The sequence below is a fragment of the Haliotis rufescens genome, unplaced genomic scaffold (assembly GCF_023055435.1).
Source record: "Haliotis rufescens isolate VD_foot unplaced genomic scaffold, xgHalRufe1.0.p SCAF_6, whole genome shotgun sequence".
Lineage (NCBI taxonomy): Eukaryota > Metazoa > Mollusca > Gastropoda > Lepetellida > Haliotidae > Haliotis > Haliotis rufescens.
The window spans coordinates 21,674,583-21,962,940 of NW_025964334.1; the positions used below are offsets into that span (position 1 = coordinate 21,674,583).

Below are 288,358 nucleotides of genomic sequence, written 5' to 3' on the forward strand. Positions count from 1 at the left end.
ATCCCAATTGCGTGGATCGATGCTCATGATGTCAATTACTTGATTGTCTGGTCCAGACTCGATTATTTACAGACCGCCATCATACAGCTGGAATATTGCAGAGTGCGGCGTTAAACAACAAACAAAAAACCTCTGTACACCATTCTTAAATTAAAATCACACCTTCTGGATAAAACTACATAGGCAATTCCTTATGGAACCCGTGAAGATTCCGGGATAGAATGGGTCTTCAGCAACCCATGCTTGCCGTAAAAGGTGACTATGCTTGTCGTAAAAGGCGACTTACGGGATCGGGTGGTCAGACTCGCTGACTTGGTTGATGCATGTCATCGATCCCAATTGCGTGGATCGATGCTCATGATATTAATCACTGGATTGTCTGGTCCAGACTCGATTATTTACAATTATGGAATTATCAGTCAAACAGTGGCCTATACAAGGACAATACCACCTGTTAATCCATTCGAGATTGGTTCATCGCGGGGGTGACATGAGTAGAAGACAGCCGTTATTAATTATCGATGGGTCACGTAACCAGGCAGTTAACGGCCTTGCTTAACAGGTTTAGTATACATATCATTAAACAACACAAGGAAGCGTGTGAAATTTGTGTTTAGTGGTTTTTTCTGTAACAAACTCAACTGATTGACCATGTGGCTGGTACTATATTTATCACATGCTTATAACAATGACTGCCCAATCCATCAGTATAATAAACCCTTAATCACGACTGAGTGAAAGTATATGAGAAAATAACACATCGAGCAACGAAGAATTAATGAGTGAAAGATTAGTCTTAGTCCCGTGCTCTGAGCGTGGGATCGTTAGTATTCAGTCGTAGGAACGAGAAAGTATTTGGCAAGAAATGTGAATACGATTTAACTACAGCAACCAGACGCCCTTAATAATTATAAAGCACACAAGTATGGTGACTTGGTAATTGAACCTGTGTTGTACGTGTAAGTCGTACAGGTAATTATGATAATCGCGTTCTGATACTGACATGTGTTTTCAACTGGACCTGCCGAAATGTCAAAATGTATTTAATATTCTTTATTTCCATTCAAAACCGTCATTTTACGTCAGTAACTTCAACCAGGCCAGTTTATGTTATGTCAACTTCTCACAAACACCGACCTACAGAACGTTATATGTTTAAGTGGCATTTTAGAAAATGTGGTAACAATGAAGACAGATCCAGAGTTGACCTAGGGAGCGTCAATGTGATAAGTATGAACAATCTATTCTTCCAATAGATCTATTCAATTCTATCATACAAACTATTTATTTACTGTGCACCATCAAACAGTCTATTAATTTTCACTATTTACACAAGCATGTGACGCTTGGGTAATTTCCACAAAACATACTACTGATGTTTTTCATCACAGCCAACAAACTATTCATTTTGGGGCGTATTTCTAAACAAATAGTCACAAGTATCTGTGTCGAAACGTCGCATTGAGACACCAAAGAAGTTGAAAAAATGTCTTCATGAACCCATGAAGATCCGGGATAGAATAGGTCTTCAGCAACCCATGCTTGTCGTAAAAGGCGACTAATGGGATCGGGTGGTCCGGCTCGCTGACTTAGTTGATTGCATGTCATCGATCCCAGTTGGTAGGATCGTGCTCATAACGTCAATCACTGGATTGTCTGGTCCAGACTCGATTATTTACAGACCACCGTCATATAGCTGGAATGTTGCTGAGTGCGGCGTTAAACAACAAACAAACAAACATACAATGTCTTCATGAACTGTTTTTAAATGGGTTTTAACCAAAAGCGCCTAACAGTGATATATATATCAATTCATCACAAACGTATTTTATAAATTGGATAAAATAGGAAAGTATCTCTTTTTTTCCCTGAAAACTAATCGGATCTTTTTTGCGTAGCATTCTTTTCCTTTAAGTCGGGTTTCCTGTTTACAGCACTGACGGTTCAGGATTCATCATCTCAAAGAAAACTCATGGTAAATTGAACTCACTGAAGTATTCACAAGAGAGGCGAGTGATACCGTGTTTCTTCTCATCATCTTCCGGTTGTAATTGTGTCCTAACCCTTTGTCAAGGTCAGAATTGACGTGTTGTTTATATCCGTAATTACTAAACATGACGTCGTAATTACCTACCCATTACAACGCTGCCTTCTTGTAAATAGACAAAGTGAGCCCAATCACCGCGGATTAATACATTGCCAACAAACATGATTGATGGCTTCGATGAAATATACATGGCTTGAATTGCAGCAATGAAAGCATTGTGTGTGCATCTACTAAACTGCTCTCCTGCCAATTGCTTACTGGGCGTTAATTCCAAACCACAGGAGCAGTACCATTCACAGGATTAATAACATGCTGAGTCTATAGAAGGTGGTAATGTCACAAGGGATTATTAGCGTTTGAACATTGATAATCTCTTGCAACGGCTAATGTAGTCCCGGGAAGCCTATTTTGTGTATTCCCAGATGCTCTCATATCTTGATGACGACCGACAGACATGATAATAATGTTTACAGTGTAAATATCATAAATCGACATTTCGGGACTGATTGTTTGCAACTCAATTTGGATGATACAAAAGTGTTCTCGGTTCAGATCCGAATTTGGAATGATGTCAATGGCTAAGGATTGGGTTTGGAGTTCCCCTGGGAGAAAGTCATCTGCTTAACGTGGGTCATTGCAGTATAAAATGATTTATAAGCCCGTAAATAAGTTTTTGCGTGTTAAGCTTGAATGTAATGTCTAGACATTTGAATGTGTGATTTCATGATAATACGTTTTGTTAAAAGAACGTCGACTACACGATCTGATCAAATCAACATTTGTAGGGGACGTTAACCAAGCGTTTAATGCAGTTCAAAAGGGATGGCTCGACTTGAGTGCTTTCTTTTCTCGGCTGTAAGGAAGATGCTATCATGGGACAGGGCATTAACGCTACAGTTGCAGTCTGACTGGGATCCAAAGTTTGTGTGGAACACCTCAATGAACTACGCGTCACAGATTTGCAAGAGAAAACAAGTCAGGCTGAATTCTTGTATCATCTTGTGTGAAATTGTTGCCGCTGTGTCAGGGAAGGCGACCGAACTAGCGATCCACAAGAAGACTGAGGACAAGAACATTTGTGTTCCCTTGTGTTTGTGACGACGCGGCAGGATAAGCTTAACAGCGACCCTCAAGAACATAAATTGTCAATGCAAGAGAATAAATAGCTGTGGAAATTATATGAATGGACCACTGAAAATCAGTGATGACACCAGGTGTTCGCGAAAAGGGTAAGCATGTCCTGCCCTACCGGTAGCACCCTCCGTGAAGATCCGGGGTAGAATAGGTCTTCAGCAACCTATGCTTGCCGTAAAAGGCGACTATGTTTGTCGTAAGAAGCGTCTAACGGGATCGGGTGGTCAGGCTCGCTGAATTGGTTGATGCATGTCATCCTATCCCAGGCCCGTGAAGATCTGGGGTATAGAATAGATCTTCAGCAACCCCTGCTTGCCGTAAAAGGCGACTATGTTTGTCGTAAGAGGCGACTAACGGGATCGGGTGGACAGGCTCGCTGACTTGGTTGATGCTTGTCATCGATCCCAATTGCGTGGATCGATGCTCATGATGTCAATCACTGGATTGTCTGGTCCAGACTCGATTATTTACAGACGCCCGTAATTTAGCTGGAATATTGCTGAGTGCGGCGTTGAACAACAAACAAACATCATACAATTTGCATAAAAATGTAAGTATTTATTGCCGGACGCAGGACAGCAGTAATCCTGCCATGCGATGTCAGCCTTTAAACAAACCAGACAATCAAGTGATCGATGAGCCAGAACATCCAGTGTCACGAGAGTACCATTACTGATTTTGTTGAAAAACGTATGTTAATTTTGAATTACGCCTGCTGTGTACAAGTGTAAATATTTTTCTGTTTCTAAGTAAAGAAAAACGTTAAGAAATATATTCGTTTTGCTACACAGCGGGGCGCATTTGAAGACTGACATGAACATTTGATTGCCTTGTGTTTGTGACGAAGGGGCAGGATAAGCTTACCAGCGATCCAAAGAAGACTGACATGATTTCACTGACATGAACATTTGACTTGCCTTGTGTTTGTGACGACGGGGCAGGATAAGCTTACCAGCGATCTAAAGAAAACTGACATGATTTCACTGACATGAACATTTGACTTGCCTTGTGTTTGTGACGACGGGGCAGGATAAGCTTACCAGCGATCCAAAGAAGACTGACATGATTTCACTGACATGAACATTTGACGTGCCTTGTGTTTGTGACGACGGGGCAGGATAAGCTTACCAGCGATCCAAAGAAGACTGACATGATTTCACTGACATGAACATTTGACGTGCCTTGTGTTTGTGACGACGGGGCAGGATAAGCTTACCAGAGATCCAAAGAAGACTGACATGATTTCACTGACATGAACATTTGACTTGCCTTGTGTTTGTGACGACGGGGCAGGATAAGCTTACCAGCGATCCAAAGAAGACTGACATGAACATTTGACTTGCCTTGTGTTTGTGACGACGGGGCAGGATAAGCTTACCAGCGATCCAAAGAAAACTGACATGATTTCACTGACATGAACATTTGACTTGGCTTGTGTTTGTGACGACGGGGCATGATAAGCTTACCAGCGATCCAAAGAAGACTGACATGATTTCACTGACATGGACATTTGACTTGCCTTGTGTTTGTGACGACGGGGCATGATAAGCTTACCAGCGATCCAAAGAAGACTGACATGATTTCACTGACATGGACATTTGACTTGCCTTGTGTTTGTGACGACGGGGCAGAATAAGCTTACCCTTTCGCGAACACCTGGTATCACCACTACATAGTGATTCATAAACACATGGTTACGATATTGTATAAATCGTACAATGGGTATTTCTTATGACAATGGAAATGGTTTATAGCATTTTTTTATGAGTGCAGGGACGATTCCTGCGGCCTAGGCGTGAACCATTGTGAATTTGGGAAGAATTGTAGCTGTGGAGAGAAAGGGTAGGTTCCTAAATGTGAGACATCTGTTGTGTGGTTTGAGTCACGTGGGGACGTTCTTCCCTATGTAGCAGGGCGTGGAGTCATCCCGCAGATGGCATCCTTACCTTGTCAGCTTGCTGACGGGGTTCACCTCTTTGGTCGTGTGGACAAGGCGTCCGACAGAAGGTCCGTAGTTCGAATCCCATCAGGAGACTCGGCCGCTACAACTACATAGCTGAAACGCTGGAAGTCCGTCGTCGATGAAACCTCACTCACTCACTCACTTACTTGCCTAACTAGAAGGGTCACGCTATATATCTCTGCTTTAAACCAGTCGCAGCATGGATTCTGTCTTAGGTAAAGTGAAGTGGGGTTTAACATCGCGTCCAAGATTATTGCACTTATATAGCGACGTGCATGCACGTGTGTGTGTGTGTGTGTGTGTGTGTGTGTGTGTGTGTGTGTGTGTATAGTGCTAGCTCACTGAGATACCATGCCGCAGTTTAACATGAATAACCCTCTCAGACACAGTATACTGACTCCGCGCCGACCAGTTCTTGTTTTAGCCCCTTAATGCCGAGCGCCAGACAGGGTAACAACAAGTACCATCTTTTAACGTCTTTTGGTATGACGCCCACGACCTTCCGCTCTCCGGGCGGACGCTCTACCACTAGACCACGGAGGCGGTCGAATCCTGATTTAAGCACAGGTAGGATTAATTAGTGTTCACTTTTAGATCTGCATATTGATTTGATATTAATTATATTATTGATATGAAAACAATAAATCCATGGAAAGTTGATACATTTGACCTTGTTCCCAATTCATGTGTAATATTCTTACAGCCAAATCAGTAAACAATATTGCTTCAGATGGTTAACCACTTTAGTGAAACCTACATGTCCGCGGACGGGTATGGTTCTACCAAAGTCAAGCATTAAATCAGCGCGAATCTGGGACTCAACTCCACAAGCCGTAGATTTGGCACGCCAAAGATACGCATTGTCAACACTAGCATGTGTAAATGAAAGATTTGACTCAAATGTGAGCTTAATTCAACATATATAAGTTTTCATGAAGTTGTCTTCCAATATTTGAACATGAGTAAGTCTTGGACCAAAGCTGACTTTCTAAGGATCTGTTTCAATTCATCTTGTGTCACCGACTTGCTCTTTGTTATGGTTTTCTTGAAGCTTCATTTGATTTGTACAGCAGTTCAAACCTTGGATTGACAAGATTGCAGTATATTAAAGTTTTCCGTAACTTTAAAATGTGACATTTCAAGTGGGCTAAAATAGCCCCTGTCATTTCTCGTCGATCAATGCTCATGATATCAGTCACTGGATTGTCTGGTCCAGACTCGATTATTTACAGACCGACGTCATATAGTTGGAATATTTCTGAGTGCGGCGTTAAACAAGAAACCAACCATATCTCGTCCTTTAGGGTAGAATAGTAGACGCCGTATCTAATGAATAGCTGAGGTAGAGCAAGTAATGTCAGTTGCCACCAGAATGAGTCAATATTTGTCACCATATAGAGCGATGAGTTATTTCTAAATAGGACAAATACCAGGAGTTGGTAGTGAAGAGAGACACCAGACAACGCAAATAGTAGGACATTAACACTAGAATCATACACCGCCTCACAATGCACGAGTACGTCATTATAAATCTGTAACTTGATGTGATCAGGAAAAGACGTACACACTTCTATATCAGGCCATATAGCTAGTTTTTCCTTCACTCTCAATGGTATTGTGTTTTCTTTATTAATTTTCCAATTAAGTTGTAAGACTAGAAACCGTATGTCCTTAACTTGAAATTATTTGAAGGCACACATTCATCCACAGCACAGCCAGATCATGGCGACATGCTCTTTTCAACCTTGCAGCCAAAGTAATTCAATTACCGGAGACCGCTTTGAGACGGCCCCTTACTTGTAGCCATCAACGACTGCCATTATCCATCACCGATTGGTCAGATCCAATCATCTGGGCAATCAGTTTCGCGTTACCGACCGCAATGTCAATTATCAACCAAGAGACAGAGAGAATTCATATACACGTGGGCCTTTAACATACGTAGTGTCTTGTCTACTGCGTTTTACTGTGAATGCATACTGCCACTAACGACACACCCTGCACGGGAGAGCACCCACTCACAACGCCCAGCCACAGTTGTTGGCGATCACACAACGTCATATGGATGACGTTGATTCGTCTTTCATTTACAATGTCCGTGTTATTTACAATGAAACCTCTTAAATCCGGACATTAATAATACGGAAACCTTACCGTTCGGACGATGATTGTTGGGAATGTCGATATATCTTATTTTAAAAAATCACAAAATATCACAGCGCCACTCATATAAAGTGATGCGAGACTAAAGACTAAGTGAAATATACGAAACAAAGTAGAATAGTTATCTAAATGCTTTCTGCGTTGTTTTATTACATGCAATCCGTTTCCATAATCATACAATTTTAAGGGTAAAAGCAGGTGTTATAGTACGACTCCGACAACATGTGTATAATAAGCATCAGTTTAGGGATTAGTATGAAATAGTTGTGAGTGAGTTGGGTTTAACGCCGCTTTTAACATTATTCCATTTATCAGCTTAATGTGGGAGGAAAGCCCGAAGTGATGCAGGTCTCACACGTTTACCACTTCGGTGAAACCCACGAGCACGGGTATCGTGCTAACAAACCTAGAAACATAATCGGGGCGAACCGGGATTCGAACCCACAATCATAGGTTTCTGGCGTGCCCAAGGGACGCAACTCTGCACAGCGAATCGCGGCGCCTTAGACGACTGGGCCACCCGTGCCCCCCAAATAGTTATGATAACAGGTGTTCGCAAAAGAGTGTTTATCAAAAAGCAGGTTTTGGCGGTTAAAATTTGTTGGAATATTTTCAACAGCTTCTCATTGTTTGACTCGTAAACAACATGCTTCTTTGGTCATCATATGGTAGACAATGAAGAAAACATGTTCCTCATCTTTATTCATAATATTACAGTTATGCCAAACTGTCATTACATTTATATATCTGTCAATTTCGACTTTTAAAGGCGCTATACCACCGAGCAATGGAGAGTGATAACTCCGGGGCATATAGATGCTGACAGCTCTCGCAGCAATGCACACCTTTAAAAAGCCTACGGTACGGAGTTTGCTCGTTATCTTTTTGTAACACTTCGTGCATGCTTTTCAAATAATTATCCAATCGGATAGCAGTTATAGACCTACGGCGTTTTGGACCATGCACCGCGCAAGATGTTTTGTTTGTTTGTTGTTTTACGCCGCACTCTGCAATATTCCAGCTATATGACGACGGTCTGTAGTAAATAATCGAGTCTGGACCAGACAATCCAGTGATTAATATCATGAGCATCGATCCACGCAACTTGGATCGATGACATGCATCAACCAAGTCAGCGAGCCTGACCACCGGATCCCGTTAGTCGCCTTTTACGACAAGCATAGTCACCTTTTACGGCAAGTATGGGTTTCTGAAGACCTATTCTACCCCGGCATCTTCACGGGTCCCGAAACATGAAATATGATTAATGTAGAATATATTTTTCACAATTGTCTTCCCAAGACAGCTACAAAGTACTGTCAATTTTCGACTGATTATTGTATCATATTTGTCTCTGTTGTTTGTTTTTTAATTATTTGCTTCTTTGGTTTTGCCGTGTGTTCATGATATATTTCTAATTACAATACAAACTTGCAAGCAAAAGAAAGTATACACCCATGTATGGTGGTGGCTGAAAATGAAACAAACAAGAACTGGTTATTCGATGGTGATGTATTTGATACGGGTATCATAGTTGTGTTTTTGGACCTCCAGTTTGCAGTGTTTCGGCGACTGTTTTCAGCCTTGTAACGTTTTGATAACATTTGATATGTTTTGCTGATATCAAATTCTTAAAAGCATATTCTCTTTTCCCAGGCAGGTTAGTTTAAATAAATTGTGTCAGGTTGTCCCTGTGTTTTTTTTTGGCAAGGTTTGTGTAAATATCACATGGGCGTTAAAGTTGCCGCTGTTTATTTTTTTATCTTTGAAAATAAAAGAAATCGATGTGTCACAATAACAGGATATAGATATCAATTGTATAAGAGAGAGAACGAGTGAGTTGGGTGTAACATGTTTTGATCACATAAACTGAGGGGAAAAAGAAAGTATACTGATTTTGTTTTTTAGGGAAATAGAAATTGAAAGAACTAAGTCTTGTTAAATTTGATCATGCCTATTTAACTGTCACTAATTCCTGCAACAGTTTGTAAAAAGTAATCCGTGGCTGGGTATTTTTTTGTAAAAATATATTCGTTACATGAAGACTGGGGTAAGAAATGAATTTGCAACTACATGACCCCTACCATGTTTGAAACGTGATGAAACGTCACAATGATCTGCAGAGGATTGTGATGCAATTTCTGTTTGTTTGTTTGTTTGTTTGCTGTTTAACGCCGCGCTCAGCAATAGTCCACCTATATGACGGCGGTCTGTAAAATAATCGAGTCTGGACCAGACAATCCAGTGATTGACATCATGAGCATCGATCCACACAATTGGGATCGATGACATGCATCAACCAAGTCAGCGAGCCTGACCACCCGATCCCGTGAGTCGCCTTTTACGACAAGCATAGTCGCCTTTAACGGCAAGTATGGGTTTGTTGAAGACCTATTCTACCCCGGAATCTTCAGGCAATTTCATTGCAGTGATATCTACAATGTTGATATCGCTTGATCTCACCCAAACGATATCTCCTGAGGAAGCCAGTTTTGGATGATAAATATTTATATACATAGTAAAGCCTCTTGGTCGTTTAAAGTGTTTACGAAACATGAGAACTGGAAAGGATTACTGTTTTCATAACAGAAACAAACATATGGAATGACTTTTCCCCGTTTGATTTATCGTCTTGTCATGATTGTGCCCGACTATGCTTAACAATTCATAAACCATGATGGATGGATATCTACGCTTCATAAAGTTTGACAGTGTCTTATTTATAATGCTTCTGGAGTAATTTTGTAGCACGATGTAGTCAATTAAGCCACATCATTCACTCAAAACACGCACTTATTAAGATTCTGAAAAACGTATTGTGGTCTCAAACGCATCATTATTATTGATATGTGATGACATGAAAACTGAGCCAGCTTATGCTCTATCGCAAACTAACAACATGTGTATTCCAAGCCCATAATACAGTCTTCATGATATGGCGTCAAGATTCTAAACAGATAGTTTGGCAACATTCGTGTTCGCGTGATCGTATTGTGACGCTCTGTAATTTTGAGTCATTTTAAACTTCTCTGTTGAGTTCATCTGGCGTAAACCATTTTACCGTAGACAACTCTTCATCGGCTGTATGATTGTTAAATCATGTGTTTCAAAGAAAATAAAGACAGGTTCGGAACTATTAAAGGTCAGTTCAAGTATTAATCGATTGGAGTTTCAGGTGACATCGTGTAAAGCGACTGGGTAAAATGGTCTGGAAAATTTACCATTATATTTTTGCGTACAATTAGAGAACTCTCTCAGTCGAAATGGCAGGTGCTTGCAAAGCATTTACATTAATGTTCTGTTGTAGCATTTGTAAATGCTTGGACAGTCACAATAACATGCGAGACAAGTTCTTACAATGTTGTACGTCATAGTGGCTATTCACATTGGTTCTTCATACATGTACTGAAATGGAAGTCTGTTTGCACCTGGTTTTTCTTAGGGATGAGAATATTTGTCATGTACAAATAATTGTCGACTTTTGGCGCCTTGGCCGTCTAAGGCACCTTTGTACCCCAAGCATGGTTTGCACACATGCCAGGAATTGACAACACATCATAATAATGTTATCACTGATTTTACTAGAATCAGAAAAGAAATATGTTTTGACCGACAGTTTACAGTTGTCAGTAACATTATCGTGTGTGTCAGGATTTATTAAAATCAACATTACAAAGACTTATTTGTAGCTTATTTTTATGGACTAGCAATCTATAATACTTAACAGAAACGGAGACACAATACTGAGATTATATTTCCAGAAGGAAAGTATTGCAGGATCAATTAATTTTAGCTTATTGCACGTGTGAGCTTATGGCAATTGTCATTGTTCGTCGTCTCACCGTCCATCCATTAACTTTCGATGAGCCTGACGTTGTCGATCACAAATCTAGTGTTAAAGTAACAATGTTACTTTTATAAATGACAAAGTAAATATACGAGGGGTTACTGAAACGTTCAGAGCCTAACTATGATGGATTGCAATGATGGAGTTGGTTGATAAGTATTTTTCAATATAATCCCCTCCGAGATGTATATACTTCTACCAACGATGCTGTGGTACCTGTATCTCACTGGTGTAGAGGGTTTCCTCCTGGTGGTGTAATACATCCTTCACAGCTGAAATGGCGTCTGAAATGTATAATGCTTGCCAGATGGTACGTTTTTCAAGTTTGGGATGGGTTGAAAAGCTGTCCGTGCCAACTCAGATTAATTCGGAGGATGCTCAATGGGTCATGCATTGCAGCCATGGCGACAACAGATTGTGTCCTCGACATTTAGCCTGGAAATTCTCATGTAGTTGTCTTAGAAGATACAGCATGATTTTGGCTCTCACCTGGAGGTACGTTCTTGTAAGTGCAAAGTGAGAGGCTCTATCTGTTTTGCTTGATTTCAAATATATTTCCAAAATTAAATGTATAGAGTAATGTTATTTCCCGTGTTTTTCTTGTGAACAATTTACTTGCCCTTGCAAGTGTTTGTGACGGATGAAAACGGTGGCGCAGGATACGCTCACCTTTACGCGAACACCTGGTATCATAACTACTTGAACGTGATTCATAAACACATGCTCATGATATAGTCGGAATAGTACAATTGACCCTGCTTTTAGCAGATATATTTTTATGATTACGTAAAGTGTTTTCCAAGGTGATGAATATATCACTTATGTTCTGTAAGCAAGCGTTTCATGGAAATAACGATCAAAAATGATACTTGAGACCGGAGCCTTCACTTACTCTGCTTCCTGTTACTATGGATGGCAGCTGAATCTCTTTCCGACTGGGTCTTATCCATTCGTGACATAGTTATTGGAAAGATTCACAAACTCAGTCATAATGAAGTGGACAAATAACCAGTGCTGTCACAAAAGTCAGTTCTCGCATGTCTTGCACAATTGCATGATACAATTGCCGTTTTTAAACTGACAAAACGTCAAACAACATCACTGTCATTTGCAAACATTCTATTGTATGCACAATGAACTTGTCATTGATCTATATCTGCTAATATAACATAGAAATTATAGAATTATTTAAACGTGCTCGTCGAAGTCCTGTAACGTCCAGGAATAAATCCTGTCCAGCTTAATACTGGATTCCCTAGCTTCATAATAATCCATTTAAAAAAGGGTTCAGCAAATGTAATACCAAATCCTTGTCAAAAGTAGTAGGTATCTCCATGGGTACTTACCGTGACCCTCAACTGTTTCAATGTGCATATAGATCGGAGTGTTTTACTACTTTTGTTGAACCAAAGGTTAGGGCATGTTGCTTCAAACTTCAACGTCAGGTTCCGATATATAGGTGACTCATTTCCGTCAACAATGCCGATATAAATGAGTTTCTACAGCCTCATCCAGCCACCAAAATTAAAGAAACAATCAGACCCGTGAAGATCCGGGGTAGAATAGGTCTTCAGCAACATATACTTACGTAAGATGAGACTATCGGGATCAGGGGATCGGGCTCGCTGACTTGGTTCATACATGTCATCGTATCTCAATTGCGTGGATCGATGCTCATGACGTCAATCTCTGCATTGTGTGGTCCAGACTCGATTACTTACAGACCACCGTCATATAGCTTGAATTTTGCTGAGTGCGGCGTAAAACAACAAGCAAAGAAACAAAGCATAAAGAATCAGATGAGCAAGGAGAGCACAACTGGAGTCCATAGGCAAAACTACTTTTGCCGAAATGCCCTGTCCACAAATTTAAGATATATATAGATTACTAAACAAGTCTCCATTAGATACCGTTTTTATTACGTGAATATTTCAAGGTATATCTAACGGGGACGAATGTGGCAATCTATTTATTACTCATTTAAAATTTGTCCATCGTCTGAAGCCAACGTTGACAAAAGACATAGTTGGTATAGGAGTGGCGTATGAGCATCCAAAGCTGATGATTCGACCTGAGACTGATCTATCAAGGTGCAACGTTACTAAACAGTGCACAGCCCTCTCTAAGATTGATTATGATGAAACTATAAGATTTCGATTCTATAACAGTGTTCATAATAACATTTACATACCCAAACATCACAAAGTTATAAACATCTGCATTCAACGGCAAATCTAGCTTCAAACTTGGTTCAGTAATGGTGAAAGCGATCAACTCATCGAATAAGGGTGGGTATGTCAGCAGATGTGTTATCTGTTATGAAATTGGTTCATCTTGAAATTACCGTTAAGCTAGACCATTTCTTCAATTCCGGATCGGGAAAGATTCACGACACAGTATTGCATCTGTTGACTTGAGGAGGATATTTCTAACCACTGTCCACTTGCTCCAAGGGGCGGGACTCTCATTTGCAACACGAAGTTCAATGTCGTAGGTAGACGCAACAATAAATGTTGACATGATCTTTCGTTATAATGTTTTGTTTATATAGTGATGCTCCGAACCTTAAGAATACCGCGATGCCTGCGCTACTAAATATAATATAAAGTGAGAGTCTGTGTATCTCTCTATTGAAACGTATTTGTTCGAGAGTCCTGCGTTAGGCAATTGCAAAAACTCACGGACTTGACATACTCAAGTGAACTATAGTTTTGAGATGAGCATGTCTATGCATCTCTGGAGTTTTGTGAACAATAGTAGTGTCTATCGGAGAAGATTATCCGTAAAGGGGCAGAGACGAGTAGACGTTGCAGAGCCCAGTTGTGCTGTTGCAGAATCAAATGACAAGTTGGTGTAGAAATTAGTCGCGACTGCACGTTATGTGATTAAACACTGTTTAATAAAGGTGTATTGGTAATAAACAGGCGATCCCTTACCGGGTGATCTCCTCGCGAGTGCGTAATAAATGTTATTTATGAGGCGGTCAAGCATTTCACAAATTGTTTTCCAAGTAAACTCAGATATAAAACTGTACGTATGGTTGGCATGGCAGACATGTTGAGGACATTTCCAAATTCGACGCATCAGATACCAAAATGATGTCAGATGCTATTCCCTGTTTTGACTTGTACACTACATGTATGCTTCCGTGTGTCTTGCATGTTTTTTCTGACGGGTGTTATCGGTGGGGCATGATACGCCCATCCTTTCCGGTACACCTGTTATCACTATTTGATAGTGATTCACAAAACTCATGCTTATGATATAGTTGGAATCATAAAATGACCATAAAGTCATATTGTTGAACTGCTACAATCCCCAACTTTCTATACTTCAAATGACGAGAAGCTTTGATTTGACACACATATTTTATTGCCAAAGCCACCTTTATAATAAACACTATGCTTGTCGTAAAAGGCGACAAACGGGATCGGGTGGTCAGGCTCGCTGACTTAGTTGATGCTTGTCATCGATCCTAATTATGTGGATCGATGCTCATGATGTCAATCACTGGATTGTCTGGTCCAGACTTGATCATTTTACAGACCGCCGTCATATAGTTGGAATATTGCTGAGGGCGGCGTTAAACAACAAATCAACCAACCAACATCAATATTTAAAAGTAATCCATAAAGATAATCTTCAATGTATGCCACCGTCGGAATCGTACAATGTTGAGGTTTCCTATCATAATGGATATGGTTTTGTCGCTTTTTTATTTCGATATGGTTCGAATTGTATGAAACGTATAATAATTGCAATGCCTGGATGTCACTTAAAACATTTATATAACAATACCAGTAGATCTTCAATTTGTAGACTGAAACGTAAAGTATGAACTTAGCAATAGTGAAGGTACATCATGGCAGCCTGTAAATAGCAACTCATTGCAGAACAACAATCAACGCCATCGGGTGCCATAACATACAATCTGTGAGGTCACAAACTGACCTCCATGGATATTATCATACTTTTACACACATCACCGTGGTGGTATTGAAATATTTGCTTTGTGTTGCGTTTATGCATTAGAATACTAATATTTAACAGCGTCATAACCCTTTCCCTTTCCATATAAGCAACGTTCAGAGCCGTTGGGGTACAATGACGTGCAATCAGCCAAGCCATCAAGCCTGACTAACGATTCATTTAGTCACCTCTTGCAACAAATACAGGTTACAAGGAATTATTTCTAAATACATACGGAATACATGTTTAAAACCAATGTATCATCCGAGTTTCTCGGAGGTGCCAGTTATTTGCCCACTTGGGCTATTCACTAATATTCAAAGCTCGGTTCAGATTTCATTCGACAGGAAACAGGAATTCACATGAATGAGTACATTATATGGTACTTATCTGCTGTGCTGCATTTGTAACTTGAAATTACATGTTACATGTACATGTTTTCACCAAAATAGAGATTTGATTATTAAGGTGTGGCAAACCTAATATCTATTTAAAGGACATTTGACAATTCAAAAAGCAGGAAGCTAGGTAGTACCTCTTTCACCATGACAAAACGTTATTATTATGCGGAAATAATTAACGTGAAGCTTTGTATACTTAAATAAATAAATAAATAAATAAATACCATAACAATGCCGCCTGAGATCATATTGACAAACGGACCACATCAAACAGACCACAATACACAGTCACACTTTCCTTTTTGTGATGCATCAAACAGATCACAAAACACAGTCACAATTATCTTATTCAATGGCTAAAGATCGAAATCTCTAACTGCAACACTCAGCTACCTGCTGGCGACTAACAGTGCAATGGCCGAGTCTTTCTACTTGGGTGCCATGAGTCCTATGAATGGAAACTAGTTTTGTAAAAGTAATGACATACACATTATTGTTCTTTATATTCAAAACAGCAGTTTATGAACATACGAATCGGTTATTATTTGAAACACGAGACATTTGTAATAATATCACTTAAGTAATTAATCAACTATTTTAGTAATAGTTGTATGGTAATAATAAACGAATTGGGAACCCATTGCAACCGGTAGTGAAGTATGACAATCGATGTTATGACCGCCATTGATCTTGAAGGACGGTGTGGGAAAGATGGAAGATTTCGAACTTGACGTTTATGGATCAGTAGTGCGCAATACCGCCACGATGTATCAAATATTCATTCACTCGACGGGGCATACTGCGTATGAGTCTCCCAAAGGCGAGAAAACATCCAGAAGGCTTCACTATATACAGATATCTACATTTGCGCCGTCCTCCGAAAGGATTGTCGTGCGCTTCAGAGAAGTGACATAAAATCGCCTGGTCAGTATTGATTATGAACAGTCAGTGAACGTGACTTTGAAGGGTATTTCAGATACATATACTATGTTCCCAAGGAAATCTCTTAGTGCAACCTCCGATCTCAATATTATCCAATAACACTTATTGATTTGCACAACAAAAGGCACATATTGATCGAAAAACAGGTGTAGAAAAATGCCCCTCATCGTTTTTGGATTCATTCAAACACTGAACATTGAAACTATAGACTCTTCATATTCATGAGACCGACTAGTCAGAACGTGTCTTTGTGGGCATGTCCTGAGAACAACGTTTTAATGTGAAATATTGACTATTGGTTGTTAAAGGTACCCAGAAACGCGAAACGGGGCAACAAGTGCGTGCGCGCGTGCGTGAGTGAGTGAGTGAGTGAGTGAGTTGGGTTTAACGCCGCTTTGAACAGTATTCCAGTTATATCACGGCGTCAACGGGGCAACAAACGTCCATCATATCTTTGACTGACACGGAATGCACCATGCCCGGATTAGAAATAAACAGTCGTCATAGTGTACTTGGCATGATTGAACCTGATGTGAAGGCAACGCGAGTAGCGAGAGGTCTACAGGTTCACCCCACTAAGATCTACCGTCGTATTGACAAACAGTGCGCATGGTTGACCTAGAAGCGGACGCCCACGTGTGACGTCGTTACTGCAAGAGAGGGCTATCGCCCGTTCTCACTTGTGTCAACGCTAACTACCAGCGTTCACTTCTGCCCGACAGACAGTTGGAATCCACCACAGACCTGTGTCAGTGCACAGAATGCACCAGCAGTACATTTCAGGTGCCGACATCTATACTTTGGGTTTGCGTTTCTTTTGACATTGAGTATATATTATTTATATTATGGCGTGTCAGACTGATGTTCGGAAAGGCCCTAGAAGATGCAAGGATTAGATGGTGGTGAAACCTACGAGCACGGTTTGGTCCTACTAAACCAAGACATATAGTCAGAGCGAATCTGTTATTCGAATTCTGGCTCACTTGTTGTAACTATGCACAGCGAACTGCGGCACATAGGACGACCGAACCATAAGTATCCGCTGGTTCTTACCAAAACTGAACTTTCTACATGACACTCTAGTTACAGGATTGAAGATAGACTTTGCAACACTCCCAGTCTGGAAATAATGCTGTCTAGCAGATTAAAATGAACTGTGGGTTCACAGCGTTCAAAGGCTCTCCTTTCCAACGATAACGATAGAGGTAAAATGGCGGTTATAATGTCATTTCTGAAAGTATTCTAGTGAGGTGATGAATACGGATTGACGTCGCTTCTTGATTTGACGTAACCATAAAAATCTACAGAATGTTCTACTGATAAACACTTGAAAGTACATACAAATTAAATGTTGCTTGTTCATTACGAGTGAATTCATGACAGTGATATGCAGAGGCAACAGGTTGGGGTGATATTGGAGACCCAATCAGGTCAGTCTGACTTTCTGAGAGGGGTTTATAACGCTCTGTCAGACTGGGGTGATATTGGAGACCCAATCAGGTCAGTCTGACTGTCTGAGAGGGGTTTATAACGCTCTGTCAGGTTGGGGTGATATTGGAGACCCAATCAGGTCAGTCTGACTGTCTGGGAGGGGTTTATAACGCTCTGTCAGGTTGGGGTGATATTGGAGACCCAATCAGATCAGTCTGACTGTCTGAGAGGGGTTTATAACGCTCTGTCATGCTGGGGTGATATTGGAGACCCAATCAGGTCAGTCTGAGTCTGACAGTTTTTTGTAATGCTCAGTCAGGCTGTGGTGATATTGGAGACCCAATCAGGTCAGTCTGACTGTCTGACAGGGGTTTATAACGCTATGTCATACTGGGGTGATATTGGAGACCCAATCAGGTCAGTCTGACTGTCTGAGAGGGGTTTATAACGCTCTGTCATGCTGGGGTGATATTGGAGACCCAATAAGGTCAGTCTGACTGTCTGACAGGGGTTTATAACGCTATGTCATACTGGGGTGATATTGGAGACCCAATCAGGTCAGTCTGACTGTCTGACATTTTTTGGTAATGCTCCGTCATGCTGGGGTGATATTGGAGACCCAATCAGGTCAGTCTGACTGTCTGACAGGGGTTTATAACGCTCTGTCAGGTTGGGGTGATATTGGAGACCCAATCAGGTCAGTCTGACTGTCTGACAGGGGTTTATAACGCTATGTCATACTGGGGTGATATTGGAGACCCAATCAGGTCAGTCTGACTGTCTGAGAGGGGTTTATAACGCTCTGTCATGCTGGGGTGATATTGGAGACCCAATCAGGTCAGTCTGACTGTCTGACAGGGGTTTATAACGCTCTGTCATACTGGGGTGATATTGGAGACCCAATCAGGTCAGTCTGACTGTCTGACAGGGGTTTATAACGCTATGTCATACTGGGGTGATATTGGAGACCCAATCAGGTCAGTCTGACTGTCTGACAGAGGTTTATAACGCTCTGTCATGCTGGGGTGATATTGGAGACCCAATCAGGTCAGTCTGACTGTCTGACAGGGGTTTATAACGCTATGTCATACTGGGGTGATATTGGAGACCCAATCAGGTCAGTCTGACTGTCTGAGAGGGGTTTATAACGCTCTGTCATGCTGGGGTGATATTGGAGACCCAATCAGGTCAGTCTGACTGTCTGACAGGGGTTTATAACGCTCTGTCATACTGGGGTGATATTGGAGACCCAATCAGGTCAGTCTGACTGTCTGAGAGGGGTTTATAACGCTCTGTCATGCTGGGGTGATATTGGAGACCCAATCAGGTCAGTCTGACTGTCTGACAGGGGTTTATAACGCTCTGTCATACTGGGGTGATATTGGAGACCCAATCAGGTCAGTCTGACTGTCTGAGAGGGGTTTATAACGCTCTGTCATGCTGGGGTGATATTGGAGACCCAATCAGGTCAGTCTGACTGTCTGAGAGGGGTTTATAACGCTCTGTCATGCTGGGGTGATATTGGAGACCAAATCAGGTCAGTCTGACTGTCTGACATTTTTTGGTAATGCTCCGTCAGGCTGGGGTGATATTGGAGACCCAATCAGCTCAATCCGTTTGTCTGACAGGGGTTTATAACGCTCTGTCAGGCTGGAGTGATACGTCGATATTGCACCACGTTACCACATTTACCCACTGGATATCCAGGACATTAATGTCTAAACATCACACCAGCTGCTAGGTGCACGCCGTATCTATAAATAATGATATATGTTACTAAAACAATGTTAAAGAACCCCCGATGTTTTCATGACAATAGTTAGTCTGTCATAGCTGGTGGGTATTGCAACACACAGCCTTTTATTGTGGGTGTTCTTTAACTTAGTTTCAACTATATTAGAATCTTGTATTGTGTGAGAAAGCAGTCTTCGAGTGCACAATGCCACATATATTCCATACTATGACGACAGTGTCAACTTAAAAATGTGAAATGGCTTATTTATGATACAAATACAGGTCAAGGTCACATCTCGTTTTGTAATATACCTTTATTACATCAAAATGAATCCATACATCTAGTGCGATTTACAAATGTCTGAAAACATACACGCATATATGATACGTATGTTGGAAGTACATGTGATATATACGTCTTGGTGTAGAATTGAAATAAGGCCCTTAGATTTGCAACGCAAACCGTCTACTGGTTAAGATTGTGGTACATATTTCTCATTAATCGCTTCTAGTTACTGCTAACATGCTATAACAACTAACAACGATCGTAGTTTTCCATGGAATGATTGATGCCTTCTAACTGGTATGTGGACACGGGAAGATTCATTAATACTCAGCGTGGAACATAAGGATTAACGTTGTGATATAGCTGGAATTTGATATTATAACGATCCTTTTAATGATTTAGCATACTACGTTTAAAGAAGACAAATTCTCGACACAAATGCAGAACATATATGTTCAATTAACATCGCACTCGCCTGAAATAGCCAGAGCTGCCTATAAGTTTAAAACTATCCTCGATCAAGCGTCTACTTAATAAATAAAATTTAATATACTGCAAAAGAAGACTTGTAGAAAGTTTCTACAGACAAACAAACAAACACACGCACACACACACACACACACACACACACACACACACACACACACACACACACACACACACACACACACACACACACACACACACACACACACACACACACACGCTCTCTCTATCTCGCTCACACCACAAACACATACACTTATTCTCCCCCATTTTTCTAGTCTGCTGTCTTTTTGTGTTCAGAATGTGTTGATTGATGAAGGTGGATGTCTCGTGGCTGCAGCTACAACAATGTTAGACCGACGGCCACCCCGGCAGCAATGACCAGGAATGTTCCTCTGACCCGATCTGACGCTGATGGATTTTGGTTGCCTGGGGGAGAAGGACAGTTGTCATGTCACCACATTGCCACATTTAATAGATGATCAAATTGAGCTTTGAAAGGGACCAGATGATCCGTTGTTACTCGAATCTCGACGAATAAAGATATAACCAAATGCAAGTACAGTTTCAAATAAACTAATTCTTGATAAAGCATTGCCGGAAAGGTGCAAGCGAAGATGATCGAGTAAAACGCCTCAGGAATTAAACTGGGAAGTGGACATATGTGTGTCAATACAACTCAAAGTATTATAACAATACACGACAGTGGTGAGGTGTAGACAATAGTAATATGTATGTAATAGTGAAGTGTAAACAGTAGTGAAGAGTAGATAGTAGTGAAGTGTAAACATTAGTAAAGTGTAGACAGTAGTGAAGTGTAGACAGTAGTGAAGTGTAGACAGTAGTGAAATGTAGACAGTAGTAAAGTGTAGACAGTAGTAAAGTGTAGACAGTAGTAAAATGTAAACAGTAGTGAAGTGTAGACAGTAGTAAAATGTAGACAGTAGTAAAGTGTAGACAGTAGTGACGTGTAGACCGTAGTAAATGTAAACAGTAGTAAAGTGTAGACAGTAGTAAAGTGTAGACAGTAGTAAAGTGTAAACAGTAGTGAAGTGTAGACAGTAGTGAAATGTAGACAGTAGTAAAGTGTAGACAGTAGTGAAGTGTAGACAGTAGTAAAATGTAAACAGTAGTAAAGTGTAGACAGTAGTAAAGTGTAAACAGTAGTGAAGTGTAGACAGTAGTGAAATGTAGACAGTAGTAAAGTGTAGACCGTAGTAAAGTGTAGACAGTAGTGAAGTGTAGACAGTAGTAAAGTGTAGACAGTAGTGAAATGTAGACAGTAGTAAAGTGTAGACAGTAGTAAAGTGTAAACAGTAGTGAAATGTAGACAGTAGAGAAGTGTAGACAGTAGTAAAGTGTAGGCAGTAGTGAAATGTTAACAGTAGTAAAGTGTAGACAGTAGTAAAGTGTAGACAGTAGTGAAGTGTAGACAGTAGTAAAGTGTAGACAGTAGTGAAATGTAGACAGTAGTAAAGTGTAGACAGTAGTAAAGTGTAAACAGTAGTGAAATGTAGACAGTAGAGAAGTGTAGACAGTAGTAAAGTGTAGGCAGTAGTGAAATGTTAACAGTAGTAAAGTGTAGACAGTAGTAAAGTGTAGACAGTAGTGAAATGTAGACAGTAGTAAAGTGTAGACAGTAGTAAAGTGTAGACAGTAGTGAAATGTAGACAGTAGTAAAGTGTAAACAATAGTGAAATGTAAACAGTAGTGAAATGTTAACAGTAGTAAAGTGTAAACAGTAGTAAAGTGTAGGCAGTAGTGAAATGTAGACAGTAGAGAAGTGTAGACAGTAGTAAAGTGTAGGCAGTAGTGAAATGTTAACAGTAGTAAAGTGTAAACAGTAGTAAAGTGTAGACAATAGTGAAATGTAGACAGTAGTAAAGTGTAGACAGTAGTAAAGTGTAGGCAGTAGTGAAATGTTAAGAGTAGTAAAGTGTAAAAAGTAGTAAAGTGTAGACAGTAGTGAAGTGTAAACAGTAGTGAAATGTAGACAGTAGTGAAGTGTAGACGGTAGTAAAGTGTCGATCATACCTGTGCATTGATTCAGGGTGCACGCATAGCCGCTTGACACATAAGTGGATCCAGTGCATGCTTCATCAGTTGCCCGTTCCTTGATGCACGTGCGGGTTCTGTAGACTTGAACCTGAGTACCAGACTGGCCACAGATGGGACACGATGGCGTGCTCCACTTGCCCCAGTCGGACCACATGCCTGGATAGCAAGATATAACTTTATATCGGATGGTACATTTTTAAAAACAAGGAACACTCTGGGTACAATTTACCTCGGATTCCAGTGCGTTTTCACGACGATTTTCAATTATCCCAGACATATCACATCGAGAGGGTCTTTACGCATCATTGATGTAAGAACATTCACGGCTTGTAAGATCACGTCCATGAATATTACATCTAGTTCGTATTGTGTTTTCCTTAACTGTATATTTGCCAGCATTGTGGTGGCATATTTAGTAGATAAATATAATGTGCTTTCTGGTTTGCAGGCAATTCGACAATTCTATAAATTCCACACATCAACGTCAGAGAATAATCAGTCTCGATTATCTGCCGAATAAATATTCGCTATGGCGTTAAAGGCAACATATTTATGACATTCATATAGATCTTATCGCAGTGACAAATCCTTGAGATTTCCGGCTTCGAATCCATTTTTTTCACGTTTTCCGCACACGCACATACGTTGGTTTAATATGTTACCAAATGATTTGTAGCAAGACGCTATTTCGTATTGTTATGAGGCATTTGATCGCATTTTATCCCTCTCAAAATGTACCGTACCATCAAGGGATTGTATCTTATCAATTGGAAGAAAATTAAAGAAAAAGGATATGTCCCTTTATGGATGGAACTGATAAAAACAATGTGACCCTAGATGAAACGAAGATATCATAAATGATAAGGTGTTGACTTCTTAGTTACCGTAGCAGTTGGTGACGCTGCAGGCACGAACATCTTCATCTGTCGCATCACCAACACAGGTCGGTCCGGTCGCCTGGCGACACTGTCGTGCTCGCCTCAAGGTCTGTGTGACGCTTAACCCACACGTAGCAGTACAAGCTGAGGATACCCAGTCGCCCCACGGACCCCAAGAAGCTGTAAAAAAACAAAAACAAAAAAAACAACATAAAATGGCTGGAGACTTGTACCTGCATACCAAACAGTTCACTTTAAGGACACGATGGAGTGTGGGCTCCACATGCCCCAGTAAGACCTTTTCAAGAAGAGCAGTGAGCGAATTCGGTTTTACGGCACGTTTGGCATTACTCCGCCATATCACGGTCCCCACAAGGAGAATGGAATTCACAGTCACGTTTTTGAGTTTATGTATGTATGTACAATGCGTAATTCTCTAGTTCTTTATTCTGAACAATATCCTATTTATACATTCGTCATTAAGGGTAAGATTAATGGAGGAGGAACGCCTAACTTGACGCATGTCCTAGCTGTTTACCGCTTTGACGAAACATCTTACAGTAAACTACGTTTATAACGAATACGCTTATGACGAACTGACCGATGTAACGAACATATTTTTTGTCCCGATCTATTGTTGTATAAGTGCTGTATATGTGCTTATAACGAACTACAATTATTACGAATTAAAATTAGTGGTCCCTTCGAGTTCGTTATAACCGTAGTTTACTGTACATCAAACCCAGGTCAGACACAATAACTCAATAAGACAAGAGCGGTTCCCTCTTGTCAGTTTATGAATTTGAAATATTGTGACACCCTCTTTGTCCAGAGGAAAAATGTGTAAATCGTCCATTTATAAAATGCAAGGGACATCATTGTCTTTGATTCCGCCATCCAGTGTATTTCAATGGGAACGGTGCGTCTGGAGTTTCTGATTAAACCGTTGTCGTTCCTTTGTATGTCGGACGTAAATGTTTTAGTGCATTTGCCATATACTTAGAGTTACATTACGTGTTTGGTCATGTTGTATCAACATCAACAGCATGTAATTAATGCAGGTGGACACACCGAGGATGACATAGCTGTATACACAGGTGGAACGTTTGGGACATTAATACCTGAAACAGCCTACCTAGAACCGAAACATAGCCATGTGCCGTTTTCCCACCAACACTGTAGCTGTATCGACCGGCGTCCGCAGCGGTTACTTCTTGGATCGTCAGATGCAGCAAAGAGCCATTTTGGGAAAAACTGACCCTTCCTCCGTCAGACAACGGTACGCCATTTAGAGTCCAGGTTCCTCCGACCACGGCTGCGTGACTCATCTGTGCTGTCAGCGTGAACGTGTCCCCTACGTATACTGTCAGGTTCTGGGGGCCGGTCACAACGTCAGCTGAAAGGTCAGCAGCACAGGGTTAGATTGAGCACAACAGGGTGCTATATTTGACAATGTATTGATGATAGTGACAGCATTGAGAGAGTGGGTGATTTTAGTTCAACGACGCTATTTCAGTAATAACACGGCCTGTCAGCTTCAAGTGGAGAAAAGACTGGCGTCATACAGGTAGTAAACGTTTATTACTTTGAAAACCATGAGCATGGAGATGGTGCAGGCAAACATGGAAACGTTATCAGGGCAGGTCTATGATTCCAACCCACGATCATTGCCTCCTGGCACGACTAAGGGACGCAACTCTTCACCGCGAATTGCGGCGCCCTAGATAACTGCTCCATCCGTCCGCTAGTTAACTTTTACTTACTTACCAATATACTTACGTGAAGAAATATATATGTATAAGAAACTTTCTAGCCGCCATTTGGTACACGTCTTTACCCTACTCTCCACAGTGTGTTCCATATTAAACTGACACACCGTGACTTTGAAAGAGGCGTTAAACCATAAAACACTCACAAAATCTTTTTAATTTCGCGTATAAATCTTTCTGTACCTCCAACATGTAGTAATTACATTTCAGATATCATTGTATATGTGAAGCTGGCATAATTACTATAACTCATATACTTACCAACTACTGCACAGAACTTCGTTGCAAGCTCTGGAGCAATGTTCTCAAATTCGTTAAAATCTGCCAAGTGGATCACGTGACCTTCGTCGGATGCAATGGTAGACAACTCCGTCTTATATCGAGCCAGGATCACGGAGTTTGCTTTCACATACACTTCAATCCCAACAGAATAGACAGTGATACTTGACTGTTTAGCAGCAGCTGCAGCGACTAGTGTCCTGTCGGGTCGTGTGGACAGGCCATCTGTGACCACAATCAGGATTCGTGGAACTACTTTCCTGCCCTGTTCAAGTAGCATGGCGGTCGCAGCCTCGATACCACTGTGGGTGAATGTTGCTCTAGCAGGCCAGGCCATGGCGTTGATTCTGTCGTCTAACATGGCCCAGTCGGAGGTCATGTTGACCGTCTCCTCCACGCCGCTGCTGTAAAGGACCACGCCAAGGTGGACGTCCTTGTTTGGTTGCAAAGTGTTGTTGACGAACTCCATAAGTGCTCTTTTGATTGTTTTGAAGTTCTCGAGGCCAATACTTTCTGATCCATCAACGACCAATACGGCGTCATAGATGGAATGACAATCTGAAATTATGAACATGTGTGAGTGAGAAGTGAGTGAGTGAGTGACTCAGTGTGGTAATCTGGAATCAGCAATATAATGGAGAATGTTTGAAGTGGGCATTATGAACATATAATCCATTCGTACAATAACAGTTGCCTTTTCTAATACGCAGAAGACCCGGATTCGATTCCCGACATGGGTACAACGTGTGAAGTCCATTTTTGGTTTCCCCCGCCGTGATGTTGCTGGAATATTGCTAAAAGCGGCGTAAAACCAAACTCACTAAACGCATTGAATTGTGAATACTCTTCATCAAAGGCAAGGACGCAAGGAACTAGGAAATACAATGATGTGGTATATGAATCGCAAACACGCCGATGATCATGGTAAACTTTGGATAATCATCCCAAATAACCATTAATATGTATATCTTTGGAACTAATAGTGATTGTCAAAAGAGGATGGTAGTTTTTCGCATCAGTCAAAATAGACGCATGTGGAGATTCCCAAATCCCGTACAGACCCGTGAAGATTCCGGGGTAGAATAGGTCTTCAGCAACACATGCTTGCCGTAAAAGGTGACTAACGGGATCGGGTGGTCAGACTCGCTGATTTGGTTAATGCATGTCATCGATCCCAATTGCGTGGATCGATGCTCATGATATTAATCACTGGATTGTCTGGTCCAGGCTCGATTATTTACAGACCGCCGTCATATAGCTGGAATATTGTTGAGTGCGGCGTTAAACAACAAACCAACCAACCAACCAACCAAATCCCGTACATGTACCAACGTCTCATTCTATGTTATATTAATTTAATTACAATCAATGCTTACTTACCAATAATATATTTACCTTCATGTTATAACTGACACTCGTTATTGAATTTGTCGACCCAAACTAAGCTGGATTTGTTGACCCAGCCTGATAGTGTGCGCTGAAATGATTTGCTGCTTACATTGATTCGACTAGTGATACTGTGCATGACAATTGTAGTGACAAAGCCGACCAAAAACTTACACTGGGATTGTTGACCCATGACTTACCAATAACTGTAACTCTGCATCCAGTAGATTTGCCTCCTGCACTGAATGTATATCGTCCTTGATCTGTGGTCTCCGTTCCTCTTACTCTCAGTGTATATGTCCCTGCTCCATCTGAACCAATGGTCATCCTGTCATTCGTGGTGAGCACCTGTCCCCCCTTCGTCCACTGTCCATCACCTAGACCAGTCCTGTTGACGACGGCAGTCAGGGTGAAGTCACCACCGAGTCGGGCTCTTGTATCACGGAGTTCAGTGGTGAAACCGATATCTTGAAGATAAAATACTGTATTTACATGCATGTTTCTATACATGTAACGGGGTATATTTACCGTATTCGACGTAATAAGCGACCCGCTCTAATATGCGCCCACGGCAATATTTGCTAAGATATTGGCTAGTGAACAATCCCAATTAGCACTCCTACCGATTGATCAATGTACACAAGACTTATTTTTTCGCGTATAATACGCACTCGTGTGTTATATACATTCTTAATTATGGGCAGTTAAATTCTGGAAAAATGTATCTGTCGCATATAAACATTTCAGTGTGTCAGCATTAACCACGAAATTTATCATTCAACTCTCTTTTTTCCATCAAAATAATATTCTAATAAGAGCCCCCTATTTCTAATTTTGAGAGCGCCCTGGGCGCTTATTACGTCGAATACGGTATATGACTTTCTCTGTGCAGAGTCGTGTCCCGTGGGCACGCCAGAAACCTATGATTTTTATACTAATCCCGGTTTGCCCTGATTATGTTTCTAGGTTGTCAGTACCATACCCGTTCTCGTGGGTTTCACCAATGTGGTAAATGTCAAAACTACAGTAAACTACGGTTATAACGAACACGCTTATAACGAACTGACGGATATAACGAACTTACTTTTTGGTCCCGACTATATGCTGTAGTTATGCTGTATATATGCTTATAACGAACTACGGTTATAACGAACTAAAATTAGTAGTCCCTTTGAGTTCGTTATAACCGTAGTTTACTGTATTTATGAAGGGAGACAGTTAAACTTAACGGTGTTATACAAAATAGTTCTTTCAAATGAGTGAACGGTGTATACGGATTATACACCATCCATATTCTAAGTTGCTGATGAACGACGACCCATCAGGGTGGCGCTCTTCACAGCTATCACATTGATGTCAGGTTTGTGGTTAATGGAGATGTCGAAAGAGAGGCATTGATTTCCAGAACACAATAGCAAACGGACAAACACATAAAACATAAAACATAAAACATACCACATGTAGATGGTCCACACATTCGGCTTTCACTTTGACTTGCCTCTTCAGGACAGGAAGTGCCACCGTTAGTGGGGGCTGGGTTATTACAGAACCTGCGCCTGGTGACAGTGCGTCTTGCTGCAGAACCACATGTTGCAGGACAAGTCGGGCCACTCCACTGTGACCACCCGCCCCAGTTTCCGTTCACTGCACCTGAACCTGAATAAATAGCAATATATGTACTGGTCCTGAATATTGAGTATTAATAGTAACATTTGTCCATTATAGATTCTATTTCCGTTCACAACACCTGAACCCGAATAAATAGCAATATATGTACTGGTCCTGAATATTGAGTATTACTAGTAACTATTAATACTGACATTAGTAACATTTGTCCATTATGATTCTATTTTCAATTCAGGTCTAATTATAAATAGTGATAGTTGTTTTTACACTGCTTTATGAATTAATGTCAAGACCAAAGCAATATTTTACGCAATGTAATGTAATGCAATGCAATGCAATGCAATGCAATGCAATGCAATGCAATGCAATTAGAGTAAAATCAAATACTTATAAACATCAACGGGACTGACGGCAGTGGAAGTGTACATTCCAGACTCAGTCAGTCAAAGGATAGCTACCCGCACAGCTGTTACACCGACAGGGATGGCTTGTTATCATGGGATGTTGAATGAATTAAATTAATTCTAATACCGTATTCAACGTAATAAGCGCCAAGGGCACTCTCAAAATTAGAACCATGTGGCTCTTATCAGAATATTATTTTGGTGAAAAAACACAGTTGAAAGATAAATTTCGTGGTTTATGCTGACAGTCTGAAATGTTCATATACTACAGATATATTTTCTAGAAATTAATTGCCCACAATTAAGGTTGCATGTAACACACGAGTGTGTACTGTACGCGAATAAATAAGTCTTGTGTACATTGATCAATCGGAAGGAGTGCTAATTGGGATTGTTCACTCGCCAATATATTAACAAATATCGCCGTGGGCGTTTATTAGAGCGGGGCGCTTATTACGTCGAATACGGTACAATCTATTTTCGGTATGAGCATCATTTTTATGTAGGCAACGTTTAAAAATATAAGTAGCACATAACTTACCAGTTACTGTCAATTGTGCTGATGTTGATTGTCCATTCACAGTGAATGTATACCTTCCCGAATCCGAAACTTGAGAATTGGTAAATAGAAGATAGACAGAGTTGCCAGTCTGATAGGACTGATATCTGGATTCACCGGTTATCTTGACACCGTCCTTGAACCATTCACCTGTGACGCCTCCCTGACTTAAAGTGACTTGGAATACCACCTGTGTACCCTGAGAGATAGTTTGATCTGTAAGACCTTGTGTGAAGGTGGTTGTGTCTACAACAAAAATGACAACTTGTTTATAATCTTTCTTACGTCACCTGTGCACCCAGAGATACTGTTTGGTTTGCAAGACGTTGTGTGATGAAGATCTCCGTGACTGTGAACATATTTAATTGAGAACATGCTTTTAGGAAACAATTTTGTTAACATAAAACGAGATTGCAATTGTGTTGTGATGTTATTGCCATAATGGGCTTATGGTAGTGACGAGTTTGTGCAACAATTCAATAAAGCAACACAGTATATCAACACTGCACTTTCTACCAGATGTAACATTTCATGATGACTCGGAACCAGTTTGGAATTAATTTCCGTGGAGGATTTAAGATTCTAATTGTGAGAAAGTTTGAAGGAGTAACCTTTGTTGGGATATTCCCTCTGAACCAAATAGCTGATAGTTACTTGACGTTCTATTTACTGAAAGAACATCAACTTTGACTTAATTCAGATAGGTGCAATCTGTAATGACTTTGAAGACACCTTTGGGATAGCCTCAACAATGACCAGTGATAAATGTAGTAATTCCGTGTCATGGCACAAGGACAAGAGGAACAAATCAGGTAATATGTGAGACTCGGTTTTCGGGAAGGCCAGCTGGCTGAAAATGAAATTATGTCACTATAGCAGTGATGTTCCATATCGGCTTTTAACTTGTACTATCTGTAACGTGAGAGAGATATTTAAAACGTAACACCAAATCCCTATCTCAAAGATTAACAATAATCCTTAATACAGTCAAGGAAGGACTTCTATATTGTCAAAGCGAAAAATTTGAGACAAGTGCAATTTATATTATATGGATTCTCAAAGGAAATGCTTGGCTTTCTGCAGAAACGAAACGAACAAAGTTCAATTCTGTCAAATCATTTGATTTTTCAACTTTGTCCACCAATAGTCCAAATTAAAAACTTTATTATGTAGGTATGATTATCATATTTGTAAACCCAAAAGAGGTTATATGAACCCGAAAACTGAGGACCATACGAACTCCACTGAAGGACTATAGACCGTTTTCTGAGGCAAGGGTCAAATTAATCAACGGTGTCCTATTGAAACATCTACATTGTAGCTGTTCATCTTGATGAGATGGTGTTTCGATGGAACAACAAAGATTGTTTTTTCCCTGTGTGATAATGATTCCGGAAGTGTATTGTACTTCCCATATTTTGTTTGGAAATATAAACATACATCCATCAAATGGAATATTGCATCAGTTATTGTTACACTGTTAGTGTTTATGATTTAATGTTAATAACTGACATTTATATTTGTTGTCCTCGGTCAAAAAAATGTTTGGTAATAAATATAAAATAGAAATTATGAAAGCTATTTTCTATTTTCAATTTTATGCATGTGCAGTGCTGCCGGTGAGATCGTTCTGTTCTGTTTTAAAGTTTTAATCAGTCAAACATTTGGGACCACTTCCACATCTGCAACCCCCTACGAACCAGCAAGCACGTGGTCCACAAATCACTAATATTGACTAACACGTCAAACAAGCGTAAAGCATAAAACTGCTTGTCGTATTAATGGAATATTTCACTAAAAAGCATACTCTATTGCAGTTTTAACAATGACCTAAGTGAAAAAAAGAAACAATGCGATTTCGCCAGTATCGCGGGTGATGTAAATTGTAATCTAAAATATTTTTTGGTAATAACTTTACTGATTTTCACTACAGAATTACAATGTCTGTAATCCTTATTCATGAGAAAATGGAATGGATTGATCACGAAATTTCACATTAAATTGTTGCTCAGCATGCTCTTGGTCATCGCTGACATGGACTTGAGGGTAATTAATAGAACCTACTAATTCTAGTACTATATCATCTCATGGTGTCAATGGTGTATGGTTATTTCATTAAAGAGGCTTATGCCCCCATACACTTTGTGTAGGCATGCATGATTGATCACTAAGGGTAGGTAGCAGTATAACAAGTTATTGTTTAACAACTTCTCTGTTATCGTCTAAAGAACAAGTACAGGCATAAAAACACACAGAAATGTTTCGGAGTTTCACAACGTAGTTTCCAGTACACATACCACATGTAGATGGTCCACACATTCGGCTCTCGCTCTGACTTGCTTCTCCGGTACAGGAAGTGCCACCGTTACTTGGAGCTGGGTTATCACAGGACCTGCTTCTGGAGAGATTGTTTATAGCTGCAGAACCACATGTTGCAGGACAGGTTGGACCACTCCACTGTGTCCACTCGCCCCAGTTTCCGTTCACTGCACCTGAACCTGAATAGATAACATATCTCATTCCTACAATATAATGTGTCCACCATAGAGTTACAATCCGAGATTCAAGTTGTGATCAGTTGCCAAATGTATGCGTGATATATCATGAGATCAACTATTTACAACTAAATTCAAATGGAGCACATTCACATTAATAAACAACTATCCTCAGACGTTTTTACCACAAAGTAAAAGAAAAAAACTGGATTACCTGTAACCGTCAACTGGGCTGAAGTAGATTGGCCATTGGCAGTGAACATATATGTTCCAGAGTCGGATACTTGAGAATTGAAGTACATGTACTGGATATTTCCAGAAGATTGGGTCTGATATCTTGAATCGCCGGTTATACTGACACCATCCTTGAACCAATCACCTGTGATGCCTGTCTGACTTAAGGTGACTTGGAATACCACCTGTATACCCTGAGAGACAGTTTGATCTGTAAGACCTTGTGTGATGGTGGTTGTGTCTACAAGAAAAAAGATAACTTGTTTGTAATCTATCATAGACAATAACAGTCCAAGTCAAGAAGATGATCAGGTTTTAACATAGACAAGTTCTTATTTGTCGTTATCTCCCTTATTTTATGATTTGTTAGTATATCAATGTATTTTCGTCTACAAATGCTCATCCAAATGAACTGATCATATCCACAAATACTGAGTGAACGTTCAACTGGTAGGAATATACTTTATTGATTTAGAACCCATCTATAGTTGAAAGTGTACAGAACCACATTCCAATTAATTTAAACTCTCACACCAGTTACATATGTCAATATTGCGCTTATCAGTATTTGTAATGATATATGAAGCATTTCCTTTTTATCCCCATTCACAGCCATTGAAAATAGAGGGTTTTGGGGGGGTTTCTCTTTTTTGCTTCAACTTGTCTACAGATGGTTCTATTCCATTCGTGTTCCTTTTAAACCATTCATGAATTCTAACTGCATTATAAGTGAACTAAAACGTTCATCAATAACACTTGAGGTAAAGAAGGCCTTAGAACACAATGCACCAGTTAAACTTAGAATAATTCTCACAGATGAAGTGTAATGTTTGTACGTAAATCTGAAATATTTTAGATGCATCAATTGTATTGATTTTTTTCTGTGTTGGATGTACAAGGTTTGATAAATGGCAGATGTTACTGTTGGAAGTAATATGAACTTTTAAATCCAAACACATTGTTGCTCTAGTTGCTCTATTGCATTCGTTTAAACTGTGAGGACAATGAATGGGGCCTATTTTTATCATGATATCACATCAAAATGACATCGTTACTTTGTTAAAGACAATTAACTCCCCACTCATGTATGCTTTCTTACTGAGGGTAGGTAGCGGTATAATTCACGATTATTAAACAAATTGACTGTTGGCGTCTACAGAACAAGTACAGGCATAAAAACACACAGATATGTTTCGGAGTTTCACAACGTAGTTTCCAGTACACATACCACATGTAGATGGTCCACACATTCGGCTCTCGCTCTGACTTGCTTCTCCGGTACAGGAAGTGCCACCGTTACTTGGAGCTGGGTTATCACAGGACCTGCTTCTGGAGAGATTGTTTATAGCTGCAGAACCACATGTTGCAGGACAGGTTGGACCACTCCACTGTGTCCACTCGCCCCAGTTTCCGTTCACTGCATCTGAACCTGAATAAATAACATATCTCATTCCTACAATATAATGTGTCCACCATAGAGTTACAATCCGAGATTCAAGTTGTGATCAGTTGCCAAATGTATGCGTGATATATCATGAGATCAACTATTTACAACTAAATTCAAATGGAGCACATTCACATTAATAAACAACTATCCTCAGACGTTTTTACCACAAAGTAAAAGAAAAAAAACTGGATTACCTGTAACCGTCAACTGGGCTGAAGTAGATTGGCCATTGGCAGTGAACATATATGTTCCAGAGTCGGATACTTGAGAATTGAAGAACATGTACTGGATATTTCCAGAAGATTGGGTCTGATATCTTGAATCACCGGTTATACTGACACCATCCTTGAACCAATCACCTGTGATGCCTGTCTGACTTAAGGTGACTTGAAATACCACCTGTGTACCCTGAGAGACAGTTTGATCTGTAAGACCTCCTGTGATGGTGATTGTGTCTACAAGAAAAAAGACAACTTGTTTATAATCTATCTCAGGTAATATCAGTCCAAGTCAAGAAATACTCATCCAAATGAACTGATCATATTCACAAATACTGAGTGAACGTTTAACTGGTAGGGATATACTTGATTGATTTAGAACCCATCTATAGTTGAAAGTGTACAGAACCCCGTTCCAACTAATTAAAACTCTCAAACCAATTACATATGTTAATATTGCGCTGATCAGTATTTGTAATGATATATGAAGCATTTCTTTTTGATCCCCATTCACAGCAATTGAAAATAGAGGGTATTTGTGGGTTTCACGTTTTTGCTTCAACTTATCTACAGATGGTTCTATTCCATTCGTGTTCCTTTTAAACCATTCATGAATTCTAACCGCATTATAAGTGAACTAAAACGTTCATCAATAACACTTGAGATAAAGAAGGCCTTAGAACACAATGCACCAGTTAAACTTGGAATAATTCTCACAGATGAAGTGTAATGTTTGTATGTAAATCTGAAATATTTTAGATGCATCAATTGTATTGATTCTTTTCTTTGTTGGATGTACAAGGTTTGATAAATGGCAGATATAACTGTTGGAAGTAATATGAACTTTTAAATCCAAACACATTGTTGCTCTAGTTGCTCTGTTGCATTCGTTTAGACATGGGCTTAAGTTCGAATCACCATGTGAGGACAATGAAGGGGGCCTATTTCTATCATGATATCACATAAAAATGACATCGTTACTTTGTAAAAGACAGTTAACTCCCCACTCATATATGCTTGCTTACTGAGGGTAGGTAGCGGCATAAATCACGAGTATTAAACAATTTCTCTGTTGGCGTCTACAGTCCAAGTACAAGCATAAAAACACACAGACATGTTTCGGAGTTTCACAACGTAGTTTCCAGTACACATACCACATGTAGATGGTCCACACATTCGGCTCTCGCTCTGACTCGCTTCTCCGGTACAGGAAGTGCCACCGTTACTTGGAGCTGGGTTATCACAGGACCTGCTTCTGGAGAGATTGTTTACGGCTGCAGAACCACATGTTGCGGGACAGGTTGGACCACTCCACTGTGTCCACTCGCCCCAGTTTCCGTTCACTGCACCTGAACCTGAATAAATAACATATCTCATTCCTACAATATAATGTGTCCACCATAGAGTTACTATCCGAGATTCAAGTTGTGATCAGTTGCCAAATGTATGCGTGATATATCATGAGATCAACTATTTACAACTAAATTCAAATGGAGCACATTCACATTTATAAACAACTATCCTCAGACATGTTTTTACTAAAAAGTAACATGAATAAAAAGGATTACCTGTAACCGTCAACTGGGCTGAGGTAGATTGGCCATTGGCAGTGAACGTATATGTTCCAGAGTCGGATACTTGAGAATTGGTGAAGAACATGTACTGGGTATTTCCAGAAGATTGGGTCTGAAATCGTGAATCACCGGTTATATTGACACCATCCTTGAACCAATCACCTGTGATGCCTGTCTGACTTAAGGTGACTTGAAATACCACCTGTGTACCCTGAGAGACAGTTTGATCTGTAAGACCTCCTGTGATGGTGGAGTCTACAAGAAAAAAGACAACTTGTTTATAATCTATCTTAGATAATAACAGTCCAAGTCAAGAAGGTGATCAAGTTTTAACATAGACAAGTTCATATTTGTCGTAATCTTCCTTATTAATTGATTTGGTGGTATACCGTTTACCTTTTGCCTACAAATACTCATCCAAATGAACTGATCGTATTCACAAATACTGAGTGAACGTTCAACTGGTAGGAATATACTTTACTGATTTAGATCCAATCTATAGATGTAAGTGTACAGAACCCCGTTCCGATTAATTCAAACTCTCACACCAGTTACATATGTCAATATTGCGCTGATCAGTATTTGTAATGATACTTGAAGCAAATCTTTTTGATCCCCATTCACAGCCATTGAAAATAGAGGGTTTTTTTTGTTGGTTTCTCTTTTTTGCTTCAACTTGTCTACAGATGGTTCTATTCCATTCGTGTTCCTTTTAAACCATTCATGAATTCTAACTGCAGTTGAAGTGAACTAAAGCGTTCATCAATAACACTTGAGATAAAGAAGGCCTTAGAACACAATGCACCAGTTAAACTTGGAACAATTCTCACAGATGAAGTGTAATGTTTGTATGTAAATCTGAAATATTTTAGACGCATCAATTGTATTGATTTTTATCTTTGTTGGATGTACAAGGTTTGATAAATGGCAGATGTAACTGTTGGAAGTAATATGAACTTTTAAATCCAAACACATTGTTGCTCTAGTTGCTCTGTTGCATTCGTTTAGACATGGGCTTAAGTTCGAATCACCATGTGAGGACAATGAAGGGGGCCTATTTCTATCATGATATCACATAAAAATGACATCGTTACTTTGTAAAAGACAATTAACTCCCCACTCATGCATGCTTGCTTACTGAGGGTAGGTAGCGGTATAAATCACGATTATTAAACAAATTGACTGTTGGCGTCTACAGAACAAGTACAAGCATAAAAACACACAGAAATGTTTCGGAGTTTCACAACGTAGTTTCCAGTACACATACCACATGTAGATGGTCCACACATTCGGCTCTCGCTCTGACTTGCTTCTCCGGTACAGGAAGTGCCACCGTTACTTGGAGCTGGGTTATCACAGGACCTGCTTCTGGAGAGATTGTTTACGGCTGCAGAACCACATGTTGCAGGACAGGTTGGACCACTCCACTGTGTCCACTCGCCCCAGTTTCCGTTCACTGCACCTGAACCTGAATAAATAACATATCTCATTCCTACAATATAATGTGTCCACCATAGAGTTACTATCCGAGATTCAAGTTGTGATCAGTTGCCAAATGTATGCGTGATATATCATGAGATCAACTATTTACAACTAAATTCAAATGGAGCACATTCACATTTATAAAGAACTATCCTCAGACATGTTTTTACTAAAAAGTAACATGAATAAAAAGGATTACCTGTAACCGTCAACTGGGCTGAGGTAGATTGGCCATTGGCAGTGAACGTATATGTTCCAGAGTCGGATACTTGAGAATTGGTGAAGAACATGTACTGGGTATTTCCAGAAGATTGGGTCTGAAATCGTGAATCACCGGTTATATTGACACCATCCTTGAACCAATCACCTGTGATGCCTGTCTGACTTAAGGTGACTTGAAATACCACCTGTGTACCCTGAGAGACAGTTTGATCTGTAAGACCTCCTGTGATGGTGGAGTCTACAAGAAAAAAGACAACTTGTTTATAATCTATCTTAGATAATAACAGTCCAAGTCAAGAAGGTGATCAAGTTTTAACATAGACAAGTTCATATTTGTCGTAATCTTCCTTATTAATTGATTTGGTGGTTTACCGTTTACCTTTTGCCTACAAATACTCATCCAAATGAACTGATCGTATTCACAAATACTGAGTGAACGTTCAACTGGTAGGAATATACTTTACTGATTTAGATCCAATCTATAGATGTAAGTGTACAGAACCCCGTTCCGATTAATTCAAACTCTCACACCAGTTACATATGTCAATATTGCGCTGATCAGTATTTGTAATGATACATGAAGCATGTCTTTTTGATCCCCATTCACAGCCATTGAAAATAGAGGGGTTTTTTTGTTGGTTTCTCTTTTTTGCTTCAACTTGTCTACAGATGGTTCTATTCCATTCGTGTTCCTTTTAAACCATTCATGAATTCTAACTGCAGTTGAAGTGAACTAAAGCGTTCATCAATAACACTTGAGATAAAGAAGGCCTTAGAACACAATGCACCAGTTAAACTTGGAATAATTCTCACAGATGATGTGTAATGTTTGTATGTAAATCTGAAATATTTTAGACGCATCAATTGTATTGATTTTTATCTTTGTTGGATGTACAAGGTTTGATAAATGGCAGATGTTACTGTTGGAAGTAATATGAACTTTTAAATCCAAACACATTGTTGCTCTAGTTGCTCTGTTGCATTCGTTTAGACATGGGCTTAAGTTCGAATCACCATGTGAGGACAATGAAGGGGGCCTATTTCTATCATGATATCACATAAAAATGACATCGTTACTTTGTAAAAGACAATTAACTCCCCACTCATGCATGCTTGCTTACTGAGGGTAGGTAGCGGTATAAATCACGAGTATTAAACAAATTGACTGTTGGCGTCTACAGAACAAGTACAAGCATAAAAACACACAGAAATGTTTCGGAGTTTCACAACGTAGTTTCCAGTACACATACCACATGTAGATGGTCCACACATTCGGCTCTCGCTCTGACTTGCTTCTCCGGTACAGGAAGTGCCACCGTTACTTGGAGCTGGGTTATCACAGGACCTGCTTCTGGAGAGATTGTTTATGGCTGCAGAACCACATGTTGCAGGACAGGTTGGACCACTCCACTGTGTCCACTCGCCCCAGTTTCCGTTCACTGCACCTGAACCTGAATAAATAACATATCTCATTCCTACAATATAATGTGTCCACCATAGAGTTACTATCCGAGATTCAAGTTGTGATCAGTTGCCAAATGTATGCGTGATATATCATGAGATCAACTATTTACAACTAAATTCAAATGGAGCACATTCACATTTATAAAGAACTATCCTCAGACATGTTTTTACTAAAAAGTAACATGAATAAAAAGGATTACCTGTAACCGTCAACTGGGCTGAGGTAGATTGGCCATTGGCAGTGAACGTATATGTTCCAGAGTCGGATACTTGAGAATTGGTGAAGAACATGTACTGGGTATTTCCAGAAGATTGGGTCTGAAATCGTGAATCACCGGTTATATTGACACCATCCTTGAACCAATCACCTGTGATGCCTGTCTGACTTAAGGTGACTTGAAATACCACCTGTGTACCCTGAGAGACAGTTTGATCTGTAAGACCTCCTGTGATGGTGGAGTCTACAAGAAAAAAGACAACTTGTTTATAATCTATCTTAGATAATAACAGTCCAAGTCAAGAAGATGATCAAGTTTTAACATAGACAAGTTCATATTTGTCGTAATCTTCCTTATTAATTGATTTGGTGGTATACCGTTTACCTTTTGCCTACAAATACTCATCCAAATGAACTGATCGTATTCACAAATACTGAGTGAACGTTCAACTGGTAGGAATATACTTTACTGATTTAGATCCAATCTATAGATGTAAGTGTACAGAACCCCGTTCCGATTAATTCAAACTCTCACACCAGTTACATATGTCAATATTGCGCTGATCAGTATTTGTAATGATACATGAAGCATGTCTTTTTGATCCCCATTCACAGCCATTGAAAATAGAGGTTTTTTTGTTGGTTTCTCTTTTTTGCTTCAACTTGTCTACAGATGGTTCTATTCCATTCGTGTTCCTTTTAAACCATTCATGAATTCTAACTGCAGTTGAAGTGAACTGAAACGTTCATCAATAACACTTGAGATAAAGAAGGCCTTAGAACACAATGCACCAGTTAAACTTGGAATAATTCTCACAGATGATGTGTAATGTTTGTATGTAAATCTGAAATATTTTAGACGCATCAATTGTATTGATTTTTATCTTTGTTGGACGTACAAGGTTTGATAAATGGCAGATGTAACTGTTGGAAGTAATATGAACTTTTAAATCCAAACACATTGTTGCTCTAGTTGCTCTGTTGCATTCGTTTAGACATGGGCTTAAGTTCGAATCACCATGTGAGGACAATGAAGGGGGCCTATTTCTATCATGATATCACATAAAAATGACATCGTTACTTTGTAAAAGACAGTTAACTCCCCACTCATATATGCTTGCTTACTGAGGGTAGGTAGCGGCATAAATCACGATTATTAAACAATTTCTCTGTTGGCGTCTACAGTCCAAGTACAAGCATAAAAACACACAGACATGTTTCGGAGTTTCACAACGTAGTTTCCAGTACACATACCACATGTAGATGGTCCACACATTCGGCTCTCGCTCTGACTCGCTTCTCCGGTACAGGAAGTGCCACCGTTACTTGGAGCTGGGTTATCACAGGACCTGCTTCTGGAGAGATTGTTTACGGCTGCAGAACCACATGTTGCGGGACAGGTTGGACCACTCCACTGTGTCCACTCGCCCCAGTTTCCGTTCACTGCACCTGAACCTGAATAAATAACATATCTCATTCCTACAATATAATGTGTCCACCATAGAGTTACTATCCGAGATTCAAGTTGTGATCAGTTGCCAAATGTATGCGTGATATATCATGAGATCAACTATTTACAACTAAATTCAAATGGAGCACATTCACATTTATAAAGAACTATCCTCAGACATGTTTTACTAAAAAGTAACATGAATAAAAAGGATTACCTGTAACCGTCAACTGGGCTGAGGTAGATTGGCCATTGGCAGTGAACGTATATGTTCCAGAGTCGGATACTTGAGAATTGGTGAAGAACATGTACTGGGTATTTCCAGAAGATTGGGTCTGAAATCGTGAATCACCGGTTATATTGACACCATCCTTGAACCAATCACCTGTGATGCCTGTCTGACTTAAGGTGACTTGAAATACCACCTGTGTACCCTGAGAGACAGTTTGATCTGTAAGACCTCCTGTGATGGTGGAGTCTACAAGAAAAAAGACAACTTGTTTATAATCTATCTTAGATAATAACAGTCCAAGTCAAGAAGGTGATCAAGTTTTAACATAGACAAGTTCATATTTGTCGTAATCTTCCTTATTAATTGATTTGGTGGTATACCGTTTACCTTTTGCCTACAAATACTCATCCAAATGAACTGATCGTATTCACAAATACTGAGTGAACGTTCAACTGGTAGGAATATACTTTACTGATTTAGATCCAATCTATAGATGTAAGTGTACAGAACCCCGTTCCGATTAATTCAAACTCTCACACCAGTTACATATGTCAATATTGCGCTGATCAGTATTTGTAATGATACTTGAAGCATGTCTTTTTGATCCCCATTCACAGCCATTGAAAATAGAGGGTTTTTTTTGTTGGTTTCTCTTTTTTGCTTCAACTTGTCTACAGATGGTTCTATTCCATTCGTGTTCCTTTTAGACCATTCATGAATTCTAACTGCAGTTGAAGTGAACTAAAGCGTTCATCAATAACACTTGAGATAAAGAAGGCCTTAGAACACAATGCACCAGTTAAACTTGGAATAATTCTCACAGATGATGTGTAATGTTTGTATGTAAATCTGAAATATTTTAGACGCATCAATTGTATTGATTTTTATCTTTGTTGGATGTACAAGGTTTGATAAATGGCAGATGTAACTGTTGGAAGTAATATGAACTTTTAAATCCAAACACATTGTTGCTCTAGTTGCTCTGTTGCATTCGTTTAGACATGGGCTTAAGTTCGAATCACCATGTGAGGACAATGAAGGGGGCCTATTTCTATCATGATATCACATAAAAATGACATCGTTACTTTGTAAAAGACAATTAACTCCCCACTCATGCATGCTTGCTTACTGAGGGTAGGTAGCGGTATAAATCACGATTATTAAACAAATTGACTGTTGGCGTCTACAGAACAAGTACAAGCATAAAAACACACAGAAATGTTTCGGAGTTTCACAACGTAGTTTCCAGTACACATACCACATGTAGATGGTCCACACATTCGGCTCTCGCTCTGACTTGCTTCTCCGGTACAGGAAGTGCCACCGTTACTTGGAGCTGGGTTATCACAGGACCTGCTTCTGGAGAGATTGTTTACGGCTGCAGAACCACATGTTGCAGGACAGGTTGGACCACTCCACTGTGTCCACTCGCCCCAGTTTCCGTTCACTGCACCTGAACCTGAATAAATAACATATCTCATTCCTACAATATAATGTGTCCACCATAGAGTTACTATCCGAGATTCAAGTTGTGATCAGTTGCCAAATGTATGCGTGATATATCATGAGATCAACTATTTACAACTAAATTCAAATGGAGCACATTCACATTTATAAAGAACTATCCTCAGACATGTTTTTACTAAAAAGTAACATGAATAAAAAGGATTACCTGTAACCGTCAACTGGGCTGAGGTAGATTGGCCATTGGCAGTGAACGTATATGTTCCAGAGTCGGATACTTGAGAATTGGTGAAGAACATGTACTGGGTATTTCCAGAAGATTGGGTCTGAAATCGTGAATCACCGGTTATATTGACACCATCCTTGAACCAATCACCTGTGATGCCTGTCTGACTTAAGGTGACTTGAAATACCACCTGTGTACCCTGAGAGACAGTTTGATCTGTAAGACCTCCTGTGATGGTGGAGTCTACAAGAAAAAAGACAACTTGTTTATAATCTATCTTAGATAATAACAGTCCAAGTCAAGAAGGTGATCAAGTTTTAACATAGACAAGTTCATATTTGTCGTAATCTTCCTTATTAATTGATTTGGTGGTATACCGTTTACCTTTTGCCTACAAATACTCATCCAAATGAACTGATCGTATTCACAAATACTGAGTGAACGTTCAACTGGTAGGAATATACTTTACTGATTTAGATCCAATCTATAGATGTAAGTGTACAGAACCCCGTTCCGATTAATTCAAACTCTCACACCAGTTACATATGTCAATATTGCGCTGATCAGTATTTGTAATGATACTTGAAGCATGTCTTTTTGATCCCCATTCACAGCCATTGAAAATAGAGGGTTTTTTTTGTTGGTTTCTCTTTTTTGCTTCAACTTGTCTACAGATGGTTCTATTCCATTCGTGTTCCTTTTAGACCATTCATGAATTCTAACTGCAGTTGAAGTGAACTAAAGCGTTCATCAATAACACTTGAGATAAAGAAGGCCTTAGAACACAATGCACCAGTTAAACTTGGAATAATTCTCACAGATGATGTGTAATGTTTGTATGTAAATCTGAAATATTTTAGACGCATCAATTGTATTGATTTTTATCTTTGTTGGATGTACAAGGTTTGATAAATGGCAGATGTAACTGTTGGAAGTAATATGAACTTTTAAATCCAAACACATTGTTGCTCTAGTTGCTCTGTTGCATTCGTTTAGACATGGGCTTAAGTTCGAATCACCATGTGAGGACAATGAAGGGGGCCTATTTCTATCATGATATCACATAAAAATGACATCGTTACTTTGTAAAAGACAATTAACTCCCCACTCATGCATGCTTGCTTACTGAGGGTAGGTAGCGGTATAAATCACGATTATTAAACAAATTGACTGTTGGCGTCTACAGAACAAGTACAAGCATAAAAACACACAGAAATGTTTCGGAGTTTCACAACGTAGTTTCCAGTACACATACCACATGTAGATGGTCCACACATTCGGCTCTCGCTCTGACTTGCTTCTCCGGTACAGGAAGTGCCACCGTTACTTGGAGCTGGGTTATCACAGGACCTGCTTCTGGAGAGATTGTTTACGGCTGCAGAACCACATGTTGCAGGACAGGTTGGACCACTCCACTGTGTCCACTCGCCCCAGTTTCCGTTCACTGCACCTGAACCTGAATAAATAACATATCTCATTCCTACAATATAATGTGTCCACCATAGAGTTACTATCCGAGATTCAAGTTGTGATCAGTTGCCAAATGTATGCGTGATATATCATGAGATCAACTATTTACAACTAAATTCAAATGGAGCACATTCACATTTATAAAGAACTATCCTCAGACATGTTTTTACTAAAAAGTAACATGAATAAAAAGGATTACCTGTAACCGTCAACTGGGCTGAGGTAGATTGGCCATTGGCAGTGAACGTATATGTTCCAGAGTCGGATACTTGAGAATTGGTGAAGAACATGTACTGGGTATTTCCAGAAGATTGGGTCTGAAATCGTGAATCACCGGTTATATTGACACCATCCTTGAACCAATCACCTGTGATGCCTGTCTGACTTAAGGTGACTTGAAATACCACCTGTGTACCCTGAGAGACAGTTTGATCTGTAAGACCTCCTGTGATGGTGGAGTCTACAAGAAAAAAGACAACTTGTTTATAATCTATCTTAGATAATAACAGTCCAAGTCAAGAAGATGATCAAGTTTTAACATAGACAAGTTCATATTTGTCGTAATCTTCCTTATTAATTGATTTGGTGGTATACCGTTTACCTTTTGCCTACAAATACTCATCCAAATGAACTGATCGTATTCACAAATACTGAGTGAACGTTCAACTGGTAGGAATATACTTTACTGATTTAGATCCAATCTATAGATGTAAGTGTACAGAACCCCGTTCCGATTAATTCAAACTCTCACACCAGTTACATATGTCAATATTGCGCTGATCAGTATTTGTAATGATACATGAAGCATGTCTTTTTGATCCCCATTCACAGCCATTGAAAATAGAGGGTTTTTTTTGTTGGTTTCTCTTTTTTGCTTCAACTTGTCTACAGATGGTTCTATTCCATTCGTGTTCCTTTTAAACCATTCATGAATTCTAACTGCAGTTGAAGTGAACTGAAACGTTCATCAATAACACTTGAGATAAAGAAGGCCTTAGAACACAATGCACCAGTTAAACTTGGAATAATTCTCACAGATGATGTGTAATGTTTGTATGTAAATCTGAAATATTTTAGACGCATCAATTGTATTGATTTTTATCTTTGTTGGATGTACAAGGTTTGATAAATGGCAGATGTAACTGTTGGAAGTAATAGGAACTTTTAAATCCAAACACATTGTTGCTCTAGTTGCTCTGTTGCATTCGTTTAGACATGGGCTTAAGTTCGAATCACCATGTGAGGACAATGAAGGGGGCCTATTTCTATCATGATATCACATAAAAATGACATCGTTACTTTGTAAAAGACAGTTAACTCCCCACTCATGCATGCTTGCTTACTGAGGGTAGGTAGCGGTATAAATCACGATTATTAAACAAATTGACTGTTGGCGTCTACAGAACAAGTACAAGCATAAAAACACACAGAAATGTTTCGGAGTTTCACAACGTAGTTTCCAGTACACATACCACATGTAGATGGTCCACACATTCGGCTCTCGCTCTGACTTGCTTCTCCGGTACAGGAAGTGCCACCGTTACTTGGAGCTGGGTTATCACAGGACCTGCTTCTGGAGAGATTGTTTATGGCTGCAGAACCACATGTTGCAGGACAGGTGGGACCACTCCACTGTGTCCACTCGCCCCAGTTTCCGTTCACTGCACCTGAACCTGAATAAATAACATATCTCATTCCTACAATATAATGTGTCCACCATAGAGTTACTATCCGAGATTCAAGTTGTGATCAGTTGCCAAATGTATGCGTGATATATCATGAGATCAACTATTTACAACTAAATTCAAATGGAGCACATTCACATTTATAAAGAACTATCCTCAGACATGTTTTTACTAAAAAGTAACATGAATAAAAAGGATTACCTGTAACCGTCAACTGGGCTGAAGTAGATTGGCCATTGGCAGTGAACGTATATGTTCCAGAGTCGGATACTTGAGAATTGGTGAAGAACATGTACTGGGTATTTCCAGAAGATTGGGTCTGAAATCGTGAATCACCGGTAATATTGACACCATCCTTGAACCAATCACCTGTGATGCCTGTCTGACTTAAGGTGACTTGAAATACCACCTGTGTACCCTGAGAGACAGTTTGATCTGTAAGACCTCCTGTGATGGTGGAGTCTACAAGAAAAAAGACAACTTGTTTATAATCTATCTTAGATAATAACATTCCAAGTCAAGAAGATGATCAAGTTTTAACATAGCCAAGTTCATATTTGTCGTTATCTTCCTTATTAATTGATTTGGTGGTATACCGTTTACCTTTTGCCTACAAATACTCATCCAAATGAACTGATCGTATTCACAAATACTGAGTGAACGTTCAACTGGTAGGGATATTCTTTACTGATTTAGATCCAATCTATAGATGTAAGTGTACAGAACCCCGTTCCGATTAATTCAAACTCTCACACCAGTTACATATGTCAATATTGCGCTGATCAGTATTTGTAATGATACATGAAGCATGTCTTTTTAATCCCTATTCACAGCCATTGAAAATAGAGGGTTTTTTTTGTTGGTTTCTCTTTTTTGCTTCAACTTGTCTACAGATGGTTCTATTCCATTCGTGTTCCTTTTAAACCATTCATGAATTCTAACTGCAGTATAAGTGAACTGAAACGTTCATCAATAACACATGAGATAAAGAAGGCCTTAGAACACAATGCACCAGTTAAACTTGGAATAATTCTCACAGATGATGTGTAATGTTTGTATGTAAATCTGAAATATTTTAGACGCATCAATTGTATTGATTTTTATCTTTGTTGGATGTACAAGGTTTGATAAATGGCAGATGTAAATGTTGGAAGTAATAGGAACTTTTAAATCCAAACACATTGTTGCTCTAGTTGCTCTGTTGCATTCGTTTAGACATGGGCTTAAGTTCGAATCACCATGTGAGGACAATGAAGGGGGCCTATTTCTATCATGATATCACATAAAAATGACATCGTTACTTTGTAAAAGACAGTTAACTCCCCACTCATATATGCTTGCTTACTGAGGGTAGGTAGCGGCATAAATCACGATTATTAAACAATTTCTCTGTTGGCGTCTACAGAACAAGTACAGGCATAAAAACACACAGAAATGTTTCGGAGTTTCACAACGTAGTTTCCAGTACACATACCACATGTAGATGGTCCACACATTCGGCTCTCGCTCTGACTCGCTTCTCCGGTACAGGAAGTGCCACCGTTACTTGGAGCTGGATTATCACAGGACCTGCTTCTGGAGAGATTGTTTATGGCTGCAGAACCACATGTTGCAGGACAGGTGGGACCACTCCACTGTGTCCACTCGCCCCAGTTTCCGTTCACTGCACCTGAACCTGAATAAATAACATATCTCATTCCTACAATATAATGTGTCCACCATAGAGTTACAATCCGAGATTCAAGTTGTGATAAGTTGTATGCGTGATATATCATGAGATCAACTATTTACAACTAAAGTGAAATGGCGCACATTCACATTAATAAACAACTATCCTCAGACATGTTTTTACTAAAAAGTAACATGAATAAAAAGGATTACCTGTTACTGTCAACCGGGCTGAAGTAGATTGGCCATTGGCAGTGAACGTATATGTTCCAGAGTCGGATACTTGAGAATTGGTGAAGAACATGTACTGGGTATTTCCAGCAGATTGGGTCTGATATCTTGAATCACCGGTTATACTGACACCATCCTTGAACCAATCACCTGTGATGCCTGTCTGACTTAAGGTGACTTGAAATACCACCTGTGTACCCTGAGAGACAGTTTGATCTGTAAGACCTTGTGTGATGGTGGTTGCGTCTGCAAGAAAATCACTGTGCCTTTGGGAAAAACAACAACTCATATTTAAAAATAGTTTTGGTAATTGTGTTTCTATGCATTCCTTGTGACAGCTCCTTGCCCTCACTCGTTCACAATGATTCTGCAGAGTTCTTATATCGGGTTGATGAGTGATACGGAGACACAAAAATAAATACCATGAGGCCGTTGTTGTTGTAGGTTACACAGGCAGAGAGTGGACAGATAAAGATTAGTGAGTGAGTGCATTTGTGTATCGATTTTAGGAAACGAGTGTCTTAGTCTATGCTTTCCAAGTTAGAGCATGGAATGTTTTTGAACATGGTATACTGTCCCCCAAAATGCTTATGAAAACTAGTAATGCGCCAGATTATTGAAAGAAAAGAAATTGTTTGCCGCAAAAATTACATTTTTATATGGCTTTGTTTTGTCTTTTTCTTTTTTTTTCGCTCATATTTTTGGTTTTGCCATCGGTAGATCAATACGAAATCCTAGCCCCAACAGAAACTATACTGGTCCGTCCATTAGTATTGTTGAAATAAGAAGTGTAACTGCATAACTGTTTCAGTACCATGTTACAGTAAACTACGTTTATAACGAACATGCCTATAATGAACTGACTGATAAAACGAACCGTTTTACGGGAACCCGTCCGTTTCCTGTATATATGTTGTGTATATGCTCATAACGAAATTCGATTATAATGTACCAAAATTCTTTGAGTTCGTTATAACCGTAGTTTACTGTATTTCAAATCTAATAATAATTAGATCGAATTAGAGAATTGGTGTCGCCCTTTATCCAAAACCAGGTATGAGTGTTGTTGATTGATGTCACATATCTAGTCAGTAATAGTTTTGACTCTTGGTTCCAGACAGTTGTTGTAATGTGGCCATGTATCCTAACATTATGGTTAAGCCACCTTTTTTGAACATGTAAAATGTCCATGTGTACTGAAAAGAAGAGTATCAATCCATCATTATGAGTAAAACTCTGGGGTAAGAGTTTCAATGTTTCTAAATAACTAACCAACACTGACATATCCTTGTGCTGTTGTTGTGCCAACAGTGAATGCGTATTCCCCTGCATCCGTCAAAGCGGCTCCATTCAAGGTTAGATGCTGAAGTGAACCGTTGTTAGATATATTGACCCTTCCTCCGTCAGACAATGGTACGCCATTAAGAGTCCAGGTTCCTCCGACCACGGCTGCGTGACTCATCTCTGCTGTCAGAGTAAACGTGTCTCCAACGTATACTGTCAGGTTCTGGAGGCCGGTCACAATATCAGCTGAAATTTGACACAGAGATTTTTGTACCTAGGTGAAACATGAGCACGCACATTAGTTTCGATGTTTCATGTACACTTGTACCATGATGGTGGTGATAGGGATCCCATTGTGAACTGCATTCGTGTAATTGCGAAATCTGTTCGACCATATTTAAACATTCGGGTCGAGTTTAATGACTCAGTGAGGGAGTAGGGTTCTACGCTGCGTTTAGCAATATTCCTGCAATATCACGGCGGAGGACACCAGAAATGGGCTTCAGACATTGTACCCATGACAGAAATCTAACCCGGGTCTTCGGTGTGACGAACGAACGCTTTAATGACTCAGTGACAACTGTCCTCATACAAAATAATTATGATAAAATATTTCCTCACAATATGTGACATAAGGATTTATTGTAAGACGTTTGATGTACACATAAATCACTGTTCTTAACTGTTAAGAAACGTGCATGCTAATGAAACGTGCAGCTTTCACATATTCCGTTATTCGCTGTGAACCCCTGAGCTACCAGGATCGCCTGGTCCTTGATGATGATAGTACCCATTTCCCGTCTTTGTGAGTAATAATCAACCAACATAATGTTTGGATTTCCAACCTTAAAAGATAACATGACACAATACAACAGGCATACATTTAACTTGACCCACTTGCGTTACTGATTAAGAGGGGCGGTCGGGTAGCCCAGTAGTTAAAGCGTTCGCTCGTCACGCCGAAGACCCGGGTTCGATTCCCGACATGGGTACAATGTGTGAAGCCCTTTTCTGGTGTCCCCCGCCGTGATATTGCTGGAATATTGCTAAAAGCGGCGTAAAGTAAAACCATACTCACTCACTCACTACTAATCTGGAACTTACATCCGGAATAGATTCCGACTACCAGTTTACTTTTACTTTCTGACAATATACTTTAACCTAGTACTCTCCACGGCGTTTTGTTCCCCTACTAAACTGACACACCGCGACATGAAAGAGGCGTTAAACCATAAAACACACGAAAAAATCTTTTATAATTTCGTGAAAATATTTTCTTAAAGCTCAGTCCATATATACGCAGCAGTGTACCTCCTACATGTAAACTGACGTTCAAAAGAAACTTTACCACCTGAAAATATAAATTTCAGACAAAGTATAATGTTTTTTCGATGAAGTCAATCTGAAACACATAACCTAAATACAACAATAGTGTAGGCAGAAAATGTTAATCGTCTGTTACATGTTTGCCAGATAACACGCGAAAAAGTGAAAAACACGTGCACCACGGACAACTGCAAATGCACGTACGGGTAAGGGTATAAAACGATTGCAACGGCAAGTCAGACATCAACAGTGATAAAAAAAAACACAAAAGAAATGCCACGACTCACAGTCGAACAACGTGAACGAGCCTTGGGTATGGTACAGATGGGAGCCACCCACGCCCATATTGCACGAACCTTCGGTTGCTCCCGTGTTGCCGTTACCAACTTGATGCAACGTTACAGACAGACAGTGCGGACCGCTGACAGGCCAAGAACAGGCAGACCCAGGGTGACCACGCCCCATGATGACCGGTACTTGCGTACCTTGCACCTCCGAAATCGCTTCCTGACAGTGACGTCATCGGCGTCAAATGCCTTAAGTCACAGGGTTAGTCGACAGACAGTGGCCAGGAGACTCAGGGCTCATGGAATCAGGGCTTTTAGACCATACAGAGGACAGCTATTGACAGCGCAACATCGTCGTCTGCGATTGAGATGGGCCCGGACTGTACGACGTTGGCAACGACGTGACTGGCAGAGGGTTGTCTTCACTGACGAAAGTCGATTCTGTATGTTTAGGGCTGATGGAAGTCAACGTGTTTACCGCCGAAGGGGTGAACGATCGGAGGCGTGTTGCGTGCAGGAGGTCGTACCATATGGTGGAGGGAGTGTCATGGTGTGGAAAGGGATCTGTGGGCAGGAGAGGACACCGCTGGTCATCGTTGACGGAAACTTGACAGCTCAGCGTTACATGGATAACATTCTTCGTCCAGTTGTCCTACCATTTCTCCAACAGCAGCCACGTGGTGTCATTTATCAGCATGACAACGCTAGAGCCAATACAGCCATAATTGTCACTAACTTCCTCGCAGCCAACAACGTCAACGTCCTGCCGTGGCCTGCACGTTCACCCGACATGTCCCCCATAGAACACCTCTGGGACTTGATGGATCGTCGTGTTCGACAACGACCACACCCTCCAGCCAACCGGCAAGAACTGATCTTGGCCCTCCAAGAAGAATGGCGTCAAATCCCACGTGACCTCATCAGAAGACTGACTTTTACTGTGCGTCGAAAAGATTTTTGGCGTGTATTGAGGCATTTGGTGGTCACACACGCTACTAATGACCTGACATTGAACGTGAGCGATTGTTTATGTACTCTGCCTATTGTCCATGATTCTGAATGCTCGAGTTTTGTGCTACACCCAACTTTGGGGGGGCTCTGACGTCATTTTCGGTAGCGGTATGATTGTCATTTTCAGTGTGGATTATGTTGATATATTGATCTTCTCAATACACTTTACTTCATGCATGTATGGTTTGTTGTTTTTGAGCAAGAATGATTTCAAACTCTGGTAAAGTTTCTTTTGGACGTCAGTTTAGTTAATTCATTTATCCGAATTACATTTCACATCTCATTGTATATGGGAAGCTGGCATAATTACTACACCTCATATACTTACCAATTACTGCACAGAACTTCGTTGCAAGCTCTGGAGCAATATTCTCAAATTCGTTAAAATCTGCCAAGTGGATCACGTGACCTTCGTCGGAAGCAATGGTAGACAACTCCGTCTTGTATCGAGCCAGGATCTCGGAGTTTGCTTTCACATACACTTCAATCCCAACAGAATAGACAGTGATACTTGACTGTTTAGCAGCAGCTGCAGCGACTAGTGTCCTGTCGGGTCGTGAGGACAGGCCATCTGTGACCACAATCAGGATTCGTGGAACTACTTTCCTGCCCTGTTCAAGTAGCATGGCGGTCGCAGCCTCGATACCACTGTCGGTGAACGTTGCTCTAGCAGGCCAGGCCATGGCGTTGATTTTGTCGTCTAACATGGCCCAGTCGGAGGTCAAGTTGACCGTCTCCTCCACGCCGCTGCTGTAAAGGACCGCGCCAAGGTGGACGTCCTTGTTTGGTTGCAGAGTGTTGTTGACGAACTCCATAAGTGCTCTTTTGATTGTTTTGAAGTTCTCGAGGCCAATACTTTCTGATCCATCCACGACCAATACGGCGTCATAGATGGAATGACAATCTGAAATTAATGAATATAGGAATTAGTGGGGTTGTTCTATGTTGTAGTGAGTATACAAATGTTAACCTTGATAGCAACGCTCAATATACTCTGCAAAAAAAGCAAAAAACGTTAAAGTAGAAAAAGCGGAATTATTTATAGAATGTTGCCGACATACATACGAATATTGCCGACATCCATACGAAATTAATGTCACAAATCATTTCTGCATGGATTGAGATTGATTTGTGTGGAAAGGATGACTGCAGAAATCTGGTGAAAGGATTGAGAAAATCGCAAAAGGATAACAATGTAAGAGAGCCTGGCACTGAAACACACAGACATGACATGCTCGTTCAACAGCATTTATTCGGCTATAAAAACGTTGAGTTATCATTTGCATGCCATAACAATCTGACAGCAAGTGAACAGCGAAAACATGCGACGACTGACGGAAGCCCAACGCAACAACTTCATCGGCCGACTGCAAACAAGAGAATCATCTGCGGCTGCAGCCAGGTTTTGCCACGAAGCACCAAGCACTATTACAAGACTGTAAAATCGTTATCAGACACACGGGACTTACCCATATCTGGTCGACCACGTATCACCACGAGAGCCCAGGACAGATTCATTTGGCTACGTCACTTACGTAAAAGAACCACTACGGCCACCCCTGTAAACTACGGCAATACAAGGAATTTGTAGGATATCATCCCAGACAGTGAGGAACCGTTTACGCACGGAAGGTATTCGCGCTAGACGACAAGTTCGAGGTGTCATTTTTACGGACTTGCATGGTCGGCTTGCGACGTCAATTGTATCAAGAGTATGGCCACACTGCGATGGAAGCATTTTTGGTTTAGTGACGAGTCACGTTTTATGCTTCACCGTGCGGATGGTAGACATCGTGTTTACATGCGTCGCGGGGAACGTTATGCATGACACTGTATACAGATACATGAAGTGGACAAATTTGGTGGTGGTAGTGTGATGATGTGCGCAGCCATCTCCTACACTGGTAGAACAGACATGGTGCAAGTTCAAGGGAATCTAACGGCACAGAGATTCTTTGGCCATAAGTCCTTCCCATTATGGAACAAGAGAACGTCATTTTCCAACAAGACAACGCCCGGCCCCACACGGCAAGACTGACAACAGCCTTTTTCATGAATCCCAACATCCAGGCCCTGCCATGATGCTCCAGGTCTCCAGATTTAAACCCAATGGAACATTTATGGGATGCACTGGATCTACGACTGCGAGCACGACAGCAACAACCACAAAACCTCCGATAATAAGCACGAGAACTGCAGGCGCAGTGGGTGAACACTCCCAGGCCACAATTCGGGATCTGATTGTTCCCATGGGACGACGATACTAGTGACTTTGGACTCTAATGGTGGCCATACAAGATATTGAGAACAGATGACCTTCATCTTGAAAATATACTGTTCCATGTGTGCCATATGGAACCTGGGTCAATGACAATGGTGTGTGCCAATTTGGAACAATCGATTACCATCTGTTATTATATCTGTCATTTATATCATACGTATATTATACAGAGAGGCAAACATTTTATTCGTATTTTTGGCCATGAGACCAATAGTACAGTGATAGTTTTACAAAAAGTATGCACATAAAATATGCATCTAACATCACTTTTGCGGGTTTTTTGCAGTGAGCTAGCACTATAAATCGGCATCAGTCCGGACTAGTACAAGCAGCCACACACATACACACACGTGTATGCACGTCGCTATATAAGTGCAATAATCTTGGACGCGATGTTAAACCCCATTTCACCTCACCTTAACCATCTAAATGCAACAAATGTGATTAATGATACATGATTAGTGACCGTGTTGGTTCTAATGGCTATCTGAACTCATTTTGTCTGTTATGTCAGCATAATGCACGTGGAAACAGAACATGAAATATCGGACTGCTCATATTGGTAAACTTGATTAATTGATTGATTGATATAAAACTCCGTGGAGGGAAAGTTAACCCGGATGTCGAAATCGCATCAATCATACGTGTTCGCGTAAAATATTTCTATATTTGCCCTGATTCTGTTGGTTACATACATTTGTCTAAGGCTCCGCATGTGGCTGGGCAGATTTGCGCTCTTTAGTCGTACCAGAAACCTATGGTAGCTGGTTCGATAGGTTTGTCATCACCATACCCAAGTTTCACCAAAGTAGTATAAATGTAAAACCTACTACCCACTCCTCCCTCAGCGGTGTTAGATGTTAAATCAAATATTCTCTCACTCACTCATGGATTTTACAAAGTGCTAAACGCCTGGATACTGACTTGGTGGACTGAATTGCCATGATACATAACTGAACGGAGATATTTTCAAACACCAAGTCACGCACTCACAAAACACCCTTCTCGTTGCTATTCTTACCGCAAGGGCTTTTTGCCAATTTAAAATCCGATTATAGCTATTGAAATGGAACAGTGGGCTGGTGGCTGTATTGATACAAATTCACATTAAACTTCAACCATTCAAACACTTTTCACTACTTCAGAAAGATGTAGGCGTTGTTCAACCACACTGAAGAACTTACAGTAGACGTACAGACATATCACGTTCGGTATACATCCTCGTGTCATTACTGTCGTCGCTATTCAAGAAGACGGGACCGTACTGTCTGACCAACTGAGGACAAATTACTGTTTGGGCCAAACAGCCATACGCGCGCTTTGTCAATGAATACAATGGACCCCACGTTTGTGTCACGATATTGACAGAAGTGTGTCAATAGTCCCACAGAGTTTATGTTCAACAGGCATATATATTTCTTTTCACGGTAACCAAATTCAGAAAGGTATTGAGTTTATAGGTAAGGGAGGCACGACTTCTTACCCTGAATTATATATTCATGTCATGTCATGTCAAATCTGGCTTGTAAATGTTTAGGAGTGAGTGAGTTGTGTTTAACGCCGTTTTTAACGGTATTCCAGTTATATCACGGCGTGTCAGCTTAATGTGGGAGTAAAGCCCCAAGTGATGCAGGTCTAAGACGTTTACCACTTCGGTGAAACCCACAAGCACGGGTATGGTGCTGACAAACCTAGAAACATAATCGTGGCGAACCGAGATTCGAACCCACAATCATAGGTTTCTGGCGTGCCCAGGGGACGCAACTCTGCACAGCGCCTTAGACGAACGGGCCAAACGTGCCCCCAAACGTTTAGGAAAAGACCGAGTGGCGAAGGTGTGGTATAAAGCTGCTAAGAACGGTAATTTGGTTAATAACACGACAGGTCAGCTTAATGAAAAACGCTGGTCCTAGTTGTTGACCAAAGATGGTCAGAGTTCATCAAGTAATGAACCCATGAGCTGAGGATTCTGTACCGGACAAGGAACGTAACTCTGCAGATAATGATAGACGTACATGTATGGATCCAAATAAACTGTTCATCATTTACTTCTTCATTTGCGTTAATATAACAATACACCTTGCTTGAAGGGTCACGTTCAGAACGTTAAATCAGAATATAATCAGCGGTACTTCACCTAAGATATATCAAACATTCATGCATCATTATGGACAATGATAATTTTTATACTTTAGTCTCCGCACAGAAATCGTCCAAACGGACTTTCAAATATGACAAGCCAACTGCACATATTGTGATACATTACCAATGGAATAGCGGAAATGTTGTCAATTGCTAAGTGGTCCAACTTGATATTCCTACTATTTTTACATACGGAGTATTTATAATGTTATGTTGTTTGTGTTTTCTTTCATTTCTATTGTTTATGTGAGGAAATGCATATGTCTTTGTCGGGACTTCTTGATGTGGTTCTGTCTGAATCCGAAATGTCAGTTTTTAAGGTTCGTTCGTTCTTTTTGTTTTGTTTGTTTGTTGTTTAACGCCGCACTCGGCAATATTCCAGCTATATGACGGCGGTCTGTAAAATGATATTTGAAGAGAATTTTACTTGAGGAAAAAAATAGCGAGTGTACGCTTACGCCGTAATATTCGAACAATATCAGGGCAGGGGACAACAGAAATCGGCTTCACACGTTGTACGGTTGAGGGCATCGAACACGGGCCTATGGAGGGATGATCGATCACGTTAATCACTCCCCCCTACCCCCACTCCCCCACCCCACCCCCACCTCCACCTCCCCACCCTAACCCCCTCTTGGGGAAAGCGATGTGTCCGAGATTGTTTCTGATATACCATACCTCTGTTTAGAGTTGACAGGTCGGCGTTAACCAGGGGACAGGAGACTAAGACGATCAGGAGAATGTAAGTCCACATCATGGCAGGCAGAGTACTGTGGACAAAAGTGATGTTAATAAAATACAGTACCTTTTACCATATAACAAATTGAAGCATCTATACAAAAAAGCCTATAGCATGTTTATTAGTTGTTGAACGCCGCACTTTGCAATATTCCCGCTATACGATGGATGGCGGTCGAGTCTGGACCAGACAATCCAGTGATTGATACTATGAGCAACACTCCAGGACACGCAATCAACCAAGTGAAATATTAATGCAATGTTTGAGTTATTAATGTAGTCACGTGAGGAGCAAACAATTAGCTCGTCATTCTGGTTTTCAGAACAATATCAACACAATCACAGTAAAGAGAACACCAGTTAATCCGGAATCCTCCCCTTACTGCCTGTTACTGAAGAAAATGTCTGTATTAAAGAAGAGGGACATTACTGTGTTCACCTGTAACTGATTAACGAATTTTCACTGTAAAAACGCTCGGCACCGTTGAATAACACTGCAAATTCTCTCATAAAGAAAACAGCTGTACGTCCTTACTAACTACCAGGCAAGAGAAAGTACACATGTTTAATGGTGGCTACAAAGAAACAAGCAAGAAATGGTTATTCGGTGATGATGTATTTTATACGGGTGTCATAGGCGATATTACATGCATCATATCAATGAGCAAGGGTATCCCACAACGTGTGACGTGCACGTGACGCGGGGCACAACTACACTGTGCACAGTAATGAGCACAGTCTGTCATACAGACCCGGACACAAATACAGTAAAGTACGGTTATAACGAACTCAAATGGACTACTAATATTAGTTCGTTATAACCGTAGTTCGTTATAAGCATATATACAGCATTACTACAGCAAATAGTCGGAACCAAAAAGTAAGTTCGTTATATCCGTCAGTTCGTTATAAGCGTGTTCGTTATAACCGTAGTTTACTGTATATGAAATACAGCCCATGCATGTCTATAATAGTTAGCAAGTCTAGATTACTGCAGTTCAAAATAAAGAGAGACTCCGGACTCCTATTCATTATATATTTTTTTAAGACAATTAAACAATTTTTTATTTCTGTTGGAGGTCTGTAATTAGCAGAGTGAAGTTGGAATGTTCATTGTTTCCTCTCTTTTGCCAGGCAGTTTACGTTGTATCGGGGTGTAATACCCTAAGACCTAACTAATAAAGGTTAGCAGCTGGCTTAACGGTTACATACATGTATATGGTGCTTAACTTAGTCTCAATGCAGTGAATTGGAATGTGAACCAAGCAGTTAATCTGTGTGGTACAGTGAAACCTGGTTATCGCAATGTCCCCTGGGTCTTTGGAAATATGTCGAGTTATCCGTAGCCCGACACAAGAGAATGCTGCAGTACATCACCGATGTAAGGCTTCTTTTATAAAGTGACAACGTCCTCAAAGATTTCACTGAGTCATTGAACTTCGAGTTTTCATTACACTTAATTCCATTCGCTCAACGTTAGATGACAATAAGTGTATCACAGAAATTTACAATTTCTCTAAGCACTTTCTGTTTTTCACTTGCTTAACGACGCTCTCAGCAATATTCCAGCTATAAAAACGACGGACTGCACATAACCAAGTTTGGACTAGCGAAACCAATGTTGATATTAAGCGCATCGTCCAATGTCATGGAGCAGAATGCCACTCAGTCAACAAAGTCACCCAACATGACCACCCGACACACACGCCTCAAGCGACAAGCATATGTTTAGGAGAACCAGGTCTAACCCGAATCCTCAAAGAAGTTATTTAGTAACGACACAAAATATATATTATAATATTAATGCACATGCGATGAATTCCCGAGAAAAGGTTGGTCACTTCTTACTCCTGAATGCCTGTTTATAAGCATGGGGCACAGAAAGTCCAATGTCCAATTCTCCCCTATTATGATTTGTTTGTTTGTTTGTTGTTTAACGCCGCATATTCCAGCTGTATGACGGTGGTCTGTAAATAATTGAGTCTGGACCAGACCATCCAGTGATTGACATCATGAGCATCGATCCACGCAATTGGGATCGATGACATGTATCAACCAAGTCAGCGAGCCTGACCGCCCGATCCCTTTAGTTGCCTCTTACGACGAGCATAGTTGCCTTTTACGTCAAGCATGGGTTAATGAAGACCTATTATACCCCGGAATCTTCACGGGTCCACTATTATGACCTTTGGTTTGTCACCCATCACTGTTATCATTATTTTCACTTTTCAAAACTCAAACAATTTGGGCATCACGTCCAGTGAAACCTAATTTGTACTGGAACAATGTATATAGCGGCATCCGACCCTCCAACCATCAACATCTACGTTCAAGAGTTACAGAAATACTAAAACTGCAAATACAGGTTATGTAACATTTCAAAGATTGAAATTTCACATTTGCATAATATTCATATAATGACATTGGTATATACCAATAACATGATGAAATAACCCGTGTACGTTTACATATCATGCCTAAGACGTAACCCAGGACACCGACATTGGCATTCCGACAACTAAGTAACAACAAAGAGTAATCTGGCCTAATATATGTCGGTGTTTCGCGTCTTAAAACAAGATATTAATACAAGAAATTACAAAGTGTAGGAATTTCATTTTACCTTACAGAGGAGGTGCGTGTGTACACTTACCGGCAACGCCAATCTCGAATGTGACTGTTAATATCTCATTGATCAGACGTTAATCCTAGACGGTGGAGCTTCTAATACCTGTACATGTAGGAAATATTCATTTTACTCGTCGCGAGCTGCATTGACAGAGCAACCCCTAGCGTCTCAGATCGTGGGAAGACACCGTTTTGCCTAATCGGGGTGGTTGTAATGGACATTTCATTGGTACACCCATGCTTCTTTGTTCGGGAATTCTACAGCTCCTGACAATGTACAGCGAGGCCTTCATACCAACGTTTGTGTTTATAGGCCAAAACTGCTCATGCAGAAAAGGAACTCGTAGGGTTGCCCTTTCACAGTGTATGCTGGTCTTTGAGAGTTGCCCTCACATAATGTATGTTGGTGTTGTATGCAAGAATTGTATGGACTCACGTCTTTTAGTAGAATATTATACTTGACCATTATGATTTTTTTCATAGAAAAGGACCGAACTAGGGCAATACAAATTCGTGTTAACTACAACGGTTCATTCCTTAAACATATGTAATGCATAGAACTGGTTTTTCTGTGTCCATGCTAAGTGTTTACACATCTGCAATGCACCGGGTATTTCGAGCCAACAATCTAACTGAGGGTATTCAGTTGCTCGGTCCCTCCAGAAATAACGTTCAACAACATTCAACAACATTGATAACATGGAATATTCAGATCTACTCCTATCCTGGTTCGTTAGGAATTATGATGCCATTTTTCCTAAGTAAGGATAAGAATTTATGGATAAACAACTCCTTTATTACAATTTAGAGCGACGTTTCGGTGTAGGTTCTAACACCGTTATCAAGCAAGTGATGCTTTATAACGGTGTTAAAACCTACACCGAGTGATGCTTGTTAACGACATTAGAACCCACAACGAAACGTCGCTCTTAATTGTAATAAAGAAGTTGTTTATCCATAAATTCTTATCCTTACTTAGTACTCCAACTTCTAAATGTCTATCAAAGAGGCCACTTTTCCTGTTTAGGAAGTTTTGTTTACTTGTTTGGTGGTGCGTGACTGATGGATAACTGTTATTCAATAATCATTGCTATGTCGTTCAGTTTGTTCATATTTTTAACAGTGTAGCAACAAAACTCATGACGAGAAAGACCTGAAGACCTTATTCCAGCTATATGACGGCGGTCGGTAAAATGATCGAGTCTGGACCAGACAATCCAGTGATTGACATCATGAGCATCGATCCACGCAATTGAGATCGATGACATGCATCAACCAAGTCAGCGAGCCTGACCACACGATCCCGTTAGTCGCCTCTTACGACAACCAAAGTCGCCTTTTACGGCAAGCACGGGTTGCTGAAGACCTATTGTACCCCGGATCTTCACGGGTCAACAGTTCACATAGATATAACCAGTATGGGAGTGTGCGTCAAATACAAATATATATTATTATACCAATTTAATTAATGTCGATAATTTATAATTAATTCAACAATGTCAATGTTTTATGATCAATTCTAACATAACAATAAAAGTCAAACAAACAAATTAGAGTATCAGTGAACAAAGATCAACAAATGTGAATATTTTACTGGCCATTCATACACGTATATCGTGGATTTGTGTGTGAAGTGAATGTGCATATATCGTTGATGCATAATATGAATATTGAATATTCGATTATAGCCAAACCATCTATTGAGTGAGTGAGTAAGTTTGGTTAAATGCCGCTCTGAACAGTATTTCAGTTATATCACGGCAGCTAGTTTGAAGTGATGCAGGTCTAAGACGTTTACTACACCTAACAATATTTCTTCTCGATAATGGCGGTATGTAAATAACGTTTTATACAAGTCATCTTTCCATTTTGCTATACTAATCGAGTCAGTTATCGAGATCCATTTGCAACTTGTATGGTGCCAAGTAACCAAAGATCATGATCGGAGCGAATCGTGGATTCAAACCCATATATATAAACCCATACTTTAACTATCCAGGTACAAGGATCTGCACAATGTGAAGATGAGGGGTAGGGGTAGAATAGGTCTTCAGCAACCCATGTTTGCCGTAAAAGGCGACTATGCTTGTCGTAAGAGGCGACTAACGGGATCGGGTGGTCAGGCTCGCTGACTTGGTTGATGGATATCATCGATCCCAATTGCGCGGATGGATGCTCATGATGTCAATCACTGAATTGTCTGTGCCAGACACGATTATTTACAGACCGCCGTCATATAGCTGAAATATTGCTGAGTGCGGCGTTAAACCATAAACTCACTCACTCATCTGCACAAATGTGGTGTTTTTGTTCCCCGACCTGTGAAGCCCGTATTCATTCCATATATCATTGATTTTCTCTTTTGTAAATAACATATATGTACGGTTTTTCTCTACTTTAATCTTCCTGGTAACATGTAATGACTGATTTCAGGCAAATGTCGACTGTCGGTTGTATTGCTCTCATCCCCCTAAACAGAATCCCCGATGGCAATAGTTACATAAACAACGCAACTGCCTAATAAAAGTAAACACTACACATTCACGACTGCTCGAATTGTTGTATAAACGGTGGTATATATAATCTCACAATACTTATGCAAAAAGTAAAATCGCACAGATAAATCATATCATTCGATGAGATGCCTAAGGAGAGAAACAGTAATCGTTATTCTTTCTTTCCAATTCACAAACGCTAAACTGAGCGTTAATAGTAAACAGTCGAGTGATCTCATTCTATATGTGTGTCACATCGGGGGTCCCAACCCCTATAATGTAAACAACTGGCCCCGTGTCTTGAGTGTATGCTGTTCTGAAACTTTACACGAGCGTTGAGGCCAACAGCTATGTGTCATACGTGTTGTTAACCGCGGTTGTCGAGCGCCTGTATTAATGATTAATTGTATCTGCGTAGTTCAAAGTTGTTGTTGTTGTTGTTGTTGTTGAAAGGAGACCAGGTGACGCATATCCGGAAGTTAGCAGGCATCGCAAACAAGGCAGGTTGTGCATGCACATTGTTATCAGGTGAGTCAATTTACACCATACATGTACGTTTGCCATATGTCGGAGCACGATGAGGCACAAGTTCTCGCCACATGTTGGACCTGCCCATAGGACGTATCTTATAAGACAGTCAGCGCGGCGCAGCCTTGTTTGTCGCTATGCCTTGACTCAATGGATGTGCGAAGCAGACAAAGGATCTGACACGATAATTATGTTAGACACCGATCGGTAGGTTAATAATGTTATTGGTTATGAAACGGATAGTCTGGCTATCTTCTGCTGTACCCGATAACAATCTGCCTCACCAACCGACCCATTTGTGAAGAAATTACTGAATCATCAACACATCTGTTGAGTCATGCAAAGTCGGAGTTGTCTCCCCTCCACCGTACACGCACCAGTTTCTGACGTGGCATGAACCGCACGCTGTGCTCTTCCCACACTATCGCCGTCACAGGTAATAAGTTTCCACTTTGATAGGCGACCAACAACCATGCATAAAGTTGAAACGAACCACTCCGGACTTATTCATAGTATTGCTTTGTTGTCAAGGGCTTTTTCTTTCCATTTCATCTGTCATTTAATCCATCTCATCAAAATATTTAAGAACGAGACGTTCAGTGCAATTCCGCAAAACTCAAATGTCGGCCCATATTTTTCTGGAACATTGTAAAAACAGACAATAAGTCATTAAATATTTTCACAAAATCTAAAATGACAGCAAATCCAATACCCAAACCAAATACGTACATGTATGTCGGTATATTATGGTGGGGGGGTGGGGGGGGGGGGGGGGGGGGACATTTTCAAAGTACGTACACACTGTTGACAGCGATGATTTTGGATGGGTTACGAAGGTGTCACGTGCTAAAATGGAAACGTGTATCTCTGACATCAAGACTATGTTCATGTGTGTAAATGACGAGTTTTTAATTCTCTTTTTAATTGTCCTCGGCAAATACCATGTTACCATGACTTTGGAAAATATTCGATAATTCAAATCACGTGACATGCTTCTGATTGGTGAGATGTGATAAGACGTATGTACATACATATGTTTTCCCCAAATGTTACCAGCCCCACATTAGGGGCCCGGCCATTTGTATTAAAATCTGTACCCGAAATTGTTTGACAGTATACACGGTCCTCCGGGTCAACTCAGATATGTTCTAAATATTACGTGTTGTGGGTAGTGGTTTATTTAAATTTACCGGAGCTGGGGTAGTCGTCGAGGCAGTTGGGTAAATTTCTTTCGTTCTACTACCGCCTCCGTGGTCTAATGGTTGAGCGTCCGCCCGTAGAGCGGAAAGTCCGGGGTTCGATCTCCAACCGCATCACACCAAAAGACGTTAAAAGATGGTACTTGTTGTTACCCTGTCTGGCGCTCGACATTAAAGGGCCAAAACAAGGACTGGTCGGCTCGGAGTCAGTGTACTGTGTCTGAGTGGGGTATTCATGTTAAACTGCGTCATGGTATCTCAGTGAGCTAGCACTATAAATCGGCATCAGTCCGGACTAGTACAAGCAGCCGCACACATACATACACGTACATGCACGTCGCTATATAAGTGCAATAATCTTGGATGCGACGTTAAACCCCATTTTACCTCACATCTTTCGTTCTAACTCACTATGAATGTGTAAGTGACTATGAGCTTATTGTATTTTTATGGGTTTAAGCCGTCGTGCGTCCACACTTCGAAAGGTCTTTCTGTATTCTTAAGCTTCTCAGGGACTGGGCCTTCAAAATAGTATTTGTGTGTGTTTTGTCTTAGGACTGTAGGCCAACGTGGGAAATGGAGAGTCAGTGAGTGAGTGAGTTGGGTTTAACGTCGCTTTTAACAGTATTCCAGTTATATCGCGGCGTGTCAGCCTAATGTGGGAGGAAAGCCCGAAGTGATGAAGGTCCCAGACGTTTACCACTTCGGTGAAACCCACGGGTATGGTGCTGACAAACCTAGAAACATAATCGGGGCGAACCGGGATTCGAACCCACAACCATAGGTTTCTGGCGTGCCCAAGGGACGCAACTCTACACTCTATATTATTATATACTAATATGTTTGTATGGCACAAGGACCTGTTGTAACACCATGGGACTCTATTATTATTCTCGAAGTCTGTCCACTCACTTTCACGGCATCGGTTGTCCTGACAAAAAAATAGTACAGGGCCAGAAATGTAGATTCATGAATGACGTTGTGCCAATGCTCGTCTAACTGTGCCAACCGTTGTATCAGATTCATGGTATGTGTTGAATATACTATGGTATTTAGGTACATATCGTTCCAGATTTACCACAAGAATGGCAGCTTCGAGCGTCCAACCAACAGGATTTGTTGACAACTGGCAAGCTGGGAAGACCCTCGCTCAGTGTAATCGGCGCATGTTGGATGCAGAAGATTCGTGTGACGTCACATTTCGAGTGGGAAGTACAGGTCACATGATCAAGGCCCATCGCTACGTACTCATCAGCAGAAGTTGTGTGTTCCACGCCATGTTTACCGGCCCCCTGGCGGAGAAGTCGGATGTCAGTATTCCAGAAATAGAGCACAAGGATTTCAAACAGTTCGTGTTGTAAGTATCACTGATTAACAATCGAGGCAATAAGTGTGAAATAAGAACTATAGAGGTAACCCTTTTTGGCATGAGTGGATTGGGTCCCTTCAAGAAGTGATATCTAATTTTTGCTCAGGGCTTACAGTTAAAAAAAGCTGTTAAAATATGCCATAAGTGAACCGCCATAACGAAATATCTTTTTTCAATATTACATCATATTAAATCCATTATCATCAAAACCTGAAAAAGCTGAAAAGATATAGTCACGTTGAAGTAAATATGGTTATACTGCCCTCCTTCATGAAAACTGAAAGACGTTAAAAGATGGTACTTGTTGTTACCCTGTCTGGCGCTCGGCATTAAGGGGCTAAAACAAGGACTGGTCGGCTCGGAGTCAGTATACTGTGTCTGAGTGGGGTATTCATGTTAAACTGCGGCATGATATTTCAGTGGGCTAGCACTATAAATCGGCATCAGTCCGGACTAGTACAAGCAGCCACACAAACACACACGCGCATGCACGTCGCTTTATAAGTGCAATAATCTTGGACGCGACGTTAAACCCAATTTCACCACCTCATGAAAACTGCCTTACTTGAGTACATATGCTTGTTTCCAGATACCTTTATACTGACACAACACATATCGACGCCGACAACGTAACTGCTCTTCTGTACGCCTCCAGGAAATATGCCACCACTACCTTAGAATCCCAATGTCTTGAGTTCTTGGAGAATAACCTTTCTGTTGAAAACGCTTGTGTGGTTTTGGAGGCAGCTCATCATTATGATCAGAGCCATTTGTACAAAGAGGCCTTGACCTTAGTCAAAAGCGAAGGTGACAAGTCCCTGCAGTCATTAGGATTCCTGGCACTAAGCCACGTGTTGGTGGATCAGATCGTGGAATTAGATGACCTTGTTGCCGGGGAACACGTGATCTTCAATGCTGTAAACAGCTGGGCAGAGGCAGAGTGTGGACGTCAGGCAAGGGAGGTAACACCTCAAGCCAAGAGATCCATTCTTGGAGAAACAGTAATGAAAGTTAGATATCCCCTTTTAGAACCTTCGTTTCTGGCAGGTGAGGTGAAATCTAGTGGGCTCTTATCTGACTCTGAGCGACTTAAGATATTCGATTACAGAGCTAACTCAGATAATGACGTAAAGCCATTCAAAACCAATCTGAGAACTAAATGTATCAAACTGCCCGTACAGTATGCCTATAGATACATGTATAATGAGGGTCATTGGGGATGCAGTGGAGGAACAGATGCTATTTCATTCCGTACCAGCAAGAACGTCACACTGATTGGATATCAACTTTATGGCCCATACACAACCAGTAATGACGATTACACTGTCACGTCTTACTTTGGGAACGAGGATGCAGTTCTGAACTCGAAGATTCAGGATGCCAAGGTGTATCGGGCTGACGACGAGACGTTTGATGTGTTGCTGGAGAAGCCTGTTACCGTCAGTGCCGGGCAGTGGTACACTCTGGCGGTGGTGATACAGGGACAGATCACGTCGCATGGACGTGCAGGACGTGAGGAAGTGTATTGTAACGTGGGGAGAGTGACGTTTGATTTCAGGACATCCAAGCACAGCACAAATGGTACAGATGTATCACACGGACAGATACCATCTCTCATCTATCGTCCTACCTGAACCTGCACTGGGATATCAGGATATCACAATACAAACAAAGCTATTTGGATATCACAACATGCCAGTAACATGTATATTAAAACACAATTTTATCACATGTAATCATCCTTTCAATAAAATTAGTTAGGAAGCTCTTCAATGTCAAGAGGCGACATACCGGTTCGACTGGTCAGGCTCGCTGATTTGGTTGATGCATGTCATCGTATACCAATTGCGTAGATCGATGCTCATGATGTAAATCACTGGATCTTCTGGTACAGACTCGATTATTTACGGACCGCCGTCATACAGGTGGACTATTGCTCAGTGCGGCGTTAAACCAACCAACCAACCAACAAACAAACCTATTGTGCGTGGGGAATCTGTGACAGAATATTTCCATTTGCATCCAATGATTGGTGTGAGAACCGATGTCATAGATGTCGCAAGGCTAAGAACAACGACAATTAACCTTGAAGTTCGTTTACAGTGTGTCCAAAAAACTTCGGTCCTAGGTAACAACGTCCAACGACTACTAATCCCGGGGGATCTTCGGGGAGTGAGGGGGCACGGGTGGCCCAGTCGTCTAAGGCGCCGCGATTCGCTGTGCAGAGTTGCGTCCCTTGGGCACGCCAGAAACCTATGATTGTGGGTTCGAATCCCCGTTCGCCCCGATTATGTTTCTAGGTTTGTCAGCACCATACCCGTGCTCTAGTGGTAAACGTGTGAGACCTGCATCACTTTGGGCTTTCCTCCCACATTAAGCTGACACGCCGCGATATAACTAGAATACTGTTAAAAGCGGCGTTAAACCCAACTCACTCACTCTTCGGGGAGTGAACTAGAATACCAGTGTCGAGTGTACTTATCGTCATATGTCTGGATTCAGTCTCCTAGGTATGGTATTGTAGTGTAGGATAAACTGTCCATTGTCTTAACGGACCATGGGTAATATTACACCTGCTGATGAGGATCTGGGGGTTAAAATGTGTGACCTGGCAGATGGTTTGGTGTCGTAGCCCGACTGCGTCGATTGTCCTTGTTTCTTTTCGACTTCGCCTAGAGTCTTCATTGTGAACTATTGAACAGTTTCATTAATGTATTTATCAATAAATGTTCGACCTGTTCATCAAATGTCAGTTAATTTCCGTTTGTCATCACCCCGCCGTTGGGATATCTGGGGAGAATAGCTTGTTGTGAAAGCAGACTGATTGAGAGTATGTGGATATGTGGATCTGGTTAAACGCCAGTGTTTGTTGTTAAACGCCGCTTTCAGTATTAATCCAGCCACATGACGGAGGCGTGTGTAAATAATCGACTCTGAACAAAACAATCCAGTGACTGACATCATGAGCATCGATCCACGCAGTTGGGATACGATGATAGCGCGACTTGACCACCCGATCTCGTTAGTCGCCTCTTGCGACAAGCATAGTCGCCTTTTACGGCACGCATGGGTTTTGCTGCTATTCTAACCCGGATCTTTACGGGTCACAAACAAATAAAGTTTCAAACCGGTTCAGAGAGCCATACTCACTGAATGCGGTCGTTACCCCGTGTTTATTCATTCATATACAGAAGTACTTGATCTTCTACCACGTCAGGCACTACTTGTACAGATAATTGATGCCATGGTTTGAAATGTTCAGATGACAAATTAAATGGTGATGAATTGACATCGACAATTAAACAACATATATTAATTTATATAAACATTATACAATCATAATATTGACATATTTCATGCAAATACACCAGAGACGCAAAACATGATATTCTTTTAAGTTTTAAAGAATAATCAACACTAGACAGGCATGTATTTATACATATATTTATTGTACATGTTTCTATATTACAAGTGTTCTCACAAACAAAGAAAATATTCATTATAACAATTGAAAAAGAAGCACAACAAGTGTGTTTATAATCCATAAACATAATGATTTAAGGCTGCAGTGTTACATGTTTCAATTCCATTTACTTTGATGTGGTGGCGGCGTGTCGTGTTGACCCTTGACCTCGTTGGGTTCACCAAATTAAATCTCTGACGTCATGATATGTACACAATTATCATAAATCAACATAACATCCCCTGTCCGGATGCTTATGTACTCACGATCATTACATAAAAGGTCCCATTTGTCACATGCTATAAATATTAATTCAGATATGCAAATAATAAAAAGTGTATCTAGGATCGTCCAAACGTTTCATTATCATGCATTGAACACAGAATGCTGAATATGTCTCCAGTACCCCGTACCTGTCTTAAGAGGTGAGGGGAAATTGAATTTAACGTCGCGTCCAAGATTATTGCACTTATAAAGCGACGTGGATGTACATGTATGTGTGTGTGTGGCTGCTTGTACTAGTCCTGACTGATGCCGATTTATAGTGCTAGCTCACTGAGATACCATGCCGCAGTTTAACATGAATACCAAACTCAGACACAGTATACTGACTCCGAGCCGACCAGTCCTTGTTTTAGCCCCTTAATGCCGAGCGCCAGACAGGGTAACAACAAGTACCATCTTTTAACGTCTTTTGGTATGACGCGGCAGGGGATCGAACCCCGGACCTTCCGCTCTCCGGGCGGACGCTCTACCACTAGACCACGGCTAGCTGTCTTAAGAGGCGACGTAAATGAAGATCGGATGTAAAAATGAACGATCAACCACAAGTTTGCCTGAACAAAGCACACATATTTACAGGCCGGCGTGATAACTGGAATATTGCTGTCTCAACGCAGGCCTTATTTACTCACACCTTCCAGAAGGTAATAGTTTATCTGGAGTCTACTTATAAACAGTTTATAATAATGTAACAGGAACCTGCAACACACATTGATAAGCAATGTCCGTTGTAGGAATAGCGTTATTTTCACATAAATAACACAGTAAGAGTGAACACAAACCCGAAGGCAGGACCCAGGACAGCAAGAACACGGTACATTATGTTCTCATCATAATTTCATCACTGTCATGAGGGGGCACGGGTGGCCCAGTCGTCTGAGGCGCCGTAATTCGCTGTGCAGAGTTGCGTCCCTTGGGTACGCCAGAAACCTATGATTGTGGGTTCGAATCTCGGTTCGCCCCAATAATGTTTCTAGGTTTGTCAGCACCATACCCGTGCTCGTGGGTTTCACCGAAGTGGTAAACGTCTAAGACCTGCATCACTTGGGCTTTCCTCCAACATTAAGCTGTCACGCCGTGATATAACTAGAATACTGTTAAAAGCGGCGTTAAACCCAACTCACTCACTCACTCACTCACTCACTCACTGTCATGATAAATGTGTGACCAAGGTTAACATTGTAGCTTCACACAAGGCGATAGATGAGAGAAGGGATCTGCCCATATGAAAGCTTTGTGCCATTTTTGCTGTGATTTGAGTTTCTAAAGTTAAACTGAACTCCGTCATCACAGACCACCTGCTCCACTCCACCATCTCCCCTGGGCGTGATAGGTCCTTTGATCTTCACTGCCAGAGTGTACCAGTCACCCGCAGTGATGGTGACGGGATTCTCCAGCATTACGTCGTACACGCGGTCTCGAACCTTGTACTCCATGGTGTCCTGAATCTTGGAGTACAACACTGTATCGTCGTTCCCTAGATAGGAGGTAACACTGTACACACAATCACCCGTGGTGCTGTAGTTACCATACAATTGGTACCCGGTTAACATCACCCTCCTGTTCGTATAGAACGATATAGCATCGTGTTTGCCGCTGTATTTCCAAGAATACCCTTTATACATTGACGTCAATCTCTTGACATAATGGATGGGCGTTTTGTGATATCTAGCTCTTGGCTTTGCATTGAACGGCTTGGGGTCAATTATTGAATTTGCTGTGTAATCGAATATCTTAAGACGCTCGGAGTCAGTCAGGAGCCCACTGTTTTTCACCTCTTCTCTGAGAAATGCATGTTCTAAATGCGGAAAACGAACCTTCATCAATGTCCCACCTAGAAGTGATCTCTTGGCATCGGGAGTTGCCTCTCTTCCCTTGCGCCGACACTCTGCCTCTGCCCAGCTGTTGACAGCGTTAAAGACCACGTGCTCTCGGGCAACCAGGTCATCCGACTCCACGATCTGATCCACCAACATTTGACCCAGTGCCAGGAAATCAGGGGACTGTAGTGACCTCTCACCTTCACCCTTTACTAAAGCCAATGCTTTCTGGTAGAACTCACTTTGGCCAAAACGATTAGCCGACTTAAGAATTATACAGGCATTGTCAGCTGAGAGGTGTTCATCGAGGAACTCCAGACAACAGGATTCTAATGTGTTTATGGCATACTTCCTGGAGGCGTACAGTAGAGCTGTGGCATTGTCCACGTCAACCTTTGTGTGGTCTGTGTAGAGGTATCTGCCAAAAAGTATACAAATAACATGTTATCTGTCTCACTATTTCTTGAGGGGCAGTCGGGTAGCCTAGTGGGTAAAGCGTTCGCTCGTCACGCCGAAGACCCGGGTTCGATTCCCGACATGGGTACAATGTGTGAAGCCCATTTCTGGTGTACCCCACCGTGATATTGCTGGAATGTTGCTAAAAGCGGCGTAAAACCATACTCTCTCACTCACTTACTGACTCACTCACTCACTATTTCCTGACCACCCAATCGACCTCAGTGATGAAATCTCCAATACAGTTGTCAGTATACCTCCCTTCCTTGTAAGTATTGTAAGTCAATAACAGCATCTGCATTCAGAAACCCATGCTTGTCGTAACAGGCGACTATGTTTGTCGTGAGAGGCGAATAACGGGGTCGGGTGGTCAGAATCGATGACTTGGTTGATGCATGTCATCGTATCCAGATTGCGTAGATCGATACTCATGATATCAATCACTGGGATTTATGGTCCAGACTCTGTTATTTACAGACAGCCGTCATATAGCTGGAATATTGCTCAGTGCGGCATTAAACAACAAACAAACAAACAACAACAAGTATGACAGGAATAATGATATAATACATGTTAACCGTATCATTAACCGTTTTGACTGATGTTAGTCAAATATCAAGCTGGATACTCGATATGTTCAAAGACCAACAAATAAATGACACATCGGCTTACACATTATGTGACTGTATATTCTTGAGAACCTTATAACAAAACTGAACTAACTATACCGTGGCTACATGAATATATCAAACAGACATTTTGAATACAAAAAAATACAAAATGAATGTCAACAATTTCTAATGGTTGGTACCTCAGCATCACCACCATTATGTGGTCATTTTAGTCTCCTTGTACTCACATAAGGAATTGTTTGAAGTGATGATATTCTATTTCCGGGACACTGATGTCGGACTTCTTCATGCGGGGCCCAGACAACATGGCGTGGAACACACAGCTCCTGCTGATGAGTACGTAGCGGTGGGCCTTGATCACATGACTCGTACTGCCAACTTGAAAAGTGACGTCACAAGAGTCTTCATCACTGAACATGCGCAGATTACATTCAGCAAGGGTCTTCCCGGCTTGCCAGTTGTCGGCAAATCCTGACTTCTTTACAGCCAGGGTAGGGTTTGGAGTCGCCATTCTTCTGCAACATTACGGAATCACGAGTGAGTGAGGGAGTAAGTAAAACATTAGCTGTACTTAGTCAGCACTCAAAGATTACTTCTACATGGTTTTATTTTGTTAAAATATAACTTGCTTTTGAACATTTAAAAATTAACAAAATACTTTCGCAAAATACACAAGTGTTGATGGGTACTTTGGACATCTTATATATTGAAAATAAATACAATTGCTTTCTTCGGCAAAAAATTATATTTCAAACATGGCAGGGGTCATATGGTTGCAAGTTCATTTCTTACCCAGTCGTCTAAGGCGCCGCGATTCGTTGTGCAGAGATGCGTCCCTTGGGCACGCCAGAAACCTATGGTTGGGGGTTCGAATCCCGGTTCGCCCCGATTATGTTTCTAGGTTTGTCAGCACCATACCCGTGCTCGTGGGTTTCACCGAAGTGGTAAACGTCCGAGACCTGCATCACTTCGGGCTTTCCTCCCACATTAAGCTGACACGCCGTGATATAACTGGAATACTGTTAAAAGCGGCGTTAAACCCAACTCACTCACTCACTCTTACCCCAGGCTTCATTGAGTCAGTTTACTTTTACACAAACCTACCAGGCCACAGATTACTTTTTGCAGGAATGAGTGATGGTTCAATAAACTGTTGCAGGAATGAGTGATGGTTCAAAAAGAAAAAGAAAATTTCACAACAGTTCTTTCAATTTTCACTAACATAAATAACAAACTCGGCATACATTCTTTTGCCCCTCAGTTAAGATCAGCACAGTGTTTAATTTAAAACTAGTATTTTAACATAAACAGATATGATTAAGTATAACAATGCAATATAACAACGGGCTTTTGATCACCAACAACCACAGTAAGGCCACCGTACGAGGAACCATGGGGACGTAGGTACATACAGAGATTAGTCCTAATTTACAGTAATCAAGAGATGACTTATGTATGTGGTGCTGCGAGTGATTCTACATTGATGAGGGACATTAGTGTTATCACAGGTGCACACATGATACATGATACATACATGTACGTGATGTGCGTACATATGGCCGGATATAAGGCCAATAGGGTACACGGTCACAGTAATAAATGAGTTGCTTTTTGCGTATGGTCAAGTGTGAAGTAATACCAATGTATGCACTGAATGTACGTTACTCTCCTTCAATGTCCAAAGATGGACCTCAACTCAAATTGTCAACGTTCACAAATTACAGAACAAAGGACGTGATGCATTGTGGACATCAGTCAGGAGTAAACCGCCTATTCCGCAAACTGGACTGGATCTCATTTACCTGTTACCTGTTACCTGTTACCTGTTACCCTTGAATGAGGCATGGTCAGATTAAAGGACATTCCGTGAACGTGTTTGATACCTCTTCCGATTAAAGGCAAGACTTTAGTATTGGCACTACGAGTAAAACTAAGTTTGATCATTGTTGTTTGTTGTTTATTTCCGAACTCAGCAATATTCCACCTAAATGACGGGAGTCGGTAAATATTAGAGTCAGACAATACACTGGTAGATATTATGAACGAAGATCCACATACAGCAGGGAGTCAAGTCTGACCATGTGGCAAGTGGAGATTTCTGAAGTGACCATGCGAAGTATTATGTTTACAATAGACATACAAGTACATTCGTATGAACATGGACAATATATATAGAGAATATCACCCTCGTGTCTTTTTATGATATCAAAAAATATCAACACGAATCGATAAAAGTTTAAATCTCCGAGGCTTGCCGAGACTTACTATCTTTTATCGAAGAGTGTTGATATATTTCATATCACAAGAAACGTGGGTGAGATTCTATTTAGCATCCAAAATAAATTCCAAAGCTTTTAAGTTTGTAAACAGTAATAACCAGTGTCTCGTGTGTAAAAGTACAGCTGAAAAGTACAAGCACACAAGTACATTGTGATGCAATGTCATTGCAGCGATGTCTCTCGTTGGAACACGGGCACGACTTGACCTTCACAAACCCTGTCTAATGAGGCGACTAAATTAGATCGGATGCAGGTAGTCAGGATGGGTGACTTGGTTGTTACGTGTCATCCTACTATGACAACATGGAACGTTGCTCACAATATCAATCATTGGTTTGTCTGGTACATATTTATTTACAGGCAGTCATTATCTATAGTTGTGACTGCGGCGTAAAAAAAACAAACAAACATAACATGTCAGTCTGATATGCATCCATAGGATTAATCACTGACGGGTGAATTTCATATTCGATCACACGTTATGTCAAGAGATTGTCGACCGCCTCCATGGTCTAGTGGAAGAGCGTCCGCCCGGAGAAGGTTAGGTAGGTGGTTCGATCCCCGGCCGCGTCATACCAAAAGACGTAAAACGATGGTACTTGTTGTTACTCTGCCTGACGCTCGGCATTAAGAGGTTAAAACAAAGACTGTTCGTCTCGGTGTCAGTATACAGTGCCTGAATGGAGTATTCATGTTAAACTGCGACATGGTATCTCAGTGGACCAGCACCATAAACTCGGCATTAGTCCGAACTAGTACAAGCAGCCACACACACAGGTGCATACACAGCGCTATATAACTGCAATAATCTTTGACGCGACCTCAAACTCCCTTTTCCCTCACCTCACGTCAAGACATTGCCGCGCTTCATATGATGTATAATTACCCTGGACACCTGGTATGTGGGACCTCCGAGTGAGGTTATTTTTCCCCGCCCTTAAGGCGGGGAAGTATACGGGAAACGTTAATTTTGTGGCATGTCGACATGTTGGTTTATTTGAAATTTCAAGCCACGCATTTACGGAAACAAAACATACAAATCATGTGCGTGGAATGTTGATGCTATTCTTTTCCAGCAATAAGATATACTTCAAAATCGTCTTTATGTAGTTAATTGATGCATCTGACCGTTTCTGGTCATTAGCTGACATTTTTAAACCATTCATGTGTAATCCGATGTCCTTTTTTCCTCAAGGACTAATTTTCAGATTTTCACGATGTATACAAAAGAAGAACTGTGCTCCGGAGATAGTAAATAACAGCATAATAAAAATTATGTTCTGAATATGCTTATTCATGAACAACGACGACATCTCAATTTAAATGTAATATGGCTGAATTCCATATTCTACATGCCAATTTGCATCAAGGCTGTAGTATTTTTCAACCGTTTAATGGAATTCAATGTACAGCCGTAGCTCTGGTCACTCATATATTTTGTGTCCCATGGCTCAAATCTATTTGCGTCTGTACCGTGTTCCACTGACCTCGATAATCTGTTGGATGAAGGCACAGCTCTCTACAGTCACATAGTTAACACCGAAGGCTATGAGGGGTATTTAGGTCATAATCAGCTCCCAGCAGCCACTGCCTCAAGCGATATTGTCTACATAACAGATCAGTTTTATGGCTCCGTCACAGGTGCTCAAAATATTGAAGCAGGGAATTTTTTTTTCATAGAATCATTTCAACAAGCAATATTGATATCCCCGTCACTTTTGGTAACTTTTAATGATGTCTCCATTGCAATTTTTACGGATTTCGATTCGTATGCATTATTTGACTCTCATCAGCGGAATGGTTTGGGTTAGATTGATCCGAATTGACAAGCGGTTTTACTTCTGTTTAGTAGTATGGATGAATTGTTATGTTTCTTAACAATATATCAGGCGACTATGCTTGTCGTAAGAGGCGACAAACGGGATCGGATGGTTAGGCTTTGGTTGATGCATGGCATCGATCCCAATTGCGTGGATCGATGCTCACGATATAAGGCACTGGATTGTCTGGCCCAGACTCGATTATTTACAGAACACCGTCATATAGCTGGGATATTGCTGAGTGCGGCGTTAAACGACAAACCAATCAATCATCATCATATGAACTCAAACCAGTCATTGTTACAAGTAAACCACATTCCACAACAGTTACTGACACTGGATAAAAAACATTACATATAAATAAACCAAGTAACTCAACTCATCATGATCACAATTACTATTCTTTGAAAAAAAGAAATACAAAAAAGAAACTGACTAAAAAACGTAAAACAAGAGACGAGGAATCTCCGTTATTGATTAGTCCCGGTATTGAAATGTTCTCCAACTACGTGATAATATTTTGAGTAAGTGCATCTGTGGTTGTGACAAAAAGACCTTATCTAGTATGACTTTTTTTTTACATATGCAGCCCTTAGTATTTTCATTTACATTATTATAACCAAATGCCAAGTGTGAAAAGAATGTGATCTATTATTTGAGTATGTGAATCTGCCAATGTTGTTGGCAGTTTTGATACTATTTCCACATGTTTACATTTGTGCCAGAAATTGCTTCCATTTCCTTCGATCTACTTTTTAAATAAAGACCCAGGTAAGAATAGGTCTTCAGCAACCTATGCTTGCCGTAAGAGGCGACGAACAGGATTGGGTAGTCAGGCTCGCCGATTTGGTCGATGCATAACATCATATTCCAATTGCGTAGTTCGATGCTCTTGATGTCAATCACTGGATGATCTGGTCCAGACTGGATTATTTACAGACCGCCGTCATATGGCTGGAATACTGCTGAGTGCACGTGCGGCGTTAAACAAGAAACTATTTTTAAATAGACCTACCCTATGCAAATATATCAACTGTATCAACTGCCGATTACTCAAAATAAATAATATTTTTTTCCACAACAGCGTTGTGTTATTTGTGGTTAATATAATTATGCTCCATCATGCCTTTCAATAACATCATAATTATGCGTTTGTGAGGCATCACATATGGCGGGGAACTTTGATGCTCTGCATCAATGTTTTCTTGTACTAAATGGGAACAAGGTTAAACAATTATACATGAAGTCTATGACAGTGTTCACGACATGAACCTCTGCTGAAAATTGGTGCCAGTGTATGATGTTTTTAAAGTGACTTTACAATATATTTCAGTTGTATCACTGCAGGAGAACCACACGTCTTGTATTTCGAAGACGTTAATTTTCTTTGTTAAAACCAACGAACCCTGATATGGTGCCGACAGACCAATGGTTATAATATGGAAGAATCTGGGGTTTGCTGATACTGGCAAGATTACGTGAAGCAGCTGCGAATAGCAACGGGTTCCACGACTGTGGTATCCTTCATCCAGAAACTGGTTTGTCTACGCGTTTAGATTGCAGGTTACTCACCTGTTTGAACATGAACGGATGGCCTGAGGTGAACTATTCACAATGTACAAGTAGGTGTCGGCAAGAGTTAGGTATGCTGCTTGTGATTATATTTCGCAGTTTGTACCGAGCAGTGTATGATGTACATGTTATACTCAGCTATGTGTCAGTTTCCTGGCAATTGTAAAACAGGAAGATATTAATCGGCGCCCACGGGTTTCCTGTCATACATGCATGAGTGTTCACCAATGACACAATTGTACATCAACATTGAGGACACGCATAATGATGTACATAAACACGGAGGACACATTCACAAAGATGCATATTAACACGGAGGACACATCCACAATGATTCACATTAACCTGGAGGACACATCCAAATTGACGCACATAAACATGGAGGACTCGTCCACTAAGACGCACATTAACATGGAGGACACATCAACAATTACACATTAACCTGGAGGACACATCCACAATGATGCACATTAACCTGGAGGACACATCCACAATGATGCACATTAACATGGAGGACACATCCATAATGACGCACATTAACATGGATGACACATCCACAATGATGCACATTAACATGGAGGACACATCCACAATGACGCACATTAACATGGATGACACATCCACAATGATGCACATTAACATGGAGGACACATCCATAATGACGCACATTAACATGGAGGACACATCCACAATGACGCACATTAACATGGAGGACACATCCACAATGACGCACATTAACATGGAGGACACATCCACAATGACGCACATTAACATGGAGGACACATCCACAATGACGCACATTAACATGGAGGACACATCCACAATGACGCACATTAACATGGAGGACACATCAACAATGACGCACATTAACCTGGAGGACACATCCACAATGACGCACATTAACATGGAGGACACATCAACAATGACGCACATTAACATGGAGGACACATCCACAATGACGCACATTAACCTGGAGGACACATCCACAATGATGCACATTAACATGGAGGACACATCCACAATGATGCACATTAACCTGGAGGACACATCCACAATGACGCACATTAACATGGAGGACACATCCACAATAATGCACATTAACCTGGAGGACACATCCACAATGACGCACATTAACCTGGAGGACACATCAACAATGACGCACATTAACATGGAGGACACATCCACAATGACGCACATTAACATGGATGACACATCAACAATTACACATTAACCTGGAGGACACATCCACAATGACGCACATTAACATGGATGACACATCCACAATGACGCACATTAACATGGATGACACATCCACAATGATGCACATTAACATGGAGGACACATCCACCATGATGCACATTAACATGGATGACACATCCACCATGATGCACATTAACATGGAGGACACATCCACAATGATGCACATTAACATGGATGACACATCCACAATGACGCACATTAACATGGAGGACACATCCACCATGATGCACATTAACATGGAGGACACATCCACAATGATGCACATTAACATGGAGGACACATCCACAATGACGCACATTAACATGGATGACACATCCACAATGACGCACATTAACATGGATGACACATCCACAATGATGCACATTAACATGGAGGACACATCCACCATGATGCACATTAACATGGAGGACACATCCACAATGATGCACATTAACATGGATGACACATCCACAATGACGCACATTAACATGGAGGACACATCCACAATGATGCACATTAACCTCGATGACACATCCACAATGATGCACATTAACATGGAGGACACATCATCAATGACGCACATTTACATGGTGGACACATCCACAATGACGCACATTAACATGGAGGACAAATCCACCATGATGCACATTAACATGGAGGACACATTCACAATGATGCACATTAACATGGAGGACACATCCACCATGATGCACATTAACATGGAGGACACATCCACAATGATGCACATTAACATGGATGACACATCCACAATGACGCACATTAACATGGAGGACACATCCACAATGACGCACATTAACATGGATGACACATCCACAATGACGCACATTAACATGGAGGACACATCAACAATGACGCACATTAACATGGAGGACACATCCACAATGATGCACATTAACATGGAGGACACATCGATAATGACGCACATTAACATGGAGGACACATCCACAATGACGCACATTAACATGGATGACACATCCACAATGACGCACATTAACATGGAGGACACATCAACAATGACGCACATTAACCTGGAGGACACATCCACAATTACACATTAACCTGGAGGACACATCCACAATTACACATTAACATGGAGGACACATCCACAATTACACATTAACCTGGAGGACACATCCACAATGACGCACATTAACATGGAGGACACATCCACAATTACACATTAACATGGAGGACACATCCACAATGACGCACATTAACATGGAGGACACATCCACAATGACGCACAATACCTGGAGGACACATCCACAATGATGCACATTAACCTGGAGGACACATCCACAATGACGCACATTAACATGGAGGACACATCCACAATGACGCACATTAACCTGGAGGACACATCCACAATGACGCACATTAACATGGAGGACACATTCACAATTACACATTAACCTGGAGGACTAATGAGTGAGTTAGTAAGTTTGGTTTTACCCCGCTTTTAGCAATATATCAACAATATCACGGCGACACGAAGCCTTGCACTTGCAAAGTTTTAAACTCTGGTATGATCAAGTGCATAAATATAAAGGGTGAACAGGCCTCTTTTTTAACTTCAGGGGAACTATGAGTAAAAGTCTGATATATGCAAAACATGCACGTGTTGAAATGAATAAAGTCTAGTTCTCTTGGGGAATGGCTGTGCATTTCTTTCGGTTCATAGAGGTATGAATCGAAAAACCCATGTGCAAACTGTATGAATCCGCGCAGCTCAATGAACCGACAAAAATACACAGTCAATCCTTAATTAAATTCGACAACAAAAGAATGTGATATCTACACTAGTTTAATCATAAAACATTATTGACAAACATTCCAGGCCAAGGAATATATATTGTGGCTTGACATGATGTTGTTGTTGCTGTAAGTCTATGATATTAAATTAAATATATCGACTTTGTTAGGTACAATACATTTACTAAAAATCTACCTATGCGTTTCTTTTTTTTAAGAGTGTATCTATGTGAGGCGGGATCCAACACAGCTCCACATGTTACCCTTGTTCCGAAAGTTTTGTATATTCGTAAAGAATATAATTGATTGTGTTTTGTCACGTGTTTGTATTTCTGCTGCTGATAGCTTGTTATGCACTCCGCGAGTCTGATAGGATGACTGACTTTGCTTCTGGAGTTTGAGTGCATGACGAAATCCCCCCTAATTTAGCTGTGAATACTGACCATCAGGTGGGCGAACCGAATGTGCTTGGGGTTTGGAGCTGTGGATATGGATCCCGTAACCAGCCGTGTTGTTGATAGGATTCTTGGTTCCATCATTGTGTATGGGCCCAATTTTAGTGATAGCTACTGATCGTAGTGGGTTGGGTTTTCTGTTTTGGGAGTTGTTAAAGTCCAGGGAGGGTGTAAACCTTTGTAGTGACTTTCTGGTCGCTGAATGTCATAACAATTGTGACCTCGGATGAGTTTTAGTGAGGGATTTTTTCCGAGCTAGGGCTTCATCTCGGGTGTTTTTGTCTTGCGTATCTTTTTCACCAAAGGGTTTGATGTTCGTCCACAGAGCGATAATATTGCCTGCTCTCTTCTTAGTTTTAATGGCTGTTCCCCCGTTTCTACTTGTAGTGCTTCTGTTGAAGTACATGTTGCGGCACCCGTGGTTAGCATTAGGGCTTTGTATAAGATTCTGTCGTGATGGCCCAAGACAGTGTTTGATGCTGAGTGAAAGGCCTCACAACCAAAGTCTATTTTTGATCTGATATGTGATTTGTAGGGTCCAGTTGAGTGTCCCTGGTGGTTCCCCAAGATATGCCTGCAATTGGCCGCAATACGAGCAGCTCTTTATGCCATCAGTTTTCAACATATACTATATGTTTGCTCCAAGTGAGGTGTTGACCTAGGATCAACCCTAGAATTTTGCGGATTTTTCGAATTTGCTTGGTTTGCCTTTAATAGAGAGGCGGGGTATTATAGCATTTTTCCCACTGCGTTTGAATGGAACTCCCACAGTCATTCCACTTGAAAGGGTGTCACCGGGTCGTAAAACCAATCCAGTCACGGTCTAGAGACCATACCGCTTCCCCCTCTCTTAACTTTCCGGCACCCATCACCGTTTGGCAGAGTCCGTACATTCATTATTAGAGTATTGGTGACCCGTAAATTATATTCTCTAGGTGTTTAATCGCATACTTTTATCATGTATTGATTTGACATATGTTATCTCATATATGTTTGTTACCTTATCCATGTATGGAGAATGCACTCCTCCGGCTGACCGGGACAGGTTGACCTCTCCGACGTCCGCGCACACGGGCTAAATCCCTTAGCGAAATTATGTGTCCTTACTGCCAGAACTCGTTAGGCCGTATACGGATCTTATTGCTACTGGGTGGTCAGTCGAACTTTAGGTTTCGGTAGTAAGTGAGTGAGTGAGTATGGTTTTGCGCTGCTTTTAGCAATATTCCAGCAAAATCACGACGGGGGACACCAGAAATGGGCTTCACTCATTGTACACATGTCGGGAATCGAACCCGGGTCTTCGGCGTGACGAGCGAACGCTTTAACCACTAGACTACCCGACGGCCCCTTCGGTAGTAGGTAGTTATGGGGCAGTTTTCTCTCTGGTACTGACCTACTTTGGTGGTAATGAGCTGAAACGTATTAGCTAAGGTTTTATATTTCACGCTCCGCTTTTGTAGTAATCCGTGGATAACCAACTTTCCCGTGATTGTCTAGTCTAGGTCAAGTACCTACCTACGATTTGGAGTCAAGATACCTTTTTGGTCAGGTACATTTTTAATGGTTATGAGTCTAAATACCCTGTTGGTCAAGTACAAAGTATTTTGGGCAATGTCCTTGCACCGTGTCTAAGTGTCCGAGACTTTAGTATATAAGACTGGTTTGCTATTCTGTTTTTTTTCGTCTATTTTATCGTCCAAGAGATTTAATTTAGGGATAGACCCTCGGTGTTTAAGTATTATTCTCTCATTAGAGAGTTGAGTTGATTGACTCGCAGGTGTCACAACGCATCTTGCCAATTGTCTTGTCGAAGTGTTGATTTAGCTATTCTCTTTTATTACTGATACACATTTCCTTTTTGACAAATGCCTGACATGAAGCGAGAGAACTGGTAACTTTTGACAGAAGCTGCGGTGTACCAAATGCTGTGTGCGTCAGGGGAACTAAGTACATCTGTGTTGCAATGAGAGAAGGTGATTGTGCATTTGGGTAATTTTTTTCAAGGAGTTGGCGAAGTGAATTGACAGCCTATTTTACCAACATTCTTTACAGTTCTTTATAAACATATGGTATCTCGTAACTCATGGCTCATTTGAGTCATTAATGTATATGGCATATGTATCACAGGTTTAATGTATATAGCTGAATTTCTATTAGATTATCTGTCTGCTTGCCGATTTGTCTGTCTACACTCTACAAATATAATGACACCAAGCAAATTTGTTGTTGTTCGGATAGGTGACCAGGTACGGCAGCTTGACATCTGAAGATTTTATATGGCTCTGGTCACGCCCTACATTGAAGCACATACGCCACATGTGGTGTCTCCATAGACTTTGTTCAAAATGTGCCTCTGTTCACCTGCAGTGAGTGGGTACCCGGCGGGATGAGATTGTAATGTGGCTCTCAACCATTTAGCGCCTCACAGGTAGCTTGGGTTGTATACTCACAAGGAAGCTGAGAATGAAAATCGAGTGTATACTGGTCTACTGACTGGGGTAATAATAATGTAGCTCCTTCAGCTGAAATTCCGCATGTTATAAATGGCCCGAATGATTTACAGACAGCTATGATCTTAAAACCGATAACGCTATTTTGACATACAATACACGATTTAGACTTTTCGTCTGTGGCAAATCAAGAAATATCAATCAGAACGGTCGTCTAATTCACACATCATGTTTTTTTCCTTTATGATTCTGCTGTTGGCAGTACATTTGAAATTGCACGTGTGAGTAAACGAACAAACTTTAGTTTCGCGAAATACACACCAACTGTTTTGGATGAAGGTAAGTGGAGAAAACTTAGATGAGTGTTGTATGAGACAAACGCAAGTTTCAGTGGCAAGGAGGGAAATGGTAACGAACACCGGCAAACAGATGACTGACAAAAGCTGAAGCAGTTGGGTTGGTTGTTTTGTTTTTTTGTTTAACGCCGCACTCAGCAATATTACAGCTTTATGACGGCGATCTGTAAATAATCGAATCTGGACCAGACAATCCAGTGATTGATATGATAAGCATCGATCCACGCAATTGGGATCGATGACATGCATCAACCAAGTCAGCGAGCCTGACCACCTGATCCCGTTAGTCGTCTTTTACGACAAGCATAGTCGCCTTTTACGGCAAACATGGGTTACCTATAATTCAACCCCGGAATCTTCACGTGTCCCGAGCAGAATGAAGGAGCAATATGAGAAAATATTTGTGAGTTTAATCTGACAATTTCCAAGAGGAAACTTAAGTAATAATGACAGAACAGTAATCAGATTGTAATGTATATATATTCTCCTAGAACTACTAATTGCTGTTCCGGTAAGATGTTGTTCACATGTTCTCGCTGTTGTTGTGAAGTATATTTATGCTTCATACATTTATATTCTGTTCATTGTTACACATAAATATGATTACCAACATCAGAACCTATTACATTAGAAAAACCACGGTAGCTATGATAATAATTACAATGAGTTGAGAGCTTCTTCTGAATATGTTAAATAACGAAACGGAGACGATTACGTTACTGCTGCACGTATATCCATTCAGATATAGGTCCCCAGCTACCTACAATGGCCGGAGGAGGCGACTAAATGGATCGGGTGATCAGGCTCGGTGACTTGGTTAATAGTATGTCACCGTATCCCAATTGCTGCACGGGTGGCCCAGTCGTCTAAGGCGCCGCGATTCGCTTTGCAGATTTGCTTCCCTTGGGCACGCCAGAAACATATGATTGTGGGTTCGAATCCAGGTTCGCCCCGAATATGTTTCTAGGTTTGTCAGCACCATACCCGTGGGTTTCACCGAAGTGGTAAACGTCTGAGACCTGCATCACTTCGGGCTTTCCTCCCACATTAAGCTGACACGCCGCGATATAACTGGAATATTGTTAAGCTCACTCACCCACTCACTATTGCTCTGATCGATGTTTATGATTTTAATCACCGGATTGACTGGACCAGACTCGATTATTTAGATACCGCTTTCATATAGCAGTAATATTGCTGAGAGCGGAGCTAAACAACTGATTTTGAAATTCGCATTACAGCATAACGTTGAGACAAGTAATACACACACAAATACACCATACGGATGTACACCTAAACCGAAAGTAGACCACTTGACTCACATACGGAAGGATGGGTTGTCATTAGAGATACACAGGAAGCAAGCCAGTGCACGTTGTTTACTGAATAGTGGTAGGTACACGAACGCCCAGATAGACACGTAAGTGGTGTGGGTTTCATCATCGCACTGGGCTTAAGTTGATGTCACGGTATATCTATTTCACGACACATCAAAGATGTACTCATTTGGTATGACCTCTAGATACAAGATGCACCCTATCGTATAAGACCTGATTGATATCTTCCTTAACTTCGACGCTCTTGACATTCATGCCATACACAGGGTCCTCATTAAGTTTGTTTTTGTAGAAATATGTGTGTTGTAAACAAAGTATCCATATGATTGACTCATAGTTCATTCATGGATAGTGGACATGCTGTAGTTACATGCTTCAGCAAAACTGAACACAACTATATTCTTCGCGAAATGGTGTAAGGGAGGTAACTCCCATGACAACATGGTGTTTCCTATGACATCCCTGCGAACATGGTGCATTCTGTGTCATCCCTGCCAACATGATGCATATTCTGTCATGCTCTTGATGTCAATCACTGGATGATCTGGTCCAGACTGGATTATTTACAGACCGCCGTCATATGGCTGGAATACTGCTGAGTGCACGTGCGGCGTTAAACAAGAAACTATTTTTAAATAGACCTACCCTATGCAAATATATCAACTGTATCAACTGCCGATTACTCAAAATAAATAATATTTTTTTCCACAACAGCGTTGTGTTATTTGTGGTTAATATAATTATGCTCCATCATGCCTTTCAATAACATCATAATTATGCGTTTGTGAGGCATCACATATGGCGGGGAACTTTGATGCTCTGCATCAATGTTTTCTTGTACTAAATGGGAACAAGGTTAAACAATTATACATGAAGTCTATGACAGTGTTCACGACATGAACCTCTGCTGAAAATTGGTGCCAGTGTATGATGTTTTTAAAGTGACTTTACAATATATTTCAGTTGTATCACTGCAGGAGAACCACACGTCTTGTATTTCGAAGACGTTAATTTTCTTTGTTAAAACCAACGAACCCTGATATGGTGCCGACAGACCAATGGTTATAATATGGAAGAATCTGGGGTTTGCTGATACTGGCAAGATTACGTGAAGCAGCTGCGAATAGCAACGGGTTCCACGACTGTGGTATCCTTCATCCAGAAACTGGTTTGTCTACGCGTTTAGATTGCAGGTTACTCACCTGTTTGAACATGAACGGATGGCCTGAGGTGAACTATTCACAATGTACAAGAAGGTGTCGGCAAGAGTTAGGTATGCTGCTTGTGATTATATTTCGCAGTTTGTACCGAGCAGTGTATGATGTACATGTTATACTCAGCTATGTGTCAGTTTCCTGGCAATTGTAAAACAGGAAGATATTAATCGGCGCCCACGGGTTTCCTGTCATACATGCATGAGTGTTCACCAATGACACAACTGTACATCAACATTGAGGACACGCATAATGATGTACATAAACACGGAGGACACATTCACAAAGATGCACATTAACACGGAGGACACATCCACAATGATTCACATTAACCTGGAGGACACATCCACAATGATTCACATTAACCTGGAGGACACATCCAAATTGACGCACATAAACATGGAGGACTCGTCCACTAAGACGCACATTAACATGGAGGACACATCAACAATTACACATTAACCTGGAGGACACATCCACAATGACGCACATTAACATGGAGGACACATCCACAATGACGCACATTAACCTGGAGGACACATCCACAATTACACATTAACATGGAGGACACATCCACAATGACGCACATTAACATGGAGGACACATTCACAATGACGCACATTAACCTGGATGACACATCCACAATGACGCACATTAACCTGGAGGACACATCCACAATGATGCACATTAACATGGAGGACACATTCACAATGACGCACATTAACCTGGATGACACATCCACAATGACGCACATTAACCTGGAGGACACATCCACAATTACACATTAACATGGAGGACACATCCACAATGATGCACATTAACATGGAGGACACATCCACAATGACGCACATTAACCTGGAGGACACATCCACAATGATGCACATTAACATGGATGACACATCCACAATGACGCACATTAACCTGGAGGACACATCCACAATGATGCACATTAACATGGATGACACATCCACAATGACGCACATTAACCTGGAGGACACATCCACAATTACACATTAACATGGAGGACACATCCACAATGACGCACATTAACATGGAGGACACATTCACAATTACACATTAACCTGGAGGACTAATGAGTGAGTTAGTAAGTTTGGTTTTACCCCGCTTTTAGCAATATATCAACAATATCACGGCGACACGAAGCCTTGCACTTGCAAAGTTTTAAACTCTGGTATGATCAAGTGCATAAATATAAAGGGTGAACAGGCCTCTTTTTTAACTTCAGGGGAACTATGAGTAAAAGTCTGATATATGCAAAACATGCACGTGTTGAAATGAATAAAGTCTAGTTCTCTTGGGGAATGGCTGTGCATTTCTTTCGGTTCATAGAGGTATGAATCGAAAAACCCATGTGCAAACTGTATGAATCCGCGCAGCTCAATGAACCGACAAAAATACACAGTCAATCCTTAATTAAATTCGACAACAAAAGCATGTGATATCTACACTAGTTTAATCATAAAACATTATTGACAAACATTCCAGGCCAAGGAATATATATTGTGGCTTGAGATGATGTTGTTGTTGCTGTAAGTCTATGATATTAAATTAAATATATCGACTTTGTTAGGTACAATACATTTACTAAAAATCTACCTATGCGTTTCTTTTTTTTAAGAGTGTATCTATGTGAGGCGGGATCCAACACAGCTCCACATGTTACCCTTGTTCCGAAAGTTTTGTATATTCGTAAAGAATATTATTGATTGTGTTTTGTCACGTGTTTGTATTTCTGCTGCTGATAGCTTGTTATGCACTCCGCGAGTCTGATAGGATGACTGACTTTGCTTCTGGAGTTTGAGTGCATGACGAAATCCCCCCTAATTTAGCTGTGAATACTGACCATCAGGTGGGCGAACCGAATGTGCTTGGGGTTTGGAGCTGTGGATATGGATCCCGTAACCAGCCGTGTTGTTGATAGGATTCTTGGTTCCATCATTGTGTATGGGCCCAATTTTAGTGATAGCTACTGATCGTAGTGGGTTGGGTTTTCTGTTTTGGGAGTTGTTAAAGTCCAGGGAGGGTGTAAACCTTTGTAGTGACTTTCTGGTCGCTGAATGTCATAACAATTGTGACCTCGGATGAGTTTTAGTGAGGGATTTTTTCCGAGCTAGGGCTTCATCTCGGGTGTTTTTGTCTTGCGTATCTTTTTCACCAAAGGGTTTGATGTTCGTCCACAGAGCGATAATATTGCCTGCTCTCTTCTTAGTTTTAATGGCTGTTCCCCCGTTTCTACTTGTAGTGCTTCTGTTGAAGTACATGTTGCGGCACCCGTGGTTAGCATTAGGGCTTTGTATAAGATTCTGTCGTGATGGCCCAAGACAGTGTTTGATGCTGAGTGAAAGGCCTCACAACCAAAGTCTATTTTTGATCTGATATGTGATTTGTAGGGTCCAGTTGAGTGTCCCTGGTGGTTCCCCAAGATATGCCTGCAATTGGCCGCAATACGAGCAGCTCTTTATGCCATCAGTTTTCAACATATACTATATGTTTGCTCCAAGTGAGGTGTTGACCTAGGATCAACCCTAGAATTTTGCGGATTTTTCGAATTTGCTTGGTTTGCCTTTAATAGAGAGGCGGGGTATTATAGCATTTTTCCCACTGCGTTTGAATGGAACTCCCACAGTCATTCCACTTGAAAGGGTGTCACCGGGTCGTAAAACCAATCCAGTCACGGTCTAGAGACCATACCGCTTCCCCCTCTCTTAACTTTCCGGCACCCATCACCGTTTGGCAGAGTCCGTACATTCATTATTAGAGTATTGGTGACCCGTAAATTATATTCTCTAGGTGTTTAATCGCATACTTTTATCATGTATTGATTTGACATATGTTATCTCATATATGTTTGTTACCTTATCCATGTATGGAGAATGCACTCCTCCGGCTGACCGGGACAGGTTGACCTCTCCGACGTCCGCGCACACGGGCTAAATCCCTTAGCGAAATTATGTGTCCTTACTGCCAGAACTCGTTAGGCCGTATACGGATCTTATTGCTACTGGGTGGTCAGTCGAACTTTAGGTTTCGGTAGTAAGTGAGTGAGTGAGTATGGTTTTGCGCTGCTTTTAGCAATATTCCAGCAAAATCACGACGGGGGACACCAGAAATGGGCTTCACTCATTGTACACATGTCGGGAATCGAACCCGGGTCTTCGGCGTGACGAGCGAACGCTTTAACCACTAGGCTACCCGACGGCCCCTTCGGTAGTAGGTAGTTATGGGGCAGTTTTCTCTCTGGTACTGACCTACTTTGGTGGTAATGAGCTGAAACGTATTAGCTAAGGTTTTATATTTCACGCTCCGCTTTTGTAGTAATCCGTGGATAACCAACTTTCCCGTGATTGTCTAGTCTAGGTCAAGTACCTACCTACGATTTGGAGTCAAGATACCTTTTTGGTCAGGTACATTTTTAATGGTTATGTGTCTAAATACCCTGTTGGTCAAGTACAATGTATTTTGGGCAATGTCCTTGCACCGTGTCTAAGTGTCCGAGACTTTAGTATATAAGACTGGTTTGCTATTCTGGTTTTTTTCGTCTATTTTATCGTCCAAGAGATTTAATTTAGGGATAGACCCTCGGTGTTTAAGTATTATTCTCTCATTAGAGAGTTGAGTTGATTGACTCGCAGGTGTCACAACGCATCTTGCCAATTGTCTTGTCGAAGTGTTGATTTAGCTATTCTCTTTTATTACTGATACACATTTCCTTTTTGACAAATGCCTGACATGAAGCGAGAGAACTGGTAACTTTTGACAGAAGCTGCGGTGTACCAAATGCTGTGTGCGTCAGGGGAACTAAGTACATCTGTGTTGCAATGAGAGAAGGTGATTGTGCATTTGGGTAATTTTTTTCAAGGAGTTGGCGAAGTGAATTGACAGCCTATTTTACCAACATTCTTTACAGTTCTTTATAAACATATGGTATCTCGTAACTCATGGCTCATTTGAGTCATTAATGTATATGGCATATGTATCACAGGTTTAATGTATATAGCTGAATTTCTATTAGATTATCTGTCTGCTTGCCGATTTGTCTGTCTACACTCTACAAATATAATGACACCAAGCAAATTTGTTGTTGTTCGGATAGGTGACCAGGTACGGCAGCTTGACATCTGAAGATTTTATATGGCTCTGGTCACGCCCTACATTGAAGCACATACGCCACATGTGGTGTCTCCATAGACTTTGTTCAAAATGTGCCTCTGTTCACCTGCAGTGAGTGGGTACCCGGCGGGATGAGATTGTAATGTGGCTCTCAACCATTTAGCGCCTCACAGGTAGCTTGGGTTGTATACTCACAAGGAAGCTGAGAATGAAAATCGAGTGTATACTGGTCTACTGACTGGGGTAATAATAATGTAGCTCCTTCAGCTGAAATTCTGCATGTTATAAATGGCCCGAATGATTTACAGACAGCTATGATCTTAAAACCGATAACGCTATTTTGACATACAATACACGATTTAGACTTTTCGTCTGTGGCAAATCAAGAAATATCAATCAGAACGGTCGTCTAATTCACACATCATGTTTTTTTCCTTTATGATTCTGCTGTTGGCAGTACATTTGAAATTGCACGTGTGAGTAAACGAACAAACTTTAGTTTCGCGAAATACACACCAACTGTTTTGGATGAAGGTAAGTGGAGAAAACTTAGATGAGTGTTGTATGAGACAAACGCAAGTTTCAGTGGCGAGGAGGGAAATGGTAACGAACACCGGCAAACAGATGACTGACAAAAGCTGAAGCAGTTGGGTTGGTTGTTTTGTTTTTTTGTTTAACGCCGCACTCAGCAATATTACAGCTTTATGACGGCGATCTGTAAATAATCGAATCTGGACCAGACAATCCAGTGATTGATATGATAAGCATCGATCCACGCAATTGGGATCGATGACATGCATCAACCAAGTCAGCGAGCCTGACCACCTGATCCCGTTAGTCGTCTTTTACGACAAGCATAGTCGCCTTTTACGGCAAACATGGGTTACCTATAATTCAACCCCGGAATCTTCACGTGTCCCGAGCAGAATGAAGGAGCAATATGAGAAAATATTTGTGAGTTTAATCTGACAATTTCCAAGAGGAAACTTAAGTAATAATGACAGAACAGTAATCAGATTGTAATGTATATATATTCTCCTAGAACTACTAATTGCTGTTCCGGTAAGATGTTGTTCACATGTTCTCGCTGTTGTTGTGAAGTATATTTATGCTTCATACATTTATATTCTGTTCATTGTTACACATAAATATGATTACCAACATCAGAACCTATTACATTAGAAAAACCACGGTAGCTATGATAATAATTACAATGAGTTGAGAGCTTCTTCTGAATATGTTAAATAACGAAACGGAGACGATTACGTTACTGCTGCACGTATATCCATTCAGATATAGGTCCCCAGCTACCTACAATGGCCGGAGGAGGCGACTAAATGGATCGGGTGATCAGGCTCGGTGACTTGGTTAATAGTATGTCACCGTATCCCAATTGCTGCACGGGTGGCCCAGTCGTCTAAGGCGCCCCGATTCGCTTTGCAGATTTGCTTCCCTTGGGCACGCCAGAAACATATGATTGTGGGTTCGAATCCAGGTTCGCCCCGAATATGTTTCTAGGTTTGTCAGCACCATACCCGTGGGTTTCACCGAAGTGGTAAACGTCTGAGACCTGCATCACTTCGGGCTTTCCTCCCACATTAAGCTGACACGCCGCGATATAACTGGAATATTGTTAAGCTCACTCACCCACTCACTATTGCTCTGATCGATGTTTATGATTTTAATCACCGGATTGACTGGACCAGACTCGATTATTTAGATACCGCTTTCATATAGCAGTAATATTGCTGAGAGCGGAGCTAAACAACTGATTTTGAAATTCGCATTACAGCATAACGTTGAGACAAGTAATACACACACAAATACACCATACGGATGTACACCTAAACCGAAAGTAGACCACTTGACTCACATACGGAAGGATGGGTTGTCATTAGAGATACACAGGAAGCAAGCCAGTGCACGTTGTTTACTGAATAGTGGTAGGTACACGAACACCCAGATAGACACGTAAGTGGTGTGGGTTTCATCATCGCACTGGGCTTAAGTTGATGTCACGGTATATCTATTTCACGACACATCAAAGTTGTACATTTGGTATGACCTCTAGAGACAAGATGCACCCTATCGTATAAGACCTGATTGATATCTTCCTTAACTTCGACGCTCTTGACATTCATGCCATACACAGGGTCCTCATTAAGTTTGTTTTTGTAGAAATATGTGTGTTGTAAACAAAGTATCCATATGATTGACTCAGAGTTCAGTCATGGATAGTGGACATGCTGTAGTTACATGCTTCAGCAAAACTGAACACAACTATATTCTTCGCGAAATGGTGTAAGGGAGGTAACTCCCATGACAACATGGTGTTTCCTATGACATCCCTGCGAACATGGTGCATATTCTGTCATCTCTGCCAACATGGTGCATCCTATGACATATCTGCCAACATGGTACATTCTGTGACATCTCTGCCAACATGGTGCATCCTATGACATATCTGCCAACATGGTGCATTCTGTGACATCTCTGCCAACATAGTGCATCCTATGACATCTCTGTCAACATGGTGCATTCTGTGACATCTCTGCCAACATAGTGCATCCTATGACATCTCTGCCAAAATGGTGCATTCTGTGTCATCTCTGCCAACATGATGCATTCTGTGACATCTCTGCCAACGTGATGCATTCTGTGTCATCTCTGCCAACATGGTGCATTCTGTGACATCTCTGCTAACATGGTACATTCTGTGTCATCTCTGCCAACATGATGCTTTCTGTGTCATTTCTGCCAACATGGTACATTCTGTGTCATCTCTGCCAACATAATGCATTCTGTGTCATATCTGCCAACATGATGCATTCTGTGACATCTCTGCCAACGTGATGCATTCTGTGTCATCTCTGTCAACATGATGCATTCTGTGACATCTCTGCCAACATGGTACATTCTGTGACATATCTGCCAACATGATGCATTCTGTGTCGTCTCTGGCAACAAGGTGCATTCTATGACATCTCTGTCAACATGGTGCATTCTGTGACATCTCTGCCAACATGGTGCATCTTATGATATCTCTGCCAACATGATGCATTCTATGTCATCTCTGCCAACATGGTGCATTCTGTGTCATCTCTGCCAACATGATGCATTCTGTGACATCTCTGTCAACATGGTGCATTCTGTGTCATCTCTGCCAACATGATGAATTCTGTGTTATCTCTGCCAACATGATGCATTCTGTGTCATCTCTGCCAACATGGTGCATTCTATGACATCTCTGTTAACATGGTGCATTCTGTGTCATCTCTGCCAACATGATGCATATTCTGTCATCTCTGCCAACATGGTACATTCTATGACATCTCTGCCAACATGGTACATTCTATGACATCTCTGCCAACATGGTACATTCTGTGTCATCTCTGCCAACATGATGCATTCTGTGTCATTTCTGCCAACATGGTGCGTTCTGTGACATCTCTGCCAACATGGTGCATTCTGTGTCATCTCTGCCAACATGGTACATTCTGTGACATCTCTGCCAACATGATGCATTCTATGTCATCTCTGCCAACATGGTACATTCTGTGTCATCTCTGCCAACATGGTGCTTTCTGTGTCATCTCTGCCAACAAGGTGCATTCTGTGTCATCTCTGCCAACATAGTGCATTCTGTGTCATTTCTGCCAACATGGTGCGTTCTGTGACATCTCTGCGAACATGGTGCATTCTGTGACATCTCTGCCAACATGGTACATTCTATGACATCTCTGCCAACATGGTACATTCTGTGACATCTCTGCCAACATGATGCATTCTATGTCATCTCTGCCAACATAGTGCATTCTATGACATCTCTGCCAACATGATGCATTCTGTGTCATTTCTGCAAACATGATGCATTCTGTGACATCTCTGCCAACATAGTACATTCTATGACATCTCTGCCAACATGATGCATTCTATGTCATATCTGCCAACATGGTGCATTCTGTGTCATTTCTGCCAACATGGTACATTCTGTGACATCTCTGCCAACATGGTACATTCTATGACATCTCTGCCAACATGGTGCATTCTATGTCATCTCTGCCAACATGGTGCATTCTGTGTCATCTCTGCCAACATGGTACATGCTGTGTCATATCTGCCAACATGATGCATTCTGTGACATCTCTGCCAACATGGTGGATTCTGTGACATCTCTGCCAACATGGTACATTCTGTGTCATCTCTGCCAGCATGGGGCATTCTATGACATATCTGCCAACATGATGCGTTCTGTGTCATTTCTGCCAACATGATGCATTCTGTGTCATTTCTGCCAACATGATGCATTCTGTGTCATCTCTGCCAACATGGTGCATCTTATGACATCTCTGCCAACATGATTCCCTCTGTGTCATCTCTGCCAACATGATGCATTCTGTGACATCTCTGCCAACATAGTGCATTCTGTGTCATCTCTGCCAACATGGTGCATCTTATGACATATCTGCCAACATGGTGCATTCTATGACATATCTGCCAACATGATGCATTCTGTGTCATTTCTGCCAACATTATGCATTCTGTGTCATTTCTGCCAACATTCTATGTCATACGAAAACAGTGAACACCGGTAGTGAAGTACTTGCACTGTTTTCGGCTGAACCGAACCTATGTAACGACATCACAAAGTTTATTGTGATGCAATAGATATGACATTGCAGTCGGAGATGTTCAAGTACTCTGTTGTCGCTTAGTTTTCTTTTGCGTTTTCTGACCAATATGTATTCACTCACCCGTTTGCGTTATTCGAGTGAGTGAGTGAGTTAAAATATAATGGCACATCGGCAATATTTCAGTCATACTGAGAAGAGAGAAAGTTATTTTTTATTATTAATACATTTAGACTGCCTAAACTTGATTATCAAAAATTGTATTAAAAGCTAGTATGAGATTAATTATCGCGTCATTCAAGCTACAGCGGTGCTTTTTGTAATTTACAACAATGATTTATTAATATCATTATTTGAAACTGACGAACGCAAATGAGAAATAAGTACCATTGTTTATTTTCGCATTAGAAACAGCTTGGCGAGATAGTAAGTACAAGCAATACCTAATTATTTCCCTTTAATTTTCCATTTTGCCACATCCACCAAGCAGAGGATGCACCAAATCAAGATATCCAAGAGCTAAATGATCCAATAACACTCTCGGTGGGGTAGTCTAGTTATTAAAGCGTTCGCTTGTCACGCAGAAGACCCGGGTTCGATTCCCCACATGATTACAATGTATGAAGCCCATTTCTTTGTCCCGGCCGTGATAATGCTGGGATGTTGCTAACATGGATGATGGTATCTCGTCAAAAGGCATTGATTTTTATGCACACGCACGCACGCACGCACGCACGCACGCACGCACGCACGCACGCACGCACGCACGCACGCACGCACGCACGCACACACACACACACACACACACACACACACAAACACACACACACACACAAACACACACACACAACGCTTGTGACAAACCATAACAAAGTTATCCATCTAAAAGGGCCAGTTAATTTAACATTTTCCCCTGAAATATCCCCTGACAACCCAACCTACTTCCTGCTGTGTACTCAAATCATTCCTGCCGATGTTCCGGGAAATGAAATTATTTCTGTATTTTCCTATGCGAAAATTAAGTTAGAATGTCACACACTTTAGTCACGTCACGACACACAATAAACCTATAAATATGCTATTCACCCGTACACCTAAAACGAAAGTAGACCACGTGACCCACACACGGAAGTAGACTTTGACATCGGTGACTCTGTAATCAGTTCGGTTTGTGTCTGTCTTCCAGATATTGGTAAGTAAACGAACATGTGGGTAGAAAGTAGAGCAGCCTTTGTACCAACATAGTATTGGGTTCAGCCTTGTGTCATAGATACTGTTGTTGATATGAGGAACAAGACTCATAAACCGGCCAGGTGTGAAGTCTGATCTATTACAGGCTCATGTGATGTCCTGTTGTTATTGTCCCAGTTATATTTATACAATTAGTGTGCCGGACACACCTATTTTAGACCACCCTTCAATTCCATTCCGTAACCCACGAATGTATGAAACTTATTTGCGTCAAATTGGTTTGATATCAATACAGTAAACAACATGTTCAAAGTGCATCTGTCTAGAATATGGAAATTGTTGGAGTTACCTCCCTTACACCACCAACACCCGAACAAGCCTGCGGTACTGGAAGGTGCGTTCGATGATGTCAATTAGCTAACCAAAGTACCCCAAATATTCAGTCGGTAAGGGCGACCTTGGTCAACCGAATTATGACGTAAATGAGTTGACATGAGCTTACATTGGTCAACCAAGGTCAGCTCTCCAAGTGATGTCATCTGTAAAGATTTTGGTTTTAGTTTGGTTTGTTGTTTAACGTCACACTCAGCAATATTCCAGTTATATGACGGCGGTCGGTAAATAATCGAATCTGGGCCAGACAGTCCAGCGATTGACATCATGAGCATCGATCCACGCAATTGGGATAGATGACATGCATCAACCAAGACAGCGAGCCTGACCATCCGATCCCGTTAGTCACCTTTTACGACAAGCATAGTCGCCTTTCACGGCAAGCATGGGTTGCTCAAGACCTATTCCTCCCCGGATCTTCACGGGCCCACCTATAAAGAAAATTTGTTTAATTTATTGATTCAATCATGAATATAGTGATTTTAATGAATATAATTAACTAGATATTGATTATATATATGTCAGTGAAATGTAACTTTCGATTGTTGATATAAATACTTAAAAAATGATTAGGGCCTGATTGCGTCTTGTCAGTGCCTGGGGCAGGGTTCTCTGGTTCTCTCGGTGGGGTAGCCTAGTTGTTCAAAATCAAGATATTCAAGTGCTAATTGATCCAATAACACTCTCGGTGGGGTAGCCTAGTTGTTCAAAATCAAGATATCCAAGTGCTAATTGATCCAATAACACTCTCGGTGGGGTAGCCTAGTTGTTCAAAATCAAGATATCCAAGTGCTAATTGATCCAATAACACTCTCCGTGGGGTAGCCTAGTTGTTCAAAATCAAGATATCCAAGTGCTAATTGATCCAATAACACTCTCGGTGGGGTAGCCTAGTTGTTCAAAATCAAAATATTCAAGTGCTAATTGATCCAATAACAGTCTCGGTGGGGTAGCCTAGTTATTAAAGCGTTCGCTTGTCACGCCGAAGACCCGGGTTCGATTCCCCACATGAGTACAATGTATGAAGCCCATTTCTTTGTCCCGGCCGTGATAATGCTGGAATATTGCTAACATGGATGATGGTATCTCGTCAAAAGGCATTGATTTTTATGCACACACACACACATACACACACACACATACACACACACACACACGCCTGACCATCCGATCCCGTCTGTCGCCTTTTACGACAAGCATAGTCGCCTTTCACGGCAAGCAAGGTTTGCTGAAGACCTTCTCCACCCCGGATCTTCACGGGTCCACCTATAAAGAAAATTTGTTTAATTTATTGATTCAATCATGAATATAGAGATTTTAATGAATATAATTAACTAGGTATTGATTATTATATATGTTAGTGAAATGTAACTTTCGATTGTTGATATAAATACTTCCAAAAAAAATAGGGCCTGATTTCGTCTTGTCAGTGCCTGGCGCAGGGTTCTCCGGTTCGCAGTCTCCAAGTGACGTTATCGTCAAAGAAATGTAGTTTAATTTAATGATTCAATCATGAATATAGAGATTTTAATGAATATAATTAACTAGATATTGATTGTATATATCTCAGTGAAATGTAACTTTCGATTGTTGATATAAATAAACTGACGTCCAAAAGAAACTTTATCAGAGTTTGAAATCACTCTTGCTCAAAAACAACAAAACATACATGCATGAAGTTAGGTGTATTGAGAAGATCAATATATCAACTTAATAAACACTGAAAATGACAATCATACCGCGACCGAGAATGACGTCAGAGCCCCCCAAAGTTGGGTGTGGTACAAAACTCGAGCTTTTAGAATCATGGACAATAGGCAGAGTACATAACAATCGCTCACGTTCAATAACAAGTCATTAGTAGCGTGTGTGACCACCAAATGCCTCAATACACGCAAAAACTCTTCGACGCACAGAAAAAGTCAGTCGACTGATGAGGTCACGTGGGATTTGACGCCATTCTTCTTGGAGGGCCAAGATCAGTTCTTGCCGGTTGGCTGGAGAGTGTGATCGTTGTCGAATGGGCGATCCATCAAGTCCCAGGGGTGTTTTATGGGGGACATGGCGGGTGAGCGTGCAGGCCACGGCAGGACGTTGACGTTGTTGGCTGCGAGGAAGTTAGTGACAATTCTGGCTGTATTGGCTCTAGCGTTGTCATGCTGATAAATGACACCACGTGGCTGCTGTTGGAGAAATGGTAGGACAACTGGACGAAGAATGTTATCAATGTAACGCTGAGCTGTCAAGTTTCCGTCAACGATGATTAGCGGTGTCCTCTCCTGCCCACAGATCCCTCCCCACACCATGACACTCCCTCCACCATATGGTACGACTTCCTGCACGCAACACGCCGCCGTTCGTTCACCCCTTCGGCGGTAAACACGTTGTCTTCCATCAGCCCTAAACATACAGAATCGACTTTCGTCAGTGAAGACAACCCTCTGCCAGTCACGTCGTTGCCAACGTCATTCAGTCCGGGCCCATCTCAATCGCAGACGACGATGTTGCGCTGCCAATAGCTGTCCTCTGTATGGTCTAAAAGCCCTTATTCCATGAGCCCTGAGTCTCCTGGCCACTGTCTGTCGACTAACCCTGTGACCTAAGGCATTTGTCGCCGATGACGTCACTGTCAGGAAGCGATTTCAGAGGTGCAAGGTACGCAAGTACCGGTCATCATTGGGCGTGGTCACCCTTGATCTGCCTGTTCTTGGCCTATCAGCGGTCCGCCCTGTCTGTCTGTAACGTTGCATCATGTCGGTAACGGCAACACGGGAGCAACCGAAGGTTCGTGCAATATTGGCGTGGGTGGCTCCCATCTGTACCATACCTAAGGCTCGTTCACGTTGTTCGACTGTGAGTCGTGGCAATTCTTATGTGTTTTTTTATCACTGTGGATGTCTGACTTGCCGATGCAATCGTTTTATACCCTTACCCGCACGTGCATTTCCAGTTGTCCGTGGTGCACGTGTTTTTCACTTTTTCGCGTGTTCTCTCGAAAACATGTAACAGACATTTTCTGCATACACTATTGTTGTATTTAGGTTATGTGTTTAAGATAGACTTCATCGCAAAAAAAATAATACTTTGTCCAAAATTTATATTTTTAGTTGGTAAAGTTTCTTTTGGACGTCAGTTTACTTCAAAAATAAATAGGGCCTGATTGCGTCTTGTCAGTGCCTGGGGGACGGTTCTCTGGTTCGCAGTATCCAAGTGACGTTTTCGTCAAAGAAATGAAGTTTAATTTAATGATTCAATCATGAATATAGAGATTTTAATGAATATAATTAACTAGATATTGATTGAATATATATCAGTGCAAATGTCACTTTCGATTGACATGCAATAGACAAAGATACGATGACAGCTTTGCCACGAAATGAAACACTTGTTAACTTCTCTGAAGCTGTGTATTTTGGCAAAGGGTTTTGGGTTTCTCCGTCTCCTGGCAGCCATTATTACATCTAAGGTTGTATTTTATACGTTCTGAGTCGGATATCCTGGGTTGACACTGGTTAGCTCAGTTTGACTAAAAATTTCAAAATCGAACATACCTAGTACATTCTAATTGTGTATTATAAATGGATAACAAAATGATAAAGTTAATGAAATTATGAAAAAAGTCAGCTTAAACAGTTTCTCATTTTCCAAATATTTGTTTCACATCAAGTGTTTGTGCAGAAGTGTGAAAAGATTAGAATAAGAAGATTATTTAATCATCTGGTCACATGACGTAAATACAAATAATACTACATATCACACCTACACGTATTAATGTACATTGTCTGGCCAACATGGCCTATGAGGCACTTAAGTACAAATATTGTCATTATACAAGTATACAAGTGCTAAAGATCCGGGTTCGATCCCCGACATGGGTACAATGTGTGAAGCCACTTTCTGGTGTCCCCCCGCCGTGATATTGCTGGAATATTGCTAAAAGCGGCGTAAAACAATACACACTCACTCACTCACTTATTGAATATCTTACCTCGTGTAGCTTAATTTGTAACATAATTTCAACGACAAGTGGCGAACTCCTTGATGTCTTCAGTGAGCTCATTCGTGACCAACTCGTGTTATTCCGAGACAAGCCGAATGGCGACTCGTGCCCCTGTCATGTCCATTTTTGCGACCGGGTTGCGTCTTAGCGCAAACGGGCATACCTAAAACAATTGTCAACTCGTTGTGTAATGGTTCACATATATTTCCCCATAGATTATATATATTTCAAATGCAATTTAAAGCACATCAGGACATGCGATATTATACAGTATGATTGAACACCTTTAACTGTCTTGGGTATGTTTTAGAGGCAAGACATGTGTAAAATCAAAAATTATTTCTGAAGGATTCTTTGACGAAGAACTTGAAATCATACGCGCATTCTGACTGGTTTGTCGTATTTACGCACATAACATTCATCGATAGGGGGACGAGTCTTCTTGCAGGTTACACGGGTGGCCCAGTCGGCTAAGGCGCCGCTATTCGCTGTGAAGTGTTGCGTCCCTTTGGCACGCCAGAAACCTATGATAATGGGTTCGAATCCCGGTTCGCCCCGATTATGTTTCTAGGTTTGTCAGCACCATACCCGTGCTCGTGGGTTTCACCGAAGTAGTAAACGTCTGAGACCTGCGTCACTTCGGGCTTTCCTCCCACATTAAGCTGACTCGCCGTCATAAAGCGCATGGTAACGTATTGTTAAAGAACTCGAAAAGATTTGAGGCTCAAAAACATGTTACGTGGGGATACATGAATGAGTTTTCGTTGGGTAACTGTACCTGGATCTGAAACCTATTTGTTCAATGTCTTTTATATGTCATGCACACTTTCAGATAAAATGGCGGCTGTGAACGTACAACAAGCTGAAAGTGCGTCAGGGTTTGTTGACAACTGGCAAGCGGGGAAGACCCTCGCTCAATGTAATTTACGCATGTTCGATGAGGAAGAGCTTTGTGACGTCACATTTCGAGTTGGAAGTACAGGTCACGTGAGTAAGGCCCATCGCTACGTGCTCATCAGCAGAAGTTGTGTGTTCCACGCCATGTTTACCGGCCCCCTGGCGGAGACGTCGGAAGTCAGTGTTCCGGAAATAGAGCCTAAGGATTTCAGACAGTTTCTCTTGTAAGTATTAATCATTACAGTATTACATAGCAGAACGTTATTTAGAAAACTACGATAGTAACACTGTACTCCCAAACAAACAGTTTTTATAGTTCTGTGATAATGATGACCATCATTCTCCAGAGGGAATACTGAATGCAGGCTGTCGATCCAGCTGATGTAGGCATTGGTCCTTGTTTTCGGCCTTTTACCAGCGCGGCTCTTTTACAGATGGCGTCTGTTGAGAATTTAAAGTCTAAAGCCATCTTATACCAGCGCTGTATGGCCACATGTTGGGTGTATGTCATGCTCATGTGGGGATATTGAAAATATATAAAACTTCAACACAAGGGAATGACCAGTCTCCTAAACAGATTCCATACTCACGGATTTAACCTAAGTGAAAACTGTCTAATACGCTGATCACTTAATTAGGCATGTCAGACCTCGTTCTAAAATGAGAGACGTAATGATTGTTGAAAACCTCTCCAAAGCAGCATTAAATTCACATACAACTCCAACGACAACATATGTCAACCATGAAATCAAATATTCTGGCATGCAAATTTTAACTGATCTTAAATACATTTAATGTTGAGCGGTAGTATTATCTTTTTTCAAATACTGCATCATTTGGAAGCAAAATTATTTGTAGTCCTCTCCTTCTTCAGATACCTTTACACAGACAATACAACTGTTGATGCTGACAACGTACAGCTCTACTGTACGCCTCCAGAAAATATGCCATCACCGCCTTAGACTCCAAATGTCTGGAGTTCCTGGAGAAACACCTCAACGTTGACAACGCCTGTGTGATTCTAGATGCTGCTCATCGTTTTGATCAAAGTCAGTTGTTTCAGAAGGCCTTGACCTTGATTAAAGATACAGGTGAGAGGTCACTACAGTCATCTGGTTTCCTGACACTGAGACAAGTGTTGTTGCAGAAGATTGTGGAGTCAGATGATTTGTCAGCCGAGGAGCACGTCATCTTTAACGCCATTAACCACTGGGCAGAGGCAGAGTGCAGACGTCAGGGAAGGGAGGTAACTCCTGATATCAAGCGAACAGTTCTTGGAGAGACTTTACTGAAAGTAAGATTTCCTCTTTTAAAGCTAACGTTCCTGGCTAAGGACGTTAAAGCTAGCGGTCTCTTGACTGAACAGGAGCGTCTCACGATCCTTGAATATATTGGATGCCCTGACAATGATGTGAAACCCTTCAACACTAATCATAGAAAACAAAGAATGACGCATTCTATAACAAGGTTTTCAACACAATACGCATTAGAATGGTCAGTTGATGGTAAGAGGTGCGATTCTATTTCATTCAAAAGCAGCCGAAACCTGATGCTCTGTGGATACAGCCTGTATGGGCGTGCCTATGAGACTACACCCTCTACCTACTTTGTCACCACCTACTTTGGGAACGTGGAAGATGTTCTCCAGTGCAGGATTCAAGATAACACTAAGTACAAAGTCAACAGTGAAGTGTTTGATGTGGTTTTTGAGAAGCGTGTTGCTATGACAGCGGGAGTATGGTATACTCTGACAGTGCTGATACAAGGCAGAGATACGTGGCTAGGAAAAAATGGAAAGAGAGAGATTTTATGTGCTGACGGTGTTAGTTTTACCTTCAGGGACTCACAACACAGCACGAATGACACTAGCGTCGACCACGGGCAGATTCCATCTCTCCTCTTCCGTGTTGCATGAATATTACCATCCAGTGGACAATTCCTTATATATATATTTTCTTTTACAAGTGTCATCAAAATAATCGTAATTGTGGTACACATTTTCATTACATCACTTACAACATATTTCAAATTGCCTCTCTCTAGCATATTGTACATGCAGAGGCTTACACCTCCCTTACACCACGTCGTCCCAAACCTGAATCAGACTGCAGTATTTGCGTTGCGATCTGATGACGTTTTGTCAGTAAATAGTAATCCTGGATACTGAGTGAATAACAATATAATGACGGTAATGAAATAATGTCACTTGAGAAGCTGCACACATTCCAACATAAAAAATAACAATGTTTCACATCAATTGTTTCTGCAGAAAAGTGATAAGATGAGAAATCGTCTGCCAAGTTAAGTGCTTTACCACATGTGATCGTATAGGCCAAGATGGCGTCCCTTTTTACTTATAGTCGGGAGATATGACGGAACATATTTGTTCAAAGTACATTGAGAAGAAACATAAAGAATTAAGTGGAACCGTATACGTCCTTTATGTCCAATTTATATCCTATTTATATCCTATTTATATCAGTGATTAAAGTCATAGCACTTTGTACATAGGTCATGGTTAGATGGTGTGCGTTCCATCAAATATGATTGAATGCATATAGGTGGAAGTAACCCTTTAAAGAATAAATTAATAATATACATGTAAGTAGCAGTTGTCTCCAGAAAACATTCCCTCTCACACCCTGTGCCATCATAACAGTTGTTATCATATCAGAATAAAAATGACATACTGTAAAAGCAGGGTCCGATTCCGACTCTTTCATGAGCATGCGTTTATGAACCACTATCAAATAGTGTAGATACCAGGTGTTCGCGAAAAGGTGAGCGTATGTCGGTGCCACCCACGTGCAAAGGCAAGTCAATTGTTCACCTACAGAACATGGGACAATATGGTACATGTCAAAATAGGGAATTGCATCGGACATCGTTCTTGTAACTAATGCGTCCACGTGTCTACTTTAAAACTTTTTGAAAGCCTTGAATGTTGTCACTCAGATCAAACAACATTTCTGGACACAAAGGGCTGAGGCTGCAGGATATTGCTCGCAAAAAAGGGAAAGTTGACTGTTGGAAAGTAGAAGTCAACTCTCGTCTCATAAAGTCTTCTGGGGGGTGTTTTGTCACTCTGAGTCTTTAAGCATAGATCTAAATATGAAACAGATGAGGTGGTCTCACTGGTTTCCTTTATTTCTAGTTCAGGTGGGTAAGTCTGTGGAAGAGAATTGGTTATTGATAGATATCAGGTCATCGACATACCTGAAGCTCAAGTTATACTTCTTGGCTAGATTACCTTGTTTGACTTTGCCTTTCCGAGCAGAAAGTCCGATTCAAATGCATGAAGATGCCAATCAGCAAGAAGGGGATCACAAATGGTGTCCATGGGTATTCCTACTTTTTGCCTAAATGTCTTACTCCAAATTTCATATAGATGTTATCAATGAGGAAGTCCAGCATTTCACATATTGGTTGTTTTTTTCAGTAAACTTCAGATGGCATTCGAATTCATCTTTGACAGATTGACCTGAACCTCTGACAATAGATATGTAACTGTATCTATGGTCACGAATGATTTGTAACAGAAGCCCCAGGGATCAAGGAATGAAGTTTTTTCTTAAGTCATATGGGATAGTGGAGTTCAAAACGAATACTAGTATTAAGGAGTCATCACGTCACTATAATTTAATTCAAGCAAAGAAGTAGAGTGGAGGTCATACGAGCTGGTTTTGGATCGGAAAGTCAAATTTAGAAAAAAACAGTAGAACCGTGACATCGACTAACGTCACACGACCGCGACATCGAATGGTTAGAATCACTGAAACAAGATTTTAATTTTTTTGTGGTTTGACGCCGCATTCAGCAATACTCCAGCTGTATGAAAGGTAATGTCCTCATCGAGCCTTATACACGTAATGAATAGTACTGTCTTCATCTCGCCTTATACACGTGTGTTTGTTGTTTAACGCCGCTCTCGGCAATATCTCAGATATATGACGGCGGTCTGTAAATAATCGAGTCTGGACCAGACAATCCAGTGATTGACACCATGAGCATCGATCCACACAATTAGGATACGATGACATGCATCAACCAATGCAGCGAGCCTGACCACCCGATCCCGTTAGTCGCCTCTTACGACAAGCATGGGTTGCTGAAGACTTATTCCACCCCTTATCTTCACGGATCCCTATACACGTAATGAATAGTAGTGTCCTCGTCTCGCCTTATCGCAGTCTCTACAAACCATTCCACATCATACTTGAAATCACTAACTAACCACACAAAATCAATGAAAATTAAACCATCCTACCCTACATGTGACTATAAATCTTAACTCACTCACTCATACTCCTATCCTACGACAAATGTCAAATGCACGTGTACAGATAACACTCACACAATCAGTACGGGGTGGTCAGGCTTCGTACCATGATAGTTTTATTGCTGAAGATGTTGTGAAAATAAGAACCGCGCTCCATGTTTGATTTTGTTCTCCCGCTAAGGCCGCATTTTGAAAGTACTGAACTATGGGAACGGACGTTGGCTCATAAGTACGGTGGCACATAAGGGACATGGAGTCTGTTTTTCTATGTTTTAATATTTCACTTAATGTTATCGTAATCTTTTGCAAATTAACACGATTTGTCATACAAATATGTGATAAATCATGTATAAAGAAGATATTGAATCGCTGAAAAGTGAAGCGAAAATGTCAAAAACTAAAAGGAAAATATAGAAAACTATTTCCACCGCGGTGATAGTATTCCCACCGTGGTGATAATATTTCCACCGCAGTGATGATATTTCCACCGCGGTGGAAATAGTTTTCTGTATTTCCATCTTCTTTATACATGATTTATCAATTATTTGTATGACAAATCGTGTTAATTTGCAAAAGGTTACGATAACAGTATGTGAAATATCAAAATATTCCCTTATGAGCCACCGTACATATTCGTTTTTGTTTTTGTTTTTGACATTTTCATTTTAGTTTTTGACCTTTTCGTTTTTCTTTTTGACATTTCCATTTTAGTTTTTGACATTTTCGCTTCACATATCACCGATTCAATAGCTACTTAAAAGCATATTTTCCATGTTTTCGTTTGTATATATACATGATTTATCACATATTCATATGACAAATTGTGTTGATTTGCAAAAGGTTACGATAAAAGTAAGTGAAATATCAAATAATTGAAAAACAGATTCCATGTCCCTTATGGGCCACCGTAGGAACGATACATTTTCCAAAATTAGACACATTAGTCATATTACACATAATTATTATTAGACACAATAAACTTTCCACTCACCATTCACCTGTACACTTGAACCGAAAGTAGATCACGTGACCCACACACAGACCTGTACATTCTCAGCGGTAACTCAGTAAACAGTTCGGTTCGTGTCTGTTTTCCAGATATTGGTAAGTAAACGAACATGTGGGTAGGAAGTAGAGGATCAATTATATCATCATAGTACTGGGTTTAGCCGTGTGTTAGGTATTGTTCATTTTAGGTGCAATATTCATAGGCCGCTCGTATGTTCCGTCTGACCTATTATCGGCTTATGTGATGTCCTGCTGTCGTCGCCACTGTTATCGTATAGTCATACAATTACTGTGCACCGCACGCCGATTTGAGACATTCCTTATATTTCATTCCTTACTCACAATTGTTATAACACTTATTTAGGTCAAATTGATTGGATATAAATGCAGTAAACAACCTATTTAAAGTTCCATCGATCTTGACAATTGTGCATGCTGGAGTTACCTCCCTTACACCCTGTCTCACGCCCGAACTTACCTGCGGTATGGGGGATACGGTATATTGATGTTTCGTCAGTGTTTTGTAATCTTGAATTAAAATGGATAACAAAATAATGATGTTAATGAAATAATTTCACTTGGGCAGCTGTTCACTTTCCAACTAAAACAATGAGATGTTTCACATGATGTGTTTCTTCAGAAATGTGAGATTAGAAATCACGTATGCCAAGTTAAGTGATTCAGCATATGTGAATGATGGAGGCCAACCTGGCGTCACTGTTTACACAAGACTGAAAGAATATGACAAACATATTTTTTATAAATATAAGGAGAAGCAACATAAAAAAATCAGGTGCAATTAAAATCGGTGATAAAAATTATTACAGTTTACATTGAGTTCACGCTTGATGGATTGTGTTCAAACAAATAAGCTTGAATATTTTTACATGTAGGTCAAAGTAACACTTTCAAAAAATAAATAAATAATATACTTGTACATGTAATTAATAATAGTGTCCTCATCTCGTAGCCTCAATACCGTAGCCTCTACAAAACATACCTTCAACATCTGTTAAGTGTATGGTGAATGTGGTAAAGTTACATTGTTTACATATGCACAGGATTAAGTTCCAAGGCATTTGGTAAAATTAATATATACCTTCTTATAGATATCCAAGAAAATGTTATGAAATGATGTCATTGTATGATAGCTCTGGAAGCCTAAATTGGGTCGCATCTGTTAAGAAAACTATTTTTGAACTTGGTAAAATTTAATGTAATGATTACAAATCAATGTATAACTGAAGAATACCTTTTGACACCTCTTTTGCCAAAATAGAATATCTTTTTTCTCTAATAAGATGCTCACCGCCTAATCTTAACTTTGAACAGGGACAAACACACAAATGTTAAAAGAATACAGAGTTTGTAAAATATCCAATAAGCAGGAAGTACGAGATGAGTATGATCTTTTCGTTGTGTGTCAAGTAATATATATATGTGATCATTTGCGTATTGAATATTTATCTCCTTATATGTACAAACCACCAAATATTGTCAAGTTTATTTGCTTCGGAAATGGCAACATGTAAAATGTGACATCATATGTATTTCATGCAATGAATTATAGAAAATGCATATCAAGGATTAGTTGATCATATGTATATTACACTTCCAATGCAATATGTACAATGGGCATGTAGCCTTTCAGCATATTTGTAAATAAAGGTTGATTGATTGAAGAATTGCAATCATATTTGAGAAACGAACATTTAGGAGTCACCACTTCAATGCATTTTACTTCAAAGGAAGGGGTTACCTTACAAAGTAATTTACTCCTAATGTGAAGGCAAACTTGCCTGTCTTTGAAAAAAATTACCCTTCCTCCAAATCACTTGTACATCCAGAATGGCCTCTGTTGGAACTATATAGACATGTATGTGCTCTCTTTGGCTAACTGTACCTGAATCTGAAACCTATTTGATGAGACTGATACGCCAATGCCTTTCATATATCATGCCAACTTTCAGATAAAAAATGGCGACTACTAACGTACATCAGGTTACAAGAGCTAATTGATCCAATAACAGTCTCGGTGGGGTAGCTAGTTGTTAAAAATCAAGATATCCAAGTGCTAATTGATCAAATAACACTCTCGGTGGGGTAGCCTAGTTGTTAAAAATCAAGATATCCAAGATCTAATTGATCCAATAACACTCTCGGTGGGGTAGGCTAGTTGTTAAAAATCAAGATATCCAAGATCTAATTGATCCAATAAAACTCTCGTTGGGGTAGCCTAGTTGTTAAAAATCAAGATATCCAAGATCTAATTGATCCAATAACACTCTCGGTGGGGTAGGCTAGTTGTTAAAAATCAAGATATCCAAGAGCTAATTGATCCAATAACACTCTCGGTGGGGTAGGCTAGTTGTTAAAAATCAAGATATCCAAGTGCTAATTGATCCAATAACACACTCGGTGGGGTAGCCTAGTTGTTAAAAATCAAGATATCCAAGTGCTAATTGATCCAATAACAGTATTGGTGGGGAAGCCTTGTTGTTAAAAATCAAGATATCCAAGAGCTAATTGGTCCAATAACACCCTCGGTTGGGTAGGTTGTTAAAAATCAAGATATCCAAGAGCTAATTGATCCAATAACACTCTCGGTGGGGTAGGCTAGTTGTTAAAAATCAAGATATCCAAGATCTAATTGATCCAATAAAACTCTCGTTGGGGTAGCCTAGTTGTTAAAAATCAAGATATCCAAGATCTAATTGATCCAATAACACTCTCGGTGGGGTAGGCTAGTTGTTAAAAATCAAGATATCCAAGAGCTAATTGATCCAATAACACTCTCGGTGGGGTAGGCTAGTTGTTAAAAATCAAGATATCCAAGTGCTAATTGATCCAATAACACACTCGGTGGGGTAGCCTAGTTGTTAAAAATCAAGATATCCAAGTGCTAATTGATCCAATAACAGTATTGGTGGGGAAGCCTTGTTGTTAAAAATCAAGATATCCAAGAGCTAATTGGTCCAATAACACCCTCGGTTGGGTAGGTTGTTAAAAATCAAGATATCCAAGAGCTAATTGATCCAATAACACTCTCGGTGGGGTAGGCTAGTTGTTAAAAATCAAGATATCCAAGATCTAATTGATCCAATAAAACTCTCGTTGGGGTAGCCTAGTTGTTAAAAATCAAGATATCCAAGATCTAATTGATCCAATAACACTCTCGGTGGGGTAGGCTAGTTGTTAAAAATCAAGATATCCAAGAGCTAATTGATCCAATAACACTCTCGGTGGGGTAGGCTAGTTGTTAAAAATCAAGATATCCAAGTGCTAATTGATCCAATAACACACTCGGTGGGGTAGCCTAGTTGTTAAAAATCAAGATATCCAAGTGCTAATTGATCCAATAACAGTATTGGTGGGGAAGCCTTGTTGTTAAAAATCAAGATATCCAAGAGCTAATTGGTCCAATAACACCCTCGGTTGGGTAGGTTGTTAAAAATCAAGATATCCAAGTGCTAATTGATCCAATAACACTCTCGGTGACTCTGTGATCAGTTCGGTTTGTGTCTGTCTTCCAGATATTGGTAAGTAAACGAACATGTGGGTAGAAAGTAGAGCAGCCTTTGTACCAGCGTAGTATTGGGTTCAGCCTTGTGTCATAGATACTGTTTTCGATTTGAGAAACAAGACTCACAAACCGGTCAGGTGTGAAGTCTGATCTATTACAGGCTCATGTGATGTCCTGATGTTATTGTTCTAGTTATATTTATACAATTAGTGTGCCGGACACACCTATTTTAGACCACTCTTCAATTCCATTCCGTACCCACGAATGTATGAAACTTATTTGCGTCAAATTGGTTTGATATGAATACAGTAAACAACATGTTTGAAGTGCCTCTGTCTGGAATGTTGAAATTGTTGGAGTTGCCTCCCTTACACCACCAACACTCGAACAAGCCTGCGGTATTGGAAGGTGCGTTCGATTATGAAAATTTGCTAACCAAAGTACCCCAAGGATTCAGTCGATAAGGGAGACCTTGGTCAACCGTATTATGACGTAAATGAGTTGACATGAGCTAACATTGGTCAATCAAGGTCAACTCGGGTTATACCTTGGTTCACCCCCGTCGGCCAGGGTTTTGAAAGGAACGCACCGTTTAGTCCTGATGGCGTCTTGTCCGTGTTTGGGGCGTCTGTAAAAGGTTTGGTTTAGTTTGGTTTGTTGTTTAACGCCGCACTCAGCAATATTCCAGCTATATGACAGCGGTCGGTAAATAATCGAGTCTGGGCCAGACAATCCAGTGATTAACATCAGGAGCATCGATCCACGCATTTGGGATAGGTGACATGCATCAACAAAGACAGCGAGCCTGACCATCCGATCCCGTTAGTCACCTTTTACGACAAGCATAGTCGCCTTTCACGGCAAGCATGGGTTGCTCAAGACCTATTCTATCCCGAATCTTCACGGGTCCACCTATAAAGAAAATTTGTTTAATTTATTGATTCAATCATGAATATAGTGATTTTAATGAATATAACTAACTAGGTATGATTATTATATATGTCAGTGAAATGTAACTTTCGATCGTTGATATAAATACTTTAAAAAATAAATAGGGCCTGATTGCGTCTTGTCAGTGCCTGGGGCACGGTTCTCTGGTTCGCAGTCTCCAAGTGACGTTATCGTCAAAGAAATGTAGTTTAATTTAAAGATTCAATCATGAATATAGAGATTTTAATGAATATAATTAACTGGATATTGATTGTATATATGTCAGTGCAAATGTCACTTTCGATTGACATTCAATAGACAAAGATACGATGACAGCTTTGCCACGAAATGAAACACTTGTTAACTTCTCTGAAGCTGTGTGTTTTAGCAAAGGGTTTGGGGTTTCTCCGTCTCCTGGCAGCCATTATTGCATCTAAGGTTGTATTTTATACGTTCTGAGTCGGATATCCTTGATTGACACTGGTTAACTCCGTTTGACTAAAATTTTTAAAATCGAACATACCTAGTACATTCTAATTGTGTAATATAAATGGATAACAATATTTATGATAATGTTAATGAAATTATGAAAAAGGTCCACTTAAACAGCTTCGTATTTTCCAACGATTTGTTTCACATCAAGTGTTTGTGCAGAAGTGTGAAAAGATTAGAAGAAGAAGATTATTTAATCATCTTGTCACACGACGTAAATACAAATAATACTACATATCGCACCTACATGTATTAATGTACATTGTCTGGCCAACATGGCCTATGAGGCACTTAAGTACAAATATTGTCATAATACAATTATACAAGTACTAAAGATCCGGGTTCGATCCCCGACATAGGTACAATGTGTGAAGCCCATTTCTGGTGTCCCCCGTCGTGATATTGCTGGAATATTGCTAAAAGCGGCGTAAAACAATACACACTCACTCACTCACTTATTGAATATCTTACCTCGTGTAGCTTAATTTGTAACATAATTTAAACGACAAGTGGCGAACTCCTTGATGACTTCGGTGAGCTCATTCGTGACCAACTCGTGTTATTCCGAGACAAGCCGAATGGCGACTCGTGCCCCTCTCATAGCCATTTTTGCGACCGGGTTGCGTCTTAGCGCAAACGGGCATACCTAAAACAATTGTCAACTCGTTGTGTAATGGTTCACATATATTTCCCCATAGATTATATATATTTCAAATGCAACTTAAAGCACATCAGGACATGCGACATTATACAGTATGATTGAACACCTTTAACTGTCTTGGGTATATTTTAGAGGCAAGAGTGAGTGAGTGAGTATGGTTTTACGCCGCTTTTACGTTATTCCAGCAATATCACGGCGGGGGACACCAGAAATGGGCTTCTCACATTGTACCAATGTCGGGAATCGAACCCGGGTCTTCGGCGTGACGAGCGAACGCTTTAACCACTCGGCTACCCGACCGCCCCTTTAGAGGCAAGACATATGTAAAATCAAAAATTATTTCTGGGGTATTCTTTGACGAAGAACTTGAAATCATACCCGCATTCGGACTGGTTTGTCGTATTTTCGCACATAACATTCATCGATAGGGGGACGAGTCTTCTTGCAGGTTACACGGGTGGCCCAGTCGTCTAAGGCGCCGCGATTTGCTGTGCAGTGTTGCGTCCCTTTGGCACGCCAGAAACCTATGATAATGGGTTCGAATCCCGGTTCGCCCCGATTATGTTTCTAGGTTTGTCAGCACCATACCCGTGCTCATGGGTTTCACCGAAGTGGTAAACGTCTGAGACTTGCATCACATCGGGTTTTCCTCCCACATTAAGCTGACTCACCTATTTGATCAGACTGATACGCCAATGCCTTTCATATATCTTGCCAACTTTCAGATACAAATGGCGGCTCTTAACGTACATCAGGCTGAAAGTGCGTCAGGGTTTGTTGACAACTGGCAAGCGGGGAAGACCCTTGCTGAATGCAATCTACGCATGTTCGATGCGGAAGAAATTTGTGACGTCACATTTCGTGTGGGAAGTACAGGTCACGTGAGTAAGGCCCATCGCTACGTGCTCATCAGCAGAAGTTGTGTGTTCCACGCCATGTTTACCGGCCCCCTGGCGGAGACGTCGGAAGTCAGTGTTCCGGAAATAGAGCACAAGGATTTCAGACAGTTTCTCTTGTAAGGATTTATAATTACAGTATTACAGAACAGAACATTATTTAAAAAACTATAATAGTAACACTGTACTCCCAAACAAACAGTTTTTAAAGTTCTGTGATAATGATGACCATCATTCTCCAGAGGGAATACTGAGTGCAGGCTGTCGATCCTGCTGATGTAGGCATTGGTCCTTGTTTTCGGCCTTTTACCAGCGCTGCTCTTTTACAGATGGCGTCTGTTGAGAATTTAAAGTCTAAAGCCATCTTATACCAGCGCTGTAGGGCCACATGTTGGGTGTATGTCATGCTCATGTGGGGATATTGAAAATATATAAAACTTCAACACAAGAGAATGACCAAAATGTCTCCTAAACAGATTCCATACTCACGGATTTAACCAAAGTGAAAACTGTCTAATACACTGATCAGTTAATTAGGCATGTGAGACCTCGTTCTAAAATGAGAGACGTAATGATTATTGAAAACCTCTTCAAAGCAGCATTAAATTCACATACAACTCCAACGGCGAGAACATATGTCAACAATGAAATCAAATATTCAGGCATGCAAACTTTAACTGATCTCAAATGCATTTTACGTTGAACGGTAGTATTATCTTTTTTCAAATACTGCATCATTTGGCAGCAAAATTATTCGTAGTCCTCTCCTTCTTCAGATACCTTTACACAGACAACACAACTGTTGATGCTGACAACGTAACAGCTCTACTGTACGCCTCCAGAAAATATGCCATCACCGCCTTAGAATCACAATGTCTGGAGTTCCTGGAGAAACACCTCAACGTTGACAACGCCTGTGTGATTCTAGATGCTGCTCATCGGTTTGATCAAAGCCAGTTGTTTCAGAAGGCCTTCACCTTGATTAAAGATACAGGTGAGAGGTCACTACAGTCATCTGGTTTCCTGACACTGAGCCAAGTGTTGTTGCAGAAGATTGTGGAGTCAGATGATTTGTTAGCCGAGGAGCACGTCATCTTTAGCGCCGTTAACTCCTGGGCAGAGGCAGAGTGCAGACGTCAGGGAAGGGAGGTAACTCCTGAGATCAAGCGAACAGTTCTTGGAGAGACTTTACTGAAAGTAAGATTTCCTCTTTTGGAGCAAAAGTTCCTGGCTAGCGACGTTAAAGCTAGCGGTCTCTTGACTGAACAGGAGCGTCTCACGATCTTTGAATATATTGGATGCCCTGACAATCATGTGAAACCCTTCAACACTAGTCAAAGAAAACAAACAATTGCGCATTCTATAACAAGGTTTTCAACACAATACCTATCAGAATGGTCAGTTAGTGGTAAAAGGTACGATTCTGTGTCATTCAAAAGCAGCCGCAACCTGATGCTCTGTGGATACAGCCTGTATGGACCTTTCCGTGAGACTAAACCCGCTACCTACTTTGTCACCACCTACTTTGGGAACGTGGAAGATGTTCTCCAGTGCAGGATTCAAGATAAAACTGAGTACAAAGTCAACAGTCAAGTGTTTGATGTGGTGTTTGAGAAGCCTGTTGCTATGACAACGGGAGTATGGTATACTCTGGCAGTGCTGATACAAGGCGGTGATACGTGGCGAGGACAAAATGGAAAGAGAGAGATTTTATGTGCTGACGGTGTTCGTTTTACCTTCGGGAACTCACAACACAGCACGAATTACACTAACGTCGATGGAGGGCAGATTCCATCTCTCCTCTACCAAGTTGTATGAACATTACCATCTAGGGAACAATTCCTTAAATATATTTTCTTTTACAAGTGTCATCAAAATAATCGTAATTTTGGTTCGCATTTTCGTTACCCCACTTACAACCTATTTCAAATTACATATTGTTCATGCAGAGGCTTACACCTGCCTTACACCGCGTCCAAAACCTGAATCAGACTGCAGTATTTGCGTTGCAATCTGATGACGTTTAGTCAGTAAATAGTAATTCTGGATACTGAGTGAATAACAATATAATGACGGAAATGAAATAATGTCACTTGAGAAGCTGCACACTTTCCAACTTAAAAAAACACAGCGTTTCACATCAATTGTTTCTGCAGAAATGTGAAAAGATTAGAATTCATCTTCCAAGTTAAGTGCTTTACCACATGTGATCGTAGAGGCCAAGCTGGCGTTACTGTTTACTTATAGTCGGGAGATATGACGGAACATATTTGGGCAAAGTACATTGAGAAGAAACATTAAGAATTAACTGTAACCGTATACGTCCATTATATCCTATTTATATCCTATTAATATCCTATTAATATCCTATTTATATCAGTGATTAAAGTCATAGCACTTTGTACATAGGTCATGGTTAGATGGTGTGCGTTCCATCAAATATGTTTGAATGCATATAGGCCGAAGTACATTGTAACACTAAGTCTTTAAAAATAAATCAATAATATACATGTAATTAGCAGTTGTCTCCACAAAACATTCCCTTTCACACCCTCTGCCGCCATAACAGATGCTATTATATCTGAATAAAAGTGACATACTGCAAAAGCAGGGTCGATTTACGATTCCGACTCTTTCATGAGCATGCGTTTATGAATCACTATCAAATAGTGTAGGTACCAGGTGTTCGCGAAAAGGTGAGCGTATGTCGGTGCCACCCACGTGCAAAGGCAAGTCAATTGTTCACCTAAAGAACATGGGACAATATGGTACATGTCAAAATAGCGAATTGTATCGGACATCATTCTTGAATGGCAGTTTAAATTTTTTTGAAAGCCTTGAATGTTGTCACTCTGATCAAACAACATTTCTGGACGTCACCATAATTTAATTCAAGCAAAGAAGTAGAGTTGATGTCATACGAGCTGGTTTTGGATCGGAAAGTCAAATTTAGAAAAAAAACACAGAAGAACCGTGACATCGACTAACGTCACGCGACCGCGACATCGAATGGTTAGAATCACTGAAACAAGATTTTTTTTTTTAAATTTTAAACGCCGCATTCAGCAATACTCCAGCTGTATGAAAGATAATGTCCTCATTTAGCCTTATACACGTAATGAATAGTAGTGTCATCATCTGGCCTTATACACACTTGTTTGTTTGTTTATTTGTTTGTGCTTAACGCCGCTCTTGGCAATATCTCAGATATATGACGCCGGTCTGTAAATAATCGAGTCAGGACCAGGCAATCCAGTGATTGACACCATGAGCATCGATCTACACAATTAGGATACGATGACATGCATCAACCAAGTCAGCGAGCCTGACCATCCGATCCCGTTAGTCGCCTCTTAAGACAAGCATGGGTTGCTGAAGACCTATTCTAGCCCCGATCTTCACGGATCCCTATACACGTAATGAATAGCAGGGTCCTCATCTCGCCTTATCGCAGTCTCTACAAAACATTCCACATCATACTTGAAATCACTAACTAACCACACAAAATCAATGAAAATTAAACCATCCTACCCTACATGTGACTATAAATCTTAACTCACTCACTCATACTCCTATCCTACGACAAATGTAAAATGCACGTGTACAGATAACACTCATACAATCAGTACGGGTGGTCAGGCTTCGTACCATGATGGTTTTATTGCTGAAGATGTTGTGAAAATAAGAACCGCGCTCCATGTTTGATTTTGTTCTCCCGCTAAGGCCGCATTTTGAAAGTACTGAACTATGGGAACGGACGTTGGCTCATAAGTACGGTGGCACATAAGGGACATGGAGTCTGTTTTTCAATGTTTTAATATTTCACTTACTGTTATCGTAATCTTTTGCAAATTAACACCATTTGTCATACAAATATGTGATAAATCATGTATAAAGAAGATATTGAATTGCTGAAAAGTGAAGCGAAAATGTCAAAAACTAAAAGAAAAATATAGAAAACTATTTCCACCGCGGTGATAGTATTCCCACCGTGGTGATAATATTTCCACCGCAGTGATGATATTTCCACCGCGGTGGAAATAGTTTTCTGTATTTCCATCTTCTTTATACATGATTTATCAATTATTTGTATGACAAATCGTGTTAATTTGCAAAAGGTTACGATAACAGTATGTGAAATATCAAAATATTCGCTTATGAGCCACCGTACATATTCGTTTTTGTTTTTGTTTTTGACATTTTTATTTTAGTTTTTCACCTTTTCGTTTTTCTTTTTGACATTTCCATTTTAGTTTTTGACATTTTCGCTTCACATATCACCGATTCAATAGCTACTTAAAAGCATATTTTCCATGTTTTCGTTTGTATATATACATAGCAAAAGGTTACGATAAAAGTAAGTGAAATATCAAATAATTGAAAAACAGATTCCATGTCCCTTATGGGCCACCGTAGGAACGATACATTTTCCAAAATTAGACACATTAGTCATATTACACATAATTATTATTAGACACAATAAACTTTCCACTCACCATTCACCTGTAGACCTGAACCGAAAGTAGATCACGTGACCCACACACAGACGTGTACATTCTCAGCGGTAACTCAGTAAACAGTTCGGTTCGTGTCTGTTTTCCAGAAATTGGTAAGTAAACGAACATGTGGGTAGGAAGTAGAGGATCAATTATATCATCATAGTACTGGGTTTAGCCGTGTGTTAGGTATTGTTGATTTAAGGTACAATATTCATAAACTGCTCGTGTGTTCCGTCTGACCTATTATCGGCTTATGTGATGTCCTGCTGTCGTTGTCACTGTTATCGTATAGTTATACAATTACTGTGCACCGCACGCCGATTTGAGACATTCCTAATATTTCTTTCCTTACTCACAATTGTTATAACACTTATTTTAGGTCAAATTGATTGGATTTAATGCAGTAAACAACCTATTTAAAGTTCCATCGATCTTGACAATTGTGCATGCTGGAGTTACCTCCCTTACACCCTGTCTCACGCCCGAACTTACCTGCGGTATGGGGGATACGGTATATTGATGTTTCGTCAGTGTTTTGTAATCCTGAATTAAAATGGATAACAAAATAATGATGTTAATGCAATAATTTCACTTGGGCAGCTGTTCACTTTCCAACTAAAACAATGAGATGTTTCACATGATGTGTTTCTTCAGAAATGTGAGATTAGAAATCACCTATGCCAAGTTAAGTGATTCAGCATATGTGAATGATGTAGGCCAACCTGGCGTCACTGTTTACACAAGACTGAAAGAATATGACAAACATATTTTTATAAATATAAAGAGAAGCAACATAAAAAAATCAGCTGCAATTAAAATCGGTGATAAAAATTATTACAGTTTACATTAAGTTCACGCTGATGGATTGTGTTCAAACAAATAAGCTTGAATATTTATACATGTAGGTCAAAGTAACACTTTCAAAAAATAAATAAATAATATACTTGTACATGTTATTAATAATAGTGTCCTCACCTCGTAGCCTCAATACCGTAGCCTCTACAAAACATACCTTCAACATCTGTTAAGTGTATGGTGAATGTGGTAAAGTTACATTGTTTACATATGCACAGGATTAAGTTCCAAGGCATTGGGTAAAATTATTTTATACCTTCTTATAGATATCCAAGAAAATGTTATGAAATGATGTCATTGTATGATAGCTCTGGAAGCCTAAATTGGGTCGCATCTGTTAAGAAAACTATTTTTGAACTTGGTAAAATTTAATGTAATGATTACAAATCAATGTATAACTGAAGAATACCTTTTGACACCTCTTTTGCCAAAAATAGAATGTCTTTTTTCTCCAATAAGATGCTCACCGCCTAATCTTAACTTTGAACAGGGAACATACACACAAATGTTAAAAGAATACAGAGTTCTTAAAATATCCAATAAGCAGGAAGTACGAGATGAGTATGATCTTTTCGTTGTGTGTCAAGTAATATGTATATGTGATCATTTGCGTATTGAATATTTATCTCCTTATATGTACAAACCACCAAATATTGTCAAGTTTATTTGCTTCCGAAATGGCAACACGTAAAATGTGACATCATATGTATTTCATGCAATGAATTATAGAAAATGCATATCAAAGGATTAGTTGATCATATGTTTATTACACTACCAATGCAATATGTACAATGGGCATGTAGCCTTTCAGCATATTTGTAAATAAAGGTTGTTTGATTGAAAAATTGCAATCATATCTGAGAAACGAACATTTAGGAGTCACCACTTCAATGTATTCTACTTCAAAGGAAGGGGTTACCTTACAAAGTAATTTACTCCTAATGTGGAGGCAAACTTGCCTGTCTTTGAAAAAAATTACCCTTCCTCCAAATCACTTGTACATCCAGAATGGCCTCTGTTGGAACTATATAGACATGTATGTGCTTTCTTTGGCTAACTGTACCTGAATCTGAAACCTATTTGATCAGACTGATACGCCACTGCCTTTCATATATCATGCCAACTTTCAGATAAAAAAATGCGACTATTAACGTACATCAGGTTGCAAGAGCTAATTGATCCAATAACAGTCTCGGTGGGGTAGGCTATTTGTGAAAAATCAAGATATCCAAGTGCTAATTGATCCAATAACACTCTCGGTGGGGTAGGCTTGTTGTTAAAAATCAAGATATCCAAGTGCTATTTGATCCATTAACAGTATCGGCGGGGTAGCCTAGTTGTTAAAAGTCAAGATATCCAAGTGCTAATTGATTTAATAACATTCTCGTTGACTCTGTAATCAGTTCGGTTTGTGTCTGTCTTCCAGATATTAGTGAGTAAACGAACATGTGGGTAGAAAGTAGAGCAGCCTTTGTACCAACATAGTACTGGGTTCAGCCTTGTGTCACAGATACTGTTGTTGATATGAGGAACAAGACTCATAAACCGGCCAGGTGTGAAGTCTGATCTGTTATAGGCTCATGTGATGTCCTGTTGTTATTGTCCCAGTTATATTTATACAATTAGTGTGTCGGACACACCTATTTTAGACCACCCTTCAATTCCATTCCGTACCCACGGTTGTATGAAACTTATGTGCGTCAAATTGGTTTGATATGAATACAGTAAACAACATGTTCAAAGTGCCTCTGTCTGGAATGTTGAAATTGTTGGAGTTACCTCCCTTACACCACCAACACCCGAACAAGCCTGCGGTATTGGAAGGTGCGTTCGATTATGAAAATTTGCTAACCAAAGTACCCCAAGGATTCAGTCGGTAAGGGAGACCTTGGTCAACCGTATTATGACGTAAATGAGTTGACATGAGCTAACATTGGTCAACCAAGGTCAACTTGGGTTATACCTTGGTTCATCCCCCCGTCGGCCTGGGTTTTGAAAGGAACGCACCGTTTAGTCCTGATGGCGTCTTGTCCGTGTTTGGGGCGTCTGTAAAGAGTTTGGTTTAGTTTGGTTTGTTGTTTAACGCCGCACTCAGCAATATTCCAGCTATATGACGGCGGTCGGTAAATAATCGAGTCTGGGCCAGACAATCCAGTGATTAACATCATGAGCATCGATCCACGCAATTGGGATAGGTGACATGCATCAACAAAGACAGCGAGCCTGACCATCCGATCCCATTAGTCACCTTTTACGACAAGCATAGTCGCCTTTCACGGCAAGCATGGGTTGCTGAAGACCTATTTTATCCCGAATCTTCAAGGGTCCACCTATAAAGAAAATTTGTTTAATTTATTGATTCAATCATGAATATAGTGATTTTAATGAATATAACTAACTAGGTATTGATTATTATATATGTCAGTGAAATGTAACATTCGATTGTTGATATAAATACTTAAAAAATAAATAGGGCCTGATTGCGCCTTGTCAGTGCCTGGGGCACGGTTCTCTGGTTTGCAGTCTCCAAGTGACGTTATCGTCAAAGAAATGTAGTTTAATTTAATAATTCAATCATGAATAAAGAGATTTTAATGAATATAATTAACTAGATATTGATTATATACATGTATATGTCAGTGAAATCTAACTTTCGATTGTTGATATAAATACTTCAAAAATAAATAGGGCCTGATTGCGTCTTGTCAGTGCCTGGGGCACGGTTCTCTGGTCCGCAGTCTCCAAGTGACGTTATCGTCAAAGAAATGTAGTTTAATTTAAAGATTCAATCATGAATATAGAGATTTTAATGAATATAATTAACTGGATATTGATTGTATATAAGTCAGTGCAAATGTAACTTTCGATTCACATTCAATAGACAAAGATACGATGACAGCTTTGCCACGAAATGAAACACTTGTTAACTTCTCAGAAACTGTGTGTTTTAGCAAAGGGTTTTGGGTTTCTCCGTCTCCTGGCAGCCATTATTACATCTAAGGTTGTATTTTATACGTTCTGAGTCGGATATCCTTTATTGACACTGGTTAACTCCGTTTGACTAAAAATTTCAAAATCGAACATACCTAGTACATTCTAATTGTGTAATAAACTAGTGTCCAAAAGAAACGATACCAATTTACTTTCAAAATTGTTTTTTACTAAGTGAATTGTCAAGTATGAAAACATGCCAATTCGTATTGCACATCCCAAACACAGCATAGTCGATAAAAAATACCGGGAACACGTGATCACTTCCGGGAAAAAACGTAAATTTCGTGAAAGTGACATTTCCCTCTCTAGTATGTTCTGCACGTGCAGAAAAACTGTATAAAACGGCTGATCAGACACGTTGATATCACAGCAACAAAAAGAACACAAGATATGCCACGTTTGACAGCCATCGAGAGAGAGAGAGAGCCGTTGGAATGGTCCAACAAGGCGCGTCACACGTCAACGTCGCCAGAAGGTTGGGCTGCGCACGCATCACTATCACCAGGTTGATGCAGCGGTTACGTCAGACAGGTCAGACGTCAGACAGGCCCAGGAGTGGAAGACCACGAGTAACCACGCCCCGTGAAGATCGTTACATCCGAGTATTACACCTGAGGAACCGCACCGTAACAGCGACGTCCACGGCGGCTACAGCACTGGGACACAGGATCAGTCGACAGACCGTCTACAGGAGACTACGGCAGTATGGTATCCGGCCACGTCATCCCTACCGCGGACCGCTCCTGACGCCTCGACACCGGAACAACAGACTGATCTGGGCCAGGCGAGTTCGACGTTGGCAACGGCGGGACTGGGCACGTGTTATGTTCTCTGATGAGAGCAGATTCCTCATCTTCAGAAACGATGGACGGCAGCTTGTATACCGACGACTTGGTGAACGTTTGGCGCCTAACTGTATCCAACAGGTCCGGCCGTTTGGAGGTGGAGGGTTAATGGTTTGGGGTGGCATTTGTGGTGACGTCAAAACGATGCTTGTCGTAATTCGTGGAAACCTGAATGCACAGCGTTATCTTGATGACATCCTACGGCCTGTTGTGGTGCCCTTTATTCAGCAACAGCCACGTGGACTTCTTTTCCAACATGACAATGCAAGGCCACACACAGCAAGATTGACACAGAACTTCCTTGCCAACGCCAACGTACAGGTTTTGCCATGGCCCGCATGTTCACCGGACACGTATGGGACCACCTCGATCGGCAAATCCGACGTCGCCGTGTGCCTCCAGTCAACGTCCAGGACTTGGAACGATGTCTCCTCGAGGAATGGCAACGCATCACTCCAAACGTCATCAGACGTTTGACGTCATCAGTCCGTAGGCGTGTTCTGGCATGTATTGATGCTCACGGTGGACATACCCGCTACTGACTTGACTTTGAGACGTGTGGTGTGACATTTCCCGTTGTTTCTGTGATCAGTGCTCTAACGAAATGTTCTTTTTTCGACCCCACCCATCTTTAAAGGCTTGTCATATTGGTTGTACAGATTTTATTGAAATGAAATTTTTGTACAGATGTTGTGAAAGGATTTCTCAAAAGCATAACACCAGTCCTAAACTTCTGCATTGTTTAGTTTTTCTTTTATGTCGTTGCAAACAGGTGGTATCGTTTCTTTTGGACACTAGTTTATAAATGGAAAACAAAATGATAATGTTAATGAAATTATGAAAAAGGTCCACTTAAACAGCTTCTAATTTTTCCAACGATTTGTTTCACATCAAGTGTTTGTGCAGAAGTGTGAAGGATTAGAGGAAGAAGATTATTTAATCATCTTGTCACACGACGTAAATACAAATAATACTACATATCACACCTACATGTATTAATGTACATTGTCTGGCCAACATGGCCTATGAGACACTTAAGTAGAAATATTGTCATTATGCAATTATACAAGTACTAAAGATCCGGGTTCGATCCCCGACATAGGTACAATGTGTGAAGCCCATTTCTGGTGTCCCCCGTCGTGATATTGCTGGAATATTGTTAAAAGCGGCGTAAAACAATACACACTCACTCACTCACTTATTGAATATCTTACCTCGTGTAGCTTAATTTGTAACATAATTTCAACAAGTGGTGAACTCCTTGATGTTACAGAACAGAACATTATTTAGAAAACAATAATAGTAACACTGTACTCACAAACAAACAGTTTTTATAGTTCTGTGATAATGATGACCATCATACTCCAGAGAGAATACTGAGTGCAGGCTGTCGATCCAGCTGATGTAGGCATTGGTCCTTGTTTTCGGCCTTTTACCAGCGCGGCTCTTTTACAGATGGCGTCTGTTGAGAATTTAAAGTCTGAAGCCATCTTATACCAGCGCTGTAGGGCCACATGTCGGGTGCATGTCATGCTCATGTGGGGATATTGAAAATATATGAAACTTCAACAAAAGAGAATGACCAAAATGTCTCCTAAACAGATTCCATACTCACCGATTTAACCAAAGTGAAAACTGTCTAATACGCTGATCACTTAATTAGGAATGTCAGACCTCGTTCTAAAATGAGAGACGTAATGGTTTTTGAACACCTCTTCAAAGCAGCATTAAATTCACATACAACTCCAACGGCGAGAACATATGGCGATTTCAACAATGAAATCAAAATTCTGGCATGCAAATTTTAACTGATCTTAAATACATGTAATGTTGAGCGGTAGTATTATCTTTTGTCAAATACTGCATCATTTGGCAGCAAAATTATTCGTAGTCCTCTCCTTCTTCAGATACCTTTACACAGACAACACAACTGTTGATGCTGACAACGTAACAGCTCTATTGTACGCCTCCAGAAAATATGCCATCACCACCTTAGAATCCCAATGTCTGGAGTTCCTGGAGAAACACCTCAACGTTGACAACGCCTGTGTGATTCTAGATGCTGCTCATCGTTTTGATCAAAGCCAGTTGTTTCAGAAGGCCTTGACCTTGATTAAAGATACAGGTGAGAGGTCACTACAGTCATCTGGTTTCCTGACACTGAGCCAAGTGTTGTTGCATCAGATTGTGGAGTCAGATGATTTGTTAGCCGAGGAGCACGTCATCTTTAGCGCCGTTAACTGCTGGGCAGAGGCAGAGTGCAGACGTCAGGGAAGGGAGGTAACTCCTGAGATCAAGCGAACAGTTCTTGGTGAGACTTTACTGAAAGTAAGATTTCCTCTTTTGAAGCAAAAGTTCCTGGCTAGGGACGTAAAAGCTAGCGGTCTCTTGACTGAACAGGAGCGTCTCACGATCTTTGAATATATTGGATGCCCTGACAATGATGTGAAACCCTTCAACACTAGTCAAAGAAAACAAAGAATTGCGCATTCTATAACAAGGTTTTCAACACAATTCCTATTAGACTGGTCAGTTGGTGGTGAAACGTGCGATTCTGTGTCAGTCAAAAGCAGCCGCAACCTGATGCTCTGTGGATACAGTCTGTATGGACCTTCCCGTGAGACTAAACCCGTTACCTACTCTGTCACCACCTACTTTGGTAGCGAGCAAGATGTTCTCCAGTGCAGGATTCAAGATATAACTGAGTACAGAGTCAACAGTCAAGTGTTTGATGTGGTGTTTGAGAAGCCTGTTGCTATGACAGCGGGAGTATGGTATACTCTGGCAGTGCGGATACAAGGCAGTGGGACGTGGCGAGGACAAAATGGAAAGAGAGAGATTTTATGTGCTGACGGTGTTAGTTTTACCTTCAGGAAGGCACAACACAGCACGAATAGCACTAACATCGACCAAGGGCAGATTCCATCTCTCCTCTACCAAGTTTCATGAATATTAACATCCAGGGGACAATTCCTTAAATATATTTTCTTTTACAAGTGTCATCAAAATAATCGTAATTTTGGTTCGCATTTTCGTTACCCCACTTACAACCTATTTCAAATTACATATTGGTCATGCAGAGGCTTACACCTCCCTTGCACCACGTCCTAAACCTGAATCAGACTGCAGTATTTGCGTTGCAATCTGATGACGTTTTGTTAGTAAAAAGTAATTCTGGTTACTGAGTGAATAACAATATAATGACGGTAATGAAATAATGTCACTTGAAAAGCTGCAAACTTTTCAACTTCAAAAATAACAATGTTTCAAATCGATTGTTGCTGCAGAAAAGTGAAAAGATTAGAAATCATTAAGTTATTTGCTTTTCCACATGTGATCGTAGAGGCCAAGCTGGCGTCACTGTTCACTTATAGTCGGGAGATATGACGGAACATATTTTTGCAAAGTATATTGAGAAAAAAACAAAAATGATTAGGTGGAACCGTATCCGTCCATTATATCCTATTTATATCCTATTTATATCAGTGATTAAAGTCATAGCACTTTGTACATAGGTCTTGGTTAGATGGTGTGCGTTCCATCAAATATGCTTGAATGGATATAGACCGAAGTAACACTTTGAAGAATAAATCAATAATATACATGTTATTAGCAGTAGTCTCCACAAAAATTCCCTCTCACACCCTGTGCATAACAGATGCTATTATATCTGAATAAAAGTGACATACTGTAAAAGCAGAGTCTACTAACGATTCCGACTCTTTCATGAGCATGCGTCCATGAATCACTGTCCAATAGTGTAGATACCAGGTGTTCGCGAAAAGGTGAGCGTATGTCGGTGCCACCTACATGCAAAGGCAAGTCAATTGTTCACCTAAAGAACATAGGACAATATGGTACATGTCAAAATAGGGAATTGCATCGGACATCATTCTTGAAACTGATGCGTCAAATTTGGAAATGTCTTCCTCATGTCTACTTTAAAACTTTGTGAAAGCCTTGAATGTTGTCACTCTGATCAAACAACATTTCTGGACACAAAGGGCTGAGGCTGCAGGATATTGCTCGACATAAAGGGAAAGTTGACTATTGGAGAGGAGAAGTCAACTCTCTTCTCATACAGTCTTGTGGGGGGTGTTTTGTCACTCTGAGTCTTTAAGCATATATCAAAATATGAAACAGATGAGATGGTCTCACTGGTCTCCTTTATTTCTAGTTCAGGTGGGTAAATCAGTGGAAGGGAATTGTTTATTGAACGATATCAGGTCATCGACATACCTGAAGCTCATGTTAAACTTCTTGGCTTGTTTGACTTCGAGCAGAAAGTCCGATTGATATGCTTAAAGATGCTGATCAGTAAGAAGGGGGGCACAAATGGTGCCCATGGGTATGCCTACTTTTTGCCTAAATGTCTTACCCCCAAATTTTATATAGATGTTATCAATGAGAAAGTCCAGCATTTCACATATTGTTTTTTTTCAGTTAACTTCAGATGGCATTCGAATTCATCTTTGACAAATTGACCTTAACCTCTGACGATAGATTAACTGTATCTATGGTCACGAGTGATTTGTAACAGAAGCCCTAGGGAACAAGGAATGACGTTATTTCTTAAGTCATATGGGATAGTGGAGTACAAAACGAATACTAGTATTAAGGAGTCATCACGTCACTATAATTTAATTCAAGCAAAGAAGTAGAGTGGAGGCCATACAAGCTGGTGTTGGATCGGAAAGTCAAATTTAAAAAAAAACAAGTAGAACCGTAACATCGACTTACGTCACGCGACCGCGGCATCGAATACCTAGAATCACAAAAACAAGATTTTTTGGTTTGTTGTTTAACGCCGCATTCAGCAATACTCCAGCTGTATGAAAGGTATTGTCCTCATCGAGCCTTATACACGTAATGAAAAGTATTGTCTTCATCTCGCCTTACACACATTTGTTTGTTGTTTAACACCGCTCTCGGCAATATCTCAAATATATGACGGCGGTCTGTAAATAATCGAGTCTGGACCAGACAATCCAGTGATTGACATCATGATCATCGATCCACACAATTAGGATACGATGACATGCATCAACCAAGTCAGCGAGCCTGACCACCGGTTCCAGTTAGTCGCCTCTTACAACAAGCATGGGTTGCTGAAGACCTATCCTTGCCCCGATCTTCACGGATCCCTATACACGTAATGAAAAGCAGGGTCCTCATCTCGCCTTATGGCAGTCTCTACAAAACATTCCACATCATACTTGAAATCGCTAACTAACCACACAAAATCAACGAACGTTAATCAAATCATAATGAAAGACGCAGGGTCAGGTTTACTATCATAAATGGTAATACATTGGCTCACGGATTTGACTCGATTTACCCTTTGATATAAACGACTATCAGTACATATGCTTATGTTTCCCAACAGTTAATGAGGTGACACTGACTTCCAGCCCATGTTGTTGAACACACGGAATCACAAAATTGACTTTCTGGCTTCTATCCTCTGTAAGTGGATCATGGCAACAGCTGGTGAGTACTCCATGTTTGATATTATTCTCCCGCTAAGGCCACATTTAGCAAGTACTGAACAGTTGGAAATGACGACAGAGACACGATACATTTTCCAAAATTAGACATGTTAGTCATATTAGTCGCGACACACAATAAACTTACACTCACCATTCATCTTGTACACCTGAACCGAAAGTAGATCACGTGATCCACACGCGGAAGCTTACATTGTCAGCGGTAACACAGTAAACAGTTCGGTTCGTGTCTGTGTTCCAGATATCGGTAAGTAAACGAACACGTCGGTAGGAAGTAGAGGATCAATTATATCATCATAGTACTGGGTTTAGCCGTGTGTTAGATATTGTTGATTTAATGTACAATATTCATAGGCCGCTCGTGTGTTCAGTCTGACCTATTATCGGCTTATGCATGTCCTGCTGTCGTTGTCAATGTTATCGTATAGTTATACAATTACTGTGCACCGCACGCCGATTTGACACATTCCTAATATTTCATTCCTTACTCACAATTGTTATAACACTTATTTAGGTCCAATTTATTGGATATATATGCAGTAAACAACCTATTTAAAGTTGCATCGATCTTGACAATTGTGCATGCTGGAGTTACCTCCCTTCCACCCTGTCTCACGCCCGAAATTACCTGCGGTATTTGGGAAAGGGTATGTTTCGTCAGTGTTTTGTAATTTTGAATTAAAATGGATAACAAAATAATGATGTTAATGAAATAATTTCACTTGGGCAGCTGTTCACTTTCCTACTAAAACAATGAGATGTTTCACATGATATGTTTCTTCAGAAATGTGAGATTAGAAATCACTTATGCCAAGTTAAGTGATTCAGCGTATGAACCTGGCCAACCTGGTGTCACTATTTACACAAGACTGAAAGAATATGACAAACATATTTGTTACAAATATATTGAGAAGCAACATAAAAAATCAGGTGCAATTAAAATCAGTTTACATATAGTTCACGCCTGATGGATTGTGTTCCAAGAAATAAGCTCGAATATTTATACATGTAGGTCGAAGTATCACTTTAAAAAAAGAAAGAAAGAATATACTTGTTCATGTAATTAATAATAGTGTCCTCATCTCGTAGCCCTAATACCGTAGCCTCTACAAAACAAGTGCTAAGTGTATGGTGAATATGGTAAAATTATATTGTTTACATAAGCACAGGATTAAGTTCTAAGGCATTGGGTACAATTATTATATACCTTCTTATAGATATCCAAGAAAATGTTATGAAATGATGTCATTGTATGATAGTTTTGGAAGCCTAAATTGGGTCGCATCTGTTAAGAAAACTACATTTGAACTTGGTTCAATGATTACAAATCAATGTAAAATGTGATGTAATAATAACAAATCAGTGTAAAATGTAATCTAATGATTACAAATCAATGTATTACTGAAGAACACCTTTTGACAACTCTTTTGCAAAAGATAGAATATCTTTTTTTCTCGAAAAAGATGCTCACTGCCTAATCTTAACTTTGAACAGGGAACATAGACACGAATGTTAAAAGAATACAGAGTTTGTAAAATATGCAATAAGCAGGAAGTACGAGATGAGTATGATCTTTTCGTTGTGTGTCCAGTATATGATCATTTGCGTATTGAATATTTATCTCCTTATATGTACCAACCACCAAATATTGTCAAGTTTATTTGCTTCCGAAATGGCAACACGTAAAATGTGACATCATATGTATTTCATGCAATGAATTATAGAAAATGCACATCAAAGGATTAGTTGATAATATGTATATTACACTACCTATGCAATCTGTACTATGGGCACGTAGCCTTTCAACATATGTGTAAATAAAGGTTGATTGATTGAAGAATTGCAATCATATTTTAGAAACGAACATTTAGGAGATCACTTCAATGCATTTTACTTCAAAGGAAGGGGTTAGCTTACAAAGTAGTTTACTCCTAACGTGAAGGACATACTTGCCTGTCTTTGCAAAAGAATTACCCTTCCTCCAAATCACTTGTACATCCAGAATGGCCTCTGGTGGAACTATATAGACATGTATGAGCTTTCTTTGGGTAACTGTACCTGAATCTGAAGCCTATTTGATCAGACTGATACGCCAATGCCTTTCATGTATCATGCCAACTTTCAGTCAACCGGTCAGGTGTGAAGTCTGATCTATTACAGGCTCAAGTGATGTCCTGATGTTATTGTCCTAGTTATATTTATACAATTAGTGTGCCGGACACACCTATTTTAGACCACCCTTCAATTCCATTCCGTACCCACGAATGTATGAAACTTATTTGTGTCAAATTGGTTTGATATGAATACAGTAAACAACATGTTTGAAGTGCCTCTGTCTGGAATGTTGAAATTGTTGGAGTTACCTCCCTTACACCACCAACACCCGAAAAAGCCTGCGGTATTGGAAGGTTTGATGATGAAAATTAGGTAACCAAAGCACCCCAAAGATTCAGTCGGTAAGGGCGACCTTTGTCAACCGAATTATGACGTAAATGGGTTGACATGAGCTTACACTGGTCAACCAAAGTCAACTTGGGTTATACCTTGGTTCACCCCCGTCGGCCAGGGTTTTGAAAGGAACGCACCGTTTAGTCCTGATGGCGTCTTGTCATTGGCACGGCACTCTCCAAGTGATGCCATCTGTAAAGATTTTGGTTTGGTTTGTTGTTTAACGCCGCACTCAGCAATACTCCAGCTATATAACGGGGGTTTGTAAATAATCGAGTCTGGGCCAGACAATCCAGTGATTGACATCATGAGCATCGATCCACGCAATTGGGATCGATGACATGCATCAAACCAAGGCAGCGAGCCTGACCACCCGATCCCGTTAGTCGCTTTTTACGACAAGCATAGTCGCCTTTTACGGCAAACATGGGTTTTGCTGAAGACCTATTCCGGATCTTCACAGATCCATCTATAAAGCAAATTGGTTTGATTTAATGATTCAATCATAAATACAGAGATTTTAATTATTATAATTAACTAGATATTGAGTGTATATATGTCAGTGAAATGTAACTTTCGATTGGTGATATAAATACTTCAAAAATAAAGAGGGCCTGGTGGCGTCTTGTCAGTGCCGGGGCGCGGCTCCCTGGTTCGCAGTCTCCAAGTGACGTTATCGTCAAAGAAATGTAGTTTAATTTAATGATTCAATCATGAATAAAGAGATTTTAATGAATATAATTAACTAGATATTGAGTGTATATATGTCAGTGAAATGTAACTTTCGATTGTTGATATAAATACTTCAAAAATAAAGAGGGCCTGATTGCGTCTTGTCAGTGCCGGGGCACGGTACTCTGGTTAGCAGTCTCCAAGTGATGTTATCGTCAAAGAAATGTAGTTTAATTTAATGATTAAATCATGAATTAAGAGATTTTAATGAATATAATTAACTAGGTATTGATTGTATATATGTCAGTGCAAATGTAACTTTCGATTGTTGATATAAATACTTCAAAAATAAAGAGGGCATGATTGCGTCTTGTCAGTGCCGGGGCACGATACTCTGGTTAGCAGTTTCCAAGTGACGTTATCATCAAAGAAGTTTAATTTAATGATTAAATCATGAATTAAGAGATTTTAATGAATATAATTAACTAGGTATTGATTGTATATATGTCAGTGCAAATGTAACTTTCGATTGTTGATATAAATTCCTTAAAAAATAAAGAGGGCCTGATTGCGTCTTGTCAGTGCCGGGGCACGGTACTCTGGTTCGCAGTCTCCAAGTGACGTTATCGTCAAAGAAATGTAGTTTAATTTAATGATTAAATCATGAATTAAGAGATTTTAATGAATATAATTAACTAGGTATTGATTGTATATATGTCAGTGCAAATGTAACTTTCGATTGTTGATATAAATACTTCAAAAATAAAGAGGGCCTGATGGCGCCTAGTCAGTGCCGGGGCACGGTACTCTGGTTCGCAGTCTCCAAGTGATGTTATCGTCAAAGAAATGCAGTTTAATTTAATGATTAAATCATGAATTAAGAGATTTTAATGAATATAATTAACTAGATATTGATTGTATATATGTCAGTGCAAATGTAACTTTCGATTGTTGATATAAATACTTCAAAAATAAAGAGGGCCTGATTGCGTCTTGTCAGTGCCGGGGCACGATACTCTGGTTAGCAGTCTCCAAGTGATGTTATCGTCAAAGAAATGTAGTTTAATTTAATGATTAAATCATGAATTAAGAGATTTTAATGAATATAATTAACTAGGTATTGATTGTATATATGTCAGTGCAAATGTAACTTTCGATTGTTGATATAAATTCCTTAAAAAATAAAGAGGGCCTGATGGCGTCTTGTCAGTGCGGGGCACGGTACTCTGGTTCGCAGTCTCCAAGTGATGTTATCGTCAAAGAAATGTAGTTTAATTTAATGATTATATCATGAATTAAGAGATTTTAATGAATATAATTAACTAGGTATTGATTGTATATATGTCAGTGCAAATATAACTTTCAATTGTTGATAGAAATACTTTAGAATTAATAATGCAACTTTGATGATGATTTTGCACCTCGTTTGGTGTTTTATGCGTTATTTTGAACCTTTGCATGCATTCAGTAGACGAAGATACGATGACAGCTTTGCCATGAAATGAAGCACTTGTTATGTTCTCAGAAGCTGTGTGTTTTAGCACAGGGTTTAGGGTTTTCCGTCTCCTGGCAGCCATTATTACATCTTAGGTTGTATTTTATACGTTCTGAGTCGGATATCCTTGATGGACAGGTTGACTCCAATTTTCATTACGAACACACCTGGTACATTCTAATTGTGTATAATAAATGGATAACAATATAAATAAATAATGTTAATGAAATTATGAAAAAGGTCCAGTTTAACAGCTTCCCACTTCCCAACGAATTGTTTCACATCAAGTGTTTGTGCAGAAGTGTGAAAAGATTAGAAGAAGAAGAATATTTAATCATCTTGTCACACGATGTAAACACAAATACTACTACATATCACACCTACATGTATTAATGTACGTTGTCTCGTCAACATGGCCTATGTTTATTGTCATTATACAAGTATGTAAGTGCTAAAGAGACATGATAATAAAACATTGTATAGTTAGGGGGAAATTCAGTTTGCGGGTGAATTGTCTACGGCTATAGATTATAGTAACATCAGGGGCGAGGCCAAACATGAGCAGGTCATTCTACATTATAAAGATAGTCTGGTCAGTATAAGACATGCTAGAACATATCGGACCAAGTAGAGAGGCATGCACCTACAAAGAAAATATTTCGTAAGTGTAGAATACCCATGTAGGTAGGAGATTTACTTCATACTCATAACGACTAGGCTACCCGACCTCCCCTGTAAGTTTGGAGGTATGTGTTCATTACTTATTGAATAGGACGGTCGGATAGCCTAGTGGTCAACGCGTTCGCTCGTCACGCCGAAAACCCGGCTAGATTCCCGACAAGGGTACAATGTGTGAAGCCTATTTCTGGTGTCCCCGCCGTGATATTGCTGGAATATTCCTAAAAGCGGCGTAAAACAATACACACTCACTCACTCACTCACTCACCCACTTATTGAATATCTTACCTCGTGTAGCTTATTTTGAAACATAACTTCAGCGACAACTGGCGAACTCCTCGATGTCTTCAGTGAGCCCATTCGTGACCAACTCGTGTTATACCGGGACAAGCCGAATAGCGACTCGTGCCCATCTCATAGCCCTTTTGTACGACCGGGTTCCGTCTTAGCGCAAACGGGCATACCTAAAACAATTGTCAACTCGTTGTTTAAAGGTTCACATATATTTCCCCATATATTTTATAGATTTCAAATGCAATTTAAAGCACATCAGGACATACGAAATTATAAAGTATGATTGAACACCTTTAACTGTCTTGGGTATATTTTAGAGGCGAGACACATGTAAAATCAAGAATTATTGCTGAGGGATTCGGTGACGAAGAACTTGAAATCATACGCGCATTCGGATTGGTTTGACGTATTTTCGCACATAACATTCATCGATAGGGGGACGAGTCTTCTTGCAGGTTAGACGGGTGACCCATGCCAGTCGTCTAAGGCGCCGCGATTCGTTGTGCAGAGTTGCGTCCCTTGGGCACGCCAGAAACCTATGATTGTGGGTTCGAATCCCGGTTCGCCCCGATTATGTTTCTAGGTTTGTCAGCACCATACCCGTGCTCGTGGGTTTCACCGAAGTGGTAAACGTCTGAGACCTGCATCACTTCGGGCTTTCCTCCCACATTAAGCTGACACGCCGTGATATAACTGGAATAATGATAAAAGCGGCGTTAAACCCAACTCACTCACTCAGTCACTCTTGCAGGTTACGGAAAGGAGCGAGTGGTGACGAATGCAGTGAGCTTTGAAGCGTCTATCTTCATTACGTCATAAAGCGCATGGTAACGTATTGTTAAAGAACTCGAAAAGAGTTGAGGCTCAAAATCATCTTACGTGGGGGTACATGCATGAGCTTTCGTTTGGTAGCTGTACCTGAATCTGAAAACTATTTGTTCAATGTCTTTCATATGTCATCCCAACTTTCAGATAAAATGGCGGCTGTGAACGTACAACAAGCTGAAAGTACGTCAGGGTTTGTTGACAACTGGCAAGCGGGGAAGACCCTTGCTGAATGCAATCTACGCATGTTCGATGCGGAAGATCTTTGTGACGTCACATTTCGTGTTGGAAGTACAGGCCATGTGATCAAGGCCCATCGCTACGTGCTCATCAGCAGAAGTTGTGTGTTCCACGCCATGTTTACTGGCCCCCTGGCGGAGACGTCGGAAGTCAGTGTTCCTGAAATAGAGCCTCAGGTGTTGAGAAAGTTTCTCTTGTAAGCATTAATCATTACAGTATTACAGAACAGAATGAGAGACGTAATGATTATTGAAAACCTCTTCAAGCAGCATTAAATTCACATACAACTCCAACGGCGAGATCATATGTAAACAATGAAATCAAATATTCTGGCATGCAAATTTTAACTGATCTTAAATACATTTAATGTTGAACGGTAGTATTATCTTTTTTCAAATACTGCATCATTTGGCAGCAAAATTTTTCGTACTTCTCTCCTTCTTCAGATACCTTTACACAGACAACACAACTGTTGATGCTGACAACGTAACAGCTCTACTGTACGCCTCCAGAAAATATGCCATCACCGCCTTAGAATCACAATGTCTGGAGTTCCTGGAGAAACACCTCAACGTTGACAACGCCTGTGTGATTCTAGATGCTGCTCATCGTTTTGATCAAAGCCAGTTGTTTCAGAAGGCCTTGACCTTGATTAAAGATACAGGTGAGAGGTCACTACAGTCATCTGGTTTCCTGACACTGAGACAAGTGTTGTTGCATCAGATTGTGGAGTCAGATGATCTGGCCGCCGAGGAGCACGTCATCTTTAGCGCCGTTAACTGCTGGGCAGAGGCAGAGTGCAGACGTCAGGGAAGGGAGGTAACTCCTGAGATCAAGCGAACAGTTCTTGGAGAAACTTTACTGAAAGTTAGATTTCCTCTTTTAAAGCTAACGTTCCTGGCTAGGGACGTTAAAGCCAGTGGTCTCTTGACTGAACAGGAGCGTCTCACGATCCTTGAATATATTGGATGCCCTGACAATGATGTGAAACCCTTCAACACTAAGCAAAGACAACAAAGAACCCCGCATTCCATAACAAGGTTTTCATCACAGAGTAATAGAGGCTGGAATGTTGGTTTTTTTAGATATGATGCCATTTCCTTCCAAAGCAGCCGAAACCTGATGCTCTGTGGATACAGCCTGTATGGGCCTTCCCGTGAGACTAAACCCGCTACCTGCTTTGTCACCACCTACTTTGGGAACGAGGAAGATGTTTTCCAGTGCAAGATTCAAGATAGAACTGAGTACAAAGTCAACAGTCAAGTGTTTGATGTTGTGTTTGAGAAGTCTGTTGGTATGACAGCGGGGGTGTGGTATACTCTGGCAGTGTATATACGAGGCAGTGATACGTGGGAAGGAGAACATGGACAGAAAAAGGTATGTGCTGACGGGGTTCGTTTTACCTTCAGGAACTCACAACACAGCTCGAATAACACTAGCGTCGACCAAGGGCAGATTCCATCTCTCCTCTACCAAGTTGCATGAACATTAACATCCAAAGGACAATTCCTTATATATATATATATATTTTTTTATGACACTGGTAAAAGAATATATATATATATATATATATATATATATATATATGTATATATATATATATATATATATATATATGTATATATTCTTTTACCAGTGTCATAAAAAAAATCGTAATTTTCGTTTCCTCACTTACAACATATTTCAAATTCCTTCACTCTAGCATATTGAACATGTAGAGGCTTACACCTCCCTTACACCACATCCCAAACTGCAGTATTTGTGTCGCGATCTGATGACGTTTTGTCAGTAAATAGTAATTCTGGATACTGAGTGAATAACAATATAATGACGGTAATGAAATAATGTCACTTCAGAAGCCATTCGTGACCAACTCGTGTTATTCCGGGACAAGCCGAATAGCGACTCGTGCCCATCTCATGGCCATTTTAGCGACCGGTTCCGTTTTATCACAAACGAGCATACCTAAAACGATTGTCAACTCGTTGCGTAATGGTTCACACATTTCCCCATACATTATATATATTTCAGATGCAACTTAAAGCACATCGGGACGTGCGGTATTATGCAGTATGATTGAACATATTTCACTGTGTCTTGGGTTTATTTTTAGATGCGCGACATGTGTAAACATTATTTCTGAGGTATGCTTTGACGACGAACTTGAAATCATAGGCGCATTCTGATTGGTTTGTCGTATTTTTGCACATAACATTCATCGATAGGGGGGACGAGTCTTCTTGCAGGTAACGGACGAATGTTGACAAGCTGCACACTTTCCAACTTAAAAAATAACAATGTTTCACATCAGTTGTTTCTGCAGCAAAGTGAAAAGATTAGAAATCTTCAAGTTATTTGCTTTTCCACATGTGATCGTATAGGCCAAGCTGGCGTCACTGATTACTTATAGTCGGGAGATATGATGGAACATATTTGTGCAAAGTACATTGAGAAGAAACATTAAGAATTAAGTGGAACCGTATACGTACATTATATCCTATTTATATCCTATTATGTCGGTGATTAAAGTCATAGCACTTTGTACATAGGTCATAGTTAGATGGTGTGCGTTCCATCAAATATGCTTGAATGCATATAGGCCGAAGTAACACTAAGTCTTTAAAAATAAATCAATAATATACATGTAATTAGCAGTTGTCTCCACAAAACATTCCCTCCCACACATTGTGTCATCATAACAGTTGTTATTATATCTGAATAAAAGTGACATAGTGCAAAAGCAGGGTCGATTTACGATTCCGACTCTTTCATGAGCACGCGGTTATGAATCACTATCAAACAGTGTTGATACCAGGTGTTCGCGAATGGTGAGCGTATGTCGGTGCCACCCAGATGCAAAGGCAAGTCAATTGTTCACCTAAAGAACATAGGACAATATGGTACATGTCAAAATAGGGAATTGCATCGGACATCATTCTTGTAACTAATGCGTCAAATTTGGAAATGTCTTCCTCATGTCTACTTTAAAACTTTTTGAAAGCCTTGAATGTTGTCACTCTGATCAAACAACTTTTCTAGACACAAAGGGCTGAGGCTGCAGGGTATTGCTCGACATAAAGGGAAAGTTGACTATTGGAAAGTAGAAGTCAACTCTCGTCCCATACAGTCTTGTGGGGGGTGTTTTGTCACTGTGAGTCTTTAAGCATAGATCTAAATATGAAACAGATGAGGCGGCCTCACTGGTCTCCTTTATTTCTAGCAAAGGTGGGTAAATCAGTGGAAGGGAATTGGTTATTGAACGATATCAGGTCATCGACATACCTGAGTCTCAAGTTAAACTTCTTGGCTAAATTACCTTTTTTGACTTTACCAATCCGAGCAGAAAGTCCGATTCATATGTATAAAGATGCCTATCAGCAAGAAGGGGATCACAAAGGGTGCCCATGGGTATGCCTACTTTTTGCCTAAATGTCTACCCCCAAATTTTATATAGATGTTATCAATGAGGAAGTCCAGCATTTCACTTATTGTTTTGTTTTCAGTTAACTTCAGATGGCATTCGCTTTCATCTTTGACAAATTGACCTGAACCTCTGACGATAGATATATGTAACGAATGATTTATAACAGAAGCCCCAGGGATCAAGGAATGAAGTCATATGGGATATTCGAGTACAAAACGAATACTAGTATTAAGGAGTAATCATGTCACTATAATTTAATTCAAGCAAAGAAGTAGAGTGGAGGTCATAGGAGCTGGTTTTGGATCGGAAAGTCAAATTTAGAAAAAACAGTAGAACCCTGACATCGAATGGTTAGAATCACTGAAACAAGATTTTAATTTTTTTTGGTTTAACGCCGCATCCAGCAATACTCCAGCTGTATGAAAGGTAATGTCCTCATCTAGCCTTATACACGTAATGAATAGTACTGTCTTCATCTCACCTTATACACGTTTGTTTCTTGTTTAACGCCCTCTCGGCAATATTCCAGCTATGTGACGGCGGTCTGTAAATAATCGAGTCTGGACCAGACAATCCAGTGATTGACACCATGAGCATCGATCCTCACAATTAGGATACGATGACATGCATCAACCAATGCAGCGAGCCTGACCACCCGATCCCGTTAGTCGCCTCTTACGACATGCATGGGTTGCTGAAGACTTATTCTACCCCTTATCTTCACGGATCCCTATACACGTAATGAATAGTAGTGTCCTCGTCTCGCCTTATCGCAGTCTCTACAAACCATTCCACATCATACTTGAAATGACTAACTAACCACACAAAATCAATGAAAATTAAACCATCCTACCCTACATGTGACTATAAATCTTAACTCACTCACTCATACTCCTATCCTACGACAAATGTTAAATGCACGTGTACAGATAACACTCATACAATCAGTACGGGGTGGCCAGGCTTCGTACCATGATGGTTTTATTGCTGAAGTTGTTGTGAAAATAAGAACCGCGCTCCATGTTTGATTTTGTTCTCCCGCTAAGGCCGCATTTTGCAAGTACTGAACTATGGGAACGGACGTTGGCCCATAAGTACGGTGGCACATAAGGGACATGGAGTCTGTTTTTCAATGTTTTAATATTTCACTTACTGTTATCGTAATCTTTTGCAAATTAACACGATTTGTCATACAAATATGTGATAAATCATGTATAAAGAAGATATTGAATCGCTGAACAGTGAAGCGAAAATGTCAAAAACTAAAAGGAAAATATAGAAAACTATTTCCACCGCGGTGATAGTATTCCCACCGTGGTGATACTATTTCCACCGCAGTGATGATATTTCCACCGCGGTGGAAATAGTTTTCTGTATTTCCATCTTCTTTATACATGATTTATCAATTATTTGTATGACAAATCGTGTTAATTTGCAAAAGGTTACGATAACAGTATGTGAAATATCAAAATATTCGCTTATGAGCCACCGTACATATTCGTTTTTGTTTTTGTTTTTGACATTTTTATTTTAGTTTTTCACCTTTTCGTTTTTCTTTTTGACATTTCCATTTTAGTTTTTGACATTTTCGCTTCACATATCACCGATTCAATAGCTACTTAAAAGCATATTTTCCATGTTTTCGTTTGTATATATACATGGCAAAAGGTTACGATAAAAGTAAGTGAAATATCAAATAATTGAAAAACAGATTCCATGTCCCTTATGGGCCACCGTAGGAACGATACATTTTCCAAAATTAGACACATTAGTCATATTACACATAATTATTATTAGACACAATAAACTTTCCACTCACCATTCACCTGTAGACCTGAACCGAAAGTAGATCACGTGACCCACACACAGACGTGTACATTCTCAGCGGTAACTCAGTAAACAGTTCGGTTCGTGTCTGTTTTCCAGAAATTGGTAAGTAAACGAACATGTGGGTAGGAAGTAGAGGATCAATTATTAAATCATAGTACTGGGTTTAGCCGTGTGTTAGGTATTGTTGATTTAAGGTACAATATTCATAAACTGCTCGTGTGTTCCGTCTGACCTATTATCGGCTTATGTGATGTCCTGCTGTCGTTGTCACTGTTATCGTATAGTTATACAATTACTGTGCACCGCACGCCGATTTGAGACATTCCTAATATTTCTTTCCTTACTCACAATTGTTATAACACTTATTTTAGGTCAAATTGATTGGATTTAATGCAGTAAACAACCTATTTAAAGTTCCATCGATCTTGACAATTGTGCATGCTGGAGTTACCTCCCTTACACCCTGTCTCACGCCCGAACTTACCTGCGGTATGGGGGATACGGTATATTGATGTTTCGTCAGTGTTTTGTAATCCTGAATTAAAATGGATAACAAAATAATGATGTTAATGCAATAATTTCACTTGGGCAGCTGTTCACTTTCCAACTAAAACAATGAGATGTTTCACATGATGTGTTTCTTCAGAAATGTGAGATTAGAAATCACGTATGCCAAGTTAAGTGATTCAGCATATGTGAATGATGTAGGCCAACCTGGCGTCACTGTTTACACAAGACTGAAAGAATATGACAAACATATTTTTATAAATATAAAGAGAAGCAACATAAAAAAATCAGCTGCAATTAAAATCGGTGATAAAAATTATTACAGTTTACATTGAGTTCACGCTTGATGGATTGTGTTCAAACAAATAAGCTTGAATATTTATACATGTAGGTCAAAGTAACACTTTCAAAAAATAAATAAATAATATACTTGTACATGTTATTAATAATAGTGTCCTCACCTCGTAGCTTCAATACCGTAGCCTCTACAAAACATACCTTCAACATCTGTTAAGTGTATGGTGAATGTGGTAAAGTTACATTGTTTACATATGCACAGGATTAAGTTCCAAGGCATTGGGTAAAATTATTTTATACCTTCTTATAGATATCCAAGAAAATGTTATGAAATGATGTCATTGTATGATAGCTCTGGAAGCCTAAATTGGGTCGCATCTGTTAAGAAAACTATTTTTGAACTTGGTAAAATTTAATGTAATGATTACAAATCAATGTATAACTGAAGAATACCTTTTGACACCTCTTTTGCCAAAAATAGAATGTCTTTTTTCTCCAATAAGATGCTCACCGCCTAATCTTAACTTTGAACAGGGAACATACACACAAATGTTAAAAGAATACAGAGTTCTTAAAATATCCAATAAGCAGGAAGTACGAGATGAGTATGATCTTTTCGTTGTGTGTCAAGTAATATGTATATGTGATCATTTGCGTATTGAATATTTATCTCCTTATATGTACAAACCACCAAATATTGTCAAGTTTATTTGCTTCCGAAATGGCAACACGTAAAATGTGACATCATATGTATTTCATGCAATGAATTATAGAAAATGCATATCAAAGGATTAGTTGATCATATGTTTATTACACTACCAATGCAATATGTACAATGGGCATGTAGCCTTTCAGCATATTTGTAAATAAAGGTTGTTTGATTGAAAAATTGCAATCATATCTGAGAAACGAACATTTAGGAGTCACCACTTCAATGTATTCTACTTCAAAGGAAGGGGTTACCTTACAAAGTAATTTACTCCTAATGTGGAGGCAAACTTGCCTGTCTTTGAAAAAAATTACCCTTCCTCCAAATCACTTGTACATCCAGAATGGCCTCTGTTGGAACTATATAGACATGTATGTGCTTTCTTTGGCTAACTGTACCTGAATCTGAAACCTATTTGATCAGACTGATACGCCACTGCCTTTCATATATCATGCCAACTTTCAGATAAAAAAATGCGACTATTAACGTACATCAGGTTGCAAGAGCTAATTGATCCAATAACAGTCTCGGTGGGGTAGACTATTTGTGAAAAATCAAGATATCCAAGTGCTAATTGATCCAATAACACTCTCGGTGGGGTAGGCTTGTTGTTAAAAATCAAGATATCCAAGTGCTATTTGATCCATTAACAGTATCGGCGGGGTAGCCTAGTTGTTAAAAGTCAAGATATCCAAGTGCTAATTGATTTAATAACATTCTCGTTGACTCTGTAATCAGTTCGGTTTGTGTCTGTCTTCCAGATATTAGTGAGTAAACGAACATGTGGGTAGAAAGTAGAGCAGCCTTTGTACCAACATAGTACTGGGTTCAGCCTTGTGTCACAGATACTGTTGTTGATATGAGGAACAAGACTCATAAACCGGCCAGGTGTGAAGTCTGATCTGTTATAGGCTCATGTGATGTCCTGTTGTTATTGTCCCAGTTATATTTATACAATTAGTGTGCCGGACACACCTATTTTAGACCACCCTTCAATTCCATTCCGTACCCACGGTTGTATGAAACTTATGTGCGTCAAATTGGTTTGATATGAATACAGTAAACAACATGTTCAAAGTGCCTCTGTCTGGAATGTTGAAATTGTTGGAGTTACCTCCCTTACACCACCAACACCCGAACAAGCCTGCGGTATTTGAAGGTGCGTTCGATTATGAAAATTTGCTAACCAAAGTACCCCAAGGATTCAGTCGGTAAGGGAGACCTTGGTCAACGGTATTATGACGTAAATGAGTTGACATGAGCTAACATTGGTCAACCAAGGTCAACTTGGGTTATACCTTGGTTCATCCCCCCGTCGGCCTGGGTTTTGAAAGGAACGCACCGTTTAGTCCTGATGGCGTCTTGTCCGTGTTTGGGGCGTCTGTAAAGAGTTTGGTTTAGTTTGGTTTGTTGTTTAACGCCGCACTCAGCAATATTCCAGCTATATGACGGCGGTCGGTAAATAATCGAGTCTGGGCCAGACAATCCAGTGATTAACATCATGAGCATCGATCCACGCAATTGGGATAGGTGACATGCATCAACAAAGACAGCGAGCCTGACCATCCGATCCCATTAGTCACCTTTTACGACAAGCATAGTCGCCTTTCACGGCAAGCATGGGTTGCTGAAGACCTATTTTATCCCGAATCTTCAAGGGTCCACCTATAAAGAAAATTTGTTTAATTTATTGATTCAATCATGAATATAGTGATTTTAATGAATATAACTAACTAGGTATTGATTATTATATATGTCAGTGAAATGTAACTTTCGATTGTTGATATAAATACTTAAAAAATAAATAGGGCCTGATTGCGCCTTGTCAGTGCCTGGGGCACGGTTCTCTGGTTTGCAGTCTCCAAGTGACGTTATCGTCAAAGAAATGTAGTTTAATTTAATAATTCAATCATGAATAAAGAGATTTTAATGAATATAATTAACTAGATATTGATTATATACATGTATATGTCAGTGAAATCTAACTTTCGATTGTTGATATAAATACTTCAAAAATAAATAGGGCCTGATTGCGTCTTGTCAGTGCCTGGGGCACGGTTCTCTGGTCCGCAGTCTCCAAGTGACGTTATCGTCAAAGAAATGTAGTTTAATTTAAAGATTCAATCATGAATATAGAGATTTTAATGAATATAATTAACTGGATATTGATTGTATATATGTCAGTGCAAATGTAACTTTCGATTCACATTCAATAGACAAAGATACGATGACAGCTTTGCCACGAAATGAAACACTTGTTAACTTCTCAGAAACTGTGTATTTTAGCAAAGGGTTTAGGGTTTCTCCGTCTCCTGGCAGCCATTATTACATCTAAGGTTGTATTTTATACGTTCTGAGTCGGATATCCTTTATTGACACTGGTTAACTCAGTTTGACTAAAAATTTCAAAATCGAACATACCTAGTACATTCTAATTGTGTAATAAACTAGTGTCCAAAAGAAACGATACCAATTTACTTTCAAAATTGTTTTTTACTAAGTGAATTGTCAAGTATGAAAACATGCCAATTCGTATTGCACATCCCAAACACAGCATAGTCGATAAAAAATACCGGGAACACGTGATCACTTCCGGGAAAAAACGTAAATTTCGTGAAAGTGACATTTCCCTCTCTAGTATGTTCTGCACGTGCAGAAAAACTGTATAAAACGGCTGATCAGACACGTTGATATCACAGCAACAAAAAGAACACAAGATATGCCACGTTTGACAGCCATCGAGAGAGAGAGAGCCGTTGGAATGGTCCAACAAGGCGCGTCACACGTCAACGTCGCCAGAAGGTTGGGCTGCGCACGCATCACTATCACCAGGTTGATGCAGCGGTTACGTCAGACAGGTCAGACGTCAGACAGGCCCAGGAGTGGAAGACCACGAGTAACCACGCCCCGTGAAGATCGTTACATCCGAGTATTACACCTGAGGAACCGCACCGTAACAGCGACGTCCACGGCGGCTACAGCACTGGGACACAGGATCAGTCGACAGACCGTCTACAGGAGACTACGGCAGTATGGTATCCGGCCACGTCATCCCTACCGCGGACCGCTCCTGACGCCTCGACACCGGAACAACAGACTGATCTGGGCCAGGCGAGTTCGACGTTGGCAACGGCGGGACTGGGCACGTGTTATGTTCTCTGATGAGAGCAGATTCCTCATCTTCAGAAACGATGGACGGCAGCTTGTATACCGACGATTTGGTGAACGTTTGGCGCCTAACTGTATCCAACAGGTCCGGCCGTTTGGAGGTGGAGGGTTAATGGTTTGGGGTGGCATTTGTGGTGACGTCAAAACGATGCTTGTCGTAATTCGTGGAAACCTGAATGCACAGCGTTATCTTGATGACATCCTACGGCCTGTTGTGGTGCCCTTTATTCAGCAACAGCCACGTGGACTTCTTTTCCAACATGACAATGCAAGGCCACACACAGCAAGATTGACACAGAACTTCCTTGCCAACGCCAACGTACAGGTTTTGCCATGGCCCGCATGTTCACCGGACATGAATCCCATCGAGCACGTATGGGACCACCTCGATCGGCAAATCCGACGTCGCCGTGTGCCTCCAGTCAACGTCCAGGACTTGGAACGATGTCTCCTCGAGGAATGGCAACGCATCACTCCAAACGTCATCAGACGTTTGACGTCATCAGTCCGTAGGCGTGTTCTGGCATGTATTGATGCTCACGGTGGACATACCCGCTACTGACTTGACTTTGAGACGTGTGGTGTGACATTTCCCGTTGTTTCTGTGATCAGTGCTCTAACGAAATGTTCTTTTTTCGACCCCACCCATCTTTAAAGGCTTGTCATATTGGTTGTACAGATTTTATTGAAATGAAATTTTTGTACAGATGTTGTGAAAGGATTTCTCAAAAGCATAACACCAATCCTAAACTTCTGCATTGTTTAGTTTTTCTTTTATGTCGTTGCAAACAGGTGGTATCGTTTCTTTTGGACACTAGTTTATAAATGGAAAACAAAATGATAATGTTAATGAAATTATGAAAAAGGTCCACTTAAACAGCTTCTAATTTTTCCAACGATTTGTTTCACATCAAGTGTTTGTGCAGAAGTGTGAAGGATTAGAGGAAGAAGATTATTTAATCATCTTGTCACACGACGTAAATACAAATAATACTACATATCACACCTACATGTATTAATGTACATTGTCTGGCCAACATGGCCTATGAGACACTTAAGTAGAAATATTGTCATTATGCAATTATACAAGTACTAAAGATCCGGGTTCGATCCCCGACATAGGTACAATGTGTGAAGCCCATTTCTGGTGTCCCCCGTCGTGATATTGCTGGAATATTGTTAAAAGCGGCGTAAAACAATACACACTCACTCACTCACTTATTGAATATCTTACCTCGTGTAGCTTAATTTGTAACATAATTTCAACAAGTGGTGAACTCCTTGATGTCTTCAGTGAGCTCATTCGTGACCAACTCGTGTTATTCAGGGACAAGCCGAATGGCGACTCGTGCCCCTCTCATGGCCATTTTTGCGACCGGGTTGCGTCTTAGCGCAAACGGGCATACCTAAAACCATTGTCAACTCGTTGTGTAATGGTTCACATATATTTCCCCATAGATTATATATATTTCAAATGCAATTTAAAGCACCAGTTCCGGCCATTTGCTGTATATGTAGAACGAACAACGGTTATAGCGAACTAAAATTAGTGGCCCCTTTGAGTTCGTTTTAACCGTAGTTTACACGAGGCTTCTGACGCGCTAGGCATGAGGCCGCAGTAGGTAATGTTACAAAATTTCAGAATACAGTTTTATTCGTTGTTAATGGAGACTTCTGTAGAAACGTGTATGTTTAACTGTGCATGTATACGTCAAAAAAGTATTTTGCAACGTGCATAAAGTCGAAATCCATACTATAAAATTGCCTTACTGTCGCATTCGCAAAGGTGCTGAAGTGTGTATTAATGTCTTCGTAATGAGCAAAATCATTTGTTTAACTTAGATTTTATATCTCTGGTGCTTCAACTGGAATGCAGGATTCTAAAATGAAATTCTTATAAACGAATAATTCACCTTACGAAAATGTGTCCTATTTTCCTTGCTTTAAACTCGAACTGTATTGCTTTTCGTACTCTTCTGTCAATGGTGGGGTAACACCTTGGGGAGACTGGTCCCCCCCTGCATGTTCCCTGACATGTGGTGTGGGTGTCACTGGATTTTCTATTCGTCGGCGACAATGCACTAACCCCCCACCAACGAATGGTGGAGCAGATTGTACTGAACCATTACAAGAAACAAGCAACAGACCCTGTTCTATCCCTGTCTGTCCGAGTGAGTGCCTAGAACATAGTTTCACTTTCATTTGTAATATAAATCCCATTATACACTGAACAAATAACATGACAAAGAACATTAAGTTAACTGATATGCACACTACATATGTGCTGTTTTGTGCATCAGTGATAGTTCTTATGTGATAGGATGCACGAGTATGTTTTATACAGCCCTTGTAAAAGGTTTGATTCAAAAAGTTTTAGTAAATCGGATCTTTTTGTTTGAAGGGTGTTGGAATCTTTCATAATGTCTATTGTATGCTACCACCTACATTTGTCTCATTTTATCCATGTGCTAATCGCTTTCTGTGATACATAATCCCGCCTATTCATTGTGTTGGTTCTTAAAAGACGCCTAACTACATTTTTATAATGCCAGACATGCTTTTTTTCGATACCTGCGCTTGTATTCAATTCCAAACTAAATACTTAACGTCGCATAACAATTTCCATTGCTTTTATAGATATTTAGTTGTTGTTATCAATGTGGGGGCACGGTGGGGGCCCAGTCGTCTAAGGCGCAGCGATTCGCTGTGCAGAGATGCGTCCCTTGGGCACGCCAGAAACCTATGATAATGGGTTCGAATCCCAGTTCGCCCCGATTATGTTTCTAGGTTTGTCAGCACCATACCCGTGCTCGTGGGTTTCACCGAAGTAGTAAACGTCTGAGACCTGCATCACTTCGGGCTTTCCTCCCACATTAAGCTGACACGCCGTGATATAACTGGAATAATGTTAAAAGCGGCGTTAAACCCAACTCACTCATTTACTCACTCTTGCAGGTATCGGAAAGGGGCGAGTGATGACGAATGCAGTGAGCTTTGAAGCGTCTATCTTGATTACGTCATGAGGCGCATGGTAGCGTATTATTAAAGAACTCGTAAAGATTTGAGGCTCAAAAACATGTTACGTGGGGATACATGCATGAGCTTTCGTTGGGTAACTGTACCTGGATCTGAAAACTATTTGTTCAATTTCTTTATTATGTCATGCACACTTTCAGATAAAATGGCGGCTGTGAACGTACAACAAGCTGAAAGTGCGTCAGGGTTTGTTGACAACTGGCAAGCGGGGAAGACCCTCGCTCAATGTAATTTACGCATGTTCGATGCGGAAGAGCTTTGTGACGTCACATTTCGAGTTGGAAGTACAGGTCACGTGATCAAGGCCCATCGCTACGTGCTCATCAGCAGAAGTTGTGTGTTCCACGCCATGTTTACCGGCCCCCTGGCGGAGACGTCGGAAGTCAATGTTCCGGAAATAGAGCCTAAGGATTTCAGACAGTTTCTCTTGTAAGTATTGATCATTACACTATTACAGAACAGAACATTATTTAGAAAACAATAATAGTAACACTGTACTCACAAACAAACAGTTTTTATAGTTCTGTGATAATGATGACCATCATACCCCAGAGAGAATACTGAGTGCAGGCTGTCGGTCCAGCTGATGTAGGCATTGGTCCTTGTTTTCGGCCTTTTACCAGCGCGGCTCTTTTAAAGAAGGCGTCTGTTGAGAATTTAAAGTCTAAAGCCATCTTATACCAGCGCTGTAGGGCTACATGTTGGGTACATGTCATGCTCAAGTGGGGATATTGAAAATATATAAAACTTCAACACAAGAGAATGACCAGTCTCCTAAACAGATTCCATACTCACGGATTTAACCTAAGTGAAAACTGTCTAATACCTTGATCAGTTAATTAGGCATGTCAGACCTCGTTCTAAAATGAGAGACGTAATGATTGTTGAAAACCTCTCCAAAGCAGCATTAAATTCACATACAACTCCAACGACAACATATGTCAACCATGAAATAAAAAATTCGGGCATGTAAATGTTAACTGATCTTAAATACATTTAATGTTGAGCGGTAGTATTATCTTTTTTCAAATACTGCATCATTTGGTAGCAAAATAATTTGTAGTCCTCTCCTTCTTCAGATACCTTTACACAGACAACACAACTGTTGATGCTGACAACGTAACAGCTTTACTGTACGCCTCCAGAAAATATGCTATCACCGCCTTAGAATCACAATGTCTGGAGATCCTGGAGAAACACCTCAACGTTGACAACGCCTGTGTGATTCTAGATGCTGCTCATCGTTTTGATCAAAGCCAGTTGTTTCAGAAGGCCTTGACCTTGATTAAAGATACAGGTGAGAGGTCACTACAGTCATCTGGTTTCCTGACACTGAGCCAAGTGTTGTTGCAGAAGATTGTGGAGTCAGATGATTTGTTAGCCGAGGAGCACGTCATCTTTAGCGCCGTTAACCGCTGGGCAGAGGCAGAGTGCAGACGTCAGGGAAGGGAGGTAACTCCTGAGACAAAGCGAACGGTTCTTGGAGAGACTTTTTTTAAAGTCAGATTTCCTCTTTTAAAGCAAATGTTTATTGTTAAGGAAGTTAAAGCTAGCGGTCTTTTGACTGAACCAGAGCGCCTCAGCATCTTGGAATATTGTGTATGCCCTGACAATGATGTGAAACCCTTCAACACTAAGCAGAGAAAACAAGGAACCGCACATTCCATAACTAGGTTTTCAACACAGTGTGTAGGCTGGGGTGTTTCGAGTGATGCTCATGATGCCATTTCCTTCCAAAGTGACCGAAACCTAATGCTCTGTGGATACAGCCTGTATGGGCCTGCCTTTGCGACTACACCCTCTACCTACTTTGTCACCACCTACTTTGGGAACGAGGAAGATGTTCTCCAGTGTAGGATTCAAGATAAAACTGAGTACAAAGTCAACAGTCAAGTGTTTGATGTGATGTTTGAGAAGCCTGTTGCTATGACAGCGGGAGTATGGTATACTCTGGCAGTGCTGATACAAGGCAGGGCTACGTGGCAAGGAGAAAATAGAAAGAGAGAGATTTTATGTGCTGACGGTGTGCGTTTTACCTTCAGGGACTCAAAACACAGCAACAATTGCACTAACGTCGCCAAAGGGCAGATTCCATCTCTCCTCTTCCGTGTTGCATGAACAGTAACATCCAGGGGACAATTCCTTATATATATTTTTTCTTTTATAAGTGTCATTAAAATAATCGTAATTGTGTTAAGCATTTTCGTTATCTCACTTACAACCTATTTCGAATTGTCTCTATCTAGAATATTGTACATGCAGAGGCTTACATCTCCCTCGCACCACGTCCAAAACCTGAATCAGACTGCAGTATTTGTGTCGCGATCTGATGACGTTTTGTCAGTAAATAGTAATTCTGGATACTGAGTGAATAACAATATAATGACGGTAATGAAATAATGTCACTTGAGAAGCTGCACACTTTCCAAATTCAAAAATAACAATGTTTCACATCAGTTGTTTCTGCAGAAAAGTGAAAAGATTAGAAATCATCTTCCAAGTTAAGTGCTTTTCCACATGTGATCGTATAGGCCAAGCTGGCGTCACTGTTTACTTATAGTCGGGAGATATGACGGAACATATTTGTGCAAAGTACATTGAGAAGAAACATTAAGAATTAAGTGGAACCGTATACGTCCATTATGTCCTATTTATATCCTATTTGTATCAGTGATTAAAGTTATAGCACTTTGTACATAGGTCATGGTTAAATTGAATATAGGCCGAAGTAACATTTTGAAGAATAAATCAATAATATACATGTAATTAGCAGTAGTCTCCACAAAACATTCCCTCTTACACCCTGTGCATAACAGATGCTATTATATCTGAATAAAAGTGACATACTGCAAAAGCAGAGTCGATTTACGATTCCGACTCTTTCATGAGCATGCGTCCATGAATCACTATCCAACAGTGTTGAAACCAGGTGTTCGCGAAAAGGTGAGCCTATGTCGGTTCCACCCAGATGCAAAGGCAAGTCAATTGTTGGGACAATATGGTACGTGTCAAAATAGGGAATTGCATCGGACATCATTCTTGAAACCGATGCGTCAAATTTGGAAATGTCTTCCACATGTCTACTTTATAACATTTTGAAAGCCTTGAATGTTGTCACTCTGATCAAACAACATTTCTGGACACAAAGGGCTGAGGCTGCAGGATATTGCTTGACATAAAGGGAAAGTTGACTATTATATAATATTTATGCCTAGATCTAAATATGAAACAGATGAGGTGGTCTCACTGGTCTCCTTTATTTCTAGTTCAGGTGGGTAAGTCTGTGGAAGGGAATTGGTAATTGAACGATATCAGGTCATCGACATACCTGACGCTCAAGTTAAACTTCTTGGCTAAATTACCTTGTTTGACTTCGAGCAGAAAGTCCGATTCATATGCATAAAGATGCCGATCAGCAAGAAAGGGATCACAAAGGGTGCCCATGGATATGCCTACTTTTTGCCTAAATGTCTTACCCCCAAATTTTTATATAGATGTTATCAATGAGGAAGTCCAGCATTTCACATATTGGTTTTTTTCAGTAAACTTCAGATGGCATTCGAATTCATCTTTGACAAATTTCCCTGAACCTCTGACGATAGATATGTAACTGTATCTATGGTCACGAATGATTTGTAACAGAAGCCCCAGGGATCAAGGAATGAAGTTTTTTCTTAAGTCATATGGGATAGTGGAGTAAAAAACGAATACTAGTATTAAGGAGTCATCACGTCACTATAATTTAATTCAAGCAAAGAAATAGAGTGGATGTCATACGAGCTGGTTTTGGATCGGAAAGTCAAATTTAGAAAAAAAAACAGTAGAACCGTGACATCGACTAACGTCACGCGACCGCGACATCGAATGGTTAGAATCACTGAAACAAGATTTTAATTTTTTTTTGTTTAACGCCGCATTCAGCAATACCCCAGCTGTATGAAAGGTAATGTCCTCATCTAGCCTTATACACGTAATGAATAGTACTGTCTTCATCTCGCCTTATACACGTTTGTTTGTTGTTTAACGCCGCTCTCTGCAATATTCCAGCTATGTGACGGCGGTCTGTAAATAATCGAGTCTGGACCAGACAATCCAGTGATTGACACCATAAGCACCAATCCACACAATTAGGATACGATGACATGCATCAACCAATGCAGCGAACCTGACCAACCGATCCCGTTAGTCGCCTCTTACGACAAGCATGGGTTGCTGAAGACTTATTCTACCCCTTATCTTCACGGATCCCTATACACGTAATGAATAGTAGTGTCCTCGTCTCGCCTATATCGCAGTCTCTACAAACCATTCCACATCATACTGGAAATGACTAACAAACCACACAAAATCAATGAAAATTAAACCATCCTACCCTACATGTGACTATAAATCTTAACTCACTCACTCATACTCCTATCCTACGACAAATGTCAAATGCACGTGTACAGATAACACTCATACAATCAGTACGGGGTGGTCAGGCTTCGTACCATGATGGTTTTATTGCTGAAGTTGTTGTGAAAATAAGAACCGCGCTCCATGTTTGATTTTGTTCTCCCGCTAAGGCAGCATTTTGCAAGTACTGAACTATGGGAACGGACGTTGGCTCATAAGTACGGTGGCACATAAGGGACATGGAGTCTGTTTTTCAATGTTTTGATATTTCACTTACTGTTATCGTAATCTTTTGCAAATTAACACGATTTGTCATGCAAATATGTGATAAATCATGTATAAAGAAGATATTGAATCGCTGAAAAGTGAAGCGAAAATGTCGAAAACTAAAAGGAAAATATAGAAAACTATTTCCAACGCGGTGATAGTATTCCCACCATGGTGATAATATTTCCACCGCAGTGATGATATTTCCACCGCGGTGGAAATAGTTTCTGTATTTCCATCTTCTTTATACATGATTTATCAATTATTTGTATGACAAATCGTGTTAATTTGCAAAAGGTTACGATAACAGTAAGTGAAATATCAAAATATTCTCTTATGGGTCACCGTACATATCCGTTTTTGTTTTTGTTTTTGACATTTTCATTTTAGTTTTTGACATTTTCGCTTCACATATCACCGATTAAATAGCTACTTGAAAGTATATTTTACATGTTTTCGTTTGTATTTATACATGATTTATCACATATTCATATGACAAATTGTGTTGATTTGCAAAAGGTTACGATAAAAGTAAGTGAAATATCAAATAATTGAAAAACAGACTCCATGTCTCTTATGGGCCATCGTAGGAACGATACATTTTTCAAAATTAGACACATTAGTCATATTACACATAATTATTATTAGACACAATAAACTTTCCACTCACCATTCACCTGTACACTTGAACCGAAAGTAGATCACGTGACCCACACACAGACCTGTACATTCTCAGCGGTAACTCAGTAAACAGTTCGGTTCGTGTCTGTTTTCCAGATATTGGTAAGTAAACGAACATGTGGGTAGGAAGTAGAGGATCAATTATATCATCATAGTACTGGGTTTAGCCGTGTGTTAGGTATTGTTCATTTTAGGTGCAATATTCATAGGCCGCTCGTATGTTCCGTCTGACCTATTATCGGCTTATGTGATGTCCTGCTGTCGTCGCCACTGTTATCGTATAGTCATACAATTACTGTGCACCGCACGCCGATTTGAGACATTCCTTATATTTCATTCCTTACTCACAATTGTTATAACACTTATTTAGGTCAAATTGATTGGATATAAATGCAGTAAACAACCTATTTAAAGTTCCATCGATCTTGACAATTGTGCATGCTGGAGTTACCTCCCTTACACCCTGTCTCACGCCCGAACTTACCTGCGGTATGGGGGATACGGTATATTGATGTTTCGTCAGTGTTTTGTAATTTTGAATTAAAATGGATAACAAAATAATGATGTTAATGAAATAATTTCACTTGGGCAGCTGTTCACTTTCCAACTAAAACAATGAGATGTTTCACATGAGGTGTTTCTTCAGAAATGTGAGATTAGAAATCACGTATGCCAAGTTAAGTGATTCAGCATATGTGAATGATGGAGGCCAACCTGGCGTCACTGTTTACACAAGACTGAAAGAATATGACAAACATATTTTTTATAAACATAAGGAGAAGCAACATAAAAAAATCAGGTGCAATTAAAATCGGTGATAAAAATTATTACAGTTTACATTGAGTTCACGCTTGATGGATTGTGTTCAAACAAATAAGCTTGAATATTTTTACATGTAGGTCAAAGTAACACTTTCAAAAAATAAATAAATAATATACTTGTACATGTAATTAATAATAGTGTCCTCATCTCGTAGCCTCAATACCGTAGCCTCTACAAAACATACCTTCAACATCTGTTAAGTGTATGGTGAATGTGGTAAAGTTACATTGTTTACATATGCACAGGATTAAGTTCCAAGGCATTTGGTAAAATTAATATATACCTTCTTATAGATATCCAAGAAAATGTTATGAAATGATGTCATTGTATGATAGCTCTGGAAGCCTAAATTGGGTCGCATCTGTTAAGAAAACTATTTTTGAACTTGGTAAAATTTAATGTAATGATTACAAATCAATGTATAACTGAAGAATACCTTTTGACACCTCTTTTGCCAAAATAGAATATCTTTTTTTCTCTAATAAGATGCTCACCGCCTAATCTTAACTTTGAACAGGGAACAAACACACAAATGTTAAAAGAATACAGAGTTTGTAAAATATCCAATAAGCAGGAAGTACGAGATGAGTATGATCTTTTCGTTGTGTGTCAAGTAATATATATATGTGATCATTTGCGTATTGAATATTTATCTCCTTATATGTACAAACCACCAAATATTGTCAAGTTTATTTGCTTCGGAAATGGCAACATGTAAAATGTGACATCACATGTATTTCATGCAATGAATTATAGAAAATGCATATCAAGGATTAGTTGATCATATGTATATTACACTTCCAATGCAATATGTACAATGGGCATGTAGCCTTTCAGCATATTTGTAAATAAAGGTTGATTGATTGAAGAATTGCAATCATATCTGAGAAACGAACATTTAGGAGTCACCACTTCAATGTATTCTACTTCAAAGGAAGGGGTTACCTTACAAAGTAATTTACTCCTAATGTGAAGGCAAACTTGCCTGTCTTTGAAAAAAATTACCCTTCCTCCAAATCACTTGTACATCCAGAATGGCCTCTGTTGGAACTATATAGACATGTATGTGCTCTCTTTGGCTAACTGTACCTGAATCTGAAACCTATTTGATGAGACTGATACGCCAATGCCTTTCATATATCATGCCAACTTTCAGATAAAAAATGGCGACTACTAACGTACATCAGGTTACAAGAGCTAATTGATCCAAAAACAGTCTCGGTGGGGTAGCTAGTTGTTAAAAATCAAGATATCCAAGTGCTAATTGATCAAATAACACTCTCGGTGGGGTAGCCTAGTTGTTAAAAATCAAGATATCCAAGATCTAATTGATCCAATAACACTCTCGGTGGGGTAGCCTAGTTGTTAAAAATCAAGATATCCAAGATCTAATTGATCCAATAACACTCTCGGTGGGGTAGCCTAGTTGGCAAAAAACAAGATATCCCAGATCTAATTGATCCAATAACACTCTCGGTGGGGTAGCCTAGTTGTTAAAAATCAAGATATCCAAGATCTAATTGATCCAATAACACTCTCGGTGGGGTAGCCTAGTTGTTAAAAATCAAGATATCCAAGAGCTAATTGATCCAATAACACTCTCGGTGGGGTAGGCTAGTTGTTAAAAATCAAGATATCCAAGAGCTAATTGATCAAATAACACTCTCGGTGGGGTAGGCTAGTTGTTAAAAATCAAGATATCCAAGATCTAATTGATCCAATAACACTCTCGTTGGGGTAGGCTAGTTGTTAAAAATCAAGATATCCAAGAGCTAATTGATCCAATAACACTCTCGGTGGGGTAGCCTAGTTGTTAAAAATGAAGATATCCAAGATCTAATTGATCCAATAAAACTCTCGTTGGGGTAGCCTAGTTGTTAAAAATCAAGATATCCAAGATCTAATTGATCCAATAACACTCTCGGTGGGGTAGGCTAGTTGTTAAAAATCAAGATATCCAAGAGCTAATTGATCCAATAACACTCTCGGTGGGGTAGGCTAGTTGTTAAAAATCAAGATATCCAAGTGCTAATTGATCCAATAACACACTCGGTGGGGTAGCCTAGTTGTTAAAAATCAAGATATCCAAGTGCTAATTGATCCAATAACAGTATTGGTGGGGAAGCCTTGTTGTTAAAAATCAAGATATCCAAGAGCTAATTGATCCAATAACACCCTCGGTTGGGTAGGTTGTTAAAAATCAAGATATCCAAGCGCTAATTGATCCAATAACAGTATTGGTTTGGTAGCCTAGTTGTTAAAAATCAAGATATCAAAGTGCTAATTGATCCAATAACACTCTCGGTGACTCTGTGATCAGTTCGGTTTGTGTCTGTCTTCCAGATATTGGTAAGTAAACGAACATGTGGGTAGAAAGTAGAGCAGCCTTTGTACCAGCATAGTATTGGGTTCAGCCTTGTGTCATAGATACTGTTTTCGATTTGAGAAACAAGACTCACAAACCGGTCAGGTGTGAAGTCTGATCTATTACAGGCTCATGTGATGTCCTGATGTTATTGTTCTAGTTATATTTATACAATTAGTGTGCCGGACACACCTATTTTAGACCACTCTTCAATTCCATTCCGTATTCACGAATGTATGAAACTTATTTGCGTCAAATTGGTTTGATATGAATACAGTAAACAACATGTTTGAAGTGCCTCTGTCTGGAATGTTGAAATTGTTGGAGTTACCTCCCTTACACCACCAACACTCGAACAAGCCTGCGGTATTGGAAGGTGCGTTCGATTATGAAAATTTGCTAACCAAAGTACCCCAAGGATTCAGTCGATAAGGGAGACCTTGGTCAACCGTATTATGACGTAAATGAGTTGACATGAGCTAACATTGGTCAATCAAGGTCAACTTGGGTTATACCTTGGTTCACCCCCGTCGGCCAGGGTTTTGAAAGGAACGCACCGTTTAGTCCTGATGGCGTCTTGTCCGTGTTTGGGGCGTCTGTAAAAGGTTTGGTTTAGTTTGGTTTGTTGTTTAACGCCGCACTCAGCAATATTCCAGCTATATGACGGCGGTCGGTAAATAATCGAGTCTGGGCCAGACAATCCAGTGATTAACATCATGAGCATCGATCCACGCATTTGGGATAGGTGACATGCATCAACAAAGACAGCGAGCCTGACCATCCGATCCCGTTAGTCACCTTTTACGACAAGCATAGTCGCCTTTCACGGCAAGCATGGGTTGCTGAAGACCTATTCTATCCCGAATCTTCACGGGTCCACCTATAAAGAAAATTTGTTTAATTTATTGATTCAATCATGAATATAGTGATTTTAATGAATATAACTAACTAGGTATTGATTATTATATATGTCAGTGAAGTGTAACTTTCGATCGTTGATATAAATACTTTAAAAAATAAATAGGGCCTGATTGCGTCTTGTCAGTGCCTGGGGCACGGTTCTCTGGTTCGCAGTCTCCAAGTGACGTTATCGTCAAAGAAATGTAGTTTAATTTAAAGATTCAATCATGAATATAGAGATTTTAATGAATATAATTAACTGGATATTGATTGTATATATGTCAGTGCAAATGTCACTTTCGATTGACATTCAATAGACAAAGATACGATGACAGCTTTGCCACGAAATGAAACACTTGTTAACTTCTCTGAAGCTGTGTATTTTGGCAAAGTGTTTGGGGTTTCTCCGTCTCCTGGCAGCCATTATTGCATCTAAGGTTGTATTTTATACGTTCTGAGTCGGATATCCTTGATTGACACTGGTTAACTCCGTTTGACTAAAATTTTCAAAATCGAACATACCTAGTACATTCTAATTGTGTAACATAAATGGATAACAACATGATAATGTTAATGAAATTATTAAAAAAGGTCCACTTAAACAGCTTCTCATTTTCCAACGATTTGTTTCACATCAAGTGTTTGTGCAGAAGTGTGAAGGATTAGAGGAAGAAGATTATTTAATCATCTTGTCACACGATGTAAATACAAATAATACTACATATCACACCTACATGTATTAATGTACATTGTCTGGCCAACATGGCCTATGAGGCACTTAAGTAGAAATATTGTCATAATACAATTATACAAGTGCTAAAGATCCGGGTTCGATCCCCGACATAGGTACAATGTGTGAAGCCCATTTCTGGTGTCCCCCGTCGTGATATTGCTGGAATATTGCTAAAAGCGGCGTAAAACAATACACACTCACTCACTCACTTATTGAATATCTAACCCGTGTAGCTTAATTTGTAACATAATTTCAACGACAAGCGGCGAACTCCTTGATGACTTCAGTGAGCTCATTCGTGACAAACTCGTGTTATTCCGGGACAATCCGAATAGCGACTCGTGCCCCTCTCGTGGCCATTTTTGCGACCGGGTTGCGTCTTAGCGCAAACGGGCATACCTAAAACAATTGTCAACGCGTTGTGTAATGGTTCACATATATTTCCCCATAGATTATATATATTTCAAATGCAATTTAAAGCACATCAGGACATGCGATATTATACAGTATGATTGAACACCTTTAACTGTTTTGGGTATATTTTAGAGGCAAGACATGTGTAAAATCAAAAATTATTTCTGAAGGATTCTTTGACGAAGAACTTGAGATCATACGCGCATTCGGACTGGTTTGTCGGATTTTCGCACATAACATTCATCGATAGGGGGACGAGTCTTCTTGCAGGTTACACGGGTGGCCCAGTCGTCTAAGGCGCCGCTATTTGCTGTGCAGTGTTGCGTCCCTTTGGCACGCCAGAAACCTATGATAATGGGTTCGAATCCCGGCTCGCCCCGATTATGTTTCTAGGTTTGTCAGCACCATACCCGTGCTCGTGGGTTTCACCGAAGTGGTAAATGTCTGAGACCTGCGTCACTTCGGGCTTTCCTCCCACATTAAGCTGACACGCCGCGATATAACTGGAATAATGATAAAAGCGGCGTTAAACCCAATTCACTCACTTACTCACTCTTGCAGGTTACGGAAAGGGGCGAGTGGTGACGAATGCAGTGAGCTTTGAAGCGTCTATCTTCATTACGTCATAAAGCGTATGGTAGCGTATTGTTAAAGAACTCGAAAAGATTTGAGGCTCAAAAACATGTTACGTGGGGATACATGCATGACCTTTCGTTGGGTAATTGTACCTGAATCTGAAAACTATTTGTTCAATATCTTTGATATGTCATGACAACTTTCAGATAAAATGGCGGCTGTGAACGTACAACAAGCTGAAAGTACGTCAGGGTTTGTTGACAACTGGCAAGCGGGGAAGACCCTCGCTCAATGTAATCTACGCATGTTGGATGTGGAAGAGTTTTGTGACGTCACATTTCGTGTGGGAAGTACAGGTCACGTGATTAAGGCCCATCGCTACGTGCTCATCAGCAGAAGTTGTGTGTTCCACGCCATGTTTACCGGCCCCCTGGCGGAGACGTCGGAAGTCAGTGTTCCGGAAATAGAGCCTGAGGATTTCAGACAGTTTCTCTTGTAAGTATTAATCATTACTGTATTACAGAACAGAACATTATTTAGAAAACTATAAAAGTAACACTGTATCACCATCATACTCAAGAGGGAATATTGAGTGCAGGTTGTCATCATCTGACGTAGGCATTGGTCCGTGAATTCGGCCTTTTACCAGCGCGGCTCTTTTACAGAAGGCTGAATATGCCATTCTTTTCACACGTGGCGAGAGCTTAAAGTCTAAAGCCATCTTATACTAGCGCTGTAGGGCCACATGTTGGGTGAATGTCATGCTCATGTGGGGATATTGAAATCACTCTTGCTCCAAAACAACAAAACATACATGCATGAAGTAAAGTGTATTGAGAAGATCAATATATCAACATAATCAACACTTAAAATGACAATTATACCGCGACCGAGAATGACGTCAGAGCCCCCCAAAGTTGGGTGTAGTACAAAACTCGAGCTTTCAGAATCATGGACAATAGTCAGAGTACATAAACAATCGCTGACGTTCAATAACAAGTCATAAGTAGCGTGTGTGACCACCAAATGCCTCAATACACGCAAAAACTCTTCGACGCACAGAAATAGTCAGTCGTCTGATGAGGTCACGTGGGATTTGACGCCATTCGTCTTGGAGGGCCGAGATCAGTTCCCTTCGGCGGTAAACACGTTGTCTTCCATCAGCCCTAAACATACAGAATCGACTTTCGTCAGTGAAGACAACCCTCTGCCAGTCACGTCGTTGCCAACGTCGTACAGTCCGGGCCCATCTCAATCGCAGACAACGATGTTGCGCTGTCAATAGCTGTCCTCTGTATGGTCTAAAAGCCCTGATTCCATGAGCCCTGAGTCTCCTGGCCACTGTCTGTCGACTAACCCTGTGACCTAAGGCATTTGTCGCCGATGACGTCACTTTCAGGAAGCGATTTCGGAGGTGCAAGGTACGCAAGTACCGGTCATCATAGGGCGTGGACACCCGGGGTCTGCCTGTTCTTGGTCCGTCAGCGGTCCGCCCTGTCTGTCTGTAACGTTGCATCAAGTTGGTAACGGCAACACGAGAGCAACCGAAGGTTCGTGCAATATCGGCGTGGGTGACTCCCATCTGTACCATATCCAAGGCTCGTTCACGTTGTTCGGATGTGAGTCGTGGCATTTCTTTTGTGTTTATTTATCACTGTGGATGTCTGACTTGCCATTGCAATCGTTGTATACCCTTACCCGCACGTGCATTTGCAGTTGTCCGTGGTGCACGACAATGTCGTGTTATTCACATGTAACAGACGATTAACATTTTCTGCATACACTATTGTTGTATTTAGGTTGTGTGTTTTAGACTTCATCAAAAGAAATTTATATTTTCAGTTGGTAAAGTTTCTTTTGGACGTCAGTTTATATGAAACCTCAACACAAGAGAATGACCAGTCTCGAAAACAGATTCCATACTCATGGGTTTAACCAAAGTGATAACTGTCTAATACCTTGAACACTAAATTAGGCATGTCTGACCTCGTTTTAAAATGAGAGATGTCATGATTATTGAAAACCTCTTCAAAGCAGCATTTAATTCACATACAACTCCAACAGGGAGAACATATGTCAACAATGAAATCAAATATTCTGGCATTCAAACTTTAACTGATCTTAAATACATTTTACGTTGAACGGTAGAGTTATCATTTTTTAAATACTGCATCATTTGGCAGCAAAATTATTCGCAGTCCTCTCCTTCTTCAGATACCTTTACACAGACAACACAACTGTTGATGCTGACAACGTAACAGCTCTACTGTACGCCTCCAGAAAATATGCCATCACCGCCTTAGAATCCCAATGTCTGGAGTTCCTGGAGAAACACCTCAACGTTGACAACGCCTGTGTGATTCTAGATGCTGCTCATCGTTTTGATCAAAGCCAGTTGTTTCAGAAGGCCTTGACCTTGATTAAAGATACAGGTGAGAGGTCACTACAGTCATCTGGTTTCCTGACACTGAGCCAAGTGTTGTTGCATCAGATTGTGGAGTCAGATGATTTGTTAGCCGAGGAGCACGTCATCTTTAACGCCGTTAACCGCTGGGCAGAGGCAGAGTGCAGACGTCAGGGAAGGGAGGTAACTCCTGAGACAAAGCGAACGGTTCTTGGCGAGACTTTTTTTAAAGTCAGATTTCCTCTTTTGAAGCAAATGTTTATGGTTAAGGACGTTAAAGCTAGCGGTCTTTTGACTGAACCAGAGCGCCTCAGCATCTTGGAATATTGTGTATGCCCTGACAATGATGTGAAACCCTTCAACACTAAGCAGAGAAAACAAAGAACCGCATATTCCATAACTAGGTTTTCAACACAGTGTGTAGGCTGGGGTGTTTCGTGTAATGCTCATGATGCCATTTCCTTCCAAAGTGACCGAAACCTGATGCTCTGTGGATACAGCCTGTATGGGCCTGCCTATGAGAGTACACCCTCTACCTACTTTGTCACCACCTACTTTGGGAACGAGGAAGATGTTCTCCAATGCAAGATTCAAGATAAAACTGAGTACAAAATCAACAGTCAAGTGTTTGATGTGATGTTTGAGAAGCCTGTTGCTATGACAGCGGGAGTATGGTATACTCTGGCAGTGCTGATAGAAGGCAATGATACGTTGCGAGGACAAAATGGAAAGGAAGAGATTTTATGTGCTGACGGTGTTCGTTTTACCTTCAGGAAGTCAAAACACAGCAAGAATGGCACTAGCGTCGAAGGAGGGCAGATTCCATCTCTCCTCTTCCGTGTTGCATGAACATTAACATCCAGGGGACAATACCTTAAATATATTTTCTTTTACAAGTGTCATCAAAATAATCGTCATTGTGGTTCGCATTTTCGTTACCTCACTTACAGCCTATTTCAAATTTCCTCTCTCTAGAATATTGTACATGCAGAGGCTTATACCTCCCTTACACCACGTCCAAAACCTGAATCAGACTGCAGTATTTGTGTCGCGATCTGCTGACGTGTTGTCAGTAAATAGTAATTCTGGATACTGAGTGAATAGCAATATAATGACGGTAATAAAATAATGTCACTTGAGAAGCCATTCGTGACCAACTCGTGTTATTCCGGGACAAGCCGAATAGCGACTCGTGCCCATCTCGTGGCCATTTTAGCGACTGGGTTCCGTCTTATCACAAACAAGCATACCTAAAACAATTGTCAACTCGTTGCGTAATGGTTCACACATTTCCCCATATGAACCGAGTACAAAGGCAACAGTCAAGTGTTTGATGTGATGTTTGAGGAGCCTGTTGCTATGACAGCGGGAGTATGGTATACTCTGGCAGTGCTGATACGAGGCAGTGATACGTGGGAAGGATACAGTGGAAAGAGAGAGATTTTATGTGCTGACGGTGTTAGTTTTACATTCAGGGACTCAAAACACAGCAACAATGGCACTTACGTCGATGGAGGGCAGATTCCATCCCTCCTCTACCTTGTTGCATGAACATTAACATCCAGGGGACAAATCCTTAAATATATTTAAATTATATATATATTCTCTTACAAGTGTCATCAAAATAATCGTGTTATACACATTTTCGTTACCTCACTTACAACCTATTTCAAATTGCTTCTCTCCAGCGTATTGTACACGCAGAGGCTTACACCTCCCTTACACCACGTCCAAAACCTGAATCAGACTGCAGTATTTGCGTTGCGATCTGATGACGTTTTGTCAGTAAATAGTAATTCTGGATACTGAGTGAATAACAATATAATGACGGTAATGAAATAATGTCACTTGAGAAGCTGCACACTTTCCAACTTAAAAAAATAACAATGTTTCACATCAGTTGTTTCTGCAGAAAAGTGAAAAGATTAGAAATCATCTTCCAAGTTAAGTGCTTTTCCACATGTGATCGTATAGGCCAAGCTGGCGTCACTGTTTACTTATAGTCGTGAGATATGACGGAACATATTTGTGCAAAGTACATTGAGAAGAAACATTAAGAATTAAGTGGAACCGTGTACGTCCATTATATCCTCTTTATATCCTATTTATATCAGTGATAAAAGTCATAGCACTTTGTACATAGGTCATGGTTAGATGGTGTGCGTTCCATCAAATATGCTTAAATGCATATAGGCCGAAGTAACACTTGGAAAAATAAATAAATAATATACATGTAATTAGCAGTAGTCTCCACAAAAATTCCCTCTCACACCCTGTGCATAACAGATGCTATTATATCTGAATAAAAGTGACATACTGCAAAAGTAGAGTCGACTTACGATTCCGACTCTTTCATAGTGTAGATACCAGGTGTTCGCTAAAAGGTGAGCGTATGTCGGTGCCACCCAGATGCAAAGGCAAGTCAATTGTTCACCTACAGAACATGGGACAATATGGTACATGGCAAAATAGGGAATTGCATCGGACATCATTCTTGTAACTAATGCGTCAACTTTGGAAATGTCTTCCACATGTCTACTATATAACATTTTGAAAGCCTTGAATGTTTTCATTCTGATCAAACATCTTTTCTGGACACAAAGGGCTGAGGCTGCAGGAATATTGCTCGACATAAAGGGAAAGTTGTCTGTTGGAAAGTAGAAGTCAACTCTCGTCTCATACATTCTTGTGGAGAGTTGTTTTGTCACTCTGAGTCATTAAGCATAGATCTAAATATGAAACACATGAGGTGGTCTCACTGGTCTCCTTTATTTCTAGTTCAGGTGGGTTAATCAGTGGAAGGAATTGGTTATTGAACGATATCAGGTCATCGACATACCTGAAGCTCAAGTTAAACTTCTTGGCTAAATTACCTTTTTTGACTTTGCCTTTCCGAGCAGAAAGTCCGATTCATATGCAAAAAGATGCCAATCAGAAAGAAGGGAAACATAATTGGTTCCCATGGGTATACCTGCTTTTTGCCCAAATGTCTTACCCCCACATTTTATATGGTTGTTATCAATGAGGAAGTCCAGTATTTCACATATTGTTTTTTTTAGTTAACTTCAGATGGCATTTGCTTTCATCTTTGACAAATTGACCTGAACCCCTGACGATAGAATAACTGTCTCTATTGTCAAGAATGAAGTCCCAGGGATCAAGGAATGAAGTTTTTTCTTAAGTCATATGGGATAGTGGAGTACAAAACGAATACTAGTATTAAGGAGTCATCACGTCACTATAATTTAATTCAAGCAAAGAAGTAGAGTGGAGGTCATAAACCCTGGTTTGGATCGGAAAGTCAAATTTAGAAGAAAAAAAACAACAATAGAACCGTGACATCGACTAACGTCACGCGACCTCGACATCGAATGGTAAGAATCACAAAAACAAGATTTTTTTGTTGTTGTTTAACGCCGCATTCAGCAATACTCCAGCTGTATGAAAGGTATTGTCCTCATCTAGCCTTATACACGTAATGAATAGCAGTGTCGTCATCTTGAGTTATACACGTAATGAATAGTACTGTCTTCTCGCCTTATACACAGTAAGGATAAGAATTTATGGATGAACAACTTCTTTATTACAATTAAGAGCGACGTTTCGGTGTAGGCTCTACCACCGTTATCAAGCAAGTGTGTTAGAACCTACACCGAAACGTCGCTCTTAATTGTAATAAAAAAGTTGTTCATCTATAAATTCTTATCCTTACTTAGTACTCCAACTTCTTAATGCCTATCAAAGAAGAAGTTCGCCTAATACACGTTTGTTTGTTGTTTAACGCCGCTCCCGGCAATATCTCAGATACATAAGGGCGGTCTGTAAATAATCGATTCTGGACCAGACAATCGGGTATTGACATCATGAGCATCGATCCACACAATTGGGATACAATGACATGCATCAATCAAGTCAGCGAGCCTGTCCACCCGATCCCGTTAGTCGCCTCTTACGACAAGCATGGGTTGCTGAAGACATATTCTATCCCTGATCGTCACGGATCCCTTATACACGTAATGAAAAGCAGGATCCTCATCTCGCCTTATCGCAGTCTCTACAAAACATTCCACATCATACTTGAAATCACTAACTATCCACACAAGATCAATGAACATTAAACAAATCATAATGAAAGACGCAGGATTAGGTTTACAATCATAAACGGTAATACAAGGGCTCGTGGAAGTGACTCGATTTACCCTTTGATATAAACGACTTTCAGTACATATGCTTATGTTTTCCAACAGTTAATGAGGTGACACTGACTTCCAGCCCATGTAGCTGAACTTACGGAATCACAAAATTGACTCACTGGCCTCTATTCTCTGTAAGTGGATCATCAATCTCATTAAAATTATACCTTAATCCTCGCTACCGCTGAACAAAGATCTGAAGACATCCCATAAGGGGTCGCCGCAGAACGACCTTTCATCCGACTAATCAGAGCGTCGCTTACCAGATTACGAAAGTGACAGTCAGAATGTGATTTCTACCTCGAAATGCATAACACAGGGTATTCCGAACGATACTTACGGTTTTAACGACTGAATCCACACAATCTAGATCATCTATTAGCCATTCCAGAATGTTCTTTTGTTCAGGTTTCAAATTTGTAATCGAGAATTTGTCAACATATGTTTCGAAGCGTATTCGCCAATTTGAAATTGGTGCCGTAAAGCACAAGAAAGCTCCCTTCTGATTGGTCAATCCATTGGTCGATCAAAGTTCGCGCAAGGTCGGTCTGACGTGACCCGTAATGGGATGTCCTCAGATCTTTGTTTAGTGGTAGCGAGAACTAAGATCTGATTTTAGTGAGATTGGCGGATCATGGCAACAGCTGGTAAATAATACCAGTGCTCACAATCATATATATATTATACATATTTAATAAGGTATTTGGTAAATCATCCTTCCCTACGGAAACTGTCAAATGCCCAGGTACAGATAACACTCATACAATCAGTGCGGGGTGGACAACCTTTGCACCATGATGGTTTTGTTGTTAAAGTAGTTGCGACAAAATGAACCTCGCTCCATGTTTGATTTTATTCTCCCGCTGAGGCCACATTCAGCAAGTACTGAACTATGGGAAATGAGGACAGAGACACGATACATTTTCCCAAATTAGACACATTAGTCATATTAGTCGCGACACACAATAAACTTACACTCACCATTCACCTGTACACTTGAACCGAAAGTAGATCACATGACCCACACACGGAAGCGTACACTGTCAGCGGTTACACAGTAAACAGTCCAGTTCGTGTCTGTTTTCCAGATATTGGTAAGTAAACGAGCACTTTGGTAGGAAGTAGAGGATCAATTATATCATCATGGTACTGGGTTTAGCCGTGTGTTAGATATTGTTGAATTAAGGTACAATATTCATAGGCCGCACGTGTGTTCAGTCTGACCTATTATCGGTTTATGTGATGTCCTGGTGTCGTTGTCACTGTTATCGTATAGTCACACAATTACTGTGCACCGCACGCCGATTTAAGACATTCCTAATATTTCATTCCTTACTCACAATTGTTATAACACTTATTTAGGTCAAATTGATTGGATATAAATGCAGAAAACAACCTATTTAAAGTTGAATCGATCTTGACAATTGTGCATGCTGGAGTTACCTCCCTTACATCCTGTTTCGGGCCCGAACTTACCTGCGATATGAGGGATAGGGTATATTGATGTTTCGTCAGTGTTTTGTAATTTTGAATTAAAATGGATAACAAAATAATGATGTTAATGAAATAATTTCACTTGGGCAGCTGTTCACTTTCCAACTTAAACAATGAAATGTTTCACATGTTTCTTCAGAAATGTGAGATTAGAAATCACTTATGCCAAGTTAAGTGATTCAGCATGTGATTGATGTAGACCAACCTGGCGTCACTGTTTACATAAGACTGAAAGAATATGACAAACATACTTGTTACAAATATATAGGGAAGCAACATAAAAAATCAGGTGCAATTAAAATCAGTGATAAAAATTATGATGGTTTACATATAGTTCACGCTTGATTGATTGTGTTCCAACTAATAGGCTTGAATAATTATACATGTAGGTCGAAGTAACATTTTCAAATAAGAAATAAATAATATACTTTTACATGTAATCAATAATGGTGTCCTCATCTCGTAGTCTCAATGCCGTAGCCTACAAAACAAGTGCTAAGTATATGGTGAATGTGGTAAAGTTACATTGTTTACATATGCACAGGATTAAGTTCTAAGGCATTGGGTAAAATTATCATATACCTCCTTATAGATAGCCAAGAAAATGTTATGAAATGATGTCATTGTATGATAGTTCTGGAAGCCCATATCGGGTCGCATCTGTTAAGAAAACTATTATTGAACTTGGTTTAATGATTACAAATCAATGTAAAATGTAATGTAATGATTAAAAATCAACGTGAAATGCAATGTAATGATTAGAAATCGATGTATAACTGAAGAATACCTTTTGACATCTCTTTAGCAAAAAAAGAATATATTTTTTTCGCGAAAAAGATGCTCACCGCCTAATCTTAACATTGAACAGGATACATACACACGAATGTTAAAAGAACACAGAGTTTGTAAAATATGCAATAAGCAGGAAGAACGAGATGAGTAAGATCCTCCCGTTGTGTGTCCAGTATATGATCATTTGCGTATTGAATATTGAATATTGTCAAGATTATTTGCTTCCGAAATGGCAGTATGTAAAAATGTGACATCATATGTATTTCATGCAATGAATTATAGAAAATGCATATTAAAGGATTAATTGATAATATGTATGTTACACTACCCATGCAATCTGTACTTTGGGCATGTAGCCTTTCAGCATATGTGTAAATAAAGGTTGATTGATTGAAGATTTACGAATTGCAATCATATTTTAGAAACGAACTTTTGGTAGTCACCACTTCAATGCATTTTACTTCAAAGGAAGGGGTTAGCTTACAAAGTAATTTTCTCCTAATGTGAAGGACATACTTGCCTGTCTTTGAAAAAAAAATTACCCTTCCTCCAAATCACTTGTACATCCAGAATGGCATCTGATGGAACTACATAGACATGTATGTGCTTTCTTCGGGTAACTGTACCTGAATCTGAAACCTATTTGATCAGACTGATACGCCAATGCCTTTCATATATCATGCCAACTTTCAGATACAAAGACTATTAACGTACAAAGGTAAAGGTAAGGTAATTTATTTCATGTTTCATCTCATATAAAATACAAAATATATACAGGTCACGTGATAAAATACATGTGATGAGCCATCCCGTATGGGATCATGAGAGACTATAGAACGTTAAATGATACACAGACATAAAATATGGAATAAATATATATACGTTAGTAAAAAGGGTAAATAGCATAAAATATTTATAAAAGTTTAAGATGTATATAAAAGTAATTTTCTAACATCTAAGACATCCATGCAGGTTTTGGCATTAACTTAAAAAATATATGGGCACGACATAATAAAAGCTTGGCATAAAAATTGGCATTTAACGTTGAACATAAAACTAACATATTTTTAGTAACATTTTTTTATAGGGGGCAGTGTAAAAGTACATGTGCTTCATTTTCCACAACATCTTTACAATTAAAACATACTCTCTCTTCAAGGGGTGTATTATTATATCGCCCTGTCTCCACGTGTAAGGGGGCTACTCCACATCGGAACAACGACGGGGCTTTTCTGTGGCGTCGGGGTATTCTCTCTGTAATGTAAGGCTCAGCAGTAAACTCGGTCTTGAAAGTAGAGTAGTGTCTAAGTTTGTTACCTCCCTTGCCAGTCTTACTGTGAGTACAAGCTATCGTCTGCTTCCAGTCCCGCATATGTTGGTCGTAAACTGCTTCCCTGACCCTGGCGACATTCTGTTTAATGTAGGTGCCGTTTGAAACTTCTTCTAATTCCAATAAGTTGAGTGCCTTTAGTTTGTGTCGTATCCGCTTGATCCAGTTGTTTTTATTTCTATGTGCTTGTGTCTTTGTCCATTGGAAGATCTTGTATGTAAGACGATTTCTGCTGAGGCTATTCATTTTAGTATATACAGTATTGTAAACCTATAGAAAGTGTGTTCTGTGTTGTGATTGGCTAATTTGGGTCACATGACCAAATGTCAAAGGATGAAAATATGATTTGAATTCCCTGAAGCAAGCGACCGAATCACTGTGTAGGAAATAGAGATTACTACACTAGTGTCTGTCAGATACCATTGATCTTACGAGTTGTTTCAAAACGTATCTAACGAGCGAAAGCGAGTTAGATACGCTTTGTAACAACGAGTTGTAAGATCAATGGTATCTGACAGGCACGAGTGCAGTAATCTGTTTCTTTCACACCCCAAAATTATGTTTCTAGGTTTGTCAGCGCCATACCCGTGCTCGTGGGTTTCACCGAAATGGTAAACGTCTGAGACCTGCATCACTTCGGGCTTTCCTCCCACATTAAGCTGACACGCCGTGATATAACTGGAATAATGTTAAAAGCGGCGTTAAACCCAACTCACCCACCCACACACCCCAAAATAGCACCTTTTTAGCATCGAACCGATGAATTTGTCATGATTGCAGTAGCGCATTATACATGACACCACTGTCATAAGTGACGTCATCCTATGTGCTGCCTACTACTCATAAATTATGTGACCCGACACAAAAAGGTTTCCGTCATATCTGGATTATCAAGGCGATGATGAAAATGCAAACTAGACAATAACAAAGAACACGCTGGGTGCCAAGTTGAAAGTTAACACCTCAAAGAAATTACCAAATATGTACAACAATGTTTACTTCCGTATGACATCACTACCGGTGACCGACTTTTACAAAATGGCGTGTTCACTGACAACATTACGCGGGATTTCCAGAGGAGGATTTTCGTTGATTGAGGGATCGTATACACATAAATGGGTCACGTAAGTAATCAGAAGCATTCTGACAATCTGCTTACTGTTATTTGTTTACCATGTTTTCCAATGTAAGAAAAAGAATTAGTCAGAAATGCAGATAACTACCGTCATCGTTGTGCGTGATTTAGCGTCAGTCATGGCGCCACACAGGACAGAAACTTTTGTAAACGGCTTCTGTTGAATTTACCACATCATTGTAATGTATATATGTGTATTTCCATAATTGGTGCAACGATACTCTTCCCATGAATATTCTCAAACGCATGATCGAGCAACAATTAGACGAAAGTACCTCTAAAAAGGCTACACAGTGTAAAATCTGAATTTTGCTTTGTTTACATTTCAGCAAGTACGGTTTTCCGAGCACAGTTTTCGTTTCCATACCTAACGTATTTCGCATGATTTCATCTAGATAATTTGCATTGGTGACAAAGACCATGTATCCATTGTTTCGAAAATGTATATATAGCATTAAACATTGAAATATACCTGATCGAATAGGCGTCTCATAACCGGCATTTTGTAAACACAATCCAATATGGCGGAACGTACACTTCGGCGTTCGTGTATTCGTATTTTCCAAAACATTCTAAACGATTCTAGGCTTATCAGCGACGTTTCAGAATTATCAGTAGTGATTTGATACCCGTGATCGCTAATATGCTAATTTTCTACTTTAATATTCGAGTAAATATCCGATATTTAGATTTCTAAACACACAGTGAATATTTATATAACGCCGTGAATTGTGATTTGGCGAGATTTACAATGTACCTAATTTTCAGAACTCACTTTCAGTAATTTTGAATTGCCTAAAATGATAAACAGAAAGGAATTCAAAACTGTGAAGTGTATTAATCTGCGTGATGTATTTTGAATTTTATTCGATTTCTAAGTGAGGGTTGAAGAGGAGGGACATATGTGTCGCTGTGGCATCCAGGGGGTTTACACTCTGAAAAAACGATTATGTTGACATAACAACAGATAATGTAACTGATAATAATAACAAACAAACTCACAGACGATTTCGAGTTTGTTTATTTTTATTATTAATTATACGGTGAACATTCGACTGAAGCACCAGCAACTTATGAATGACTTACACTCAGGAAAGTAGTCCGTCATCATTACCAAAATCACAGTCACCATAACAACAACAGAACGTTCGATGTTGACGCCTCACAACCGAGTAAGTCCGGGGTGTTAAAGAGTGCGAATGTTTTTTTCTAAATAAAACAATAGGTTTACAATATCGATAAATACTATGTGTGTGTCTATTTCCGGGATTTTATCGAGTATTTGCATCTTGGAAATTTTCATTCGAGCCCCTCAAGCTAACGCTTTCGGGTCTCGAGATGAATTTCCAAGATGCAAATACTCGATAAAATCCCGGAAATAGACACACACATAGTATTTATCTTCTAATTGCACTTCCCCAAAGCTTGACAGGCGTGAGTGCCCATCCCATATCCCCCTCAACGGCAGCGTTAGGAGCTGATTTTCGAGGGCCTTTAAAAAACTTCATTGCTCTGTTTTGTACAGTTTTTAAAGACGGTTGGTTCCTTGTCCCCCATATAGCTGATCCGTACTCAACAGACGACCATAACATGGTGTCGTACATCTTGTTATATGTATCTATATGCATCCCTCCAATCGCCTTGAACTTCGAGATGAGTGGATGCGCGTGTGGCAGAACTTAAAACAGCTTTCTCCATGCGTGAAAAGTCTAAAAACTCTGTAATCAGGACTCCAAGGTACCTTTAATTGTCCGTAAGATCTAAGATAATTGTTCCACAGTGAAATTCTTGATCAGTTCTTGGCGTCGATAAACTTCTGCAATGAATAACTTTAGATTTTCCTGATTCACCGACATCTTGTTAACACAGCACCAATTATTGAGACAGTCTAAGAGAACATTTAGGTCCGCTTCATTCTCCGCTAAGAGCACTATATCGTCTGATATGCTAACACACATACCTTGTTTATAGTTACACCGATATCCAGTCCCTTCAGTGTGATAATCAAGTCATTTATATACATGTTAAATAATAAAGGGGACAGTAGGCACCCCTGTTTAAGACCACACTGTACATTAAACCACTGGGAGAGGTTCCCAGTTCGTGACAGTCGTTTCCATAGAATATCTCGGTTTATTGTGACATACGCCTTTTTAAAATCTATAAAAGCTAAATACGTTGATTTCTTGAGTTATGTCCGTGACTCCATTATAGAGGTGAGTGAAACCGTTCTGTTCGTCTGCTATGATGTCGTTGTTTTTTCTGCATACTTATACAATCGGGCATTTAAAACAGAACAATACAGTTTATAGCTTGAGTTCGTGAGTGATAATCCTCTGTATGCTAACGGGTCGTACTTATCAGCAATTGATGATTTGGGATTGTATTTATTATACCTTTCGTCCATACTGTAGGCATTATTCCATTTACACAACACAGGTTAAAAAGTTCAGGTTGCAAGTGCTAATTGATCCAATAACACTCTCGGTGGGGTAAGCTAGTTGTTAAAAAATCAAGATATCCAAGAGCTTGATCCAATAACAGTATCGGTGGGGTAGCCTAGTTGTGAAAAATCAAGATATCCAAGAGCTAATTGATCCAATAACACTCTCGTTGGGGTAGCCTAGTTATAAAAGCGTTTGCTTCTCACGCCGAAGACCCGGGTTCGATTCCCCACATGAGTACAATGTATGAAGCCCATTTCTTTGTCCCGGCCCTGATAATGCTGGAATATTGCAAACATGGATGATTGTATCTCGTCAAAAGCCATTGATTTAAAAGGCATTGACGTACTTCCTGCTGTGTACCCACATAATTCCTGCCGATGTTCCGGGAAAGTTGCGAAATACAATACAATACTTTGTGGTATATTCTGGTATTTTGATGGCATATCGGAAATGAAATTATTTCTGTATTTTCCTATGCTAAATTTAAGTGAGAATGTCACACACTTTAGTCACGTCGCGACACACAATAAACCTATAAATATGCTATTCACCCGTACACCTAAAACGAAAGTAGACCACGTGACCCACACACGGAAGTAGACTTTGACATCGGTGACTCTGTGATCAGTTCGGTTTGTGTCTGTCTTCCAGATATTGGTAAGTAAACGACCATGTGGGTAGAAAGTAGAGCAGCCTTTGTACCAGCATTGTACTGGGTTCAGCCTTTTGTCATAAATACTATTGTTGATTTGAGGAACAAGACTCATAAACCGGCCAGGTGTGAAGTCTGATCTGTTATAGGCTCATGTGATGTCCTGTTGTTATTGTCCCAGTTATATTTATACAATGAGTGTGCCGGACACACCTATTTTAGACCACCCTCCAATTCCATTCCGTACCCAGGAATGTATGAAACTTATTTGCGTCAAATTGGTTTGATATGAATAGAGTAAACAACATGTTTGAAGTGCCTCTGTCTAGAATATGGAAATTGCTGGAGTTACCTCCCTTACACCACCAACACTCGAACAAGCCTGCGGTATTGGAAGGTGCGTTCAATTATGAAAATTTGCTAACCAAAGCACCCCAAATATTCAGTCGGTAAGGGCGACCTTGGTCAACCGTATTATGACGTAAATGAGTTGACATGAGCTAACATTGGTCAATCAAGGTCAACTTGGGTTATACCTTGGTTCACCCCTGGCGGCCAGGGTTTTGAAAGGAACGCACCATTTAGTCCTGGTGGCATCTTGTCAGTGTTTGGGGCGTCTGTAAAGAGTTTGGTTTGGTTTGGTTTGTTGTTTAACGCCGCACTCAGCAATATTCCAGCTATATGACGGCGGTCGGTAAATAATCGAGTCTGGACCAGACAATCCAGTGATTGACATCATGAGCATCGATCCGTGCAATTAGGATCGAAGACATGCATCAACAAAGACAGCGAGCCTGACCATCCGATCCCGTTAGTCGCCTCTTACGACAAGCATAGTCGCCTTTCACGGCAAGCATGGGTTGCTGTAGACCTATTCTATCCCGGATCTTCACGGGTCCACCTATAAAGAAAATTTGTTTAATTTTTTTATTCAATTATGAATATAGTGATTGTAATGAATATAATTAACTAGGTATTGATTATTATATATGTCAGTGAAATGTAACTTTTGATTGTTGATGACAGCTTTGCCTCGAAATGAAACACTTGTTAACTTCTCAGAAGCTGTGTATTTTAGCAAAGGGTTTTGGGTTTCTCCGCCTCCTGGGAGTCATTATTACATCTAAGGTTGTATTTTATACGTTCTGAGTCGGATATCCTTGATTGACACTGGTTAACTCAGTTTGACTAAAATTTTCAAAATCGAACATACCTAGTACATTCTAATTGTGTATTATAAATGGATAACAATATGATAAAGTTAATGAAATTATGAAAAAGGTCAGCTTAAACAGTTTCTCATTTTCCAACGATTTGTTTCACATCAAGTGTTTGTGCAGAAGTGTGTAAAGATTAGAATAAGAAGATTATTTAATCATCTTGGCACATGACGTAAATACAAATAATAATACTTATCACACCTACACGTATTAATGTACATTGCCTGGCCAACATGGCCTATCGGGCACTTAAGTACAAATATTGTCATTATACAAGTATACAAGTGCTAAAGATCCGGGTTCGATCCCCGACATGGGTACAATGTGTGAAGCCTATTTCTGGTGTCCCCCGCCTTGATATTGCTGGAATATTGCTAAAAGCGGCATAAAACGATACACACTCACTCACTTATTGAATATCTTACCTCGTGTAGCTTAATTTGTAACATAATTTCAACGACAAGTGGCGGACTCCTAGATGTCTTCAGTGAGCTCATTCGTGACCAACTCGTGTTATTCCGGGACAAGCCGAATAGCGACTCGTTCCTCTCTCGTGGCCATTTTTGCGACCGGGTTGCGTCTTAGCGCAAACGGGCATACCTAAAACAATTGTCAACGCATTGTGTAATGTTTCACATATATTTCCCCATAGATTATATATATTTCAAATGCAATCTAAAACACACCAGGACATGCGATATTACAAGTATGATTGAACACCTGTAACTGTCTTGGGTATATTTCAGAGGCAAGACATATCTAAAATCAAAAAATATTTCTGAGGGAGTCTTTGACGACGAACTTGAAATCATACGCGCATTCGGACTGGTTTGTCGTATTTTCGCACATAACATTCATTGATAGGGGGGCGAGTCTTCTTGCAGGTTACACGGGTAGCACAGTCGTCTAAGGCGCCGCGATTCGCTGTGCAGTGTTGCGTCCCTTTGGCACGCCAGAAACCTATGATAATGGGTTCGAATCCCGGTTCTCCCCGATTAGGGTTCCTGGTTTGTCAGCACCATACCCGTGCTCGAGGGTGTCACCGAAGTGGTAAACGTCTGAGACCTGCGTCACCTCGGGCTTTCCTCCCACATTAAGCTGACACGCCGTGATACTGGAATACTGTTAAAAGCGGCGTTAAACCCAACTCACTCACTTACTCACTCTTGCAGGTTACGGAAAGGGGCGAGTGGTGACGAATGCAGTGAGCTTTGAAGCGTCTATCTTGATTACGTCAAAAAGCGTATGGTAGCGTATTGTTAAAGAACTCGAAAAGATTTGAGGCTCAAAAACATGTTACGTGGGGATACATGCATGACCTTTCGTTCGGTAACTGTACCTGAATCTGAAAACTATTTGTTCAATGTCTTTCATATGTCATGCACACTTTCAGATAAAATGGCGGCTGTGAACGTACAAGCTGAAAGTGCGTCAGGGTTTGTTGACAACTGGCAAGCGGGGAAGACCCTCGCTCAATGTAATCTACGCATGTTGGATGCGGAAGAGCTTTGTGACGTCACATTTCGAGTTGGAAGTACAGGTCACGTGATCAAGGCCCATCGCTACGTGCTCATCAGCAGAAGTTGTGTGTTCCACGCCATGTTTACCGGCCCCCTGGCGGAGACGTCGGAAGTCAGTGTTCCGGAAATAGAGCCTAAGGATTTCAGACAGTTTCTCTTGTAAGTATTAATCATTACAGTATTACATAGCAGAACATTATTTAGAAAACTACAATAGTAACACTGTACTCACAAACAAACAGTTTTTATAGTTCTGTGATAATGATGACCATCATACTCCAGAGGGAACACTGAGTGCAGGCTGTCGATCCTGCTGATGTAGGCATTGGTCCTTGTTTTCGGCCTTTTACCAGCGCGGCTCTTTTACAGATGGCGTCTGTTGAGAATTTAAAGTCTAAAGCCATCTTATACCAGCGCTGTAGGGCCACATGTTGGGTGCATGTCATGCTCATGTGGGGATATTGAAAATATATAAAACTTCAACACAAGAGAATGACCAGTCTCCTAAACAGATTCCATACTCACGGATTTAACCAAAGTGAAAACTGTCTAATACGCTGATCAGTTAATTAGGCATGTCAGACCTCGTTCTAAAATGAGAGACGTAATGATTATTGAAAACCTCTGCATTAAATTCACATACAACTCCAAAAGCGAGAACATATGTCAACAATGAAATCAAATATTCTGGCATGCAAATTTTAACTGATCTTAAATACATTTTACGTTGAACGGTAGAATTATCATTTTTTAAATACTGCATCATTTGGCAGGAAAATTATTCGCAGTCCTCTCCTTCTTCAGATACCTTTACACAGACAACACAACTGTTGATGCTGACAACGTAACAGCTCTACTGTACGCCTCCCGAAAATATGCCATCACCGCCTTAGAATCCCAATGTCTGGAGTTCCTGGAGAAACACCTCAACGTTGACAACGCCTGTGTGATTCTAGATGCTGCTCATCGTTTTGATCAAAGTCAGTTGTTTCAGAAGGCTTTGACCTTGATTAAAGATACAGGTGAGAGGTCACTACAGTCATCTGGTTTCCTGACACTGAGACAAGGGTTGTTGCAGCAGATTGTGGAGTCAGATGATTTGTCAGCCGAGGAGCACGTCATCTTTAACGCCGTTAACCGCTGGGCAGAGGCAGAGTGCAGACGTCAGGGAAGGGAGGTAACTCCTGAGATCAAGCGAACAGTTCTTGGAGAGACTTTACTGAAAGTAAGATTTCCTCTTTTGAAGCTAACGTTCCTGGCTAAGGACGTTAAAGCTAGCGGTCTCTTGACTGAACAGGAGCGTCTCACGATCCTTGAATATATTGGATGCCCTGGCAATAATGTGAAACCCTTCAACACTAAACAAAGACAACAAAGAACCCCGCATTCCATAACAAGGTTTTCATCACAGAGTAATAGAGGCTGGAATGTTGTTTTTTTTAGAAATGATGCCATTTCCTTCCAAAGTGATCGAAACCTACTGCTCTGTGGATACAGCCTGTATGGACCTGCCCGTGAGACTAAACTCTCTTCCTACTTTGTCACCACCTACTTTGGGAACGAGGAAGATGTTCTCCAGTGCATGTTTCAAGATAGAACTGAATACAAAGTCAACAGTCAAGTGTTTGATGTGGTGTTTGAGAAGTCTGTTGCTATGACAGCGGGAGTATGGTATACTCTGGCAGTGCTGATAGAAGGCGGTGATACGTGGCGAGGGGAATATGGACAGAAAGAGATATGTGCTGACGGTGTTCGTTTTACCTTCAGGAAGTCAAAACACAGCAAGAATGGCACTAGCGTCGAAGGAGGGCAGATTCCATCTCTCCTCTTCCGTGTTGCATGAACATTAACATCCAGGGGACAAAACCTTAAATATATTTTCTTTTACAAGTGTCATCAAAATAATCGTAATTGTGGTTCGCATTTTCGTTACCTCACTTACAGCCTATTTCAAATTTCCTCTCTCTAGAATATTGTACATGCAGAGGCTTATACCTCCCTTACATCACGTCCAAAACCTGAATCAGACTGCAGTATTTGTGTCGCAATCTGCTGACGTTTTGTCAGTAAATAGTAATTCTGGATACTGAGTGAACAGCAATATAATGACGGTAATAAAATAATGTCACTTGAGAAGCCATTCGTGACCAACTCGTGTTATTCCGGGACAAGCCGAATAGCGACTCGTGCCCATCTCGTGGCCATTTTAGCGACCGGGTTCCGTCTTATCACAAACAAGCATACCTAAAACAATTGTCAACTCGTTGCGTAATGGTTCACACATTTCCCCATATGAACTGAGTACAAAGTCAACAGTCAAGTGTTTGATGTGATGTTTGATTGAGGAGCCTGTTGCTATGACAGCGGGAGTATGGTATACTCTGGCAGTGCTGATACAAGGCAGTGATACGTGGGAAGGATACAATGGAAAGAGAGAGATTTTATGTGCTGACGGTGTTAGTTTTACTTTCAGGGACTCAAAACACAGCAACAATGGCACTTACGTCGATGGAGGGCAGATTCCATCTCTCCTCTACCAAGTTGCATGAACATTAACATCCAGGGGACAATTCCTTAAATATATTTAAATTATATATATATTCTCTTACAAGTGTCATCAAAATAATCGTGTTATACACATTTTCGTTACCCCACTTACAACCTATTTCAAATTGCTTCTCTCCAGCATATTGTACACGCAGAGGCTTACACCTCCCTTACACCACGTCCAAAACCTGAATCAGACTGCAGTATTTGCGTTGCGATCTGATGACGTTTTGTCAGTAAACAGTAATTCTGGATACTGAGTGAATAACAATATAATGACGGTAATGAAATAATGTCACTTGAGAAGCTGCACACTTTCCAACTTAAAAAATAACAATGTTTCACATCAGTTGTTTCTGCAGAAAAGTGAAAAGATTAGAAATCATCTTCCAAGTTAAGTGCTTTTCCACATGTGATCGTATAGGCCAAGCTGGCGTCACTGTTTACTTATAGTCGGGAGATATGACGGAACATATTTGTGCAAAGTACATTGAGAAGAAACATTAAGAATTAAGTGGAACCGTGTACGTCCATTATATCCTATTTATATCCTATTTATATCAGTGATAAAAGGCATAGCACTTTGTACATAGGTCATGGTTAGATGGTGTGCGTTCCATCAAATATGCTTAAATGCATATAGGCCGAAGTAACACTTTGAAAAATAAATCAATAATATACATGTAATTAGCAGTAGTCTCCACAAAAATTCCCTCTCACACCCTGTGCACAACAGATGTTATTCTATCTGAATAAAAGTGACATACTGCAAAAGTAGAGTCGACTTACGATTCCGACTCTTTCCTGAGCATGCGTCCATGAATCACTATCCAATAGTGTAGATACCGGGTGTTCGCTAAAAGGTGAGCGTATGTCGGTGCCACCAACATGCAAAGGCAAGTCAATTGTTTACCTACAGAACATGGGACAATATGGTACATGTCAAAATAGGGAATTGCATCGGACATCATTCTTGTAACTAATGCGTCAACTTTGGAAATGGCTTCCACATGTCTACTATATAACATTTTGAAAGCCTTGAATGTTTTCATTCTCATCAAACATCTTTTCTGGACACAAAGGGCTGAGGCTGCAGGAATATTGCTCGACATAAAGGGAAAGTTGACTATTGGAAAGTAGAAGTCAACTCTCGTCTCATACAGTCTTGTGGAGAGTTGTTTTGTCATTAAGCATAGATCTAAATATGAAACAGATGAGGCGGCCTCACTGGTCTCCTTTATTTCTAGTTCAGGTGGGTTAATCAGTGGAAGGGAATTGGTTATTGAACGATATCAGGTCATCGACATACCTGAATCTCAAGTTAAACGTCTTGGCTAAATTACCTTTTGCCATTTCGATCCGAAAGTACGATTCATATTCATAAAGATGCCGATCAGCAAGAGTGAGTGAGTGAGTGAGTGAGTGAGTTTGGTTTTACGCCGCTTTTAGCAATATTCCAGCAATATCACGACAGGGGACACCAGAAAAGTGCTTCACACATTGTACCCATGTCGGGATTCGAACCCGGGTCTTCGACGTGACGAGCGAACGCTTTAACCACTAGGCTACCCGACCACCCCAATTCCCAATAGAGGAAAGATCACAAAGATTTGCGTACTAACATTTAGCTTGAACAGACACAAATACTTGTATTGACAAGACTGACAACAGGTACATTATAAAACGAGATCATTCCCAAATAAGTGCTAGATAAAGCGCAACTGAGGTTCTGAGAATAGGTTTAAGAATTACTCTTTCATAGATCCATTTGACAGTTTCATTCTATTAGGTTATAGTGAGATTAAAAACCTGTCAATATGCCGGATAACTTTCCGCCTTCAATCTTCGACCCCGTTCTATACAGTTATCACTACTTATACAAACACACATCAAAGTAAATTAATTACCCTGTGACTCTGACATAAGAATCGATGTAACCTATTTCTCCAAAAGCCAGATGTAATTTATTCTATTGGGTTATTTCTGGTCGAGATCTATCCTCTTGGCGTCTTCGACGTGACGAGCGAACGCTTTAACCACTAGGCTACCCGACCGCCCCCGATCAGCAAGAAGGGAAACACAATTGGTTGTCATGGGTATGACTACTTTTTGCCCAAATGTCTTACCCCCAAATTTTTTATCAATGAGGAAGTCCAGTATTTCACATATTGTTTTTTTTTCAGTAAACTCCAGCTGGCATTCGCTTTCATCTTTGACAAATTGACCTGAACCTCTGAAATAGATATATAACTGTATCTGTGGTCACGAATGATTTGTAACAGAAGAGTGCTCGTGGGTTTCACTGAAGTGGTAAACGTCTGAGACCTGCATCACTTCGGGCTTTCCTCCCACATTAAGCTGAGACGCCGTGACATAACTGGAATAATGTTAAATGCGGCGTTAAACCCAACTCACCCACTCACTCACTGTAACAGAAGACCCAGGGATCAAGGAATGAAGTTTTTTCTTAAGTCATAAGGGATAGTGGAGTACAGAACGAATATAAGTATTAAGGAGTCATCACGTCACTATAATTTAAATCAACCAAAGAAGTAGAGTGGATGTCATACGAGCTGGTTTTGGATCGAATGGTTAGAATCACTGAAACAAGATTTTGTTGTTGTTGTTAAACGCCGCATTCAGCAATACTCCAGCTGTCTGAAAGATAATGTCCTCATCTAGCCTTATACACGTAATGAATAGTAGTGTCATCATCTGGCCTTATACACACTTGTTTGTTTGTTTATTTGTTTGTTGTTTAACGCCGCTCTCGGTAATATCTCAGATATATGACGCCGGTCTGTAAATAATCGAGTCTGGACAAGGCAATCCAGTGATTGACACCATGAGCATCGATCCACACAATTAGGATACGATGACATGCCTCAACCAAGTCAGCGAGCCTGACCACCCGATCCCGTTAGTCGCCTCTTACAACAAGCATGGGTTGCTGAAGACCTATTCTAGCCCCGATCTTCACGGATCCCTCATACACGTAATGAATAGCAGGGTCCTCATCTCGCCTTATGGCAGTCTCTACAAAACATTCAACATCATACTTGAAATCACTAACTAACCACACAAAACCAATGAAAATTAAACAAATCATAATAAAAGACGCAGGATCAGGTTTACTATCATAAATGGTAATACAATGGCTCACGGATTTGATTCGATTTACCCTCTGATATAAACGACTATCAGTACATATGCTTATGTTTTCCAACAGTTAATGAGGTGACACTGACCTTCAGCCAATGTAGCTGAACACATGTGATGACAAAATTGACTCACTGGCATCTATTCTCTGTAAGTGGATCATCAATTAATCTCATTCAAATCAGACCTTAATTCTCGCTACCGCTGAACAAAGATCTGAAGACATCCCATAAGGGGTCGCGACAGAACGACCTTTCATCCGACTAATCAGAGCGTCGCTTACCAGATTATGAAAGTGACAGTCGGAATGTGATTTCTACCTCGAAATGCATAACACGGTCTATTCCGAACGATACTTTCGGGTTTAACGACTGAATTCTTCAATCTAGATCATCTATTAGCCATTCCAGAATCATCTTTTGTTCAGGTTTCAAATTTGTAATCGAGAATTTGTCAAAATATGTTTCGAAGCGTAATCGCCAATTTGAAATTGGTGCCGTAAAGCAAAAGAAAGCTCCCTTCTGATTGGTCAATCCATTGGTCGGTCAAAGTTTGTGCAAGGTCGGTCAGACATGACCCGTAATGGGATGACCTCAGATCTTTGTTTAGCAGTAGCGAGAACTAAGATCTGATTTTAGTGAGATTGGCGGATCATGGCAACAGCTGGTAAATAATACCAGTGCTCACAATCATATATATATTATACATAAGGTATTCGGTAAATCATCCTTCCCTACGGAAACTGTCAAATGCACAGGTACAAATAACACTCATACAATCAGTGCGGGGTGATCAACCTTTGTACCAAGATGGTTTTGTTGTTAAGGTAGTTGAGACAAAATCAACCTCGCTCCATGTTTGATTGTATTCTCCCGCTAAGGCCACATTCAGCAAGTACTGAACTATGGGATATGACGACAGAGACACGATACATTTTCCCAAAAATTAGACACATTAGTCATATTAGTCGCGACACACAATAAACTTACACTCACCATTCACCTGTACACTTGAACCGAAAGTAGATCACGTGACCCACACACGGAAGCGTACACTGTCAGCGGTAACACAGTAAACAATTCAGTTCGTGTCTGTTTTCCAGATATCGGTAAGTAAACGAGCACTTTGGTAGGAAGTAGAGGATCAATTATATCATCATGGTACTGGGTTTAGCGGTGTTAGATATTGTTGAATTAAGGTACAATATTCATAGGCCGCACGTGTGTTCAGTCTGACCTATTATCGGTTTATGTGATGTCCTGGTGTCGTTGTCACTGTTATCGTATAGTCATACAATTACTGTGCACCGCACGTCGATTTGAGACATTCCTAATATTTCATTCCTTACAATTGTTATAACACTTATTTAGGTCAAATTGATTGGATATAAATGCAGAAAACAACCTATTTAAAGTTGCATCGATCTTGACAATTGTGCATGCTGGAGTTACCTCCCTTACACCCTGTTTCGGGCCCGAACTTACCTGCGATATGAGGGATAGGGTATATTGATGTTTCGTCAGTGTTTTGTAATTTTGAATTAAAATGGATAACAAAATAATGATGTTAATGAAATAATTTCACTTGGGCAGCTGTTCACTTTCCAACTTAAACAATGAAATGTTTCACATGTTTCTTCAGAAATGTGAGATTAGAAATCACTTATGCCAAGTTAAGTGATTCAGCATGTGATTGATGTAAACCAACCTGGCGTCACTGTTTACATAAGACTGAAAGAATATGACAAACATACTTGTTACAAATATATAGGGAAGCAACATAAAAAAGCAGGTGCAATTAAAATCAGTGATACAAATTACTATGGTTTACATATAGTTCACGCTTGATTGATTGTTCCAACTAATAGGCTTGAATATTTATACATGTAGGTCGAAGTAACATTTTCAAATAAGAAATAAATAATATACTTTTACATGTAATCAATAATAGTGTCCTCATCTCGTAGTCTCAATGCCGTAGCCTACAAAACAAGTGCTAAGTATAGGGTGAATGTGGTAAAGTAACATTGTTTACATATGCACAGGATTAAGTTCTAAGGCATTGGGTAAAATTATCATATACCTCCTTATAGATAGCCAAGAAAATGTTATGAAATGATGTCATTGTATGATAGTTCTGGAAGCCCATATTGGGTCGCATCTGTTAAGAAAACTATTATTGAACTTGGTAAAATGATTACAAATCAATGTAAAATGTAATGTAATGATTAAAAATCAATGTGAAATGCAATGTAATGATTAGAAATCGATGTATAACTGAAGAATACCTTTTGACACCTCTTTAGCAAAAAAAAGAATATATTTTTTTCGCGAAAAAGATGCTCACCGCCTAATCTTAACATTGAACAGGGAACATACACACGAATGTTAAAAGAACAGTTTGTGTTTGTAAAATATGCAATAAGCAGGAAGTACGAGATAAGTAAGATCCTCCCGTTGTGTGTCCAGTATATGATCATTTGCGTATTGAATATTATCAAGATTATTTGTTTCCGAAATGGCAGTATGTAAAAATGTGACATCATATGTATTTCATGCAATGAATTATAGAAAATGCATATTAAAGGATTAATTGATAATATGTATGTTACACTACCCATGCAATCTGTACTTTGGGCATGTAGCCTTTCAGCATATGTGTAAATAAAGGTTGATTGATTGAAGATTTACGAATTGCAATCATATTTTAGAAACGAACTTTTGGGAGTCACCACTTCAATGCATTTTACTTCAAAGGAAGGGGTTAGCTTACAAAGTAATTTTCTCCTAATGTGAAGGACATACTTGCCTGTCTTTGAAAAAAAAATTACCCTTCCTCCAAATCACTTGTACATCCAGAATGGCATCTGATGGAACTATATAGACATGTATGTGCTTTCTTCGGGTAACTGTACCTGAATCTGAAACCTATTTGATCAGACTGATACGCCAATGCCTTTCATATATCATGCCAACTTTCAGATACAAAGACTATTAACGTACAAAGGTAAAGGTAAGGTAATTTATTTCATGTCTCATCTCATACAAAATACAAAATATATACAGGTCACGTGATAAAATACATGTGATGAGCCATCCCGTATGGGATCATGAGAGACTATAGAACGTTAAATGATACACACACATAAAATATGGAATAAATATATATACGTTAGTAAAAAGGGTAAATAGCATAAAATATTTATAAAAGTTTAAGATGTATATAAAAGTAATTTTCTAACATCTGAGACATCCGTGCAGGTTTTGGCATTAACTTCAAAAATATATGGGCACGACATAATAAAAGCTAACTGATCAACATCAGCCATATCATAAAAATTGGCATTTAACGTTGAACATAAAACTAACATATTTTTAGTAACATTTTTATATAGGGGGCAGTGTAAAAGTACATGTGCTTCATTTTCCACAACATCTTTACAATTAAAACATACTCTCTCTTCAAGGGGTGTATTATTATATCGCCCTGTCTCCACGTGTAAGGGGGCTACTCCACATCGGAACAACGACGGGGCTCTTCTGTGGCGTCGGGGTATTCTCTCTGTAATGTATGGCTCAGCAGTAAACTCGGTCTTGAAACTAGAGTAGTGTCTAAGTTTGTTACCTCCCTGGCCAGTCTTACTGTGAGTACAAGCTATCGTCTGCTTCCAGTCCCCCATATGTTGGTGGTAAACTGCTTCCCTGACCCTGGCGACATTCTGTTTAATGTAGGTGCCGTTTGAAACTTCTTCTAATTCCAATAAGTTGAGTGCCTTTAGTTTGTGTCGTATCCGCTTGATCCAGTTGTTTTTATTTCTATGGGCTTGTGTCTTTGTCCATTGGCAGATCTTGTATGTAAGACGATTTCTGCTGAGTCTATTCATTCTAGTATATACAGTATTGCACTTCCCCAAAGCTTGACAGGCGTGAGTGCCAATCCCATATCCCCCTCAACGGCAGCGTTAGGAGCTGATTTTCGAGGGCCTGTAAAAAACTTCATTGCTCTGTTTTGTACAGTTTTTATAGACAGTTGGTTCCTTGTCCCCCATATAGCTGATCCGTACTCAACCGACGACCATACCATGGTGTCGTACATCTTGGTATATGTACCTATATGCATCCCTCCAATCGCCTTGAACTTCGAGATGAGTAGATGCGCGTGTGGCAGAACTTAAAACAGCTTTCTCCATGCGTGAATAGTCTAAAAACTCAGTAATCAGGAGTCCACGGTACCTATAATTGTCCGTAAGATCTAAGATAATTGTTCCATAGTGAAATTCTTGATCACTTCTTGGCGTCGATAAACTTCTGCAATGAATAACTTTAGATTTTCCTGATTCACCGACATCTTGTTAACACAGCACCAATCATTGAGACAGTCTAAACGAACATTTAGGTCCGCTTCATTCTCCGCTAAGAGTGAGTGAGTTTGGTTTAACGCCGCTTTTAACAGTATTCCAGTTATATCACGGCGTGTCAGCTTAATGTGGGAGGAAAGCACGAAGTGATGCAGGTCTTAGACGTTTACCACTTCGGTGAAACCCACGAACACGGGTATGGTGCTGACAAACCTAGAAACATAATCGGGTTGAACCGGGATTCGAACCCACAATCATAGAATTCTGGCGTGCCGAAGGGACACAACTCTGCACAGCGAATTGCGGCGCCTTAGACGACTGGGCCACCCGTGCCCCCTCTCCGCTAAGAGCACTATATCGTCTGCATATGTTAACACACATACCTTGTCTCCATCTCTAGTTATCCAGTCCAGTCCCTTCAGTGTGATAATAAAGTCATGTATATACATGTTAAATAATAAAGGGGATAGTAGGCACCCCTGTTTAAGACCACACTGTACATGAAACCACTGGGAGAGGTTCCCGTTTATCCTGATGCATGATTTCACGTTCTTATATAACGATTGAAGAGCAACATACATTCTTCCATTAATACCAGTTTGTGACAGTCGTTTCCATAGAATATCTCGGTTTATTGTGACATACGCCTTTTTAAAATCTATAAAAGCTAAAAACGTTGATTTCTTGAGTTATTTCCGTGACTCCATTATAGAGGTGAGTGATGATAGGTGTTTACAGTAGATCGTCCTTTCCTGAAACCGTTCTGTTCGTCTGCTATGATGTCGTTGTTTTCTGCATACTTATACAATCGGGCATTTAAAACAGAACAATACAGTTTACAGCTTGAGTTCGTGAGTGATAATCCTCTGTGTGATAACGGGTCGTACTTATCAGCAATTGATGATTTTGGGATTGTATTTATTATACCTTTCGTCCATTCTGTAGGCATTATTCCATTTACAAAACACAGGTTAAAAAGGTCAGGTTGCAAGAGCTAATTGATCCAATAACACTCTCGGTGGGGTAGGCTAGTTGTTAAATATCAAGATATCCAAGTGCTAACTGATCCAATAACAGTATCGGTGGGGTAGCGTATTTGTTAAAAATCAAGATATCCAAGAGCTAATTGATCCAGTAACACTCTCGTTGGGGTAGGCTAGTTGTTAAAAATCAAGATATCCAAGAGCTAATTGATCCAATAACACTCTCGGTGGGGTAGGCTAGTTGTTAAAAATCAAGATATCTAAGTGCTTAATGATCCATTAACACTCTCGGTGGGGTAGCCTAGTTGTTAAAAATCAAGATATCCAAGTGCTTGATGATCCATTAACAGTATCGGTGGGGTAGCCTAGTTGTTAAAAATCAAGATATCCAAGAGTTAATTGATCCAATAACACTCTCGTTGGGGTAGCCTAGTTATAAAAGCGTTTGCTTCTCACGCCGAAGACCCGGGTTCGATTCCCCACATGAGTACAATGTATGAAGCCCATTTCTTTGTCCCGGCCCTTATAATGCTGGAATATTGCAAACATGGATGATTGTATCTCGTCAAAAGCCATTGATTTAAAAAGCATTGACGTACTTCCTGCTGTGTACCCACATAATTCCTGCCGATGTTCCGGGAAAGTTGCGAAATACAATACAATACTTTGTGGTATATTCTGGTATTTTGATGGCATATCGGAAATGAAATTATTTCTGTATTTTCCTATGCTAAGTTTAAGTGAGAATGTCACACACTTTAGTCACGTTGCGACACACAATAAACCTATAAATATGCTATTCACCCGTACACCTAAAACGAAAGTAAACCACGTGACCCACACACGGAAGTAGACTTTGACATCGGTGACTCTGTGATCAGTTCGGTTTGTGTCTGTCTTCCAGATATTGGTAAGTAAACGAACATCTGGGTAGAAAGTAGAGCAGCCTTTGTACCAACATAGTATTGGGTTCAGCCTTGTGTCATAGATACTGTTGTTGATATGAGGAACAAGACTCATAAACCGGCCAGGTGTGAAGTCTGATCGATTACAGGCTCATGTGATGTCCTGTTGTTATTGTCCCAGTTATATTTATACAATAAGTGTGCCGGACACACCTATTTTAGACCACCCTTCAATTCCATTCCGTACCCAGGAATGTATGAAACTTATTTGCGTCAAATTGGTTTGATATGAATACAGTCAACAACATGTTTGAAGTGCATCTGTCTAGAATATGGAAATTGTTGGAGTTACCTCCCTTACACCACCAACACCCGAACAAGCCTGCGGTACTGGAAGGTGCGTTCGATGATGTCAATTAGCTAACCAAAGTACCCCAAATATTCAGTCGGTAAGGGCGACCTTGGTCAACCGAATTATGACGTAAATGAGTTGACATGAGCTTACATTGGTCAACCAAGGTCAGCTCTCCAAATGATGTCATCTGTAAAGATTTTGGTTTTAGTTTGGTTTGTTGTTTAACGTCACACTCAGCAATATTCCAGTTATATGACGGCGGTCGGTAAATAATCGAATCTGGGCCAGACAGTCCAGCGATTGACATCATGAGCATCGATCCACGCAATTGGGATAGATGACATGCATCAACCAAGACAGCGAGCCTGACCATCCGATCCCGTTAGTCACCTTTTACGACAAGCATAGTCGCCTTTCACGGCAAGCATTGGTTGCTGAAGACCTATTCCTCCCCGGATCTTCACGGGTCCACCTATAAAGAAAATTTGTTTAATTTATTGTTTCAATCATGAATATAGTGATTTTAATTAATATAATTAACTAGGTATTGATTATTATATATGTCAGTGAAATGTAACTTTCGATTGTTGATATAAATAATTCAAAAATAAATAGGGCCTGATTGCGTATTGTCAGTGCCTGGGGCACGGTTCTCTGGCTCGCAGTCTCCAAGTGACGTTATCGTCAAAGAAATGTAGTTTAATTTAATGATTTAATCATGAATATAGAGATTTTAATGAATATAATTAACTGGATATTGATTGTATATATGTCAGTGCAAATGTAACTTTCGATTTACATTCAATAGACAAAGATACGATGACAGCTTTGCCACGAAATGAAACACTTGTTAACTTCTCAGAAGCTGTGTATTTTAGCAAAGGGTTTTGGGTTTCTCCGTCTCCTGGCAGCCATTATTACATCTAAGGTTGTATTTTATACGTTCTGAGTCGGATATCCTTGATTGACACTGGTTAACTCAGTTTGACTAAATTTTTCAAAATCGAACATACCTAGTACATTCTAATTGTGTATTATAAATGGATAACAATATGATAAAGTTCATGAAATTATGAAAAAGGTCAGCTTAAACAGTTTCTCATTTTCCAACAATTTGTTTCACATCAAGTGTTTGTGCAGAAGTGTGAAAAGATTAGAAGAAGAAGATTATTTAATCATCTTGTCACACGATGTAAATACAAATAATATTACATATCACACCTACACGTATTAATGTACATTGTCTGGCCAACATGGCCTATCGGGCACTTAAGTAGAAATATTGTCATTATACAAGTATACAAGTACTAAAGATCCGGGTTCGATCCCCGACATAGGTACAATGTGTGAAGCCACTTTCTGGTGTCCCCCCGCCGTGATATTGCTGGAATATTGCTAAAAGCGGCCTAGAACAATACACACTCACTCACTCACTTATTGAATATCTTACCTCCTGTAGCTTAATTTGTAACATAATTTCAACGACAAGTGGCGGACTCCTAGATGTCTTCAGTGAGCTCATTCGTAACCAACTCGTGTTATTCCAGGACAAGCCGAATAGCGACTCGTTCCCCTCTCGTGGCCATTTTTGCGACCGGGTTGCGTCTTAGCGCAAACGGGCATACCTAAAACAATTGTAAACTCGTTGTGTAATGGTTCACATATATTTCCCCATAGATTATATATATTTCAAATGCAATTTAAAGCACACCAGGACATGCGATATTACAAGTATGATTGAACACCTTTAACTGTCTTGGGTATATTTTAGAGGCAAGACATATGTAAAATCAAAAATTATTTCTGAGGGAGTCTTTGACGAAGAACTTGAAATCATACGCGCATTCGGACTGGTTTGTCGTATTTTCGCACATAACATTCATTGATAGGGGAGCGACTCTTTTTGCAGGTTACACCGGTGGCCCAGTCGTCTAAGGCACCGCTATTCGCTGTGCAGTTTTGCGTCCCTTTGGCACGCCAGAAACCTATGATTGTGGGTTCGAGTCCCGGTTCGCCCTGATTATGTTTCTAGGTTTGTCAGCACCATACCCGTGCTCGTGGGTTTCGCCGAAGTGGTAAACGTTTGAGACCTGCATCACTTCGGGCTTTCTTCCCACATTAAGCTGACAAGCCGTGCTATAACTGGAATACTGTTAAAAGCGGCGTTAAACCCAACTCACTCACTTACTCACTCTTGCAGGTTACGGAAAGGAGCGAGTGGTGACGAATGCAGTGAGCTTTGAAGCGTCTATCTTGATTGCGTCATAAAGCGCATGGTAGCGTATTGTTAAAGAACTCAAAAACATGTTACATTGGGATACATGCATGAGCTTTCTTTGGGTAACTGCACCTGAATCTGAAAACTATTTGTTCAATGTCTTTCATATGTCATGCACACTTTCAGATAAAATGGCGGCTGTGAACGTACAACAAGCTGAAGATACGTCAGGGTTTGTTGACAACTGGCAAGCGGGGAAGACCCTAGCTCAATGTAATCTACGCATGTTCGATGCGGAAGAGCTTTGTGACGTCACATTTCGTGTGGGAAGTACGGGTCATGTGATCACGGCCCATCGCTACGTGCTCATTAGCAGGAGTTGTGTGTTCCACGCCATGTTTACTGGGCCCCTGGCGGAGACGTCGGAAGTCAGTGTTCCTGAAATAGAGCACAAGGAGTTCAGACAGTTTCTCTTGTAAGTATTAATCATTACGGTATTACAGAACAGAACATTGTTCAGAAAACTATACCGACCAAATTAAAAACTTCACAATCCTAAAATTTTAACATTTTGACCAGTTATCATTGTCGGCCCTTATTGTGTATTTAAACAGTAATGGCCACGTATTGTCTTCAGATAACACCCGTTTTTGTGCAGGTGAATCGATCAAAATCATGTGCACAGCACTATAGTAGCAAAAGTGGTTTTTCACGTGCAACTGGTCACGTGGCCATAATACCGCACTTGTTTTCAGCCATACTTGTTAGCAGTCATTAACAAAAAAAGAAAAACACAAGAAAGCAAAAGTCTTTACGGCCATTTGTCATGCCATGCCTTTCAAATGTGCAACGTGAACGTGCCATCGGCATGTTGCAGACGGGAACGTCCGTAGCTGAAGTCGCAAGGACAGAGGGTTGTAGTCGACGGACTGTTTATGATTTACAGACGCGTGTACAGCAAACTGGTATCACCGCTGATCGCCCTCGGCCAGGTCGACCACGTGTGACGTCACATGCAGAGGATTGTCAGATTGTCTTACGTCAACTCCGTAACCGATTTTTGACGGATACATCAACCAGAAATGAACTGTTTAGGGTTAGACTGAGTGCGCAAACTGTTCGAAACCGTCTGAGAACTGCTCACCTTCAAGCACGACGGCCATACCACGGGCCGATTCTGACTCAATTACACAGACGTCAACGTCAATTGTGGGCACAGCGACACTTACAATGGACTCAGAGGAATTGGAATCGAGTCGTTTTCAGTGAGGAATCCCGATTTAATCTTCGATTTGCTGATGGTAGGGCGAGGGTGTGGAGGCGCCGTCATGAACGTTACGCCCAGTGTTGTGTACAGGAAGTTGACAGATTTCGAGGCGGAAGTGTCATGGTGTGGGATGCTTTCTGTGGCAATGCACGTTCCAGGCTTCGTGTCATCCGTGGCAACCTCATTGCTGTTGCTTACCGCGACCAGGTACTGGCACCAGAACTTCTGCCTTTTATGGCAGCACATAGACCCGGTTTGATCTTCCAACACGACAATGCCACACCCCACACAGCAATTTTGACAAGGAATTTCCTTCAGAATGCGGGAGTCAACGTCATAGACTGGCCATCAAGGTCTCCCGACCTCAATCCCATCGAACACGTCTGGGATGCTCTTGGTAGAAGTCTGCGCACTCTCCAGAACCAACCACAGAATTTGCAAGATCTTGGCACCATTTTGCAGCAACAATGGCGTCGTCTTCCCAATCATGTGTTCACAAGCATCACAAGGTCCATGCGGAGGCGTTGTGTGGCAGTTGTCAACGCACATTGTGGCCATACACGCTACTGAACTTGTGTGCCATCAGACTCTCGTGCTTGGGACTTATGATTTAAACTGTTGATGTTATTACCGAATACCGTAGGTGCTTTGGACAAATTATGGTTACCACCGTTAATTAAAATCCTTCTTTGTACATCAATGATTAAAAATTACATTCTCTGATACATTTGTCCGTTGTGTATAATATATGGGATTACTTTTAAAAATGTGAAGTTTTTAATTTGACTCAGTATATAACAGTAACACTGTACTCAAAAACAAACAGTTTTTATATTTCTGTGATAATTGATGACCATCATTCTCAGTGCAGGTTGTCGATCCATCTGATGTAGGCATTGGTCCTTGTTTTCGGCTTTTTACCAGCTCTGTTTTTTTTACAGAAGGCTGAATATACCATTCTTCTCATACGTGGCGTCTGTTGAGAATTTAAAGTCTAAAGCCATCTTATACCAGCGCCATAGGGCCACATGTCGGGTGCATGTCATGCTCATGTGGGGATAATGAAAATGTATAAAAGGTTGACGCAACAGATTCCTTACTCATGGGTTTAACCAAAGTGAAAACTGCCAATTAGGCTGTCTGACATTGTTCTAAAATAAGAGACAATATGATTATTGAACTCCTCTCCAAAACAGCATTAAACCCAATTCACATACAACTCCAACGGCGAGAACGTATGTCAACAATGAAATAAAATGTTCTGACATGCAAACTTTAACTTATCTCAAATGCATTTTACTTTGAATGGTAGTATTACCTTATTTCATTTTACTTTTGATAATCTATTTATATACACTGCATCATTATGCGTAGTGCTCTACCTGTTGCTCACTTCCAATGTGTACACTTGCTTCAGAGTTCATGCCTGTGAATATGAAGGTTTTGATCTGGTATCATGTTTCAGATTCCTATACACTGACGACACTACTGTTGATGCTGACAACGTAACAGCTCTACTGTACGCCTCCAGAAAATATGCCATCATCGCCTTAGAATCCCAATGTCTGGAGTTCCTGGAGAAACACCTCAACGTTGACAACGCCTGTTTGATTCTAGATGCTGCTCATCGTTTTGATCAAAGTCAGTTGTTTCAGAAGGCCTTGACCTTGATTAAAGATACAGGTGAGAGGTCACTACAGTCATCTGGTTTCCTGACACTGAGACAAGGGTTGTTGCAGCTGATTGTGGAGTCAGATGATTTGTCAGCCGAGGAGCACGTCATCTTTAACGCCGTTAACTGCTGGGCAGAGGCAGAGTGCAGACGTCAGGGAAGGGAGGTAACTCCTGAGATCAAGCGAACGGTTCTTGGAGAGACTTTACTGAAAGTAAGATTTCCTCTTTTGAAGCAAAGGTTCCTGGCTAGGGACGTTAAAGCTAGCGGTCTCTTGACTGAACAGGAGCGTCTCACGATCTTTGAATATATTGGATGCCCTGACAATGATGTGAAACCCTTCAACACTATTCATAGAAAACAAAACATTACGCATTCTATAACAAGGTTTTCAACACAATCCGTATTAGGCTGGTCAGTTGGTGGTAAAAATTGCGATTCTATTTCCTTCCAAAGCAGCCGAAACCTGATGCTCTGTGGATACAGCCTGTATGGACCTTTCCGTGAGACTAAACCCGCTACCTACTTTGTCACCACCTACTTTGGGAACGAGGAAGATGTTCTCCAGTGCAGGATTCAAGATAAAACTGAGTACAAAGTCAACAGTCAAGTGTTTGATGTGGTGTTTGAGAAGCCTGTTGCTATGAAAGCGGGAGTATGGTATACTCTGGCAGTGCTGATACAAGGCAGTGCGACGTGGGCGGGACACAATGGAAAGAGAGAGATTTTATGTGCTGACGGTGTCAGTTTTACCTTCAGGGACTCACAACACAGCCATAATGGCACTAACGTCGACCAAGGGCAGATTCCATCTCTCCTCTACCATGTTGCATGATTATTACCATCTAGGGAACAATTCCTTAAATATATTTTCTTTAACAAGTGTCATCAAAATAATCGTAATTGTGGTTCGCATTTTCGTTACCTCACTTACAACCTATTTCAAATTACATATTGTTGATGCAGAGGCTTACACCTCCCTTGCACCACGTCCAAAACCTGATACGGACTGCAGTATTTGCGTTGCGATCTGCTGACGTTTTGTCAGTAAATAGTAATTTTCTGGATACTGAGTGAATAACAATATAACGATGAAAATAAATTAATGTCAACTCAGAAGCTGCACACGTTCCAACTTAAAAAATAACAATGTTTCACATCAGTTGTTTCTGCAGAAAAGTGAAAAGATTAGAATTCATCTTCCAAGTTAAGTGCTTTACCACATGTGATCGTAGAGGCCAAGCTGGCGCCACTGTTTACCTTTTGAAAGCCTTGAAAGTTGTCACTCTGATCAAACAACATTTCGGGACACAAAGGGCTGAGGCTGCAGGATATTGCTTGACATAAAGGGAAAGTTGACTATTGGAAAGTAGAAGTCAACTCTCTTCTCATACAGTCTTGTGGAGAGTGTTTTGTCACTCTGAGTCTTTATGCCTAGATCTAAATATGAAACAGATAAGGCGGCCTCAGTGGTCTCCTTTATTTCTAGTTCAGGTGGGTTAATCAGTGGAAGGGAATTGGTTATTGAACGATATCAGGTCATCGACATACCTGAAGCTCAAGTTAAACTTCTTGGCTAAATTACCTTTTGCCATTTCGAGCCGAAAGTCCGATTCATATGCATAAAGATGCCGATCAGCAAGAGTGAGTGAGTGAGTGAGTTTGGTTTTACGCCGCTTTTAGCAATATCCCAGCAATATCACGGCGGGGGACACCAGAAAAGGGCTTCACACATTGTACCCATCTCGGGATTCGGACCCGGGTCTTCGGCGTGGCGAGCGAACGCTTATACCACTAGGCTACCCGACCACCCCCGATCAGCAAGAAGGGAAACACAATTGGTTGTCATGGGTATGACTACTTTTTGCCCAAATGTCTTACCCCCAAATTTTTTATCAATGAGGATGGCCAGTATTTCACATATTGTTATTTTTTCAGTAAATTCCAGCTGGCATTCGCTTTCATCTTTGACAAATTGACCTGAACCTCTGAAGATAGATATATAACTGTATCTGTGGTCACGAATGATTTGTAACAGAAGAGTGCTCGTGGGTTTCACCGAAGTGGTAAACGTCTGAGACCTGCATCACTTCGGGCTTTCCTCCCACATTAAGGTGACACGCCGTGATATAACTGGAATAATGTTAAAAGCGGCGTTAAACCCAACTCACCCACTCACTCACTCTAACAGAAGACCCAGGGATCAAGGAATGAAGGTTTTCTTAAGTCATAAGGGATGAAAGTACAGAACGAATACTAGTATTAAGGAGTCATCACGTCACTATAATTCAAATCAAGCAAAGAAGTTGAGTGGATGTCATACGAGCTGGTTTTGGATCGGAAAGGCAAATTTAGAAAAAAACCCAGTAAGAACCGTGACATCGACTAACGCCACGCGACCGCGACATCGAATGGTTAGAATCACTGAAACACGATTTTAATTATTTTTTGTTTAACGCCGCATTCAGCAATACTCCAGCTGTCTGAAAGATAATGACCTCATCTAGCCTTATACACGTAATGAATAGTAGTGTCATCATCTGGCCTTATACACACTTGTTTGTTTGTTGTTTAACGCCGCTTTCGGCAATATCTCAGATAAATGACGCCGGTCTGTAAATAATCGAGTCTGGACCAGACAATCCAGTGATTGACATCATGAGCATCGATCCACGCAATTAGGATACAACCACATGCATCAACTAAGTCAGCGAGCCTGACCACCCGATCCCGCTAGTCGCCTCTTACGACAAGCATGGGTTGCTGAAGACCAATTCTACCCCTGATCGTCACGGATCCCTTATACACGTAATGAAAAGCAGGATCCCCATCTCGCCTTATGGCAGTCTCTACAAAACATTCAACATGATACTTGAAATCTCTAACTAACCACACAAGATCAATGAAAGTTAATGAAAAACGCAGGATTAGGTTTACAATCATAAACGGTAATACAAGGGCTCACGGATTTGATTCGATTTACCCTCTGATATAAACGACTATCAGTACATATGCTTATGTTTTCCAACAGTTAATGAGGTGACACTGACTTCCAGCCCATGTAGCTGAACACATGTAATGACAAAATTGACTCACTGGCTTCTATTCCCTGTAAGTGGATCATCAATCTCATTAAAATCATACCTTAATTCTCGCTACCGCTGAACAAAGATCTGAAGACATCCCATAAGGGGTCGCGTCAGAAGGACCTTTCATCCGACTAATCAGAGCGTCGATTACCAGATTATGAAAGTGACGGTTGGAATGTGATTTCTACCTCGAAATGCATAACACAGTGTATTCCGAACGATACTTACGGGTTTAAGGACTGAATCAATACAATCTAGATCATCTATTATCCATTCCAGAATGTTCAGGTTTCAAATTTGTAATCGAGAATTTGTCAAAATATGTTTCGAAGCGTAGTCGCGAATTTGAAATTGGTGCCGTAAAGCTCAAGAAAGCTCACTTCTGATTGGTCAATCCATTGGTCGGTCAAAGTTCGCGCAAGGTCGGTCTGACGTGACCCGTAATGGGATGTCCTCAGATCTTTGTTTAGCGGAAGTGACAACTAAGATCTGATTTTAATGGATTGGTGGATCATGGCAACAGATGGTGAGTATAACCAGTGCTCACAATCATATACATATTATACATAAGGTATTTCGTAAATCACCCTTCCCTACGGAAACTGTCAAATGCACATATTCAGATAACACTCATACAATCAGTGCGGGATGGAAAACTTTTGTACTATAATGGTTTTGTTGTTGAAGTTTTTGCGACAAAATCAACCTCGCTCCATGTTTGATTATATTCTCCTGCTAAGGCAACATTTAGCAAGTACTGAACAGTTGGAAATGACGACAGAGACACAATACATTTTCCCAAATTAGACACATTAGTCCTATTAGTCGCGACACTCAATAAACGTACACTCACCATTCACCTGTACACCTGAACCGAAAGTAGATCACGTGACTCACACACGGACGTGTACATTGCCAGCGGTAACACAGTAAACAGTTCGCTTCGTGTCTGTTTTCCAGATATTGGTAAGTAAACGAAGTAGAGCAGCGCTTGTATCATCATAGTACTGATTTAGCCGTGTGTTAGATATTGTTGATTCAAGGTACAATATTCATAGACTGCTCGTGTGTTCAGTCTGACCTATTATCGGCTTATGCGATGTCCTGGTGTCGTTGTCACTGTTATGGTATAGTCACACAATTACTGTGCACCGCACGCCGATTTGAGACCTTCCTAATATTTCATTCCTTACTCACAATTGTTATAACACTTATTTAGGTCAAATTGATTGGATATAAATGCAGAAAACAACCTATTTAAAGTTTCATCGATCTTGACAATTGTGCATGCTGGAGTAACCTCCCTTACACCCTGTCTCTCGCCCGAACTTACCTGCGATTAGAGGGATAGGGCATATTGATGTTTCGTCAGTGTTTTGTAATTCTGAATTAAAATGGATAACAAAATAATGATGTTAATGAAATAATTTCACTTGGGCAGCTGTTCACTTCCAACTTAAACAATGAAATGTTTCACATGTTTCTTCAGAAATGTGCGATTAGAAATCACTTATGCCAAGTTAAGTGATTCAGCATGTGATTGATGTAGACCAACCTGGCGTCACTATTACATAAGACTGAAAGAATATGACAAACATATTTGTTACAAATATAAAGAGAAGCAACATAAAAAAGCAGGTGCAATTAAAATCGGTGATACAAATTATTATAGTTTACATATAGTTCACGCTTGATTGATTGTGTTCCAACTAATAGGCTTGAATATTTATACATGTAGGTCGAAGTAACATTTTCAAATAAGAAATAAATAATATACTTTTACATGTAATCAATAATAGTGTCCTCATCTCGTAGTCTCAATGCCGTAGCCTACAAAACAAGTGCTAAGTATAGGGTGAATGTGGTAAAGTTACATTGTTTACATATGCACAGGATTAAGTTCTAAGGCATTGGGTAAAATTATCATATACCTCCTTATAGATATCCAAGAAAATGTTATGAAATGATGTCATTGTATGATAGTTCTGGAAGCCCATATTGGGTCGCATCTGTTAAGAAAACTATTATTTAACTTGGTTTAATGATTACAAATCAATGTTAAATGTAATGTAATGATTAGAAATCAATTTGAAATGCATTGTAATGATACGAAATCAATGTATAACTGAAGAATACCTTTTGACACCTCTTTAGCAAAAAATAGAATATCTTTTTTTCTCGAAAAAGATGCTCACCGCCTAATCTTAACATTGAACAGGGAACATACTCACGAATGTTAAAAGAACACAGAGTTTGTAAAATATGCAATAAGCAGGAAGAACGAGATGAACGTTGCATCCCAGTAAATGATCATTTGCGTATTGAATATTGAATATTGTCAAGATTACTTGCTTCCGAAATGGCAGTATGTAAAAATGTATCATATATCATGCCAACTTTCAGATACAACATGGCGACTATTAACGTACAAAGGTAAAGGTAAGGTAATTTATTTCATGTCTCATCTCATACAAAATACAAAATATATACAGGTCACGTGATAAAATACATGTGATGAGCCATCCCGTATTGGATCATGAGAGACTATAGAACGTAAAATGATACACAGACATAAAATATGGAATAAATATATATACTTATAAACGTTTAAGATGTATATAAAAGTAATTTTCTAACATCTAAGACATCCATGCAGGTTTTGGCAGTAACTTTAAAAATATATGGGCATGACATAATGAAAGCTAACTGATCAACATCAGACATATCATAAAAAATGGCATTTAACGTTGAACATAAAACTAACATATTTTTAGTAACATTTTTATATAGGGGGCAGTGTAAAAGTACATGTGCTTCATTTTCCACAACATCTTTACAATTAAAACATACTCTCTCTTCAAGGGGTGTATTATTATATCGCCCTGTCTCCACGTGTAAGGGGGCTACTCCACATCGGAACAACGACGGGGCTTTTCTGTGGCGTCGGGGTATTCTCTCTGTAATGTATGGCTCAGCAGTAAACTCGGTCTTGAAAGTAAAGTAGTGTCTAAGTTTGTTACCTCCCTGGCCAGTCTTACTGTGAGTACAAGCTATCGTCTGCTTCCAGTCCCCCATATGTTGGTCGTAAACTGCTTCCCTGACCCTGGCGACATTCTGTTTAATGTAGGTGCCGTTTGAAACTTCTTCTAATTCCAATAAGTTGAGTGCCTTTAGTTTGTGTCGTATCCGCTTGATCCAGTTGTTTTTATTTCTATGGGCTTGTGTCTTTGTCCATTGGAAGATCTTGTATGTAAGACGATTTCTGCTGAGGCTATTCATTTTAGTATATACACGTATTGCACTTCCCCAAAGCTTGACAGGCGTGGGTGTCCATCCCATATCCCCCTCAACGGCAGCGTTAGGAGCTGATTTTCGAGGGCCTGTAAAAAACTTCATTGCTCTGTTTTGTACAGTTTTTATAGACAGTTGGTTCCTTGTCCCCCATATAGCTGATCCGTACTCAACCGACGACCATACCATGGTGTCGTACATCTTGGTATATGTACCTATATGCATCCCTCCAATCGCCTTGAACTACGAGGTGAGTAGTCCTAGTGCGCGTGTGGCAGAACTTAAAACAGTTTTCTCCATGCGTGAATAGTCTAAAAACTCTGTAATCAGGAGTCCAAGGTACCTATAATTGTCCGTAAGATCTAAGATAATTGTTCCACAGTGAAATTCTTGATCAGTTCTTGGCGTCGATAAACTTCTGCAATGAATAACTTTAGATTTTTCCTGATTCACCGACATCTTGTTAACACAGTACCAATTATTGAGACAGTCTAATAAAACATTTAGGTCCGCTTCATTCTCCGCTAAGAGCATGATATCGTCTGATATGCTAACACACATACCTTGTCTCCATCTATAGTTACACCGATATCCAGTCCCTTCAGTGTGATAATCAAGTCATTTATATACATGTTAAATAATAAAGGGGATAGTAGGCACCCCTGTTTAAGACCACACTGTACATTAAACCACTGGGAGAGGTTCCCGTTTATCCTGATGCATGATTTCACGTTCTTATATAACGATTGAAGAGCAACTTATATTCTTCCATTAATACCAGTTTGTGACAGTCGTTTCCATAGAATATCTCGGTTGTGACATACGCCTTTTTAAAATCTATAAAAGTTCAAAACGTTGATTTCTTAAGTGATTTCCGTGACTCCACTATAGAGGTGAGTGATGATAGGTGTTTACAGTAGATCGTCCTTTCCTGAAACCGTTCTGTTCGTCTGCTATGATGTCGTTGTTTTCTGCATACTTATACAATCGGGCATTTAAAACAGAACAATACAGTTTATAGGTTGAGTTCGTGAGTGATATCCCTCTGTATGATAACGGGTCGTACTTGTCAGCAATTGATGATTTTGGGATTGTATTTATTATACCTTTCGCCCTTTCTGTAGGCATTATTCCATTTACAAAACACAGGTTACAAAGTTCAGGTTGCAAGAGCTAATTGATCCAATAACACTCTCGGGTCGGTAGCCTAGTTGTTCAAAATCAAGATATCCAAGTGCTAATTGATCCAATAACAGTATCGGTGGGGTAGGCTAGTTGTTAAAAATCAAGATATCCAAGAGCTAATTGATCCAATAACACTCTCGGTGGGGTAGGCTGGTTGTTCAAAATCAAGATATCCAAGTGCTAATTGATCCAATAACACCCTCGGTGGGGTAGGCTGGTTGTTCAAAATCAAGATATCCAAGTGCTAATTGATCCAATACCAGCCTCGTCGGGGTAGGCTGGTTGTTAAAGGTCAAGATATCCAAGTGCTAATTGATCCAATAACACACTCGGTGGGGTAGCCTAGTTATTAAAGCGTTCGCTTGTCACGCCGAAGACCCGGGTTCGATTCCCCACATTAGTACAATGTATGAAGCCCATTACTTTGTCCCGGCCGCTGGAATATTGCCAACATGGAAGATTGTATCCCCTTAAAAGGCATTGATTTTTATGTTTACACACACACACACACACACACACACACACACACACACACACACACACACACACACACACACACACACACACACACACACACACACACACACACACACACACACACACACACACACAAATACAACCTGAAATATCCCCCAACACCCCAACGTACTTCCTGCTGTGTACCCAAATCATTCCTGCCGATGCTCCGCGGGAAAGTTGCGAAATACAAGACAATACTTTGCAGTAGTATTTTGGTCGCATATCGGAAATGAAATGATTTCTGTATTTTTCTATGCTAAATTTAAGTGAGAATGTCACACACGTTAGTCACGTCGAGAATCACAATAAACCTATAAATATGCTATTCACCCGTACACCTAAAACGAAAGTACACCACGTGACCCACACACGGGAGTAGACTTTGACATCGGTGACTCTGTGATCAGTTCGGTTTGTGTCTGTCTTCCAGGTATTGGTGAGTAAACGAACATCTGGGTAGAAAGTAGAGCAGCCTTTGTACCAACATAGTACTGGGTTCAGCCTTGTGTCATAGATACTGTTGTGGATTTGAGGAACAAGACTCATAAACCGGCCAGGTGTGAAGTCTGATCTACTACAGGCTCATGTGATGTCCTGTTATTGTCTCAGTTATATTTATACAATTAGTGTGCCGGACACACCTATTTTAGACCACCCTTCAATTCCATTCCGTACCCAGGAATGTATGAAACTTATTTGTGTAAAATTGGTTTGATATGAATACAGTAAACAACATGTTTGAAGTGCCTCTGTCTGGAATGTTGAAATTGTTGGAGTTACCTCCCTTACACCACCAACACCCGAACAAGCCTGCGGTATTGGAAGGTGCGTTCGATTATGAAAATTTGCTAACCAAAGTACGCCAAGGATTCAATCGGTAAGGGCGACCTTGGTCAACCGTATTATGACGTAAATGAGTTGACATGAGCTAACATTGGTCAACCAAGGTTAACTTGGGTTATACCTTGGTTCACCCCCGTCGGCCAGGGTTTTGAAAGGAACGCACCGTTTAGTCCTGATGGCGTCTTGTCCGTGTTTGGGGCGTCTGTAAACAGTTTGGTTTAGTTTGGTTTGTTATTTAACGCCGCACTCAGCAATATTCCAGCTTTATGACGGCGGTCGGTAAATAATCGAGTCTGGGCCAGACAATCCAGTGATTAACATCATGAGCATCGATCCACGCAATTGGGATAGGTGACATGCATCAACAAAGACAGCGAGCCTGACCATCCGATCCCGTTAGTCGCCTCTTACGACAAGCATAGTCCCCTTTCACGGCAAGCATGGGTTGCTGAAGACCTATTCTAGCCTGGTGATCTTCACGGGTCCACCTATAAAGAAAATTTGTTTAATTTATTGATTCAATCATGAATATAGTGATTTTAATGAATATAATTAACTAGGTTTTGATTATTATATATGTCAGTGAAATGTAACTTTCGATTGTTGATATAAATACTTAAAAAATAAATAGGGCCTGATTGCGTCTTGTCAGTGCCTGGGGCACGGTTCTCTGGTTCGCAGTCTCCAAGTGACGTTATCGTCAAAGAAATGTAGTTTAATTTAAAGATTCAATCATGAATATAGAGATTTTAATGAATATAATTAACTAGGTATTGATTGTATATATGTCAGTGCAAATGTAACTTTCGATTCACATCCAATAGACAAAGATACGATGACAGCTTTGCCACGAAATGAAACACTTGTTAACTTCTCAGAAGCTGTGTATTTTAGCAAAGGGTTTTGGGTTTCTCCGCCTACTGGCAGCCATTATTACATCTAAGGTTGTATTTTATACGTTCTGAGTCGGATATCCTTGATTGACACTGGTTAACTCCGTTTGACTAAAATTTTCAAAATCGAACATACATAGTACATTCTAATTGTGTAATATAAATGGATAACAATTTTTATGATAATGTTAATGAAATTATGAAAAAGGTCCACTTAAACAGCTTCTCATTTTCCAACGATTTGTTTCACATCAAGTGTTTGTGCAGAAGTGTGAAAAGATTAGAAGAAGAAGATTATTTAATCATCTTGTCACACGACGTAAATACAAATAATACTACATATCGCACCTACATGTATTAATGTACATTGCCTGGCCAACATGGCCTATGAGGCACTTAAGTACAAATATTGTCATAATACAATTATACAAGTACTAAAGATCCGGGTTCGATCCCCGACATAGGTACAATGTGTGAAGCCCATTTCTGGTGTCCCCCGTCGTGATATTGCTGGAATATTGCTAAAAGCGGCGTAAAACAATACACACTCACTCACTCACTTATTGAATATCTTACCTCGTGTAGCTTAATTTGTAACATAATTTCAACGACAAGTAGCGAACTCCTTGATGACTTCGGTGAGCTCATTCGTGACCAACTCTTGTTATTCCGGGACAAGCCGAATGGCGACTCGTGCCCCTCTCATAGCCATTTTTGCGACCGGGTTGCGTCTTAGCGCAAACGGGCATACCTAAAACAATTGTCAACTCGTTGTGTAATGGTTCACATATATTTCACCATAGATTATATATATTTCAAATGCAACTTAAAGCACATCAGGACATGCGACATTATACAGTATGATTGAACACCTTTAACTGTCTTGGGTATATTTTAGACGCAAGAGTGAGTGAGTGAGTATGGTTTTACGCCGCTTTTAGCAATATTCCAGCAATATCACGGCGGGGGACACCAGAAATGGGCTTCACACATTGTACCCATGTCGGGAATCGAACCCGGGTCTTCGGCGTGACGAGCGAACGCTTTAACCACTCGGCTACCCGACCGCCCCTTTAGAGGCAAGACATATGTAAAATCAAAAATTATTTCTGGGGTATTCTTTGACGAAGAACTTGAAATCATACCCGCATTCGGACTGGTTTGTCGTATTTTCGCACATAACATTCATCGATAGGGGGACGAGTCTTCTTGCAGGTTACACGGGTGGCCCAGTCGTCTAAGGCGCCGCGATTTGCTGTGCAGTGTTGCGTCCCTTTGGCACGCCAGAAACCTATGATAATGGGTTCGAATCCCGGTTCGCCCCGATTATGTTTCTAGGTTTGTCAGCACCATACCCGTGCTCATGGGTTTCACCGAAGTGGTAAACGTCTGAGACTTGCATCACATCGGGTTTTCCTCCCACATTAAGCTGACTCACCTATTTGATCAGACTGATACGCCAATGCCTTTCATATATCTTGCCAACTTTCAGATACAAATGGCGGCTCTTAACGTACATCAGGCTGAAAGTGCGTCAGGGTTTGTTGACAACTGGCAAGCGTGGAAGACCCTTGCTGAATGCAATCTACGCATGTTCGATGCGGAAGAGATTTGTGACGTCACATTTCGTGTGGGAAGTACAGGTCACGTGATTAAGGCCCATCGCTACGTGCTCATCAGCAGAAGTTGTGTGTTCCACGCCATGTTTACCGGCCCCCTGGCGGAGACGTCGGAAGTCAGTGTTCCTGAAATAGAGCACAAGGATTTCAGACAGTTTCTCTTGTAAGGATTTATAATTACAGTATTACAGAACAGAACATTATTTAAAAAACTATAATAGTAACACTGTACTCCCAAGCAAACAGTTTTTAAAGTTCTGTGATAATGATGACCATCATTCTCCAGAGGGAATACTGAGTGCAGGCTGTCGATCCTGCTGATGTAGGCATTGGTCCTTGTTTTCGGCCGTCTGTTGAGAATTTAAAGTCTAAAGCCATCTTATACCAGCGCTGTAGGGCCACATGTTGGGTGTATGTCATGCTCATGTGGGGATATTGAAAATATATAAAACTTCAACACAAGAGAATGACCAAAATGTCTCCTAAACAGATTCCATACTCACGGATTTAACCAAAGTGAAAACTGTCTAATACACTGATCAGTTAATTAGGCATGTGAGACCTCGTTCTAAAATGAGAGACGTAATGATTATTGAAAACCTCTTCAAAGCAGCATTAAATTCACATACAACTCCAAAAGCGAGAACATATGTCAACAATGAAATCAAATATTCAGGCATGCAAACTTTAACTGATCTCAAATGCATTTTACGTTGAACGGTAGTATTATCTTTCTTCAAATTCTGCATCATTTGGCAGCAAAATTATTCGTAGTCCTCTCCTTCTTCAGATACCTTTACACAGACAACACAACTGTTGATGCTGACAACGTAACAGCTCTACTGTACGCCTCCAGAAAATATGCCATCACCGCCTTAGAATCCCAATGTCTGGAGTTCCTGGAGAAACACCTCAACGTTGACAACGCCTGTGTGATTCTAGATGCTGCTCATCGGTTTGATCAAAGCCAGTTGTTTCAGAAGGCCTTCACCTTGATTAAAGATACAGGTGAGAGGTCACTACAGTCATCTGGTTTCCTGACACTGAGCCAAGTGTTGTTGCAGAAGATTGTGGAGTCAGATGATTTGTTAGCCGAGGAGCACGTCATCTTTAGCGCCGTTAACTCCTTGGCAGAGGCAGAGTGCAGACGTCAGGGAAGGGAGGTAACTCCTGAGATCAAGCGAACAGTTCTTGGAGAGACTTTACTGAAAGTAAGATTTCCTCTTTTGGAGCAAAAGTTCCTGGCTAGAGACGTTAAAGCTAGCGGTCTCTTGACTGAACAGGAGCGTCTCACGATCTTTGAATATATTGGATGCCCTGACAATGATGTGAAACCCTTCAACACTAGTCAAAGAAAACAAACAATTGCGCATTCTATAACAAGGTTTTCAACACAATACGTATTACAATGGTCAGTTGATGGTAAAAGGTGCGATTCTATTTCATTCAAAAGCAGCCGAAACCTGATGCTCTGTGGATACAGCCTGTACGGACCACGTGTCCGTGAGACTAAACCCTCTGCCTTCTCTGCCACCACCTACTTTGGGAACGAGGAAGATGTTCTCCAGTGCAAGATTCAAGATAAAACTGAGTACAAAGTCAACAGTAAAGTGTTTGATGTGGTGTTTGAGAAGCGTGTTGCTATGACAGCGGGAGTATGGTATACTCTGACAGTGCTGATACAAGGCAGTGATACGTGGCAAGGACAAAATGGAAAGAGAGAGATTTTATGTGCTGACGGTGTTAGATTTACCTTCAGGGACTCAAAACACAGCAAAAATTGCACTAACGTCGATGAAGGGCAGATTCCATCTCTCCTCTTCCGTGTTGCATGAACAGTAACATCCAGGGGACAATTCCTTATATATATTTTTTCTTTTATAAGTGTCATTAAAATAATCGTAATTGTGTTAAGCATTTTCGTTACCTCACTTACAACCTATTTCGAATTGTCTCTCTCTAGAATATTGTACATGCAGAGGCTGATATAATTACACCTCCCTCGCACCACGTCCAAAACCTGAATCAGACTGCAGTATTTGTGTCGCGATCTGATGACGTTTTGTCAGTAAATAGTAATTCTGGATACTGAGTGAATAACAATATAATGACGGTCATGAAATAATGTCACTTGAGAAGCTGCACACTTTCCAACTTCAAAAATAACAATGTTTCACATCAGTTGTTTCTGCAGAAAAGTGAAAAGATTAGAAATCATCTTCCAAGTTAAGTGCTTTTCCACATGTGATCGTATAGGCCAAGCTGGCGTCACTGTTTACTTATAGTCGGGAGATATGACGGAACATATTTGTGCATTGAGAAGAAACATTAAGAATTAAGTGGAACCGTATACGTCCATTATATCCTATTTATATCAGTGATTAAAGTCATAACACTTTGTACATAGGTCATGGTTAAATAGTGTGCGTTCCATCAAATATGCTTGAATGCATATAGGCCGAAGTAACACTTTGAAAAATAAATCAATAATATACATGTAATTAGCAGTAGTCTCCACAAACATTCCCTCTCACACCCTGTGTATAACAGATGTTATTATATCTGAATAAAAGTGACATATTGCAAAAGCAGAGTCGATTTACGATTCCGACTCTTTCATTAGCATGCGGTTATGAATCACTGTCAAACAGTGTTGATACCAGGTGTTCGCGAAAAGGTGAGCCTATGTCGGTGCCACCCAGATGCAAAGGCAAGTCAATTGTTCACCTACAGAACATAGGACAATATGGTACATGTCAAAATAGGGAATTGCATTTGACATCATTATTGTAACTAATGCGTCAAATTTTGGAAATGTCTTCCTCATGTCTACTTTAAAACTTTGTGAAAGCCTTGAATGTTGTCACTCTGATCAAACAACATTTCTGGACACAAAGGGCTGAGGCTGCAGGATATTGCTTGACATAAAGGGAAAGTTGACCATTGAAAAGTAGAAGTCAACTCTCGTCTCATACAGTCTTGTGGAGAGTGTTAGATCTAAATATGAAACAGATGAGGTGGTCTCACTGGTCTCCTTTATTTCTAGTTCAGGTGGGTAAATCAGTGGAAGGGAATTGGTTATTGAACGATATCAGTTCATCAACATACCTGAAGCTCAAGTTAAACTTCTTGGCTTAATTACCTTTTGCCATTTCGAGCCGAAAGTCCGATTCATATTCATAAAGATGCCGATCAGCAAGAGTGAGTGAGTGAGTGAGTTTTGTTTTACGCCGCTTTTATCAATATTCCAGCAATATCAAGGCGGGGGACACCAGAAAAGGGCTTCACACATTGTACCCATGTCGGGATTCGAACCCGGGTCTTCGGCGTGACGAGCGAACGCTTTAACCACTAGGCTACCCGACAGCCCCCGATCAGCAAGAAGGGAAACACAATTGGTTGTCATGGGTATGACTACTTTTTGCCCAAATGTCTTACCCCCAAATTGTTTATCAATGAGGAAATCCAGTATTTCACATATTGTTTTTTTTTCAGTACACTCCAGCTGGCATTCGCTTTCATCTTTGACAAATTGACCTGAACCTCTGAAATAGATATATAACTGTATCTGTGGTCACGAATGATTTGTAACAGAAGAGTGCTCGTGGGTTTCACCGAAGTGGTAAACGTCTGAGACCTGCATCACTTCGGGCTTTCCTCCCACATTAAGGCGACACGCCGTGATATAACTGGAATAATGTTAAAAGCGGCGTTAAACCCAACTCACCCACTCACTCACTGTAACAGAAGACTCAGGAATCAAGGAATGAAGTTTTTTCTTAAGTCATATGGGATAGTGGAGAACAGAACGATTACTAGTATTAAGGAGTCATCACGTCACTATAATTTAAATCAAACAAAGAAGTAGAGTGGATGTCATACGAGCTGGTTTTGGGTCGGAAAGTCAAATTTAGAAAAAAAAACCAGTTGAACCATAACATCGACTAACGTCACGCGACCGCGACATCGAATGGTTAGAATCACTGAAACAAGATTTAAAAAAAAAAAATTTAACGCCGCATTCAGCAATACTCCAGCTGTCTGAAAGATAATGTCCTCATCTAGCCTTATACACGTAATGAATAGTAGTGTCATCATCTGGCCTTATACACACTTGTTTGTTTGTTTATTTGTTTGTTGTTTAACGCCGCTCTTGGCAATATCTCAGATATATGACGCCGGTCTGTAAATAATCGAGTCTGGACAAGGCAATCCAGTGATTGACACCATGAGCATCGATCCACACAATTAGGATACGATGACATGCATCAACCAAGTCAGCGAGCCTGACCATCCGATCCCGTTAGTCGCATCTAACGACAAGCATGGGTTGCTGAAGACCTATTCTAGCCCCGAATTTCACGGATCCCTATACACGTAATGAATAGCAGGGTCCTCATCTCGCCTCATGGCAGTCTCTACAAAACATTCCACATCAAACTTGAAATCACTAACTAACCACACAAAATCAATGAAACTTAAACAAATCATAATGAAAGACGCAGGATCAGGTTTACTATCATAAATGGTAATAGAGGTGGCTCACGGATTTGACTCGATTTACCCTCTGATATGAACGACTATCAGTACATATGCTTATGTTTTCCAACAGTTAATGAGGTGACACTGACTTCCAGCCCATGTAGCTGAACACATGTAATGACAAAATTGACTCACTGGCTTCTATTCTCTGTAAGTGGATCATCAATCTCATTAAAGTCAGACCTTAATTCTTGCTACCGCTGATCAAAGATCTGAAGACATCCCATAAGGGGTCGCGTCAGAACGACCTTTCATCCAACTAATCAGAGCGTCGATTACCAGATTATGAAAGTGACAGTCGGAATGTGATTTCTACGTCGAAATGCATAACACGGTGTATTCCGAACGATACTTACGGGTTTAACGACTGAATCAATACAATCTAGATCATCTATTAGCCATTCCAGAATGTTCAGGTTTCAAATTTGTAATCGAGAATTTGTCAAAATATGTTTCGAAGCGTAGTCGCGAATTTGAAATTGGTGCCGTAAAGCTCAAGAAAGCTCACTTCTGATTGGTCAATCCATTGGTCGGTCATCGTAATAGGATGTCCTCAGATCTTTGTTTAGCGGAAGCGACAACTAAGATCTGATTTTAATGGATTGGTGGACCATGGCAACAGATGGTGAGTATAACCAGTGCTCACAATCATATACATATTATACATAAGGTATTCGGTAAATCATCCTTCCCTACGGAAACTGTCAAATGCACATATTCAGATAACACTCATACAATCAGTGCGGGGTGGACAACCTTTGTACCATGATGGTTTTGTTGTTGAAGTTTTTGCAAAAAAAGGAACCTCGCTCCATGTTTGATTATATTCTCCCGTAAGTAATAAACTATGGGAAATGAGGACAGAGACACGATACATTTTCCCAAATTAGACATATTAGTCATATTAGACGCGACACACAATACACTTAAACTCACCATTCACCTTTTAGGCCTGAACCGAAAGTAGATCACGTGACCCACACACGGAAGCGTACATTGTCAGCGGCAACACAGTAAACAGTTCGGTTCGTGTCTGTTTTCCAGATATTGGTAAGTAAACGAACACGTGGGTAGGAAGTAGAGCAGCGCTTGTATCATCATAGTAATGGGTTTAGCGTTGTTAGATATTGTTGATTTAAGGTACAATATTCATAGGCCGCTCGTGTGTTCAGTCTGACCTATTATCGGCTTATGTGATGTCCTGCTGTCGTCGTCACTGTTATCGTATAGTCATACAATTACTGTGCACCGCACGCCGATTTGAGACATTCCTTATATTTCATTCCTTACTCACAATTGTTATAGCACTTATTTAGGTCAAATTGATTGGATATAAATGCAGTAAACAACCTATTTAAAGTTCCATCGATCTTGACAATTGTGCATGCTGGAGTTACCTCCCTTCCACCCTGTCTCACGCCCGAACTTACCTGCGGTATTAGGGATACGGTATATTGATGTTTCGTCAGTGTTTTGTAATCCTGAATTAAAATGGATAACAAAATAATGATGTTAATGAAATAATTTCACTTTGGCAGCTGTTCACTTTCCAACTAAAATAATGAGATGTTTCACGTGAGGTGTTTCTTCAGAAATGTGAGATTAGAAATCACGTATGCCAAGTTAAGTGATTCAGCATATGTGATTGATGGAGGCCAACCTGGCGTCACTGTTTACACAAGACTGAAAGAATATGACAAACATATTTTTTATAAATATGTGGAGAAGCAACATAAAAAAATCAGGTGCTATTAAAATCGGTGATAAAAATTATTACAGTTTACATTGAGTTCACGCTTGATGGATTGTGTTCAAACAAATAAGCTTGAATATTTTTACATGTAGGTCAAAGTAACACTTTCAAAAAATAAATAAATAATATACTTGTACATGTAATTAATAATAGTGTCCTCATCTCGTAGCCTCAATACCGTAGCCTCTACAAAACATACCTTCAACATCTGTTAAGTGTATGGTGAATGTGGTAAAGTTACATTGTTTACATATGCACAGGATTAAGTTCCAAGGCATTGGGTAAAATTATTATATACCTTCTTATAGATATCCAAGAAAATGTCATGAAATGATGTCATTGTATGATAGCTCTGGAAGCCTAAATTGGGTCGCATCTGTTAAGAAAACTATATTTGAACTTGGTAAAATGTAATATAATGATTAAGAATCTATGTATAACTGAAGAATACCTTTTGACAACTCTTTTCCAAAAAATAGAATATCTTTTTTCTCTAATAAGATGCTCACCGCCTAATCTTAACTTTGAACAGGGAACATACACACAAATGTTAAAAGAATACAGAGTTTGTAAAATATCCAATAAGCAGGAAGTACGAGATGAGTATGATCTTTTCGTTGTGTGTCCAGTATATGATCATTTGCGTATTGAATATTTATCTCCTTATATGTACCAACCACCAAATATTGTTAAGTTTATTTGCTTCCAAAATGGCAACATGTAAAATGTGACATCATATGTATTTCATGCAATGAATTATAGAAAATGCACATCAAAGGATTAGTTGATAATATGTATATTACACTACCTATACAATCTGTACTATGGGCACGTAGCCTTTCAACATATGTGTAAATAAAGGTTGATTGATTGAAGAATTGCAATCATATTTTAGAAACGAACATTTAGGAGTCACCACTTCAATGCATTTTACTTCAAAGGAAGGGGTTAGCTTACAAAGTAATTTACTAATAAAGTGAAGGACATACTTGCCTGTCTTTGAAAAAAAATTACCCTTCCTCCAAATCACTTGTACATCCAGAATGGCCTCTGGTGGAACTATATAGACATGTATGAACTTTCTTTGGGTAACTGTACCTGAATCTGAAGCCTATTTGATCAGACTGATACGCCAATGCCTTTCATGTATCATGCCAACTTTCAGATAAAAATGGCGACTACTAACGTACATCAGGATGCAAGAGCTAATTGATCCAATAACACTCTCGGTGGGGTAGGCTAGTTGTTAAAAATCAAGATATCCAAGAGCTAATTGATCCAAAAACACTCTCGGTGGGGTAGCCTAGTTGTTAAAAATCAAGATATCCAAGTGCTAATTGATCCAATAACAGTATTGGTGGGGTAGCCTAATTGTTAAAAATCAAGATATCCAAAAGCTAATTGATCCAATAACACTCTCGGTGGGGTAGCCTAGTTGTTAAAAATCAAGATATCCAAGCGCTAATTGATCCAATAACAGTATTGGTGGGGTAGCCTAGTTGTTAAAAATCAAGATATCCAAGTGCGAATTGATTCAATAACATTCTCGGTGTCTTTGTGATCAGTTCGGTTTGTGTCTGTCTTCCAGATATTGGTAAGTAAACGAACATGTGGGTAGAAAGTAGAGCAGCCTTTGTACCAACATAGTATTGGGTTCAGCCTTGTGTCGGCACTCGTGAAGAGCAACCTCCTCGTGGTGAGTGCTGGGTAACGCTAATCGCTCTTCCCCCGTGTGGAACCGGGGTAGAATATTTCCACAGCACCCCATTGCTGGTCGTATGAGGCGACCGAATTGGGCAACCTGTTTGCCGTGGGTTGCGCCCCTGTGTCGGTGGAGGAAGGGAGTCTGGTGGTTGAGGGCACTGGTTCCTGGAACTGTGTTCCTTTGCCCAACACACCACTTTGACCCTAACTTCACCTAGACGGGTGGTAGAATGGGCCCGGTTCTATCAATCGGCTGGTCATGCCATGCCCTGTGTATGGAAAACATTGATGTCATTCATGTTTTGTATTTCTGACACCTGTAAATTAATGTTCTCATTGGAAATTATATGTACACTTTTGCCTAGAGTCCCATGCCAGAAGGCGGTGGCTCATGGGCCAATCTGGTAATGTTGACCTCCAAACTCAATATGTATCCAATTTCTTGTCATGGGCAGAACCAGCCTGGCACTTATTTTGGTATACAGATATTGCTGTTTGTGTCATATTTTCTGGAGTATAACAACCCTGTAGCCCTGGTGTTTGCATCTTGGAGATCAGGTGCATTGCAACACAGTCTATTATGATACTCCATGGTGGGTGGGGAGCAGGGTTGCTGAATCACTTCAACATAATCATGGCTCACTCACAATCTGGTTCAAAACGACGCCATTTAGACTCAAGTTCGTCCGATGACGCTGATACTCTTCCACCTGATTCCTGGGCTCGATTCCTTGTGATCGAAGCCACAGATCATAAACCGCTAAAGCTGAATCCCTTTGCTATATCCAAAGCCATTCATGGATATTGTGGAGAAGTTAAAAATGTCACACGATTGCGTACTGGATCTCTTCTGGTGGAATGTTCGAGGAAACAACAATCCCTCAATTTATTATCAATTAAACACTTTGCTAATGTTGAGGTTACTGTTTCAAAGCATAGGACATTGAACTCTTGTCGTGGCATTGTTCGCGACAGGACACGCTCCCTTTCAGACATGACGGAAGATGAAATTGTTTCAGAACTCAAATATCAAGGAGTACAAGCCGTCAAACGTTTCACCCGAAAGGATGAAAAATAAAATATTGTCCTAACGAACACATATTTGTTCACGTTTGCTTGTCCATCAGTTCCAACTTCAATTAAAGCAGGTTATGTCAACATCGGAGTGGATGTGTATGTCCCCAATCCACTCCGATGCTATAAATGTCAAAAGTTTGGTCACGGTTCGAAAACCTGTAGACGCCCCGTTGTTTGCCATCGTTGTGGTGGCAAACACGAGAGTGCGGAGTGTACTGAAGATCTCAAATGTTCAAACTGCGAAGGCCAACATATGGCCTCTTCCAAATCCTGTCCTGTGTATCAAACCGAGACCAAAATACTGAAACTTAAATGTGAAAAAAACATCTCTTTTGCCGATGCTAGAGAGCTTGTTGCCAGTCAGTCAACAGCTCCTTCAACTCTAAATTATTCTGCTGCTGTGTCCAAATCTGAAAAAACATTTTCATCTGTTCTGTGTCAAACCGATTTGACATGGGTCAATTCTGACCGACCTGTTACAAGTGCTTCTGTCCGTGACATTCCAATCTCTGACAGTAAATCCGCATCATCACCGTGTTGTGTTCAGGCTGAAACACAGACTTCATCTGAGGCATCTCCTGATGAGCCATCTGTTCAGGAGCGTAAATTATCCAAAAAGCAAAGGCAAAGGTTAAATAGGAAACAATCACCTAGCACCCTCTCTTCTTCGGAAGTGTCTCTTCAGAACTCCTTTAGTGCTCTAGACATGGAGGTGACTCCATCGTTAGGCACTAGTGATAGGAGTTCATCTTCCTCACGATCACGTGAGAGATCGCCAATCGAGCCACCATGAGTCACTCATCAAATTTAATTCAATGGAACTGTAGAGGACTTAGGAATAATTACAATGAGTTACAACTCTTAATACAGGATTTTAAGCCATCTGCCATATGTTTACAGGAAACATATTATAAGGATACTGACAAATTTGATATTAGAGGTTATACCCCCTACAATGTATTTTCCCCTCCTGGTGCTAAAGCCACTGGAGGTTCTTCAATTCTAATGAAACACGGCGTCATCCATAGCCCCGTTCAACTTACTACTCCGCTTCAAGCTGTTGCAATCCGTGTGACTTTGCACATTGTTTTTACATTGTGCTCGCTATATATCCCACCATCTTCTTCTCTCCGACAGTCTGAACTTCAAGCTCTCTATGATCAACTCCCAAAACCCTGTATCATTATGGGTGATCTAAATGGGCACAATCCGATTTGGGGAAGTGTTCAGACAAATAATAAGGGGAAACTTTTGGAAGATTTTATTTCTAACAATGACTTATGTATCTATAACGATGGCTCAAACACATATCTACATCCCGGTACAGGTACCTACTCTGCACTGGATTTATCACTCACTCACTCTGATTTATTAAACGAATTTGAATGGTCCGTCCACGAAGACCTCTGTGGCAGTGATCATTTTCCAACTATTTTAAAATCTGTCTTACCTTCAGATGTTCCTCCTTCAACAAGATGGAACTTCACTAAGGCCAACTGGCCTTTATTTGAAATGCTTGCATCCAACAAATTAAAACCTGATCTATTTATTGATGCGAATGATCCTGTACAATTATTTTCAGATGAATTAAACAAAATAGCAGATGAATGTATTCCTAAGTCCTCTACAAATCCACATATCCGTAAACCATGGTTCAATAATGACTGCAAACAAGCTAGGAAGGCACGGAAAAAGGCTGAACACTATTTCCGTCGCCATCCCATGGTCCATAATTTGAATAAATATAAAATCTTAAATGCTAAAGCCAGGCGTACGTTTAAACAAAATAAACGGCATTCTTGGCAACATTATGTTTCCAAGATAAACTCACGAACGCCCATGTCCAAGGTATGGAACATGATACAAAAAATTAAAGGTAAGGGTTCTAAATGTAGCGTCCACCATCTTAAGAATGGGGATGAACTATTAACAAATAAATCGGATATTGCAAATAAACTAGGTGAAACGTTAGCTAAACATTCTTCTTCCTCAAATTATGTCCCTCAATTCCAAAAATTTCAAAAACAGCAGGAAAAGAAAACTATAAATTTTAAATCAGATAATGGGGAAGATTACAATGAAATATTTTCGATCCATGAACTTCATACTGCTCTTGGACAATCTCATGATACTGCTACAGGAGCTGATAATGTACACTATCAACTCCTGAAGCACTTACCAGAACCGTGTTTAGAAACCCTTTTGTTGATTTTTGATGAAATATGGACAACAGGTAAGTTTCCTTCTTCCTGGCGTGATGCCATAGTAATACCCATACCGAAACCTGGACGGGATCACAGTGATCCCTCAAATTATAGACCCATTTCATTGACCAGTTGCGTTTGCAAAACCATGGAACGCATGGTCAACAATAGATTAACATGGTACTTGGAATCAAATAATTTAATTACAAATATTCAGTGTGGATTCCGTAAAAATCGTAGTACCATTGACCATTTAGTTAGATTGGAGTCATTCGTTAAGAATGCCATTGTTAACAAACAGCATGCAGTGTCTATCTTTTTCGATCTGGAAAAAGCATATGACACTACATGGAAGCATGGCATTTTAAAAGATTTACATGACTTTGGATTGCGAGGCCGTTTGCCTCAATTTATATCCAAGTTTTTATCCGACAGACAATTTCAGGTCCGCGTGGGTTCTACCCTGTCTGATCATTATACTCAGGATCAGGGTGTCCCACAAGGCAGTATTTTGTCTGTCACACTGTTTAGTATAAAAATAAATAGCCTGTCTAAGGTTTTAAACGATTCCATCGATGGATCTTTATTCGTGGATGATTTTAATATTTCCTGTCGTGGTAAAAATATGAATACTATTGAAAGGCAACTACAATTATGCCTAAACAAAATCCAAAAGTGGTCATTAGAAAATGGTTTTAGATTTTCAAAATCTAAAACTAATTGTATACATTTTTGTAGACAGTACAAGCCTCACAAGGACCCAGATCTAGTTTTAGATGGCACTCCTATTAAAGTTGTAAAGGAGGCCAAGTTCTTAGGCATTATTTTTGACCATCATTTAACCTTTTTGCCACATATCAAATATTTAAAGAATAAATGCCTGAAGGCACTTGACCTGTTGAAAGTTGTCTCCAACGCAAAGTGGGGAGGGGATCAGAAAACTCTCCTGCAACTGTACAGAGCTCTCATACGCTCCAAACTGGATTATGGCTCCATCATTTATGGTGGAGCTTGCAAAAGTAACTTAAAACTGCTTGATTCTATCCACCATCAAGGCCTCAGGCTTTGCCTGGGTGCCTTCCGAACATCTCCTGTATCTAGTCTGAATGTTGAAGCTGATGAGCCATCCCTTAAAGACCGCCGCCTAAAATTATCTTTACAATACATCACAAAACTATATTCAAATCAATCAAATCCTGACTATGACTGTGTTTTTCATCCTCAACATGTAGACCTCTATCATAAGAAACCTTCGCTTGTTCCACCCCTTGGAATAAGAATACAACCTGACATTTCTGCTGCAAATATTGATCTCACAATCATATCTCAGACTCAACTACTCTCGTCTCCTCCGTGGCAACTAGTAAAGCCACAGGTAGATCTTTCATTAACGGCACTAAAGAAATCAGACACCAATCAACTCATGTATCAGCAAGAATATAATCAATTAAGAAGCGCATACAATACTTATAAGTCTATATTTACAGATGGATCCAAGGATGGTGACGCAGTTGCTTGCGCCACCGTCATTGGATCCAGAACCATATCATCCAGATTACCAAATGTCAGTTCCATTTTTACAGCAGAATCGCAGGCAATATTAACAGCTCTCAAATATATAAATACTCAGTCCAAACATAATAACTTCATCATATTTTCTGATTCCCTTTCTTGTCTTCAAGCCATTAAGAATATTTCATATGAACATCCACTTTTACACGACATTATAGAATTATTTAATGATCTTGCTACTGGCCAATATGACATCGTCTTTTGTTGGTTACCCAGCCATGTTGGTATCTTAGGTAACACAATGGCCGATGCTGCTGCAAAAGAAGCACTCAACAAATCTGTGACACCACTTCTCATCCCATATACTGATTATAAACCTGTAATCAGATCTTACATCCGAGATTTAATGCAGCAGAAGTGGGACGCCCAAGTAGGTATCAATAAATTACATGAAATTAAACCAAATATCGGTTACACCTACTTGGGCTGTCAGTCCAGATTTGAAGAGGTCGTTATGCGACGATGTCGTATTGGCCATTCAAGATATACGCAGGAATATTTATTGAAAGGTGAGGATCCTCCGTTTTGTATCCCTTGTGATGAAAGAATCACGGTCAAGCATGTCCTGCTTGACTGTATTGATTTTTCCATCACAAGGGATAAATATTTCAGTGTTAAAACGGTCAAGGCCCTTTTTAATGACGTTAATTATCGTTTAATATTATGCTTTTTAAAAGAAATAGAACTGTTTCATAAATTTTGATGTATTTAGGATATTCTTTTATAAATTGGTAGTGCTTATTTCTAACTGAGATTGTTAGTGGCTGTACCCTTGAGGGGGGTTGAAGTAGCGTAAAATTATTGTCCCCCTAAGAGGGTATGTAAGTCCCTAATCATTCGAAGTATTTGTATGCATACCAGAATTTTAAATAGTAGTATTTTCGTTATTTTAACTTCAGGCTAAACTGGTATACAATCACCAGTGACTGAAGGGATGATATAAATCCTGCCGGGGTCCATGCAGGAAGCAAAGGCACTGTAAGTCCCCATGGTCCCTGGTATGGTGATCTCCCTTTAGTTACTGACGATCTCAAGCCCATTTTTATATTGTGATGTCAACTCAATCTTTCTTCTTTTAAATGTGCCTCGACTAGTTTTAAATCTAATCTGTGATATGCTAGTTATCGTACTGTCCTTCGATGACAGGTTTTTATACAGTTTAAATATATGCATTATTTATGACCAACTTCTCGTCACGATATGGCTGCAATATTGCCGATGTGACGTTAAATTTTAACTCACTCACTCACTCAGCCTTGTGTCATAGATACTGTTTTCGATTTGAGAAACAAGACTCACAAACCGGCCAGGTGTGAAGTCTGATCTATTACAGGCTCATGTGATGTCCTGATGTTATTGTCCTGGTTATATTTATACAATTAGTGTGCCGGACACACCTATTTTAGACCACCCTTCAATTCCATTCCGTACCCACGAATGTATGAAACTTATTTGTGTCAAATTGGTGTGATATGAATACAGTAAACAACATGTTTGAAGTGCCTCTGTCTAGAATATGGAAATTGCTGGAGTTACCTCCCTTACACCACCAACACCCGAACAAGCCTGCGGTATTGGAAGGTGCGTTTGATGATGAAAATTAGTTAACCAAAGCACCCAAAAGATTCAGTCGGTAAGGGCGACCTTTGTCAACTGAATTATGACGTAAATGAGTTGACATGAGCTTACATTGGTCAACCAAAGTGAACTTGGGTTATACCTTGGTTCACCCCCGTCGGCCAGGGTTTTGAAAGGAACGCACCGTTTAGTCCTGATGGCATCTTGTCATTGGCATGGTACTCTCCAAGTGATGTCATCTGTAAAGATTTTGGTTTGGTTTGTTGTTTAACGCCGCACTCAGCAATTATCTAGCTATATAACGGGGGTTTGTAAATAATCGAGTGTGGGCCAGACAATCCAGTGATTGACATCATGAGCATCGATCCACGCAATTGGGATCGATGACATGCATCAAACCAAGGCAGCGAGCCTGACCACCCGATCCCGTTAGTCGCTTATTACGACAAGCATAGTCGCCTTTTACGGCAAACATTGGTTTTGCTGAAGACCTATTCCGGATCTTCACGGATCCATCTATAAAGCAAATTGGTTTGATTTAATGATTCAATCATGAATACAGAGATTTTAATTAATATAATTAACTAGGTATTGATTGTATATATGCCAGTGCAAATGTAACGTTTGATTGTTGATATAAATACTTCAAAAATAAATAGGGCCTGGTGGCGTCTTGTCATGCCGGGGCGCGGCTCCCTGGTTCGCAGTCTCCAAGTGACGTTATCGTCAAAGAAATGTAGTTTAATTTAATGATTCAATCATGAATAAAGAGATTTTAATGAATATAATTAACTAGATATTGATTGTATATATGTCAGTGCAAATGTAACTTTCGATTGTTGATATAAATACTTCAAAAATAAAGAGGGCCTGATGGCGTCTTGTCAGTGCCGGGGCACGGTACTCTGGTTCGCAGTCTCCAAGTGACGTTATCGTCAAAGAAATGTAGTTTTATTTAATGATTAAATCATGAATTAAGAGATTTTAATGAATATAATTAACTAGGTATTGATTGTATATATGTCAGTGCAAATATAACTTTCAATTGTTGACATAAATACTTTAGAATTAATAATGCAACTTTGATGATGATTTTGCACCTCGTTTGGTGTTTTATGCGTTATTTTGAACCTTTGCATGCATTCAATAGACAAAGATACGATGACAGCTTTGCCATGAAATGAAGCACTTGTTAAGTTCTCAGAAGCTGTGTATTTTAGCAAAGGGTTTTGGGTTTTCCGTCTCCTGGCAGCCATTATTACATCTAAGGTTGTATTTTATACGTTCTGAGTCGGATATCCTTGATGGACAGGTTAACTCCAATTTTCATTACGAACACACCTGGTACATTCTAATTGTGTATTATAAATGGATAACAATATAATAATGTTAATGAAATTATGAAAAAGGTCCAGTTTAACAGCTTCTCACTTCCCAACGAATTGTTTCACATCAAGTGTTTGTGCAGAAGTGTGAAAAGATTAGAAGAAGAAGAATATTTAATCATCTTGTCACACGATGTAAACACAAATACTACTACATATCACACCTACATGTATTAATGTACGTTGTCTCGTCAACATGGCCTATGTTTATTGTCATTATACAAGTATGTAAGTGCTAAAGAGACATGATAATAAAACATTGTATAGTTAGGGGGAAATTCAGTTTGCGGGTGAATTGTCTACGGCTATAGATTATAGTAACATCAGGGGCGAGGCCAAACATGAGCAGGTCATTCTACATTATAAAGATAGTCTGGTCAGTATAAGACTTGCTAGAACATATCGGACCAAGTAGAAAGGCATGCACCTACAAAGAAAATATTTCGTAAGTGTAGAATACCCATGTAGGTAGGAGATTTACTTCATACTCATAACCACTAGGCTACCCGACCTCCCCAGTAAGTTTGAAGATATGTGTTCATTACTTATTGAATAGGACGGTCGGATAGCCTAGTGGTCAACGCGTTCGCTCGTCACGCCGAAAACCCGGCTAGATTCCCGACAAGGGTACAATGTGTGAAGCCTATTTCTGGTGTCCCCCGCCGTGATATTGCTGGAATATTCCTAAAAGCGGCGTAAAACAATACACACTCACTCACTCACTCACTCACTCACTCACCCACTTATTGAATATCTTACCTCGTGTAGCTTATTTTGAAACATAACTTCAGCGACAACTGGCGAACTCCTCGATGTCTTCAGTGAGCCCATTCGTGACCAACTCGTGTTATACCGGGACAAGCCGAATAGCGACTCGTGCCCCTCTCATGGCCCTTTTGTACGACCGGGTTCCGTCTTAGCGCAAACGGGCATACCTAAAACAATTGTCAACTCGTTGTTTAAAGGTTCACATATATTTCCCCATATATTTTATAGATTTCAAATGCAATTTAAAGCACATCAGGACATGCGAAATTATACAGTATGATTGAACACCTTTAACTGTCTTGGGTATATTTTAGAGGCGAGACACATGTAAAATCAAGAATTATTGCTGAGGGAGTCTTTGACGAAGAACTTGAAATCATACGCGCATTCTGATTGGGTTGACCTATTTTCGCACATAACATTCATCGATAGGGGGACGTGTCTTCTTGCAGTTTAAACGGGTGACCCAGTCGTCTAAGGCGCCGCGATTCGTTGTGCAGAGTTGCGTCCCTTGGGCACGCCAGAAATCTATGATTGTGGGTTCGAATCCCGGTTCGCCCCGATTATGTTTCTAGGTTTGTCAGCACCATACCCGTGCTCGTGGGTTTCACCGAAGTGGTAAACATGTGAGACCTGCATCACTTCGGGCTTTCCTCCCACATTAAGCTGACACGCCGTGATATAACTGGAATAATGTTAAAAGCGGCGTTAAACCCAACTCACTCACTCAGTCACTCTTGCAGGTTACGGAAAGGAGCGAGTGGTGACGAATGCAGTGAACTTTGAAGCGTCTATCTTCATTACGTCATAAAGCGCATGGTAATGTATTGTTAAAGAACTCGAAAAGAGTTGAGGCTCAAAAACATCTTACGTGGGGGTACATGCATGAGCTTTCTTTGGGTAACTGTACCTGAATCTGAAAACTATTTGTTCAATGTCTTTCATATGTCATCCCAACTTTCAGATAAAATGGCGGCTGTGAACGTACAACAAGCTGAAAGTACGTCAGGGTTTGTTGACAACTGGCAAGCGGGGAAGACCCTTGCTGAATGCAATCTACGCATGTTCGATGCGGAAGATCTTTATGACGTCACATTTCGTGTTGGAAGTACAGGCCATGTGATCAAGGCCCATCGCTACGAGCTCATCAGCAGAAGTTGTGTGTTCCACGCCATGTTTACTGGCCCCCTGGCGGAGACGTCGGAAGTCAGTGTTCCTGAAATAGAGCCTAAGGAGTTCAGAGAGTTTCTCTTGTAAGCATTAATCATTACAGTATTACAGAACAGAATGAGAGACGTAATGATTATTGAAAACCTCTTCAAAGCAGCATTAAATTCACATACAACTCCAACGGCGAGAACATATGTCAACAATGAAATCAAATATTCTGGCATGCAAATTTTAACTGATCTTAAATACATTTAATGTTGAGCGGTAGTATTATCTTTTTTCAAATACTGCATCATTTGGCAGCAAAATTGTTCGTACTCCTCTCCTTCTTCAGATACCTTTACACAGACAACACAACTGTTGATGCTGACAACGTAACAGCTCTACTGTACGCCTCCAGAAAATATGCCATCACCGCCTTAGAATCCCAATGTCTGGAGTTCCTGGAGAAACACCTCAACGTTGACAACGCCTGTGTGATTCTAGATGCTGCTCATCGTTTTGATCAAAGCCAGTTGTTTCAGAAGGCCTTCACCTTGATTAAAGATACAGGTGAGAGGTCACTACAGTCATCTGGTTTCCTGACACTGAGCCAAGTGTTGTTGCATCAGATTGTGGAGTCAGATGATCTGTCAGCCGAGGAGCACGTCATCTTTAACGCCGTTAACTGCTGGGCAGAGGCAGAGTGCAGACGTCAGGGAAGGAAGGTAACTCCTGAGATCAAGCGAACAGTTCTTGGAGAAACATTACTGAAAGTTAGATTTCCTCTTTTGAAGCTAACGTTCCTGGCTAGGGACGTTAAAGCCAGTGGTCTCTTGACTGAACAGGAGCGTCTCACGATCCTTGAATATATTGGATGCCCTGACAATGATGTGAAACCCTTCAACACTAAGCAAAGACAACAAAGAACCCCGCATTCCATAACAAGGTTTTCATCACAGAGTAATAGAGGCTGGAATGTTTTTTTTTTTAGAAATGATGCCATTTCCTTCCAAAGCAGCCGAAACCTGATGCTCTGTGGATACAGCCTGTATGGGCCTTCCCGTAAGACTAAACCCGCTACCTGCTTTGTCACCACCTACTTTGGGAACGAGGAAGATGTTTTCCAGTGCACGATTCAAGATAGAACTGAGTACAAAGTCAACAGTCAAGTGTTTGATGTGGTGTTTGAGAAGTCTGTTGCTATGACAGCGGGGGTGTGGTATACTCTGGCAGTGTATATACAAGGCGGTGATACGTGGGAAGGAGAACATGGACAGAAAAAGGTATGTGCTGACGGGGTTCGTTTTACCTTCAGGAACTCACAACACAGCTCGAATAACACTAGCGTCGACCAAGGGCAGATTCCATCTCTCCTCTACCAAGTTGCATGAACATTAACATCCAGAGGACAATTCCTTATATATATATATATATATATATTCTTTTACAAGTGTCATAAAAAAAATCGTAATTGTGTTACACATTTTCGTTACCTCACTTACAACATAATTTAAATTGCTTCACTCTAGCATATTGAACATGCAGAGGCTTACACCTCCCTTACACCACCTCCCAAACTGCAGTATTTGTGTCGCGATCTGATGACGTTTTGTCAGTAAATAGTAATTCTGGACACTGAGTGAATAACAATATAATGACGGTAATGAAATAATGTCACTTCAGAAGCCATTCGTGACCAACTCGTGTTATTCCGGGACAAGCCGAATAGCGACTCGTGCCCATCTCATGGCCATTTTAGCGACCGGTTTCGTTTTACCACAAACGAGCATACCTAAAACAATTGTCAACTCGTTGCGTAATGGTTCACACATTTCCCCATACATTATATATATTTCAGATGCAACTTAAAGCACATCGGGACGTGCGGTATTATGCAGTATGATTGAACATATTTAACTGTGTCTTGGGTTTATTTTTAGATGCGCGTCATATGTAAAATCAAACATTATTTCTGAGGTATGCTTTGACGACGAACTTGAAATCATAGGCGCATTCTGATTGGTTTGTCGTATTTTTGCACATAACATTCATCGATAGGGGGACGAGTCTTCTTGCAGGTAACGGACGAATGTTGAGAAGCTGCACACTTTCCAACTTAAAAAATAACAATGTTTCACATCAGTTGTTTCTGCAGCAAAGTGAAAAGATTAGAAATCTTCAAGTTATTTGCTTTTCCACATGTGATCATATAGGCCAAGCTGGCGTCACTGATTACTTATAGTCGGGAGATATGATGGAACATATTTGTGCAAAGTACATTGAGAAGAAACATTAAGAATTAAGTGGAACCGAATACGTTCATTATGTCCTATTTATATCCTATTATGTCAGTGATTAAAGCCATAGCACTTTGTACATAGGTCATAGTTAGATGGTGTGCGTTCCATCAAATATGCTTGAATGCATATAGGCCGAAGTAACACTAAGTCTTTAAAGAATAAATTAATAATATACATGTAATTAGCAGTAGTCTCCACAAAACATTCCCTCTCACACCTTGTGCCATCATAATAGTTGTTATTATATCTGAATAAAAGTGACATACTGTAAAAGCAGGGTTGATTTACGATTCCGACTCTTTCATGAGCATGCGTTTATGAATCACAGAACATAGGACAATATGGTACATGTCAAAATAGGGAATTGCATTGGACATCATTCTTGTAACTAATGCGTCAAATTTGGAAATGTCTTCCTCGTGTCTACTTTAAAACTTTTTTAAAGCCTTGAATGTTGTCACTCTGATCAAACAACATTTCTAGACACAAAGGGCTGAGGCTGCAGGATATTGCTCGACATAAAGGGAAAGTTGACTATTGGAAAGTAGAAGTCAACTCTCGTCTCATACAGTCTTGTGGAGAGTGTTTTGTCACTCTGATTCTTTAAGCATAGATCTGATCTCACTGGTCTCCTTTATTTCTAGTTGGTTATTGATAGATATCAGGTCGTCGACATACCTGAAGCTCAAGATAAACTTCTTGGCTTAATTACCTTGTTTGACTTTGTCATTCCGAGCAGAAAATCCGATTCATATGCATAAAGATGCCGATCAGCAAGAAGGGGAGCACAAAGGGTGCCCATGGGTATGCCTACTTTTTGCCTCAATGTCTTACCCCCAAATTTTATATAGATGTTATCAATGAGGAAGTCCAGCATTTCACATATTGTTTTGTTTTCAGTTAACTTCAGATGGCACTTGCTTTCATCTTTGACAAAAAAAATTCTTAAGTCATATGGGATATTCGAGTACAAAACGAATACTAGTATTAAGGAGTAATTACGTCACTATAATTAAATTCAAGCAAAGAAGTAGAGTGGAGGTCATACACGCTGGTGTTGGATCGGAAAGTCAAATTTAGAAAAAGAAACAGTAGAACCGTGACATCGACTAACGTCACGCGACCGCGACATCGAATGGTTAGAATCACAAAAACAAGATTTCTTTGTTCGTTTTTTTAACGCCGCATTCAGCAATACTCCAGCTATATGAAAGGTATAGCCTTATACACGTAATGAACAGCAGTGTCGTCATCTGAAGTTATACACGTAATGAAAAGTACTGTCTTTGTCTCGCCTTATACACGTTTGTTTCTTGTTTAACGCTCGTGGAAGTGACTCGATTTACCCTTTGATATAAACGACTATAAGTACACATGCTTATGTTTTCCAACAGTTAATAAGGTGACACTGACTTCCAGCCCATGTAGCTGAACACATGTAATGACAAAATGTGTGACTCACTGGCTTCTATTCTCTGCAAGTGGATCATCAATCTCATTAAAATCAGACCTTAATTCTTGCTACCGCTGAACAAAGATCTGAAGACATCCCATAAGGGGTCGCGTCAGAACGACCTTTCATCCGACTAATCAGAGCGTCGCTTACCAGATTATGAAAGTGACAGTCGGAATGTGATTTCTACCTCGAAATACATAACACGGGGTATTCCGAACGATACTTACGAGTTTAACGACTGAATCCATACAATCTAGATGATCTATTAGCCATTCCAGAATGTTCTTTTGTTCAGGTTTCAAATTTGTAATAGAGAATTTGTCAAAATATGTTTCGAAGCGTGGTCGCCAATTTGAAATTGGTGCCGTAAAGCACAAGAAAGCTCCCTTCTGATTGGTTAATCCATTGGTCGGTCAAAGTTCGCGCAAGATCGGTCTGATGTGACCCGTAATGGGATGTCCTCAGATCTTTGTTTAGCGGTAGCGACAACTAAGATCTGATTTTAATGAGATTTGTGGATCATGGCAACAGCTGGTGACTATAACCAGTGGTCACAATCATATATATATTATACATAAGGTATTTGGTAAATCACCCTTCCCTACGAAAACTGTCAAAAGCACATATTCAGATAACACTCATACAATCAGTGCGGGGTGGACAACCTTTGTACCATGATGGTTTTGTTGTTAAAGTAGGAACCTCGCTCCATGTTTGATTGTATTCTCCCGCTGAGGCCACATTCAGCAAGTACTGAACTATGGGAAATGACGTCAGAGACACGATACATTTTCCCAGATTAGACACATTAGTCATATTAGTCGCGACACACAATAAACTTACACTCACTATTCACCTGTAAACCTGAACCGAAAGTAGATCACGTGACCCACACACGGAAGCGTACACTGTCAGCGGTAACACAGTAAACAATACAGTTCGTGTCTCTTTTCCAGATATTGGTAAGTAAACGAACACGTCGGTAGGAAGTAGAGCAGCGCTTGTATCATAATAGTACTGGGTTTAGCCGTGTGTTAGATATTGTTGATTTAAGGTACAATATTCATAGGCCGCTCGTGTGTTCAGTCTGACCTATTATCGGCTGATGCATGTCCTGCTGTCATTGTCACTGTTATCGCATAGTCATACAATTACTGTGAACCGCACGCCGATTTGAGACATTTCTAATATTTCTTTCCTTGCTCACAATTGTTATAACACTTATTTAGGTCAAATTGATTGGATATAAATGCAGTAAACAACCTATTTAAAGTTCCATCGATCTTGACAATTGTGCATGCTTGAGTGGGGGATACGGTATATTGATCTTTCGTCAGTGTTTTGTAATTCTGAAGCAACATAAAAAATCAGGTGCAATTAAAATCGGTGATAAAAATTCTTACAGTTTACATATAGTTCACGCTTGATGGATTGTGTTCCAACAAATAAGCTTGAATATTTATACATGTAGGTCGAAGTATCACTTTCATTAATGAAATAAATAATATACTTGTACATGTAATTATTAATAGTGTCCTCATCTCGTAGCCTACAAAACAAGTGCTAACTGTGTGATGAATGTGGTAAAATTATATTGTTTACATATGCACAGGACTAAGTTCTAAGGCATTGGGTGTAAGTATTATATACCTTCTTATAGATATCCAAGAAAATGTTATGAAATGATGTCATTGTATGAAAGTTCCGGATGCCTAAATTGGGTCGCATCTGTTAAGAAAACAATTATAGAACTTGGTTCAATGATTAAAGATCTATGTAAAATATAATGTAATGAATAAAAAATAATGTAAAATGTAATGTAATGATTACAAATCAATGTAAAATGTAATGTAATGATTAAAGATCAATGTAAAATGTAATGTAATGATTACAGATCAATGTAAAATGTAATGTAATGATTAAAAATCAATGTAAAATGTAATGTGTAACTGAAGAATACCTTTTGACACCATTTGCAAAAGATAGAATATCTTTTTTCTCGAAAGAGATGCTCACCGCCTAAGCTTACCGTTGAACAGGGAACATACACACGAATGTTAAAAGAACACAGAGTTTGTAAAATATGCAATAAATGTGTCAAGTATGTGATCATTTGCGTATTGAATATTAAATATTGTCAAGATTATTTGCTTCCGAAATGGCAACATGTAAAAATGTGACATCATATGTATTTCATGCGATGAATTATAGAAAATGCATATCAAAGGATTAGTTGATAATATGTATATTACACTACCCATGCAATCTGTACTTTGGACATGTAGGCATTCAGCATATGTGTAAATAAAAGTTGATTAATTGAAGAATTGGAATCATATTTGAGAAACGAACATTTAGGAGACACCACTTCAATGCATTTTACTTCAAAGGAAGGGGTTAGCTTACTGAGTAATTTATTCCTAATGTGAAGGACATACTTGCCTATCTTTGAAAAAAAAGACCATTCCTCCAAATCACTTCTACACCCAGAATGGCATCTGATGGCACTATATAGACTTGTATGTGCTTTCTTTGGGTAACTGTACCTGAATCTGAAACCTATTTGATCAGACTGATGCGCCAATGCCATTCAAAAATCATGCCAACTTTCAGATAAAAAATGGCGGCTATTAACGTACATCAGGCTGAAAGTGCGTCAGGGTTTGTTGACAACTGGCAAGCGGGGAAGACCCTTGCTGAATGCAATCTACGCATGTTGGATGCGGAAGAGCTTTGTGACGTCAAATTTCGAGTTGGAAGTACGAGTCACGTGATCAAGGCCCATCGCTACGTGCTCATCAGCAGAAGTTGTGTGTTCCACGCCATGTTTACCGGCCCCCTGGAGGAGACGTCGGAAGTCAGTGTTCCGGAAATAGAGCACAAGGAATTAAGACAGTTTCTCTTGTGAGAATTGATCATAACATTTTTACATGTTAACAAAATAATATTAATAGTAACGCTACACTACCAAAAGGCTTATTTCCATTTCATTCTGGTTATCGATTCATCTGATGTAATTGTCAATGCATGAGAATAAATAACCAGTCAAGCTTATCCACCGAAACAGATTTCATTTTGGCGTTCAGGGCAAATAAGATGTAAAAGTTTAGAAATATGAATAGACCACGGAAAATCAGGTGCGCGCGAAAAAGGGTAAGCATGTCCTGCCCGACCGGTAGCACCCGCCTCTCACACAATTTGCATGAAAAAAGAAGTTTTTTATCGCCTGATGCCGCGCAGCAGTGCTCCAGCCATGCGACGACCGCCTGTAAACAAACCAGACAATCAAGTGATCGATGAACCAGACAATCCAGTGACACGCTACTGCATTTACTGAGTTTGTCGAGACAAATAAACACGATGTATTAATTTGAATTACTTTTGCTGTGTACAAGTGCAGAAATTCTGCTGCTTATTAGTTCAAATAAGACTCGATCATGATACTTCGTCATCACCTAAGACTTCTGACTTCGTTCCGACTTGCTGTGATAATCATATTTTTGAAAAACTCTTCAAAGCAGCATTAAATTCAAGCTACATACCTACATACAACTGCAACGATGCAAACTGATCATATCAATAAAGTGCAACAATTAGAGCATGAAGAAATCAACATGACTGAAGAACAATTTGCTTTGATTAATCTGTTTTCATGAACTGCATCAGCTGGTTGCAAAATTGCCCGTAGTGCTCTACTCGTTTCTTATTGTCTATGGATACAGTAGTTTCACTAGCTTCAGAGTCAGAGGCTCTTCTGTTACGATAAGGAAAGTTTTGATATAGTCTGATGTCATCTTTCAGATTCCTATACACTGACGACACTACTGTTGATGCTGACAACGTAACAGCTCTATTGTACGTCTCTAGGAAATATGCTATCACCGCCTTAGAATCCATGTGTCTGGAGTTCCTGGAGAAACACCTCAACGTTAACAACGTTTTTGTGATCCTACATGCGGTGTATCATATGGATGAAAGCAAGTTGTTTCAAACGGCTTTGACCTTTATTAAAGAAAGAGGCGAGACTTCACTGCAGTCATCTGGTTTCCTGACACTGAGCCAAGTATTGGTGAATCAGATCGTGGAGTCAAATGACCTGGCAGCCGAGGAGCACGTCATCTTTAACGCCGTCAACAGCTAGGCAGAGGCAGAGTGTGGACGCAAGGGAAGAGAGGTAACACCTGAAACCAAACGAACAATTCTTGGAGAGATTTTACTAAAAGTTAGATTTCCCCTTTTGAAGCAAAGATTCATGGCTAGCGACGTTAAACCTAGCGGTCTCTTGACTGAACAGGAGCGTCTCATGATCCTGGAATATACTGGATGCCCTGATAATGACGTGAAACCCTTCAACACAGAGCAAAGACAACAAAGAACCCCGCATTCCATAACAAGGTTTCCAACAGAATATACAACTGGCTGGGGTGTTAATGGTTTTAAGAAAGATGCCATTTGCTTCCGAAGTAGCCGGAACCTACTGCTCTATGGATACAGACTATATGGGCCTTTAAGTAAGTCTACACAATCTACCTACTCTATCACCACCTACTTTGGGAACGAGGAAGATGTTCTCCAGTGCAGGATTCAAGGTAAAACTGAGTACAAAGTCAACAGTAAAGTGTTTGATGTGGTGTTTGAGAAGCCTGCTGCTATGACAGCGGGAGTGTGGTATACCTTAGCAGTGCTGATACAAGGCAGTGATACGTGGAGAGGACAAAATGGAAAGAAAGAGTTGCTTTGTTCTGACGGTGTTCGTTTTACCTTCGGGAACTCCAAATACAGCGGAAATGGCACTAGACTGCACAGAGGGCAGATTCCATCTCTTATATATCATATTGCATGAACATGAACATTCCTTTTAGAAATAGATCGTACAGTTCTTCAAATGTGTTGCTTTCATACAAGTGATTCAGTACAAAGCCATCAGTATGTCTGGGTATTTTTGTACTTGTAAACCATTTATACATGCAATAACATGTGTATAGATTCACAAATGGAGTGTTATCGGATATACAGCTTGGATCTGGAGGGGTTGTACCCGATAAGAAACTACTCAAAAAATCTTTAATACCATCTCTGCCATCATAATGCATCCTGTGTCATCACATCTTTCCGAGGAAAGCGTGTCCACTAGCATGTATTAAAGTCTTGTTTCTACTTTCATAAATTGGCAAGTGGACGCTCTGGCTTCGGGAAGATGATGTCACCACGGCACCGCAGTCCATGGTCTCAAATATGTGAGTTGAAGTTTAACATCACATTATGTCTTAAACATGAAGCTACCATGCTCGTGTCTTCTATGCCACCCTTGTTTAATCTCTGCAGCCATGATGTCCATTATGTTATCCTGTTTTGTTTGTGAATCTGTGTGAAGTAACCTTGATGCATTAGATAACATATTGCTGGAATTCCTGAAAACGGGTTTAGATACACAAAACTGTTCTCTGGACATGAAGGAAAAACCTTTTGGCTTCTTCTTTCAGAGAGAAAAAAAAGTTGTCTCTGACAATAATCCCAACTTGAATCCCAGGCTCTCCATTATTATGACCCTACGTCTGTCAGCACCATACCCGTGCACCAAGTTAACACCTCGACGACCAGCATCATGTTGACTCATGGGCTTACATATATATTTAATTGTCTACCGCTGAATCTAAAACGGTTTAGGTACTAATTTGGTTATGTTTTATAACTAGATTTGGCATTGTAGTTACTCCTAGTGTGTCAGCTTTTTATGCTATTTTACATTTGTATAGAACGCATTTCATTAGTATTTATCAATATGTCCTCGCACATTGTTATTTAAACTGCTGCTCGTCCCTATTCTTTGAGAAACGGCAGTAAAATCTGACTTCCCTTGGACTTCTTCACGCTCTTCTACATGTTACACACATAAACTCTTTGTATGAACTCAGTTATTTGTTTTGTATTATGGATTCATGCGCATACTTTTTTTTCTAAATATAAATAAATGCATAATATTATTATAGCTATTACTGTGATCTCGTCCCGCCTAAAGTATCCGAAACTAATTACTTCAACCATTGGAATAGTTCTAAATTACAGACTTTGAATTGCAGAGCAGCAAGATATGCGAAAAAATCGAATGGGTATTTGTCATTACAATAAATAAATTCATAATCGCAAATAAATCAAATAAGTCATCTAAACATAATATTTGGGGAATATTTCACAAACGTTCTGAATATCAAATTTATGCAGCTTCTCGATCTATTAATGGAACATTTCGTCAACAACAGTATCGAGCCTCAGAACTATTGGTGTGTACTTGTCAGACGAAAAGGTTACATGAGATTTGGTGTTAATAAATCGGAATGACTGGCGGCGTTTAACCTTTAAAACAGAATATTGTAACTTCAAACTATCTTCGTCAACAGAAAGTAGCCCAACACATTTAGTTCGACCATATACATATTCTTCACAATTTCCCCACAATGAGTACATACATAATATATTTTTACACTTGTATGTACTTTTTGACAAACTGTGATATTATGAATATTAAAATTTTTCGTCATTTGTGAAGTTCACCAAAGTGTCATCAGCTGGAACTTGTCAGATAAACACGGATTCTAGCCAAGTCTGGTCGTCTTTTACATAGAATGAATACACTGATTGAGTGACCAACCACGGAGAATGAAGGGTTACAAATTCTAAAGACATCCAATCTAAATGGTGTTTACAAGCATTCACTGACAATTTCCTCCAATGAAAAAACCGTTAACTTTGGTACACAATATGGTCATTGGGCAATTGTAACAATCACAAACAAAAATTGGATCCTGTCTGTATGGTCACATCCAAGTGAGTGAGTGAGTATGGTTTTACGCCGCATTTGGCAATATTCCAGCAATATCACGGCGGGGGAAACCAGAATGAGCTTCACATATGGTACCCATGTCGGGGACGAACCCGGGTATTCAGCGTGACGAGCGGACGCTTTAACTACTAGGCTGCCCCGCCGACTCTTCTCATCCGATGATTGTTCAGATCACAAATCATATCTACAGTCAAACAACATGACAGTCTATATTCATGTCCAATGTCCTGTTAATATTAGTGGTATTTGTTACGCATTCTGAAAAGACTTCAGAATCCCCCAACTAACTTCACCTTATTAATTCTTTCAAAAACAAAACAAAAGTAGAAATTACAAAGTCACACCATTTTCGTCCTGAGACACCCATTTGCCCCTCAACACGATAATATGTTATTTTTGTATTTTAATTTATTATGTTAACAGTTAATTACTGATCTGCACCCCTAACGTTCTAAGAAATGCTAATTACAATTAGACATGGTGGGTAGCCTAAACACATATAGACAAATGTATTTCCCTGACTGTGGTAGTGTATCCCACAAAATTCTTGACAACATTCTTTACCCCAATATTAATAACATATTTAGAAGTGTAACTTTCACCATTCCGATGGGAATCATTTAAAATGAATTTGATCAATTAAGACAACTAAAAATTGCACTAAACTTCCGTGGTTTATGATTGTGTACCGCACATGATTAGATGAAAAGAAGTGAGTGAGTGAGTTTGATTTTACGCCGCTTTTAGCAATATTCCATCAATATCACGGCGGGGGACACCAAAAATGGGCTCCACACATTGTACCCATGTCGGGAATCGAACCCGGGTCTTCGGCGTGACGAGCGAACGTTTTAACCAGTAGGCTACCCGAACGCCCTAGATGATAAGAAGGATTTTCTAATTATTACTTCAAATGACATATACATGTAAATGATACTTTATAATTTTAGTCGGCATTGGTCTCCGGGAATGGGTGGCTTCTTTTTTCGTACTTCAGGAGTTTCTAGCAGTTTCCTTTTTTTCAGTGATTGATGTTGGTATGGTAATATTTGGTTTGTTGCAAGCAAATATGGTCGTCAGGATGGTTATAATATTGTTATTTTTGTACATAAATCCACCCTTTTGTAAACGTATGAGCAGGTGCATATATTAACTTAATACAGGTCATCTCCCTGAGAAATCGATGTAAAGTATAAGTGGGTGTTATTCATAAACAGGGGCGGTCGGGTAGCCTAGCGGTTAAAGCGTTTGCTCGTCACGCCGAAGACCCGGGTTCGATTCCCGACATGGGTACAATGTGTGAAGCCCATTTCTGGTGTCCACCGTCGTGATATTGCTGGAATATTGCTAAAAGCGGCGTAAAAACATACTCACTCACTCATCCACTATTCATAAACAAGTGTCACCTTTTCGTTATCTGTGATATGCCGTTCAGACCATACACGCCGGAAGTGGAGAGTTGTCCGGGGAGACAACTCTGTCGTGTTTTCCTTAGGGTTTCTCATAGACACTCTATGATTATTCAGTGATGCAATACGAATTCATGAGAATATGAATTATGAAGAGACGTGAAGAGACGTGACAGCTGACAACTTTATTTTTTCTCACAATGATGAATTACCACAAGAATGATGTTGACCAAGAATAATTGTCGAAAGATATTGATCGAAATACAAAAAATAGTAATGCCATATTTAAAAAGATTCCTAAAAGGATTTTCAAGAAATTGGAGATATAATTGTATACGTCAGAACAAAGCGTCACTTCCCTACCACCCCGGATCTACTTCTTTTCCGGGGTCTTTTCATTACTCAAATTAGTTAACGGAAGGGACAAAATACTGTTCTAACTGTTTTTTAATACTACATATGAGAGATATTGGATCGGCGGATCTGTAAACAACGTAATTACAAAAAATGCCTGAGTGTTTTTGTGTCACTGCCCTTTGAAGACCACCCGCACTTTAACCTTTTCTTCAGTTGCCCTTTTGATCAAGGGATTCATTTTGTCAATACTGGAGAGTAAACCTTTTAGAGGAATAGCTAAACCCGACGACTTACATCAGATTAGGTCAGCGTGATAGCCTGTTGATAGGACTAATAGATTTAATGTGCACAGAACGAATCCTAATCGAAGTGTGTCTGTTAAAATCTTGGAGGAAACCCGACATTGCTGGCTAATGGCAGACACCATTTTCTGGTCAGTGTGGCGGCCTTTCTAAATAGTCAGTGTGGCCGAATTAAGAGCCAATCTAGTAAATGGAATTTAGCTGACCAAAATCAGTGCCTCTATTACAGTTATGGACCGTGGATGTGGTATGGGTCAATAGTCCATTGTGGCAACATCATGGATCGGATCAGCATAGTTGTGACCACTTCTAGTCGAGTTCTCACGCCCTCCGCTGGATCAACGTTCAGACAGATTGCCTCTTGTGACAGATCTGTTGTAAACGTAATGTACTCAATCGGAAACTCATCCTCGGCTACAAGATTAAATGTCCGTGATCGCCTTTCTCGTTCAGACAATTGCAGGCAACACAGAGGTTATCACAAATGTAAACGCTCGGATAATTCGGGAGATTCTCGTTATTGGAGTCTCGTGGTCCGTAAGTGAAAACACGGAGAAATCAACAAGTCAGGCTGAATGAGTGAGGGAATGCGAGGACTCAGGCTGTACATCAGTGCCTTAAGAATGTCATCTGGTTAGTGCCTAGCTGCGCGAATCTTCCCAAGGCTAGGATGTTAACTGATTATAAAAGTCCAGTTTCCACCCTTGACGAACCCGGCTGGAGTTCCGGAGTTACATTTTGGCTGGACTAACGTATGAAAATCGCTTAAGGATCTAGACATCCTTTTCATAAACAACATGGATTTCAACGTGTAGATTTAAGTCGACAATATAGATCTTGATCATCGATCAGATCGTCTTGACTGGGCGCCGCCATTGTGTTTGAAGCAAATGCAAGTGATATGAGAGATGGAATCTGCTTGGTCAAATGGAGGGACATAGAAGGGACATAACTCGTAATAGCCACTGGTGGCGCTACGATCAAGCCTGGACATTCCAGCCTAGTTCGGTAAGGTTGGAAACTGGACTTTTCTAGTCAGTTCACGTCCTTGCCTCGGGAAGATGAGCTGCGCGGTTTAAGCATTCGCACATGATGCTCAAGATTTGGTTTGATTTCTGACATTTCGCGCAGCTTGTGATGCCCACAGTGAGTGAGTGTGCTCCGCCGTGATATTGATGAAATATGCTAAATGCTATTTGAGATTACATCTACTCACCCACATGGGAGAACGTCAACGTCTGTGATCGACTCTGATACACACAAACTATTAGTTTTACAATTTGAGCTGTCCACTGAGTGAATGTAGACTGGCTAGCGTTTAGAGGAGGGCCTTCCCCTCGTACCCTTTGCTGAAGACACCAAAAGACGTTTTCCCTCTACGTCCATAAATCTGTCATGGTAACCTTTTCGCAACCATGCCATTCATGTTAACTCTATATGGTCAGGCAACTGTCGTTTTAACCCCATTCAGTCTAGCCGCGGTAGTATTAATCCCTATGGTAAATCTAAGGCCTCATTTGCCAATATCGTTCAGACCACTGCCATGTTAATCCATTAAGTCTGCGACCATGTTAACTTCCGAAGTGAAGTCCATATTTGCGGCCATGTGTCACGACCATGTGTAACTTCTGGAGGCAGGTCATGGCTATTATATAACACTACGGTCAGTCTAGGGTCATGTTAATCGTCTACGTCAAGATCATGACTATGTTAATCTTCTACAGCTTGGTCATGGCTGCGATATCCCTCTACGGCCAGATCATGGCTACTATATGCCTCTACAGCCAGGTCATGGCTGCTATATCCCTCTACGGCCAGGTCATGGCTACTATATCCCTCTACAGCCAGGTCATGGCTACTATATCCCTCTACGGACATGTCATGGCTACTATATCCCTCTACGGACATGTCATAGCTACTATATCTCTCTACAGCCAGGTCGTGGCTACTATGTCCCTCTACGGCCAGGTCATGGCTACTCTATCCCTCTTCGGCCAGGTCATGGCTACTATATCCCTCTACGGACATGTCATAGCTACTATATCTCTCTACGGCCAGGTCGTGGCTACTATATCCCTCTACGGCCAGGTCATGGCTACTATATCCCTCTTCGGCCAGGTCATGGCTACTATATCCCTCTACAGCCAGGTCATGGCTACTATATCCCTCTACAGCCAGGTCATTACTACTATATCCCTCTACGGACATGTCATAGCTACTATATCTCTCTACGACCAGGTCGTGGCTACTATATCCCTCTTCGGCCAGGTCATGGCTACTATATCCCTCTTCGGCCAGGTCATGGCTACTTTATCCCTCTACAGCTAGGTCATGGCTACTATATCCCTCTACAGCCAGGTCATGGCTACTATATCCCTCTACGGCCAGGTCAAGGCTACTATATACCTCTACGGCCAGGCCAGGCCTACTATGTCCATCTACGGCCAGGTCATGGCTACTATATCCCTCTACGGCCAGGTCATGGCTTCTATATCTCTCTACAGCCAGGTCATGGCTACTTTATCCCACTACAGCCAGGTCATGGCTACTATATCCCTCAACGGCCAGGTCATAGCTGCTATATCCCTCTACGGACATGTCATGGCTGCTATACCCCTCTACAGCCAGGTCATGGCTACTATATCTCTCTACGGCCAGGTCATGGCTACTATATCTCTCTACGGTCAGACAATGGCTATGTTAACCCTCTACGGTCAGACTATGGCCATGTTAATCCTAAACAAGCACACACACAAGCCATGCTGACATTATCTGTGACTGAAGCGAGGTGTACAGGCAATTTGCAGTTGTCTCTCTGTCACTCTTCAACTATAGAAAACAGCAGTCAGTGCCATGGAATTTTAAACCAGAATATATCTATTGACCAAAACAGGCTCCGTTCCAAGTAAAATCGCCGCTCATTTATCGAACTATCTGCGGCAGTATACTATTTTCTGTAGCCATTTTGGTGCTCAAACCTAGCCCACAATTCTTCATATTGAAAGAACTTTCATGAATCCATAATTCCTCATACCCTCTGGAGCTTTCTCTGTTAAGTGACATTGCCTTTCATTGACGAAGCTTGTATACGTGGGCTACACAGCCCACTCTCCTCAAACTTATGGTTTTATTGATGTGAGAGATACATACGAAGATTTATCGCCCCCTCTCAACCCCAGGAACCCCCTCCCTTAAGGAAATACAGTATGTATTGAGCGGTGGAGAAGTTTCAAGGAGCCCGTATTTACAATCTGTGTTCCCCACTCCTAAACTCTTAGAATAGCATCCAGTCAGTACTTCTTGATCCCTATAATGAGATGCCAAATAATTCCTATCCTCATCCACAGCCCCGAGACTGCTTCCGTGAGTTGCGAATGGTAGAGTAGAGAGAGCCAGAAATATAACATATGTTTCCAATCAGTTGAGATCACGACACACCTTAATGGCATGACAAAGTGTTTGCAGGGTACATATTATTTCAGTTGAGCCTTCAGTTCCGCGGCTGAAACAAAATAAAATTCTGCGTTCAAATTTTTACATTCTCAACCAAATTTTGTAAATTCTGCACACAAGTCGGCAAACTTTTAAACTTAGTTTTCGTTAATTCGGGAGTTTGTTTGACTTGTGGCAAGCATATTAGTGATAAACGTAACCACGGCTAGAAGACCTTAATGAAATGAATCCAGTGTAAACATACAGACATGCACTTTCTGTAAACAATAATACGAAAGTTAACGTCACTTCAAGATGGCAGATGACTGCAAAATTTCGCACGAGATCGGCACAATATGTCATTTCTGAAATATATGTACATTACTGCACCGACTAGTCAGATGTGCTACATCCCGCACGAGTTGCGCACTGAATGTGATTTTCTGCAAGGTACATTTCAGCACCGAGAGGACATTTCTGCGGGGAACAGTTTACATGTTACGTTTGGGCAGTATAAAGGGAAATGTGGACTGTTTTCACGGTAAGGTTAAAGTGGGACAGTATACAGGTTAATAAGGAGTTGATACAAGGTAAGTTGGTAAGGTAAGGCTGTATATGTGGGGTTGTACACAAGGGAAGGTAGGGTTGTATACAGGGAAGGTGAGGCAGTCTACAGGGAAGGTAAGGAAAGGTGGGGCTGTATACAAGGGAAGGTGAGGCAGTCTACAGGGAAGGTAAGGAAAGGTGGGGCTGTATACAAGGGAAGGTGAGGCAGTCTACAGGGAAGGTAAGGAAAGGTGGGGCTGTATACAAGGGAAGATGAGGCGGTCTACATGTAAGGTAAGGAAATGTGGAGCTGTATACAGGGAAGGTGAGGCTGTATACAGGTAAGGTAAGGAAAGGTGGGGCTGTATACAAGGGAAGGTGAGGCAGTCTACAGGGAAGGTAAGGAAAGGTGGGGCTGTATACAGGGAAGGTGAGGCAATCTACAGGTAAGGTAAGGAAAGGTGGAGCTGTATACAGGGAAGGTGAGGCTGTATACAGGTAAGGTAAGGAAAGGTGGAGCTGTATACAAGGGAAGATGAGGCGGTCTACAGGGAAGGTAAGGAAAGGTGGAGCTGTATACAAGGGAAGGTGAGGCGGTCTACAGGTAAGGTAAGGAAAGGTGGAGCAGTATACAGGGAAGGTGAGGCGGTCTACAGGTAAGGTAAGGAAAGGTGGAGCAGTATACAGGGAAGATGAGGCGGTCTACAGGGAAGGTAAGGGAAGGTGGAGCTGTATACAGGGGAAGGTGAGGCAGTCTACAGGTAAGGTAAGGAAAGGTGGAGCAGTATACAAGGGAAGGTGAGGCAGTCTACAGGGAAGGTAAGGAAAGGTGGGGCTGTATACAGGGAAGGTGAGGCAATCTACAGGGAAGGTAAGGGAAGGTGGAGCTGTATACAGGGAAGGTGGGGCTGTATGGGGTAGTTTAAGGGTACAATAAGTTATATTTTCCCTCTCAGCCCCGCCACCTTCAGCTCAAATGCTATAATTGTATTCTCTTTTGCTGTCCTTAGTTCTTGCATGTAAGCTTTAACTTCCCACAGTCAATCCTCTCACCAGTGCCTGATAATGTTACTGTTGGAAACAGTTATCTAACGCACCCTTCCCTTTTTCCTTTCCACCACCCCCCTCCTCCCCTCCCCCTCCCCCTTCCGTATCTCCCTCTCTACCCCTTCCTTGTCCTCCTCTAACCCAATATTGAGCGTTAGATGATGTAGGAGTGTGCCGATCGAGAATCGATGCGCGTCCATTCCGTATCAAGACAGGGTATACTTACACTGTCATCAACACATTTGGTTTGAGCATCAAGGCTTCAACGCACGCAACGGCAATGTGGGTTGGAAGCGGAGGGTCAGAGAACGCTAACACGCCACAGAGGGGAAGGAACGCCAAGAGGATAGATCTCGACCAGAAATAACCAAATAGAATAAATTACATCTGGCTTTTGGAGAAATAGGTTACATCGATTCTTATGTCAGAGTCCCAGGGTAATTAATTTACTTTGATGTGTGTTTGTATAAGTAGTGATAACTGTATAGAACGGGGTCGAAGATTGAAGGCGGAAAGTTATCCGGCATATTGACAGGTTTTTAATCTCACTATAACCTAATAGAATGAAACTGTCAAATGGATCTATGAAAGAGTCATTCTTAAACCTATTCTAAGAACCTCAGTTGCGCTTTATCTAGCACTTATTTGGGGATGATCTTGTTTTATAATGTACCTGTTGTCAGTCTTGTCAATACAAGTATTTGTGTCTGTTCAAGCTAAATGTTAGTACGCAAATCTTTGTGATCTTTCCTCTAATGGGAATTGGGGCGGTCGGGTAGCCTAGTGGTTAAAGCGTTCGCTCGTCACAACGAAGACCCGGGTTCGATTCCCGACATGGGTACAATGTGTGAAGCCCATTTCTGGTGTCCCCCCGCCGTGATATTGCTGGAATATTGCTAAAATCGGCGTAAAACAATACTCACTCACTCACTCACTCTAGTGGGAATTCCGGATGAGAATAAGCCCCAACTTCCAATGCTTAAACAAGATGACTGATGAGGGTACACACATTGCGCGTCATCGTGCTATCCACCACTGGTTTGTCAAGCCCAGGCTTCGTTATCTATAGACAGGCATGGTATAAGTGGACTCAACCTTAGAGGGGCGTAAAATACAATTCGACCACGGAATCTACGTGAGCAGGGCGTCGGTAATACTGTGAGAAGTCAGTAACATCCGTTACGGTGTGCCATCATACCCCCAGGGTAGTTCGATGCTCATGCTGTCATCCACTTGTTTGCCTGCTCCTGACCCAAGGACACTTTCTGCACATATAGTACATGGTGTACGTCCATATAAATTGTGTTAATGTTGTTGAGAAGAAAACTATTACAAAATAGAATTCACAAGACTACAAATAACGGCGGAATGATATAAGGCTGGTTTAACATTGAATCTCAGAGTGTCCTCCCATCAGTCAGACAGCTTACAACAACAAACCTAATTGGTGATTGCATAGATAATCCCCTAAGTGTTGTTATTATTAAAATGTACCCGTAAAGATCCGAGATAGAATAGGTCTTCAGCAACCCATGCTTGTTGTAAAATGCGACTGTGCTTGTCGTAAGAGGCGACTAACGGGATCGGGTGGTCAGACTCGAAGATTTGGTTGATGCGTGTCATCGTATCCCAATTGCGTAGATCGTTCTCATGATATCAATCACTGGATAATATCGTCCAGGCTTGATTATTTACAGACAAACGTCATATAGCTGGAATGCGGCGTTAAACAGCAAACAAAAATTATGAAAATAGTTTGATCGCTGATAAAGAGAAAGAGCATAATTTCCTTCATATTTAATCCATATTCTATAATGTGATTTGTCACCTTTAATATCATAGATATATAAAAGTGCGCATATATGTCTAATACATTCCAGAAAATGTACATATAATGTGTCATTAATACACTAACCCAAATGTACATATGGAATCCTGGAAGGGACATTATCGCATTGTCGCGCTTTGAATAATCTTTTATATTTTACCAAAAGGCAATGCGACAACGCAACAAAGTCCTTTCTAGGATTTCATAGTTATACCTACATTTAAGAAAAGGTACATCTCATAGGTCATTTTGTAAGTTTCTTAACCCTACTTGTTCTACATTGATGATTTCTGGCCTCCTTGCTTGCAATTGGGTATTCCCAATTTCCTGGTACACCCGCATAATGGAGTAGATAAATTGATTCCCAAGGTGTATAATATATCAACTAATCCAGTACGGGATTGTCCTATTTAGATATGGGTATTGACCTTATTAATACCTGCTCCATTGTCGGACTGGTGGAACATCTGACTAATGGGAATAGACTCATCCCAAATATGCATCGACATTATCCAATATCAATAAAAATAAATATGTTCTTGGAACAATACTACGACAGCAAACAAGGATCAGTTTTGAATAAACAAAATAATTAAGAACAAGTCAAAATCAAAGAATTTATCACCGGCTCAGACGGATGACGTTTCTCACACCGTCTGAAAAACTAATTGGAATAACTTTTTACAAGATACGTTCCAAATTTCTCCTATCATTGATTTACAAGGAATGTGTAGCAGATATAATGTAGTACAGTAAACTACATTTATAACGAACACGCTTATAACGAACCGACGGATGTAACTATATGTATGTTGTACAAATGCTTATAACGAACTACGGTTTTAACGAACTAATATAAGTGGTCCCTTTGAGTTCGTTATAACCGTAGTTTACTGTTGTTTGTCCCGTGCAATACAACCAGTGTGACCTGAGTGAGTGAGTGAGTGTGTGAGTTTGGTTTTACGTCACTTTTGGCATTATATCAGGACGGGGAACACCAGTAATACAACTAGTGTTCTTCGCGCTACTACTACCGTTACTCAAATACTTTAACATTGACTTACGCTACGATCGCTCAGTGAAACAGGCCGGGTTGGCTCAGTCGTCTGAGGCGCCGCAAAATCTCTGTGCAAAGTTGTGTCCTTTGGGCACGCAAGAAACCCATGTTCGTGGGATCGAAATCTCGATTGGCTCCGATTATGTTTCAAGGTTTACCAGCACCATACCCGTGCTTGTGGGTTTCACCAAAGTGGTTAACGTCGGATACCTGGTGGCCTGGGTAGTTTGTTCCAAATTGTAGACCCAGTGTATACCGTGAAATAAAACCAGTGTATCCTGGGTAGTTTGCTTAATGATTCCTGATCACGTCAACACTGAAGAACAACTAGTGCATCAAGGGAATTACAACCGTTATAGTCAGTGCATAACGGGTAGTGCAACAAGCGCATCACGGGTAGTGCAACAAGCGCATTACGGGTAGTAGTACAACCAGCACATCATGGGCAGTGCAGCCAGCACATCATGGGTAGTGCAGCCAGCGCATTACGGGTAGTAGAACCAGTGCATCACGGATGGTAGAACCAGCGCATCACTGGTTGTACAAACAGCGCATCACGGGTAGTGCAGCCAGCGCATTACGGGTAGTAGAACCAGTGCATCACAGGTTGAGGAACCAGCGCAGCACGGGTTGTACAAACAGCACATCACGGGTAGTGCAGCAAGCGCATCACCGGTAGTAGAACCAGTGCGTCACGGGTAGAGGAACCAGCGCATCACGGGTAATACAACTAGCGCATTTCGGGCAGTACAACCAGTGCGTCACGGGTAGAGGAACCAGCGCATCACGGGTAATACAACTAGCGCATTTCGGGCAGTACAACCAGCGCATCACGGGTAGTAGAACCAGCGCATCACGGGTAGTAGAACCAGCGCATCACGGGTAGTAGTACAACCAGCACATCATGGGTAGTGCAGCCAGCGCATTACGGGTAGTGGAACCAGTGCATCACGGATGGTAGAACCAGCGCATCTCGGGTAGTACAACCAGCGCATCACGGGTAGTGCAGCAAGCGCATTACAGGTAGTAGAACCAGTGCATCACGGATGGTAGAACCAGCGCATCACGGGTACTACAACTAGCGCATTTCGGGCAGTACAACCAGCGCATCACGGGTAGTGCAGCCGGCGCATTACCGGTAGTAGAACCAGCGCATCACGGGTTGTACACCCTTTGTCGTTTAACCAGTACATCCGTGTTGTATAACCGTTGAACCGCGGGTACCACAGCCACTATCCGTGCTGTACAACCGTTGAACCGCGGGTACCACAGCCACTATCCGTGCTGTATAACCCTTGAACCGCGGGTACCACAGCCACTATCCGTACTGTACAATCCCGGGTAGTACGACCAGTGTGTCCCGACTGCACCTATAGTACCTCTTGTCTTTCTGCATACACCTGCACACCTGGCCTTAGTCCAATGTCGTTGCTTCTCGACTGGTGATTTAGCCCGTGCATGTCTGTAATTATTTCCCCCGAACAATCAGCACACCAGGCCATTAAGTACAGAATGTATTACCGCTCTACAGAATGATAAATAGCAGTGTGACCGCAATTCTCCCAGCTCGATAATCACATTACGTAACAGTTCTATTTCTGATGTCGATCAGATAAACAACATACAGTGATTCCGACAGGCAGTAATCCATGGCGGCACAGGTTCAGTTTATTTTTAAAAAACTGATTCAAAGAAAACGTTGCAACGATTTACATGAGTTGGTCTTAAATGATGTCATGACATGCTCGCCGTCAGCGCCAAGTGATATAAATGCACTAAAGATAAGGTTAGGATGCACTGGAACAATCCAGGAGTTCACAGACCATTAGTCTAATCGGCTGGGTTGGGGGATGTTAGTTTGCAGTGTAAATGCTCGTATTTTCTCTGATAGTGACTCACGGTGTACTTCTGGGAAGAGTAAGCTGGATCCCATCTACATTGACACCAGAATATCAGGGTCCTCTAATGCATTGGAAACTGACTGAGGGGGGAGCCCTGTACATGGTTTGTTGTAACGTGGTACATTTTGTATAAATGAAATTTTTACCGATTTTAGGCTCATGTTCATAATGAAAATACTAATTATCTTTATTTCACATGGGTTTTTTATACACCGATTTCTGTACTTTCCAAGACAAAATATACCGTATTTACATGTTACTAAGAGGCTCCTGAACAATGAAGTAAGGCGGGGTGATGTAGGGTTTGTAAAGTCGCGTTCAGAATTATTGTGTGCATGCGTGCGAGTGTGTTTAATGCTGTTTGACCGCCTCCGTGGTCTAGTGGTAGAGCGTCCGCCCGTAAAACGGAAGGTCCGGGGTTCCATCTCTGGCCGCGTCATATCAAAAGATTGTACTTGTTTGTAACCCTGTCTGACGCTCGGCATTAAGAGACTAAAACAAGGAATGGTCGGCTCGGAGTCAGTATACTGTGTCTGAGTGGGGTATTCATGTTAAACTGCGACATGGCATCTCAGTGTGCTAGCACTATAAATCGGCATCAGTCCGGACTAGTACAAGCAGCCACACACACGTGCATGCACATCGCTTTATAAGTGCAATGATCTTGGACGCGACGTTAAACCCCATTTCACCTCACCTTTAATGCCGTTTTTTTTTATAGAGCCAGCCTACTGAGATACCATCCCGCAGTTTAACAGGAATACCCCACTCAGGGTACTGACTCCGAGTCGACCAGTCCTTGTATCTCTTACTACAAAGCGCCAAGGATGGTCGCAGTCGGGAATAGAACCGCCGACCTCCTGCTCACAGAAAGTTGCTCTATCCACCACAGAGGCTGTCTGTTAGACAATGACACGTGCATGTGGCTAGTTGTTCATGACAATTAAATGTCATTTAAAACCCATGAAATCAAAGACGCGGTTAAACACAGTCATAATTAATCCACAGCACTTATATACATTTACTAAAGCACCAGCACTTGAACAGATAATAAAAATCAGACGCTAATAACGATTTCACACGCACTGCAGCATTGTTTACTAAATGTCAATATAATTGTTGAAATATTGTCAATATAATTGTTGACGTAATGTAGATATCATTGTTGACATATTGTAGATATCATTGTTCATATATTGTAGATATCATTGTTCATATAATAGAGATACCATTGTTCATATAATAGAGATACCATTGTTGACATATTGTAGATATCATTGTTCATATATTGTAGATATCATTGTTCACATAATAGAGATACCATTATTGACATATTGTAGATATCATTGTTCATATATTGTAGATATCATTGTTTATATAATAGAGATACCATTGTTGACATATTGTAGATATCATTGTTCATATATTGTAGATATCATTGTTCACATAATAGAGATACCATTGTTGACATATTGTAGATATCATTGTTCATATATTGTAGATATCATTGTTCATATAATAGAGTTACCATTGTTCATATAATAGAGATACCATTGTTGACATATTGTAGATATCATTGTTCATATATTGTAGATATCATTGTTCACATAATAGAGATACCATTATTGACAAATTGTAGATATCATTGTTAATATATTGAAGATATTATTGTTCACATATTTTAGAGATCATTGTTGACATAATGTAGATATTGTTGACATTACGCAGATATCATTTGTTGCAAAATGTTGATATTGTTGACATATTGTAGACATCACTGTTGATATATTGTTGATATCATTGTTGACATATTGTATATACCATTGTTGACATAATGTAGATATCACTGTTGACATATTCTAGATATCATTGCTAGCATATGTAGATATTGATATGAGGTAGATATCAGTGTTGTCATATTGTCGATATCAATGTCGACGTAATGTTGGTATCATTGTTGAGCCCTGTGCTAATCCCATGTGGATAATAAACAGACTAGCGTGTACGTTAGGATGTGAACTGTACATTATCAGCATTATTGGAAGGACAAATATTAAGTCGTGATTGCATGTTTATTGGCATGTATACGGTCAACAAGCCTGCTACACCTACTACCACACACGCTACGTGATCGTCGACGGTGATGACGCGGCATCATTGTTCCGTCATAGTTTCAGCGTTGATGGTTAATTAAGTAACACAGCGGTAACACAATCGAATGTCTTTTGAATGAGCAAAGGACTTTATCAGCATTATTGGAAGGACAAAACGCACAATTCTGCCTTACAGATAATCTCCTTGTATACATTTTATACGTACAATATCACTCGTATCCCAAATGTCGTGGGGATTATGAATTTATATTTATCAAGGGAATATTTCATAAAACAGAAATGTTATGCTCTCTCTGACACAATATCATTTCCTTTTTCATAGGAGACAGATATAACCAAAATATTTCAGAACAAAATGTTGCACACAAATTTCCCCTGTGTCCATTCATGAATACATGAATATTCTTTGCAATCTTGTATCTACACGAAGTTCTACAATTCCGAATGACTTCAATTAACTGCCACTACTTTTACCACGCTCTGCTTCAAAAAGGGGGCACGGGTGGCCCAGTCGTCTGAGGCGCCGCGATTCGCTGTGCAGAGTTGCGTCCCTAGGGCACGACAGAAACCTATGATTGTGGGTTCGAATCCCGGTTCGCCCCGATTATGTTTCTAGGTTTGTCAGCATCATACCCGTGCTCGTGGGTTTCACCGAAGTGGTAAACGTCTGAGACCTGCATCACTTCGGGCTTTTCTCCCACATTAAGCTGACACGCCGCGATATAACAGGAATACTGTTAAAAGCGTGAAACCCAACTCACTCACTCACTCTGCTACAAAAAGCACTCACAGTATGACTGTTGCCAAGGGTCTCTCAGTTTATCATAAACGAATCACAAGACTAACATTACTGAGAATGTCGAGTCCCTGGTTACACTGTAAGCCTCAGATCACTGTATTATAAATAATAACAAGAAATATCTACCGAAAGCAGTGACCACTGTATGAGTCCGACTATGTCATCAGCAAGTGTTGACGAATCACTATCACATAACGTTGACACAAGGTATTCGCAAAACAATGAGTTCATCAAATGATTAATGCATTAAACCAAATTTGCCAATATTATTCAACAATATATACATTGCAAGATAAAACAAAACTTCACCCAATATCGTATATCGTACATTTCAACGCAATATTCATACTTACTACAAACAGTACAACACAAATATCAACAAACATAATTCATAAATTCATTTGGTAAATGTAAAACGCCAACGCCAGAGATTTAGAGATTCCATTGGGCGTGAAAGGCAAAATGGCGGGGAAAGTATATGAAAATCAGTGACGACACCAGGTATTCCTCAAAAGAGGAAGCGAGTACGACCCTACCTGTAGCATCGCCACAATTTGCTTAAAAAAGTAATGTTTATTGTCTGAATTGGTTCTGAATGGTCATACATTAAATGCCACAAATAACTCATGACTCATTGAATTACTTAATCAACGATCAACGCTGAAACTCTTACGGAACAATAATGCCGTGTCATCACCGTCGACGATCACGTAGCGTGTGTGGGAGTAGGTGTAGCAGGCTTGTTGACCGTAAACATGCTGATCAACATGCAATCACGTCTTAATAATTCATATGTTCGCTTCTGACACTTTTTGAGACAATTGTTATACTTGAATCAGCGTGTGTGTCTAGACTTCCATGAATCATTGAATCCAGGTGGTCTACATTTTACGATTGCGGGGATTACTGAACTGACGTTTCAGATACAACGTTGGATTGGAATCTAATTAAAGCTGCCTTAACATCCTGATGAAATATTTACCAAGGGATTATTTTCTCAAGTATGAAAAGAGACGGATATATGCAGAATTTCTGTCTGCCGTGAGACAAACTCAAATCTTATCAGCTGTGTCAAGAAAATGCTGAATGAAGATTTAGTGAGTAGATTTTACTAAACGTATAAATTTTTATCAACATCACGACTGGAACACCAGAAATGGGCTTCACGCATTGTACCAATGTAGGGAATCGAACCCGGGTCTTCGTTGTGACGAGCAAACGCTTTAACCACTCGGCTACACCACCGCCCCACTAACTGTATAAGCCACGTGTAGGTATCAGCATAGACAATACACTGCTCTTGATTCTGAATCAGTATTAATGTGAATATGGGGTTTAGCCTTGTGGTTAAAGCGTTTGTTCTTCGGCGTTGGAAACAGGTTCGAATCCCAACATGGAAACACTACTGGGGCCCATGCGTGATATGGCCGCAACATTGCTACATCCGACGGGGTGATCAGGTGGCCTAGTGGTCAAAGCGTTTGCATGTAACGCCAATTGTCCGGGTTTGATTCCTCACACGGGTACATTGATTGAATCACATCACTGGTGTTCCCCCACCCCCGCCAAGATATGGATGGAACATTGCCGAAAGCGACGATAAGCCATACTCACTATGTTCTAAACTTGACGAATTCAATATACTTTACGTTCAATTTTTCAATAAATGTAACTATTTTATGTGATATATCAAGCATTAACGCATTCATCCATTTTTCGAGGAATTCATCCGAAGAAGTACCGTTAAGCTCCTTTGTTCCAGTAAGACCTATTATTCCAATAGAATCATAACGATCCCAGAAGTAATATTTTATGTAAGTATAAGAAAAAAGGCCACAATAGATTATTTTCATTTGAAATAATCACTTGAATCCGGGCGCGACATCGTCTTCGACCATCAGAAGCCGGTACAAGCACCTTGAGTTCCACCATCAGATTAGAGAAGATGAGCGTTATTATTACGAGAATGGAAGTGGTAATAATTGTTTCAAAAATAGCACAGTGTATAACTGTGGCATCAGTTAATCATCCCTTCTTTTCACCAGCGTTTACGTGCGGACTGTCTGTCCGCTATCGACCGCACAACGCCAGTTAGGCAAACAACGTTTGTATTCACAGTCAGACACAAGGGGAATACTGGACTTTGTCTCTTTCAAGACCTGCTCAAATAATGCAGAGAAAAACTGACAGGGTTTTCGTTGGAAACCCTTTTCATCACAATACAAACACGTTGGTTTCTTTCGGAGCCGCCAATATGAACCCTTGGTTTTCTGCAGCACGTGGGCGATGCTCAAGACGAGGTCGTGACTGTGACGGAGTTGTTCCTGACGTCATCTTCGAAATGTGGAACATGAAATTCTCGTTTGACACAAAGCAGCTATTACGTGAGGCGTATAACCGTTCGGGTAGAATTTACATTCAATAATTCGGATGTTAAGGATACTACAGGGACCATAGAACACCACAGTATCTTCATGACGCATAGAACATTACATTAGATAGAGGGGGTATAAAGACTTCAGTATATCCAAGGGATATTGAACATTTCAGCATTACGAGGGGCTACAGAACACTTATGGATCTCAAGGGAACGCATGCACAATGGTAGAACTACAGCTATAGGACAATACATTAAAAAATATTGCAGAGTCATAGAACAAAGCATTACATATATAGGAGTATTTATAACTTCGGTATCTCCATGGGATATAGAGCACAAGAGTATATCCGGACACATAGAACACTATGCAATATGGAGAGGATATAGATCACTTCAGTATATCCAGGAGCAATAGAACATTACAGAGGGATATATAACACTAGACTATATCGCGGGGCAAAGAACACTACATTATATAAAGGTATATAGAACACTTCAGTACATCCATGAGCATTGCACAATACATTATGTACAGGTGATATAGAACAATACAGTACATCCATGAGCATTGAACAATACATTATGTACAGGTGATATAGAACAATACAGTACATCCATGAGCATTGAACAATACATTATGTACAGGTGATATAGAACAACACAGTACATCCATGAGCATTGCACAATACAATATGTACAGGTGATATAGAACAATACAGTACATCCATGAGCATTGCACAATACATTATGTACAGGTGATATAGAACAATACAGTACATCCAGGAGCATTGCACAATACATTATGTACAGGTGATATAGTACAATACAGTACATCCAGGAGCATTGCACAATACATTATGTACAGGTGATATAGAACAATACAGTACATCCAGGAGCATTGCACAATACATTATGTACAGGTGATATAGAACAATACAGTACATCCATGAGCATTGCACAATACATTATGTACAGGTGATATAGAACAATACAGTACATCCAGGAGCATTGCACAATACAATATTTACAGGTGATATAGAACAATACAGTACATCCAGGAGCATTGCACAATACATTATGTACAGGTGATATAGAACAATACAGTACATCCAGGAGCATTGCACAATACATTATGTACAGGTGATATAGAACAATACAGTACATCCAGGAGCATTGCACAATACATTATGTACAGGTGATATAGTACAATACAGTACATCCAGGAGCATTGCACAATACATTATGTACAGGTGATATAGAACAATACAGTACATCCAGGAGCATTGCACAATACAATATTTACAGGTGATATAGAACAATACAGTACATCCAGGAGCATTGCACAATACATTATGTACAGGTGATATAGAACAATACAGTACATCCAGGAGCATTGCACAATACAATATTTACAGGTGATATAGAACAATACAGTACATCAAGGAGCATTGCACAATACATTATGTACAGGTGATATAGAACAATACAGTACATCCATGAGCATTGCACAATACATTATGTACAGGTGATATAGTACAATACAGTACATCCAGGAGAATGGCACAATACATTATGTACAGGTGATATAGTACAATGCAGTACATCCAGGAGAATTGCACAATACATTATGTACATGTGATATAGAACAATACAGTACATCCAGGAGCAAAAAAACACAGTTTAAACAGGGAGAAAATATAACCATAGTATACAATATAACCTTTGAGTATAGAAAACTTCAGTGTAACCTGGAGAAGAGAACACAGAGGTATAAAGTAAAGCAGGGATCATAGAACACGGGTGGTAAGATTTGATTCATTGCTGGGGTTGGTGGTGTTCACAATGCAAGGCTAGTACACTGACGAAGAACATACCAAGGTTTACCGATACCTCATTGAGTAATTGTAAAATCTTTCGTTGTGGACATAACAGGATGTCAATTGAGCCTATTGGTTCGCTGCGACAGGTCAGTAAAATATACAGTGGTCTGTGTCCTTCAGAAAATGAACAAACTTGAGGAACGTGCAGTGATAAGTACTTAACACCAAAAGCCACCCATGAAGATATGAGTACAACACTAGGGAAGGATGCCCCTTCCTATGCCATCATAAAGAAGTGGGCAGCGGGGTATAAGCGTGGCAGGGAAAGCCTTGTAGACGTCCCCGTCCTGGAAGTCGTGTGAAGTCAGCAACAACAGAAATTATCTAGAGAATCCACGATATGGTGATAACCGACCGGCAAATGACTGACAGTCATGTTGTTAGTTCAGTGGACATGTCCCAGGAGAGTGTACAGTCAATTATCACAGAACCTATGGCACTGAAGTTGGCTTCCAAAGCTTCTGACATCTGACCAAAAATGCACCAGGCACAATGTCTCGTAATAATATAGATTTATTCACTTTGGAGCTAGTCCGGAAAGGTTCTTCCAACGATTTGTGACTTTGGATGAAACGTGGGTTCACCACTTCCATCCTGAGTAGTAGAAGCATTTGACATCTCCACCAAAGAAGAGAAAGATTTCCCAACAGAGGTTATGGCCTCCGTGTTCTGGGATGCCTACTAGGGTGTCTTCGTGATGGACTATCTTCCAAAGGCCCGAACAATAAAAGGAGCATATTGTGCAGCACGATTGAGACAATAACGGAAAGAAATTGAGACTCAGAGCTGTAAACAAGGTGTCCTCGGGACAATGCGCCATGAACAAATCAGTTATTGCCATGGCTACAATCCACGGTGTGTCCATGTTCAACACTTGCCTTATACTCCTGATCTGGCTTCCATTTGTTCCCAAACGTGAAGAACGATCGAGCTGAAACCTATTTCGAGTCGAAGGATGACGTCATAGCAGCCAAGAGAAGAACTTCTACGAAAAGGTCTTCAGGTCAAGTATGTTCATGTGAGGTTCAGGACATGTCAGTCATCACTCGTGCCGGGCATAGGCAGCACGATACACAAGCAATGCATATATGCAGTGACGAGACATTCGAAGGTGAAGTGAACCTATTTTCATATAGGGACGAGTAGAGTGAGTGAGTGAGTGAGTTGGGTTTAACGCCGCTTTTAACATTATTTCGGTTATATCGCGGCGTGTCAGCTTAATGTGGGAGGAAAGCCCGAAGTGATGCAGGTCTCGGACGTTTACCACTTCGGTGAAACCCCTGAGCACGGGTATGGTGGTGACAAACATAGAAACATAATCGGGGCGAACCAGGATTCGAACCCACAATCATAGGTTTCTGGCGTGCCCAAGGGATGCAACTCTGCACAGCGAATCGCCCCCGGGACGAGTAGAAATATTTTGATCATGTCTATGTCAATGACTAGGAACAGTGATAACAGCGGAATAAAAACAAGGCAGGGAAATTATATTGATCATGATGACCTAAGAACCGTCTGATTGAGTGTCCATCGTTTCCCATCTTGAAAGTGTAACATAGTATTATTTTTTTTCCAAATGCAACTTTAAGATCTTTCACTTAAGACAAAGCATTATATATTTACCCGTCGCATGATGTCTAGAAGCTTAACGAATCCATAGAATCTTTAATCTTTTTCGATCCCCTTTTGCAAAAAAGAACATTCATTAAAAACCCATTCATTCCTTGTCTTTGTAGTGGACTTTAATACCATAATCATCCCGATGAAAAACCTCACCGTCAGTAAACCAATGCAATATCCATTCATATAACAGCTGATAGATCCCTGGCTGTTAACCAAATTATCTCTCATACATTCCTTTGAAATACCAGGGAACATTGTACATGCCACCAAGTTAATGGACAAGGTAGTTACTTTAAAATTAATGGGTACCATTATGCAAAGTACCTCATGAACATGTAAGAAGACAATGCTTGAAGCTAACGTAAAGTCGCTAACCTTTATTGGCAATGTCGGGTTCAGCTCCTAGCCTCTGCTGACCTACAGAACCTTCCATCGATCGTGACATTTTTTTCAAGGTAAAAGATCTGGTTGACATGGTGGGAGATGTCGGGCTTGTCAATGGCGGCAGGATTACATCAGCTGAGGGTTACGCTGGTAAATAATTAATCACAAGTCTAAATTAGTTAGATCACGTGATGCCTACTACATCGGGCACTTCCTGCGAACCGTTAGAAGTATCTACCTTGGTGTTGTACTGAGGTACAAGATATATTCCATGTAATTGACTCAACATCTATTATTAGTGTAACAATCAGAAAACACACAGTATAAAATTGTCCTAATTTCACGCACAGTTGGTTATTAGCTCGACACGAAGATAACCAATACAAAGTATCTTATAAAGTACGGCGGACGTGACTCTGCTCTGCTGCAGTAGATTGCCTGCAAATACAGACGTTGTCAATCTAAAATCATATACTCAACGCAACAAATAAGGCAACAATAAAAAGAGAGCATATTATATGTGCCAGAAGTGATAGTGTGGGGTGGGGTGGGGTGGGGTGGGATTGGTATTAATCACTGATATATTTTGTTCGCTGTCCAGAGTTGTGTCCCTAAGCAAGAATCCATTGATCGTCGGTACCAGTTCCAGATTCGACCTATTAAGATATTTGGTTTGTCAGCGCTACACCCGTGCTAGTGAAAGACGTCTACGACCAGCGTCAATTTGGACATTCCTTACACAACGTGATATGACACAAGCAGTTGAAAAGCACAACATTTTGCGCCGCGTTCGTGATCATGGGGATATTTTGTTTGCTCCTGCTGGGATTTTGTATCGAGATTACAATTTTTTCAGCCACAGCTACAAAACCAGATATTTTGTTTATTTATAACCATGTGTCTGATTTTTTTAAAGATTAAAATCCAGTTGTCTTGTCGATTATTGGTTACGCGTGGCCTGCCACTCGGAGGATGGTCTCTGATTGCATTCGGCTGTTGCCAACGTTGCCATAAACACCAAATAGTGTTTCTGTGGACGTTAAATTGTCTTGGAACATCACGTCGACTCGATCCTGCTTCAAGCATACCAGTGGCTCGCAGACGCATTTCGTAATGTTGAATAATTGCGTAATTTTGTTGTTTTTCTGAGAGGTTGCTGTCAGCACGATGCTAAACAATGCATATGGAATCCCGTTTACGCATATGTTTTTATACCCATTCTTGCGTAGTGAAATCATGGGGCTTGCATAACAGTCAACGTTTGCTTGGAATGCATGCTTTTCCGTAGCAGTTGCGTTTTTGTGACTTGATTCCATACATGTACTACAATATTGAAAACCAAACTTTACTTGTTTGAAAAATACACTAAAATATTGGTGTCACAGGAACTTTTGTTGTTGAGTATATTACTAGCCAGAGATTCAACAAGATCAACTGAAAAATCGTACTGTTCACATAAAGCGTCATGTTATATAATGATTAATACGTATTAAACAGCATACCCCTACCCTTTAATGTACATGTGATGTCTCTTGTCAAATAAACTGATTTGGTTTGAGAATGACGTCTTCTCATTTATTGCATCGACGTGACGTTGTTCCTTCAATTCAGTAATGGTGTAACGATACATCGAACTATCGATTGATTGCGATTGCTTGTCTCACGATAGAACACTATCGATTGCAACTTAAACAATCGATACTATTGGGGATAGTTTGTCTAACTATCGATAGTTTCGATAGTTAATTTGTTTGGTACATTTACTTTCTTTAAAAACATAGAAACAACTCCTATGATCATCTAACCTCTGTCGTGCTTTCGTTTGTATTGCACTACTTTGTCTGCTTGATTTAGAGTTACGTCCCTTAGCTACTCGTCGCTAGGCAACATTGACAAGATGGCGGACGCCACATGTCAGTTTTTGTCAACTTTGTTTCCTAATTGAATCGCATTTAGTCATTCAGTGAATGCCAATGTGACAATTAAAGAGTTTGACAGTTTGTATAGTCAAATACTAGTCATTCAATCACATTCATTCACATTGGTGCTAAAACACTGCAGTAACCTAAGACTTTACCGGTTACATGAAGTGAAATTTTGTATTAAAATGTTTTTGAGAGGTCAATTTGAACTTGTTTTCTTCTCATTTCTTGTTTTCTTTACAAATAGTATCAGAAAGTTATAATTATTTCGATGGTGTCAGTCAAAATGCTGAAATATATGCTGCTAAAGCCTGCTATAATTGCAAGTGAAAACTATCGCAATAGTATCGCAATAGTAGGGCCACTATCCCAATAGTATCCCAATAGTTGTTTTAACTATCGCAATAGTATCGCAATAGTCAAAAATGCCTCAATAGTCACCCCTACAATTCAGGGTATGTTAACATGGATATGCTAGCTCGCGATCAGCATCAGCATCGAAATGTCTTCAGAGTCTCCGGAGTCACAGTAGACATGTTTCTTCGGTGTACTTATATTAATCTGTCGTAGAAATAGACATTAGGGTATCACGAAAGGGGCAGATACAAATATATGGAGGGGCAATAGAACGTTTTCCGAGTTTGTTTTTTTATGTTATTGAAATTTTAAAGAAGCGTTGTTAAATGTGATTTTGTTTATTTAACCATCACTCATTCCTGCAACGGTAATATGTGTCTGGGTAATTTCGTGTAAAAATAAATTGGTTCATTGAAGACTGGGGTAAGAAATGAATTTGCAACCACATGACTTCTAACATGTTGAAATGTTGTACATTTATGCTCAAAAAAGCAAATTTATTGATTTTCCAAGATAGGCCGTCTAAGATACCTATGAGCAGTTATTATGCGATATTTATCTTTAATTTTTAAAATCAAATTATATTTTTTTAAATATAACCGTGTAGATGTATTCTTTGAGTGAAGTACAGTTTATTTTTTGGCTATGATATCCACAACTAAGGATATTTCAAATTGAAAATCGACCTTGATAAAATCAACAATACTCACATTACTATTATTTGAATTCAAGCAGGATGGAAGCTACAAATGACTACATCGTACACGTTTGAATAATTGGTAACTGCGAATGATATAAAAAGAGGGTCGCGCAACGCGGGAGCATGTCAGGCCATATACAAACATCCATCTGCCCACCCACCCAAACACCCCCATGCATACGTGTTCATATGAGGGCTGGTCACAACGTTCTAAGCCTGTCTTACTTTCAACTATGGCCCATAACAAAGTGAACTCGTCAATGTGGTACATTGTTTGAGTAGTTCATTGCAAGTGTGTTTGGTCTTTTGAGGCCGTTTGTATATTAGTGATAGCCAGCTGAACATGATAGTAGTCCAAATTGACACAGAAATGGAAAAGTACCGAGCAGTCAAGTTTTTGGCTTCAGAGAAGACTACTCCCCAGGAAAATAATGACCGCGTGTCACATGTGTATGGGGATAACTGCCCTAGCTATTCCACTGTTGAACGATGGGCAGCTACGTTTAGGATGCGAGAACAAGCCTTGATGATGACCCCAGGTCTGGACATCCTTCACCTTCAATCATTGAAGATTCACTCAAGGAGATAGAAAGACTTATACTGTCAGATAGCCGTATTGCCATTGCAGAACCTGAGGAAGACACAGGTCTAAGCCATGGGTCCATTGAAAATATTATTCAAGTTTCTTAATTATGATCTTAAGGAAAAAAGACCTGTCATTGCCAGAGAAAGTTTAGGTGAGGTGAAATTGGGTTTAACGTCGCGTCCAAGATTATTGCACTTATATAGAGCGACGTGCATGCACGTGTTTGTGGGTGTGTGGCTGCTTGTACTAGTCTGGGCTGATGCCGATTTATAGTGCTAGCTCACTGAGATACCATGCCGCAGTATAACATGAATACCCCACTCAGACACAGTATACCGACTCCGAGCCGACCAGTCCTTGTTTTAGCCCCTTAATGCCGAGTGCCAGACAGGGTAACAACAAGTATCTTTTAACGTCTTTTGATATGACGCGGCATGGGATTGAACCCCGGACCTTCCGCTCTCCGGGCGGACGCTCTACCATTAGACCACGGACGCGGTCAGAGAAAGTTTAGAGCTAATCGAGGAGGATTTCGTCAAATTAAAAAGAGATTACTAATGGGTGATGAAACATGGGTGTACCACTATGATGCCGAGTCAACGGCAAACCATGGAATGGCACCATTTCACATCTATGGCACCAAAGAAATTCAAATATTCAAGAACAGTGAGGAAAGTTATTACAAATTACTACATTAACTAGTGTGTGTAAATAAAGTCTGTAAATGGCACACATATTCATCGGTCTGTTCACGACTTTCAATATGAAAAGGTTGTTTCCCTATCAAAGCCTAATGAAAAATGAGTGAGTGAGTTGGGTTTAACGCCGCTCTAAACAGTATTCCAGTTATATCGCGGCGTGTCAGCTTAACGTTCTAAGAAAGCCCGAAGTGATGCAGGTCTCAGACGTTTACCAGTTCGGTGAAACCCACGAGCACGGGTATTGTGCACCCGTACCCACCCCACCCCCGCCTTACCTCACACAAATCTTCACATGAACCAGCATGTGTTTGAATGAAGTAAGCGTATCCTGTCATACCGATGGCGTGCGTCACAAACACATCCAAAGTCAGTTGTTCACCTGAAAAAGCGGGACCATATAGTGTCACAAAAGGGAATGGCATCGGATATCATTGTTGTCATTGATACGTCCAATGTGGAAATGTCCTCCACATGTCTACCATAAATCATTTGAAAGCCTTACTGAGGCCTTGAATGTCGTTACCTTGATAGAGCCATCTCTAAGTCACCCCTACGTCACCACGAAGTCACACCTAAGTCACCCCGAAGTCACCCCTAAGTCACTCATACGTCACCACGAAGTCACACCTAAGTCATCCCTAAGTCACCCCGAAGTCACCCATACGTCACCCATACGTCACCCCGAAGTCACCCCTAAGTCGCCCCGAAGTCACCCATACGTCACCCATACGTCACCCCGAAGTCACCCCTAAGTCACCCCCTCTGTCCCCTCAACGCCGACGTTTGTGCTGTTCCAAAAATCTCGAACAAGCGAACAAACATACATTCATCTGGGAAATAGTAGGCCATAAACTATTTCCAGAGACACTACAATGACAGACACATCCAGTATACAGAAACACACACAATATACATATACGGACTTTAGGGAACATTCAAAGATTCTTGCAAGGGCCACGTCCACAATGGTGAATGTTTTTTCGACACCCGCAAATCTGAATGCACGTGTTTGTCGAGACGTGATCGACATTTCCCGTAGCACAACCTTCATACGTATATTCAGCAGTGAGACAGACATGACGTCACACTGGAATGCAAAGTGTTTTATGTGTTTGTTGTTTGACGCCGCAGTCAGCAATATTCTAGCTATATGACGGTGGTCTATAAATAATCGAGTGTGCTCCTAACAATCACGTGATTGAGATCATGAGCATCGATCTTCGCAATTGGGTAATGACTCAAGTGTCAGCCGAACGCCTGTTAAACCGAATGCAAATGTAAATCTAAGTTCGTTTGTTTAACGCCGAACACAGCATATTCCAGCTATATGTCGGCGGCCTGTAAATAGTCGAGTCTGGACCAGACAATCCAGTGATCGATACAGTGACCAACGAACCACACCTTCAAGGTACGATGACACGCAATGAACGAAGGCACTTGAGCCTGACCGTCCGATCCATGAAGTCGCACTTTAAGACCAACATAGGTTGCTGGGGACCAATTCTAATATGCATCCCACGGGACTTTTTAAATATGAACAAGACAAATCGCACGGCATGCATGTCTTTTAAAAACTTGGACAGAAAACAATATATTTATATACATAAGTTTTCATGTGCGGAACATTCCCGCAGATATAGGGTTTCGAATCCATAAAGATTGCTAAAGAATGCTTCACACAGACACATTCGTTTTATAACTCTTTTTGTCGTTAACGTTAAGGTGGATCCGATATTTATACTGAAAGACAAGTCCACATATAGGGTTTACCCGACTTGCTGAATGAACTTAAAAGCGTTGCCGGTTGACGTACAAACAATTTCTATGACGTCAAACAACGCTGAGCTTAGTAAAAAAGAGAACTAACGGTTCATTTGGGTAATGTATTAATTACGTGTATTGTTAAGTCACGATAAATGTTCTTCAAGCATGTAGAATGGACCCTGTAGAATAACAACGCTTGGGAAAATTGACTCATACACAGACTTGGAAAAGCATCGGATAAGGATTCGAGAACCCATTACACTGACCTCCCACAGTCATCAGTGGCGAGAGCTTTGCTGTGGTTTCAATAGGGTAATCAGTGCTCCTTTCATCCAGCGCTAGTCATAAGCGGTTTTGTCAACAACACATAAACCGACAAATATTAAACATTTTATATTTGCCGAGTGAACAACGGGTCAATTTCTCCCCAGAGAGAGCTAGTCGTGTTTTCCCGTCAATCAATTCAATTAAAGGAGATCTCTCCACACACCGGAAAATTAAGCTACAAGTTACGGCTACAAGAACTGAAACAGGATTAAAATTACGGAAACGGTTATAGTTACAGATCAACGGAGACCGTTATAAATACAGCTACATGGACGGTTATAATTACAGCTACATGGACGGTTATAATTACAGCTACGTCGACGGTGATAATTACAGCTACATTAAAGGTTATAATTACAGCTACTTCGACGGTTATAATTACAGCTACATTGACGGTTATAATTACAGCTACATTGAGGGTTATAATTACAGCTACATTAACGGTTATAATAACAGCTACATGGACGGTTATAATTACAGCTGCGTCGACGGTTATAATTACAGCTACATTGAAGGTTATAATTACAGCTAAATTGACGGTTATAATTACAGCTACATTAACGGTAATAATTACAGCTACATTGACGGTTATAATTACAGCTACATTGACGGTTATAATTACTGCTACATTACGGTTATAATTACAGCTACATTGACGGTTATAATTACAGCTACATGGACGTTATAATTACAGCTACATGGACGGTTATAATTACAGCTACATTGACGGTTATACTTACAGCTACAGCGACGGTAAGTATTACAGTTACATTGACGGTTATAATTACAGCTACGTCAACGGTTATAACTACAGCTACATGAACGGTTATAATTACAGCTACATCGACGGTTATATTACAGCTACATTGACGGTTATAATTACAGCTACATCGACGATTATAATTACAGCTATATCGACGGTCAATATAACAGCTACATTGACGGTTATAATTACAGCTACATCGACGATTATAATTACAGCAAGATCGACGGTAAATATTACAGCTACATCGACGCTGAACTACGAACATCAAAGATTACAGTTACAGCTAAGATTATGGCTTCAGTTAGAAATACATCAAAGGTTACAGTTACATTGACGGTTACAATTACAGCCACATTGAATATTACAGGTATAGCTGTATCAAAGATTACAGTTACACTTCATCGACTGTTACAGTTACTGTTACATATACATCAAAGATTACAGTTCCAGCTCAATTGCTGTGTAACAGTTAGAAATTAAAAAAAATTACAGTTACACTTCATCAACGGTTAATGTTACAATAACGTCAAATATTAAAGTAACAGCTATATCAAATATTACAGTTACGCTTCATCGACGGTTACAATTACATCAAAGATTACAGCTACGTTGATGGTTACAGTAAAAATACATAAAATATACACCTACACTTCATCGACGTTACAGTAACAGCTACTTCACAGATTACAATTACGGCTACGGCTCCGGCTACGACAACGGATACACTCACGCCACATATACAGCTACGACCACGACCGCAACAACGGTCACTGTTGAGGATGCTTTTGCTTACAACAAGAGGTAGAAAGTGTGAACAACACTCCAGACTAACAGAACATCATTACGCATTGCCTCGTTACATGAACCCTTGTAGAGATGCATAGTTATTCTGGGCAAAAAAAACAACCAGTGATTGATATTATGAGCAACGCTTCACGCCGTCGGGGCACGATGACACACAATGAACCAAATCCGAGCCTGACCACCCAATCCACGTAACCGCATCTTACGACATCTTGGGACCTTTTTTAGCCAGAAATACCACGGATGTAGCGTTCAGTGGGACGAGGACAAGATAGGTGTGCAATCGGAGTCGGAGTCGTCAATCAAACATGAACTAACCCCATCCAGGACCCATGGTTGGCACCGACTCCAGTTTTAGTCGGCCCGTACAAAAAGCGCATCGTACTGAGAACTATCTGCCGGAAGCCCCTCGGAAGGGGGAGGCGAGAGGATATTGGATGGAATTACGGAGGATGAACCTGGAGATTGGGTTGAAGATGTGATGGGAAAGTTAGTCCATAGTATAGTTTTTGCGACAATGTATGGTGCAAGCTGTCTGTTTGTGACCCATGTGCAATGATATACCGGAACTCTGGTGGGTGCGCTTAGATTGCCAGATTTAGATTTGCATATATTCAACTGCAGGAGGAAATGGTTGAATAACCTGTGTGGTGATGGCACGTGAGGCCATCCCAGGGAGAATGTTATGCATGGCTCATCCTCGATTATCCAGGGTATTTTATCTAAATCTATTATGATTAAGACCATTCGCCATCAAGGTCGAGCAGTCATAGTACTGTACACTCGTGATTGAGCCTCGGCTTGTTGCTACAACCGGAAATGCCTACTGGCATCATGACCCCTCCCCATTCTTGAAACACAGGAAAACATCTTAGTCAGCAAAAACCTAATAATAACATTCTTTTGTTTCGACTAAGTATTCAGAAGAGCTAATTTATTATTTTAATTCAAAGTTTATGAACAAGAGAAAGTCGGTGATATGAGATATGAAAATGTGACGCAATATGATGTTGATTCAAAGGTTATGAATAGAAGTCATTATGTGATAAGCGAGCTGAAAATGTGACGTCATAGTATTTTAATAATCTTGGACGCATCGTTGAACCAATTTTACCTCAGCTAACACGCTGTGATACAGTGAGATATTGTTTAACGAGTTGAGTTATGCATTCTTTCAGTCACTCACTCTCTCACTCACTCACTCACTCACTCACAAATTTACTAACTCACAATCTTCTTTGAAACACATTTCGTGAAACACGGAGTCTTGGCAGTGCTTTCCGAAGTGTGTATCAATTCAGTAGCATGTATGTACGGGAATGTGTTTCCCTGTGTGTAGCGCGTCGTAGAGCTATCTCATAGATGACATCATGGCCTAGTCAGTTTGCAGAGCATTTGGTCAAGCTTCGGATCTGTAATTTATTGAGAAGCGCGGTAATCAATTACAGCGACACGTGTGTTCGCGTTCTTGCACGTGTGTTTCTGCCATTTTGTCTAACACACCGAGTGATTGAGTGAGTGAGTGAGTGAGGTTTACTCTGCTTTTAGCAATTCATCTTGTGTGGGGGTCGAAGGGGACACTAAAATATCAGTGAGTGGGTAGGGGTTTACGACTTTTCTAGCAAAATCACGACGAGGAAAAACTGCAACGGACTTCCCACACTGTAACTAATTTGTTTCGAACCCGGTTTTTCGGCGGGACGAGTGAAATCCATAACCACTCGTCTACATGTACACAGCTGGCCCAATAAATAAGAGTATGCTAATTGGGTGTATGATGTGTGAAACGACACAATCACAAACTATTTTTTATTAGGCAAATTTTACTACATTTGGAGGCTGAAGTACCATTTTAATATGCTTTTGATTTAATTAATGCCGATGGTTTCATATGTTAGACAGATTACATTGCTATTTTTCTTCATTTCAAAACATTTACTTAATTACATGCAAACATCGTTATGACATTACACACCCGTATAACTCGATTAATGATCCGTTCAGCAACACACCGCAGTCACTTAGTGTTATAATGATACACATGAGATTTATCACCAGTAGTGGCAACGTTAGATGACCCAGTGAATGAGTGATTAGCGAGGACGACCTCGTTCTGCAGAGATCATCAAGAATGAGGACCAGGGGAGGCAAATCGAATGAAGAAGGGGAGTAATTAATGTCACCAACATATCGATTATGTCATACCCCTCATCATGTCATTCAGGCCAATATCATTAGTGATGAAAGACTGTCAAAGAAACTCGATACTATCAGGGATTGATTCCACTGCCTAGGAAGTAAATACTAGATACATTAATACAGTAATGGATAAAATGAGGTCATCAAAGATTGACGTTACTTTCAATGCCTATCAAACGTTGGTTAGTTTAGGAGTGATTAATGCGCTGCCTGCTCCAGTCCGTCCCAGGATCGAAAAATCGCTGAGTGTGACGTCAAACAACACACGAGTGAGTGAATGTGGTTTTAGGCCGCCTTCCAGCTACTAGTATTTCAGGGAGGGGGTTCAATAGGAATTGGCTTCACGCATTGTATCCATGTTGGGAATTGAACCCTGATTTTCGGTTAAACGAACGAACGTTTTAACCACCAGGCTACCCTACCACATTGTTGGGTACGGTGTGACGACGTTTGTAGAGTTGGGTATGCATATCCAAGAATTGTCTATAACATCCAAGCATAACCTATCATATCTTAGCTTTGTCTTTCAAATCCAAGCCTTGTCGACCATATCCAAACATTACTTATCATATAAAAGCTTTGTCTGTCAAATCTTATCATTGCCTATCAAATCTTTTTCTGTCATATCCAAGCATTGCCTGTCATATCTAAGCCTTGTCGACCATATCAAAGCATTACCTATCATATCCAATCATTGTCTATCGCATCCAATGATTGCATGCCAACAGTGATAAAAATGATGTCCGATGCAATTCCCTATTTTGACTTGTACCATATGTTCCCATATTTTTTCGGGTGAGAAATTCACTTGCCTTTGCATGTGTTTGTGACGGGTGCCACCAGAAGGGCAGGATACGCTCACCTTTTCGCGAACACCTGGTAATATACTATTTGACAGTGATTCATAAACACATGCTCGTGATAAAGCTGGAATCGTACAATCGACTCTGCTTTATGCAGAGATTTCTATTGGATATGGAAAGGGTTTTGTCGCTGTATTTATTCACTGGGTACACAGCGACCCAGCTGTCTCAGGCCCCGCTACACGAGTTTCATGATTATTGGTTTGTCCGCACCACATGCATACTTGTCACTAATTAATGTGTTCGTCTAGGACTAAGGCACTTTGGAATACCCCTACATTAAGTTACCACGCCGTGATATAAAGAACTATTGTTCGAAACGGCACAAGAACATTGAAGAAGATAAACAATTTCCAGTTTGTGGATAGGAACATGATTTGCCTGGAGAAGAGAAACAAACCGGAAGAACATGTCTTGTTAGCAGCGGGGAACTGAAATCAAATGGCGGCTCTTAACTCGCGAAAACATTATTCGGTTGACGGTTGCCCTTTGCTCATTACCTGGACGAGTCTTTATTGGATTATTATAAAGTACATAAACATGGCTTGTAGCCTAATTGCTGCCAGACCGCAAGTTGAAATACCATTTCGTGTAGAGTACATTTTGCGAGCTAAAATTCACTCGTCCTTCAAAAGAGAAACACACAATTGCTTATCAATAAACATACATTGACATCGGTCACATCAACATACATAATGTATCCATTTGAACGCTTCCTCAGACACCGTTGTATTATCAAGCTCACTGCAGAAATATGTTAATATGTTATCAGAAATGAGTTGAGAGATGGCCCTGTTTGGAGTTCTGCTGCCTGCTTCTCCCCATATTGTTAACAGTTAAAGGACCACCATTCCTTAAAGTGTTGCTGACATCAGAGGTTACGGGTCACGTACACAAACAGCTTCAGGTGACGAGGGAGATTCCATGACGTCTTGGAGTGACGAGTGTTGTCAGGTGTTTCCGCCCCGGCGTTGTTGTCGGTGGTGGGGCAACTGTAAACGACCCCCATCAGCGAGAGACGGTGGTAAAGTGTTAGAATCGGGAGTTATTAAATCTGTATTAAAGTATTCCAAACTTATTGACATAACTCAATCTTATTTCTTGGTGGTTCTTTGTTGGCAAAATTGCAATCATTCCGCCTCTACGGTTTTATAGGAAATCAATGCAGAAGGGACGAGAACTCCGCTCGAAGCCTTAATGACGCTTGGAGCCTTCCTGAATGGGCAGGCAGTTGAGTCTACAGTGATCCGAGCCGCGTTTGGAGCAGACGACTTTCTACTTGGACGTCTCATACGTTTCTGTGCCTGTCTTTGGTTGTATAAATAGTGTCCCCTTTCCTGTTTGGAGATATCTCCAACAACACCGGCCTGTCGTCTGGCTAGGCCTCTAAGCATTCTCGCCGGCCGACTAAGTCATGTGAGTACATATCTTTCAATTTCTTGTAGCGTTCCGCCAGTCATCAACCCCTTCTGTCGTCGTCCCTTAAAGAGTCGCGATCGGAATCGACACTGTTTCATCAATCGCCATTACCCTACTTCCCTTTTCAAAGCCCAAGTTTTTTTTAATCAGAATCCGCAATTTGGTTTTATAGGCGACAATAAACTGTCGCCAGTAAATTATTCTAATGGTGTGTAAAAAGTGTCGACACCTCCTACGTCACAGTGTCGTAATGGCTCGTGCCGGTTCCCGCCTCATAAACGTTATTGGTGTTGGAGACTGGCCAAGCACCACACAGGGCAGGGTGGAGGGCGGTATTAGCAGACAACACTTACGGCTTGGGGCGAAACAAGCAATATCCTTTCTGACCCGGTGAAGAGAAATTTGATTTTTCTGGTCATGCTGCCTCTGGTAAGCACGCGACTGCCATAGAGCTCTAAATAGAATGATACAGAGAAAGACTCATCCAAATATATCCTGTAAAGTCAATATTAGGGAGGTGAACGCGTCAACACCTCTCTCAAGATCTTTACTCGAGGCATGGCTGGGAATTGTGACCAGACTACCTCGTTAGGTCGTCTGTCCATCGAAGAGGGTCGTCTGCTCGGTTGCATGTCGTCTGCTCACTGACTAGTGTCCGCACGTTGCTCTTTCTCCCTGCAGTCTCCTGTGTGTTCAAGTATTTGTTATATTCATCATGGTTTTATGTACCTCTCGAATTAACCGCCGCAGACGTTTCTGGTATTTTTGCGACCTCCGCCTTTATGAATGGTTGCGAAGGGCTCGAAGGCCTGGTATGGAACTTTACCTACCTGTATAAACCCGATGACACAAACAGCATCAACACGGATACTGATATGATACACATTATTGAAATATATTCTGGTAACTACATTCAATGGTGACATGGACACAGTAATTGCTGACCACCTTCCATAGTGACATGGACAGAGGTATTGCTGACCACATTCAATGGTGACATGGACACAGTATCACTATTTCTGACCACCTTCAATGGTGACATGGACACAGTATCAGTAATCCTGACCACCTTTAATGGTGACATGGACACAGTATCAGTATTGCTGACCACCTTCAATGGTGACATGGACACACTTATTGCTGACTACCTTCCATAGTGACATTGACACAGGTATTGCTGACCACATTCAATGGTGACATGGACACAGTATCACCATTGCTGACCACCTTCAATGGTGACATGGACACACTTATTGCTGACCACCTTCCATAGTGACATGGACACAGGTATTGCTGACCACATTCAATGATGACATGGACACAGTATCACTATTGCTGACCACCTTCAATGGTGACATGGACACAGTATCAGTATTGCTGACCACCTTCAATGGTGACATGGACACAGTTATTGCTGACCACCTTCCATAGTGACATGGACACAGGTATTGCTGACCACATTCAATGGTGACATGGACACAGTATCACTATTGCTGACCACCTTCAATGGTGACATGGACACAGTATCGGTATTGCTGACCACATTCAATGTTGACACGGACACAGTATCAGTATTGCTGACCACCTTCAAGGCTGACATGAACACAGTTATTGCTGACTACCTTCAATGGTGACATGGACACAGGTATTGCTGACCACATTCAATGGTGACATGGACACAGTATCACTATTGCTGACCACCTTCAATGGTGACATGGACACAGTATCAGTTATTGCTGACCACCTTCAATGGTGACATGGACACAGTATCAGTATTGCTGACCACCTTCAATGGTGACATGGACACAGTATCAGTTATTGCTGACCACCTTCAATGGTGACATGGACACGGTATCAGTTATTGCTGACCACCTTCAATGGTGACATGGACACAGTATCAGTATTGCTGACCACCTTCAATGGTGACATGGACACAGTATCACTATTGCTGACCACCTTCAATGATAAGATGGACACAGTATCAGTATTGCTGACCACCTTCAATGGTGACATGGACACAGTATTAGTATTGCTGACCACCTTCAATGGTGACATGGACACAGTATCAGTTATTGCTGACCACCTTCAATGTTGACATGAACACAGTATCAGTATTGCTGACCACCTTCAAAGTTGACATGAACACAGTATCAGTATTGCTGACCACCTTCAATGGTGACATGGACACAGTCATTACTGACCAGCTTCAATGGTGACATGGACACAGTATCACTATTGCTGACCACCTTCAATGCTGACATGAACACAGGTATTGCTGACTACCTTCAATGGTGACATGGACACAGTATCAGTATTGCTGACCACCTTCAATGGCGACATGGACACAGTATCAGTATTGCTGACCACCTTCAATGGTGACATGGACACAGTATCAGTTATTGCTGACCACCTTCAATGGTGACATGGACACAGTATCAGTATTGCTGACCACCTTCAATGGTGACATGGACACAGTATCAGTTATTGCTGACCACCTTCAATGGTGACATGGACACAGTATCAGTATTGCTGACCACCTTCAATGGTGACATGGACACAGTATCACTATTGCTGACCACCTTCAATGGTGACATGGACACAGTCATTACTGACCAGCTTCAATGGTGACATGGACACAGTATCAGTATTGCTGACCACCTTCAATGCTGACATGAACACAGTTATTGCTGAATACCTTCAATGGTGACATGGACACAGGTATTGCTGACCACCTTCAAAGTTGACATGGACACAGTATCAGTATTGCTGACCACCTTCAAGGCTGACATGAACACAGGTATTGCTGACTACCTTCAATGGTGACATTGACACAGTATCAGTATTGCTGACCACCTTCAATGGTGACATGGACACAGTATCACTATTGCTGACTACCTTCAATGGTGACATGGACACAGTATCACTATTGCTGACCACCTTCAATGCTGACATGGACACAGTATCAGTTATTGCTGACCACCTTCAATGCTGACATGGACACAGTATCAGTTATTGCTGACCACCTTCAATGGTGACATGGACACAGTATCAGTATTGCTGACCACCTTCAATGGTGACATGGACACAGTATCAGTTATTGCTGACCACCTTCAATGGTGACATGGACACGGTATCAGTTATTGCTGACCACCTTCAATGGTGACATGGACACAGTATCACTATTGCTGACCACCTTCAAGGCTGACATGGACACAGTATCACTATTGCTGACCACCTTCAATGGTGACATGGACACAGTATCAGTATTGCTGACCACCTTCAATGGTGACATGGACACAGTATCACTATTGCTGACCACCTTCAATGATGACATGGACACATTATCAGTATTGCTGACCACCTTCAATGCTGACATGGACACAGTATTAGTATTGCTGACCACCTTCAATGGTGACATGGACACAGTATCAGTTATTGCTGACCACCTTCAATGTTGACATGAACACAGTATCACTATTGCTGACCACCTTCAAAGTTGACATGAACACAGTATCAGTATTGCTGACCACCTTCAATGGTGACATGGACACAGTCATTACTGACCACCTTCAATGGTGACATGGACACAGTATCAGTATTGCTGACCACCTTCAATGCTGACATGAACACAGTTATTGCTGACTACCTTCAATGCTGACATGGACACAGTATCAGTATTGCTGACCACCTTCAATGGTGACATGGACACAATATCAGTATTGCTGACCACCTTCAATGGTGACATGGACACAGTATCAGTATTGCTGACCACCTTCAATGGTGACATGGACACAGTATCAGTTATTGCTGACCACCTTCAATGATGACATGGACACAGTATCACTATTGCTGACCACCTTCAATGGTGACATGGACACAGTATCAGTTATTGCTGACCACCTTCAATGGTGACATGGACACAGTATCAGTATTGCTGACCACCTTCAATGGTGACATGGACACAGTATCACTATTGCTGACCACCTTCAATGGTGACATGGACACAGTCATTACTGACCAGCTTCAATGGTGACATGGACACAGTATCAGTATTGCTGACCACCTTCAATGCTGACATGAACACAGTTATTGCTGACTACCTTCAATGGTGACATGGACACAGTATCAGTATTGCTGACCACCTTCAATGGTGACATGAACACAGTTATTGCTGACTACCTTCAATGGTCAGTATTGCTGACCGCATTCAACTGTGACACAATAACCTGCCGACAAATTGCACGTGTCATGTTAACAGTGTTTTATCGAACTCCTGTCCTTTCCTTCACTGTCTACATCGTCGTCACGCAACTTTGGTTGTATTTTTGCATATGCAACAATCAGTATGTTTTATCTGATCAGCTGAGTACTATTCCAGGGCAGTTCCCAATCTTCTGCACAATACGGTGCCATCGACGATCTGCAGAGAGATGGCCTTTAGTATATATACGTAATACGCAATATGCCTTTGTTGTTGAAAATAATCTTGGTATTACAAGTGATTACCCACAGACTGGGGTATTATGCTCATGGTGGGCTGTGATCCTGCGAGATATGACGAGACGCATTTGAACAGCTTTAAAAGTCAGTCTTCATCTAACTGTCATGACATACATCACGAAAACATGCATGGACTTTCATATTAAACACTGCATTACTTCCCGCTCAATTTGGATTATTCAAAGTCCCCTCCCCCCTCCCCAAAAGACTTTCCCCTTTAGACAATAACGTCTAACGTCAGAGAGTGACTCAAAAGAACGTTCTGCGAAATAATTGCCTATGTTTGTAAAACCACGAAGTTCGAGATCCCAAACGAAATAATGCTTTGAGAATAAATCGTTTCATTACATTTGGTAAATTAATGAGACTGCAAATCCACTAACTGTGCGTGTCGTGTATCTGGTAACCATAGTCACCAGCAAGTTCCTAAAGGCCACACGTAAAAATGGTTTTAATTGCATCTTTTTGGTATGCTATTTTCCATCCAGGTTGTTTGGTAATCCGATCCATTGAGCATTTGTGTGTGTCTTTTTTAGTATTTTTGCATGTTGATAGATGACATTACACACAAAAATCATATTCTAGGTTTAATGGAAGAGTTGTTAAAAGAGAAAATACCCTTTGAAGAACGTTGAAGATCAAAGAAATGTGGAGTTTTCGAGTAATCCATTTATTCAAATTAATCAAAACTAATATGTAGGAAGCTAGTCCTTAAGTGCTGTATCCAAGGGCAACATGAACCAACAGGTGACTGCGTCACATATTTACGTCGGAGTTTTCAGCTATATCAAAGGGGCCTGAAAATAATAGTAATGGTTGAGAATTTTTAAGATTATCATCATCATCATCATCATCATCATCATCATCATCATAATGGTACCTCCCAATCTGTTGACAGACATTGGGAGAGGACCCGGTAGCTCGATCCTTTTATTACCGTCTTCGCCATACTTGTGGTTTTGACACAGAGGTCCATCCATGGAACGACCCGGAATAGGTAGAGGGTGTAAGCCTCGGTGGCTGAGTGGGTTAGATCGTTGACTTTGTGTTCTGGCGATTAGGTGCCTCACCCTGGCAGTGTGGGTTCGAATCCCAGACGGGACTCAACCCAAAAAGATACTTTACAAAGAAAGTGTTATCCCAAATATAACATTTGTGACTAATGTAATTGGCAAGATTGAGGAAAAACATGGCAAATATGCGGACCTCGCTTTCGAAATGTCACGCTTGAATCTCAAGTACCAATCTGATAATAATAACAATAATAATAACAACAACAACAATAATAATAATAAAGAGACAAAAAACATTCCATTAATATGAATAAAATTCCTTTTTGAAGCACAGTCACTTGTAGATTCCGACTGTCATGGATCACTGTCATTTAGTTATGATAACAGATGTTCGTGAAAAGGAGAGCGTATCCTGCCCCACCAGTGGCATCCGTGCAACACATGCAAAGGCAACGTCCCCACGTCTTGGGGCACGATGACATGCACTCAGCCAAGTAACCGTATCTCCACCCGAGCCAATCTAGTCACCACTAATAACTAATCGAGTACTGGGAACCTATTCTAACTCGCCACCACAGACCCTGAGTGATGTAAAATATATTTCCCATTAAATAATCTATATATAGATACCATTACCAGGAAGCATCTGGGATGTAATAAGAGTTTAAAGTAAAAACATTTCGATTAAATTTGTGTTTTGATAAATTGTGTGTTTGTAATCTTGTCTTGGGGAAAATGGACGAGCGATAGAACCGACAAGAAATCGATTGCCTGGATTAATTTGTATTTTGCTGTAAATTGCCGCGAGATGTGCCGAACACCGATTACAGATATCCGTCGGAATCCCTCGGGAGTGGTGACTCTTCGATATAAGCTTATTGATTCAATATACGCAGTGTCTATTGCGTTAAGGGACAGAATAAGCATGTACTCTCTGTCACTACGACTTAAAGATGCTATGCGTGAAGATTCCACACAGGGTTGAGACTCGGCGATAACGATTTTATAACATCACTCAATGTGAAGACATGCTCGGGAGCTTGTGCATTAGACTCGTGTCCTGTACGACAAATATTGACCTCACAACAAAACCACAATTCCGCAGTCACAATACAAGAAATACGGTGGATTATCTTTGGTGGAGGTCCAATTTAGATCTGAAGTAATGTTCAGTTGTTTGAGAGAAGGAAAAAGTTTAAACGGCTTCGGTTTCTGGGCAAATAGTGAAGCTGTGTGTGTCTCTTGGCTGTGGAGGTGTAATTAGTAGCCTTGAAATGTCGGAGAAAGATTCGGATGTTTTGAAGTGTGTTTCCAAGGAGATAGTGGGATGGGTTGGTGTGGGATGGTGGTGGAAGGGAGGATTAGATGGTGTATGTTTTAACTCTGTGTGTGTGTGTGTGTGTGTGTGTGTGTGTGTGTGTGTGTGTGTGTGTGTGTGTGTGTGTGTGTGTGTGTGTGTGTGTGTGTGTGTGTGTGTGTGTGTGTGTGTGTGTGTGTGTGTGTGAAGCCTGCATCCCAAGTACCAAGTGGTCCGACTCCCCATTGTTCTCGGTGCCTTAGGTTTGGTACCTCCCAATCTGCTGACTGACATTGGGAGAGTAGCCGGGTTTGCTACCAGGAATACAGCCCTTCTGACAATCTGGGTAATGCAGAAGGCTGCAGTGTTTGGGAGTCTTCACATTCTCCGACAGGTTCACGATGAGATCGACGTGACAGAGCTTCCTCAGTACAGAGTTAATAAAGCTGATGAATGATGTGCAGAAGACAATTTGTGTAGGCCGTTGTATTTGTGAAACCGATATGTTTTCAGTCCATTCTTCGTAGATGGAAGGGTGGGTGACAGTTTCAGTTCTTGTGGCAGTCGGTTCCAAAGTACAGCAGCCCAAAACGGATAAGACCCGACCAAATGATTTCAGTATGGTTTCAGGGATTTTAAGCAGTTTATCTTCAGAACGGAGAGATCTTGAAGCGTATTTTTCCCCAAGAGCTTAGCGAGATACAGGCGTTGTACCCTTGTAGCGCTGGTAGGTTAGATGACTTTGGACTGTATTCTCGTCTGAAGGTGCTGACAGAATAGTTGTTTCTTTGTTGGTGTATACCATGACCTTTCAAAGGAGTTGTCACACCTCTTAACTCACTGGCACTTACTATAGTTTATCGGTCGGTCTAGGCGACTAGGTTGACAGCGTGGTGTCTTACCCCGACGGCGTGCATCAGTGCTCATTATATCAATCAATGGAATGTCAGGTCCAGACACGATTTACAGACCGCCGTCATATGGCAGGGTGGATTTAGGCAACAAACAAACACTGTTTTGATTAATATTATGTTGATGGCTGGTGCTACCTATTGAGCAGGACGTGCTTACCCTATTTATGAACACCTGCTAGTGCAGCGGATGTTCAGTGATCCGTTCATATATTTTCATCACTTCGCCATATGGAATCTGTTTCGGCACATAATCGAGACTGAGCATTCTCTGTTCTTGATCGTCACAATTATGAGTGCGCGTGTGTGCTTGCGTGTGTGTGTGTGCTTGCGTGTGTGTGTGCGTGTGTGTGTGTGTGTGCGTGTGCTTATGCGTGTGTTATTTTTGCTTTGAAGTTAGTCATCTTAAAGTAATATAATAATAAAAGGAAAAGTATTGAGTCATCGGGATCTTTTATGTACATTGTTTGTGGTGGATTGTGGCTGTGGATTTTCACGATGGATTGTGGAGATGGAGGTGGATTGGGACGATAGATTGCGGAGGTGGATTGTCACGATGGATTGTGGAGGTGGATTGTCACGATGGATTGTGGAGGTGGATTGTCACGATGGATTGTGGAGGTGGAGGTGGATTAGGACGATAGATTGCGGAGTTGGATTGGGACGATAGATTGTGGAGGTGGATTGTCACGATGGATTGTGGAGGTGGATTGTGATGATGGATTGCGTCGGGTTGTGACGACAGATTAAGCAGATGGATTGTGATGATAGGAAGTCGTGGTGTATTGTATTGCCGGAGTGTGAAGGTGGAGTGGGACTACGGATTGTCATGGTGGATTGTGGTTCGTGCGGATATAACGTCATTTTTTATCAATTCGGTGCATATTCGGGATGGATGTTGAGACTTTACAAATGTTAACGTAATGAATTGGTTGAAAGTAAACAAAAGCCTCCACAAATGGGAAAATATGATAACAGATTCGCACTGAAGAATGTAACTCGGTTTTTAAGCGCACTTTACACTGCCCCAAGTGCATGGGACCTCTGTCAAGCTTTTACCTACAGCATCGATCATCATCGCCTAGAAATATATGCCCTTGCGAAAAAAACGTGTAAAGGGAGACAATATTTGTGTGTGTGTGTGTGTGTGTGTGTGTGTGTGTGTGTGTGTGTGTGTGTGTGTGTGTGTGTGTGTGTGTGTGTGTGTGTGTGTGTGTGTGTGTGTGTGTGTGTGTGTGTGTGTGTGCAAAGATTAGATATTACCATATTAAACATGACTGCATAGCAACGATGAACCAATCGATTCAAAACTATGTCATTTCAAAAGGGTTTTTTTCTTTAGCCTTTCATTAATAACGAACGATGAGCAATTTAGCCTTTCAACAAACACAAGGTATTTCATTATTTCACGGCCTTTTCAGATCGGTTCGATTATGTTGTAATCTTAAACGGGTTTGGTTTTCTCCGGTTACCGGTTTCTGGGTGGGAGGGTAGCATCCGGATAGCATCAAGCATATGGATATCCGGATATATCAATACATACCTGCACAACCTTCGCCTAAATCTCCCAAGACAGGCATCTGTCGTCGTGTTCGAAAATCGAAACTCCTATGTCTTATTAGTCTGATGGACACGGCCTAACATGAACTTCTACAGTATGTTTCTTAAACGGTTATAACAAGTGTTGAAATAAGAGCGACAAAACCCCTTCCATATTATGAGAAAACTATGCCAAAAGCAGAATCGATTATTCGATTCTGACTATGTCATGCGCATGCCTTGAATTACTAGCAAATAGTCATGATACCAGGTATTCGCGAAGAGTTGAGCTTATCCTGCCCGACATAAATGCCAGTTAAATCAGAAATGCTTAATTATATGGGCACTGATACCCTTCATTACAATTATTTCAACAGTGTTGACCAAAAAATTCACTTTGTCACGAATCGTCCTTTGATGAAAAATTCAGCACTGAATCTAGTTTTGAAGAAGTGGGACAATGGTCTCATTGATATGTCAGCATCAAATATACCCAGAGTCCCCTGCTTCCGACTGAAGTACCGGCCGAAACAAAAGAAACATTGCCTTATGCGGGGTGCATATCGCTTTGAAAGGTATTTCAGGCATATAAGGTATATCACTGGATTTCTGGAATTGTTGCTATTGCATGGTAGTTTTAGTAGTGTTATATGTGTTCCAGCAAAGATACACTAGTTTGACCATTTCACTGGAGAGATAGCTGCTACGACTCAGCAAATGGTACAGGTTTAGTGGATTCTCGAAAAGTAAAGCGATTCGCTGGCAGAGTTGCGTCCCTTGGGCACGCCAGGAACTTATGGTTGTGGGTTCGAATCCCGGTTCGCCCCGATTATGTTTCTAGGATTGACAGCACCATACCCGTGCTCTTTGGTTTCACTGAAGTGGTACACGTCTGAGACCTGCATCACTTCGGGCTTTCCTCCCACATTAAACTGACACGCCGCGATATAACTGGAATACTGTTAAAAGCGGCGTTTAACACAACTAACTCACTCACTCACGAAAAGCAAATACAAAATGATATGGACAGCGTGTCAGTAAGTATTCACCACTCCAGAGGCTTATCCAAGATGTTGAAGAAGTGAGGGAGGCGGGTTTCGAAGTGACCAAAACGTATGTGGACGTAATATATATGGTGTCTGATGAAGTGAGATGTGGATATAAAACGTAAACGCCATAAAAACGTCTCCAGTCACCAGTCTCGATTATCCGCCGAAACAATTCCATTGGGCATAAATGGCAAAATAGTGGTAAACATTATATGAATGGATCACTGAAAATCTTCTCAAAACCGTAATGATGTCCCGCCCTACTGTACTAACGTTCTATACCGCAGTGGCATTTTTGGTATGTGTGAAACAGAGGCACCAACACTCCAAAATAATACAAATCCATTCTGGTTACACCTCTCTATTGTTTTCGGGAAACCGGAAGTGACGATGCATCCACGCTAGGCAGTGCAGCATGACCGAAATGCAGAATCAGAGTTGCAAAATTTAAGCATTGACATATGTCTGTCGTTAATAGAAACCCAAAAAGCTCAGATGGGTCTTTGCTTCAGTACAATCTAATGCATTAGCAAAAGCTTACTGTACACAATGAACAGTGTGTTCAATCTGAAAATAAATCGATGTGACGGAGTAAGCTGAAGCTAATTACATTTCGCTCCTGTTACACCAGTCTAATCAGCTATGAAGGCTACAGCCACGTATCCCCTCACCAAACCCCTCTGCTCTTCTCCTCTCAGTCTGCCATCACAACAACTGAACTCAACATTTCTTCCTGCAATTGATTTCGACGCCATCTCCTATCCTGCGACTGTTAGACCTACAAGAACATCGACCGAAATAGACAATTTTGTTGTTCCAACTGTCTGTCGTACATCCAATCTTGTAGGTCTTGATGTTCAGACAACAATCAGAAGTAGCCTCTCATCTTGCTGTTCCACATTTACCGCCAATCCCCGAAAAGATTCCGGTTCAAAATAAGTCCCCATTGTCCCAAGTTTGTTGGCAGATCCCAATAATGAGAATAGGGCGGTTACAATGTGTGACCTTGTTGATTGCGTGTCATCGAACCCCAACAACGTGGATATGTGCTCATTGTATCGACCTTTGGTCCAACTGGCCAAGACGTGATTATTTATAGGTTGTGTGTGAAGCTTGAATACAGGTGTAGATTCTCAGATATGTCAGTTACACAATACTATCATAATTCCTTCTGCAAAACACGCGGGCGGTCGGGAAGCCTTGTGGTAAAAGCGTTCGCTCGTCACGCCGAAGACCCGGGTTCGATACCCGACATGGGTACAATGTGTGAAGCCCTTTTCTGGTGTCCCCCGCCGCGATATTGCTGGAATATTGCTATAAGCGGCGTAAAACCATACTCACTCGCTCACTGCAAAACACGCAGCAATCATTTAACGAAACGCGAACGTAATGTTGGAGATTGCGAGGATAAAACGTGAACCCGTTATTACCGTTTCGGTCGGAACGTTAGTGTATACGAAGGCAGCACTGACACTGACTATTTCCCTCTGGACGGCGTGTTTGTTGGCCTGGTTGGCAATAGATGACGCAGGGTAAGACTTTCAAACATCATAAGGGTATGTGTTTTGGGCAGTAGGGCTGAATATGGTTGGCGATGAGTGTTTAGGAGAAGGGAACGGAGAGGGATCCTTTAAATGTACATCGTTGAGGATGAGTGAGTGAGTGACTTGGGTTTAACGCCGCTTTTAACAGTATTACAGCTATATCGCGGCGTGTCAGCTTCATGTGGGAGGAAAGCCCGAACTGATGCAGGTCTCAGACGTTTACCACTTCGGTGAAACCCACGAGCACGGGTATGGTGCTGACAAACCTAGAAACATAATCGGGGCGAACCGGGATTCGAACCCACAACCATAGGTTTCTGGCGTGCCCAAGGGATGCAACTCTGCACAGCGAATCGCGGCGCCTTAGACGACTGGGCCACCCGTTCCCCCTCGCTGAGGATGATGATGAGGGAGTAAACTATGTTCTTTATTGTTTATGTTGCTTTGTCATCTTTAAAAGGTGTGTCGGGTTAGCCTAGTAATTAAAGTCTTTTTTCGCCGAAGCCTCCCAAACCGAAAGACAATGTGAAACCCCGTGATAAGGCTGGAATAGTGCTAAAAGCGGCGGAAACCTAACTCACTCACTCACTCACACATTTGTATTTCACTTTGTCAAAATAATTTATGATCACACAAATACAAATAATATACACTTGGGATCCATTCCTCAAAATGATCTTATAAGCGCTACGGTTTTCATTAGTCTATGTTAAAGTATGGGAGCTAAGATCGCTTCGTGGAACGGCGCCCTGGAAACTAATTAAGCAGGGCGATCCGTATATTTCCATATCTAATAGCAATTATTTAAAATTGTATTTTATATTAATGTTCTAACAAAAAAGTGAGTTTATTTACAAAGTCACGTACTCGTATTGAAATACTTAAACCGAACTGGAGCATCTACTGACTTATTTTGTATCTATTCCATGGCAACAGTTACTTAACAAACCGTTCAATTTCTTCATCTTCTTCTTCGCATCATTTGTGACTATGATGGAGGAGGACACATTATTGTTATTATGACACCTTTTCATCAAGTATCAGTTATTATCTTAAACATTTATCAAAATGAGGTCAACGACTAATGTAGATATATCCGAGAAATACATCGATATAAATAAAGTGACTAAACCCTTTCCATGTCCAATAGAAATCTCTGCATAAAGCAGAGTCGATTGTACGATTCCGACTATATCATGAACATGTGTTTATGAATCCCTATCAAAGGTGAACGTATCCTGCCCCACCGGTTGCACCCGTCACAAACACATGCAAAGACAAGTCAATTGTTCACCCGAAAAACACGGGAACATATGGTACAAGTCAAAATAGGGAACTGCATCGGACATCATTTTTGTCACTGATGCGTCAAATTTAGAAATGTCCTCAACATTTCTACCATAAAACGTTTTGAAAGCTTTACTGAGGCCTTGAATGTAACCTTGATCAAACAACGTCAAGTGTGGAATATATATTAATAAAATGGGGTATTGCTTAACGTTTTTCAGGTGAGGTGAGGTGAGGTTAGGTGAGGTGAAATGAGACGTTTAACATTATAGAACTTACACAGCGACGTGCACGTGTGTGTGTCATGGCTGCTTGTATTAGTCCCGACTTATACAGGTATTAAGGTGCTAGCCCATTGAGATATCATACTGCAGTCTACCAAGGATGCCCAACTCATTTTATACTGGCCAGTCCTTGTTTTATACCCTTCATGCCGAGCGCTAGGCAGGTAACAACAAGTACCATCTTTTAACGTAAGTTTGGTATGACGCAGCCAGGTGATGAAACCCCGACCTCCCGATCTCCGAGAAGACGCTCTATCCACTTTACCACGAAGGTCTAAACGAAGGTTTTTCCCGGGGTATAGTTAAACCATATTTTCTTCTCAGCATTCTCTTCTTTCGTTTTCTGGATTCTCAAGGGCTTAAATATTAAGCTAAGGGAGCAGGTGCCAGAGACAAACTTGTGTCTGCATTCTCCTCTTTTGTTTTCCTGAATTTCCAAAGGCTTAAATATTAAGAAAAGGGATCCTTGCAGAGCAGGGGCGAAAGACAAACTTGTGTCTGCATTCTCTTCTTTCGCTTTCCTTGATTTCCAAGGGCTTAAATATTAAGAAAAGGGATCCTTGCAGAGCAGGTGCAAAAGACAAACTTGTGTCTGAAATATAGAACTGTTTTCCATACAATGTTCCTCAGGACTCGAATGGTATATGGCGTAGGATATATAGAAGTACAGTAAACTACGGTTATAACGAACACGCTTATAACGAACTGACGGTTATATCGAACTTACTGTTTTGGTCCCGACTATTTACTGTAGTTATGCTCTGTATATGCTTATAACGAACTACGGTTATAACGAACTAAAATTAGTAGTCCCTTTGAGTTCGTTATAACCGTAGTTTACTGTAGGTGTCGTGAAATGGTTTAACCAAACCCCCTCCCTTCGCCTCCAACGTGTTAACTATCCTCCTTATAATTCAAATTCGTAAATTGAACGAAAAACTTTTTGTTTGTTTATTGTTTAACGCCGCTTTATCACTGCGGCCTGTAAATAATGGAATCTTGACCAAACAATCCAGTGATTAATATTTAGTGCTACTATTCAGGATGACACGCATGAAATCAAGTCACCGAGCCCGATCGTAGCATAGGTTCCTGGGAATCCATTCTAACTTGGGTATCCACACAAAGGTAAATGATGAAACGTATAGGTAAACATGGGTAGGGAAATTTACCTATTCACACTTATACAGTTGAAAGGGGAGCTAGGCGAGGTTGGGTTGATATGAAAGCACACGACGGGGGGATCGCGGTGGTACTAGCACCGCAATTCTTACCAGCAACGCCTTCGACAACTGGGTCACCTGTGCCATCTTTTGGGTGTTATTGTGTTCAAAGGACCCATGATGGGGATGAAGTGTTGATGTCGGCGTCCTGCTAACTCTGTGATTCATTGATGTATTAATTAAACACCAGCTGAACGAATGTAATCGGGTTCCTCGTTGATTGCTAGCTGCACACATAAACTCAAAATCCATTTACTGTGTATCGATTTCTTCATCGATTACGTATTTTTTGTTACAATTAGCATGTTTTGTAATTTTCGTAAAATGTGTTCTAACGGTACCGGTACCAAAGGTTAACTGTTTGATTGGTGATATTATAGTGGATGGAGGGTAATACAAATGCGTACAACTTTATGGATAACTACTGGTTTAGTGCAATGAGCCATCCAGCTTGAGAACGGTGTAAGAAAGAGTACTGGACAAAACGATCACCTTAGTGCTGACACAAGCATCAATCTGGGACACTATAGGTTGGATAAACTCATGAATTTGAATAAAGATTGGTGCCAAATTAAAGGTCTTTATAAGTGTCAACATTACTTACCCCACCATCTCTCGACAGCAGGCGTGGATAGTTGGGAGTAGAGGTCCCTAGGACCCAATGTGTGGGGATGAGGATCGGATGGTCAGAATGTGCTGTTGGTATGTTGCAGTGTTCCATGTCTCTTGTTCATGATGTCAACCACTTTTTTGTCTCAGACAAGCTCGATTATTTACAGGCCGATAAGACATATTTTGGAAATCGTGTGCTAGCGGTGGAAAGCAACCTTACCTTACCTTACACAAGCTGCTTGTTAGGCCTTACCAGTTAGTCTCTACTTGTGTACCCTTTTCCTACTGACCAGATAGACGCTGGTTGTTAACCCTTCCCTGCACACTAATTATAGACAATGTGTTTCCCTTCATCAATACAACCAACAGTTATTGCTTGTTAACCCTTCCCCACTCACTAGACACTGCTTGTTAACACTTCCCAACTCACTGGACACTGCTTGTTAACCCTTCCCCACTCACTAGACACTGCTTGTTAACCCTTCCCAACTCACAAGACACTTCTTGTTAACACTTCCCAACTCACAAGACACTGCTTGTTAACCCTTCCCAACTCACAAGACACTTCTTGTTAACCCTTCCCCACTCACTAGACACTTCTTGTTAACCCTTGTACACTCACCAAACAGATGATACTTGTTGAGTCTTCCCAACTCATCAACAATCAATGCTTGTTCACTCTCACAAGACACTTCTTGTTAACCCTTGTACACTCATGATCCACGCACAGCTTGTTAACCCTTGCCTACTCACCAAAAAGACACAGTTTGTAGGCCTTTCCACACACACACACACACACACCCAAGACACTTCTTGTTAACCTCTATACACTCATGATCAACACACTGCTTGTTAGCCTTTCCTCATCCATCAAAACAGAATGTTGTACAACCCATCCAACCACATCAATACACACTCAGTCCCAAACAACACTTTAAAACGACCCACCCAACCGAGCTCATCACCCATACCCTTGTCCCCTGCGGTCCTCCATGCGTCTGTATCAGTCTGCCTTCTACTGGGGATGTTCCTTTTCTGGTATCTATCGATCTCCAGATTAATTACCAGATCGCTGTAGGCCACTGTGGACGCCCCGCGGAGACACCACTCAACGCTGCCACACGGTCGCCGTTCCGAGGGACATTCCACACAAGCCCACACCTGCGGTAGCTCCAGATAGAACTCATTTAACCAGCTTGTGCAATCTTGAGTGAGGGTTTAACGTAACGAAAATAACCGGACTCTAAGACACGGGGGTAAACATCAAGACTGGACCTTCCTTGCAGAAGCAGGGAATTGCAACTACAAGACGTCCCCATCGTCATCTCACAGCACCCCCAGGACAGCGTTCTCTGCCAGTGCAGGTGGAACGAGAAAGGCCGGTACCCGTTGGGGGTATCATTGTTGCCTTGATCGTAACTTGTTGAAGGGTAAAGGTTGTTCGGTATAAGTGTTGTCATGGTAACAATGAGTGGAACTGTTGGGCATGAAGAAGCAAAATAAATTGTAACTCAAAACGACAGCTTGCATCTAAGAGGTGATAATTCGCGGAATCGGCATGTCAAATGGTTCCTGCTCCTTCAGTGGTTACAGCGCTGTGTCGCGATAATTGACCATATTTTGGCATGATGATCTTAGCTAATCTTTCCCACGCAGTTCGGTAGATTAATGCTAACACTTGATAAGTGTATTCAGCGGTCAAGCAATTGTCCTGTGTCATGTGAATTATATCAGTATGTGTATAACGTTGCAGCATAGTGCAATTACCATAAGGAACTGACCATTTGGTAGTGTGTGGGGGGTGGGGGGGGATGTGTGTGTGTGTGTGTGTGTAGGGGGGGGTGTTAGGGGGTTGTGTGTTATGAAAAAATGACAGCCAAGGTAAAAGATCGATAATTATAATTTACCACAAGTATATTGTTAGGGCCAGGGGGAAATTACAGTTTCATTTTTCAAATATATTTTTTTTACATTTGAACATTATGTAATATAAATACATGTTGAGGAGTCGCGAAACAGTATTACATTTATTTGAGGGAGCGAGAATGCGTAAATGTTACACAAAAGGGGGTTCAGCTATATATGATGCATTTCAAAGACCAATCTCACCGGCTCACACACTAAATGACGCGTCTCTTATGGCTAGATGGCCAGTCCCTAAGTCCTCCGGGCATTGCAAATACAACATTACAATGGATTGTAAGCAAAGAATATTGTATCAGACAAACACCAGCAGCAAGGCCAGGCACCATATCCCATGACGACTTGTAAAACTATACAATATGCAACCAGTGCTACTAATGCAACATGGACTGGCCACTCTAGGATGAAACATTAGCAGAGAAATGAGACAACCCCACGACAGAACACCTTGACTTCTGCCACCCTGACACACAGACTGTCTGTTAGGCAATGTTAGACATGCGTCCATGGTCACTAAGCATTATGAATTCCATGCGTGTCCACTGCTCAGGGGGTTGAGAATGAAGTGCCAATGAATACCATGACATTCTAACCCATAACCGGAGAATTGACATTATTTAGACGTTGACGTATGACAAAGTAGACACAATTTATAACAACTTCTTTAATACTCTAAAGACGACGTTTCTGTATAGATCCTTATACCGTTGCCAAGCAAAATATACCGAAACGTCGCTTTTGCAGTATTAACAAAGTTGTTATCCATAAATTGTGACTACTTTGCCATAGCCGGAGTTATAATGCCACGTGTTTTCAAGAGAAATAAACCGCCTCCGTGGTCTAGTGGTAGAGCGTCCGCGTCCGCGTCAATCCCGTGGCTGCGTCATACCAAAAGACGTTAAAAGATGGTACTTGTTGTTACTCTGCCTGAGAGGGGTATTCATGTGAAACCTGCGGCATGGCATGGCACAAGTCCGGACTAGTAGAAGCAGTCACACACACGCACACACACGCGCGCACACACACACGCACGCACGCACGCACGCACGCACGCACGCACGCACGCACGCACACACACACATGCATGCATGTACGTCGTTAAATAAGTGCAATTGTCTTAACCCAATTTCACTTCACCTCACCAAGAGAAATTTCTGTCTAAGATTTTTATGCCGAATAAATTCAGGCTCTTGTCGGTTGGGAAGCCTTGAGGTTAACGTGCTAGCTCATCACGCACAAGGTCCGGGTTCGATTTCCCATATGGGTGAAACCCATTTACGTTATCCCCAGCCGTGATATTAATGGAATATTGCTAAGAGCGTCTTAAAACTTATTAACACTTTCTGTATTACTGGCATACGCTAAAGACGTATTAGTTGTTTTGGAATGGCGTCAACAATTTTGTTTATCCTTGTCAAAAGGTACAGAGCGTTCATCACAGGATTCACGAAATATGAAGTTAAATAAGTTTTGCTAGGAGACAACTTGGTCGATGAGTTACAATGTATTGTTTTGGACGGAGATAGCGACAGCACCATGGGCCCTCTCCGTAAAATTGGAATGTCTGTCTGCTGAAGCTTCCTGTTTGAAAGTAGTTATGTGAAGACAGATCCGCGGAAAGATTAAGAGGACAAGTACTTGGCACTCTGATCAATATGTATGTGTACTTATGTCTACCATAGTTATTTCTGACATCGATCTAAGGTGGCGGGCACTGGTAGTCTTCAGTGGCGGGGGACAAGATTGGTCAGAAGGTGGGATGAGGAGCGCGATCCCCGGGGACGATTTAGTCTCGTTGTAGTATGTGGAACCCAGCGGATCAAATGTACCCCTATCTACATTTATGTGTAGTACCGTTACTGTCCTGGAATCGTTACTATCACTAGTGAGTGAGTGAGTTGGGTTTAACGCCGCTTTTAACAGTATTCCAGTAATATCACGGCGTGTCACCTTAATGTTGGAGGAAACCCCGAAGTCATGCAGGTCTCAGACGTTTACCACTTCGGTGAAACCCACGGGTATAGTGCTTACAAACCTAGAAACATAATCGGGGCGAACCGGGATTCGAACCCACAATCATAGGTTTCTGGCGTGCCCAAAGGACGCAACTCTGCACAGCGAATCGCGGCGCCTTAGACGACTGGGCCACCCGTGTCCCCCGAATCCACCACGAGATATGGAGGCCGCAGAACGGTCACAGCTGGCTCAATGTTTTGTCCTGATCAATTTTAAGTAATATGTACACCGCACTAAATACATTATTAGTCAGGCAGACCTTCCGTTTCTTTCTTGGGCATTGGTGCCTCACTTTAAATTCTGTGCGTCAGTCATTTTCATTGCCAGTGAACAAAACGTGTTTCATATTCCCCGTATCATATGAAGTATATCTGTTGTTCGAAAAATGACATGTTGGACGGCATTGTATTAAAGTTCAACCTGCACCGAGATGTGTCTGTTAGTGTTATTGGTGGTACTGGCATCAACAGTCTTCCATCACCTGTGTTTCCTATAAATATCGAAATAAAAGTCCTACTGCTTCGCTTTTGAGAAACATGCGCCTGAGATTTTTTTTTTGAAATATGAAGCCGTTGGCTTGTTTTACTGAGAATCACGAAAGTGGGATTGAAGATGGAAAGATAAATAGATTCAGAGGAGACAGGAGGAGTGAGCGTTCGGATTGGAAGAGTCGGGAGATATTGCGATTAGTCAGATCAATACACGAAGGGTGCGTGCGTGTGTCGGTTTGTGCTCGTGTGCGTGCGTGCGTGCGTGCGTGCGTGCGTGTGTATTGAGGTGAGTATGTGGAGAAGGGGTAACGTACGAGGCTGTGTCATATGGACTTTTTTCCTACTGAAATACCATTGAGAGCGGCGTTGAACTCAAACTGAGTAACTATGAAATAAGCAGTGGTGAGAGACAGAGAGTCGTATGGCAGTAAAAGATTGCAAGAATTTACCTCAAGTTTAAAGAAATTCCGGAAAATAACCTGAGCAATATATCGAGATCCGTACATACAGTCCTGGCGATGGGTAAATCCACGCCGAAGTAGATATCCCCTATATATATACAGTGACCTACACACCCGCACATATGGAGCGAGACTGTATCTAGAAAGGAAAGTTCGCATGTACCGTGATATTGATTGGTGTAACTCAAGATGTCCCGCAACATATATATGAAGATACAGCTCAAACACAAATAGTGTTGCACTGACCTGCCCCCGCTGCCGTCATAACTACTAAGGGGCGGTCGGGTAGCCGAGTGGTTAAAGCGTTCGCTCGTCACGCCGAAGACCTGGGTTCGATTCCCGACATGGGTACAATGTGTGAAGCCCATTTCTGGTGTCCGCCGTGATATTGCTGGAATATTGCTAAAAACGGCGTAAAACCATTCTCACTCACTCACTCAAGAAATTTGCCAACAAGATGGATATAAGATTAAACTAACTTTCTTCAAGTTTGTCAAGCAGATCTCTAGCAGGTGTTCTTCCAACTTCTAAATTAGATATTTGAATTTTATTACTTTTCATTCAGAGGATATTTTTTGATATTTGAATTTTATGAATTTTCTTTGCGAGAGATCTTTCCTCTGTGTATTAGTCTTCAAACTGAATGATTACTGGTTGTATATCGACGTGACGAAGGGCGACGTTGAATGGCTCGCATCAGGCCGATGTTAACGAGACAGAGATCTGTGTGATTGATCCAATCTTCAGCTCCACCCCAGCACGGGAGAAGTCCGAACTTTCATAAAGGCTGACCTCCCTCCGATATTTCCCCGCAGCTCGTGGTGTTAGGAAAAGGTGCAAGGTTGTACTAATCGATCACACAACGTTACATCCTCATTTGCGACTTGGCTCTTGGGTTCCATTTTATGATAGCTTCCTTCGCCTTGTCAGTTGCCGAAACTGGATCCGATACTTGCGACCATCATTCTCTGATTCTCCCGCTCTGCATCATCTGACCCATGGCGAAACTACAGCATGGGTTATGACAAAAACAACTCGCGATCGGAGCGAATTTTAGTCCCAGATCTCTGGATTCTGCGAACTCACAAAACGATTTGAGTGCCTTTGAACACTGGGTCAAACCTCGCCAATCTTTAAACGTAGTTTCCATTCAGATGAAAGTGCATACTTTAAGAGAAATTATTGTTTCTATCCAAAGGTATAACTGTTACCACAATGGGAACGTACCCCAGAACGTACCCCAGAACATAGACCAGAACGTACCCCAGAACGTACCCCATAACGTACACCAGAACGTACCCCATAACGTACACCAGAACGTACCCCATAACGTACCCCAGAACGTACCCCAGAACGTCCCCAGAACGTACACCAGAACGTACCCCATAACATACACCAGAACGTACACCAGAACGTACACCAGAACGTACACCAGAACGTACCCCAGAACGTACACCAGAACGTACACCAGAACATACACCAGAACGTACCCCAGAACGTACACCAGAACGTACACCAGAACGTACCCAAGAACGTACACCAGAACGTACACCAGAACGTACACCAGAACGTACACCAGAACGTACCCAAGAACGTACCCAAGAACGTACACCAGAACGTACCTCAAAACATACCCAAGAACATACACCAGAACGTACACCAGAACGTACACCAGAACGTACACCAGAACGTACCCCAGAACGTACACCAAAACGTACACCAGAACGTACCTCAAAACATACCCAAGAACATACACCAGAACGTACACCAGAACGTACCTCAGAACATACCCCAGGACGTACCCCAGAACGTACCCCAGAAAACGTTCTGCGTATACCCCAGAAAACATCTTGCTTCCAACAAAAGGCTTGATTACTGTCACACGGGTGCTCCATTGTGACAATTGCATATGACATATCTTTATTGGTCATAACCGCACTCAGCAATATTACAGTTATATGACGACAGCCTGTAAATAATCTAGTCTAAACGGGACAGTTAGGTGGTTGATATTATGAGCAACGACCCACGCTTTCGGGGTACGATGGCACAGTATCAACCAAGCCGATGGCTGAGCATCCATTTAGTCGCCGTATTCTACCACGGAATCCCTATGGTTTATCATATAACAACCAATCGTATACAAATTGCTAGGACCGATTCTCATGATGTCAATCACTGGAAGACGTTGAAAGATGGTATTTGTTGTTACCCTGTCTGGCGCTCGGCATTATG

The 288,358-nt window shown here is 40.6% G+C and overlaps 11 protein-coding genes across 20 annotated transcripts; 9 read left to right on the plus strand and 2 right to left on the minus strand.

Moving 5' to 3' along the window:
* Positions 1-19,927: 19,927 nt before the first annotated feature.
* LOC124150776 (titin-like) lies at positions 19,928-58,991 on the minus strand. 3 transcript variants are annotated; one of them, XM_046522843.2, is made up of 32 exons: positions 58,864-58,991; positions 56,151-56,242; positions 51,378-51,953; positions 48,414-48,671; positions 47,124-47,387; positions 46,717-46,917; positions 45,444-45,704; positions 45,030-45,230; positions 43,757-44,017; positions 43,343-43,543; positions 42,070-42,330; positions 41,656-41,856; positions 40,383-40,643; positions 39,970-40,170; positions 38,699-38,959; positions 38,285-38,485; positions 37,012-37,272; positions 36,598-36,798; positions 35,325-35,585; positions 34,911-35,111; positions 33,733-33,993; positions 33,320-33,520; positions 32,072-32,332; positions 31,660-31,860; positions 29,345-29,608; positions 28,229-28,429; positions 26,974-27,240; positions 25,370-25,945; positions 24,475-24,735; positions 23,346-23,519; positions 22,438-22,617; positions 19,928-20,832 (listed from the first exon to the last, which is right to left on the minus strand). In XM_046522843.2, the coding sequence occupies exons 2-32, from the start codon at positions 56,227-56,229 to the stop codon at positions 20,744-20,746; spliced, it is 7,548 nt and encodes a 2,515-aa protein (XP_046378799.2). In that variant the 5' UTR covers positions 56,230-56,242; positions 58,864-58,991; the 3' UTR covers positions 19,928-20,743. The 3 variants fall into 3 exon arrangements, with proteins under 3 accessions (XP_046378799.2, XP_048242361.1, XP_048242360.1); XM_048386404.1 differs by lacking the exon at positions 34,911-35,111 and having other exon boundaries at positions 33,733-33,972; positions 35,568-35,585; XM_048386403.1 differs by lacking the exons at positions 28,229-28,429; positions 29,345-29,608 and having other exon boundaries at positions 58,864-58,990.
* Positions 58,992-61,659: 2,668 nt separating this feature from the next.
* Positions 61,660-66,724, plus strand: LOC124150777 (BTB/POZ domain-containing protein 6-like). The gene is made up of 3 exons (XM_046522847.2): positions 61,660-61,861; positions 64,133-64,417; positions 65,019-66,724. Exons 1-3 carry the CDS (start codon positions 61,845-61,847, stop codon positions 66,061-66,063), a joined length of 1,347 nt encoding a protein of 448 aa, XP_046378803.1. The 5' UTR covers positions 61,660-61,844; the 3' UTR covers positions 66,064-66,724.
* A 2,577-nt stretch (positions 66,725-69,301) lies between these two features.
* LOC124127610 (BTB/POZ domain-containing protein 6-like) lies at positions 69,302-76,885 on the minus strand. The gene is made up of 3 exons (XM_046490996.2): positions 76,754-76,885; positions 71,310-71,597; positions 69,302-70,412 (listed from the first exon to the last, which is right to left on the minus strand). The coding sequence occupies exons 2-3, from the start codon at positions 71,591-71,593 to the stop codon at positions 69,362-69,364; spliced, it is 1,335 nt and encodes a 444-aa protein (XP_046346952.2). The 5' UTR covers positions 71,594-71,597; positions 76,754-76,885; the 3' UTR covers positions 69,302-69,361.
* An 18,571-nt stretch (positions 76,886-95,456) lies between these two features.
* Positions 95,457-115,233, plus strand: LOC124150778 (BTB/POZ domain-containing protein 6-like). The gene is made up of 3 exons (XM_048385945.1): positions 95,457-95,531; positions 100,756-101,044; positions 113,386-115,233. The coding sequence occupies exons 2-3, from the start codon at positions 100,761-100,763 to the stop codon at positions 114,425-114,427; spliced, it is 1,326 nt and encodes a 441-aa protein (XP_048241902.1). The 5' UTR covers positions 95,457-95,531; positions 100,756-100,760; the 3' UTR covers positions 114,428-115,233.
* Positions 115,234-116,962: 1,729 nt separating this feature from the next.
* Positions 116,963-135,452, plus strand: LOC124150781 (BTB/POZ domain-containing protein 6-like). 3 transcript variants are annotated; one of them, XM_048385948.1, is made up of 4 exons: positions 127,378-127,556; positions 133,648-133,723; positions 133,869-134,157; positions 134,408-135,452. In XM_048385948.1, exons 3-4 carry the CDS (start codon positions 133,874-133,876, stop codon positions 135,444-135,446), a joined length of 1,323 nt encoding a protein of 440 aa, XP_048241905.1. In that variant the 5' UTR covers positions 127,378-127,556; positions 133,648-133,723; positions 133,869-133,873; the 3' UTR covers positions 135,447-135,452. The 3 variants fall into 3 exon arrangements, with proteins under 3 accessions (XP_048241904.1, XP_048241905.1, XP_048241903.1); XM_048385947.1 differs by lacking the exons at positions 127,378-127,556; positions 133,648-133,723 and adding an exon at positions 116,963-117,218; XM_048385946.1 differs by lacking the exon at positions 133,648-133,723 and having other exon boundaries at positions 127,380-127,556.
* LOC124127611 (BTB/POZ domain-containing protein 6-like) lies at positions 122,821-124,751 on the plus strand. The gene is made up of 2 exons (XM_048386468.1): positions 122,821-122,840; positions 123,710-124,751. The coding sequence occupies exons 1-2, from the start codon at positions 122,821-122,823 to the stop codon at positions 124,749-124,751; spliced, it is 1,062 nt and encodes a 353-aa protein (XP_048242425.1).
* Positions 135,453-138,898: 3,446 nt separating the features above from the next.
* Positions 138,899-149,125, plus strand: LOC124127605 (BTB/POZ domain-containing protein 6-like). Of its 2 annotated transcripts, none has more exons than XM_048386614.1 (3): positions 138,899-139,317; positions 147,073-147,361; positions 148,012-149,125. In XM_048386614.1, the coding sequence occupies exons 2-3, from the start codon at positions 147,078-147,080 to the stop codon at positions 149,048-149,050; spliced, it is 1,323 nt and encodes a 440-aa protein (XP_048242571.1). In that variant the 5' UTR covers positions 138,899-139,317; positions 147,073-147,077; the 3' UTR covers positions 149,051-149,125. The 2 variants fall into 2 exon arrangements, with proteins under 2 accessions (XP_048242571.1, XP_048242572.1); XM_048386615.1 differs by lacking the exon at positions 138,899-139,317 and adding an exon at positions 145,486-146,067.
* Positions 149,126-152,041: 2,916 nt separating this feature from the next.
* On the plus strand, positions 152,042-206,779 carry LOC124150780 (BTB/POZ domain-containing protein 6-like). 5 transcript variants are annotated; one of them, XM_046522851.2, is made up of 3 exons: positions 152,042-152,377; positions 204,048-204,337; positions 204,965-206,779. In XM_046522851.2, the coding sequence occupies exons 2-3, from the start codon at positions 204,054-204,056 to the stop codon at positions 206,007-206,009; spliced, it is 1,329 nt and encodes a 442-aa protein (XP_046378807.2). In that variant the 5' UTR covers positions 152,042-152,377; positions 204,048-204,053; the 3' UTR covers positions 206,010-206,779. The 5 variants fall into 5 exon arrangements, with proteins under 5 accessions (XP_046378807.2, XP_048241733.1, XP_048241734.1 ...); XM_048385776.1 differs by lacking the exons at positions 204,048-204,337; positions 204,965-206,779 and adding exons at positions 158,292-158,580; positions 160,300-162,827 and having other exon boundaries at positions 152,079-152,377; XM_048385777.1 differs by lacking the exons at positions 204,048-204,337; positions 204,965-206,779 and adding exons at positions 175,146-175,431; positions 176,077-177,837 and having other exon boundaries at positions 152,091-152,377.
* Positions 187,163-193,989, plus strand: LOC124127608 (BTB/POZ domain-containing protein 6-like). Its single transcript, XM_046490994.2, has 3 exons — positions 187,163-187,228; positions 189,983-190,271; positions 192,529-193,989. Exons 2-3 carry the CDS (start codon positions 189,988-189,990, stop codon positions 193,568-193,570), a joined length of 1,326 nt encoding a protein of 441 aa, XP_046346950.2. The 5' UTR covers positions 187,163-187,228; positions 189,983-189,987; the 3' UTR covers positions 193,571-193,989.
* Positions 206,780-221,852: 15,073 nt separating the features above from the next.
* Positions 221,853-223,300, plus strand: LOC125374809 (BTB/POZ domain-containing protein 6-like). Its single transcript, XM_048386469.1, has 2 exons — positions 221,853-222,010; positions 222,262-223,300. The coding sequence occupies exons 1-2, from the start codon at positions 221,931-221,933 to the stop codon at positions 223,298-223,300; spliced, it is 1,119 nt and encodes a 372-aa protein (XP_048242426.1). The 5' UTR covers positions 221,853-221,930.
* Positions 223,301-228,292: 4,992 nt separating this feature from the next.
* On the plus strand, positions 228,293-231,579 carry LOC124150783 (BTB/POZ domain-containing protein 2-like). The gene is made up of 2 exons (XM_046522854.2): positions 228,293-228,569; positions 229,467-231,579. Exons 1-2 carry the CDS (start codon positions 228,379-228,381, stop codon positions 229,804-229,806), a joined length of 531 nt encoding a protein of 176 aa, XP_046378810.2. The 5' UTR covers positions 228,293-228,378; the 3' UTR covers positions 229,807-231,579.
* The last annotated feature ends 56,779 nt before the right edge of the window (positions 231,580-288,358 follow it).

Excerpts from the sequence above, each read along its gene's own strand:
- LOC124150776 (XM_046522843.2), bottom strand. The coding sequence starts at position 56,229 with ATGATGTGGACTTACATTCTCCTGATCGTCTTAGTCTCCTGTCCCCTG. Across the intron at positions 51,954-56,150 it reads CCTGTCAACTCTAAACAGAG|ATTGTCATTCCATCTATGAC; the intron begins GTATGGTATATC and ends CATTAATTTCAG. Across the intron at positions 42,331-43,342 it reads GTGTGGACCATCTACATGTG|ACTCCACCATCACAGGAGGT; the intron begins GTATGTGTACTG and ends TTTTTCTTGTAG.
- LOC124150777 (XM_046522847.2), top strand. Across the intron at positions 64,418-65,018 it reads GATTTCAAACAGTTCGTGTT|ATACCTTTATACTGACACAA; the intron begins GTAAGTATCACT and ends GCTTGTTTCCAG.
- LOC124127610 (XM_046490996.2), bottom strand. The coding sequence starts at position 71,593 with ATGGCGACTCCAAACCCTACCCTGGCTGTAAAGAAGTCAGGATTTGCC. Across the intron at positions 70,413-71,309 it reads CACTTCAAACAATTCCTTAT|ATACCTCTACACAGACCACA; the intron begins GTGAGTACAAGG and ends ACTTTTTGGCAG.
- LOC124150778 (XM_048385945.1), top strand. The coding sequence starts at position 100,761 with ATGGCGGCTGTGAACGTACAACAAGCTGAAAGTGCGTCAGGGTTTGTT. Across the intron at positions 101,045-113,385 it reads GATTTCAGACAGTTTCTCTT|ATACCTTTACACAGACAACA; the intron begins GTAAGTATTAAT and ends CTCCTTCTTCAG.
- LOC124127611 (XM_048386468.1), top strand. The coding sequence starts at position 122,821 with ATGGCCTATGAGACACTTAA. Across the intron at positions 122,841-123,709 it reads ATGGCCTATGAGACACTTAA|ATACCTTTACACAGACAACA; the intron begins GTAGAAATATTG and ends CTCCTTCTTCAG.
- LOC124150781 (XM_048385947.1), top strand. The coding sequence starts at position 133,874 with ATGGCGGCTGTGAACGTACAACAAGCTGAAAGTACGTCAGGGTTTGTT. Across the intron at positions 134,158-134,407 it reads GTGTTGAGAAAGTTTCTCTT|ATACCTTTACACAGACAACA; the intron begins GTAAGCATTAAT and ends CTCCTTCTTCAG.
- LOC124127605 (XM_048386614.1), top strand. The coding sequence starts at position 147,078 with ATGGCGGCTGTGAACGTACAACAAGCTGAAAGTGCGTCAGGGTTTGTT. Across the intron at positions 147,362-148,011 it reads GATTTCAGACAGTTTCTCTT|ATACCTTTACACAGACAACA; the intron begins GTAAGTATTGAT and ends CTCCTTCTTCAG.
- LOC124127608 (XM_046490994.2), top strand. The coding sequence starts at position 189,988 with ATGGCGGCTGTGAACGTACAACAAGCTGAAGATACGTCAGGGTTTGTT. Across the intron at positions 190,272-192,528 it reads GAGTTCAGACAGTTTCTCTT|ATTCCTATACACTGACGACA; the intron begins GTAAGTATTAAT and ends ATCATGTTTCAG.
- LOC124150780 (XM_046522851.2), top strand. The coding sequence starts at position 204,054 with ATGGCGGCTCTTAACGTACATCAGGCTGAAAGTGCGTCAGGGTTTGTT. Across the intron at positions 204,338-204,964 it reads GATTTCAGACAGTTTCTCTT|ATACCTTTACACAGACAACA; the intron begins GTAAGGATTTAT and ends CTCCTTCTTCAG.
- LOC125374809 (XM_048386469.1), top strand. The coding sequence starts at position 221,931 with ATGTTTACTGGCCCCCTGGCGGAGACGTCGGAAGTCAGTGTTCCTGAA. Across the intron at positions 222,011-222,261 it reads GAGTTCAGAGAGTTTCTCTT|ATACCTTTACACAGACAACA; the intron begins GTAAGCATTAAT and ends CTCCTTCTTCAG.
- LOC124150783 (XM_046522854.2), top strand. The coding sequence starts at position 228,379 with ATGTTGGATGCGGAAGAGCTTTGTGACGTCAAATTTCGAGTTGGAAGT. Across the intron at positions 228,570-229,466 it reads GAATTAAGACAGTTTCTCTT|ATTCCTATACACTGACGACA; the intron begins GTGAGAATTGAT and ends GTCATCTTTCAG.